At 53.0% G+C, this 248,656-nt stretch overlaps 5 protein-coding genes and 1 long non-coding RNA gene across 9 annotated transcripts; 4 read left to right on the forward strand and 2 right to left on the reverse strand.

The window, feature by feature from the left end:
* The first annotated feature begins 28,014 nt into the window (after positions 1-28,014).
* Positions 28,015-149,087, forward strand: LOC116945784 (protein CBFA2T1-like). The gene is made up of 12 exons (XM_076069571.1): positions 28,015-28,544; positions 32,271-32,324; positions 110,819-110,964; positions 115,307-115,680; positions 117,950-118,039; positions 120,295-120,599; positions 131,266-131,642; positions 133,567-133,652; positions 134,104-134,269; positions 137,105-137,173; positions 139,533-139,723; positions 143,309-149,087. The coding sequence occupies exons 3-12, from the start codon at positions 110,847-110,849 to the stop codon at positions 143,708-143,710; spliced, it is 2,178 nt and encodes a 725-aa protein (XP_075925686.1). The 5' UTR covers positions 28,015-28,544; positions 32,271-32,324; positions 110,819-110,846; the 3' UTR covers positions 143,711-149,087.
* A 1,794-nt stretch (positions 149,088-150,881) lies between these two features.
* On the reverse strand, positions 150,882-153,279 carry LOC142929104 (uncharacterized). The gene is made up of 2 exons (XR_012945258.1): positions 152,747-153,279; positions 150,882-151,983 (listed from the first exon to the last, which is right to left on the reverse strand). It is a non-coding gene; the product is annotated as an uncharacterized LOC142929104 (long non-coding RNA).
* An 18,745-nt stretch (positions 153,280-172,024) lies between these two features.
* Positions 172,025-178,481, forward strand: LOC116945737 (uncharacterized). The gene is made up of 2 exons (XM_032960246.2): positions 172,025-172,198; positions 174,675-178,481. The coding sequence occupies exons 1-2, from the start codon at positions 172,025-172,027 to the stop codon at positions 175,818-175,820; spliced, it is 1,320 nt and encodes a 439-aa protein (XP_032816137.2). The 3' UTR covers positions 175,821-178,481.
* A 219-nt stretch (positions 178,482-178,700) lies between these two features.
* Positions 178,701-187,461, reverse strand: ATMIN (ATM interactor). Of its 2 annotated transcripts, XM_032960232.2 has the most exons (5): positions 186,992-187,461; positions 186,428-186,644; positions 184,790-184,918; positions 182,292-182,491; positions 178,701-181,435 (listed from the first exon to the last, which is right to left on the reverse strand). In XM_032960232.2, exons 2-5 carry the CDS (start codon positions 186,614-186,616, stop codon positions 179,104-179,106), a joined length of 2,850 nt encoding a protein of 949 aa, XP_032816123.2. In that variant the 5' UTR covers positions 186,617-186,644; positions 186,992-187,461; the 3' UTR covers positions 178,701-179,103. The 2 variants fall into 2 exon arrangements, with proteins under 2 accessions (XP_032816123.2, XP_075925682.1); XM_076069567.1 differs by lacking the exons at positions 186,428-186,644; positions 186,992-187,461 and adding an exon at positions 185,542-186,110.
* A 5,574-nt stretch (positions 187,462-193,035) lies between these two features.
* On the forward strand, positions 193,036-213,418 carry ADCK5 (aarF domain containing kinase 5). 3 transcript variants are annotated; one of them, XM_032960238.2, is made up of 16 exons: positions 193,044-193,247; positions 194,646-194,758; positions 195,308-195,457; positions 196,986-197,061; positions 197,424-197,624; positions 199,013-199,153; positions 199,591-199,704; positions 200,757-200,888; positions 201,709-201,792; positions 202,883-202,964; positions 203,659-203,737; positions 205,379-205,470; positions 206,465-206,607; positions 208,339-208,454; positions 209,198-209,314; positions 211,235-213,418. In XM_032960238.2, exons 1-16 carry the CDS (start codon positions 193,227-193,229, stop codon positions 211,338-211,340), a joined length of 1,767 nt encoding a protein of 588 aa, XP_032816129.2. In that variant the 5' UTR covers positions 193,044-193,226; the 3' UTR covers positions 211,341-213,418. The 3 variants fall into 3 exon arrangements, with proteins under 3 accessions (XP_032816130.2, XP_032816131.2, XP_032816129.2); XM_032960239.2 differs by lacking the exons at positions 209,198-209,314; positions 211,235-213,418 and adding an exon at positions 208,665-209,189 and having other exon boundaries at positions 193,036-193,247; XM_032960240.2 differs by lacking the exon at positions 197,424-197,624 and having other exon boundaries at positions 193,039-193,247.
* Positions 213,419-219,815: 6,397 nt separating this feature from the next.
* On the forward strand, positions 219,816-227,699 carry TPPP3 (tubulin polymerization promoting protein family member 3). Its single transcript, XM_032960258.2, has 4 exons — positions 219,816-219,972; positions 221,841-222,043; positions 225,160-225,313; positions 225,420-227,699. The coding sequence occupies exons 2-4, from the start codon at positions 221,856-221,858 to the stop codon at positions 225,606-225,608; spliced, it is 531 nt and encodes a 176-aa protein (XP_032816149.1). The 5' UTR covers positions 219,816-219,972; positions 221,841-221,855; the 3' UTR covers positions 225,609-227,699.
* Positions 227,700-248,656: the final 20,957 nt, after the last annotated feature.

Here is a 248,656-nt window from a genome sequence, read left to right on the forward strand (position 1 = left end):
TAGTGAGCGATTGAGTTCATTAGTGAGCGAGTTAGTGAGCGAGTGAGTTAATGAGTTTGTGAGTTAGTGAACGATTAAATTAATTAGTGAGTGAGTTAGTGAGCGAGTTGGTGAGTTAGTGAGAGAGTTAGTGAGTGAGCGAGCGAGTGAGCGAGTGAGTGAAAAAGTGAGTTAGCGAGTGAGTTAGCGAGTGAGCGAGCGAGTGAGCGAGCGAGTGAGTGAGTTAGTGAGCGAGTGAGTTAGTGAGCGAGTGAGTGAGTGAGTTAGTGAGTTAGCGAGTGAGCGAGCGAGTGAGTTAATGAGTGAGTTAGTGAACGAGCGAGTGAGCGAGTGAGTTAGTGAGTGAGTTAGTGAGGGAGTGAGTTAGTGAGCGAGCGAGTGAGTTAGTGAATGAGTGAGTGAGTTAGTGAGCGAGTGAGTGAGTTAGTGAGCGAGTGAGTGAGTTAGTTAGCGAGTAAGTTAGTGAGTGAGTGAGTTAGTGACGGAGTGAGTTAGTCAGCGAGCGAGTGAGTTAGTGAATGAGTGAGTGAGTTAGTGAGCGAGCGAGCGAGTGAGCGAGCGAGTGAGTTAGTGAGTTAGTGAGGGAGTGAGTTAGTGAGCGAGTGAGTTAGTGAGCGAGTGAGTTAGTGAGTGAGTGAGTGAGTTAGTGAGCGAGTGAGTGAGTTAGTGAGCGAGTGAGTGAGGTAGTGAGCGAGTGAGTGAGTTAGTGAGTGAGTGAGTGACTTAGTGAGTGAGCGAGTGAGTCAGTGAGTGAGTGAGTTAGTGACCGAGTGATTGAGTTAGTGAGCGAGTGAGTGAGTTAGTGAGCGAGCGAGTGAGTTAGTGAGCGAGTGAGTTAGTGAGTTAACGAGTGAGTTAGTGAGCGAGTGAGTTAGTGAGCGAGTGAGTGAGCGAGCGAGTGAATTAGTGAGTTAGTGAGTTAGCGAGTGAATTATTGAGCGAGTGATTTAGTGAGTTAGTGAGTTAGCGAATGAATTAGTGAGCGAGTGAGTTAGTGATCGAGTGAGTTAGTGATCGAGTGAGTTAGTGAGCGAGTGAGTGAGTTAGTGAACGAGCGAGCGAGTTAGTGAGCGAGTGAGTTGGTAAGCGAGCGAGTGAGTTAGTGAGCGAGTGAGTGAGTTAGTTAGTGAGCGAGTGAGTGAGTTAGTGAGCGAGTGAGTGAGTTAGTGAGCGTGCGAGTGAGTTAGTGAGTGAGCGAATGATTGAGTTAGTGAGCGAGCGAGTGAGTTAGTGAGTGAGTGAGTTAGTGAGCGAGTGATTGAGTTAGTGAGCGAGTGAGTGAGTTAGTGAGCGAGTGAATTAGTGAGCGAGTGAGTTAGTGAGCGAGTGAGTGAGTGAGTGAGTTAACGAGTGAGTTAGTGAGCGAGTGAGTTAGTGAGCGAGTGAGTGAGCGAGCGAGTGAGTTAGTGAGTTAGCGAGTGAATTAGTGAGCGATTGATTTAGTGAGTTAGTGAGTGAGTTAGCGAGTGAATTAGAGAGAGAGTGAGTTATTAGCGAGTGACTTAGTGAGCGAGTGAGTTAGTTAGTGAGCGAGTGAGTGAGTTAGTGAGTGAGTTAGCGAGTGAATTAGTGAGCGAGTGAGTTAGTGAGCGAGTGAGTTAGTGAGCGAGCGAGTGAGTGAGTTAGTGAGTGCGTTAACGAGTGAGTTAGTGAGCGAGTGAGTTAGTGAGCGAGTGAGTGAGCAAGCGAGTGAGTTAGTGAGTTAGTGAGTTAGCGAGTGAATTAGTGAGCAACTGATTTAGTGAGTTAGTGAGTAAGTTAGCGAGTGAATTAGTGAGCGAGTGAGTTAGTGAGCGAGTGAGTGAGTTAGTGAGCGAACGAGCGAGTGAGTGAGTTAGTGAGCGAGTGAGTTAGTGAGCGAGTGAGTTAGTGAGTTAGTGAGTTAGCGAGTTAATTAGTGAGCGACTGATTTAGTGAGTTAGTGAGTTAGTGAGTGAGTTAGCGAGTGAATTAGTGAGCGAGTGAGTTAGTGAGCGAGTGAGTGAGCGAGCGAGTGAGTTAGTGAGTTAGTGAGTTAGCGAGTGAATTAGTGAGCGAGTGAGTTAGTGAGCGAGTGAGTGAGTTAGTGAGCGAGCGAGTGAGTGAGTTAGTGAGCGAGTGAGTTGGTAAGCGAGCGAGTGAGTGAGGTAGTGAGTGAGTGAGTTAGTGAGCGAGTGAGTGAGTTAGTGAGCGAGTGAGTGAGTGAGTTAGTGAGCAAGTGAGTTGGTAAGTGAGCGAGTGAGCGAGTTAGTGAGCAAGTGAGTTGGTAAGCGAGCGAGTGAGCGAGTTAGTGAGCGAGTGAGTGAATTAGTGAGCGAGCAAGTGAGTTAGTGAGCGAGTGAGTTGGTAAGCGAGCGAGTGAGCGAGTTAGTGAGCAAGTGAGTTGGTAAACGAGCGAGTAAGTGAGTTAGTGAGCGAGTGAGTGAATTAGTGAGCGAGCAAGTGAGTTAGTGAGCGAGTGAGTTGGTAAGCGAGCGAGTGAGTGAGTTAGTGAGCGAGTAAGTTGGTAAGCGAGCGAGCGAGTGAGTGAATTAGTGAGCGAGTGAATGAGTTAGTGAGCGAGTGAGTTGGTGAGCGAGTGAGTGAGTTAGTGAGCGAGTCAGTGAGTTAGTGAGCGAGTGAGTTAGTGAGCGAGTGAGTGAGTTAGTGAGTTAGTTAGCTAGTGAGCGAGTGAATGAGTTATTGAGCGAGTGAGTTGGTGAGCGAGTGAGTGAGTTAGTGAGCCAGTGAGTGAGTTAGTGAGCGAGCGAGTTAGTGAGTGAGTGAGTTCGTGAGCGAGTGAGTGAGTTAGTGAGCGAGTGAGAGAGTGAGTGAGTTAGTGAGCGAGTGAGTGAGTTAGTTAGCTAGTGAGCGAGTGATTGAGTTAGTGAGCGAGTGAGAGAGTGAGTGAGTTAGTGAGCGAGTGAGTGAGTTAGTTAGCTAGTGAGCGAGTGAGTGAGTTAGTTAGCTAGTGAGAGAGTGAGTTAGTTAGCTAGTGAGCGAGTGATTGAGTTAGTGAGCGAGTGAGAGAGTGAGTGAGTTAGTGAGCGAGTGAGTGAGTTAGTTAGCTAGTGAGCGAGTGAGTGAGTTAGTTAGCTAGTGAGAGAGTGAGTTAGTTAGCTAGTGAGCGAGTGAGTGAGTTAGTTGGCTAGTGAGCGAGTGAGTGAGTTAGTTAGCTAGTGAGCGAGTGAGTGAGTTAGTGAGCGAGTGAGTGAGTTAGTTAGCTAGTGAGTGAGTTCCCTACCCACGTGATTAACCAACTCGCCGAGTCTCACTACGACGCGCCTCTTCTGCGCGTCGTTTCGGGGGTGATGCCCCAAACGTTTTCATTGCCGCGCGCTCAGAGCTTCTGCAGCCTTCAGTTTCCGAAGACTCCGAGAATGAATCAGAGAGCTGTGCACCGATCCACCTGTACACGCTCACCCCACCACGATGTAGACAAAGATCCCCCGTACAAATTTCGATTTAAAGCTTTCGTGACTGCAAGGCTTCATCTTCTTTGGTTCTATCGGTTAAGTCACGTAGAATGAGAATAAAATAATTAATTGATAAAATAAAATAACACAATAATATTCTCACGACGGTGCGGACACAACACAAGCGGCCTTCATCAGGTGAAGGGACGAGAGAATATTATTGTGTTATTTTATCAATTCATTATTTTATTCTCATTCTACGTGACTTTACCGAAAGAACCAAAGAAGATGAATCCCCCGTACAGCCTTAAACAGACTGTTGGGGCAAGCGCTGTTTGCGAGCACCAATGACGACCGGTGCACGACGGGATGGCTGGCTAACACGACGCCCGTCCGTCTTTGTCTACCCAGTGGTGATGTTGGCACACCCCTCTAGGCACTTATTTGAGGCTGAGGTGACCTAGGGGAGGCACAGGGACCGCTTCGAATTCTCGCCACTGCGATTGATCGCGAGGGGGAATTGAATTCGGGTCGCCGGGTTCGTAGAGCAGAGCGTGCTAACCAATGCGCCACCACTCTCTCACACACACTCACACACAACCCACAATCACACTCACACACAACCCACAATCACACACTCACACACACTCACACACACTCACACACAACCCACAATCACACACACTCACACACACAACCCACAATCACACATACTCACACACACAACCCACAATCACACACACTCACACACAACCCACAATCACACTCACACACAACCCACAATCACACACTCACACACACTCACACACACTCACACACAACCCACAATCACACACACACAACCCACAATCACACACACTCACACACACAACCCACAATCACACACACTCACACACAACCCACAATCACACACACACAACCCACAATCACACACACTCACACACACAACCCACAATCACACATACTCACACACACAACCCACAATCACACACACTCACACACAACTCACAATCATACACACACAACCAACAATCACACACACTCACACACACAACCCACAATCACACACACAACCCACAATCACACACAATCCACAATCACACACAGACAACCCACAATCACACACTCACACACAACCCACAATCACACACACTCACACACACAACCCACAATCACACACACTCACACACAACCCACACACACTCACACACAACCCACAATCACACACTCAACCTACCATCACACACACAATCACACACACACAACCCACAATGACACACACTCACACACAACCCACAATCACACACGCTTACACACACTCACACACACTCACACACACAACCCACAATCACACACAATCCACAATCACACACAGACAACCCACAATCACACACTCACACACAACCCACAATCACACACACTCACACACACAACCCACAATCACACACACTCACACACAACCCACACACACTCACACACAACCCACAATCACACACTCAACCTACCATCACACACACAATCACACACACACAACCCACAATGACACACACTCACACACAACCCACAATCACACACGCTTACACACACTCACACACACTCACACACACAACCCACAATCACACACACTCACACACACACAACCCACAATTACACACACTCACACACACTCACACACAATCACGCACACTCACACACAACCCACAATCACACTCACACACAACCCACAATAACAAACTCACACACACTCACACACAACCCACAATCACACACACACAACCCACAATCACACACACTCACACGCACAACCCACAATCACACACTCACACACAACCCACAATCACACACACACAACCCACAATCACACACACTCACACACACAACGCACAATCACACATACTCACACACACAACCCACAATCACACACACTCACACACAACTCACAATCACACACACACAACCCACAATCACACACACTCACACACACAACCCACAATCACACACACACACACAACCCACAATCTCACACACAACCCACAATCACACTCACACACAATCCACAATCACACACAGACAACCCACAATCACACACACTCACACACAACCCACAATCACACACACTCACACACAACCCACACACACTCACACACAACCCACAATCACACACACTCACACACAACCCCCAATCACACACACACAACCCACAATCACACACACTCACACACAACCCACACACACTCACACACAACCCACAATCACACACTCAACCTACAATCACACACACAATCACACACACAACCCACAATGACACACACTCACACACAACCCACAATCACACACGCTCACACACACTCACACACACTCACACACACAACCCACACTCACACACACTCACACACACTCACACACAACCCACAATCAGACACACTCACACACACACAACCCACAATTACACACACTCACACACACTCACACACAATCACGCACACTCACACACAACCCACAATCACACACACAATCACACACACAACCCACAATCACACACACTCACACACAACCCACAATCACACACTCACACACAACCCACACACACTCACACACAACCCACAATCACACACTCAACCTACAATCACACACACAATCACACACACAACCCACAATGACACACACTCACACACACAACCCACAATCACACACACACTCACCCACACACAACCCACAATCACACACACTCACACACTTACACACAACCCACAATCAGACACACACACAACCCACAATCACACACACACACACTCACACACAATCACGCACACTCACACACAATCACGCACACTCACACACAATCACACACACTCACACACAACCCACAATCACACACTCACACACAACCCACAATCACACACTCACACACAACCCACACACACTCACACACAACCCACAATCACACACTCAACCTACAATCACACACACAATCACACACACAACCCACAATGACACACACTCACACACACAACCCACAATCACACACACACTCACCCACACACAACCCACAATCACACACACTCACACACTTACACACAACCCACAATCAGACACACACACAACCCACAATCACACACACACACACTCACACACAATCACGCACACTCACACACAATCACGCACACTCACACACAATCACACACACTCACACACAACCCACAATCACACACACACACACAACCCACAATCACACACCGCATCACTCGCACAAGACGCACGTACACACACAGCGCGTGCGCGCAAAGCACTCACATCGCTCTCACACTTATTTCCTGAAGAAGCACGTGGAGCGAAACGTCGGACACCGTTCCGAACAACACGCCACGGGAGGTGGGGAACACCCCATCGCTCTCCCACCATCACCCCGCGCACTCCCCCACAAGGTCCCTGAGTCAGCGGGGGGAGGCGGGGGGGAGGGGGGGTGGGGGGGAGGGGGTGGGGGTTGAAGTTGCGAGGGGGCACGGGGTCGGAGTCTCGCGAGGGGGGGGGGTGAGGGGGGAGGGGCGGGGGAGCCATTGGTGTGCGAGTCACGTGCGGGGCTAGGGGGGAGGGGTAAGGGGGGGTATGAGGGGGGGGGGGGGGCGAGGCGGCAGACGCTCCCGGTAATGAGTCGCGCTCATTATCTCCCTGCCACCATTCGCCCTCCGCACCCAGCCCCCCTCCCCCCAGCTCCCTCCCACCGCCATCAATTAGCCGCCAGCCCGGGCTCTAGCAGTGATCCCCCCCCCCCCCCTCTACCAGCCCCCTCCCCCCTCCCTGCGTCTCTCCCACCCAAGCGCCCTCATCACCTCCACAACCTCCAATGTCCCCCCGCCCCCATCAGCTGCGGTAATTTCCCTGCGAACTTGAAATCACGAGCTGTCGAATTCTTGGCGCAAAACCAAATCTGGAATCTGACCCCCCCCCCTCGTCCCCCCCCCTCGCCCCCCCCCTCGCACCCCCCCCTCGCCCCCCCCCACCTCAAACAACTCGCGCGGCTCTCTCGCGAGTAGTGCCGGCAGTTGATAATATGGGGGGGGGGGGCACGTTCATGAACCCCCCTTCCCCCCCTTTCCCTCCCCCGCCACAACTCCCTCCCCCCCATTGCCTCTGTTGCCCATCCACGAGTGTGGAGGTGAACGGGTGGGGGTGAACGCGTGGGGGTGAACGGGTGGGGGTGAACGGGTGGAGGTGAACGGGTGGGGTGAACGGGTGGGGGTGAACGGGTGGGGGTGAACGCGTGGGGGTGAACGCGTGGGGGTGAACGGGTGGGGGTGAACGGGTGGGGGTGAACACGTGGGGGTGAACACGTGGGGTGAACGGGTGGGGGTGAACGGGTGGGGGTGAACGCGTGGGGTGAACGGGTGGGGGTGAACGGGTGGGGGTGAACGCGTGGGGGTGAACGGGTGGGGGTGAACGGGTGGGGGTGAACGCGTGAGAGTGTACGGGTGGGGGTGAACGGGTGGGGGTGAACGGGTGGAGGTGAACGCGTGGGGTGAACGCGTGGGGTGAACGCGTGGGGTGCCCTCTCCATCCCCCTCCAACTATCCAACGCCGACCTTGCTGGTCAACAGGAGTCGACCAAATCGCCGCCTCCTCTAAGTTTCTCTCGAGCGGCAGATTCTTCCTCCAGCGGTGTCTCTGCATATAAATAAAATATATATATATACAAAACTTATTTAACTGATTCTTTTATTCCCCCAGGTAAAATGCCCATTGAGCTGCTACGTCGCTCTTTTTCAGAAGCGACCTATCCATCACAAATAAGAGCTCAACGAAGTGGGCTTATCATCATCACCACGTGGACATTTATAGCAGCCAAATATACTCTAAACGCGTGGTGACGTTGATTCTAAACGTGGAGGAGGAAAAAAACCGATGGACCCGGATTAAAAATCCACGCGACAACGGGGAGAGAGAGAGAGAGAGACACCGCAAACTCCAAATAGGGTCGGGATCGAACCCACGGACCTCCTGCGTACTAGGCGCGGAAGTTAAAATCTCCTAGCCACCGTGGCACCCAAACATCTCTCCCCCTCTCCCCTCTCCCCCGATGTCTCTCCGTCTCTCCCCTCTGCTGCTGCTGCCCCCAGTACCTACCGGGGGCAGCTGCGCGCCGCGCTGTTATTTACCCAGCATTAGCGCGGCTGCTGCGATGAGTGAGACCGCAGACGCCCCATCGCATCCCCCGACCCCCAGCCCCGCCCTTCCCCAAGAGTCGTACGTCAGCTGGTTCGTGGTGGTGGTGGTGGTGGGAGGCAATGGTGGGTAAGATGGACCGCGTTTTATCCGCCACGAGTCGGCGTCTAATTTGCGGCAATATTTTAGCTGTTAGGGGATGAGGCGCGCAAAATCGCGCGCGTCCGGCGCCAATGCGTCACGCGACGGTGGGCGCGAGCGGCGTCGCGGATTTTTTGCGGGAGCTGCCTCGGATTTCTTTTATCCCCTTGCTCATCGCTGGCAACTCGCCCGTCGCGTCGTCGTGAGTGGGTGGTGTGGGGGGTGGGGGGGGCGGCTGCGGTGTAGAAGCGTGAGATGGGGGGGGGGGGCTGAGGAGGATGGGGGGTGGGGGCGCTGACCCTGAGTTGTGTGAACAATTCACGTACCTGCCTCCCTCTCCCCGCCCCCACCCCCCCCATTGATCTCTTTCTCTGATCGCCCTTCACACCGACGTCGGGGTCTCGATTGGCGGTGGGAGGGGGGGGGTGGCTTCAGGCAAGCCGAGGGGTGGGGAGAAGGGAGGATGGGTGGAGGTTAATTGGTGACCTTTAATCCGGAAACCACTTCTGTCGGTCTCTCCCAAATGCCTTGCCCCTTGCAGCGAATCAGCGGCCACGCCATTCGAGACTCGGAATCCACGCGGCCAGCGTTTCGAAGCGCCACCCCCCCCCCCCCCCCTCCCGGGCCAGTGTGAGAACGGTGGCCCGCGCAAGTGGGTGCCACGGAGCTACTGTCTGAGATCCCTTCCAGTGACCCACTTGGCAGCGCTGCCTCGAAGCCAAAAACACAACGAGGCATTTCGATTTAAAGCTTTCGTGACTGCAAAGGATTCATCTTCTTTGGTTCTTTCGGTAAAGTCACCACGTAGAATGAGAATAAAATAAAAAAAATTGATAAAATAAAATAACACAATAAAATTCTCACGACGTTTCGGCCACAACACAAGCGGCCTTCATCAGGTGAAGGGACGAGACTGTCTGGAGGACAGCGCTGGGTTTGGCTGTGTGTCGCTCCAGCGCTGTCCTCCAGACAGTCTCGTCCCTTCACCTGATGAAGGCCGCTTGTGTTGTGGCCGAAACGTCGTGAGAATTTAATTGTGTTATTTTATCAATTAATTATTTTATTCTCATTCTACGTGACTTTACCGAAATAACCAAAGACGACAACGAGGCATTGTTTCCTTGAAGACACAAGCCCAGGATGTGTGTCCGCCGGAATCTCCCCAACCTCAGTGTGAAAGTATCACTAACGGAGATTTAGAATAAAAATTATAATAATAAAAGCTGTCAGGATAGCTCGGAATCTTCGGTATATAATCATCGTCAGCCATGAGTTATCCACTGCTGGATGAGAGCCTCGCCCGAAGCGCGCTGTGATGCAACTCAAAATTGGGCAGCATCGGCGCACGTGATGTTCGCATTGCCAGAGCACGGCTGTCACGGCAGTGACGTCACAGCGGTGTTCGTGAAAGTCACTCGCACGTGACTCTCTGTCTCTCGTAAGGAAATAAGAGAGTGATAGTGGTGGAGTCACAGTGAGAGAGAGAGTGAGTGATGTGTGTGCACTCTACGTAGCCAAAGGTGCGGATGATGGTGAACGTGATAGAACTAGAGAGAGAGAGACCGATAGTGAGAGAGTGATGGTGAGAGAGTGATGGTGAGAGAGTGATGGTGAGAGAGTGATGGTGAGAGTGTGATGGTGAGAGTGTGATGTGAGAGTGTGATGGTGAGAGAGTGGTGGTGAGAGAGTGATAGTGAGAGAGTGATGGTGAGAGTGTGATGGTGAGAGTGTGATGTGAGAGTGTGATGGTGAGAGTGTGATGGTGAGAGAGTGGTGGTGAGAGAGTGATGGTGAGAGAGTGATGGTGAGAGTGTGTGAGAGAGAGAGTGTGAGAGTTATACAGAGAGTGATAGTGAGAGAGTGGTGGTGATAGAGTGTGAGATTGAGAGTGAGAGTTATACAGAGAGTGAGTGTGAGAGAGTGATGGTGTGAGAGTGGTGGTGAGAGAGTGATGGTGACAGAGTGTGAGATTGAGAGAGAGAGTTATACAGAGGGTGATAGTGAGAGAGTGATAGTGAGAGAGTGGTGGTGAGAGAGTGTGAGATTAAGAGAGAGAGAGAGTGTGAGAGTTATACAGAGGGTGATAGTGAAAGAGTGATGGTGATAGAGTGGTCGTGAGAGTGATAGTGAGAGAGTGAGTGTGAGAGTGTGATGGTGAGAGTGTGATAGTGAGAGAGTGTGAGATTAAGAGAGAGAGAGAGAGTGTGAGAGTTATACAGAGGGTGATAGTGAGAGAGTGATGGTGCGAGAGTGGTGGTGAGACAGTGTGAGAATGAGAGAGTATGAACGTGAGAGAGTGAATGAGAGTGACAAATAATAGCCTCGCGCGCAGAGAGAGCGGTCGGTGGTGGTGGTGGGGGGGGGGGAAGAGTTGGAGAGAATGATATTCTGAGAGTGAGAGCGAGAGTGTGAGAGTGCAAGGCTACCCCACCCCTCCCCCCAGCCTTTGTTAGCGGCTAATTGTCAGGGAAGGCTGTGTAATTAAGCTACAAGGGGTGGCCATTAATCAGTCTTATGGAGGTGTGGGAAAGGGGACGCGGCACGACTCCCCGTGGGGATGTTAATTGCTTTTTTGTAGCCTTGGAGAAGAATGGCTCCCCCCCCCCCCCCACTCACCCCCTCCATCCTCCCACCTACCTCCCTAACTCATCACAGCACCCCCCCCCCCAGCCCCCCACACCCCACCGCTTTCCTGTCCCTCGGCAAGAGTGAGCGGCGCGTGGGGTGTGGTGGAGAAGAAGGAGGGGGCGATGTAAATTATGCAGCAGCAGCAGCAGTGACGGGAGCTGGGGGACAAGCAGGGGAAAGCATGCTCTGTCTGCTGCTACATCCGCAATTGTTGCCGTATGGGGATGATGTTGAGATAGCGGGGAGCCAGAGGAGCGAGAGAGCGTGGGGAGGGGGCCCTATCCCGCCTCTTGCCTCCGTGAGTCGCGGCGTCGGCACGGTGGGCGCTGAGCTGGTGGCGGCGCTCTGCGACGACTCTGAGACGGCAGTGGCCACCGGGGGAGGCCTTCGTCCAGCGGTGGATTGCGCATGGCAAGATGATGGTCATGTTAGATGTACCACGGTGTCGAGGAGGTGTTAAATACCTCGCCTGATATGCAGGAGGTCGTGGGTTTGATCGCGACCCTTAAGCCTGCTGTATATTTGGAGTTTGCTTCTCTCTCTCTCTCCGTGGTCGCGTGGATTTTTCTCTCTGGGTCCTCCGGTTTTCCCTTCAACACTTAGATTCAACATCACGCGTGTGGAGTATTTTGGCTTCTGCTATACATTTCCACGTGATGATGAGCCACTTCATTGGGCTATCATTTGTGGCCAGGACGCTTCTGAAAAAGAGCCGTACAGCTCGGTGAACCTGACCTGGTAAAATAAAAAAAATAGTTACGTTTAGGAATAAGAATAATATAAAAGAAGCCACTTCATTGGGCTATCAGTTGTGGCCATGTCGCTATAATTTGTGGCCAGGTGGCTGCTTCTGAAAAAGAGCTCAGTAGGCTTGACCTGGTAAAACACAAATAGTTACGTTTAAATTTTGATTTAAAGCTTTCGTGACTGCAGGGATTCATATTCTTGGTTCTTTCGGTAAAATCACCACGTTAGAAGGGAAACAATAAAATAATAAAAATATGAAACAATACAATTCTCATGACGTTTCGACTGCAACACAAGCAATCATCATCATTATTTTATTGTTTCCCTTCTACGTGGTGCCTTTACCGAAAGAACCAAGAATATAGTTACGTTTAGTAAAAATAATAATGCAAAATGCCCTTTATTTAACCGGGGAAGACTCACAAGGTCTCAAGATTGCTATGCACAGGGAGGGTGCCGCCACCACTCGGGATATTTGGGTCCGTGTAGAATGAAAACTCCACCACAGGGGGGTTCATGGTCAAACCGTTCCGTAAATATGGATTCAAGAATCCGTTGCTGTCACTGATGGTTGACTTCGCAGCCCCGAGCCTACGACACCTGGCATTAGCAGGCAGTCTCCCATGCAAGTGCTAAGCAGGGTCACGCCTGGTTAGCTTCCCAGATCCGACTAGATGGGGCGCATCCCGAGTAATCTTATTCCCGTAATTAAATTAAATATTACATACATTAAAAAATGCATCGATTCACCAATTATTTATCAATTGTCATATCTATTTCACAACCCTGTGTCATTATTCAAATTGACCATATTTCACTACGGTGGTCAATGTGAAATGGTTAGTCGTCGCCGGATTCATAGCACGATTCGCTAACCACTGCGCCACCGCTCTCCCATACATCCGTCTGAATGGAGTACATTCCTGCCGTTTAGTTAGAAGGGTGGGTGGAGGGGAGTAGAGTGAGGTGAGAGGTAGGAGAGTGGGTGGAGGGGAGTAGAGTGGGGTGAGAGGGGAGAGGTAGGAGAGAGCGTGGAGGGGAGTAGAGTGGGGTGAGAGGGGAGAGGTAGGAGAGTGGGTGGAGGGGAGTAGAGTGAGATGAGAGGGGAGAGGTAGGGGAGTGGGTGGAGGGGAGTAGAGTGAGATGAGAGGGGAGAGGTAGGAGAGTGGGTGGAGGGGAGTAAAGTGAGATGATAGGGGAGAGGTAGGAGAGTGCATGGGGCGGGGGGGGGGTATTAGTAGGCAGGGGCGAGTCCAGGGCTATCTCTGATCTTGTGGTTGGTTCAATGGCTGTAGCCACTGCCGGAGCAACATCCCACGGGGTTGGGGGGGGGGGGTGTTGAGAAGCGGGGGGCTCGAGCCTCCAAGAATGAAGTAGCGAGTCTGACCGAGAGCGCTGCGCTGACAAACGGCGTTGTGTTGGTGTCAGGTCACTGGAGCCGAAATCTTGAACGTGTCAAGAATGAGGGGTCGGCTTGAGCGACGTCGCTCCCGAGTCGGTGCTCTTCCACGTCCCTCTGACACGAGGACTTCACAATCGCGGCGCAGTTCTCAGGGCACGCGCTCTCTCTCTCTCTCTCGCGCCACACAGAAGTCACGTGGTTTACGGGAGGCTTGAGCTGGTTTGTTTAGATGTGGATTGTGAATGATGATGTTTTTGACACTGCGTGTAATGGACTTTGTTCGTGAGTTTCATCCTGCCGGCAGTCTGGTAAACCGGACATTGTTGAGTTCAAATCCCGCCATGTAAATAATTTAACCCATCATCCCTGCGGGGTCCATAAAACGAGTACCACTTTGTAGGAACTCTAAAACGATGTTTCCTGCCTGTAGTGTGACGAAAATAACTTCCCTGAGTATTTAATATCGTCATTAATATTTAGTTTCAATTTCCACAATTCACAATAGTGGGTGTATATAGATATACTGGACCGGCCATGGAAACGTGCAATTTCCACCATTGACTCAGGGCTGTGAACTGGTACGAGCCCCGCTTCGTGCCAACTCACGTGCCCGTGCTGGGAGTTGGTTGATGAGTTTGTGGGCTGGGGGTGATGGGACCTGCCCCCTTCTCCCTGCTCCCCCCTCCACCCCTCTGCTCCCCCTTCTATCTGCTCCCCCATGCTCCCTCTCGCCCCACGCGGCACCAAGAGTCACCCCCATCCCGTCCCCCGGGTTGCGACACGTGTGTGTGTGTAAGGGAGGGGGGCGGTGGCGCAGTGGTTAGCGCACTGTGCTACGAACCTGAACACCAGGGTTCGATTCCCGCTCACGGATAACACCAGTGACGATTACTGGAACCGGTCCTGGGCCTCCCCTAGGTCGACTCAGCCTGAAATGAGTACCTGGCGCGGTGTGCAAACATCGCCACTGTGAAGACATCGGCGGTCGGGCGTGGTGCTGTCCACCCACCCCTTCGTTCGTCGTGTCGGCCTTCATAAGTGCTGCTACTCGCTAACAACACTTGCCTCAACAGTCTGTCGTGGCTATGCGGGGGGGGGGGGTATGGCGTCTTTGTCTTTGTGAAAGCGGTGACAGGTATTCACCGCCGAGTGCCGCTAACGAGGGGACGCGGGTTGCTCACGCCAGGAAGAGGAGCCCAATGATTAATCACCGCTTAAACGGGGGGTTAATCACCACGGTGCGCTCAGCCAGGCATCCACTGCCGCACGTGTACGCACGTGTGTGTGTGTGCGGGGGGGGGGGAGCGGTGGGGCGGTGGTTAGCGCACGGCGTCACGAACCGGACGCTCAGCCACGCCATCCACTATCACGCGCGCGTGAGTATTATTGAGTGTTTGTGACTCGTAGCACTAGCCCCAACAGTCTGTTGGGGCGGTCTTTGTGTGCGAGTGTGCTGAGCAGTGGCGCACTGGTTAAGGGACTGCGCTACTGGTTAAGGTACTGCGCTACTGGTTAAGGGACTGCGCTACTGGTTAAGGTACTGCGCTACTGGTTAAGGGACTGCGCTACTGGTTAAGGTACTGCGCTACTGATTAAGGTACTGCGCTACTGGTTAAGGTACTGCGCTACTGGTTAAGGTACTGCGCTACTGGTTAAAGTACTACGCTACTGAACCCGGCGACTTGAGTTCGATTCCCAATAATCGTGTGTAAAATATCGACACTCGTGACACTAAAGCTGCCGAGCGCGATGCTGGCCACGCACCCCTTCGTGTGCCGTGTTGTCCTTCACAGCACTTGCCCCAACATTATGTTCGGGCTCTATGAGAGATATTTGTCTTTGTGTGAGCGTGTGCGGTGGGGTAGTTAGCGCACTACGCTACGAACCTGGCCAACTTGTCGAGTTCACAATCACGAATACACACCTACACACCGATATATACCTACACGGACACACACGTCACGTGATGTACTCTCCACTCTCCACTCTACACACACACGTCACGTGATATACTCTCCACTCTACACACACACGTCACGTGGTGTACTCTCCACTCTACACACACGTCACGTGATGTACTCTCCACTCTACACACACGTCACGTGATGTATTCTCCACTCTACACACACACGTCACGTGATGTACTCTCCACTCTACACACACACGTCACGTGATATACTCTCCACTCTACACACACACGTCACGTGGTGTACTCTCCACTCTACACACACGTCACGTGATGTACTCTCCACTCTACACACACACACGTCACGTGATGTACTCTACACACACACGTCACGTGATGTACTCTCCACTCTACACTCTACACACACGTCACGTGATGTATTCTCCACTCTACACACACACGTCACGTGATGTACTCTCCACTCTACACACACACACGTCACGTGATGTACTCTCCACACACACACACGTCACGTGGTGTACTCTCCACTCGCCATTAGCCCGGCTAATGTGCTGTGGCGGCCCAACCTGTCGCTCCTCCACTTGAGGAGGTGGGGGCCGCTGATGTAGGGGGGGGAGGGGGCGGGGCTGAATCCCACCCTCTCCTCCGTCCCCCGCCGTTAACTTGTGACCGACCCTGATGATTTTTTATTTTCTCGTTCGTGATCCCCCCGTACACGGCGTCACAAAAAGTCAGACCCCCCCCCCTCAAATATGACGTCACAAAGCTCTGTCCCCCCCCCCAAAAAAAACATGCTTCAAATCGCTTTAAAACTATTGTCACTGTAGTGCGTATTTAATGTGCCGCTGAACTCTGATGTAGGAGAACACATTTATTAAAACGTATATTTAATTAAGTAGAACGTGTTGTCTATATTTATTTAAAGTTGCGCATTTTTACGTGACGTCACATTTCTCAACTCCCCCCCCCCCCCTGGTCACACATCGTCACAAATGTCTGACCTCCCCCCTCCCCCTTTAGGTGCGTGAGGTCATTTATGGACGGCCCCAGGGCCAACATCAGTGACGATTATCGCTGCATCGGTCCCGCGCCTCCCTTAGGATCGACTCGGCCTCCTAGAATGAGCACCTGGCGCGGTGTGTGGAGTAAACATCGCCACTGGGGAGACAAAGGCGGTCGGGCGTGGTGCTGGCCACCCACCCACACCCCCTCGTGCTCAGTGCCGCCCTTTGATATGTGCTGCTACTCGCGAACAGCACTTGCCCCCAGATTAGTTTAAGGCTACACGGGGGATCTTTGTCTCGGCCTCCCCTGGCCCACGGCCTGCAGTCCGGGGACGCCCTCTCTACAAACTATTTAAATATAAATACATTTTACCAGACCACGGAGCTATATATATAGAAAACTATTTTTTTTCAAACTCGACCTGGCTATCACTAAAAATTATAGCTCAACGAAGTTAGTGGCTTCTCGTGTGGAAATTACATCAGCAGCCGAATGCAACTCGCAACGCGTGATTCTGTTCCGGAATGCGGAGGAAAAAAAACCGAAGGAGCCGGAGAAAAATCCACGCGACCACGGGGGGTGGGGGAGAGAGAGAGGGAGAGAGACACGCACACTCCAAATATACAGCAGCAGCAGCAGCAGGCGTCAGGGTCGGCATGGAACCCACGACCTGCTGTGTATCTGGCGAGGTAGTTAACATCTCCTAGCCACCGTGGCACCCCCTTTCACCTCGAGCTCCACTGCGACTCGAGTCGCAGTCGCTCGGCATCGAGCTGGGCTGCTGCTGCTGCTGCTGCTCGCCGGACTTTCAATTCAGAGGTCGCCGGTTCGATCTCCCGGCACGGCAGTGTTGAAATAATTGGTGGGTTCATTAAATCCCCCCTCTCCCCACCTCTCTCTCTCTCTCTGCGCTCGCATTTTACCGAAATCCGAACTAGTGCAGTTAGTAGTCGCCTACGGCTCTTTGAGGACTGCCGCTTTATTTATTAAGAACCCCACCACCGGTCTCGTGTTGACCACAGTGCATTGCGGCTGGTGGATTATGGAAGTTATCGTGTGGTGGGGCAAAGTGTGGGCACTACCACCTCGCTCGGGAGGGGGAGACGGCGTGTGGTGGGGCAAAGTGTGGGCACTACCACCTCGCTCGGGAGGGGAGACGGCGTGTGGTGGGGCAAAGTGTGGGCACTACCACCTCGCTCGGGAGGGGAGGGGGAGTGTGGTGGGGCAAAGTGTGGGCACTACCACCTCGCTCGGGAGGGGAGGGGGAGTGTGGTGGGGCAAAGTGTGGGCACTACCACCTCGCTCGAGAGGGGAGACGGCGTGTGGTGGGGCAAAGTGTGGGCACTACCACCTCGCTCGAGAGGGGAGACGGCGTGTGGTGGGGCAAAGTGTGGGCACTACCACCTCGCTCGAGAGGGGAGGGGGAGTGTGGTGGGGCAAAGTGTGGGCACTACCACCTCGCTCGGGAGGGGAGGGGGAGTGTGGTGGGGCAAAGTGTGGGCACTACCACCTCGCTCGAGAGGGGAGATGGCGTGTGGTGGGGCAAAGTGTGGGCACTACTACCTCGCTCGAGAGGGGAGACGGCGTGTGGTGGGGCAAAGTGTGGGCACTACCACCTCGCTCGAGAGGGGAGGGGGAGTGTGGTGGGGCAAAGTGTGGGCACTACCACCTCGCTCGAGAGGGGGAGACGGCGTGTGGTGGGGCAAAGTGTGGGCACTACCACCTCGCTCGGGAGGGGAGACGGCGTGTGGTGGGGCAAAGTGTGGGCACTACCACCTCGCTCGGGAGGGGAGACGGCGTGTGGTGGGGCAAAGTGTGGGCACTACCACCTCGCTCGGGAGGGGAGACGGCGTGTGGTGGGGCAAAGTGTGGGCACTACCACCTCGCTCGGGAGGGGAGACGGCGTGTGGTGGGGCAAAGTGTGGGCACTACCACCTCGCTCGGGAGGGGAGGGGGAGTGTGGTGGGGCAAAGTGTGGGCACTACCACCTCGCTCGGGAGGGGAGACGGCGTGTGGTGGGGCAAAGTGTGGGCACTACCACCTCGCTCGGGAGGGGAGGGGGAGTGTGGTGGGGCAAAGTGTGGGCACTACCACCTCGCTCGGGAGGGGAGGGGGAGTGTGGTGGGGCAAAGTGTGGGCACTACCACCTCGCTCGAGAGGGGAGGGGGAGTGTGGTGCGGCAAAGTGTGGGCACTACCACCTCGCTCGAGAGGGGAGGGGGAGTGTGGTGGGGCAAAGTGTGGGCACTACCACCTCGCTCGGGAGGGGAGGGGGAGTGTGGTGGGGCAAAGTGTGGGCACTACCACCTCGCTCGAGAGGGGAGATGGCGTGTGGTGGGGCAAAGTGTGGGCACTACTACCTCGCTCGAGAGGGGAGACGGCGTGTGGTGGGGCAAAGTGTGGGCACTACCACCTCGCTCGAGAGGGGAGGGGGAGTGTGGTGGGGCAAAGTGTGGGCACTACCACCTCGCTCGGGAGGGGAGGGGGAGTGTGGTGGGGCAAAGTGTGGGCACTACCACCTCGCTCGAGAGGGGAGATGGCGTGTGGTGGGGCAAAGTGTGGGCACTACCACCTCGCTCGGGAGGGGAGGGGGAGTGTGGTGGGGCAAAGTGTGGGCACTACCACCTCGCTCGGGAGGGGAGGGGGAGTGTGGTGGGGCAAAGTGTGGGCACTACCACCTCGCTCGGGAGGGGAGGGGGAGTGTGGTGGGGCAAAGTGTGGGCACTACCACCTCGCTCGAGAGGGGAGGGGGAGTGTGGTGGGGCAAAGTGTGGGCACTCGTGGAAGCGTCTTCAGCCAAAGCAGCAGTGGCAGGAGCGAGGCATGGGGGGGGGGGTGGTGGTTGCGAGATGTTAACTACCTCGCTCGGTATACAGGAGGTCGTGGGTTTTATCCCGACCCTAACGCCTGCTGCTGCTGCTGTATATTTCGAGTTTGTGTGTCTCTCCCTCTCTCCGTGGTCGCGTGGATTTTTCTCCGAGTCCTCCAGTTTTTCCCCCCTCCACATTTAGAAACGTGCGTTTAGACTATTTGGCTGCTATCGATTTCCCCAGGGATAAGCCACTTCGTCGTGCTATTGTTTGTGGCCAGGTCGCTTCTGAGAAAGAGCTAAATAGCTCAGTGGGCCTTACCTGTTAAAATAAAAAAAAATATATGTTATTGCAGGGCCTGCGCCTTTAGGTTATCGCGAAAGAGTGCGTGGTGGTTGTGGCGGCGGCGGCTGGGTCTGTGGGCGAGTCACCGCCACGCGTGACAAAAATAAATCTTCCTCCGCGACTCTCTCTCCCCCTCCGCCTCCTCTGAGTGTTTCCTGCACACACACACACAAACACACACACACAAACACACACACTTTTTTTAATTAAGTGATTTTAAACACGGAGGCGCGCGTGTGATATTAGGGAGGCGGCTTTGCATAATTCATGCCGGGGAGTCGCGAGGGAAGGCAGCGGATGGGGGGAGATGGAGAGAGGGGAAGGAGGGAGGTAAGGAGTGCGGGAATGTTGCGAAGTGGGAAGGGAGGAAAGTGGGGAGGGGAGGGAGGAAAGTGGGGAGGGGAGGGAGGGATAGAGGGAGGGAGCAGAATAAGTGAGGGGAGGGAAGGAGTGGGAGAAAGAGAGGAGCGGGAAGAGTGGGAGGGAGTGCGGGCACGAAAGTGTTGGGAAGTGCGAAGGGAGGAAAGTGGGGAGGGAGGGAGGGAGGGAGGGGGGAGGGAGGGGGAAGGGAGGGAGGGAAGGATTGGGAGGGAGGTAGCAAGGGAGTGGAGGTGGGAGGGAGGTTCGGAGATGGAGTGAAGTGGGGGAGAGAGGCAGCGCAGAGGTAGGGAATGAGGAGAGGGTAGAGAGAAGGACGGGTGAGTAAGGGGGGGGGGGGTAGATGGAGGGGGGAGACGGAGTAAGAGGAAGGAGGGAGGGGTATGGAGCTGGAGGGAGGGAGAGTCTCCGTGTGGTTTTGTTGTTGTGAGAGAAACGGGCGGGAGAGGGAGACGGTGGGAGGGAGGGAGCGAGGGGGGTAGGGGGGTGATGTGTTGGCTGTGGAGATGATGGGTGAGGGGGAGAGGTGTTTTTGTCCTCGCACGGACTCACCTGTGGGAATTCACGTTTATTTACAGCGAAATTAACTCGGAAACGGGGTGAGGTGGGGGTGGGAACCCGAATTGCAGCAAGTTAATGCACTACCGGGGGGTACCGCCCCCCGCCGTGTCCCTTCCCGGCGAATGTTCACAATGTCCGTATCGAGGACTCCGTCTCCCAGACACTTGATAGATTCGTGTCGTCCAACTACCCACTCATCCACTCACTCACTCACTTTACACACCCAATCATTTATTCACTCACTCACTCATCCACTCACTCGCTCACTTTACACACCCAATCATTTATTCACTCACTCACTCATCCACTCACTTTTGTGATATTATTAAACTAAACTTTTTATTTTACGAGGTAAGGCCTACTGAGCTATATAGCTCTCACTCACCCACTAACTCACTCACCCATCCACTAACTCACTCACCCACCCACTAACTCACTCACACACCCACTAACTCACTCACCCACCCACTAATTCACTCACCCACCCACTAACTCACCCACTAACTCACTCACCCACCCACCCACTAACTCATTCACCCACCCACTAACTCACTCACCCACCCACTAACTCACTCACCCACCCACTAACTCATTCACCCATCACGCTGCAGGTCACCTCACTTATCTCGCTGCTTCTTCCCCCTCACACTGCTCCACTTTGGAATCCGCTCCTTCCACCATCATCATCATCATCATCGCCTCTTCCCAAGCACTTACAGCGACAGTCGCATTTGCCAAGTCACGGAACGCATTACACGCGTGCATGTTGCAACTCTGACAATGCTGTTTGTTGCTGTTCCGTTTGACGCGATCCCACCTTCTATGCTTGGTTTGTGGCTAGGCGTGATCGTGTATGATGGGATGTCATGGGATGTGATGGGATCTCATGGAATGTGATGGGATGTGATGGGGTTATGATGAGCTGTGATCGTGATTGATGGGCAGTGATGGGGCGTGAATGGCTGTGATGAGATTTCATGGGATGTGATGGGGTATGAAGGGCTGTGATGGTGGATGATGGGCTGTGATGGGGCGTGATGGGTCTGTGATGGGGCGTAATGATGCGTGAGACCCTCCCTAATCGGGGAGATGGAGCGGTGAAATTAGGCCGTGTCCACGTGCGAGGTGGATCATTATTATTGTACACTGCACACACACTACACACATACTACACTACACACACTACACACACGCACTACACACAAACACTACACACACACTACACACACACAGCACACACACATTACACACACACTACACACACTACACACACACTAAACACACACACACTACACACACACTACACACACACTAAACACACACACGCTACACACACACTACACACACACACACTACACACACACCACCCACACTACACACACACTACACACACACACTACACACACTACATACACACACACACACACTAAACACACACACTACACACACACACTACACACACACACTACACACACACACACACTACACACACACTACACACACACTACACACATACACTACACACACACACTACACACACACTACACACACTACATACACTACACACACACACTAAACACACACACTACACACACACACCACACACACACTACACACACACACTACATACACTACACACACACACTAAACACACACACTACACACACACACAACACACACACTACACACACACTACACACACACCCACACACACACACTACACACACACACTAACACACACACTACACACACACTACACACACAAACTACACACACACACTACACACACACTACACACACACACTACACACACACACTAAACACACACTACACACACACAACACACACACTACACACACACTACACACACACACTACACACACACTACACACACACTACACACACACACTACACACACACTACCACACACTAAACACACACTACACACACTACACACACACACTACACACACACACTACACACACACACACTACACACACACTAAACACACACTACACACACACAACACACACACTACACACACACTACAACACACACACTACACACACACTACACACACACTACACACACACTAAACACACACTACACACACACACTACACATACACTACACACACACACTACACACACACTACACACACACACTACAACACACACTACACACACACTACACACACACTACACACACACTAAACACACACTACACACACACACTACACACACACTACACACACACTAAACACACACTACACACACTACACACACACACTACACACACACTACACACACACACTAAACACACACTACACACACACAACACACACACTACACACACACTACACACACACACTACACACACACTACACACACACTACACACACACTAAACACACACTACACACACACACTACACATACACTACACACACACACTACACACACACTACACACACACTACACATACACTACACACACACACTACACACACACTAAACACACACTACACACACACACTACACACACACACTACACACACACTACACACACACAACACACACACTACACACACACTACACACACACTACCACACTACACACTACACACACACTACACACACACTAAACACACACTACACACACACACTACACATACACTACACACACACACTGCACACACACACACTACACACACACACCACACACACACTACACACACTACACACACACACTACACACACACTACACACACTACACACACACACACACACACACCACACACACACTACACACACACTACACACACACTACACACACACACACTACACACACACACTACACACACACACTACACACACTACACACACACTACACACACACACTACACACACACTACACACACACACACACACTACACACACACACTACACACACTACACACACACACTACACACACACTACACACACACACTACACATACACTACACACACACACTACACACACACTACACACACACTACACACACTACACACACTACACACACACACTACACACACTACACACACACTCTACACACACACACTAAACACACACTACACACACACAACACACACACTACACACACACTACACACACACACTACACACACACTACACACTACACACACACTACACACACACTACACACACACACTACACACACACACTACACACACACTACACACACACACTACACACACACTACACACACACACTACACACACTACACACACTACACACACACACTACACACACACACTACACACACACACTACACACACTACACACACACTACACACACACTACACACACACACTACACACACACTACACACCACACGGTACACTACACCAACACACCACACACTACACACACACACAACACCACACACTACCCACACACACAACCCACACCACACACACACACCACACCCCACACCACACCCCACCCCACACACCCCCACACCCACTCCCACCACACACACCACACACACACACACACACACACACACACACACACACACACACACTACACACACACACTACACACACACACACACACACACACACACACACACACACACACACACACACTACACACACACACACACACACACACACACACACACACACACACACAACACACACACACACACTACACACACACTACACACACACACTACACACACACTACACACACACACACACACACACACACACACACACACACACACACACACACACACACACACACCACACACACACTACACACACACACCACACACACACTACACACACACTACACACACACTACACACACACCACTACACCACACACACACTACACACACACACACACACACACTACACACACACACACACACACACACACCACACACACACACACACACACACACACACACACACACACACTACACACACACACACACACACACACACACACACACACTACCACACACAACTACACACACACACTACACACACACTACACACACACACACTACACACACACACACTACACACACACTACACACACACACACACACTACACACACACTACACACACACACTACACACACACACTACACACACACTACACACACACACTACACACACACAACACACACACACTACACACACACTACACACACACACTACACACACACTACACACACACTACACACACACACTACACACACACACTACACACACACTACACACACACACTACACACACACTACACACACACACTACACACACTACACACACACACTACACACACTACACACACACACTACACACACACACTACACACACACACTACACACACTACACACACACTACACACACACACTACACACACTACACACACACTACACACACACACACTACACACACACTACACACACACACTACACACACTACACACACACTACACACACACTACACACACACTACACACACACTACACACACACACACTACACACACACTACACACACTACACACACACTACACACACACTACACACACACACTACACACACACTACACACACACTACACACACACTACACACACACACTACACACACACTACACACACACACACTACACACACACTACACACTACACACACACACTACACACACTACACACACACACACACTACACACACACACTACACACACACTACACACACACTACACACACACACTACACACACACACTACACACACTACACACACACTACACACACACTACACACACACACTACACACACTACACACACACACTACACACACACTACACACACTACACACACACACTACACACACTACACACACACTACACACACACACACTACACACACACACTACACACACACTACACACACTACACACACACTACACACACACTACACACACACACTACACACACTACACACACACACTACACACACACTACACACACACTACACACACACACTACACACACACACTACACACACACTACACACACACTACACACACACACTACACACACACTACACACACACACTACACACACACTACACACACTACACACACTACACACACACACTACACACACACTACACACACACTACACACACACACTACACACACACTACACACACACACTACACACACACACTACACACACACTACACACACACACACTACACATACACTACACACACACACTACACACACACTACACACACACTACACACACACACACTACACACACACACTACACACACTACACACACACACTACACACACTACACACACACTACACACACACACTACACACACACACTACACACACACACTACACACACACACTACACACACTACACACACGCGCGTTCCCGCAGCGCTCCCTGCAGCGGGCAGCCCTGGCCATGCATGATGCATGAAGCGTCTCGCTGCGTTTCTTTAACCCTTCCTTCACTCGCCACACCACGAAATCCCCGCCTCGTGCATTCCTTCCTTCAGTCGCTCGTTCAGTCAGTCGTTCATTCATTTAGGCGTTCCTTCAGTCGCTCCTTCAGTCATTCCTTCAGGCGTTCGTTCAGGCGTTCGTTCGCCGAGTCATTCCATCAGTCGCACACTCATTCAGTTGCCCGTTCGTTCAATCAGTCGTTCGCTCAGTCGCTTGTTTATTCACGCGCTCGTGGGCTAAATGCTCCCACTCGCCGACGTTGCTCTGTCCGGGACGGAGGCCCGCGCGGAGTCTCGAGGCGACTCGACCCGGAGGCTCCTGCGGCGTTTGCTTCGTTCGGCCGAGCCACCAGCGATGCGGGAGTTGTTGTTTTGTTGTTGTTGTTGTTTCGTCTTTAGCGGTAGGGAGGAAACCAACGCAGAGAGCCCGGAGGAGGAGGAGGAGGAGGAAACAAAACAACAACACCCCCCCCCCCCCGGCACCTCGCCCACACACGAGGAGGGGATGACGCTCCAGCATAGACGGGGTCACGGGCCCACTTTGCTGTACTGCCACTCCCCGTGTACTTGCCGTGTAAGTTCACAGCAGCCATCAGTAGCGACTGATGTCAGAAACCCGTCCTGGCCCTCCCCTAGATCGACTCCGCCTTTAATTAAGTACCTGCTGCGGTGGTGCCAACTTCCATAGTGGGTGGTGGGGGGTTTGCGGGGTGGGGGGTGGGGAGACAAAGGCGGCCGAGAGCGCACGAGCCTTTCGTGCCACGTGGTCGGTCGTGGTTTTCACATTCACCGATGCGACGGGACTCTCCTGAAAATAAACCCCCAGGGCTTCGTGAGTTTCTTTGTTTATATCTCGGATGGATGGAGAGATGGGGAGGGCGCTGTGGGTTAGCACGCTGCCCCATTAGCCCCGCGACCCGGGTTCGAATCGCTGCCGCGGCTGACTTCAGTGGCGGCGAGTGCCGTCTGAGCGAGTTGCCAACGTCACCCCCCCCCGCCACGCACCCTTCACCGACCCCGCGCCAGCGACGACCAGCGTGGTGAAGTATGGTCAAACAACTCGCCAGCGACGGACACGGCATGCGGGGGGAGGCCTTCATCTAGCAGTGGATTGGAAAGGGAAGGGGGGCTGTTGCCATCTATTTGATTTGGACATCTGTGAACAAGAGCTTAATAGCTTATCGGATTCCTCCAGTATAAATAAATATTCAGATTTTGATTTCACGTTGTTTGAAGGGTTGGGGGACAAAGATCATGAGGAAGGTGCAGTACCCTGGCTCGCCAGGAGAAGGCGCTACAGCAAGTAGAATAATCGTCAGCTGTTTCCATCGGTACGAGGATATAGTGTTGCCCCCTCGCTCAAGGCGTGGGTTTCCTCCGGGTCCATCGGTTTTCTCCTGCCACGTGTATGATCACAACCACAACTCATCACTCATCGGCTGACAACATCTGAAAATATAAACACAAGGCAGCAGAAGCTGCGAGCAGGACCCTCCTGAAAAGAGTCTTTCGACTCAGTTGTGTGGTCGTCGTGGATAAATAAATAATTATTTTTCCATAATTGTTACAAGTATTCGTGATTTTATTTGACGGTTAAAGTTCAATGCCAGAGCGTCCTCCTCCACTTCCTCCGCGCATCACTACCGTGGGAAGCGGGGTGGGGGTTGGGGAGTGGGTGGATGGGCCTTAGGGGATCCGGGTGTAGGGGGCTAGGGTGTAGGGGAATAGGGGGGTATGGTGTGGAGGATGCGTGATGTTGGGATGCGTCTAGCCATCAACCCAACGTCACGCACCCCCTCCCTGCTGTGCCACTCTGCCCCCCCCCTCATCGCCCGCCCCCCCCCCTACTCACTGCCCCCCCCGCCCCTCACCACTCACCACAATCAGACTCTACCCACCCCCACCCCTTCCATCAACGTACCCCCTCCCCACACCTCCCCCACCACTTCCCTTGCACCAATTAACGAGCGAGAGAGCGCGCGCACGCCCGGCTCTCAGCGTCCCGGGGTTGCGCATGCGGCGTTGGGCGAGCGAGCGGAGAGGAGGAGGAGGAGGAGGTTCAAGGAGAAGGGAGCTGGGGATAGAGGAGAGAGAAAGAGAGGGTCGAGAGACAGAGAGAGATTAGAGGAGACGAAAGAGAAAGCGAGAGAGTGAGAGAACGAGGCGAGTATACCGGAGAGAGAGAGAAACGAGAGGAGAGAGTAGAGAGAGAGAGAGAGGGAGGGAGAGAGCGAGGAACGAGAGAAAGAGAAACTGTAACAAAGATGTTTAAGCTGAGTGAGCGAGCGCATCCGACTCACGGCTGCACCACGTAAATGCGCGCACGCGTGTGTGTGTGCACGCGCGCGTGTGTGTATGTATGTATGTAGACACGTGTGTGCTCGTTTATCTCTGGACTTAGATGAGGAATGGGGGATTAGGCTGAGTTCATTGGGACCCGGAGAGGGACTCAGAGCCTCGCGTCCGTCGGCTCAGCTCCTCGAGGAAGACTCGGCTCCACGGGAGGCGCGAATGATGCAGTGATAGTCCTCGTGAGTTGACTGTCCCCACACCTCTCCACATCCTTGCCACCCTATGCCAATCTCTGTCCCCCTATCTCCATTTCCTGTCCCCCTATTCCCATCCCAGTCCCCGTACCCCCGTTCCCTGTGCCCCCCATTCTCATCCCTGCATCCCCACTCGCTCCTCCCCTTCCACTCGGTACTCAGCCTCCTTCACTAAGAATCACGATAATTTGTGATGCAATTATCCATCAGGAAAGTCAGCCATCGAGAATCAACATTCAGTGAGATAATGTACTGGTATAATTATTTATTAAATAATCGACTATCGGGAAAACAAACCATCAGAACGAAATAATCAGAAAATAACCATCGATAAAATCAACAATCTGGGAAAATCAACGATCAGGAAAACAGCTGTTGAGAAAATCAACCATCAGAAAAATCTACGATTGAGAAATAATTTCCATCTACAAAATCAACCATCGGGAAAATCAACTATCAGAAGAATAAACCATTGGGAAAATCAACCATTTGGAAAATCAACCATCATCAAAGTCAACCATCGGGAAAATCAACCATCAGGAAAATTTACCATTGGGAAAACCAACCATTGGGAAAAACAACCTTCAGAAAAATCAACCATCAAAAATATAAACCATCAGCAAAATCAATCATCAGGAAAATCAACCATCAGGAAAATCAACTATTGGGAAAATCAACCATTTGGAAAAAACAACCTTACAAAATCGACCAATGAGAAAATGAATCATCAGGAAAATCAACTATCAGGAAAACCAACGATTGGGAAAATCAACCATCATAAAAATCAACCATCGAGAAAATCAACCATCAGGAAAATCAACCATCAGAAAATGTTAATCTTGGAAAAATCAACCATCAGGAAAACCAACCATTGGGAAAATCAACCATAAGGAAAATCAACGATCAGAAAAAAATATAACATTGTGAAAATGAACCAACTGAAAAAACAACTATTAGAACAATCAACCATCGGGACAATCAACCATCAGAAAAATTAAATATTGGAAAAATCAACCATTGGGAAATCAACCATCAGAAAATGTAACTACCAGAAAAATCACCCATCGAGAAAATCAACTATTGGGAAAATCAACCATCAGAAAGATTTGCTATCATAAAAATCAACCATCGGGAAACTCAACCATGAGAAAAATCAACCATCGGAATAATCAACCATCAGAAAAATGTAGTATCGGAAAAATCAACCATCTGAAAAATCAACCATCTGGAAAATCAGCAGTAAAAAAATAAGCCATTGAGAAAAGCAGCCTTCGGGAAAATCAACCATCAAGAAAATATATATTGGAAATATCATTTATCGAGAAAATTAACCAGCAGATAAAACTGTCGGAAAATCAAGCATCGGAAAAATCAAGCATCAGAAAAATCAACCATCGGAAAATCAATTATCAGCAACATCAACTATGATAAAAATTAACCATTGGTAAAATTTAACATCTTGAAATACAACCATCGGGAAAATTACCATCAGGAAAATCAACCATCAGGAAAATCAACTATTGGGAAAATCAACCATCAGGAAAACCAACCATTGGGAAAATCAACCATCTGAAAAAATAACGATTAGAACAACCAACCATCGGGAAAATCAACCAATAAGAAAATCAACCATCAGGAAAATCAACCATCAGAAAAAATAAATATTGGAAGAATCAACCGTTGGGGAAATCAACCATTATAAAATGTAACTACCAGAAAAATCAACCATCGAGAAAATTAACCATTGGCAAAATCAACCATCGGAAAAATCAACCATCAGAAAAATGTAACATCGGAAAAAATCACGATCGGGAAAATCAACCATCAGAAAAATCAACCATCAGAAGTCAACCATCTGGAAAATCAAGCGTAAAAAAATAAGCCATTGACAAAAGCAGCCTTCGGGAAAATCAACCATCAAGAAAATAAACATTGGAAATATCAATCATCGAGAAAATGAACCATCAGAAAAAACTGTCGGAAAATCAAGCATCAGAAAAATCAACCATCGAAAAATCAATTATCAGCAACGTCAACTATCAGAAAAATCAACCATTGGTAAATTTAATCATCTGGAAAATCAACCATCGGGAAAAATAACCATCAGAAAAAACAACAATCGAGAAAATCAATCAACGGGAAAATCAACAATCAGAAAAAAACCATCGGGACAATCAAGCATCGGGCAAATCAACCATCAGAATAATCAACCATCGGGTAAAGCAAACTTGGTGAAAATCAATAAATAAACCATCGGGAAAATCAAGAATTGGGAAAATATTTGAGGATGATGATGGGAGACGCAAAAATTGCTAAATGGAGGCCTCGATTCGGCGTGCGCAGTGGGAATGACGTTTTATATACACGTGTTATGTACACGTTTAATATACGTGCTATGTACACGTGTTATATGCACGTGTTGTGTAGACGCGTTATGTACACGCGTTATGTACACGCGTCAAACACGTGTTATAAACACGTGTTATATATGTTATATATCACGCGTTATGTACACACGTGTTACGTAGGAATGTTGTACACCGGTCATCAGATAGACAACGAGCTACTGCATCGCAACAATTAGCCATCAGGACAACAACGTGAAACGATCAATCAGAAAAAATCAACCATCGGTAAAACTCCACAGTTCGTCAATAACGCTGTGCGGTCTGAAAAAGAAATATATAATGAGCGACGTTTCAGGCGATGGCCCTCATTTAGAGCACACGAGGAAGGGTCATTGCACGTGACGTTGCCAATTATATATTTATTTTTAATTTGTAGACAACACACGTGTCCGGTGTTGTTGTTGTTGACGAGTGGGTTGAGTTGTTGTTGTTGTTGTTGTTTGTGCACCACTGCCAACGCCGCCGGCAGCGGCACCCGTCAGTCTGTGTCATCGGAAAAGCGGACGCTCGCACAAAGTCCGGCACCAGGGAGAGACACCCAGGAGGAGTCTTACTTCCTATTCCTCCTCCATCGTCGGTTCGCTGACACCTCCATTCCCTGGCCTTCTCCCCCACCACTCGCCGTGCCCCCACTCCGCCTCTACCCCACGGAGTGCCTCCTCAGCCACTGAGCCACGTGTCCACCAGTCCCACCACATGAACCCCACAACCACCGCCCCTTCTGCTGCCCCTCAACACCGCGTTCACTTCCCTCACTGACCCCCTCGTTCCCACCCCCTCCCCCCACCCAGTGATAACCGCTCTACGCCCTCCCCCGCCTGACCCCTCGTCCCCCGCCCCTCGTCTTCAAGGTGTCTCGCACCCCGAGGCAGGTGGTTCCAGAGTGCCCGCCGATGGCCGTGGTTGAAATCGACAGAAACTCACAGCGCTACTTCCAGCCTCCATCGCTGCGTAGTCACCGGGCACGATTGGCCAATCGTCTCAAATGTAGCGGCAGGACCCTCCTGCGAAGGCGTCTTTAGACTCGGCCACGTTCTCGTGCATGCCCACGGTACATTGACCAGTTGCTCACTAGGGGGGAGGTCTTCATCCAGCAGTGGATTGGCCACGGCGTACAATGTTAACGGTTCACGGTCTCCCTTTGCCCCCACTTCTCGTCTCTCCTCTGTCCCGTGTCTCTCCCTTCTCTCTCCCTTCTCTCTCCCTTGCCTCTCCTCTCTCTCTCTCTCGTCTTTCCTCTCTCTCTCTCTCTCTCGCATTTGTCTCTCTCCCTTTTTGACTTTTCTCTCCCCTCTCTCCACAGAGACGCGCAAAGAGCTGCCCTCACCAAAGATCACGCCAAAGTCGAGGCCAGGAGGTGAGCGTCGCACCCCGCTCTCACACTCACCACTCACCAGGCACTGCAAATCAAAAGAAAAAAGATCCCCCGTGCAGCCTTAACACACAGTTGAGGCAAGTGCTGTTAGCGAGCACCTTTGAAGGCCGGCAGGGCACACGACGGGGTGGGTGGCCAGCACCACACCAGGTACTCATTTAAGGCTGAGTCGATCTAGCGGAGACCCAGAACCCGTTCAGATATTCGTCGCTGATGTTGGCCGTCAGCGGGAATCGAACTCGGGTCGCCGGGTTTCGTCACGCAGCGCGCTAACCGCTACACCACCGCTTTCCCATAACCCCTCACCACCAACATCACCAACATCGCCACCATCGTCATCACCACCATCGTCATGACGAAGCAGTCTCTGCCGTGCGGATCTCCGTATCCGCTGAGGACCACTCGCTCGCGCGTCGCTCGGGTTCACGGAGACGCGGCCTCACGGCAAACCACGAGCACAGCGAGCAAGGCCATTCACGATGCAAGACTCAGCACGTGCACAAGCACCGCTAACAATGCCACCCATAACAAGAGACTCCACGCGGTCGTTGATAGCAGAACATCATCCGCAGGTGGCCGACGCGCACGAATGGAGAATTAAAGACACCGGCGACAGTGGTGCGCGATCGTGGCAATGCGTCCCATGGACCATATAGGACATACCTGCAGGCATTGCACATGGAGATTACATAGAGACTCATAGAGACACATAGAGACGCATACAGACTCATAGAGATACATAGAGATACATAGAGACTCATAGAGATGCATAGAGATACATAGAGACCCATAGAGACTCATAGAGATACATAGAGACTCATAGAGATACATAGAGACACATACAAACTCATAGAGACTCATAGAGATATATAGAGATACATATAGACCCATAGAGACACGTAGAGATACATATAGACTCAGAGACTCATAGAGATACATATAGACCCATAGAGACACATAGATATACATAAAGACTCATAGAGATACATAGAGATACATAGAGACTCATAGAGATACATAGAGATACATAGAGACCCATAGAGACTCATAGAGATGCATAGAGACTCAGAGACTCATAGAGATACATAGAGATACATATAGACCCATAGAGACACATAGAGATACATAAAAACTCATAGAGATACATAGAGATACATAGAGACCCATAGAGACTCATAGAGATACATAGAGACACATACAGACTCAGAGAGATACATAGAGATACATAGAGACTCAAAGAGATACATAGAGATACATAGAGATACATATAGGCCCATAGAGACTTATAGAGATACATAGAGACTCATAGAGATACATAGAGACACATACAGACTCGTAGATACTCAGAGATACATATAGACCCATAGACACATATAGAGATACATATAGACGCATAGAGATACATACAGACCGATAGAGACTCATAGAGATACATACGGACTCATAGAGACTCATAGAGATACATAGAAATACATATAGACCCATAGAGACACAGAGATACATAGAGACACATAGAGATACACATATACCCATAGAGACGCATAGAGATACATAGAGACGCATGGAGATACATATAGACCCATAGAGACACAGAGACTTATAGACATACATATAGACCCATAGAAACACATAGAGATATATAGAGATTGATAGAGATGCGTATAGACCCATAGAGACTCATAGAGATACATAGAGACACATACAGACTCATAGAGATACATAGAGACTCATAGAGGTATATAGATATACATAGAAACACATACAGACTCATAGAGATACATAGAGACAGATACAGACTCATAGAGATACATATAGATGCATATAGATCCATAGAAATACATATAGATGCATATAAATGGAGACTCATACATATATAGACGCAAAGAGATGTATCGATACACACATATATATAGATACAAATTGATACGTAGCGACTCATAGAGACCGTAGAGTAACCCAACTGTCGTCAGCACTCCGTTGACAACGGAGGAAGAGGAATTGTGACATCGCGCTCATTGAAGGTGCGGAAAGAAGGTCCGTTGCCCGAAACGTCGCCTATTATATATTTTTGTTCCCCTCTTAAGGCCGTGCTGTTATTGATGCGGCGGGACCTGTTGAGTTTGTGGTTGTTGTCGACTGTGGTTTGTGCACCGCTGGCAAAGTAGCAGCAGCAGCCTCACCATCAGATGTACTTTAAATTTTGATTTAAAGCTTTCGTGACTGCAGTAATTCATATTCTTTGCTCTTTCGGTAAAGTCACGTTGAAGGGAAACAATACAATAATAAAATATATATAAAACAATAAAAATTCTCACGACGTTTCGACCATAACACAAACGGTCGTCATCTGATGCTCTGATGACGACCGTTTGTGTTATGGTCGAAACGTCGCGAGAATTTTTATTGTTTTATATATATTTTATTATTTTATTGTTTCCCTTCAACGTGACTTTACCGAAAGAGCTACGAATACAGATGTACTTTGTTTATTTTAGCTCGGGTGGAGGTGGCAGCGCAAGGACACGGAGTTGAACCCATCTCAGATTCCTCTGTAGTTCGCCTTCTTGTTGTTGTCGCACGGCTGCTGATGTGGATGCAGAGCAATAACTTACAATTCCACATTCACCGTGATCGAGCCAGCAGATAACCGCATCAGGAGCCAAGCGGAGCAGTGAGTGTATCATCATCATCATCGTCGTCGCTGTGATGTCTCCTTCTTCGTATTTGTGGATCGGGGCATCGCGTCGTTGTACTCTGGTCACTGGACGACCACAGTCGCACCACTATTGCCAATGTGACGTTTATTTATTTATTTTCCATTTGTGCAAAATGAAGAACTCTCCAGGACGCGACTGGAGCGTGGAGAGTTATGTATAGTTACACACGTTCATTTATTTTATCTCTGTGAATGATGTGGCGACAGCTAGCTCACATAGAGTTGAAATATCTCACTTTGGTATTTTCCCGAACGCTGCTTAGGCTATAATTGAGCCGGGATTATCGGCGTAAGGCACTACCACTAGAATGCAAAATACCCCTATCCAAAATAATAATATTAATCCTATGTTATTGTACCCCATATTCCTACAATCTTATGAACCAATATATATATAAATAAAGTCTTTGTATTTACTCGCCGTTATGGAACGTGGCGTAGCTAAAATAAATTTCGGAACATTGTTCCCGACTATTCCGGCTACATTTGTTTTGCGGATTTTCCTGTCGTGAGCGTGAGCTTCGACGATGACCATAATCATCTCTGTGGATGATCTCTCCGGCGGTTCATCGTTCCGAGTGGCCGTTTGTAAACTCAGCGACTATCACGCGCTCCAGGTCATTGAGGCCCAGTTGACCTCGCGGCCACTTCCACCACTTCCACCGTCATGCCAACTAACTCAATCGACGCCGTAGACGTCTGAATAATCGATAATTCCTCGATGGATGATTTTCCTATTCGACTGATTTCCTGATGGTTGACGTACATTCCCCGATCGATGTATTCGTCTTGGTGCCTGTATTCGTCTTGGTGCCTGATATGCCGGAGGTCATGGGTTCGATCTTGACCCTTAAGCCGGTTGTATATTTGGAGTTTGCATTTCTCTCTCTCTCTATCTCCGTGGTCGCGTGGATTTTTTTCTCCGGATCCTCCGGTTTTTTCCTCCACATTTAGAATCAACATCACGTTTTCAGAGTATATTTGGCTGCTATAAATTTCCACACGTGATAATCCACTAAGTTGAGCTGTCATTTGTGGCCAGGTCGCTTCTGAAACAGAGCTGCATAGCTCAGTAGGCCTTACCCGGTAAAATAAAAATAGTAAATAGTAAAATAGTAATACCCCGTGATAGCTTTTTCCTTATGACTTATCTTCGATGATTTGTCCTGATAGTTGGGATTCCGATGATGGATCGTTCATCGTCTGTAGGTGATTATTCTGATACGTGTTTGGCCACGATTGGTGATATTCCAATCGAGTGTTTTGCCCCGACGCGAAGATGATTCTCGTGATGCGAGGTTTGAATTCTCGGCTGATGATGTTTTCACATTGGAATATTTTCCCTAAAGGGGTGAAATCTGGCTGCGTGGATTCGCTGGTTAAATACGCTACTGGGTGAATGATTTTTGTTTTTCTCATTGTTAATTATTCTCTAGGTGTGATTAATTATTATCTGGCGATGCTGCTGCTACGTTAACAGTGGTGCCCAAGCTCAATTAACAACAACAAACATATAATAACTTATTCTAGATTTAAAGCTTTCGTGACTGCAAGGATCCATACTCTTTGGTTCTATTCGGTAAAGTCACGTAGGTAAATAATAAAACAACAATAATCACGACGTTTCGGCCACAACACAAGCGGCCTTCATCAGGTGAAAGGACGAGCCTACGTGACTTTACCGAATAGAACCAAAGAGTATATAATAACTTACTTTCTGGAAATGGCCCTTCTTCATGGCACATTCCATGTGCTCAACGTATGATCCTTCGTAAGCGCATGCTCCACAGCAGATTTTACGTGCTCTGAAAAAGGCCCACTGCCTGGAACGTCGTATATCATAAATATTGTATATGTCGTTTGAGGCCACGGTGTTGTTGACTCTGAATGTGCTGAGATACAAGAAAAAAAACATTGATGGACGAGTGTGCGAAAACCGACGTTGACCTTAGTCAAGGAGCTCCGAGTCTTGGAGTTGGAGGGTCACGGTAGGAGGGGAGGGGCACGCGGGCGAGAGGGAGGTGGGGGTGGGGGCATGTGGGGGGATGGTACACGTGAGTTGATTAAAGAATCCACGATGCTCGATATTTCCCTTCGCGTGGGGGTTAGCCAAGAGAGAACCGTGCCCCCCCCCCCTCTCTCTCTCTCCCTACAACTGTGAGGGGGTCATATCGGGGTCCCGGTGGGGGTCTCACGTTCGTGATGATAAAAAAAAAACAGAGAGGGCGCGGGGTGGAGGTGGGGGTGGGGAGGTGGGTTGGTGGGGGTCCATTACCAGTTGCATCAAATTCCTGAAGTGAAAAGCGGCATTGAATCACGCCGCCAATTTACATCTCAAACCACGGCAGACAAATGTCACTTGAGATGGAGTTTGTTGCGTAACGCGACAGACCGCTGCGGGTGAGCAGGAGTGGGGGGGGGGTAGGGGTTGCGGGGTGGGGGGTCAGCGCCGTGACCCCTCATGCGCGCGCGAGACGCGAGTGGCCGGTCACGTGATGATTGTCATCTAAGCAGAAGCGAGTCTAACACATTCTCCTGCGGGAGGGAGCTGGTAGGAACGTTGGGTTGCTCGGTCAATGGCCAGGGTCAACAACGGCGGCACCACGTGGTGTATTCTGCACAATATGCCCGACTGTGAGGGCGGGCACAAGCCGGCGTGAGCAGGTTAAACGTTGAGTTTTATAAGGGCACCACGGGGTGACCAGCCCCACCCCCACCCAGCCCCACCCTCCCACCCAGCCCCTCCCCCCCAGTCCCTCCCCACCCTCCCCACCCAGCCCCTCCCCACCCTCCCCTCTCCACCCAGCCCCACCCCTCCCATTTTTAGATGCACGACGGACGGACGGACACAATAATCCCCTGTGGGCTGGTGTAAACAGGAGGTTCCTACCAGTATAAATGTAACCCCCTCGATACCCGTGTCGTGTTAGTTACACTATTTGATTTGCTAATTTAATAACTAGCGAAATATAATGTCGAACTTTATTTTAAATACCTAGTTTAGGTGCTTATGTTTGGTTTATTATTATTCAACATGTTTATTAAGACCGTTTAATTTTTCAACGTGCGTATAAACAAAGACAAAGATCCCCCGCATAGCCTTTACATACTGTTGGGGCAAGTGCTATTAGCGAGTAGCACCTATAGAGGCCGGCATGGCACAGGAGGGGGTGGGTGGCCAGCCCCTCGCCCGGACGCCTTTGTCTCCCCAGTGCTGATGTTTACACACCGAATAATGTACTCATTTTAGGCTGAGTCGAGCTAAGTGAGGCCCAGGACTAGGTTCAGATATTCGTCATTTATATTGAACTGGGGTTGACGTGTTCGTACCACAGTGTGCTAACTACTGCGCCACCGCTCCCCACCTGCATATTAACACACGCGCGCACAACTGTGATGTCATTGACTTTACGGGTTGTTAGTGAGCAACTATTCATAACGACAAGTTCAGATAGAGAGAGGGCGACTCAGATAGAGAGAGGGCGACTCAGATAGAGAGAGGGCGACTCAGAGAGAGGGGAGACGACTCAGAGAGAGGGCAACTCAGAGAGAGAGAGAGAGGACGACTCAGAGAGAGAGAGAGGACGACTCAGAGAGAGGGGAGACGACTCAGAGAGAGAGAGAGGACGACTCAGAGAGAAGGGAGACGACTCAGAGAGAGAGGACGACTCAGAGAGAGAGAGGACGACTCAGAGAGAGAGAGGACGACTCAGAAAGAGAGAGGACGACTCAGAGAGAGAGAGGACGACTCAGAGAGAGGGGAGACGACTCAGAGAGAGAGAGGACGACTCAGAGAGAGGGGAGACGTCTCAGAGAGAGAGGACGACTCAGAGAGAGAGGACGACTCAGAGAGAGGACGACTCAGAGAGAGAGGGCGATTCAGAGAGAGGGGAGACGACTCAGAGAGAGAGAGGACGACTCAGAGAGAGAGAGAGGACGACTTAGAGAGAGGGGAGACGACTCAGAGAGAGAGGACGACTCAGAGAGAGAGGACGACTCAGAGAGAGAGGGGACGACTCAGAGAGAGAGAGAGGACGACTCAGAGAGAGAGAGGACGACTCAGAGAGAGAGGACGACTCAGAGAGAGGGAGGCGACTCAGAGAGAGAGAGGGCGACTCAGAGAGAGAGGACGACTCAGAGAGAGAGAGAACGACTCAGAGAGAGAGGGCGACTCAGAGGCGCCGGGAGGAGGAACCACAGATGATATAGGCAACAGCGGCAGCCATGCCATCAGCCCATGCCAAATTCCACCACCCCTCCACCCAAAGCTCTACGGTCCTATATATATTACGATGTTATCAGCCAATTTATGGGTGTTTTTACACGTGGGAGGAAACCGGGGCACCCAAAGAAAACCCACGCATGCGTGCGTGCGAGGGGGCAACGCTCTATCCCACACAGACGGAACAGGTGGAGTCTCCTCGCCAGCCAGCGAGTTCCACGCAACATTCTTGCGGTGATTCACCAATCCTTGCTGCTGCCTTCACAGTGCTGGGTCACAGGCAGCCACGAGAAAGCAGCGTAGCCACCACCACCACCGCTACCCGGCGGGACGGAAAGTATCTGTTACCCTCTCGAAAGAAGTCTTATATTTAACAATATTTTATCAACATTATTAATACAGATATTACGATGCCCCTGCTCATATAACTAAAGTTCCGTCATACCTCGATTTACGTGTTCCCCCTCTACGTCGTTTCGCAAATGCGTCGTCACTTTATTATCAACGCCGCTACCGAATTTACGGGGCCTCAACGCCACACTCACGTCGCTGACAGCATCGTCCGTCCTTATCTCGTTATCCATCGCCTCTCAGCCTTCGCCTCCACCACCCACCCTGTACACGAACCACTTCACGTCGCGCATTAAGAAGAAATGCACTGTCGAGTACAATATATCATTTTGTTGATTGTCATAGTGTACCGTGTCTTATTGTCCCCTGTATAATTTGTGCTCAAGTTTTACTGCTGTACACGAGTGTTGAGTGCAGTGCTCTTAGTAATTAGACGTAACGTCGCGGGTGCGTCCAGGATGAAGGTGCGCGCGTTAACGCAGCGCGTCGCCGTTCAAGCTCCGCTGTCTCCGTTTTGCTGTCGCGGGGATAAAACAAAAAAAAAATCGCTTCGATTGACGTCGCTTCGATGTTCCCCGTCGCGCCTTTCTTTCAGGAACGCTATCCCAAACGTAAACCGGGGAGTGTATTGCTTGTACAGGTGAGAGCGGAGAGGCAGATTGAACTCCATTGAAGGCAGGCGTTGGTGAAGGGGGGAGGCCTCCATCCAGCAGTGGAGTGACCCCGATGGTTGTGCCACGTCGCTTGCTCGTGAATCTCCGCACAGCGGGGCGCGTGCCTGAAGCGGGGGTTCCTGGACAGCGCGGTCACGTGGCTCAATCCTCGACAGCGCGTGCACTCCCTCCCCACCCCCTACACCCCCTCCCCGAACACCCCCTGCACCCCCACCCCCTACACCACCACCCCCTCCACCTCCTCCACCCCCACCCCCTGCACCCCCCCCCCCACACACTAACCCCGCCCCTTGGATCCCCCTGCACCCCCACTCTCACCCCACCCCCTACACCCCCACACTCACCCCCTCCACCCCCACCCCCTCCTTATCAACCGCGACCCCTTTACACCCCTCGCCCCCTTAGCTGGGGTAGTAGTAACATTATTATTAGTGGTAGTAGTATTATTCTTATTATTCGTAGTGTTATTATTAGTATAGTAGTAGTAGTATTATTAGTAATAGGATGATTAGTAAGAGTATTATTAGTAGTATTATTAGTAGTAGTATTTTTATTAGTATTATTATTCGTAGTGTTATTAGTAGTAGTATTAGTAGTAGTATTATTAGTAGTAGCATTAGTAGTAGTAGTCTTAGTAGTATTATTATTAGTAGTATTATTAGTAGTAGTATTAGTAGTATTATTAGTAGTAGTATTATTACTAGTAATATTCGTAGTGTTATTATTAGTATAGTAGTAGTATTATTAGAGTAGGATGATTAGTAAGAGTATCATTAATAGTATTATTAGTAGTATTATTTGTATTATTAGTAGTAGTATTATTATTAGTAGCAGTATTAGTAGTAGTATTATTATTAGTATTATTAGTAGTAGTATTATTTGTAGTATTATTAGTAGTAGTATTAGTAGTAGTATTCGTGAGAATATTATTGTGTTATTTTATTTTATCAATTTATTATTTTATTCTCATTCTACGTGACTTTACCGAAAGAACCAAAGAAGATGAATCATTGCAGTCACGAAAGCTTTAAATCGAAAAGTAGTATTATTATTAGTAATATTAGTAGTATTATTAGTCTTATTAGTAGTAGTATTATTAGTAGTAGTATTATTAGTAGTAGTGTTATTAGTAGTAGTATTATTATTATTAGTAGTATTATTAGTAGTATTATTAGTAGTATTATTATTAGTAGTATTATTATTAGTAGTATTAGTAGTATTATTATTAGTAGTATTATTATTAGTAGTATTATTAGTAGTAGTATTATTAGTAGTAGTATTATTAGTAGTATTATTAGTAGTAGTATTAGTAGTAGTATTAGTAGTAGTATTATTAGTAGTAGTATTATTAGTATTATTAGTAGTATTATTAGTATTATTAGTAGTATTATTAGTCGGCTACGTGGGTTTAGAGGTCGCGAACACCAGGAGCAGGCTGGGCTTGGGGCGTGTCGGGAATTCAGGGGTGGAGCGAAGACAAAAGTGGATTCCAAAAGGGGGAGGGGGCGGAGGTGGCGGTGGGGGTTGAGGGGGCGGTGTGGGGGGGGGCGGTGTGTGGGGGGGGGGCGATGTGTGTGTGGGGGGGCTGCATGTTGACAAGGAGGAGAGGTCGTGGTGGGGGGGGAAGGAAGATGAGTGAGAGGTTGGGTGGTGGGGAGGATGCGAGGAGGTAACGTGGAGTGGGCGTGCAGGGATTTCACGGTTGGTCGAAGGTGGGGAGGAGTGACCGGAGAAAATAAAAAAGGGGGGAGGGGGGGGGGCACGTGCGCAGGGAGAATGAGGGTGGAGAGGGGGGAGTGGGTGGCCTGAGGGTGGGGGCTGCGGGGGAGGGGTGGCGGTGGAGTCAAGTTGGGGGAGCCGCCGCCTCTACGCTCATCGCCGTGTCCGCAGTCCCCGCGTGGCGGACGGGTGCAGCCATGGGTGAGCCGAGCATCTGGACATCAGAGTCCCGCCCGTAGCCCAGTGTGCGTGCGTGCGTGTGTGCAGCGGTGGTGTGTAGAGCCGTGTGTGTGTGTAGAAAGGTGTGTGAGTGTGTGTGGGGCGGTGTGCGTGTGTGTGTAGAGCTGTGTGTGTATAGTCGTGGTGTGTGTATGTGTGTGTGTGTTGAGCGGTGTGTGTGTGTGTGTGTGTCGACCGGGGTGTGCACAGCGGTGTGTGTACAGCAGTGGTGTGTCGAGCGGAGTGTGTCTATAGCGCGCTGCGCTACGAATCGGACCACCCGAGTTCGATTCCGGCTCACGGCTAATACCAGTGACAATGACTTGAACCGGTACCTGGTGCGGTGGGTAAACATCGCCACTGGGGAGACAAAGGCGGCCGGGTGTGGTGTTGGCCACCCACCCCCTCGTGCGCCATTTCTGCCTTCAAAGGGGCTCGCTAACAGCACTTGCCCCAACAGTCTGCTAAGGCTATACGGGGGCATCTTTATTTTTGTCTTTGTGTACCTGTGTATGTCTCTCCATGTGCATCTGAATCTCTCTCTGTGTGCGAGACAGCTGCCTGCTGAGTGGCGCGCACAGCACACACATCTGACACACGCGTACACACACACACACCTGACACACGCGTACACATATACACACACCTGACACACGCGTACACACACACACACCTGACACACGCGTACACACACACACCTGACACACGCGTACACACACACACACCTGACACACCTGTACACACACACACCTAACACACGCGTACACACACACACACCTGACACACGCGTACACACGCGTACACACACACCTGACACACGCGTACACATACACACACACCTGACACACGCGTACACACACACACCTGACACACGCGTACACACACACACCTGACACACGCGTACACACGCGTACACACACACACCTGACACACGCGTACACACACACACCTGACACACCTGTACACACACACACACACCTGACACACGCGTACACACACACACCTAACACACGCGTACACACACACACACCTGACACACGCGTATACACACACACACACCTGACACACGCGTACACACACACACACACCTGACACACGCGTATACACACACACACACACCTGACACACGCGTACACACACACACCTGACACACGCGTACACACGCGTACACACACACACCTGACACACGCGTACACACACACACACCTGACACACCTGTACACACACACACCTAACACACGCGTACACACACACACACCTGACACACGCGTACACACGCGTACACACACACCTGACACACGCGTACACATACACACACACCTGACACACGCGTACACACACACACCTGACACACGCGTACACACACACACCTGACACACGCGTACACACGCGTACACACACACACCTGACACACGCGTACACACACACACCTGACACACCTGTACACACACACACACACCTGACACACGCGTACACACACACACCTAACACACGCGTACACACACACACACCTGACACACGCGTATACACACACACACACCTGACACACGCGTACACACACACACACACCTGACACACGCGTATACACACACACACACACCTGACACACGCGTACACACACACACACACCTGACACACGCGTACACACACACACCTGACACACGCGTACACACACACACACACCTGACACACGCGTACACACACACACACCTGACACACGCGTATACACACACACACCTGACACACGCGTACACACACACACCTGACACACGCGTACACACACACACCTGACACACGCGTACACACACACACCTGACACACGCGTACACACACACACACCTGACACACGCGTACACACACACACACACCTGACACACGCGTACACACACACACACACCTGACACACGCGTACACACACACATGACACACGCGTACACATACACACACACACCTGGCACACGCGTACACACACACACCTGACACGCGTACACACACACACACACCTGACACACGTACACACACACCCACCTGACACACGCGTACACACACACACCTGACACACGCGTACACACACACACCTGACACACGCGTACACACACACACACACCTGACACACGCGTACACACACACCTGACACACGCGTACACACACACACACCTGACACACGCGTACACACACACACACACCTGACACACGCGTACACACACACACACCTGACACACGCGTACACACACACACCTGACACACGCGTACACACACACACACCTGACACTAGCGTACACACACACACCTGACACACGCGTACACATACACACACACACACCTGGCACACGCGTACACACACACACACCTGACACGCGTACACACACACACCTGACACACGCGTACACACACACACACACCTGACACACGCGTACACACACACACACCTGACCCACGCGTACACACACACACCTGACACACGCGTACACACACAACGCTGTCCCACGTCCGACCGCATATGAGTTAAATTAAAACCGCAAAATAAGGCGAAATTTGGGTAGAAATAGGTTACAGCCGCATATACATCGCGAAATCGCACCCACCCCCTCGTGGGCAGTGCAAGCCTTCACAGATGCTTCCAAGCAGCACTTGTCCCGACAGTTTGTAAAGGCTATACGGGGGATCTTTGTCTTTGTGTCTGTGGTTGTGTGTGGGCCGCTTGCGTGTGTGTGTGTGTAGCGCGGGCTATGTGTGTTCGTGGGCAGAGCCGAGTGTGTGTGAGCAGAGCTGCGATTGTGCTTGTTAGCGCACTGCGCACTGAACCCCACCACGCGAGTTCGACTCCCGTTCACGATCAATATTCAGTGGAAATATATTTGAACCGGTTCTGGACCTCCCCTAGGTCGACTCTGACTTAAGTGAGTACCTGGGGCGGCGTGTAACCATCGGCACTTGGGAGACAAAGGCGGCCTTCAGTAAGTGCTCGCTAACCAACGCTTGCCCCAACAGGCTGTCAAGGCTATACGGGGCATATTTGTACTTGTGTTTTTTTTAACGTGTGTCTGTGTGTGTGTGTGTGTGTTGGTGATACTTGTCAAATTTGAGTCTGTATGCGGGTATGTGAAGGACGCTTCACCACGCTGATGAGTGCGAAGGAAGGTGGCCTGGCGTCTCTGAAGATATCACTCGCCCCTGCCGTGATCCGCGCGACTCCGTCACTCGGAAAATGTAACGCGAATCTCGAACAACTGCGGCACCGCTCCCCTCGCCCCAGCTTCCTCTCTCTCTCTCTCTCGCGCGCGCGCGCGCAATTCCGAATACGCACGCAGTGCAAATATGAATTAGAACATTAAACAAACAAAACGGCTTAGCTGAGCGCTGAGAATAATTCATCCCGTGAATACGACTTTCCGGGTAAAGCAAATACACAGGAGAGGCGACAAGAGACGGAAGGGAGTAAGGATGTGAGAGTGTGGGGGGGCCGGGAGGGGGGTGGTGGGGGGATGAGGGAGTGTGGGGTTCCGGGCTGTCGCGAGAGATAGGGAGAGACACAATGGGGATGATTGATGTGCGGGGTGGTGTAATGAGCTGCTAACTGGACAATCAACTCCCAGCGCTTTGTGTCGCGTAAGCGCGATTGCGAATAGCGCTGCGTGCACACGCACACACACACATCACATACACACACACACACACATCACATACACACACACACATCACATACACACACACACATCACATACACACATCACACACACACACATCACACACACACACACATCACACACACACATCACACACACATCACACACACACACATCACATACACACACACATCACACACACACACATCACATACACACACACACACACACATCACATACACACATACACACACACATCACATACACACACACATCACATACACACACATCACACACACACATCACACACACACACACATCACACACACACATCACATACACACACACATCACACACACACATCACACACACACACACACATCACACACACACATCACACACACACACATCACATACACACACATCACATACACACACACACATCACATACACACACACACATCACACACACACATCACACACACACACATCACATACACACACATCACATACACACACACACATCACATACACACACACATCACATACACATCACACACACACACATCACATACACACACACACACACATCACATACACACACACACATCACACACATCACATACACACACATCACACACACACACACATCACATACCCACACACACATCACATACACACACACATCACATACACACACATACACATCACATACACACACACATCACATACACACACACACATCACACACACACATCACATACACACACACACATCACACACATCACATACACACACACATCACATACACACACACACACATCACACACACACATCACATACACACACAAACGCACACACGCTCACGCACACACACACATCACATACACACACACACACATCACATACACACACATACACATCACATACACACACACATCACATACACACACACACATCACACACACACATCACATACACACACACACACATCACACACACACACATCACATACACACACAAACTCACACACGCTCCCTCATACACACACACACATCACATACACGCACACACGCTCACGCACACACACACATCACATCACATACACACACACATCACATACACACACAAACTCACACACGCTCCCTCATACACACACATCACATACACGCCCACGCTCACGCATACACACACATCACATACACACACAAACTCACACACGCTCACGCATACACACACATCACATACACACACACATCACATACACATACACACACACAAACTCACACACGCTCACATACACACACACATCACATACACGCACACACGCACACGCTCACGCATACACACACACATCACATACACGCACACAAACTCACACACATCACATACACACAAACACATCACATACACACACGCACACGCTCACGCATACACACACACATACACACACACAAACTCACACACGCTCACGCATACACACACACATCACATACGCGCACACACATACTCACACACGCTCACATACGCTCACAAACACACACATCACATACACGCCCACACGCACACGCTCACGCATACACACACACATCACATACACGCACACACACATACTCACACACATCACATACACGCAAACACATCACATACACGCACACAAACTCACACACGCTCCCGCATACACACACACACATCACATATACACACACACAAACTCACACACGCTCACGTATACACACACACATCACATACACGCACACACACATACTCACACACGCACACATACTCATACACACACACATCACACACACACATACTCACACACATCACATACACACAAACACATCACATACACGCACACAAACTCACACACGCTCCCGCATACACACATCACATACACACACACACATCACACACACACATCACATACACACACACACATCACATACACACACAAACTCACACACGCTCCCTCATACACACACACACATCACATACACGCACACACGCTCACGCACACACATCACATCACATACACACACACATCACATACACACACAAACTCACACACGCTCCCTCATACACACACATCACATACACGCCCACGCTCACGCATACACACACATCACATACACACACAAACTCACACACGCTCACGCATACACACACATCACATACACACACACATCACATACACACACACAAACTCACACACGCTCACATACACACACACATCACATACACGCACACACGCACACGCTCACGCATACACACACACATCACATACACGCACACAAACTCACACACATCACATACACACAAACACATCACATACACACACACACGCACACGCTCACGCATACACACACACATACACACACACAAACTCACACACGCTCACGCATACACACACACATCACATACGCGCACACACATACTCACACACGCTCACATACGCTCACAAACACACACATCACATACACGCCCACACGCACACGCTCACGCATACACACACACATCACATACACGCACACACACATACTCACACACATCACATACACACAAACACATCACATACACGCACACAAACTCACACACGCTCCCGCATACACACACACACATCACATATACACACACACAAACTCACACACGCTCACGCATACACACACACATCACATACACGCACACACACATACTCACACACGCACACATACTCATACACACACACATCACACACACACATACTCACACACATCACATACACACAAACACATCACATACACGCACACAAACTCACACACGCTCCCGCATACACACATCACATACACGCACACACACATACTCACGCACACACACATACTCACGCTCACATACATACTCACGCTCACATACACACACACATCACATACACACACACAAACTCACACACGCTCACGCATACACACACACATCACATACACGTACACACGCATGCTCACACACGCACACATACTCACACACGCTCACATACACACACACACATCACACACATCACATACACGCACACACACACATACTCACACACGCTCACGCATATACATATAGACACACACATCGCACACGCACATCACAAACATATTTGACACACGCGCGCATACTCATACAAACGCACACACACACACATACGTTCACACACGCACTCGCGCACGCACACACAAACACAAACAACACAAAGATCCCCCATATAGCCTTTTACAAAATATTGAGGCAAGTGTTGTTAGCGAGCACCTATGAAGGCCTGCACGGCACACGAGGGAGGGGGTGGGTGACCAGCACCACGCCCGACACACGCGGACACACGCACGCTCACACACACACGGACACACGCACGCTCACACACACACGGACACACGCACGCTCACACACACGCGGACACACGCACGCTCGCACACACGCGGACACACGCACGCTCACACACACGCGGTCACACGCACGCTCACACACACGCGGACACACGCACGCTCGCACACACGCGGACACACGCACGCTCGCACACACGCGGACACACGCACGCTCACACACACGCGGACACACGCACGCTCACACACACGCGGTCACACGCACGCTCACACACACGCGGACACACGCACGCTCGCACACACGCGGACACACGCACGCTCACACACACGCGGACACACGCACGCTCACACACACGCGGTCACACGCACGCTCACACACACGCGGACACACGCACGCTCACACACACGCGGACACACGCACGCTCACACACACGCGGACACACGCACGCTCACACACACGCGGACACACGCACGCTCACACACACGCGGACACACGCACGCTCATACACACGCGGTCACACGCACGCTCTCACACACGCGGACACACGCACGCTCACACATACACGGTCGCACGGTCACACATACGCGGACACACGCACGCTCACACACACGCGGACACACGCACGCTCACACACACGCGGACACACGCACGCTCACACACACGCGGACACACGCACGCTCACACACACACGTGAGAGTGTGCGCGTGCGTGTGGAAGCGCCGTGACGGCCTTCAAGGGCGCTCGCTAATAACACTTGCCCGTGCAGCCTCTGCTGGCTACACGGGGCGAGTGATCTGTGTTATGTGTGGTAGGGATGTGGCGTGGTTTGTGCGTGTGCGCGTGTGTTCGTCAGTGTGTGTGTGTAGTGGGGAGCGTCGGTGTAGCGGTTAGCGCGCTGCGCTACGAACCCGGCGACCCGAGTTCGAGTCCCGCTCACGGCCAGCACCAGTGAGGATTATCTGAATCGGTCCTGGGTCTCCCCTAGGTCGATCCAGCCTCATTTGGGTGCCTGGTGCGATACGTGGACATCGCCACTAGGGAGACAAAGGCGGTCGGGCGTGTTCTCCACCCACCCCCTCGTGTTCCGTGCCGGCCTTCATAGGTGCTCGCTAACAGCACTTGCCACAACGGTTTGTTATGACTATACGGATGATCTTTGTATTTGTGCTCGTGAATAACGTTACGGAACAGTTAACGCAGGCCCATGTCCTTGAGACCAGGACAAACCGTGGAGCCGATCATCCTACTGACCATCGGCTTTTCATCTGCGAGATGCGCCGACCAATACTTGTGCCGCGGTGGCAATCACCCACAAAGTGCCCCACTCAAACCCACAATAGCTGATGAAGGTTGCAAAAGCGGGAAATGTCATCGTCACTTGCAACTAGAGTTGACGTCGTCCTACCCCCCTCCTCCTCCTGACGCCGAGAAGAAATGGGTGAGTTTCAAGACGGCGACTCGTGCAGCTGCATTGGGTACGCAATATTTACCAATATTTACCTGGCGAACGGAGGAGGTGTTCCAGCAAGCTGAAAGTAAGCGACAAGCGCACTCCCGCCGTCCACAACATCCCAGGTCCAAGGACGAGGAGGCTTACCGCAGCCTTCGCTCGGGACTGCAAGGATGAGTGATGGTCGCGAGTTGCTAAGGGAATGGAGTCCGCGATCACCAATCACTCTTCAAGTTCATCAAAAACGTAACTTGCAGCGCCACACCCATTACCGTCCTTAAGGGAAAGGAGGGTGATCCGATCCCCCGACCCCCCAAGAAGAGGTCGCATGTTTGCTGAGCATTCCTGTGAGGTCTTAAGGGGGGGGGAGAAACCCCTGGGCTCACACAACATCATCACAGGGCAAGGTGTGCTTGAACTCAGCTGCCTCTGCTGTGTCTCAAATATTCGAAGGGAGTAGCCGCTCCTTGTGAGTGGGTTGGCTGATGTGCCATCCATTGGGGGAAGTGCGAAGGGCGATCCGGAGCTTGAAACCATGTAAAGTGTCGTGGGGGTAGATGACCTCTGAAGCGAACTGCTGAGGGAGGGTGGTGTTTGTGTACAGACTGCCCGAAATGACATCATTACAACTCTCTGGTCGACGGGACGGGTTCTGCAGGATTGGAATGATGCCCTGTGGTCCCCGTCTTTAAAAGAATGGGATCGCGCTCATTGCAACAACTTCCGGGGCATCTTCCTCCTCAGTGTGCGAAGGATGATTCAACAGCGGAGCCCCAGTGTGGTTTCAGACCGTGGCGGTCGTGCATAGACGCCTTTTTCTCCGTCCGTATGTTACAGCAGAGGTGTAGAGAATTTCAACATGACCTACATCTCTGCTTTTATTGCCCTCGTCAAGGCTCATGATACCATTAATAGACCAGGGATCTGGCTTATTATTCGTGCTCTTGGGTCTAAAACCGTCTGCTCACAATTATTAAGAACCTTCGTGACGTGGGCAGTTGTAGGAGCCATTCCCTGTTTACCTTGGGGTGGTAAAGGGATGCCCTCTGTCTACTCCACTATTTAACATCTTCTTTGATCACGTACTTCTAGACGTTTCCCATGGATGTATCTAGCATATAAACATAATGCCCGGGTGCGGTCAATGGACAACGGTTGTTGTTGTGTATGCCCTGTGCTTGTATGTATGATGTGTGTCTGTGTGTATTCTACATGTGTGTGGATGGTAGGAAGCTGCAGTGAAGCGGTTAGCACGCCGCCGCTACGCAACTGGCGACCCGAATGCAATTCCCACTCACGGCCAACACCAGTGACGATTATCTGAACCGGTCCTGGGCATCCCCTAGGTCAACTCAGCCTCAAATGAGTACCTGGTGCGGTTGTAAACATCGCCACAAAGACGGCTGGGCGTGGTGCAGGCCACCCACCCCCTCGTGTGCCGTGCCATGCTGGTCTTCGCTAACAACACTTGCCCCAACAGTCTGTCAAGGCTATACGGGGGATCTTTGTGTTTGCATGAATGAGAGAGAGGAGGGAGACCGGATAAAAACATGACGGCCGCCTTAAGCGTGAGTGTCCGCTCAGATCAAGCCTCCCTCCCTCGCTATCTTCCTCCCCAATCCCCCCTCGCAACCTCCCTGGCTTGACGCAAATTAATTTTGATGTGTGCAGTCCAGCGGTTGTGGGTGTGTTAATGAGCCTCCAGGCCTGTCTCTGGGGAGGGCAGGCATCACGGGGGGGAGGGGGCACGGGGGGGGGCACGGGGGGGGGGGGCACTGGGGTGGGGGTTAAAGGATGGAGGCGCGGGGTGGAGAGAGGAGGAGAGGATTGTGGAGGTAGAGAGAGAGAGAGATGAGTCAAATGGCATGGGCTGCGGCAGGGGATACGTTCAGCGGCAGGGGCCCAGTTCGGCGACATTAATTATTGTACCGAACTGTCTATGATCCAGGGTCTGTTCTCTCGGATTTCACGCAACCGTGGTGGTGAGGTATGATCAATAACCCACCACCACCGCCACCACCAAAACGATGTGCCACCCACGTGATCAACAATCCCCCGACACGACACTGCACCGGCGTTGGGGGTCACTCATCCAGCAGTGGAGTTTGTCAGATTTAGAATGCAGATTTGCCCCCGCTTTGTGCCGTAGCAGTAGCAGTAGATGCGTTCGGCAAAAGAAAGGGCGAACACAGAGAAATTGCATGGGGAGACAGCTGCCTGCCGAATAGCGCGCACAGTACACACACAGTACACACACAGTACACACACAGTACACACGCAGTATATACACAGAACACACACAGTACATCCACAGTACACACACAGAACACACACAGTATATACACAGTACACCCACAGAACACACACAGTACACGCACAGTACATACACAGCACACACGCAGTATATACACAGAATACACACAGTACACCCACAGTACACACACAGTACACACACAGTATATACACAGTACACACACAGAACACACACAGTACACCCACAGTACACACACAGTACACACACAGTATATACACAGTACACACACAGAACACACACAGTACACGCACAGTACATACACAGCACACACGCAGTATATACACAGAACACACACAGTACACCCACAGTACACACACAGTACACACACAGTACATACACAGCACACACGCAGTATATACACAGAACACACACAGTACACCCACAGTACACACACAGTACACACACAGTACATACACAGCACACACGCAGCACATACACAGAACACACATAGTACACACACAGTACATACACAGCACACACACAGTACATAGACAGAACACACAGAGTACAAACACAGTGCACACTGAGTACACATAGTACATACACAGTACACCCACAGTACACACACAACAGTACATGCAGAATGGTGTATCTATGTCTGTATCTCTGCGTATGTAGCGGTGTGTGTGCATCTATATGTGTGTATCTGTGTGGGGATCCATAGTGTAGTAGCTTGCGTGCTGCGTTACCAACCTGGCATCACGAGTTCGATTCCCGCTCAAGGCCACCACCAGTAACGATTATCTGGCCTTCGCTTAGGCCGACTCAGCCTCAAATTAGTACCTGGTGCGGTGTGTAAATATCGTCATTGGGGAGAAAAAGGCGGCCGGGCGTGGTGCTGGTGACCCACCCCCTCATGCGCTGTATCAGCCTTCATAGGTGCTGTCTAGCAGCACTTGCCGCAACAGTCTGCTAAGGCTATACCGGGGATCTTTGTATTTGTACCCATGTATATCTCTGTGTGCATAATCTCTGTGTGTGAGACAGCTGCCTACCGAGTAGCACCACGCAGTACACCCACTTACGATCGCATAGCCGCATGGGTTAAATTAAAACCGCATAATAAAGACGAAATTTTGGGTAGTAATTTGTTATAGCCGCATACGCATCGCGAGAACCGCGAATGGCGAGGGCGCTCTGTGTTATTCTCGATTATCGCGATGTTCCTTGGTGTACACCAGCTCTCCTTTCAGACGAACGTACTCGTGCTGCCACTGATGCTGCCACCACTGATGCCTATGACAAATGGCGCATAGTCGGTGTGAGTGTGCGCTTTATTTATTGTTCGTAGTGCATTGTAAATTGCTGGACTCTCCGGGGAACGAACCAAATTAGCTTAAAATCGAGGGCCAATAGACTGATAGCCCCATTGATACGGAGCCAGCTTACTGATAGCTGTAACCGCTGCTAATTGCCCGTGCCGGTAAAAAAGCACGGGGCTGTGACTCGTCTCACAATGCACGTCAAATACAAAGAATCACCCGGATAGCTTGAGCATACTTTATATATACAAAAAGATTATTGGGGGCGGGGCAAGTGCTGTTAGCGAGCACCAACTATTGAAGGCTGGCACGGCACACGTATTTCAGTTTCTCAATTAGTCCACCTTCGCGCGTCATCACCTGATTACTGCAAAACCCGGGGTGGAGTTTGTAGACTCCTCAACCTGAAGCCACGAGGCGACACAGAAGCGTCTGGAAATCCACTCTCATCACAAAAACCTCCACCAAAATACAACGATCCCCCACCCCCATCCCAAGTAGCCTTAACAGACTGTTGGGGCAATTGCGGTGAGCGAGCACCTATGAAGGCCCGTCCGGTACGCATGGGAGTGGGTGGCCAGCACCACGCCCGTACGCCTTTGTCTCCCGAGAAGCAGGCACTCATTTGGAGGGGTGAGTGTGCGAGGTTGACTCGATAAGCGTTGGGGAGCGGTGATGTAGCGGTGAGCGCACTACGCTATGAACCTGGCGACCCGAGTTCATTTCCCGCTCACGGCCAACATCAGTGGCGAATATCCGACCTGCTCTTGGGCCTCTAAAATGAGTACTTGGTGCTGTGTCAAAACATCAGCGTTTTACTGGCCACCCACCCTCCCGTGTGCCTTGCCGGCCTTCAGGCATTCGCTTAACAGGCGCTTGTCCCAACAATCTGTTGAGGCTATTCGGGGGATCTTTGCGCATAAATATTAGAGTGTGTCATATATATGAGATCCTGCCTTGAGGCAAGATTGGCCCCAAGGAATTCCCTCCGAGCTCAGCGCAGGCTGAGAGACGCCCAGGGAAAAGCAGTGCCGTCACGAGCGGCAGCAGCAGCATCATCAGCAGCATTATTGGCGTCATCATCAGCATTCGCAGGATCATGGTTGTCATCAGTTTATATTTATTTAATATTTATAGAGCGCCTTTGTTCAAAGGCGCTTCACATACTGTACGTTGGTGGCGAGATGTTAACTACCTCGCCTGGTATACAGGAGGTCGTGACTTCGATCCCGACCCCTTTATGTTTGGAGTTTTCCATGTTCTCCACATGTTTACACACATGTTTACACACATGTTTACACACATTTTTACACATGCCTTTGGAGCACTTGGCTACTGTTAATGTCCACGTGGTCAGAAGCCGCCGCCGCTTGGTTGAGGCAACATTTGTGGCCGGGTCTCACCTGGTTAAGTTAGAAACATTATTTACGTAGTTTTAATAATTTCATCCTTAAAGTGGTAACGGGTTTGCGGGGAAAAAAAATCGCCCAGCTTTCCATCGGCTTCAGCGTCACACTCCATCGGGGGTGTGGGCGGCAATTTACTCGGTTTATCAGTGGTGATGACGAGCTAATGGCATGGGTACGACTCTGCCGTGACACATGGACTGACTTTATACGTTAAAAACGCCCTGGGTCAACACAAAGACAACGATCCGCCCGTATAGCCTTAACAGACTGTTGGGGCAAGTGTTGTTAGCGAGCAGCACCTATGAAGGCCGGCACGGCACACGAGGGGGTGGGTGGTCAAGACCACGCACGACCGCCTTTGTATCCCCAGTGGCGATGTTTACACACCGCACCCTCATTTAAGACGAAGTCGACCTACGAGAGGCCTAAAACCGGTCCAGATAATCGTCACTCGTGTTGGCCGCGAGCGGGAATCGAACTCGGTCCGCCAGGTTCGTAGCGCGGCGCGCTAACCACTGCGCCACCGCTCCCCACTTGTCAACACCCACATACGCGCAAGTGTGGACAATAATCCACGACCATCATCATCGTTCTCCATGACGAATCGTCATCATCTTCACAGCAATGCAATTCGTAACGCGCGGAACATCTCACGGACATAAATGACCGCACGGAGCCCCAGATCAGTGTCGCTTGAAATCCGGGCTTAGGAAAGAGTTGGAGCTGTTGAGGAAGAGGCTGGGCCTTTAATGAAGAGGTGGGGCCTTCAACGAAGGGTGGTAATGTCTGTTAGAAGTAGCAGGGGACTGAACGGGGATGATAATGGTCGCGATTCACACAACGGAGGCTGCCGCGGAGAGAGCGAGGCACGGCAGTGACCACGGAGAGTTCTACGGTGAGCGGTAGTGCAGGGTGACAGGAGCTGTAGTGCAGGGTGACAGGAGCTGTAGTGCAGGGTGACAGGAGCTGTGGTGCAGGGTGACAGGAGCTGTGGTGCAGGGAGACAGGAGCTGTGGTGCAGGGAGACAGGAGCTGTGGTGCAGGGTGACAGGAGCGGTAGTGCAGCGTGACAGGAGCGGTAGTGCAGGGTGACAGGAGCTGTAGTGCAGGGTGACAGGAGCTGTAGTGCAGGGTGACAGGAGCTGTAGTGTAGGGTGACAGGAGCGGTAGTGCAGGGTGACAGGAGCTGTAGTGCAGGGAGACAGGAGATGTGGTGCAGGGTGACAGGAGCGGTAGTGCAGGGTGACAGGAGCTGTAGTGCAGGGTGACAAGAGCTGTGGTGCAGGGTGACAGGAGCTGTAGTGCAGGGTGACAGGAGCGGTAGTGCAGGGTGACAGGAGCTGTAGTGCAGGGTGACAGGAGCTGTAGTGCAGGGTGACAAGAGCTGTAATGCAGGGTGACAGGAGCGGTAGTGCAGGGTGACAGGAGCTGTAGTGCAGGGTGACAAGAGCTGTGGTGCAGGGTGACAGGAGCTGTAGTGCAGGGTGACAGGAGCGGTAGTGCAGGGTGACAGGAGCTGTAGTGCAGGGTGACAGGAACTGTGGTGCAGGGTGACAGGAGCGGTAGTGCAGGGAGACAAAAGATGTGGTGCAGGGTGACAGGGGCTGTAGTGCAGGGTGACAGGAGCTGTAGTACAGGGAGACAGGGGTTGTAGTGCAGGGGGACAGGAGCTGCGGTGCAGGGTGACAGGAGCTGTAGTGCAGAGTGACAGAAGCTGTAGTGCAGGGTGACAGGAGCGGTAGTGCAGGGTGACAGGAGCTGTAGTGCAGGCAGACAGGAGCTGTAGTGCAGGGTGACAGGAGCTGTGGTGCAGGGGGACAGGAGCTGTAGTGCAGGGTGACAGGAGCTGTAGTGTAGGGTGACAGGAGCGGTAGTGCAGGGTGACAGGAGCTGTAGTGCAGGGAGACAGGAGATGTGGTGCAGGGTGACAGGAGCGGTAGTGCAGGGTGACAGGAGCTGTAGTGCAGGGTGACAAGAGCTGTGGTGCAGGGTGACAGGAGCTGTAGTGCAGGGTGACAGGAGCGGTAGTGCAGGGTGACAGGAGCTGTAGTGCAGGGTGACAGGAGCTGTAGTGCAGGGTGACAAGAGCTGTAGTGCAGGGTGACAGGAGCGGTAGTGCAGGGTGACAGGAGCTGTAGTGCAGGGTGACAAGAGCTGTGGTGCAGGGTGACAGGAGCTGTAGTGCAGGGTGACAGGAGCGGTAGTGCAGGGTGACAGGAGCTGTAGTGCAGGGTGACAGGAACTGTGGTGCAGGGTGACAGGAGCGGTAGTGCAGGGAGACAAAAGATGTGGTGCAGGGTGACAGGGGCTGTAGTGCAGGGTGACAGGAGCTGTAGTACAGGGAGACAGGGGTTGTAGTGCAGGGGGACAGGAGCTGCGGTGCAGGGTGACAGGAGCTGTAGTGCAGAGTGACAGAAGCTGTAGTGCAGGGTGACAGGAGCGGTAGTGCAGGGTGACAGGAGCTGTAGTGCAGGCAGACAGGAGCTGTAGTGCAGGGTGACAGGAGCTGTGGTGCAGGGGGACAGGAGCTGTAGTGCAGGGTGACAGGAGCTGTAGTGTAGGGTGACAGGAGCGGTAGTGCAGGGTGACAGGAGCTGTAGTGCAGGGAGACAGGAGATGTGGTGCAGGGTGACAGGAGCGGTAGTGCAGGGTGACAGGAGCTGTAGTGCAGGGTGACAAGAGCTGTGGTGCAGGGTGACAGGAGCTGTAGTGCAGGGTGACAGGAGCGGTAGTGCAGGGTGACAGGAGCTGTAGTGCAGGGTGACAGGAGCTGTAGTGCAGGGTGACAAGAGCTGTAGTGCAGGGTGACAGGAGCGGTAGTGCAGGGTGACAGGAGCTGTAGTGCAGGGTGACAAGAGCTGTGGTGCAGGGTGACAGGAGCTGTAGTGCAGGGTGACAGGAGCGGTAGTGCAGGGTGACAGGAGCTGTAGTGCAGGGTGACAGGAACTGTGGTGCAGGGTGACAGGAGCGGTAGTGCAGGGAGACAAAAGATGTGGTGCAGGGTGACAGGGGCTGTAGTGCAGGGTGACAGGAGCTGTAGTACAGGGAGACAGGGGTTGTAGTGCAGGGGGACAGGAGCTGCGGTGCAGGGTGACAGGAGCTGTAGTGCAGAGTGACAGAAGCTGTAGTGCAGGGTGACAGGAGCGGTAGTGCAGGGTGACAGGAGCTGTAGTGCAGGGTGACAGGAGCTGTGGTGCAGGGGGACAGGAGCTGTAGTGCAGGGAGACAGGAGGCTAAACCTCTATCGCAGTGTGGCCACATTGTTTCTGTATTTACATTCCGAATTGTTCACGTGGGCGGGTTGGGGGGGTCACAAGGGATCGAGAAAAATCGCCACCCCAGTCTTTGACTCAAACTGCCCCAGCGAATTAAAGGGACCTGGGATCACCCCCTCCCCCCCCACCCCCCGTGTCCCCTTCCATCCCCGAGGAGTCGGTGCGAACTCGCTCGCCCTCCCAGTTTCGGCTCCTCTACCAAAACCCCGCGCCCCCCACTCCCCACCACCCCCCCCCCCCTCGAGCGCGTCGCTTTGTGGAGGGAGCGCATCTGCCTGTCGAGTGTCGGGGCTCATCAATCACCGTGGCGGGGATAATTTAATTGTCAGCAGTCAGACGGCGCGCCAACACGAATCTATAAATACCACGGGGAGCGGCGACACGCGGCTCTCCTATCATCGCTCGCCACCATCACCATCATCATCACCACCACCATCACAGACAAAATACAAAGATCACCCCTATAACCTGCACAGGGCTGTTGGGGTAAGTGCTGTTCGCGAGCACCTAAACTATCAACTATTTTTGTTTATGTGACCAGGTAAGGTCCACTGAGCTATTTAGCTTTTTTTCAAAAGCGTACCTGGCCATCACAAGTGAAAGCTCAACGAAGTTCGTGGCAATGTAATCAGTGCGGGAGTTAATAGCAGCCAAATATTCCCCACGCGTGACGTCGACTCTAAATGTGGAGGGAAAAACCGGAGGACCCGGAGAAAAAAGTCCACGCGACCACGGGGAGAGAGACACGCAAACGTCAAATATACAGCAGTCAGGGTTGAACCCACGACCTCCTGCATACCGGGCGAGGTAGTTAACATCTCCTAGCCACCGCGGGGCACATAAGCCTCTGGCTGCGTGGGCAGCACCATGCCCCACCGACTCGGTAGTCCACACCACCCCCACCAGTGTTCATATTTGCACACCGCAACGGGCACTAATTTAAGGCCGAGTCGATCTAGGGGAAGGGCCAGCGCCGGCTCGAGATATTCGTCATCCCCGGTGGGCATGATTACACAGCGTACCAGGTTCTTACTTATCTGAGGCTGAGCCGACCTAAGGGAGGCCCATGACCGGTTCAGATCATCGCCACTGGTGTTGGCCGTGAGCAGGAATCGAACTCGGGACGCCGGGTTCGTAGCGCTGGGTTGTTGGGCGCTAACTCACGTGTGTGTGTGTGTGAGTCACACACACACACACGTGAGTTATACACACACACGTGAGTTACACACACACACATGTGAGTTACACACACACACACGTGAGTTACACACACACATACACACGTGAGTTACACACACACACACACGTGAGTTACACACACACACGTGAGTTATACACACACACACGTGAGTTACACACACACACGTGGGTTACACACACACACACGTAAGTTATACACACACACACACACACGTGAGTTACACACACACACACGTGAGTTACACACACACACACACGTGAGTTACACACACACGTGAGTTACACACACACGTGAGTTACACACACACACACACACGTGAGTTATACACACACACACACGTGCGTTACACACATACACACACGTGAGTTACACACACACACACACGTGAGTTACACACACACACACACACGTGAGTTATACACACACACACACGTGAGTTACACACACACACGTGAGTTACACACACACACACGTAAGTTACACACACACACGTGAGTTACACACACACACACACGTGAGTTATACACACACACACGTGAGTTACACACACACACACGTGAGTTACACACACGTGAGTTACACACACACGTGAGTTACACACACACACACACGTGAGTTACACACACACACACACACGTGAGTTACACACATACACACGTGAGTTACACACACACACGTAAGTTATACACACACACACACACACGTGAGTTACACACACACACACGTGAGTTACGCACACACACACGTGAGTTACACACACACACACACGTGAGTTACACACACACGTGAGTTACACACACACACACGTGAGTTACACACACACACACGTGAGTTACACACACACACACGTGAGTTACACACACACACGTGAGTTACACACACACACACACGTGAGTTACACACACACACGTGAGTTACACACACACGTGAGTTACACACACACACACACGTGAGTTACACACACACACACACACGTGAGTCACACACACATACACACACGTGAGTTACACACACACGTGAGTTACACACACACACACACGTGAGTTACACACACACACACGTGAGTTACACACACACACACACGTGAGTTACACACACACATACACACACGTGAGTTACACACACACACACACGTGAGTTACACACACACACACACGTGAGTTACACACACACACACGTGAGTTACACACACACATACACACACGTGAGTTACACACACACACACGTGTGTGTCTGCGGCAACCTGCGGCTCCGGAACCGCATGCGGCTCTTTAAGGACTGCCGCTTCGTGTCAACATTCATTAAGAACCCCGCCACCGTTACCTATTGACCACAGTGCATTGCAGCTCGTGAAATATTGAGGGTTTTTTATGTTTTACCGAATTCAATGAAAAATGTTTCTACTTGTGAGTTGTGTTGCCGACCCATGGCCTAGGGCTTGGTGGTGGAGTGGTCTGAACGCTGCGCTGCAAGCCCGGCCACCCGAGTTCGATTCTCGCTCACGGCCAACACCAGTGGCGATGATCTGAACCGGTGATGGGCCTCCCTTAGGTCGACTCAGCCTCAGATAAGTAAGCACCTGGTACGATGTGTAATCATCCGCCACTGGGGAGACAAAGGCGGCCGGGCGTGGTGCTGGAGAGCCCACACCCTCGTGTGCAGCGCCGGCCTTCAGAGGCGTTCACGAACAGCACTTGCCCCAACAGCCTGCGTAGGCTAACCGGGGGATCTGTGCACGTGACGGAATGTATCCCGGGAGGAAGCTTCGATCCGAGTCTCAAGATTCGTTTGGCAGGAGCTGCTTGACCGGCTCCTTTTAACCCCGCGCGAAGCCGAGTTCGATCTCCGCCCCCGGCGCGGCACTCAGCTAGAGGTGGCCGAGGGGGTCCACGGATAACGAACGACGTGGCAGCCGAGGAACGGAACGTCCACCACCTCCCCCCTCCCTCCCTCCCTGGCTCCCTCCCTCTCCCCCGGGGGTGGCGAGGTGGACCCTTCACACCGCACGATCGTGAGAGACGGCGGCCTTTGGGTGGACGTCTTCATCCAGCAGTGGATTGATCGTAGCTGATAACGATGATGATGATGGTGGTGGTTTGTGTGTGCTCACCAAAGACAAAAGGCAAAGACCCCCCCCCCCCCGTATAGTCTAACACGTGATAGGCTCTTGCGACCAATATTTTTCGTATTAGAGGGTTTTGGGTTAGATCGCGTAAATGCCATATTTAGCTCTCCGCCTGATGATGCTGGTTGTAAATACTGGCGAAACGTCGTACTCCAATTGCAAATGTTGTGGGTTTACTCTCCAACACACCGGTCTGTTGAAGTAGTAACGAATTGCCATGTTTTGTTTACGTAACAAACCTTACTAAAATTGGCTGTCGGGTGGTGGCGGGTTTGACGACAATCCCCCGTATAGCCCCGAACGGACTGTGTGGTGGCAAGGGCTGTTAGCGAGCACCTATTAAGGCCGGAACGGCACGCACACACACACACTCTACGACAACCACGTCACCTGCTGCTGCTGCTGTTGATGATGATGATGATCATCATCAACTCCAACCGCCAATGATTCAATGGGAGTCGAATCGCGGGTGTCGCGACCCGAGACCCGGGATCCGGGATTCGGTCGAGCCGGGCTGATCCGGGATGCGACACCGCAACTCGCCGTGTCACGCGCCATATCGGCCGGCATCTGGTTGGTCCCTGGGTCTCACATGATCTGTCTCGCGTGCTGTCACGCTCCGTCACTCACGCATCCCGAGCCCCCCTCCCCGCCATCTGCACACGCGGCAGCCTCCCCCCCCCTCTACCCCTATACCCCCCACCCCCCCGTCCTCCTCCTGCCGTCTTCCTCAACCCCGCCATGCACCCCTCCATCACTTTAGTCCTCTCTCCCTCTCTCTCTCTCTTCCCTCCATTTCCTCACTCGGATCTTTCTCCCTCTATCCCTCTTCATCCTCTTCATCCTCCCTTCCATTCACCTCGCTCTCTCCCTCCCTTCGTTTCTCCTCCCTCGCTCCCTTCGCCATCCCTCGATCCATCACTTCTCCCTCTGCTCCATCTCGCGCTCTCCTTCTCCATCCAAGCCCTCTCCCTCTCATTCCATCGCTGCGACAGCCGTGACTCAAACACACAGAACACACCCCGCACACACCCCACACACACCCTGATCCACACCCTGATCCACACCCCACACACACCCCGCACACACCCCACACACACCCTGATCCACACCCCACACACACCCCACACACACCCCACACACACCCTGATCCACACCCCACACACACCCCACACACACCCCACACACACCCCACACACACCCCACACACGCCCCACACACACCCCGCACACACCCCACACACACCCTGATCCACACCCCACACACACCCCACACACACCCCACACACACCCCACACACACCCCACACACGCCCCACACACACCCCGCACACACCCCACACACACCCTGATCCACACCCCACACATCCCACACATACCCTGATGCACACCCCACACACTCCACACACACCCTGATCCACGCTCCACACACACCCTGATCCAAACCCCACACACACCCCACACACCCCACACACACCCTGATGCACACCCCACACATTCCACACACACCCTGATCCACACCCCACACACACCCCACACACCCTGATCCACACCCCACACACACCCCACACACACTCCACACACACCCTGATCCACACCCCACACACCCTGATCCACACCCCACACACACCCTGATCCACACCCCACACACACCCCACACACACCCCACACACACCCTGATCCACACCCCACACACACCCCACACACACTCCACACACACCCTGATCCACACCCCACACACCCTGATCCACACCTCACACACCCCACACACCCTGATCCACACCCCACACACACCCTGATCCACCCCCACACACACCCACACACACACCCTGATCCACGCCCCACACACACCCTGATCCAGACCCCACACACACCCCACACACACCCTGATCCACACCCCACACACACCCAACATACTCCACACACACCCTGATCCACGCCCCACACACACCCTGATCCAGACCCCACACACACCCCACACACCCCACACACACCCTGATGCACACCCCACACACTCCACACACACCCTGATCCACACCCCACACACACCCCACACACACTCCACACACACCCTGATCCACACCCCACACACACCCCACACACACCCCACACACACCCTGATCCACACCCCACACACACCCCACACACACTCCACACACACCCTGATCCACACCCCACACACCCTGATCCACACCCCACACACCCCACACACCCTGATCCACACCCCACACACACCCTGATCCACCCCCACACACACCCCACACACCCCACACACCCCACACACCCCACACACACCCCACACACACCCTGATCCACACCCCACACACACCCCACACACCCCACACACACCCTGATCCACGCCCCACACACACCCTGATCCAGACCCCACACACACCCCACATACCCCACACACACCCTGATGCACACTCCACACACTCCACACACACCCTGATCCACGCCCCACACACACACCACACACACCCTGATCCACACCCCACACACACCCCACACACACCCTGATCCACACCCCACACACACACCACACACACCCTGATCCACACCCCACACACACCCCACACACACCCTGATCCACACCCCACACACCCCACACACCCCACACACACACCCTGATCCACACTCTGCCCACCTCACCTGAACATACAGGAACAACAACCGCCATTTAGAATCAGAATATTTATTTATCCTGGAGGAATCCGATGAGCTATAAAGCTCTTTTTCAGAGAACTCCATTAAGGGCGGGACAGCACATCACAACAACAAGCAATACGAAAACACGATGGGAGTGCGAAGTATAGGAAAGGTAAGCAAATGACTAAAAACAAATCCATGCTTATTTAAACCAGCTCAAGCCCACTGAGCGATTAGCTTATTTTACAGAAGCGACCTGGCCACAAATGATAGCTCAACGAAGTGGCTTATAATGTGGAAATTTATAGCAGCCAAATAATTTAAATAATCTAAACGCATGCTTCTAAATACTCAAAATATACAACAGGCGTGAGGGTCGGGATGGAACCCTCGACCTCCTGCATACCAGGCGAGTAAGTTAACATTACGCCACCGATTGTGCCAGGCTAGGTGCACTTCGAGACCGTCAGTTGAAATGTGGAAGACTCGCTGCTGGCAAGAGGTCACGGGATAGACTCAGGTGTTATGGGTTGACTGATGTCCCAGGCTAGGTGCAGGAGATGACGGGACAGACCCAGGTGTTATGGGTTGACTGGCTGAGATGACTGGCAGATGCACCACCTGTGCTCCCCATTGTGCCACGCTCGTTATTGCGTTCCCAATGACAAAGACAAAGATCACTCGTGTAGCCTTAAAAGACCGCTGGGGCAAGTGCCGTTAGCGAGCACCTATGACGGAGAGATCGGCCGCTTTTGTCTCCCGAGTGGCGATGTTTATACACCGCACCAGATACTCATATGAGTCGTGCGGGAATCGAACTCTGGTAGTCGGGTTCGTAGCGCAGCGCGCAAACCACTACACTACCGCTCCCCACACACACGCACGTACACCTCATTCGAACGCACACCGTCCAGTACACGCGCGCGCACGCCGACCCATTCAGACGAATATGCACACACGCACTCACCTGTACACGCACATGAACGTACCCACAGATACCAACACATTCCCACAGAGCACACACAGCCACATATACCCACACGTACCCACACATACCCAGGGATACCAACTCATACCCACAGAGCACACACTCACATAGCGCACACGCCCACAGCTACCCACATACCCACAGAAACCCACACATACTCACAGAGCGCAGACACTCACAATGCCCACAGATACCCACAAGTACCAGCAGACACCCACATACCTGAATATACCCACACATACCAACACACACACACCCACGTACCCACACACACGCACCCAGCACACACACACCCAGCACAAACACACACATCCAGCACACACACACACACCCAGCACACACAGACACACACAGCACACACAGACACACACAGCACACACACACAGTGACACACACACAGACACACCCAGCACAAACACACAGTGACACACACACAGACACACCCAGCACACACACATACAGTGACACACACACACACACCCAGCACACACACACACAGTGACACACACAGACACACACAGTGACACACACACAGTGACACACACACAGACACACCGTGACACACATACAGTGACACACACACAGACACACCGTGACACACACACAGTGACACACACACAGACACACACACAGTGACACACACACGGTGACACACACACAGTGACACACACACAGACACACACAGTGACACACACACAGTGACACACACACAGACACACCGTGACACACACACAGTGACACACACACAGACACACACACAGTGACACACACACGGTGACACACACACAGTGACACACACAGTGACACACACACAGACACACACACAGTGACACACACACGGTGACACACACACAGTGACACACACAGTGACACACACACAGACACACACACAGTGACACACACACAGTGACACACACACAGTGACACACACACACACAGTGACACACACACAGTGACACACACACACACACACAGTGACACACACACAGTGACACACACACACACACAGTGACACACACACAGTGACACACACACACACACAGTGACACACACACACACAGTGACACACACACACACACAGTGACACACACACACACAGTGACACACACACAGTGACACACACACACACACAGACACACAGTGACACACACAGACACACACACACAGACACACACACACAGTGACACACACACAGTGACACACACACACACAGACACACACACACAGTGACACACACACAGTGACACACACACACAGTGACACACACACACAGTGACACACACACACACAGACACACACACACAGTGACACACACACAGACACACACACAGTGACACAGACACAGTGACACACACACACAGTGACACACACACACAGTGACACACACACAGTGACACACACACACACAGTGACACACACACACAGTGACACACACACACACAGACACACACACACAGTGACACACACACAGACACACACACAGTGACACAGACACAGTGACACACACACACAGTGACACACACACACAGTGACACACACACAGTGACACACACACACACAGTGACACACACACAGTGACACACACACACAGTGACACACACACACAGACACACACACACAGTGACACACACACAGACACACACACAGTGACACAGACACAGTGACACACACACACAGTGACACACACACACAGTGACACACACACAGTGACACACACACACACAGTGACACACACACACAGTGACACACACACACAGTGACACACACACACACAGACACACACACACAGTGACACACACACAGACACACACACAGTGACACAGACACAGTGACACACACACACAGTGACACACACACACAGTGACACACACACAGTGACACACACACACACAGTGACACACACACACAGTGACACACACACACAGTGACACACACACACAGTGACACACACACACACAGACACACACACACAGTGACACACACACACAGTGACACACACACAGTGACACACACACACACAGTGACACACACACACAGTGACACACACACACAGTGACACACACACACAGTGACACACACACACACAGACACACACACACAGTGACACACACACAGACACACACACAGTGACACAGACACAGTGACACACACACACAGTGACACACACACACAGTGACACACACACACTGACACACACACACACACAGTGACACACACACACAGTGACACACACACAGACACACACACAGTGACACAGACACAGTGACACACACACACAGTGACACACACACACAGTGACACACACACACTGACACACACACACACAGTGACACACACACACAGTGACACACACACAGACACACACACAGTGACACAGACACAGTGACACACACACACAGTGACACACACACACAGTGACACACACACACTGACACACACACACACACACAGTGACACACACACACAGTGACACACACACAGACACACACACAGTGACACAGACACAGTGACACACACACACAGTGACACACACACACAGTGACACACACACACTGACACACACACACACAGTGACACACACACACAGTGACACACACACAGACACACACACAGTGACACAGACACAGTGACACACACACACAGTGACACACACACACAGTGACACACACACACTGACACACACACACACACAGTGACACACACACACAGTGACACACACACAGACACACACACAGTGACACAGACACAGTGACACACACACACAGTGACACACACACACAGTTACACACACACACTGACACACACACACACAGTGACACACACACACAGTGACACACACACAGACACACACACAGTGACACAGACACAGTGACACACACACACAGTGACACACACACACAGTGACACACACACACACAGTGACACACACACACAGTGACACACACACAGTGACACACACACACAGTGACACACACACAGACACACACACAGTGACACAGACACAGTGACACACACACACAGTGACACACACACACAGTGACACACACACACTGACACACACACACACAGTGACACACACACACAGTGACACACACACAGACACACACACAGTGACACAGACACAGTGACACACACACACAGTGACACACACACACAGTGACACACACACACAGTGACACACACACACAGTGACACACACACACACAGTGACACACACACACAGTGACACACACACAGTGACACACACACAGACACACACACAGTGACACAGACACAGTGACACACACACACAGTGACACACACACACAGTGACACACACACACTGACACACACACACACAGTGACACACACACACAGTGACACACACACAGACACACACACAGTGACACAGACACAGTGACACACACACACAGTGACACACACACACAGTGACACACACACACAGTGACACACACACACACAGTGACACACACACACAGTGACACACACACAGTGACACACACACACAGTGACACACACACAGACACACACACAGTGACACAGACACAGTGACACACACACACAGTGACACACACACACAGTGACACACACACACAGTGACACACACACACACAGTGACACACACACACAGTGACACACACACAGTGACACACACACACAGTGACACACACACAGACACACACACAGTGACACAGACACAGTGACACACACACACAGTGACACACACACACAGTGACACACACACACTGACACACACACACACAGTGACACACACACACAGTGACACACACACAGACACACACACAGTGACACAGACACAGTGACACACACACACAGTGACACACACACACAGTGACACACACACACAGTGACACACACACACAGTGACACACACACACAGTGACACACACACAGTGACACACACACAGACACACACACAGTGACACAGACACAGTGACACACACACACAGTGACACACACACACAGTGACACACACACACTGACACACACACACACAGTGACACACACACACACAGTGACACACACACAGACACACACACAGTGACACAGACACAGTGACACACACACACAGTGACACACACACACAGTGACACACACACACAGTGACACACACACACACAGTGACACACACACACAGTGACACACACACAGTGACACACACACACAGTGACACACACACAGACACACACACAGTGACACAGACACAGTGACACACACACACAGTGACACACACACACAGTGACACACACACACAGTGACACACACACACACAGTGACACACACACACAGTGACACACACACACAGTGACACACACACACAGTGACACACACACACAGTGACACACACACAGACACACACACAGACACACACACAGTGACACACACACACAGTGACACACACACAGTGACACACACACACAGTGACACACACACAGACACACACACAGTGACACAGACACAGTGACACACACACACAGTGACACACACACACAGTGACACACACACACAGTGACACACACACACACAGTGACACACACACACACAGTGACACACACACACAGTGACACACACACACAGTGACACACACACACAGTGACACACACACACAGTGACACACACACACAGTGACACACACACAGACACACACACAGACACACACACAGTGACACACACACACACAGTGACACACACACACACAGTGACACACACACACAGTGACACACACACACAGTGACACACACACACAGTGACACACACACAGACACACACACAGACACACACACAGTGACACACACACACACACACAGACACACAGTGACACACACACAGACGCACACATTCGCATCGCCACGCAAGCTATCGCATCGCGCCCTCTACCCCTCACTCAACATCACCCCCACACACACACACACACAAGCCCCCCACACACACACAACCCCCCCCCACACACACACAAGCCCCCATCACACACACACAACCCCCCACACACACACAAGCCCCCCCCCCCACACACAAGCCCCCCACACACACACAAGCCCCCCACACACACACAAGCCCCCCCACACACACACAACCCCCCCCCCCCACACACAAGCCCCCCACACACACACAAGCCCCCCCACACACACACAACCCCCCCCCCCCACACACAAGCCCCCCACACACACACAAGCCCCCCACACACACACACAAGCCCCCCACACACACACAAGCCCCCCACACACACACAAGCCCCCCACACACACACAAGCCCCCCCCCCACACACAAGCCCCCCACACACACACAAGCCCCCCACACACACACAAGCCCCCCCCACACACAAGCCCCCCACACACACACAAGCCCCCCACACACACACAACAACAACAACAACAACAACCGCCATTCACCACTAAGTGGCGGTGACGTCACCACGACGCTTGTGCCAGGCTATGTGCACCCTGAGGCCACGTGAAGTGTCGAACGCCCGCTGGCAGGAGGTCACGGGGCAGACCCAGGTGCCACGGGTCGACTGACTGAGATGACTGGCTGATGCACCACCTGTGCCCCCTACTGTGCCAACCTGCTGTGCTTTAGCCACCCGGCGCTCCGCTCGCTGTTGTGAGCGTCGCTCCTCCGCCCTCCGTTGTTGTTGGAGGGCGACTGCCTCCAACTGCCCAGTAGCATCCTTCACGAGCCTCCTCCACAGAGGCCGATCTTGACACCGCTGGTACCAGTCATCGGCAAGTCCACTCAGCTCCACGTCCTCCTGTACCACATCACTCCATCTCTTCTCTAGCCCGTGCCGCGCCCGCTTAGCCCCCTCAATCCGGCCAAACAAAAGCTGTTTCGGCATGCGGTGGCTGGGCATGCGGGCTACATGACCCAGCCATCGCAGCCTTGCCTGCCGGAGGAGCTCACCGATGGGACCCTGCCCAGATCTTTCAAGGATTTGTGAGCTCCTCACACAATCCAGTCTGGTTAAACCCAGGATGGATCGTAGGCAGGTCAGCCTAAATGTTTCTAACCGGCGAAGATGTTCCATTAGGGGGGTCCACGTTTCGCAAGCGTAGAGAAGGGAGGGAATGACCGTGGCCGAGAAGACCTGAAGCTTAGTGCGGAGCGACAGACCAGGTAGCTTCCACACAGCGTTACGCAACCGATGAAAAGATATTGCCGCTCGACTGATTCGGAGTGAGACCTCTGCTGTTAAACTGGAGCCAGTCATAAGCACACTGCCCAGGTATGGGAAACTCTCCACTCTCTCCACAACTGCCCCACCACCGATTGGGAGTTGTGGGGGTGGAGTGTCCGATGGTACAAAATACCCAGGCAGGTGCTTAGTTTTGGTGGGGCTGATGGTAAGGCCCCACCTCTTAGTGGCACGCTCCAGTCTCAGCAGCAGCGTCTCCAACTCCTCCTCTGACTGAGCCGCTATTACCAAGTCATCAGCATACATAACGTGGTTGAGCAATAGGGAGCCATCCCTTGACCGCACCCGGGCATCGATTAGCCTCCCATTATATCTGTACCATATGGAGATTCCCCCGGTACAGCTATTGAAGGCTTCACGAACTACGTGGTCAAAATAGATGTTAAATAATGTGGGAGCCAGAGGACATCCCTGTCGCACCCCAAGGTGTACAGGGAATGGCTCTGACTCCCGGCCACGTAGTTTTACCCGGGCCCGCTCACCATCATGAAGGTCCTTAATGATCGTGAGCAGAGGGTCAGGTACTCCAAAAGCACGAAGAACGACCCAGAGCCCAGGCCTACTGATGGTATCATAGGCCTTGACCAGGTCAATAAAGCAGAGATGTAGGTCTTGTTGGAATTCCCTACACCTCTGCTGTAGCAGACGGACAGAAAATATGGCATCTGTGCAGGACCGCCCTTTCCTGAAACCGCATTGGGGCTCCGCAAGCCTCTCCTCAGCGTGCCTGGCAAGGCGATGCTGAATAATCCTTGCCAGGACCTTTCCCGGCACACTGAGGAGTGAGATGCCCCTGTAGTTGTTACAGTCTGTGCGGTCCCCCTTCTTAAAAAGGGGGACCACCAGGGCATCCTTCCAATCCTGCGGAACCCGTCCAGTGGTTCCAGACTGTTGTTATGATGTCATATAGGGCAGTCTGTGCACAAACGCCACCCTCCCTCAGCATTTCGCTTGGGAGATCATCTCTGCCCGCTGCCTTTCCACACACACAAGCCCCCCCACACACAAGCCCCCCCACACACACACAAGCCCCCCACACACACACAAGCCCCCCCCCACACACACACACACAACCCCCCACACACACACAAGCCCCCCACACACACACAAGCCCCCCCCCCACACACAAGCCCCCCACACACACACAAGCCCCCCACACACACACACAAGCCCCCACACACACACACAAGCCCCCCCCACACACACAAGCCCCCCACACATACACAAGCCCCCCCCCCACACACACACAACCCCCCCCACACACCCCCCCCCCCACACAACACACAAGCCCCCCCCCCCCTCACACACAACCCCCCCCCACACACAACCCCCCCACACACACACAAGCCCCACACACACACACACACAAGCCCCCCCCACACACACACACACACAAGCCCCCCCCCCCCACACACAACCCCCCCACACACACACACAAGCCCCCCCCACACACACACACAAGCCGCCCCCCCACACACACACACACAAGCCCCACCCCCCCCGCCCGCAACCCCGCCCCCCCTCCGCCAGCTGAGCTGTGACGCGTCGCTCATCATCAATCAACGCGGAGGCAGCGAGCGGCGTGCACACCGAGCCAGCGGCTTCAGCCGAGAGCGCTGGCGGCGGGGGGGGGGTATGGGGGAGCGGGGGGGGGGGGTCGCTGTGGCGGCCATGTGCGCGGTTTGCGGCAGTGGTTGACGTGGGTCCTGGTGCGTGCAATGTAATCGGGGGCGCGTGGGGGGCGATTGAGTGGTTGGGGGGGGGGAGGAGTCGCTGTCCAATTCTACCTCCTTATCGTTGCCTCCGCGCCGACGTCTCGGCGCAGTTGCACCGCCTGCGCGCTCGCATTGCACGGCGCGGTGTCAGTGCGTGGGATGATGCGGGAGGTCGCTCCACTCGGGTTGCAGAGATTCGTGGAACGACTCGATCCCAAAGGCGATCCCGAGCCTAAACTCGATCCGAAACACATCGCCAAACCCAACCCTCAACTCAACACCAATCACAACCTCAGCCCTAAACCCAATCACAACCCCAACCCTAAACCGAACCCCAAACCCAATAATCTCAAACCCAACCCCAATCCCATACTATCCGTGAAGAAGACATTTACATAAATACAGATTCTGATACCCAACCCCGGAGCGATTGGAGCAATGGTCACGAATCAGGGTCAAGATTTCGTTTGATGGATCGATCTTGTGCTGTTTCACCTGCACTCCCATCTCACTGGGGTTGGTGGGTCACGCACGCTGCGGCGTTCCCTTGCCCTGGGCGTCGAGACTGAGATGGCAGTGCGGCAGGACGAGGACTCAATCTGTCTGTACCTTCTGTCACACATGTTGTGTCACACATGTTGTGTCACGCATGTTGTGTCACACATGTTGTGTCACGCATGTTGTGTCACACATGTTCTGTCACACACGTTGTGTCACGTAAGTCCTGTCACGCGTGTAGTGTCACGCGTATTGTGTCACGCATGTTGTGTCACGCATGTTTTTATCACGTATGATCTGTCATGCATGACCCGTCTCCACGTTTCCCTCTCTCGCCCTTACCTTCTCTCCAGCGGTTATCTCTCGGCTCGTTATGTTTCCAGAGTTCAGGTCAGAACGGAAGGCACATTTGCACAATAATTTCTCACCTTTAACATTCCTGCGCGTGCGATCCGAGTCGTAAGGCCGCGTGCTTTCGATTAATCGACGCCGGCATCGATGAGTCGACAACGAGCAACGGGAACCCCTCGGCTTTTTGGAAGACACCAATCGTTACAAATCGGCAGCGTTAACAGGGAACGTTCATGCGTGGAATTAAATAGAAACTCAACACGTTCGTCAACAACAACAACAACAAACACCTTGTGTGTGTGTGGCTTTAAAATTGAACGTATCTAATAGTCGACGTTTCGGGCAATGCCCCCCCCCCCCCCTTTGTGTAGCAAACCAAATAATCTCTCAAGTTGCGTCGGAAACAATTAACGGTGCCGAGTGAAAATGTTTGATGAGCTCACGCGGTTAACGTTGTTAAGAGGTATTCTTGTTTAAGGTTACGCATCTCAAACGATTTGAGCCCAAGTGCGCAAATGGGGTGTTTGTTCGTGCGAGAGATGACTTCCGTGTGCTGCACGGGGAGAAGTGCAGTTCCCCAGGAACTGGTGATGGGAGGTTTTGTTTTTAGTGCGGGTGTGCACGATGCGCAAAGGCTGTGTGTGTGTGTGTGCGTGATTTTTTTTTTACACATTTTCTGCGTGTGTGTTGTACGAAAATCACGGAGTTGCTTCTCCCCGCCCCCCACCACTCCCACCTACCCGGTGTCAGAGAACCACTGCGGAAAGGCGCATCACATAACTACTTCTGAAATCACTTTATGGGCTCTCATTTATCCACACCCGGAATGTTTAATGAATTGTCAGAGCTGGATTAAAAGCGATGCAACTAACAGAGACCATACTATTGTTTATTTCGTGCAGTCATCAGCGGTGATCAATCTAAGGCCATCACCTCTCTACCCGTGAAAATTGAGTTCAATACCGCGTCTCTGAAGTCTCGATTCGAGCCCGGCATAATCGTGGGGCTAAAACCCGCGTCTCTGACCCCTAGAGAGTGTGGACCCCACGCGTTCCATCCCACGTATTCCGTCTGTACGGGGATAGAGTGTCCCCCCCCCCTTTACAAAACAAGTGGAACCAATCGTGCGAATCTCGAGGAGGAGCCATAGTCCTGGCTCGCCAGGAGGGGGCAAGTCCACTAATCGCCACCTGTTTCCATCTGTACGGGGATTGAGTATTGCTCCCTTCGCGTGCGTGGTTTGTCTCCGGGTGCTGCGGTTAACTCCACACATGCAATAATAAACACAACTCATCATTAATTGGCTGAAAACATCTTTAAATATAATTTTAAAAAGTAAAGTAGCAGCAGGACCCTCCAGAACAAATATAATTTGACTCGGTAGTGTGGCCCTGCTGGATGGATAAATAATTTATTTTATCACGTGAGACGCGTATTCGCTGGCCACGTGCGCTGGATGCCAAACTGCCCGGTGCAATATCTGACTCTCGGAGGACGATGACGATGATGCCATTGCTGCTGCTGATGATGATAACGACGACGACTCTCGTCTGCTCTGCCCTCATCACGTCTCTCAGTCCGTGACGAGGTAGGGTCAGGGGTCGCTCGCGTCTGCGCGATTCCTGCAATCAACTCGCTGAGTGTGCCCTTACCCCTCCCTCCCTACCCCCCACCGCCACCACCACCCTTCCTCGTCCCCCGCTCTCCACCGCCACCTGCCGCACGAAGTCGCCTCCTCGCTGTGTGATTGACGCTGCGCTCGCGATAACAACCACAGTCAACCACAGTCAACCACAGTGAACCAGTCAACCACAGTCAACCACAGTTAACCACAGTGCACCACAGTCAACCACAGCCAATCACATTCAACCAAAGTCTACCACAGTCAACCACAGTTAACCACAGTCCAGGACAGTCAACCACAGTCAATCAAAGTCAACCAAAGTCTACCAGAGTCAACCACAGTCAACCACAGTGAACCAGTCAACCACAGTCAACCACAGTGAACCAGTCAACCACAGTCAACCACAGTGAACCACAGTGAACCGGTCAACCATAGTCAACCACAGTGAACCAGTCAACCACAGTGAACCACAGTCAACCACAGTGAACCAGTCAAGCACAGTCCACCACAGTCAAGCACAGTTAAGCACAGTCCACCACAGTCAACCACAGTCCACCACAGTCAATCACAGTCAACCAAAGTTTACCACAGTCAACCACAGTCAACCAAAGTCTACCACAGTCAACCACAGTCAACCAGCCAACCACAGTCAACCACAGTCAACCAGTCAACCACAGTCCACCACAGTCCACCACAGTGAACCATTCAACCATAGTCCACCAAAGTCTACCATAGTCAACCACAGTGAACCACAGTCAACCACAGTGAACCAGTCAACCACAGTCAACCACAGTCAACCAAAGTCTACCACAATCAACCACAGTCAACCACAGTGAACCAGTCAACCACAGTCCACCAAAGTCAACCCTAGTCCACCAAAGTCAACCACAGTCAACCACAGTGGAACACAGTTAACCACAGTGAACCAGTCAACCACAGTCAACCACAGTCAATCACAATGAACCAGTAAACCACAGTCAACCACAGTCAACCACAGTCAACCAGTCAACCACAGTCCACCACAGTCTACCACCGTCAACTACAGTGAACCAGTCAACCACAGTCCACCACAGTCTACCACAGTCAACCACAGTCAACCAAAGTCTACCACAGTCAACCACAGTGAACCACAGTGAACCAGTCAACCACAGTGAACCACAGTCAACCACAGTGAACCAGTCAAGCACAGTCCACCACAGTCAACCACAGTCAAGCACAGTCCACCACAGTCAACCACAGTCCACCACAGTCAATCACAGTCAACCAAAGTCTACCACAGTCAACCAAAGTCAACCAAAGTCTACTACAGTCAACCACAGTCAACCAGTCAACCACAGTCCACCACAGTCCATCACAGTCAACCATTCAACCATAGTCCACTAAAGTCAACCATAGTCAACCACAGTGAACCACAGTCAACCACAGTGAACCAGTCAACCACAGTCAACCAAAGTCTACCACAGTCAACCACAGTCAACCACAGGGAACCAGTCAACCACAGTCCACCAAAGTCAACCACAGTCAACCACAGTCAATCACAATGAACCAGTCAACCACAGTCAACCACAGTCAATCACAGTGAAACAGTCAACCACAGTCCACCACAGTCTACCACAGTCAACCACAGTCAACCAGTCATCCACAGTCCACCACAGTCTACCACAGTCAACCACAGTCAACCAAAGTCTACCATAGTCAACCACAGTGAACCACAGTGAACCAGTCAACCACAGTCAACCAAAGTCTACCACAGTCAACCACAGTCAACCACAGTGAACCAGTCAACCACAGTGAACCACAGTCAACCACAGTGAACCAGTCAACCACAGTCCACCAAAGTCTACCACAGTCAACCACAGTCAACCAAAGTCTACCACAGTCAACCACAGTCAACCACAGTGAACCAGTCAACCACAGTCAACCACAGTCAAGCAGTCCACCACAATCCACCACAGTCAACCACAGTGAACAAGTCAACCATAGTCCACCAAAGTCTACCATAGTCAACCACAGTCAACCACAGTCCACCAAAGTCAACTACAGTCAACCACAGTCAACCAAAGTCAACCACAGTCAACCAAAGTCTACGACAGTCAACCACAGTCAACCACAGTCAACCAGTCAACCACAGTGAACCAGTCAACCACAGTCCACCAAAGTCTACCAAAGTCAACCACAGTCAACCAAAGTCTACCACAGTCAACCACAGTGAACCACAGTGAACCAGTCAACCACAGTCCACCAAAGTCTACCACAGTCAACCACAGTCAACCACAATGAACCACAGTCAACCACAGTGAACCACAGTGAACCAGTCAACCACAGTCCACCAAAGTCTACCACAGTCAACCACAGTCTACCACAGTCAACCAAAGTCTACCACAGTCAACCACAATGAACCACATTCAACCACAGTCAACCACAGTGAACCAGTCAACCACAGTCCACCAAAGGCTACCACAGTCAACCACAGTCAGCCAAAGTCTACCAAAGTCAACCACAGTGAACCACAGTGAACCAGTCAACCACAGTCCACCAAAGTCTACCACAGTCAACCACAGTCAACCACAATGAACCACAGTCAACCACAATCAACCACAGTGAACCAGTCAACCACAGTCCACAAAAGTCTACCACAGTCAACCACAGTCAGCCAAAGTCTACCACAGTCAACCACAGTCAACCACAGTGAACCAGTCAACTACAGTCCACCAACGTCTACCACAGTCAACCACAGTCAACCACAATGAACCACAGTCAACCACAGTCAACCACAGTGAACCAGTCAACCACAGTCCACAAAAGTCTACCACAGTCAACCACAGTCAGCCAAAGTCTACCAAAGTCAACCACAGTGAACTACAGTGAACCAGTCAACCACAGTCCACAAAAGTCTACCACAGTCAACCACAGTCAGCCAAAGTCTACCAAAGTCAACCACAGTGAACCACAGTGAACCAGTCAACCACAGTCCACCAAAGTCTACCACAGTCAATCACAGTCAACGATCTACCACAGTCAACCACAGTGAACCAGTCAACACAGTCCACCAAAGTCTACCACAGTCAACCACAGTGAAACAGTCAACCAAAGCCCACCAAAGTCTACCACAGTGAACCACAGTGAAACAGTCAACCAAAGACCACCAAAGTCTACCACAGTCAACCAAAGTCTACCACAGTGAACCACAGTGAACCAGTCAACCAAAGTCCACCAAAGTCTACCACAGTCAACCACAGTGAAACAGTCAACCAAAGTCCACCAAAGTCTACCACAGTGAACCACAGTGAAACAGTCAACCAAAGACCACCAAATTCTACTACAGTCAACCAAAGTCTACCACAGTGAACCACAGTGAACCAGTCAACACAGTCCACCAAAGTCTACCACAGTCAACCACAGTGAAACAGTCAACCAAAGTCCACCAACGTCTACCGCAGTCAACCAAAGTCTACCACAGTCAACCACAGTGAACCAGTCAACCAAAGTCCACCAAAGTCTACCACAGTCCACCAAAGTCTACCACAGTGAACCACAGTGAAACAGTCAACCAAAGTCCACCAACGTCTACCACAGTCAACCAAAGTCTACCACAGTAAACCACAGTGAACCAGTCAACCAAAGTCCACCAAAGTTTACCACAGTCAACCGCGGGCGACCGCGACACGGGGAGACGCGACACGGACCCCGCAGAGCCCGGCTAGCAGACGAGCGCCCTGCACCCCCCCCCCCCCCCGCAACTCCCTGCACATTACAAAAGACAAAGAACCCCCGTATAGCCTTCACAGACTGTTGAGGCAAGTGCTGTTAGCGAGTACCGGGACTCCTCCACCGTGGGCACGGCCATAAGCTACCGAGGGTGTCCAGCAGGCGAGCGGACGAGCGTCCTGCGGCTCCCTCTTGCACCCCCCCCCCCCCAGCCTGTACCATGCCCCCCCCCGCCCCCATGCTCTAAACATTGGTATAGCTGTCCAGTGCGCAGGCGGTGCAACTGCACCAGCAGCACCCCCCCCACTCTCCCTCCCTCACGGTGCCGGAGGGGTGAGAGAAGTTGGGGAGGGGCTTCAGAGTGACCGGGGCCCCATCTCGTTACTGGCACCAGGTCACGTTCCAGAGTGCTCATCACACACACACACAGACACACAGACACACACACACACATACAGACACAAATACACAGACACACACAGACACACAGTGACACACACACACACAGACACACAAACACACAGACACACACACACAGACACACAGACACATACAGACACAAATACACGCAGACACAAACACACACAGTGACACACACACAGACACACACAGAGACACACAGACATACAGACACACACACACAGACACACACAGTGACACACACACACAAACACACACAGACACACACACAGACACACACAGACACACACACAGACACACACACACAGTGACACACACACAGACACACACACACAGACACATACAGACATACACACAGACACACACAGACACACACAGACACAGACACATACAGACACAGATACACACAGACACACACAGTGACACACACAGACACACACACAGACACACACACAGTGACACACACACAGACACACACACACAGTGACACACACACAGACACACACAGTGACACACACACATACACACAGACACACAGACACATACAGACACACACAGACACAAACATACACACAGACACAGATACACACACACACAGTGACACACACACACAGACACACACACAGACACATACAGACACAGACACACACAGACACACACACAGACACACACAGACAGACACACACAGACACATACAGACACACACAGACGCATACAGACACAGACACACACAGACACACACACAGACACATACAGACACAGAAACACACAGACACACACACACAGACACACAGACACACACACAGACACATACAGACACAGACACACACGCAGTGACACACACACAAACAGACACACAGACACAGACACACACACAGACACACACACAGTGACACAGACACACACAGTGACACACACACATACACACACAGACACATACAGACATACATACAGACACACACAGACACACACAGACACACACACAGTGACACACACAGACACACACACAGACACACACACAGTGACACACACACATACACACACTCCGATCGTCATCCTCACAGCAGCGGCAGCGGCTTTTGGCTGCTACCATCGAACAAAGACGACGTCACCGCATAGCACGGCGCTTTCAGACTCGCTTCTGTGGCCGTCTGGAACGCTCTTCCATGCGATAATAGGAAGCCACTTGGAGCTTTGCACTTTCAAATCATCATCGAGATTGACAAACTCATTTCTTTAGAACTGCTTTTTTGTTTTTAGTTTGTTGTCCTTGCCCCGCACCGTCGATTGACACGGTCGGCTACGTACGGTGCGAAAAAAGTTCAACAAAGACAAAGATCCCCCGCGTAGCCGAAACAGACTGTTGAGGCAAGTGCTGTTAGCAAGCAGCATTTATGAAGGCTGACGTCACACGAGAGGGTGGGTGGCCTTACACCACGCCCGGCCGCCTTTGTATTCCTAGTGGCGATGTTTTACACATCGCACCAGGTACTCATTTGAGGCTGAGTCGACCTAGGGGAGACCCAGGACCGCTTCAGATAATCGCCACTGGTGGGAATCGAACTCGGGGGCCTGGTTCGTAGCGCGGCGCGCTAACCGCCACACTATCACTCCCACTCACACAAATGTGACCCGCACCACCGATTAGCACCGTTGGCCTACGTACGGTGCGAAAGACGTTCAGCACGTACATACATACACGCATAGATACGAGCCCCCCCCCCCCCCTTATCCCTAGCGCCATCGCCTCGACCTCACTTACCCGGTGCGCTCCTCGCACTCCCTCCACAGGGCTCGCCGCGCGAGTTGCAGGCACAGAGTCGCCGCGTCGGACGACCTCGCACCCCCCCCCCCTCAACCCCCACCCACGGTGGTGTTCCTCTGACCCCCACAATCCTCTGACCCCCACGATCCTTTGACCCGCACGATCGATCAACTGCCCGCCCAGTCCACCGTCCGACGCAGCCCGACACGGCCATCAAAGGGGACCCGTTCTGGCAGTCATCGTCGTCATCAACGACGTTGTCGCCATCATCATCGTCGCCATCCTCGTCATCATCGTCGATCTCATCATCGTCTTCATCATCATCGTTGTCGTCATCATTGTCATCATCATCATCATCGTCGTCATCATCATCGTTGTCGTCATCATCGTCATCATCATCATCATCGTTGTCATCATCATCGTTGTCGTCATCATCGTCATCATCCTCATCATCATCGTCGTCATCATCGTCGATGTCATCATCGTCATCATCATCGTCGTCGTCGTCGTCGTCATTGTCATCATCATCGTCGTCATCATCGTCATTATCGTTGTCGTAGTCATCATCGTCGTCATCACCGTAATCATCATCGTCATCATCATCGTCATCATCATCGTCGTCGTCATTGTTATTATCATCGTCGTCATTATCGTCATCATCGTTGTCGTAGTCATCATCGTCATCATCATCGTCGTCATCATCGTCATCATCATCGTCGTCGTTGGGGGTCTTCATCAGTGCGTCGCTAACAATGCCATTCTGAAGATAACGCGTAGGAAGGCTTTCGCGACCAAATATGAATTCGTAATCAAATATAGCTTTTGTTGGGGTTCGATCGCGTAAAAATGAATGTGTCGTTCACCCACCACCACCCGACACAGCGAATTTAGCAAGGTTTATCACGTGAACAAAACAAGTCATTTAGCGATTGCTTAAGCTCACCGGTGCAATGGCAAGTACACACAAAAGCTTTACAATTGAGTACGACGTTTCGCTCGTGAATACAATCAGCAAATACAGTATACTCACAGCGGTGACATCGTATTCGCAATTCTGGCAAATCTCCTGATGAAGCTGGTTGTAACCACCAGCGAAACGTCGTACTCAGTTGTAAATGTTGCGAATTGACTCGCCACCGCAACGCCGGTGCTGAAATCATCGCATAATTGGCACGTTTTGTTCACGTGACAGACTCTCACGAATTGTCTGCGTCGGGTGGCGGTGAGTTCACGACATATTTATATTTACGCGATCTAACCCAAACAAAATCTTGATTATGAACGCCACTCTCAGTTGGGATGATCGTAGCATCAATCGTCACCATCACCATCATCAACCTCCTCGACTCCCGTCCCCACATACCCCTACCAGCCCCCGCCACCCTGCACCACCCAACTCGTCGTCATCATCATCATCATCTATTAAACTCTTTTAACTTTTTTAAAATTTGTGCAGGTAAAGCCCCACTGAGCTATATAGCTATCACCAGTTAGAGTTCGACGAAGTGGCCGTTATCATCGTGTGGGAATTTACAGCAGCAGCCAAATAATCACAACGCTTGGTGATGTTCATTATAAATGTGGAGGGGACAGACCGGAGGACCGCGGAGAGAGAGAGAGACACGCAAACTCCAAATATACAGCAGCAGGCGTCAGGTCGAGATCAAATCTACAGCCTCCTGCCAACCAGCGAGGTAGTTAACATCTCACCACGGGGAGGTGGAGAGAGAGACACGCAAACTCCAAATATAGAGCAGGCGTCTTGGTCGGGATCGAGCCCTCGACCTCCTGTATACCAGGCGAGGCAGATAACATCTCTCAACCAGATAACATCTTGCCACCACCATCATCATCATCACCACCACCGCCACCACCACCCCCTTTGCATTACGTAACACACGTGCCGCTCCAGACTAATTCCCCTTCATCCAGATTAACCGTGACGTAGGCAGGAGCGAGTCTTGGGCTGAGCTGAGTCGGGGCCGTCAGTGTCCCCCTCTCCCCCACACCCCCCACACCCCCACACACCCACACCCCCCCTCCCCCACACCCCCACACCCCCACACCCCCACTCCCCCACACGCCCACTCCCCCACACCCACCCCGGCACAGACCACCCCCCCCCCCCCAGCGTCGCCGCAGGAATAGGGGGTGACGATGGTGGGGGGCTGGTTGATCTCCCACGGTGCAATACTTACACAGGGAGGGGGAGGAGAGAGAGGAGGCAAGCCCCCCCCCACCCGCACCACTGCCCAGGCCCCCCCCCCTGCACCACTTCCCCCTCACCCCTCTGCACACCCCCCCCCCCCCGCCCACCAACATAAAGGGGGAAGGGAATTGGATTTTAATGAAAAGGGTTTCCAAGAGGAATGGACGATTTTAATTTATTTGTACGTATCATGTTCCCTTTAAATATAAATGAGTGTATTTAGACACGATACAGTCGTTTGTGATTATTGAAGGCTGTGTTACTCAATAGCTACTTAATAGCGTTACTATCCATACGCTCACTTTAAACAAGTTTGGTCATCAGAAAATATATTTTGAATTACGAATGATGGTTCCGAGGTGTTAACACGTGCAGCCTCCAACTCATATCATCCACTCTGTCTCACCACGGGCCTACGTGCTGCGAAGGATACGAAGGGTAATTGCCCGAAACGTCGTCTATGAGTTTGTTTTTGGCAGGGTCGGTCCTGCTACGTTGGGAAGTTCGGCCTAAAATTCCGTTTCGCTGTTTGTGAAGCCGAAACGAGGGGACAACGCTCCCCGAATTCCGCACGGACGGATTCATGATCCCCCCCCTCCCGCCCCCCACTTTTCTGTGCTGCCGTCTCTCGTGGCTCGACGGCGAAATCGGGAATTTCACAAAAATCTCGAAGTGATCCGCCGCGGTGGCTAGGAAATGTTAACTTCCTCGCCTGGTCTACAGGAGGTCGTGGGTTCGATCCCGACCCTGTCGCCTACTGTATATTTGGAGTTTGCGTCTCTCTCTCTCTCTCTCCCTCTCCACGTGGCCACGTGGATTTTTCTCCGGTTCCTCCGGTCTTTCCCTCCACATCAGGCGTTTAGAAGAGTTGGTTGCTGCTATACATTTGCACGTAATGGGTAAGCCACTTCGTCGATCTATCACTTGTCATGGCCAGGTCACTTGTGAAACAGAGCGACATTGCTCAGTGGGTCTTGCCTAGTAAAATAAAATAAAAAAAATGTAAACTGTTTGAAACCGCTGGATCCCAGGCGCGTGCCACCACGTTTGGATAGGATATGCAAAACACGTTTCGACGCTATAGATGGCTGGCCTTCAGGAAAATTTGAACAAGGAAATATTTCGTAACAAAAACAACATTTCCAATTTCTGTGCACTTAGTGCTCGCGATGTCAACTTGCAGCGCCGCCTCGCGGTGTTCGCTCGTTGTCGTAGAGAGAGAGAGAGGGGGGGGGGCGACTCAGAGAGAGGAACGACTCAGACAGAGAGAGGGGGAACGACTCAGAGAGAGAGGGGGACTCAGAGAGAGAGAGGGGGACGACTTAGAGAGAGAGGACGGGGACGACTCAGACAGAGAGAGAGGCGGGGGGGGGGGGGCGACTCAGACAGAGAGAGAGGGGGGGACGGACTCAGACAGAGAGAGAGGGGACGACTCAGAGAGAGAGAGGGGACTCAGAGAGAGAGAGAGGGGACGACTTAGAGAGAGAGGACGGGGACGACTCAGACAGAGAGAGAGAGGGGGGGGGGCGACTCAGAGAGAGAGAGAGGGGGGCGACTCAGACAGAGAGAGAGGGGGGACGACTCAGACAAAGAGAGAGGGGGACGACTCAGAGAGAGAGAGGGCGACTCAGAGAGAGAGAGGGGGAGGACGACTCAGAGAGAGAGGGGGAGGACGACTCAGAGAGAGAGAGGGAGGACGACTAAGACAGGGAGAGAGGGGGACGACTCAGAGATAGAGGGGCGACTCAGAGAGAGAGGAGGGGACGATATATATAGAGAGAGAGAGAGGGGGGGACGACTTAGAGAGAGAGAGGGGGGACGACTTGGAGAGAGAGGGGGCGACTCAGAGAGAGAGGGGACGACTCAGAGAGAGAGGGGACGACTCAGAGAGAGGGGGGACGACTCAGAGAGAGAGGGGGACGACTCAGAGAGAGAGAGGGAGACGACTCAGAGAGAGAGAGGGAGGGGACGACTCAGAGAGAGAGGGGACGACTCAGAGAGAGAGAGGGGACGACTCAGAGAGAGAGAGGGAGGGGACGACTCAGAGGCGCCAGGAGGAGGAACTACAACATGCTCGGATGACAGCAGCGATTTCTCAAGCTCTGCCGTCCTCTTTATACGAGTCAGGCGTTATCGACACAATTAAAGACCCGCACGTGGTCTAAGTACAATAACGTCTAGGTATATACACGTACGTATGCAAGTTGAACTTCTTTCGCACCGTACGTAGCCAACCGTGCTAATCGGAGGTGCGGGTGAAGGACAACAAACTAAACACAAAGAGCAGGGTTCAGACATTAGTCTGTCAATCTAGATGACTTGCAAGTGCATAGCTCCTAGTGGCTTCCTAATATTGGAGGGAAGAGCGTTCCAGACGGCCGCAGAAGCGCATCCGAAAGCGTGCGATACCGTGACCACCGTCCGTGTCCGATGGCCAGCCCGATACCAGCCGCTGCCGCTGCGACGTTGATCGGACTTGGCGTGATGGTCTCTGATCCTTGACGAGACCAGCGAGGTTTTGCGGTTCATCTGGGGCCCAAGCCCTGTGTGTGTGTCTGTGTGTGTCTGTGTGTGTGTCTGGCTGGGTCATGTAGCCCGCATGCCCAGCCACCGCATGCCGAAACAGCTTTTGTTCGGCCGGATCGAGGGGGCTAAACGGGCGCGGCACGGGCTAGAGAAGAGATGGAGTGATGTGGTACAGGAGGACGTGGAGCTGAGTGGACTTGCCGATGACTGGTACCAGCGGTGTCAAGATCGGCCTCTGTGGAGGAGGCTCGTGAAGGACGCTACTGGGCAGTTGGAGGCAGTCTCCTCCAAAAACAACGGAGGCGGAGGAGCGACGCTCACAACAACGAGCGGAGCGCCGGGTGGCTAAAGCACAGCAGATTGGCACAGTAGGGGCACAGGTGGTGCACCAGCCAGTCATCTCAGTCATCTTAGTCAGTCGACCCGTGGCACTTGGGTCTGCCCCGTGACCTCCTGCCCGCGAGCGTTCGATACTTCACGTGGCCTCAAGGTGCACATGGCCTGGTACAAGCGTCGTGGTGACGTCACCGCCACTTAGTGGCGAATGGCGGTTGTTGTTGTGCCTGTGTGTGTGTCTGTGTGTGTGTGGGTGTGTGTGTCTGTGTGTGGGTGTGTGTGTCTGTGTGTGGGTGTGTGTGTCTGTGTGTGTGTGGGCGTGTGTATTTGTGTGTGGGTGTGTGTGTCTGTGTGTGGGTGTGTGTGTGTGTGTGTCTGTGTGTGTGTGTGATGAGCACTCTGGAACGTGACCTGGTGCCAGGAACGAGATGGGGCCCCGGTCACTCCGTAGCCCCTCCCCCCCAACTTCTCTTACTCCTCCGGCACCGTGTGGGAGGGAGAGTGGGGGGGGGGGTGCTGCTGGTGCAGTTGCACCGCCTGCGCTCTGGACAGCTATACCAATGTTCAGAGCATGGGGGGGAGGGGGGGCATGGTACAGGCGAGGCGTGCGGGGGCAGTGCCAGAGGTCCCTGTGTTGGCAGGGACCCCGCAGGGGGTGGGAGGGGGGGGACTGCGGGGAGCCGCAGGGCGCTCGCCAGCTGGGCACGGCTTGAGGATATCCGCGCGACGTCATCATCAGCAGCAGCAGCAGCGGATAGAGCACGGCTGTCGCTGGCCACCAAAGGGGCTGACTTTGGTGGCCAAACGCGGCACGGCTCGACCGCCGCTTCGCTCAATCGCGCCAAAGTCCCCCCGCCCCCACCCCGCGTCGTCGCTACAAATATCTTGAGTTGTTGTTTTTGTTTTTGTTGTTGTTTTTGTTGTTGTTTTTGTTGTTGTTTTTGTTGTCGATAGAATTGTCCTCCACCGACCGCCGCCGCCGTTACCAGAACGGGTCACACCACACGACCCCATCGGCTCGAATTGGTTTTTTTTAAAGAGCACCTCCCCCCCGCCCCTCCGATTAGCACGGTTGGCTACGTACGGTGCGAAAAAAAATCAACATACATACATAGCCTCTTCAACATACATACATAGCCTCTTTAACATACATGCATAGCCTCTTCAACATACATACATAGCCTCTTCAACATACATACATAGCCTCTTCAACATACATACATAGCCTCTTCAACATACATACATAGCCTCTTCAACATACATACATAGCCTCTTCAACATACATACATAGCCTCTTTAACATACATGCATAGCCTCTTCAACATACATACATAGCCTCTTCAACATACATACATAGCCTCTTTAACATACATGCATAGCCTCTTCAACATACATACATAGCCTCTTTAACATACATACATAGCCTCTTTAACATACATGCATAGCCTCAACAACATACATACATAGCCTCTTCAACATACATACATACATAGCCTCTTCAACATACATACATAGCTTCTTCAACATACATACATACATAGCCTCTTCAACATACATACATACATAGCCTCTTCAACATACATACATAGCCTCTTCAACATACATACATAGCCTCTTCAACATACATACATAGCCTCTTTAACCAAAGGTTCGGATCTCTCTCCCTGTCTTTCCATGTGCCGTGTCCTTCTCATCGTGATCGTGACCTCCCTTCCACGTTGCTCTGTCCATGATATTTACCAAGGAACTCTGCCTTCGATTCTCCTCCCAGTTGATTCCAGTTGTTAAAATCTCTCCTGCGACTTAAAACCGCGGTCTCCCCCGGCCTTCTTGTACGTAGAATCCCCCAAACCTCGTCACACGCACGAAACGCATGAGCTCCTATCCGCTGTACTGTCAATAGAACGGCGCTGTCCGTTACTGGCCGCTCGGCGTCTATCGTCGTCTCAGGCCGGGTGCTCGCCAGCTGCGGTGGCACGCGAGGCCGCTGAACTTCTCCCCTCGCCCTCTTGCGCCTCTCCGGGAGCCGCGAGAATTCCCACGCGTGTCCTGCACTCGCAACACTGCCAGCCAATCCCGCCATCTCTCCTCCTCCTCCTCCTCTCTCTCGCCCACACCCTCCCCCCTACGCCGGCACACACCCCGCGCGCTCACAGCTGTCGAGGTCTCACTCGGCGTTCCAGACTCTCGCACTGCAGACGCGCGCAGATAACGCGTGACGCTCATTGCCCTCCTCCACCTCCTCCCTCCCGCCACCCACTTCTCTACCCACCCCCCCCACCCCCAACATCCCCACCTCTCCTCCCTCGCTCCCTCTCTCTCTCTCTCCCGATCGCACGCCTCTCCCTCCAACCCTCTCTCTCTCTCTCCTTCCCCACCTCCCTCTCTCCGGAGCCTGCCCGCCCATCCGCTCGCGCGCGTGTGTGTGTGTCTGTGCGCGCGTGTGTGTGTGTGTGTGTGCGCGCGCGCGTGTGTGTGTGTGTGTCTGCGCGCACGCGCGTGTGTGTGTGTGTCTGCGCGCGTGTAAACCTCGCGAGTCCGGGGGAGGAGGAGAAGGAGGTGGTGGGAGGTGCGCTCAGGTGACCGATAGCGCAACTCGCATAGAGAGACTCAGACTCCTTCCCTCCGTGCCCCTCGCTCCTCTCCTCTTCGTCTCCTCCCGCCTCTTCGGTCTCTGTCTCTGTCGCTCTTTCGGCGCGGACGTCACCTGGCCGCTCTTGAGGAATATTTCGCGGCCCCCCGCTTTGCCTCCGTCCGGGTGATTGGGAGGCGAGAGGGTGAGGGGGTTCTGGGGGGGGGGGGGGGGCCCAGGGACCCCGTCTCTGATCTCCCGGACCGCTGACGAAGCCCGCGAGCCAGGATCCTGCGTGGCGACTCCCGGAAGCTCCCGGAGGCTTGCGGGGCTGAGATGAGCGGCGAGGAGAGGCGAGGGGAGGTGACGCGGTGAGACGCGGGGTGAGATAGGGCGTGCGGTGTGTCTGCGTGTCTGTCTGCGTGTCTGTGTCTGTCTGCGTGTCTGTCTGCGTGTCTGTGGGTGTAGCGGTTCGCGCGCTGGCGCTACGAACCTGGCGATTTCTGCTCACGAGCAATAACAGTGGCGAACATTTCAACCGGTCGTGGGCCTCCCCTAGGTCGACTCAGCCTCAAATGAGTACCTGGTGTGGTGCATAAGCATTTCCACTCGGGAGATAAAGGCAGCCGGGTGTGGTGTTGGCCACCGACCCCCTCGTGTGCCGTGCCGGCATTCATAGGTGCTCGCTAACAGCCCTTGTCCTAACAGTATATTAATGGTTGACTTAAAGCTTTCGTGACTACAGGAATTCGTATTCTTAATAGTATATTAAAGGCTCTACGGGGGATCTTTGTTTGGTGCTAGAATATGTGTTTGTTTAAGTGTCTTCCTGTCATCGTGTGTGGCGAGCGGCGTCGTAGCGGTTAGTGTGCTGCGCTACGAACCCGCCGAGCCGCGTTCAATTGTAGCTCGCGATCAGCAACAGGGGCGAATATTCCCGTTAGTCCTGGACTTCCACGTGTGTTGACTCAGCACTCAATAAGGGCATGGCGCTGAGGGGAGACAAAGGCGGCCGGGCGTGGTGCTGTCCATCCACCTCATCTTGTGCCGTGCCGGCTTTCATAGGTGCTCGCTCACAGCACTTGTCCCAAGAGTCTGTGAAGGCTATACGGGGGATATTTGTCTTTGTATGTATGTGCGCCTGTTTTTGTGTCTATTCGGGTGTGAGCGTGTGGCCCTGTATCGATATGGTGGGGAGTTGCGCTACGAACCTGGCGACCCGAGTTCGAATCCCTATCACGGCAAACACCGGTGACGATTATCTGAACTGGTCCTGGGCCTCCCATAGGTCGACTCAGCCTCAAATGAGTACCTGGTGCGATGTGTAAACATCGCCACTGGGGAGACAAAGGCGGCCGCGCGTGGTGTTGGGCCACCCAGCCCCTCGTGTGACGTGCCGGCTTTTATAGATGCTCGCTAACAGCACTTGCCCCTACAGTCTGTTAAGGCTATACGGGGGATCTTTATATTTTATCTTTGTGTGTCAATATGGGTATGAGTATATGCGTATGCGTGTACATATATGGCTGTAGGTGTGATTGGGGCTATGTGAGCGCGCGTGAGTGTGTGTGTGTCCCCGTGAGTATGCGTGCGCGTGTGTGCACGAGCGCACGCGTGTGCGTGCGTCTGACCGTGTGTGCGAGTGTTCGTGTGTGTGAGTATGTGTGTCTGCATACATGCGTGTCTGTATTTGTGTGTGCGAGTGAGTGTGTCTCTGTGTGTAAATGTACGTGCGAGTGTGTATGTGCGTATCCGTGTGTGTATCCGTTTTGAATTCGTGTGTCTGCGTATAAGCGCCCGAATGGGTCGCGGTAGTGCAGTGGTTCCCTGAGTGAGCGACTGCACTAGCGGTGACCCTAGTTCGATTCTTGCTCACGACCGACGTTGGTGACCGGTCCTGGGCCTCCGGTAGGTTGACTCGGCCTCAATGAGTATCTGTGTCCATGCGTATGCGTCCGTCAATCCATCACTCCAAAGACAAATATAAAAATCTCCCATATAGCCTTTACACACTTTGGGATAAGTGCCTGTTAGCGAGCACCTATGAAATCTGGAACGGCACACGAGGGGGTGGTGTGGCCAGAACCACTCCCGACAGCCTTTGTCTCCCCAGTGGCGATGTCTATACGCGACACCAGGTACCCATTTGAGACCGTGTCGACCTAGGAGAGGCCCAGGACCGGTTGGTTCAGACAATCGTCACCGATGCTGTTGGCCGTGAGCGGGAATCGAACTCGGGTCGCCGGGTTCGCAGCGCAGCGTAGCGCTAACCGCTACACCACCGCTCCCCGCAATCCATCACTGGCGAACCAACACCCCTCGCTGTGTCGAGCCGCGGGTCTCGGTTGTCCGTCCCACCTGCGCAGGTAGGACGCAGGTAGGACGCAGGTAAGACGCAGGTCGGACGCAGGTGTTTGTTCGTGCGCGTGACGCGGGGAGCGGTGGCGCAGTGCTACACGCAAAAAGCTGCCCATTAGCACCTCCCATACTTGACCTCCCCTAGCTCGACTCGGCACCGGGGAGGCAAAGGCGGCTGGGTATTGATTTCGTTGTCTGTGCGTCCGTGTGTTCGGAGCGGTGGCGCAATGGTTAGTGCGTTGCGCTACGAACCCGACAACCCGAGTTCAATTCCCGCTCACGGCCAACACCGCTGTCGATGATTTGAACCGGTCCTAGGCCTCCCCTAGGTCGACTCGGCCTCAATATTTTAGCTGTATAAACATCGCCACTGGGAAGAAAAAGGCGGCCAGGGATGGTGGGTACCGGCCTCCATAGGTGCTCGCTAACAGCACTTGCCTCAAAAGTCTGTGAACGCTGTACAGGGGATCGTTGTCTTTGTTGGGAGCGGTGGCACTACGAAACCAGCTACCCGAGTTCGAATTCCACTCACGAACAACAGCAGTGATGCATATTTGAACCGATCCTGGGCCACCCCTAGGTCAAGTCAGCCTTAATGGAATACCTGGTGCGGTGTGTAAACATCGCTACTGGGGAGACAAAGGCTGCTCGCTTGCAGCACTTTCCCCAACAGGCTGCGTGGGCTACTCGAGGGATCTTTGCCTTGGTTGTGTGCATGCTCCCGTCTGATGCTGAAGTCACTGCCATCACATTCCAGTTCCTCAATGAATCCATCCGCGCGCGTCATCACCCGAGGACTGGAAACCCCGGGGTGGAGTTTGTAGACTCCTCAACCCGGCGCCACGAGGCGACACAGAAGCGTCGGGAAATTCACCCTCGTCACAAAACCACCACCTCCATCATTACCTACAACAGCAAACAACAACAATGACAACAGCCGCCAACAACAACAGCCGCTGAGTGGCGGTGACGTCACCACGGCGCCTGTGCCAGGCTAGGTGCACTTTGAAGCCACGTGAAGTGTCGAAGGCTCGCTTACAGGCGATCACGGGACAGATCCAGGTGCCGGGGATCGACTGAGATGACTGGCAGATGCACCACATGTGCTCCTTACTGTGCCAACAACTGCACCACTACCACCACCACCACATTCTCCACCACCAAAGTCACCATCACCACCACCACCACATTCTTCAACAACTTCCTCCACCACGACCAACAACAAAGTCAACAACATCGTGTTCCAGTGAGCGTCACGCGGAGGTCACGCGGAGGTCACCGCGAATGTCAGAGGTCACCGTGAGCAGAGAAGTGAGGACGTGAGGGGGGGGGGTCGTGGAGGGGGGTCGCTGCCTGCCCCCATCCCCTTCCCCCCCAACTGTTGTACGGAGTGGCGGGGGGGGCAATACATTTCAATCCCCCCCCCCCAAAAAAAAAGTAGTCCCTGCATGGTCCCCCCGTTAGCAATGCTTGGCGTGGGTCTCGTAGCCAAACGCGTTCCTCTGACGTTACAGTCACCAGCAGCGCGGTGAAGCAAGGTCAGACGAGCCCCTGCGGCGCGCACGGACACCCCCGTCCCAGCCGGGGCAGCGGACTGTGAGTCGGGCTACACGGGGCGCGTTGCGTTCATCGGGGGGCACTCCGCCTGGGTGGGTGAGAAGACTCGCAGACGCCCGAAGGAAAAATCGCACGTGATGACGCGGCGGCAACAGACTTTCGTTGTTGCTGTGGAGGGATGATTGCGAGAGTACTTTGTTTTGTTCGTCATGTGGTGCGCAACGACGCTGACGACGGTTTCAGGGTGGTGCTCTTCACTCATTTTCGGAGTGGTGGGGGCGCACCCTTTGGCCGATAAGACATTATCAGCGTGCGAGTGCCGCCGCAACCATTTGAAACCAGCGTTGGGGTTTGACAGCAGCACGATGATGGGGGAGTGCTTACACGTGTTGCGCGTTGTCGGGGGCCGCACTGAAGGCCACCAGCGACCCTCCAGCGGCGCGCGGGCCTTGCAATGAAGAAGGCTGATTCGGGGTGATGCCTCTGATCGTTCTGCGTCCAACAACAACAACAACAAACTGTACAGAGTCATGAATATCAACACAATGTGTTTGTGTGTGTGTGGCCTTAAAATATATTAAAAAAAACCACGCATGTAGTAGGCGACGTTTCGGGTGCTGACCCTCTTTCGCTGCACTAAACGGGTGTCTGACTACCAGTTGGCCAGTGTTGCTTCCAGCAAAGCCTGACTCGGCTTGCGTTGAATCGTCGCTGCCGAAATAATGCGCTCCGAGAAGGCCGTGGTGGCTGATGGAATGTGTCGAAAAAAAAAAGAGACTTACGTATATTTGCACATATTGGGGACGAGTATGTGAAGGAGGGCGGATTGCTTGCTAATTTATTATCCTTCCATTCCAATCCTCCCCGCCGTCCCGCCACTCCCCCGCGATGCCCACTCAGCCCCCCCCCCCCCATGCCTCGGCATTTATTTCAGCGGGAGATAGTGGGGGAGGAGGTAGCGGGCGGGTGGTGGATGGGGGAGGGGGGTGGTGTGTGTGGTGGTGGCGAGGCAGTGCGTGCGTTCCGCGTGGTGAATGCAAAGCGGCCTTGGCATCGTCGTCATCATCATCATCAGCACCGCCACAAACATCGCGGCGGCTGTGATGGTGCTGGCGCTCAGCGCCGAGACGCATTCCTTGCATATTAATGAGCGCGATTGGGGGGGAGGTGCAAGGAGTGCCGGGGGGGGGGGGGGTACGGCTCGTACAAAGGTCCCCCGTATAGCCTTTAACAGATTGTGGGGCAATTGCTGTTAGCGAGCACCTACGATGGTACGGCACGGCGTGCGCTGCATCACGCGACGACGGCCGCCTTTGTCTCCCCAGTGGCGGTGTTTACACATCGCACCAGCTAAACAATTGAGGCCGAGTCGACCTAGAGGAGGGCCAGGACCGGTTCAGATAATCGACACCGGTGCCGGCTGCGAGCGGTAATGGAACTCGGGTCGCCGGCCTCGTGGCGCAGCGTAGCGCCAACCACCGCGCCGCCGCCCCTCTCGAGTGACAGGTGGGGAGGCAGGGAGGGTTGGGTCCTGCGACGGAGTGGCAGCCAGAGCAGAGCGCACGCGCCCGCCGGGACCCCCATCGGGGAGATGGAGCGGTGGTGGTGGTGGTGGGGGGGGGGGGGGAGGGGACAAAGGGTGGACTTCAATCCAGCAGTGGATAGACCGTGGCCCGTGCCCAGCTGGGCCAGCTCTGTGGAGCCTGGTGCCGCGCTGGAGATCTCAGGCGGATTCAGCTGCCTCGTCGAATCTACGGAATCCAAGGAGCCGGATTCAGCGACACGGGGGGGAGGGGCGGTGTGTGGAGCGGGTGGCGATGAGAGTGAGATGGGTTGGACATGGAGTGCCAGGGGGGTGAAGGAAGTTGTAGGGGGTGGGGGGGGGGGGTGCTGCTGATTTGTCGGGGAGGGTGGCGGAAGGAGTTGCGATGCGTCAGATTGTTGGCTGGGGTGTGGGTGGGTGGTCGTGATGGGAGGTGAGGAGATGCGGGGATATCGAGGGGGTTGTGGAGAGGGGTGGGGGTGTTGGGGTCACGGGAGTCTATTGGGGGTGGGTGGTGTTGGTGATGGGGTTTAGATGGGGTGGAGGTGGGGTTTTGTGGGGGGAGGGGAAGGGAGGGGTGGGGGTGTCCGTGGGAGCGCGGGGGTCCGCGCCGCAGGTGGTGCTCCCGCATCTGTGCGCGTTCACACGCGCCTCGCGCGCGCGCGCGTCACGTGTTGTCGAGCAGCGCATGACGATTCGTCGACGGTTTTATTCATCATCATCATTATTTATCTTAATTATTTATCATAATTATTAACCATAATTATTTATCATAATCATTTATCGTCATTATTTATAATCATCATTATTATTCCAATGGTTTGTCCAGGAAAGCCTCACTCTGACTCTCATTGGGGTCGTGCCAAGTTTTCGCGGCAGGGAGCGATGGACTATCTTGGTGCGCCGTGGGGTCCCATTCGAGCCGACTCTCGTCGAATTCGTACTCTCGTCGAATTGTTCTTTCAAATGTATTCGACCGTGATGCCGCCGCACAATCGCCTACCCTCGCAACAGCTCTACCCCCGTACAGGTGGGAGCAGGTGCAGATTAGGTTCACATTTGATGGCAAGCCCAGGGCGTGGCTCCTCCTCGACATCCGCCCACGGGAATGCAGTTGAAACAGATGGAGATTAGTCCACACACTCTGCTCTTCCGCCTTCTCCCGGCGAGCCAAGTCACGGCTCCTCCTCGACGCCCACCCACGGGGAGGGAGTTTCACAACACCACCTCTGTGTGATGCACCAACCATGGCTGCGCCCTCCACGGTGCTAAGTTACAGGCCACGTGCACCGTATCCACCGCCACCGCCTGGGCTAAAGTTGCTCCTCTGTCAAATATAAAGTGGTCTCTTCACCTCCCCATTTAGCACGGGTTACACTCTTAAAATTGATACAGAATCAGAGTCTTTAGACTGGAGGAGGAGGAAGAATCCGATGAGCCATGATGCTCTTTGTCACCGATTTTCAGTATGTGCGGGTCACAGAGATTCGTGCTCTACTCTGAATTTAAATCGGTTTTGCGGATCCAATTTCAATGAAGGGGTTCGTTTCCCAATTTTGGGCTTATTATCTGGCAATGCGCAAACTGCTTGTCTGTTAATTATATATTAATTATATGTTGAGTGTGTGTTAATTATATGTTAATTATATGTTGAGTGTATGTTCATTATATGCGAATTTTCCAGCCGTTCATATCCTGAACGTGATTCAAACTTCCAAGTGTTCTCAAGGTACCGCGGTACAAAGTTTGGGTGTCCTCTACCTTGTCGTAGACACTGCCACTCCGCTGTGGGGTTCACAAAGGGGCCATCGACAAGATGCTGGTTAAAGAAGGCAAAATAATTGTTATTTCATCGAGAGGGGTAGTCAGCCATCGGCATATGAGGAAAGGTCTCTGTGTGAGTCTATGAGTCTCTGTGCGAGTCTTTGGGTCTCTGTGTGAGTCTATGGGTCTCTATGTGAATCTATGGGTCTCTGTGCGAGTCTATTGGTCTCTGTGTGAGTCTATTGGTTTTTGTGTGAGTATATGAGTCTCTGTGCGAGTTTATGAGTATCTGTGCGAGTCTATGGGTTTCTGTGTGAGTCTGGGTCTCTGTGTGAGTCTATTGGATTCTCTGTGTGAGTCTATCGGTCTTTGTGTGAGTATATGGACCTCTGTGTGAGTCTATAGGTCTCTGTGTGAGTCTATGGGTCTCTGTGCGAGTCCATGGACCTCTGTGTGAGTATATGGACCTCTGTGTGAGTCTATGGACCTCTGTGTGAGTCTATGGACCTCTGTGTGAGTCTATGGGTCTCTGTGTGAGTCTATTGGTCTCTGTGTGAGTCTTTGGGTCTCTCGTGTGCCATGCTGGCTTTCATGGGGTGCTCACTAACAGTACTTGCCACGAAAGGCTTATACGTGGGATTTCTACGGGTCTTTGTGAGTCTATATGGATTTCTGTATTAGCCTGTGGCTCTCTGTGTGAGTCCCCGTGTGAGTATATGGGTTTCTCTGAGTATGTGGGTCTCTGTGTGATTGTACGAAATTGTTTCTGTCTGCTTCCCTCATTGTTATCTCGACTCTGTTATTGGCGTCACGGTTATGGGGTAGAGAGGTCATTCGCATCTCTCTCATAGAACTATTCAACAATCTGGTTCACACTGCTCCATGCGTCCCGCTACGGAGAGAAATAGTCAACATATGACGATTCATTTTGCAGTCATTCGTGACCGAGCTGAGACGAGCTGAGACCACGAATGACAACACCGTGAACTCACCACACCGTGAACTCACCACACCGCAAACTCACCACACCATCAACTCACCACACCGCGAACTCACCGCACCATCAACTCATCGCACCATCAACTCACCACGCCATCAACTCACCGCACCATCAACTCACCACACCGCGAACTCACCGCACCGCAAACTCACCGCACCGCAAACTCACCACACCATCAACTCACCACACCGCAAACTCACCGCACCATCAACTCACCACACCATCAACTCACCACACCATCAACTCACCACACCGCAAACTCACCACACCATCAACTCACCACACCGCGAACTCACCGCACCATCAACTCACAGCACCATCAACTCACCGCACCATCAACTCACCGCACCATCAACTCACCGCACCATCAACTCACCACACCATCAACTCACCGCACCATCAACTCACCACACCATTAACTCACCGCACCGCGAACTCACCACACCATCAACTCACCGCACCATCAACTCACCACACCGCGAACTCACCACACCGCGAACTCACCGCACCATCAACTCACCACACCATCAACACACCACACCATCAACTCACCACACCATCAACTCACCACACCATCAACTCACCACACCATCAACTCACCACACCATCAACTCATCGCACCATCAACTCACCGCACTGCGAACTCACCGCACCATCAACTCACCACACCATCAACTCACCACACCATCAACTCACCGCACCATCAACTCACCACACCGTGAACTCCCACACCATCAACTCGCCACACCGCGAACTCACCACACCGTGAACTCCCACACCATCAACTCACCGCATCGCTAACTCACCGCACCGAGAAACTCACCGCATCGCTAACTCAGTGTCTCCGTGTCTCGGGTGTTCATTGTCTCCGTGTCTCAGGAGAGCAGCGTCTCAGTTGTTCACATTCTCGTGGCTGAGCGACTCGGGGGTTCAATGTCTCAGTTTACCAACTTGTCACGTGCCACTCGCGCGAAGCGTCTGGACTGGACACTCGTGCGCTGAGACTCTGAGAATTCGCCTTCCGTGTGTGTCTAGATATCAATACAAGGATGATTGCGTCAACTGTCTATTCGATTCTCCGAATCATCCGCGTCTGTGGGTCCGATGTCAGCCTTGTACGGTTCTGGGTCACGCTGTTAGTCGATCAGTTCAGTTCCGTTTATTGTGATGTACCCTGTGGGTCAAGAAGCTCTTAAATCGGGGTTCATCGACAAAAACAACACCACTTTTCCGCTCCACCACCACCACCACCCTCTCATATTGGCTCTGTGTAACACGAATAATATGCAGAGCCCTTTGCCAATCCACGGCTGAATGAAGCCCTCCCCAAGTGGCGTGTCTGGCGGGGGCAGTTCAATCATACTTCACCACGCTGGTCGGTGCGGGTTGGTGTTCGACGTTGTCGTGGGCGATTGGGGGTGGAGGTGGGGGGCGAGAAGCACCGGTTTAGATACCACTCGCCACTGACGTTAGCCGTGGCCCGGAATCAAACCCTGGTCGTGGGGTGCGTAGCGCAGATCGAGACTGGCCGACACTCTCAGAGGAGATGTCCGAATATCCATAGGGTCTCATCTGCGGGTGCAAAGGAGGCATCGATTAAGCGATTGATTCTGAGAGTTTCCAACCTGGCATCACCCACCCTGCCAGCCAGTCACCTCCTTGTCAACCTCAGCCTGGCATCACCCACCCTGACAGCCAGTCACCTCCTTGTCAACTTCAGCCTGGCATCACCCACGCTGCCAGCCAGTCACCTCCTTGTCAACCTCAGCCTGGCATCACCCACCCTGACAGCCAGTCACCCCTTGTCAATCTCAGCCTGGCATCACCCACCCTGCCAGCCAGTCACCTTCTTGTCAACCTCAGCCTGGCATCACCCACGCTGACAGCCAGTCACTCCTTGTCAACCTCAGCCTGGCATCACCCACCCTGCCAGCCAGTCACCTTCTTGTCAACCTCAGCCTGGCATCACCCACGCTGACAGCCAGTCACTCCTTGTCAACCTCAGCCTGGCATCACCCACGCTGCCAGCCAGTCACCCCTTGTCAACCTCAGCCTGGCATCACCCACCCTGCCAGCCAGTCACCCCTTGTCAACCTCAGCCTGGCATCACCCACGCTGCCAGCCAGTCACCCCTTGTCAACCTCAGCCTGGCATCATCCACGCTGCCAGCCAGTCACCCCTTGTCAACCTCAGCCTGGCATCACCCACCCTGCCAGCCAGTCACCCCTTGTCAACCTCAGCCTGGCATCACCCACGCTGCCAGCCAGTCACCCCTTGTCAACCTCGTGATTTCCACCCGGGTTCTCTCACTGAGTTCAGCTTCCCCAGGTGTGGGATCCAGTGCTTGAGTGGGTGGCTTGTGGGTTGTTGTTGTTGGTGGGTTGTTGTTGGTGGGTTGTTGGTGGGTTGTTGGTAGGGTTGGTGGATCACGTAGATATGTGTTCAGTGTTTACGCACCTCAACACCTCAACTCCGGTTGAGAGCATTGACGCATGAGCTCTGTCTGTCTCTCTGCGGAAGCCTCACGTGGAGACGTCTTGAGACTCCGGGAGGCTGGAGACTGCCCTTTGTCCCGACTACCCCTAACTTCGCTGCCCTTCACTTGAGTGTCCGTTACCATAAGCTCCCTTACCTCTCAGTTCATAACCTCGCCACCCCTCCCCTCCCCGTTACCTCCCTCTCCTCTCACTTAGCTGCCCTTCTTAGCACGCTGCCCCTTATATCCCCCCAGCCTCCCCCCCGCCCTCCTCCACTCACGCTGCACGCGCGGCTCCGCGCTCACGCGGTTCGCCACGCGCGGCTCGCGTCGAGGAGAGAGTTCATGCAAAGGCGAATGAGGAGCGAATTCGGCCGAGCGAGGGGAAACAGCGCGCCGCAGCGACCCAATAATCCGAGCCGCGTGCGCGCGGCTGATAAAGCGGCGGCGGCGGCGGCGGCGGCGGCAGCGCCCCACGCGCCGCGCGCGCGCTCCGCTCCTGCCGCTGCTGCCCCCTGCGCGGGGTGGGGGGGGGGGTTGGGGGTGCACGGGGGTGGGGGAGGGCGCGCGCGCGCGCGCGCGCGGGGGAGGGGAGGTTGCGCACAGAGGCTGGCGGGGGCGATAAGACGCGCAGTGTCTGTTTGACGGACGGCGCGAGGCGGTGTGTGTGTGTAGGCGTGTGTGTGTGTGTGTCTGTGTGTAAGAGTATGTGTTTACGTGTGTGTGTGTCTGTGTGGGCGCGTGTGTGTGTGCCTGTGTGTGTGTGTAAGAGTATGTGTTTACGTGTGTGTGTGTCTGTGTGGGCGCGTGTGTCTGTGTGGGCGTGTGTGTGTGTGTGTGTAAGAGTATGTGTCTACGTGTGTGTGTCTGTGTGAGCGCGTGTGTGTGTAAGAGTATGTGTCTACGTGTGTGTGTCTGTGTGGGCGCGTGTGTCTGTGTGGGCGCGTGTGTGTATAAGTATGTGTCTACGTGTGTGTGTCTGTGTGGGTGCGTGTGTCTGTGTGGGCGTGTGTGTGTGTGTGTAAGAGTATGTGTCTACGTGTGTGTGTGTCTGTGTGGTCGCGTGTGTGTGTGTAAGAGTATGTGTTTAACATCTATTTTGACCACGTAGTTCGTGAAGCCTTCAATAGCTGTACCAGGGGAATCTCCGTTTGGTACAGATATAATGGGAGGCTGATCGATGCCCGGATGCGGTCAAGGGATGGCTCCCTATTGCTCAACCACGTTATGTATGCTGATGATTTGGTAATAGCTGCTCATTCAGAGGAGGAGTTGGAGACGCTGCTGCTGAGACTGGAGCGTGCCACTAAGGAGGCCTTAGCATCAGCCCCACCAAAACTAAGCACCTGCCTAGGTATTTTGTACCATCGGACACTCCACCCCCACAACTCCCAATCGGTGATGGGGCAGTTGTGGAGAGAGTGGAGAGTTACCCATACCTGGGCAGTGTGCTTATGACCGGCTCCAGTTTAACAGCAGAGGTCTCACTCCGAATCAGTCGAGCGGCAATATCTTTTCATCGGTTGTGTAACGCTGTGTGGAAGCTACCTGGTCTGTCGCTCCGCACTAAGCTTCAGGTCTTCTCGGCCACGGTTATCCCTCCCTTCTCTACGCTTGAACAACGTGGACCCCCTTAATAGAACATCTTCGCCGGTTAGACACATTTAGGCTAGCCTGCCTACGATCCATCCTGGGTTTAACCAGGCTGGATTGTGTGAGGAGCACACAAATCTTTGAAAGATCTGGGCAAGGTCCCATCGGTGAGCTCCTCCGGCAGGCAAGGCTGCGTTGGCTGGGTCATGTAGCCCGCATGCCCAGCCACCGCATGCCGAAACAACTTTTGTTCGGCCGGATCGAGGGGGCTAAACGGGCGCGGCACGGGCTAGAGAAGAGATGGAGTGATGTGGTACAGGAGGACGTGGAGCTGAGTGGACTTTATACTCTTTGGTTCTATTCGGTAAAGTCACGTAGGTAAAAAATAAAACAACAAAAATCACGACGTTTCGGCCATAACACAAGTAGCCTTCTTCAGGTGAAGGAACAGAACTGTCGGGACGACAGAGCTGCAATGAACGCTGCTAAGATTCGTAGCGTCTTTTAAGCTGGGACGCTACGAATCTTAGCAGCGTTCATTGAAGGTCTGCCGTCCCGACAGTTCTGTTCCTTCACCTGAAGAAGGCTACTTGTGTTGTGGCCGAAACGTCGTGATTTTTGTTACCTACGTGACTTTACCGAATAGAACCAAAGAGTATGGATCCTTGCAGTCACGAAAGCTTCAAATCTAGAACTGAGTGGACTTGCCGATGAATGGTACCAGCGGTGTCAAGATCGGCCTCTGTGGAGGAGGCTCGTGAAGGACTCTACTGGGCAGTTGGAGGCAGTCGCCCTCCAACAACAACGGAGGGCGGAGGAGCGACGCTCACAACAACGAGCGGAGCGCCGGGTGGCTAAAACACAGCAGGTTGGCACAGTAGGGGGCACAGGTGGTGCATCAGCCAGTCAGCTCAGTCATCTTAGTCAGTCGACCCGTGGCACTTGGGTCTGCCCCGTGACCTCCTGTCAGCGGGCGTTCGACACTTCACGTGGCCTCAAGGTGCACATGGCCTGGCACAAGCGTCGTGGTGACGTCACCGCCACTTAGTGGCGAATGGCAGTTGTTGTTGTTGTTGTCTACGTGTGTGTGTCTGTGTGGGCCCGTGTGTGTGTGTAAGAGTATGTGTCTACGTGTGTGTCTGTGTCGGGGCGTGTGTGTGTGTAAGAGTATGTGTCTACGTGTGTGTGTCTGTGTGGGCGCGTGTGTGTGTGTGTAAGAGTATGTGTCTACGTGTATGTGTGTGTGTCTGTGTGGGCGCGTGTGTGTGTGTAAGAGTATGTGTCTCCATGTGTAGACACATACTCCGGCAAAACAACCCCCTACTTCCTCGCGGTGCCGGACGGGCAACTCTGTCGTGGACAGTGCTGTGGGGGGAGGTCCAATTCCGATTGGCTCCTCCCCTCATTGCATCTGTGACCACCACAGTGGCTAAACGGGGGCTCTGGATGGGTGCAAGGGGCTGGTAACCCCTCCACCTTCAAAAATTTACTACTAAACCACGTATAAAAATATCTAACTAATAAGCTTGTGCCGGAGGCCCCGGGGGGACAGGCGTCTATGACGTCTCCTGGCCAAACCCCAATTGGCGGAGCCAGGAGATTGAATCTCTACCCTCGGGGCTCCTCCAGAAACAACGAAGAGCCACTACGTGTGGCCACGTGGAATGTTCCAACGCTCACTGGGGAGGAGAGGCTGCCACTCCTCTGTCAGGAGCTGGACCAGTACTGCCTGGATCTCTGTGGCATTCAGGAGGTCCGGTGGACCGGTTCTGGCTCCTGCCATCATGAGGGGTGGACAGTCCTCTACTCGGGGCAGCAGACTGCCAAACAACAGGGTGTGGCTCTTCTAATGAACAAAAGAGTGAAGGGGGCGTGGGAGTGTGGCGGTGAGGTGTGGGAAGCTGTAAGCCCCAGGCTACTTTGGGCTCGTCTTCCCATCAATCGGAGGTGAGGAGTGGTGGTGGTGGTTACTTATGCCCCCACCGAAGACGAACATCCGTAGAGGGATGCAGGCAAAGCCGATGAGTCAGATGCCTTCTATGACCTCCTGTCACAGGTGCTGGCTAAAGTGGCCCCTCGGGATAGAGTCATCTTGTTGGGTGACTTCAATGCCCGAGTGAGTCATGATGCTGGCACCTGGTCTAGAGTGATTGGAGGGCATGGGCCAGATCAGCTCAATAACAACGGTAGGAGGCTGCTAGATTTTTGTGCAGCCCATGGGCTTGTAATTACCAACACGCTGTTCCGGCATTGGCGCATCCACACAACATCATGGATGCATGCCGGGTCCAAGCAAGAACATCTACTGGACTACATAGTGACGGACCAGCAGATGCGAGCCCATGTCCTTGACACCAGGACCTACCGTGGAGCTGATCTGCCCTCTGACCATCGACTTGTCATCTGTAAGATGCGCCTGCCATTCTTCCGCTCCGGTGGTGGGTGTACACCCAGGACCCCATTCCAACCTAAAGTGGCCTGGTTTCAGTTATCTGATGAAAGTTGCAAGCGAGAATTCCATCATCGCCTGCGGTTGGGGTTGGCATCGTCCCCCACTCCTCCGGAGGTCGAGGGTAAATGGGCGAGGTTTAGGACTGTCACTCATGCAGCTGCATTGGCTGCTTTGGGTACGCGGTCCAGACCTCCCCAGAGACCCTGGCTGACAGAGGAGGTGTTCAGGATGGTTGAGGAAAAGCGACAGGCCCACTGTCATCGGCTACAGAATCCCACGTCAGAGAATGAGGAGGCTTACTGCAGCCTTCGCTCGGAGGTTCGGAGAGCCGTGAGGCGCTGCAAGGATGGGTGGTGGTCGCGGGTTGCTGAGGAGATGGAGTCTGCCTCAGTGGCCTGCAATCACAAATCTCTATTTAACTCCATCAAAAAAGTAATCTGCAGCGGCACACCTATTACCATCATTAGGGGAAAAAAGGGTGATCCAATCTCCGACCCACAGGAACAGGTTTGTAGATTTGCTGAGCATTTCTGTGTGGTCCTGGGGGAGGGAAAATCCCTCAGCCAGGGAAACATCGTGGCACAAAGTGAGGATGACCCTGCTGAGGCTGCGGTGCCTCAAATATTGGAAGAAGTCACCCCCTGTGAGTGGCTGGCTGAGGTGCCATCTGTTGAGGAAGTACTGAAGGCGATCCGGAGTCTGAGACCAGGAAAGGCAGCGGGCAGAGATGATCTCCCAAGCCAAATGATGAGGGAGGGTGGCGTTGGTGCACTGACTGCCCTATATCACATCATAACAACAGTCTGGACCACAGGACGGGTTCTGCAGGATTGGAAGGATGCCCTGGTGGTCCCCCTCTTTAAGAAGGGGGACCGCACAGACTGTAACAACTACACGGGCATCTCACTCCTCAGTGTGCTGGGAAAGGTCCTGGCAAGGATTATTCAACATCGCCTTGCCAGGAACGCTGAGGAGAAGCTTACGGAGCCCCAATGCGGTTTCAGGAAAGGGCGGTCCTGCACAGATGCCATATTTTCTGTCCGTCTGCTACAGCAGAGGTGTAGGGAATTCCAGCAAGACCTACATCTCTGCTTTATTGACCTTGTCAAGGCCTTTGATACCATCAGTAGGCCTGGGCTCTGGGTTGTTCTTCGTGCTTTTGGAGTACCTGACCCTCTGCTCACGATCATTAAGGACCTTCATGATGGTGAGCGGGCCCGGGTAAAACTACGTGGCCGGGAGTCAGAGCCATTCCCTGTACACCTTGGGCTGTGACAGGGATGTCCTCTGGCTCCCACATTATTTAACATCTATTTTGACCACGTAGTTCGTGAAGCCTTCAATAGCTGTACCGGAGCAATCTCCATATGGTACAGATATAATGGGAGGCTGATCAATGCCCGGGTGCGGTCAAAAGATGGCTCCCTATTGCTGAACCACTTTATGTATGCCGATGATTTGTTAATAGCTGCTCATTCAGAGGAGGAGTTGGAGACGCTGCTGCTGAGACTGGAGCGTGCTACTAAGAGATGGGGTCTTAACATCAGCCCCACCAAAACTAAGCACCTGCCTGGGTATTTTGTACCATCGGACACTGCACCCCCACAACTCCCAATCGGTGATGGGGCAGTTGTGGAGAAAGTGGAGAGTTTCCCATACTTGGACAGTGTGCTTATGACCGGCTCCAGTTTAACAGCAGAGGTCTCACTCCGAATCAGTCGAGCGGCAATATCTTTTCATCGGTTGGGTAATGCCGTGTGGAAGCTACCTGGTCTGTCGCTCCGCACTAAGCTTCAGGTCTTCTCGGCCACGGTCATTCCCTCCCTTCTCTATGCTTGCAAAACGTGGACCCCCCTAATGGAACATCTTCGCCGGTTAGAAACATTAAGGCTAGCCTGCCTACGATCCATCGTGGGTTTAACCAGGCTGGATTGTGTGAGGAGCTCACAAATCCTTGAAAGATCTGGGCACGGTCCCATCGGTGAGCTCCTCCGGCAGGCAAGGCTGCGTTGGCTGGGTCATGTAGCCCGCATCCCCAGCCACCGCATGCCGAAACAACTTTTGTTCGGCCGGATCGAGGGGGCTAAACGGGCGCGGCACGGGCTAGAGAAGAGATGGAGTGATGTGGTACAGGGGGACGTGGAGCTGAGTGGACTTGCCGATGACTGGTACCAGCGGTGTCAACATCGGCCTCTGTGGAGGAGGCTCGTGAAGGATGCTACTGGGCAGTTGGAGGCAGTCGCCTTCCAACAACAACGGAGGGCGGAGGAGCGACGCTCACAACAACGAGCGGAGCGCCGGGTGGCTAAAGCACAGCAGGTTGGCACAGTAGGGGGCACAGGTGGTGCATCATCCAGTCATCTCAGTCATCTTAGTCAGTCGACCCGTGGCACTTGGGTCTGCCCCGTGACCTCCTGTCAGCGGGCGTTCGACACTTCACGTGGCCTCAAGGTGCGCATGGCCTGGCACAAGCGTCGTGGTGACATCACCGCCACTTAGTGGCGAATCGCGGTTGTTGTTGTCTACGTGTGTGTGTCTGTGTGGGCACGTGTGTGTGTGTAAGAGTATGTGTCTACGTGTGTGTATGTCTGTGTCGGCGCGTGTGTGTGTGTGTAAGAGTACGTGTCTTCGTGTGTGTGTCTGTGTGGGCGCGTGTGTGTGTGTACGAGTATGTGTCTACGTGTATGTGTGTGTGTCTGTGTGGGCGTGTGTGTGTGTGGAAGTGTGTGGAAGTTGTGTGCGTTTGTGCATGTATTTGGTAGTGCAGCGGTGAGCGCGCTGCGCTACGAACCTGTCTAACCGAGTTCGATTCCCGCTCACGGCCAACACCAGTGACGATTATCTGAACCGGGTCTGGGCCTCCCCTAGGTTGACTCAGCCTCAAATGAATGCTTGGGACGGTGCGTAAATATCAGCGCTGGGGAGACAAAGGTGGCTGAACCTCGACGTGCGCAGTGCAGACTCTGATTGGTGCTTGTCAATAGGACTTGCCCCAACACTCTATAAAGGCTCCACAGGTGATCTTTGTCTTTGTGTAACAAAATAAATAAGCATACAATGTCTCAATAAGACAATGTCGCAATGTCTGCTTATTGACCAGAAATCATGACTGACCCTGCTGATGAGACGCTGCGTGTCGAAACTGATCCAAGGTTGTGACTTGTCTTGAATGACTGCCGCAGAAATGATGCCCTCGCAGAAAGTGGAAGTGGCCGTGCTACCGATGGAATTTGTAAATAAATAATTAGATTGTGTTTTATTTTGGTTTTCACGTAGAGCCCATTTCGTAAGCTAGAAACTATAGAAATGATTCCTGAAAGACACATCTGGTTACGTATTCTGTTGTCTTCTCTGTCTCTGTCGCTCTCGTTCACTCTGCGTGTGACTTGAGTCACGGCGAGATTCCGATTCGCGAATTCCGTCTTAAATGTCGCAACTCGCTGCCACTCCAACGGCAGGGATCTCGCGGGTCAACTCCGCGCCGAGCTCTCTGATTGGCGAGTTGCACCGCGGGCTGACTGCCCTCCAGCCAGACAGCAAAACTCGTCTTTGTTTTTTTCTCACGGAGTCGTGACACTGAGTGCTTTTACAGATAGCAGCGTCATTCATGCAAATTTGCATCACACAACGCGCGGAGGCTCGCACAAGTTGAAGATGTGCTCGGCCAATTCATGGTGAGCGTTCTTGACACGTGTGGCAAGAAACCGGAGCAGGCTGAGAATCCCCATGAGTGCTAGGGGGCAACGCTCTGTCCCCGTACAGATGGAAACCGATAGAAATGAGTCCATGCTTTCTGTATCGCCTTCTCCTGGTGAGCCAGGGTACGGCTCCTCCTTGAGCTGCACCCACGGGAAGGGGTTTTTACAGAATCATCTCTGTGTGGTCCACCAACCCTCTCAAGAAGCTCCCAGTTCTGAAGAAGCTACCGGACAATCCACATTACAACCCGAGAGATGGAACGTGATTGCAAATGTCTTAAGAACTACTGAGAAGTTGATTTTACGCTCACGTTGGGGCAGCTGCTCTGTTCGCGTCATGGTTGTGTTGATAATTAGGCTTCCGTGTGGCTCGAAATATTAATACACGGATGATTGCGTCAACTCTGTAGTCAGTTCTCCAATACATCCCCATCTATTATCGACATACGCGTTCCACTCCCTCCCTCCTTCTATGGGTCCGATGACAGCCTATAGATTTCATTTAAAGGTTTTGGGTCATACTGTTAATCAATAGATCCAATGCATTTTATGGGTCATATGTAAGTCCATGTAAGTATACGCACCATATGCAAGTGTATGTTTTTTTTAAAATGTTATTTGTATGTCTATGGGTCCTGTGTAAATCTATGGGAATGTGTATGTCTATAGGTCCTGTGGAAGTCGTTGGTTCCAATATAAGTTTCTGTTAAATCTCCCTGTCCTCCTCCTTGCATCATCATCCCAGCCGAGGCAACCTGCGAACCGGGCAAACTGAGAGTTGTTGCGCTAAACAGGAAACAAGAAAAATAACGGTGACAGTACTGATGCATTTATTCGATCATTAATTGCAGGGACCCCCCAACTCCAGCCCTCGCGACCCACTCTGCTTCGTCTTTCCACGTTTAACGAATTTACCCCCCCCACCCCCTCTTCCTATTCAAATACAAGTTAACTCGTTCCACGCTGCACGCGCCCGATGATTGTTAAACACGTCCCACGTGACGTGCTAAGCAATTCACGCTATTTGCGTCACGTGTATGCTCACGTGCGCCATGCATATACACACATACACACGCTGAGCACGTGTACATGTAGACGCGGAACACGTGTACATATACATGACGCGGACAGCGTTCATTTCTGACCGCGTTAAACGGGACGTGTTTAACAATCATCGGGCGTGTGCAGCGCGGAACGAAAGGGGGGTGGTGGAGGATTAAATTGGTAAACGCGGAAAGACAGAGCGTGGTAGTATTGGTGATGGTAGTGGTGGTGATGGTAGTGGTGGTAATTGCAGTGGTGGTGATTGCAGTGGTGGTGATTGCAATGGTGGTGATGGTGGTGATGGTGGTGATTGTAGTGGTGGTGATTGTAGTGGTGGTGATTGTAGTGGTGGTGATTGCAGTGGTGGTGATTGTAGTGGTGGTGATTGTAGTGGTGGTGATGGTAGTGGTGGTGATTGTAGTGGTGGTGATTGCAGTGGTGGTGATGGTAGTGGTGGTGATGGTGGTGATTGTAGTGGTGGTGATTGTAGTGGTGGTGATGGTAGTGGTGGTGATTGTAGTGGTGGTGATTGCAGTGGGGGTGATTGCAGTGGTGGTGATTGCAGTGGTGGTGATGGTGGTGATTGTAGTGGTGGTGATGGTAGTGGTGGTGATTGTAGTGGTGGTGATGGTAGTGGTGGTGATTGGAGTGGTGGTGATGGTAGTGGTGGTGATGGTGGTGATTATAGTGGTGGTGATTGTAGTGATGGTAGTGGTGGTAATTGTAGTGGTGGTGATGGTAGTGGTGGTGATGGTAGTGGTGGTGATGGTAGTGGTGGTGATGGTAGTGGTGGTGATGGTAGTGGTGGTGATGGTAGTGGTGATGGTAGTGGTGATGGTAGTGGTGGTGATTGTAGTGGTGGTGATGGCAGTGGTGGTGATGGTAGTGGTGGTGATGGTAGCGGTGGTGATGGCGGTGGGCCGCGAGGATTGGAGTTGGGGTAACTCGGCTTTCGTGTCAACAGCAGGCGTCGTGCGCTGACGCTGCCGTGCGTCTTAGATGAGGTCGCGAGCGGGGTGCTGCTCGCGGTCGAAGCAGCTGCGAGGCGAGCGGGAGGTACCCCGCGGATGAGGCTGGCCAGCCCTCGCTGTCCGTGCGTCGAGGCGACGCGGGGGCGATGCGCGCCTCTTTGCGCCGAGCGGCGGTCACGGTAGCTACGCTGCTGCAACGTGGCGGCCTGGACTCCGGCAATGTGGAAGGCAGCTGCTAGGGTTGGTGGGTCACGCACAGCTGTTGTGTGAAACTTCCTTCTTCCCGTGGGCGCGGAGGAGGTGCCGTAACCCCCCGTAACTCGCCCACGTGTCCCGTCTCTACGGGGATGGAGTGTTTCCCCGTTACAAGACGAGTGTATGCAAACGTGCTCATCTGGCGTCTCGGCATCGCTGCTTCATGTCCATCCAACTACCCCCCCCCCCCACACACACAGCTCCCCTCTGCCCCCATTTTTAACCAAAACACTCCCCCCCCCCTCTATTTCCACACTCCACCTCCCTCCCACCCCTGCGTGCCCTGCAGCTAGGCGGTCCCGGCGGCACGGAGCAGCATGCCCGACTCCCCGGCGGAGGTGAGGACGCCGAGCCGAGGCAGCCTCACGCCGCCCGCAATGCCCCCACCGGGAACCCAGGGCAGCGCCCGGGCCGCCACCTTCACCCCCACGGCCAGTACGGGTCACCCACACACAGACGCACACACACACATATACGTATAAAGACAAAGAACTCCTGTATAGCCTTTAACAGACTGTTGGGGGCAAGTGCTGTTAGCGAGTAGCCCCTTTAATGCAGGCCGATAGCGCGTGTGTCTCGTGTGTACGTGTGCACGCAAACACGCACGCGTGCGTCTCGTGTGCACGTGCGCGCGCAAAACACGCGTGTGTGTCTTGTGTGCACGTGCGCGCGCAACACGCACGCGTGCGTCTCGTGTGCACGTGCGCGCGCAACACGCACGCGTGCGTCTAGTGTGCACGTGTGCACACAACACGCACGCGTGCGTCTCGTGTGCACGTGTGCGCGCAAAACACGCGTGTGTGTCTTGTGTGCACGTGCACACACACGCGTGTGTCTCGTGTGCACGTGTGCGCGCAAAACACGCGTGTGTGTCTTGTGTGCACGTGCACACACACGCGTGTGTCTTGCGTGCACACGTGCACACGTACGAACGTTTACGCGTAAGAATTGTTCTAACTTTACACACAAAACACCCAAAAGCAATGTACGCAAAAAATTGTTGCAATGATTTTATGCTGAAGGGAAAAGTACTCGTCATCGACAGTGCATTCATTTCCTTTAAATAGGCGAACGCACGAAAACATTCTCACCAAGGTAATAATTCTCATACATAGTCGATGGCATTAATAACCGAGCCCTTTACGCATAACCCGCACGTTGATTTCCTTACGCGTTAACGCAGTTGCGTGCATGTTGTCTTTGGGCATTGGTACATAACCCCGTGTGCATTGTACACCGTATATACACATTGTACGCTGCGTATACATTGTACGCAGCATATACTTTGTACGCATGCAGGCGATGCTTCGGCTATAAATAACGCGATATTAACTTTTGATTCGAAATGTTTTCAATTCGTATTTTTCGTGCAAATTGCGCATTAAATGTGTCGCATAAAACGCTCGCGAAGCACGTAAATAACAAATTAAAATGTTAATGCATTAACGCCGCGAATGAATTTACTCATTAGGACGTGGATTAAGCGTACTCCATAAAACACAACGCATTTATTTAACCTGTAACCATTTCATTAATTGTAGCAAATAAGCAGTGCTCTCGTATATACCATATACACCATATACGAGTTTAATCCGTGCATTAATTGTTTATTCTCCCTCTCTGTCTCTCTGAGAGCCGTCTCCTCGCTCGAATGCATTGGCCTCCTTCCCTCCATGTAGCTCATATTTACTCAATTATTTGTTAGTGTATGGGGAATTTTAGTGTATGGGCAATGTTAATCTTTGAGCAATGTTAATCCATGAGAAATGTTAGTTTACAAACAGTGTTAGTCTATGGGTAATTAATAATAAAGGTTTTTTGGGTTAGATCGCGTTACTTATAAATGTGTCGTAACCCTCCACCACCCGACACGGCCAATCAGCAAAAAAAGTGTCACGGTGACAAAAGACAATTAATTCACTACTTTACCCTACCGGTGTGTTGAAAAGTGAATCCACAACATTTACAGTTTGAATACGACGTTTCGCTGGTAATTACATCCAGCATCAGCGGGCAATTCGACAGAATGCTAAACTCTATGGGTAAGGCTAGTCTACCGGCAATGTTAACATACGGACAGTGTTAGTCTATGATCAATATTAGTCTATGGGTATTGTTAGTTTATGGGCTATGTTAGTTTATGGGCAGTGTTAGTCTATGGGCAGTGTTAGTCTATGGGCAGTGTTAGTCTATGGGCAGTGTTAGTCTATGGGCAGTGTTGAGTCTATGGGCAGTGTTGAGTCTATGGGCAGTGTTGAGTCTATGGGCAGTGTTAGTCTATGGGCAGTGTTAGTCTATGGGCAGTGTTGAGTCCATGGGCAGTGTTAGTCTATGGCAGTGTTAGTCCATGGGCAGTGTTAGTCCATGGGCAGTGTTGAGTCTATGGGCAGTGTTGAGTCTATGGGCAGTGTTGAGTCTATGTGCAGTGTTAGTCTATGGCCAGTGTCAGTCTATGGGCAGTGTTGGTCAATCTCTCACTATGGTCCATGTCCTTTTCCAAAGACGTCGGCGATAGTCGTCCTCCTTCCGTGTAGATCGATTGACTTCAAGATCTTCCCATGCGACTACTCCCAGCTGCACCCGACGTCAAAACTACTGATGCGACTCATATCTCCGTCTCGTGGTTATTCCGCCTATGGTTGTTCCAGGTCGACCGGCACTCTACATCCAACTGGTCACGCGTTTCACGTTGCATGCTAAAGTAACGCATGACCACTACGCGTGTACGTGCGTATGTTGAATTTCTTTCGTCACCGCACATGGCCAACGCTGCTAATCGCCGCGCATATATCCGAGGGTATTTGATGCGTCCCATTTTACGCGCGAGGACGGTGCGTTTACGCGATGCGCGGTCGTCATCTTTACGCGTATACACCTCATCCAGTTGTGCGGCAACAGTGCTATCAATATTTAAAAAAATATATTATTCAAAATATGTTTTTCTTTTACCAGCTAAGGCCCACTAGGCCGTGTAGCTTTTTTTCCAGAAGCGACCTGGCAGCAAATGAGATAGCTCAGCGAAGTAGTGACGTATCGTGTGGACATTTATTGCAGCCAAATACTCTAAACGCGTGGTGATGTTTTATTCTAAACGTGGAGGGGAAAACCGGAAGACCCGGAGAAAAATCCACGCGACTACGGGGAGAGAGAGAGAGGGAGAGAGACACGCAAACTCCAAATACACAGCAGGCGTCACGGGTCGGGATCGAACCCATGTCCTCCTGCATACCAGGTGATGGCGAACGCCGTTTGTAGATCGTGTGAAACAGCAGCTTAGCGTGGGGACGAAAGAGTCGCCTGGGTGGATGAACACTCTGCCGCTGCCGGAAGCCGGTCACCGGCCCGGTCGCCCATGAACAAGAGCCGCCCGATCGGGGGGAGGGGGGAGGGTGGGGATTCTAACCCCCGCTCCTCTGAATCTGACTCTGCTTTAGCGTCCGTCACGCTTCGAACCGCTCCGCGTGAACAGCCCGATCACACTTTGTGCTCGTTAATTCTCGCCAAGGTCCGGTGCCGTTCACGCACGAGGGCCCCCCTCGCCCCCCACCGCAGCACCCCCCCCCCCCGCACTCACGGTCCCACGTTGGACGACATCGGCACGAAGGCGCCGCTCTCCGCGGCCCTGCCACGGAGACGGACAAAAGTGCGATTCGATGTGGACATCCTCACGCGGCCTCAGCTCGGCCTCCCGCTGTGATCACATAATGATGTGTGCACATGCGGGGGTGGGGGGGTGGTGGTGAAGGATAGGGACGACCGATTTGGGGGGGGGGCGGGGGGGGGGGGGTGGAGCGCTCCCCTGTCGCGCGCACTGGAGAGGATCCGAGCTGCTTGCCAAGCCGAGCGTGGGGCGCGAAGGGGCGGGGAAGTGTGTGGGGGGGGGGGGTCGCAGTACAGACGCGGTACGGGTATAGAGGCATGTTGAACATTACATGCATGTCTGTGAGCAGACACGAGAGCGAGAGAGCGAGAGGCAGGGAGAGAGAGAGAGAGAGAGGGGGGGAGTGTGCACAGGCAGGGAGAGATAGAGATCAGATCCATGCTGCAGATTAATCTCCCGGGACCAGCTGCTGACGTTTCCTCCCACGGCTGAGTTAAGCAGAGCCCCCCCCCCCTTCCTATATCCCCCGCCCCCCACCCTTCCCCCCCTCCCAACTCCCCCCTCCACCCCCAGACGTGCCGACGTAAATCCTCTCTGACAGCCCCATCTGGCTGCGCGCTCCGCGTTGGGATTATTCACCCCCCCCCCCACTCACCTCCCCCTACTCCCTCCCACCCAACCCCTCGGCTTCTCGGCTTCCTCCCTCTCAATCCCCCCCCCCCCCCCCCGCTAATCCCGCGAGATTCACACCAACAGGTAAAGCTCCATTAAACTCTCACTGGGGCTCGGGTGTCGTCGACACGATGCCTCTCAGCGCCACCAGCCACCTCGGGGTCGGGGTGGGGAGAAGGAGGCAGAGTGGGCAGGTGGAACAGCGGGATAGTGGGAGGAGGTGGATGGGAGAGACGTTGATTGGGGAAGAGGAGTGGGGACTGGTAGGTGGGAGGTAAGGGGGTGAGATATGGAGAGGCCGGGGGGGCTGGGTTCTGTGTGTGGGGGGGGGGGGGGGGGCACAGGCAGGTACACAGACTGACGCGTCATGGCGAGAGCGCGTCACAAACATCAGCGGCACGTGACCCGCACGGCGTCATCCTCCTCCCGACACCACTGTACGTGCCAACTCTGTCTGCCCCCACCCCCCGCCCCCCGCGCCGCCCCCCCCGCCTCTCCCCGCAGTGCTTAACGGCACCAGCAGCAGCCACTCCCCTTCTGCCGGCTCGCTTGGGGGGTCCCCCTCATCCCCACCGACCGGATACCATGGCAGCAGCGGAGGTGGAGGAGGAGGTGGGGGAGGAGGAGGTGGGGGAGGAGGAGGAGGAAACGGAGGTGGAGGAGGCGGCGGAGGAGGAGGAGGAAGCGGAGGAGGCGGTGGGGGAAGCGGAACGGGGGGCCCTGCCCCTCTGCTGGGCCAGCCCCCCGCGCTCCCGGCAGCGTGCGGGGCGCGTCAGCTCAGCAAGTTGAAGCATTTCCTGGCCACGTTGCAGCAATTCAGCTGCGACATCTCCCCCGAGATCGGCGAGCGCGTGCGCGTGCTCGTACTGGGGCTGGTGGTGAGATACCCCCCCCGCCGCCCCCCACTGCCGCCCCTCACAATCTCCACACTGCCGCCCCCCACATTCCCCACCATCCCCAATGCTGCCCCCCATAATCCACCCACACCTCCCCCCAACCACTGCCGCCCCCCCAATCCCCCTCCCCCCACCACTGCCGCCCCGACTGCTGCCCCCCACAATTCCCCCACCCCGCCTGCCCACTGCCGCCTTTTCTTGTACAAAAACCGGTCCTGGGCTTCCCCTAGGTATCTCATTACCAGTTGGACACACGTGGTGATATCTCGTGACCAGTTAGATGTAGGGTCCCAGTGGGACACACGTGGTGATATCTCGTGCCCAGTTAGATGTAGGGTCCCAGTGGGACGCACGTGGTGATATCTCGTGCCCAGTTAGATGTAGGGTCCCTGTGGGACGCACGTGGTGATATCTCGTGATCAATTAGATGTAGGGTCCCAGTTGGACACACGTGGTGATATCTCGTGACCAGTTAGATGTAGGTCCCAGTTGGACGCACGTGGTGATATTTCGTGACCAGTTAGATGTAGGTCCCAGTTGGACACACGTGGTGATATCTCGTGCCCAGTTAGATGTAGGTCCCAGTTGGACACACGTGGTGATATTTCGTGACCAGTTAGATGTAGGGTCCCAGTGGGACGCACGTGGTGATATCTCGTGCCCGGTTAGATGTAGGGTCCCAGTGGGACGCACGTGGTGATATCTCGTGCCCGGTTAGATGTAGGGTCCCTGTGGGACGCACGTGGTGATATTTCGTGACCAGTTAGATGTAGGGTCCCAGTGGGACACACGTGGTGATATCTCGTGACCAGTTAGATGTAGGGTCCCAGTGGGACGCACGTGGTGATATCTCGTGCCCGGTTAGATGTAGGGTCCCTGTGGGACGCACGTGGTGATATTTCGTGACCAGTTAGATGTAGGGTCCCAGTGGGACACACGTGGTGATATCTCGTGACCAGTTAGATGTAGGGTCCCAGTGGGACACACGTGGTGGTATCTCGTGCCCAGTTAGATGTAGGGTCCCTGTGGGACGCACGTGGTGGTATCTCGTGACCAGTTAGATGTAGGGTCCCAGTGGGACACACGTGGTGGTATCTCGTGACCAGTTAGATGTAGGGTCCCAGTGGGACACACGTGGTGATATCTCGTGACCAGTTAGATGTAGGGTCCCAGTGGGACACACGTGGTGATATCTCGTTCCCAGTTAGATGTAGGGTCCCAGTTGGACACACGTGGTGGTATCTCGTGCCCAGTTAGATGTAGGGTCCCTGTGGGACTCACGTGGTGATATCTCGTGACCAGTTAGATGTAGGGTCCCAGTAGGACACACGTGGTGATATCTCGTGACCAGTAAGATGTAGGGTCCCAGTGGGACACACATGGTGATGACTCGTGACCAGTTAGATGTAGGGTCCCAGTGGGACGCACGTGGTGATATCTCGTGACCAGTTAGATGTAGGGTCCCAGTGGGACACACGTGGTGATATCTCGTGACCAGTTAGATGTAGGGTCCCAGTGGGACACACGTGGTGGTATCTCGTGCCCAGTTAGATGTAGGGTCCCTGTGGGACGCACGTGGTGGTATCTCGTGACCAGTTAGATGTAGGGTCCCAGTGGGACACACGTGGTGGTATCTCGTGACCAGTTAGATGTAGGGTCCCAGTGGGACACACGTGGTGATATCTCGTGACCAGTTAGATGTAGGGTCCCAGTGGGACACACGTGGTGATATCTCGTTCCCAGTTAGATGTAGGGTCCCAGTTGGACACACGTGGTGGTATCTCGTGCCCAGTTAGATGTAGGGTCCCTGTGGGACTCACGTGGTGATATCTCGTGACCAGTTAGATGTAGGGTCCCAGTAGGACACACGTGGTGATATCTCGTGACCAGTAAGATGTAGGGTCCCAGTGGGACACACATGGTGATGACTCGTGACCAGTTAGATGTAGGGTCCCAGTGGGACGCACGTGGTGATATCTCGTGACCAGTTAGATGTAGGGTCCCAGTGGGACGCACGTGGTGGTATCTCGTGACCAGTTAGATGTAGGGTCCCAGTGGGACACACGTGGTGATATCTCGTGCCCAGTTAGATGTAGGGTCCCTGTGGGACACACGTGGTGGTATCTCGTGCCCAGTTAGATGTAGGGTCCCAGTGGCACACATGGTGATGACTCGTGACCAGTTAGATGTAGGGTCCCTGTGGGACACACGTGGTGGTATTTCGTGACCAGTCGTGGTGATGCCCGCACAGAACTCCACGCTGAGTATCGAGGACTTTCACGGGAAGCTGCAGGAGGCGACCAACTTCCCGCTGCGCCCCTTCGTGATCCCCTTCCTCAAGGTGAGTGTGGGAGTGGGTGGGTGGGTGAGTGTGGGAGTGTGGGAGTGGGTGAGTGTGGGAGTGGGTGAGTGTGGGAGTGGGTGAGTGGGTGAGTGTGGGAGTGTGGGAGTGGGTGGGTGGGTGAGTGTGGGAGTGTGGGAGTGGGTGAGTGTGGGAGTGGGTGAGTGGGTGAGTGTGGGAGTGGGTGAGTGTGGGAGTGTGGGAGTGGGTGCGTCTGGGAGTGGGTGAGTGGGTGAGTGTGGGAGTGGGTGAGTGTGGGAGTGGGTGAGTGTGGGAGTGTGGGAGTGGGTGGGTGGGTGGGTGTGAGTGAGTGGGTGAGTGTGGGAGTGGGTGAGTGTGGGAGTGGGTGAGTGTGTGAGTGTGGGAGTGGGTGAGTGTGGGAGTGGGTGGGTGGGTGAGTGTGGGAGTGGGTGGGTGGGTGAGTGTGGGAGTGTGGGAGTGGGTCAGTGTGGGAGTGGGTGAGTGTGGGAGTGGGTGAGTGGGTGAGTGTGGGAGTGGGTGAGTGGGTCAGTGTGGGAGTGGGTGAGTGGGTGAGTGTGGGAGTGGGTGAGTGTGGGAGTGTGGGAGTGGGTGAGTGTGGGAGTGTGGGAGTGTGGGAGTGGGTGAGTGTGGGAGTGGGTGAGTGTGGGAGTGGGTGAGTGTGGGAGTGGGTGAGTGTGGGAGTGTGGGAGTGGGTGAGTGTGGGAGTGGGTGAGTGTGGGAGTGGGTGCGTCTGGGAGTGGGTGAGTGTGGGAGTGGGTGAGTGTGGGAGTGTGGGAGTGGGTGAGTGTGGGAGTGGGAGAGTGTGGGAGTGGGTGCGTCTGGGAGTGGGTGAGTGTGGGAGTGGGTGAGTGTGTGAGTGTGGGAGTGGGTGAGTGTGGGAGTGGGTGAGTGTGGGAGTGGGTGAGTGTGTGAGTGTGGGAGTGGGTGAGTGTGGGAGTGGGTGAGTGTGGGAGTGGGTGAGTGTGGGAGTGGGTGAGTGTGGGAGTGTGGGAGTGTGGGAATGGGTGAGTGTGGGAGTGGGTGAGTGTGGGAGTGTGGGAGTCGGTGAGTGTGGGAGTGTGGGAGTGGGTGAGTGTGGGAGTGGGTGCGTCTGGGAGTGGGTGAGTGTGGGAGTTGGTGAGTGTGGGAGTGGGTGAGTGGGTGAGTGTGGGAGTGGGTGAGTGTGGGAATGGGTGAGTGGGTGAGTGTGGGAATGGGTGAGTGTGGGAATGGGTGAGTGTGGGAGTGGGTGAGTGTGGGAGTGGGTGAGTGTGAGAGTGGGTGAGTGTGGGAGTGGGTGAGTGTGGGAGTGGGTGAGTGGGTGAGTGTGGGAGTGGGTGAGTGTACATGGGTGAGTAGGTGTGCGGGTTGAGTATACATAGTCGTTGGGGAGCGGTAGTGTTGCGATTAGTGCGCTGCGCTACAGACTCGGCGACCCGAGTTGGATTCCTGTCCACAGCCAACACCCGTCACGATTTTCTGAACCGGTCCTGGGTCGCCTCTAGGTTGACTCAGCCTCAAATGAGAACCTGGTACGTTGCGTAGAAATAGCCGCTAGGGAGACATTGGCAGGGGGGTGGCGGGAGTGGTGCTGGCCACCCACCCCCTTGCGTGCCATCCCGGCCTTCACGCCACTTGCCTCAAAAGTATGCTAAGGCTATATGGGGGGTATTTGTCTTTGTGTCGCCGTACACGCACACATGTTGTGCGAATTTAACTTAAACTATTCTTTGGTTCTTTCGGTAAAGTCACGTAGATAGAAAAATAATACAAATAAAAATGATGAATAAAACCCACTAATGTAGACTGTAGCCTGGTTCTTATTCGGAGTGAGTGTACTGGCAGTCTATAATGTAGACTGTAGTAATGGTTAATAAGCTGGGTGAGTGTACTGGCAGTATATAAAGTTGACTGTACCCTGGTTCTTTAACCTGAGTGAGCGTACTAGCAGTTTATAATGTAGACTTATTCTTGGGTTCTTTCAGGAATAAAAAATAAAATTAAATACATTATATAATGCCATTACACTCACCAAGCTTAAGAACCAGGCTACAGTCTACATTAATGGTTTTAATTGTTATTGTTTTTTTAAAATATTTTTATTATAATTGTCTATGTACGTGACTTTACCGAAAGAACCAAAGAATATGAATTCCTGGAGGTCTGTGCATCTACTCATGATTTGCCTTGCCTGTCTCACCCATGCCCACCCGTGCCCACCCATGCCCACCCGTGCCCACCCATGCCCACCCGTGCCCACCCGTGCCCCCCCCCCCCACCACGTGACCCCCCAGGCGAACCTGCCTCTCCTGCAGCGGGAGCTGCTGCACTGCGCGCGCCTGGCCAAGCTTCCCCCCGCCCAATACCTCTCCACTCACCAACACCTCCTGCTCGAGCTGGGGGGCCTGGTCGGTGCCGGGGTGGGGGGCGCCGCCCAACTCCCGCCGATGCCGGCCGCTCACCCGACCCTGTCGGCCGTGGCGAGCCCCAACGGGGGGCCCTGCACCCCGGGGACCCCCGCGCTCGCGTCCCCCTTCGACTCCCCCGACCTCCTCCTGGAGCTCAACGAGAGCGGCAAGCGGAGGGGCGGCGAGCACAGGTCAGTGACGTCGGCGTGCCCGGCGCAAGTTGCCGTCAGCGAGCAATGCAGCCTCGTTTGAGGCTGAGTCGACCTAGGGGAGGCTCAGGACCAGTTCAGATATAGATCGCCGGATTCCCAGAGCATTGCGTTAGCCGCTCCCCCCGCCACTCCCCCCGCCGCTCCCCGACATGCACAGACGTACGCTACAACTGAAATGGCAGTAAAGTCATCACATCGCTTGTACCAGGCTCGGTGCACCCCGGAGGCCACGTGAAGTGTGGAAGGCTCGTCGGCCAGCGGTCACGGGACAGACCCAGGTACCGTGGGTTGACTGAATGAGATGGCCGGCAGATGCACCATCTGTGCTCCCTACTGTGCCAACTTGAAGTGTTTTAGGCGCACGGCGCTCCGCTCGTTGTTGTGAGCGTCGCCCTTCTGCCCTACGTTGTTGTTGGAGGGCGACTGCCTCCAACTGCCCAGCAGCGTCCTTGACACCGCTGGCACCGGTCATCGGCAAGTCCGCTCAGCTTCACATCCTCCTGTTCCGCATCACTCCATCTCTTCTCTATCCCGTGCTATGCCCGTTTAGCCCCCTTTACCCAGCTAAACAAAAGCTGTTTGGGCATGCGGTGGCTGGGCATCGGGCTACATGACCCAGCCAATGCAGCATCGCCTGCCTGAGGAGCTCGCCGATGGGACTGTGTCCAGATTTTTCAAGGATCCGTGAGCGTCTCACACCATTCAGTGTGGTTAAACTCAGGACGGGCCATAGGCAGGCCAGCCCGAATGTTTCAAACCAACGTAGATGTTCCTACAAAGGGGTACACGTGTTGCAAGGATAGAGAATGAAGGAAATTTGCTGTAGCAGCGCAGACCCAGAGCTTTGTATGGAGTGACAGACCAAGTATCTTACACACAGCAGCGTTGCGCAGTTGATGAAAATCGTGGATATTGCCACTGTGGTCATGAGCACGCTTCCCAAGTGCGGGAACGTCTACGCTCTCTACAATACATGCCCCATAACTCATGGGGAGTGGAGGGGGTGGAGCATTCGATGACATAAAATACCGAGGCAGGTGCTTCGCTCTTTTGTGGCGCTGATGCTAAGGCGCCATCTCTTAAGTGGCACGCTCCAGGATCAGGGGTAGCGACTCTGATTCATTCTCAGAGTGAGCAGCAATTCATATATCATCAGCACGTGTAACTCGTTCGGCCAACATGGAGCCATCCCTTGAACGCACCTGGGCACACAAGCAAATACATATCTACACACACATGGGTACATAGTTACATAGTTACAGAGGTAAATAGGTGCATAGGTACATGCACCGATGCCGTTTGGATACGCGGTAGCCACGCCATCGAAATGAGATACGCACTCCCCATGCACACACGCACACACACTCCACCCGTGTACACACACACACTCCACCCGTGTACACACACACACTCCCCCGTGTACACACACACTCCACCCGTGCACACACACACACACACTCCCCGTGTACAAACACACTCCGTATATACACACACACACACCGTGTACACACATCGTGTACACACACACACCGTGCACACACACCGTGTTCACACACACCGTGTACACACACACCGTGTACACACACACACCGTGTATACACACACGCCGTGTACACACGCCGTGTACACACACACCGTGTACACACACTCTCCGTGTACACACACACACGGCGTGTACACACACACACACCGTGTAAACAGACACACGCCGTGTACACACACACACGCGCCGTGTACACACACACACACGCGCCGTGTACACACATGCACCGTGCACACACACACGCCGTGTACACACACACACACACCGTGCACACACGCACCGTGCACACACGCACCGTGCACACACACACGCCGTGTACACACACACCGTGTACACACACACACACCGTGTACGTGTACACACACACACCGTGTACACACACACAAACACAGTGTACACACACACCGTGCACAGACACACGCACCGTGTACACACACAAACACACACCGTGTACACACACACACCGTGTGTACACACACATACCGTGTGTACACACACACACACACCGTGTGTATACACACACACACACCGTGTACACACACACACACACCGTGTACACACACACACACACCGTGTACACACACACACACCGTGTGCACGCACACACACACACACCGTGTGTGCACGCACACACGGTGTGTGTACGCACACACACACCGTGTATATATATACACACACACACCGTGTACACACACACACACACCGTGTACACACACACACACCGTGTACACACACACACACCGTGTACACACACACACCGTGTGTGTACGCACACACACACACCGTGTGTACGCACACACACACACACCGTGTATATATACACACACACCGTGTACACACACACCGTGTACGTACACACACACACCGTGTGCACACACACACACCGTGTGTACACATACACACACACCGTGTACATACACATACACACCGTGTACACACACATACACACACCGTGTACACACACATACACACACACCGTGTACATACACATACACACACCGTGTGTACACACACACCGTGTACACACACACACCGTGTACACACACACACACACCGTGTACATACACACACCGTGTACACACACACCGTGTACACACACACGGTGTCTATACACACACACACCGTGTACACACACACACCGTGTCTACACACACACACACCGTGTAAACAGACACACGCCGTGTACACACACACACGCGCCGTGTACACACACACACACGCGCCGTGTACACACATGCACCGTGCACACACACACGCCGTGTACACACACACACACACCGTGCACACACGCACCGTGCACACACGCACCGTGCACACACACACGCCGTGTACACACACACCGTGTACACACACACACACCGTGTACGTGTACACACACACACCGTGTACACACACACAAACACAGTGTACACACACACCGTGCACAGACACACGCACCGTGTACACACACAAACACACACCGTGTACACACACACACCGTGTGTACACACACATACCGTGTGTACACACACACACACACCGTGTGTATACACACACACACACCGTGTACACACACACACACACCGTGTACACACACACACACACCGTGTACACACACACACACCGTGTGCACGCACACACACACACACCGTGTGTGCACGCACACACGGTGTGTGTACGCACACACACACCGTGTATATATATACACACACACACCGTGTACACACACACACACACCGTGTACACACACACACACCGTGTACACACACACACACCGTGTACACACACACACCGTGTGTGTACGCACACACACACACCGTGTGTACGCACACACACACACACCGTGTATATATACACACACACCGTGTACACACACACCGTGTACGTACACACACACACCGTGTGCACACACACACACCGTGTGTACACATACACACACACCGTGTACATACACATACACACCGTGTACACACACATACACACACCGTGTACACACACATACACACACACCGTGTACATACACATACACACACCGTGTGTACACACACACCGTGTACACACACACACCGTGTACACACACACACACACCGTGTACATACACACACCGTGTACACACACACCGTGTACACACACACGGTGTCTATACACACACACACCGTGTACACACACACACCGTGTCTACACACACACACACACCGTGTCTATACACACACACACCGTGTCTATACACACACACACCGTGTCTATACACACACACACACCGTGTACACACACACCGTGTCTACACACACACACACCGTGTCTATACACACACACACACCGTGTCTATACACACACACCGTGTACACACACACACCGTGTACACACACACACCGTGTACTCACACACACCGTGTCTATACACACACACACCGTGTACACACACACACACCGTGTCTATACACACACACACACACACCGTGTCTATACACACACACACCGTGTCTATACACACACACACCGTGTCTATACACACACACACACCGTGTCTATACACACACACACACACCGTGTCTATACACACACACACCGTGTCTATACACACACACCGTGTCTATATACACACACCGTGTCTATACACACACACCGTGTACATATACACACACCGTGTACATATACACACACCGTGTACATATACACACACCGTGTACATATACACACAGCGTGTACACACACACCGTATACACACACCGTGTCTATACACACACACACCGTGTCTATACACACACACACCGTGTACACACACACCGTGTCTATACACACACACACACACCGTGTCTATACACACACACACACACCGTGTACACACACACACACCGTGTCTACACACACACACACACACCGTGTACACACCGTGCGCTCGTCTCTGCGGACCGCACCCCCGGCACCCCCCCCCCTGCCCCGTGCCCCCCCTTCCCCCTCCCTCCCAACACCTCCATCCCCGCCGCGCGCGCTCTTAATGGCGTGCAGTTTTAATGAGGCAGCTTTAATGACTTCACCAATCTGTGAAACGCGCCAGATGTGATCGCATTTTAATGTCTCGTGGCAAAGGCACTTTGAGCTTCAGATCCATCTTTCATGCAGCTTTGGGCTCCCCCCCTCCCCTCCCACCCCGGTGTGTGTGTGTCCAAGCGTAGGTGTGTGTCTGTGTGTGTCTGTGTGTGTCTGTGTGTTGTATACGGGGAGCGGTAGCGTAGCGGTTAGCGCTACGCTGCACTACGAGCACAGCGACCCCAGTTCGATTCCCACTCACGGCCAACACCGGTGACGATTATCTGAACCGGTCCTGGACTTCCCCTAGGTCGACTCGGCCTCAAATGAGTACCAGGTGCGGTGTGTAAACATCGCCACTGCAGAGACAAAGGCGGCCGGGCGTGGTGCTGGCCACCCACACCCTCGTGTGTCGTGTCGGGGTTCATAGGTGCTCACTAACAGCACTTGCCCCAACAGTCTAGTAGAGGCTATACGCTGTCTTTGTATGTGGGGAGCGGTGGCGCAGTGGTTAGCGCTGCACTGCGCCTGAAAAAAATCCACCAATCCCCGAGTTTTTGATATCCGCCCACGGCCAAATCCGGTGACGAGTATCTGAACCGGTCCTGAGTCTCCCCAAGGTCGACTCAGCCTCAAATTAGTATGTATGTTGAACTGCTGTCGCAACGTACGTGGGCTCCCGACAGCCTGGTGCGGTGTGTACACATCGCCACTGGGGAGACAAAGGCGGTCGGGCGTGTCGCTGGCCAACCACCCCCCTCGAATGCCGTTTCGGGCCCTCATAGGTGCTCGCTACTAACAGCACTTGCCCCAACAGTCTGATAAGGCTACACGGGGGATCTTTGTCTTTGTTTTGAGTGCGGGTAGCGGTGCTGTCGCGACCAGCCCGGCCACCCGAGTTCCATTCCCGTTCGAGGACAACGTCAGTGGCGAATATCTGAACCGATTGTGTGCCTCTCTCTCTCATGTCTCCCGCAAACTTACACAACTGGGGAGACAAAGGCGTCCGGGCGTGGTCCTGGCCACACCACCCCCTCGTGTACCGTCGCGGCCTTCACAGGTGCGCACGAGCAGCACTTGCCCCAACAGCCTGCGTAAGGCTACACGGGGATATTTGTCTTTTTTTGTCTTTTGGTGTACATGTACACAGTGCGAATATCGACTTGTCCATATCGCATTATTTAGTCCCCGTTTATAAACATGTTCATATCATTTTAGGAATATAAGTGTGCAATTATGCACGACTGTAATTATTGTAATGGAAAGGCGCACTTTGTACTCTGGTTGGCGGTGCCTTACGCAGCTAAATCCGACTGATCTCAAGCCAGCCGAGCAGCGTTTCGGGAAATATCGAGCGAGAAGTGAAGGCCCGCGTGTGAATGTGTGTACGTTTGTAGCGGTTAGCGCTACGCTGCGCTACGAACCCGGCGATCCGTGCTCCATTCCCGCTCACGACCAACACCAGTGACGATTATCTCAACCGGTCCTGGGCCTCCCATAGGCCTCCAATGATGAGTACCTGCTGTGGTGCGTAAACATCACCACTGGGGAGACAAAGGCGGTCGGGGGTGGTGCTGGCAATCTACCCCCTCGTGTGCCGTTCCGGCCTCGCTAACAGCACTTGCCCAAACAGTCTAAGGGAATACGGGGAATCTTTGTCTTTTGTCAGAGTGCATGCCCAATGAACTCCACATCCTTCTGTACCACATCAGCCCATCTCTTCTCTAGCCCGAGCCGAGCCCGTTTATCCCAATCTATCAAGGAGCTTCTGCTGTTTGACCGGATAGATGAGGCTTAACGGGCGAAGCACAGACAATAGGAGCGATGGACTGATGTGGGACAGAATCATGTGGAGCTGATTGGACTTGCCCGTGAGTGGTACCAGCGGTGTCAACATCGGCTTCTGTGGAGTAGGTTCGTAAAGGACGCTGCTGGGAAGTTGAGGCAATCGCCCTCCAGCAACAACAGAGGGCGGAGGAGCGATGCTCACAACAACGAGCAGAGCGCTGGGCGGATAAAACGCAGAAAGTTGGCAAAGTGGGGAGTACAGTTGGTACATTTGCCAGTTATCTCAGTCAGTCAACCCAAGGCACCTGGGTCTGTTCCGTGACCTCCTGCTAGCAGGCCTTCGCCACTTCACAGGTGACCTCAAAGTGCACCTAGCCTGGCACAAACGCCTCGGGATAAGTGCTGTTCGCGATCGCCTATGAAGGTCAACACAACACCTTGGATAGGTGGCCAACACCACGCCCGGCCGCCTTTGTCTTCCCAGTGCTGAGTCGACCTATAGGTGGCATAGGAGCGGTTCAGAAAATGCAACAAAAGCTGAAAAGCGCGCAAAAGTAAGCGTGGAGAGATGCATTCTTTGAATGCGCATGGAGAGGAAGAGAGGGAGAGGAACACGTGGGTTACAGATCACACTCAGGTCACCGGCATCCAACGCCTCGGTTACTGGCATCCGAGCGGACGTACGGGGGTGTCGTGATGCGTGCTGGGTGTCGTGATGCGTGCTGGGTGTCGTGATGCGTGCTGGGTGTCGTGATGCGTGCTGGGTGTCGTGATGCGTGCTGGGTGTCGTGACGAGTGCTGGGTGTCGTGATGAGTGTCGTGATGAGTGCTGGGTGTCGTGATGAGTGCTGGGTGTCGTGCAGGGTGTCGTGATGCGTGCTGGGTGTCGTGATGAGTGCTGGGTGTCGTGATGAGTGCTGGGTGTCGTGATGAGTGTCGTGATGCGTGCTGGGTGTCGTGCTCGGTGTCGTGATGCGTGCTGGGTGTCGTGATGCGTGCTGGGTGTCGTAACGAGTGCTGGGTGTCGTGATGCGTGCTGGGTGTCGTGATGAGTGTCGTGATGAGTGCTGGGTGTCGTGATGCGTGCTGGGTGTCGTGCTGGGTGTCGTGATGCGTGCTGGGTGTCGTGATGAGTGTCGTGATGAGTGCTGGGTGTCGTGATGCGTGCTGGGTGTCGTGATGAGTGTCGTGAAGAGTGCTGGGTGTCGTGATGAGTGCTGGGTGTCGTGATGAGTGCTGGGTGTCGTGATGCGTGCTGGGTGTCGTGATGAGTGCTGGGTGTCTTGATGCGTGCTGGGTATCGTGCTGGGTGTCGTGATGAGTGCTGGGTGTCGTGACGAGTGCTGGGTGTCGTGATGCGTGCCAGGCTGCTTGAATCCGAGCTGACGTGCGCGGGACCCGTCGCTGGAAGAGTTCTTTTAGTGACCGCAGGGCGAGAATAACAACGGAGTGGCAGCCAACGGAGAGAGCGCGCACACGAGGAGGAATACAACCCGCGCACCCGAGTTCGATCCCGGCCACGGCTAACGTCAGTGGCAGAAAATCTGAACGGGTCGCCGGGTCTTCCCCTATGTCGACTCAGATTTCAATGAGTAACATGGTGTGGGGTGTAAACATTTACACTCGGGAGACAAAGGCGGCCAGGCGTGGTGATGGCCATACCGCCAGTCGTGTACCGGGCTTTCCTTGATAGATGCCCGCCAATAGCATTTGTCTTAATGGTTCGTTGAAGGCTACCTGGGGGATCTTTGTACGTGTGTGTGTACCTCGTCTTTGTCATATATGCAGGGCTGAATGCTCTGCTTGAGGAGCGGCGGTGTAGCGGTTACAACCTACGCTTTGAACCCACTTCGATTCCCGCTCGCGACCATCAACACCAGTGACGATGATCAGAACCGATCCTGGGCCTCCCCTAGGTCGACTCAGCCTCAAATGAGTATCTGGTGCGGTGTGTAGTAAACATCGAACACGAACACGTGTGTGATATCTAGGCAGCCCTACGACACGTTCCGTTGCATTGAGCGAGGAGGAGGCTTTACATATTCATACCATGGGAGATTGCGGTCGAGGAAACGACGGGCACTACACACACATACACATGGGGTGTATGTGTGTGTAGTGGGGAGCGGTAGTGTAGCGGTTAGCGCGCTGCGCTATGAACCTGGCGATCCGAATTCGATTCCCGTTCACGGTCAACACCAGTGACGATTAGCAGAACCGGTCCTTGGCTCAGCCTTAAATGAGTACCTGGTGCGGTGTGTAAGCATCACCCACCCCCTCGTGTGCTGTGGCCTGCCTTCATAGGTGCTCGCTAAAAGCACTTGCCCCCAACAGTCTGTTAAGGCTGTACGGGGGGGTCTTTGTCTTGTAGTAGTAGGTGTGTGTGTGTAGTATAAGTGTATAGTAGTGTGTGTATGTATATTTGTAGTAGGAGTCGGTGTGTGTGGTGTAGTAGTAGTAGGAGTGTGTGTGTGTGTGTTAGGAGTGTGTGTAGTCGTAGTCGCAGTGTGTGTAGTAGTAGGAGTATGTGTGTATGTGTGCAGTCGTAGTAGCAGTGTGTGTAGTAGTAGGAGTGTGTGTGTGTGTAGTAGTAGGTGTGTGTGTGTAGTAGTAGTAGGATTGTGTGTGTAGTAGTAAGATTGTGTGTGTAGTAGTAGGAGTATGTGTGTGTGTAGTAGTAGGAGTATGTGTGTGTGTAGTAGTAGGACTGTGTGTATGTGTGCAGTAGGTGTGTGTGTGTAGTAGTAGGAGTATGTGTGTGTGTGTGTGTAGTAGTAGGAGTGTGTGTATGTGTGCAGTAGGTGTGTGTGTGTTAGTAGGATTGTGTGTGTGTGTCGCGTCCCACTGAGAGCCATTAGCTGGCAGCAGAGCCAAATTGAGATCGCCGAGGTGGAACCACGCCAACTGTGCCGCGCTCTCAAATCTCCTCCTCCTCCCGCCGCCGCGCGCCCCGCACTAAACAGCCATTCCTGCGGAGCAATCTGTGAAATACGGGACTCCCGGGGCGCGAGGAAGGCGGGGAGGAGAGATGGAGGGGAGAGAAGAGAGAGAGAGGGGAAGCCTCGAGGAGGGGTGGGGGGGGGTGAACGAGAGGCTGACTACGCGCGCAACTTTGCCAGGGCGTCGAAATGAGTCGCATCGCGATTGGCACCTTACGCGTGTCGTGTGAAGCCCTCCTCCACCCGGCCGCAGCCGATGGGTGAAAGTTGTCCCGGGAGCGAGCGTGCCCCCCCCCTCCCCAGTGAGTGGTGTGCAAGTGGAGAGCGATCCACAAACAACAGACAACGCCGTGGTGCGTAGCGATTCGGTAGGAGCGTTGTCAACTCTCAGCTGCGCCGTACGCATTGATTGGTTGAAACGTCTGAGTCGGGCGAGGGGGTGGGGGAGTGGGTGGGGGGGGGTCACAGGGTAGTCACGTGGGGTACACGGTGTAGGGGGGCAGCAGAGGGCAGCGCAGAAGAGGAAGAATAGAGAACGGGAGGTCCTCGACTTACGAGGACACTGAGACCTATGACTATTATTCACGATGGTCCTGCTACTACATTGGGTTTTTATTTGTAAGATGCTTTCAGCTGATTAATCCTTAGTTATGTTTATTATTATTATTATACAAGTAGGAAGGAACCCAAATAGCCACAGAAAACCCACGCATGCGAGGTGACAACGCTATATCCCCGCACAGATGGAAACAGGTGGCGATTAGTCCACTTGCTGTATTGCCTTCTTCTGGCGAGTATCGCACTCCCTGAATGCCCACGGGAAGGGAGTTTCACAACCCATCTGTGTGTGATCCACCAACCCTTGCTGCTACCTCCACAGCGCTGTGTCACAGACCACGTGCACCGTGGCTGCCACCACCCGGCTGGAAACCTTGGGAGACTCTGACCTGGAGACTCTGACCTGGTGACCTGGAGACTCTGACCTGGTGACCTGGAGACTCTGACCTGGTGACTCTGACCTTGTGACCTTGACGAAGCCAACTCGGTTGAAAATCACGGCGTTACTGTGAAATAACCACTTATGCTGGGCGTGACTGGGTGAGTGCTGGGTGTCGTGGTGAATACCGACTGTCATACGTGCTGGGCCGTGATGAGTGCTGGGTGTCCTAAGTGCAGGGTGTCGCGTGAGCGAGCGCCGGGCATTTTTTTTCCTGCGGGTTTGTCGAAACGAAAGTTCTGGATGTCGTGGCCTCCGGCTGCCACGAGCGAGTGCCGGGCGTTACACGTGGGGCGCTGCATGCCCGCGAGGTCCCCGCTGGGTACTCTATCCGCCGTCCCTTCCTTCCATGCTCCCATCGTTCCTGCAGGGTGCGAGAGAACGGCTCTCTCGACCGGGACTCGCTGGGACCCCCCGCTAAGCGCGGGTGCACGGCGAGCCCCGCGCAGCGCTACAGCCCTGGGCAGCAGCAGCAGCAGCAAGCCATCAACGGACTCCCTCCTCCATCCCTGCCGCACGGGGGCCCCATGTCCCTGGGCCCTCAGGCCACGCCGCCTCCGGTCCCTCCTCCGGCGACCACCACAGTGGCCGGGCCCCACTACGCGCACGGCGGCGCAGCCGGGTCGCACCCCCCTCCGCCGCGCCTGGTGGAGGGCGTCCACGGGGTCTCCTCGCACCTCTACCGGGAGGGGGCACCCTCCTACCGAGGGGACGTGCACGACCTCCGCGACAGACACCGGTCGCTCGGTACGCGTGGCGCACGCATTCATGGGTGGGTGGGTGAAATGACGGATGGACAAATAGATGGATGGACAGGTGGGTGGATGGGTGGACAGATAGCTGGATGGGTGGACAGATTGATGAATGGACAGAGAGATGGATGGACCCGTGGATGGATGGGTGGACGTATTTATGGATGGATAGATGGGTGGATGTGTGGACAGATAGATGGATGGATGGGTGGACAGATTGATGGATGGACAGAGAGATGGATGGACAGAGAGATGGATGGGTGGACATATTTATGGATGGACAGGTGAGTGGATGGGTGGACAGACAGACGGATGGACAGAGAGATGGATGGACCCGTGGATGGATGGGTGGACGTATTTATGGATGAACAGGTGGGTGGATGGGTGGACAGATTGATGGATGGATGGACAAATAGATGGACGGATGGGTAGATGGATGGATGAACAGGTGGATGAACAAATACATTAATTGGATGGCAAGAAAATATGAATGGATGGATGGGCGGGGAGAAGCGTGGATGGGCAGATGAATGTATGTATGTTGAACTTCTTTTGCACGGTACGTAGCCAACCCTGGAAATCGTAGGTGCAGGGAAGGACAACAAACTAAACACAAAAAATGCAGTTCTTAAGAAATTAGTTTTCAATGTAGATTTAAATAGGCTGACACATAGCTGGAAGGCTGTATATATTAATGGACGAATAGCTGGACATTCAGAGGAATGTGCATATGCTGTATATGGATGGGTGAGCAGATGAATAGATGGATGGATGGGTAGACAGACTAAGAGACCCCAATCAAAAAATCCAATACATTTTTGAAAAATGTGTCGTGTGTGTGTGATTTATAGTGTCTGATGTAAGGTGTCGTTTGCGGTGTTGTCGTGTGGTTCACGGTGTGGTGTATGATGTGGTGTATGGTGTATGTGTGGTGTGTGATGTGGTGTATGTGTGGGGTATATGTGTGGTGTAAAGCGTGGTGTATGCTGCAGTGTAGGTGTGGTGTATGTGTGTGGTATATGTGTGGTGTGTGATGTGGTGTGTGATGTGGTATGTGTGTGGTGTGTGATGTGGTGTATGCGTGGTGTATGTGTGTGGTATATGTGTGTGGCATATGTGTGGTGTATGTGTGGTGTATGTGTGGTATATGTGTGGTGTGTGATGTGGTGTATGTGTGGTGTATGTGTGTGGTATATGTGTGTGGTATATGTGTGGTGTGTGATGTGGTGTATGTATGGTGTATATGTGGTGTATGTGTGTGGTATATGTGTGTGGTATATGTGTGGTATATGTGTGGTGTGATGTGGTGTATGTGTGGTGTATATGTGTGGTGTATGTGTGTGGTGTATGGTGTGGTGTGATGTGGTGTATGGTGTGATGTATGTGTGCGGTATATGTGTGTGGTGTATGGTGTGGTGTATGTGTGTGGTATATGTGTGTGGTGTATGGTGTGGTGTATGTGTGTGGTGTGTGATGTGGTATGTGTGTGTTTGCATGTGTGCGGTGTATGTGTGTGGTGTATGGTGTGGTAAATCTGTGTGGTGTATGGTGTGGTGAATGTGTGTGGTATATGTGTGGTGTGTGATGTGGGAAGCGATAGTGTAGCGGTTGGCACGCTGCGCTATGAACCCAGCGACCGGAGTTGGATTCCCGCTCGCGGCCAACACGAGTGACGATTATGTTTAACCGGTCCTGGGCCTCCCCTAGGTTGACTCAACCTTTAATGAGTACCTGGTGCATTGGGTCAACGTCACCACAAGAGAGATGTTGCCCCCCCCTCCCCCCGCGTGTGCTGTGGCAGTCTTATTAGGCGCTACTCGCTGACAGCACACTTGTTCCAACAGTCTGTTACAGGCTACACGGGGGGGGGGGGGGTTCTTTGTCTTTGTATGTTCGATGCTGTGTGGGTGGCTGCGCAGGACTGGGAGCCCCGAGGCAGGAAGAGGTCATAGACCATCGTCTCACTGACCGCGAGTGGGCCGAGGAGTGGAAACACCTGGACCAGGTGAGGCCCCCGCGCGTGTGCGCGTGTCCCCCGGGGAAGCTCCCGGCACGCGGAGCGAATCGTCGTTGTTGTCCCGACGTTTCGCAAGTCGATCCCTGAGGAGTCATCCGGCCTGTTGATTCGGCACGATGTCCGACGTTTCGTTCCACGAGCTTTGTAGCTTCTTCGGAGCAACCCGATAGCCCATCGTGGAACGGTAGGATGGTTCATTGGTACGAGGTGACCGGTGGCTCCGGCACCGCTGACGGTTGGGGGTTCGAGTCCGGGTTGGTTAGGCTCCAAGGCGTACAGAGAACAGTTGGTTGTGGGCCCCAGATGACATTTGATGGTGCAGGGTGGGGGGGGGGGGGGGTGGCCCCCCTCTGCACCCCATCACCCCGAGCCGCTCTCGACCTGCGCCCACACCCCCCGCCGGACTCTCCCCTCCGCACCCTCTCAAACTCCCGTGCAGTTGCTCGCGTGCATCCTGGAGATGGTGGAGAGGACGCGGCGCGCCCTCTCCGTGCTGCGCCGCTGCCAGGAGAGCGACCGCGTGGAGATCGCGCGCCTCGTGCGCCGCTGCGGGGACGCGGCGGCGGCCGCCGCCCACGACGCCAAGAAGGGGCCGGGACCCCTCGGCGGGGTCCTGGGAGCGGGGCTCTCGGCGGGGCTCGGAGGCGGCGGGGGTGGGGGAGGAGGGGGTGGACTGGCTTCGGCGGCGGGGCGCGGCTCGGGGGTCGTGGGGGTCTCTCCCAAGCTTGCTGGGGTCGCGGCGGCGGCGGCGGCTCCGATTGGTGCGTGGCGCGGGGGGTCGAACTTTGACCTGTGCCGTCCCTACCCCCCCCCCCCCACATCTATCGCTCTATAACGAGCCGTGTTCTATCTACTGCTGGGTGACGACCTCCATCTCCTTTTCTCTGTGTTCTCTCACTCGCGTATCTCCACTTTGCCTCTCTCATCTCTCTCTCTGCGCATATTTCGTGTTGTCTCTCTCTCTCTCACCCTTCCTCGTCTCTCTTTCCTTCTCCCTCTCTCTCTCTGTGTCTCCTTCCCTCTGGCTCTCCCTCTTACCCCACCCCACTCCCCCTTTGCGTCTCTCTCCTTTCTTACTCGCTTTTCTCTACATCTGTCTCTCGATTTCTCTCGCTCTCCCCCCGTGGGTCTCTCCACGCTCCGTGTCTTCCGATCAATGCTTTTTTACTCTGACAGGCACGAGATGAGCGTGCGTGTCTGCACACGTGACTGAACGCGTGACTGAACGCGTGTCTGTACGCGTGTCTGTACACGTGTCTGTAGGCGTGCGTGTCTGTACACGTGCGCTGTCTGGAGGCGTGCGTCCGTGCGTGTGGAGTGAGGAGCGGTGGTGCAGTGGTTAGCGCACTGCGCGACGTACCTCGTGCGGTGTGTGCAAACACAGCACCGGGGAGACAAAGGCGGCCGCGGGTAGTGTTGGGCACCCTCCCCCTCGTGTACCGTGCCCCAACAGTCTGTTAAGGCTGCGCAGGGGAACTGTGTCTGTTTTTTATTGGGCGTGTGAGTGAATGGGTGGGTGGGCGGGCGTGCTGGTGGGATCTGCAGGGTTGTTTGTGCACGCTGTGGATGAGACGACACAGTCAGTCTGTGAGGCCGAGTCCTCGAAATGGGTGGAGGAATCAATGAGGTCGTTTCACGGGAACAGGAACCGTGATCGTGGTTGTCGTAGTGATAAAGGAGTGATGAGGAGGTGACTGAACGCTACCTGTGGTGAATCATAGAATGATTAATTATCAATCAACCTCACTGCTGTAAATTGATTCTTGTCTCTCCTTGTCTCTGTGTCCCCGCGTGTCTCTGTGCGTGTGTCTGTGTCTCTGTGCGTGTCTCTGTGCATGTGTCTGTGTCTCTGTGCGTGTGTCTGTGTCTCTGTGCGTGTGTCTGTGCGTGTCTCTGTGTCTCTGTGCGTGTCTCTGTCTGTGTCTCTGTGAGTGTGTCTGTGTCTCTGTGCGTGTCTCTGTGAGTGTCTCTGTGCGTGTCTCTGTGAGTGTGTCTGTACGTGTCTCTGTGAGTGTGTCTGTGCGTGTCTCTGTGCGTGTCTCTGTGCGTGTCTCTGTGCGTGTCTCTGCGCGTGTGTTTGTGCGTGTCTCTGTCTGTGTCTCTGTGCGTGTGTCTGTGCGTGTCTCTGTGCGTGTGTCTGTGCGTGTCTCTGTGTGTGTGTCTGTGCGTGTCTCTGTGCGTGTGTCTGTGCGTGTCTCTTTCTGTGTCTCTGTGAGTGTGTCTGTGCGTGTCTCTGTCTGTGTCTCTGTCTGCGTCTCTGTGCGTGTGTCTGTGCGTGTTTCTTTCTGTGTCTCTGTGTGTGTCTGTGCGTGTCTCTGTGCGTGTGTCTGTGCGTGTCTCTGTGCGTGTCTCTGTGAGTGTGTCTGTGCGTGTCTCTTTCTGTGTCTCTGTGTGTGTGTGTCTGTGCGTGTCTCTGTGTGTGTGTCTGTGGGTGTCTCTGTGCGTGTGTCTGTCTGTGTCTCTGTGCGTCTCTGTGTATGTCTCTGTGAGTGTGTCTGTGCGTGTCTCTGTCTGTGTCTCTGTGCGTGTCTCTGTGAGTGTCTCTGTGAGTGTGTCTGTGCGTGTCTCTGTGAGTGTGTCTGTGCATGTCTCTTTCTGTGTCTCTGTGTGTGTCACTGTGCGTGTCTGTGCGTGTGTCTGTGTGTGTGTCTGTGAGTGTCTCTGTGAGTGTGTCTGTGCGTGTCTCTGTGAGTGTGTCTGTGCGTGTCTCTGTGCGTGTCTCTGTGCGAGTGTCTGTGCGTTTCTCTGTGTCTCTGTGCGCGTGTCTGTGCGTGTCTCTGTGAGTGTCTCTGTGAGTGTGTCTCTGTGAGTGTGTCTGTGCGTGTCTCTGTGCGTGTCTCTGTGCGTGTCTCTGTCGGTGTCTCTGTGCGTGTGTCTGTGCGTGTCTCTGTGCGTGTGTCTGTGCGTGTGTCTGTGCGTGTGTCTGTGCGCGTCTCTGTCTGTGTCTCTGTGCGTGTGTCTGTGCGTGTCTCTGTGCGTGTGTCTGTGCGTGTCTCTGTGAGTGTGTCTCTGTGCGTGTGTCTGTGCGTGTGTCTGTGCGTGTCTCTGTGCGTGTCTCTGTGAGTGTGTCTGTACGTGTCTCTTTCTGTGTCTCTGTGTGTGTGTCTGTGCGTGTCCCTGTGCGTGTCTCTGTGTGTGTATCTGTGCGTGTCTCTGTGCGTGTCTCCGCGTGTCTCTGTGAGTGTGTCTGTGCGTGTCTCTGTGAGTGTGTCTGTGTGTGTGTGTGTCTGTGCGTGTCTCTGTGTGTGTGTCTGTGCGTGTCCCTGTGAGTGTCTCTGTGCGTATCTCTGTGTGTGTGTCTGTGCGTCTCTCTGTGAGTGTCTCTGTGTGTGTGTCTGTGAGTGTGTCTGTGCGTGTTTCTGTGCGTGTCTCTGCGTGTCTCTGTGTGTGTGTCTCCGCGTGTTTCTGTGTGTGTGTCTCCGCGTGTCTCTCTGCCTCAGACGCAGTGCGAGATCCTCCGATCAGACACGGCATGAGCTACATGCCAGAGGAGATCTGGAGAAAAGCCGGTTCGGCACTCACCAAACACTCACCAACACTCCCCCTCACCAACACTCCCCCTCACCAATACTCACCAACACTCCCCTTCACCAACACTCCCCCTCACCAACACTCACCAACACTCCCCCTCACCAACACTTACCCTCACCAATACTCACCAACACTCCCACTCGCCAACACTTACCATCACCAACACTCACCAACACTCCCACTCGCCAACACTTACCATCACCAACACTCACCAATACTCCCCCTCACCAACACTCACCCTCACCAATTCTCACCAACACTCCCCCTCATCAACACTCCCCTCTCACCAACACTCACCAACACCCATCAACCCTCCCATTCACCAACATTTCCCCTCACCAACACACACCAACACTACCTTCACTAACACTCTTCCTCACCAACACCCCCCCTCACCAACACCCCCCCTCACCAACACTCCCTCTCACCAACACTGCTCCTCACCAACACTCCCCCTAACAAACACTCCCCCTCACCAACCCTCCCCCTCACCAACACTCCTCCTCACCAACACTCTTCCTCACCAACACTCCTCCTCACCAACACTCCCCCTCACCAACACTCCCCCTCACCAACACTCCCCCTCACCAACCCTCCCCCTCACCAACACCCCCCTCACCAACACTCCTCCTCACCAACACTCACCAACACTCCCACTCACCAACACTCACCAACACTCACCCTCACCAACACTCCCCCTCAACAAGACTCGCCCTCACTAACACTCCCACTCAACAAAACTCACCCTCACCAACACTCCCGCTCACCAACAGAGCCCCTCACCAACACTCCCCCTCACCAACACTCCCCCTCACCAACACTCCCCTTCACCAACACTCACCAACACTCACCAACACTCCCCCTCACCAACACTCCCACTCACCAACACTCCCACTCACCAACACTCACCAACACTCCCCCTCACCAACACTCCCCTTCACCAACACTCCCCCTCTCCAACACCCCCCTTCACCAACACTCACCAACACTCCTCCTCACCAACACTCCCCCTCATCAACATTCCCCCTCACCAACACTCCCCCTCGCCAACACTCCCCCTCACCAACACTCCCCCTCACCAACACTCCCCTTCACAAACACTCACCAACACTCACCAACACTCCCCCTCACCAACACTCTCCATCACCAACACTCCCCCTCACCAACACTCACCTTCACCAACAATCACCAACACTCCTCCTCACCAACACTCACCAACACTCCCCCTCACCAACACTCCCCCTCACCAACACTCCCACTCACCAACACTCACCAACACTCCCCCTCACCAACACTCACCAACACTCACCAACACTCCCCCTCACCAACACTCACCAACCCTCACCAACACTCACCAACACTCCCCTTCACCAACACTCACCAACACTCACCCTCACCAGCACTCCCCCTCACCAACACTCCCCCTCACCAACACTCACCAACACTCCCCCTCACCAACACTCCCCCTCACCAACACTCACCAACACTCACCAACACTCCCCCTCACCAACACTCCCCCTCACCAACACTCCCCCTCACCAACACTCCTCCTCACCAACACTCCCCCTCACCAACACTCACCAACACTCCCCCTCACCAACCCTCACCAACACTCACCAACACTCACCAACCCTCACCAACACTCCCCCTCACCAACACTTCCACTCACCAACACTCACCAACACTCACCAACACTCCCCCTCACCAACACTCACCAACACTCACCAACACTCCCCCTCACCAACACTCACCAACACTCCCCCTCACCAACACTCACCAACACTCCCCCTCACCAACACTCACCAACACTCTCCCTCACCAACCCTCACCAACACTCACCAACACTCCCCCTCACCAACACTTCCACTCACCAACACTCACCAGCACTCCCCCTCACCAACACTCCCCCTAACCAACACTCCCCCTCACCAACACTCCCCCTCACCAACACTCACCAACACTCCCCCTCACCAACACCCCCGTACCCCCCCCCCCCCCTCTCGCCGTTCTTCGACCGTGAACTCCCCACGCTCACCCCCGACTCGGCGAGAGACTTTTGCGCTCCAGCGCACCGGTTCGTGCCGTACTAGTGACGAATTGGCCACGTTCTGTTCACGTGACAACCCTTACTAGTTGGCTGCGTCGGGTGGTGGCGGGTTTTAACGACACATTTTAACACGTATATTTCCGCGATCTAACCCAAAACAACCTCTAGCACGTCCTCTTGTAAAATATCGCCTCCCAATCCCCACCCCGGACTCGCTATCCATCCCTCTCTGTTCCCTGCACGTCCCCACCCACCCTTGCCGCTCCACCCCGACTCCCCTGCACGCACAGAGGAGGCCGTGAACGAGGTGAAACGCCAGGCGCTGGCCGAGCTGCACCGCGCGGTCAGCGAGGCCGAGCGGCACGCGCGCGGCGCCGTGGCGAGCGAGCGCGCGCGCATGGAGCGCGCGCTCGCCGAGGCCAAGAGGCAGGCGGCGCGCGAGTCGCTCGCCTCGGCCGGCAGGCAGGACGACTCGAGCGAGGTGAGGAGGGGGAGGAGGAGGAGGAGGGGGAGGAGGAGGAGGAGGGGGAGGAGGGGGAGGGGGAGGAGGAGGAGGAGGAGGGGGAGGAGGAGGAGGGGGAGGGGGAGGAGGAGGAGGAGATCCCAACGTGGGATGGTTTAGGGGTTGTTAGCGCCGAGGCTTCGCGGTGTGTTGCCTCTGCCGGCAGAGTCGCCCTTTGATGTATTTTATTTTTTAAAAAGGAGCACCTTTCGGCTCAGTGGGATTTTTACTCCATGTGGGTGTTAAAGAGTGGGCGACTGGGGAGAGTGGGTGAGTGGGTGAGTGAGTGGGCGAGTGTGTGAGTAAGTCGACCCATCGTACCCGGGTCTGTCCCGTGACCTCCTGCCAGCGCGCGTTCGACACTTCTAGTGGCCTTAAAGTGCACGTAGCCTGGCACAGATGCCGTGGCGTCGTCGTCACCACTTGGTGGCGAATGGCGGTTGTTGTTATTGTTGTTGTTATTGTTGTAATAAGAGTCGCCCAAGTCAAAGAGCTTCTTAGCTTTTTTGCTTTACTCGATGGGGAAAAAAACTCAATATAGTGGTCAACTGGGGAGAGTGGGTGTGTGAATGAGTAGGTGGCTGAGTGAGTGAGTGTGTGAGTAGGTGGCTGAGTGAGTAAGTGCGTGTGTGAGTGAGTAGGTGGCTGAGTGAGTGAGTGTGTGAGTGAGTAGGTGGCTGAGTGAGTGCGTGTGTGAGTGAGTAGGCGGCTGAGTGAGTGAGTGCGTGTGTGAGTGAGTAGGTGGCTGAGTGAGTGAGTGCGTGTGTGAGTGAGTAGGTGGCTGAGTGAGTGCGTGTGTGAGTGAGTAGGTGGCTGAGTGAGTGAGTGCGTGTGTGAGTGAGTAGGTGGCTAAGTGAGTGAGTACGCGTGTGAGTGAGTAGGTGGCTGAGTGAGTAAGTGCGTGTGTGAGGGAGTAGGTGGCTGAGTGAGTGAGTGCGTGTGTGAGTGAGTAGGTGGCTGAGTGAGTGAGTGCGTGTGTGAGTGAGTAGGTGGCTGAGTGAGTGAGTGCGTGTGTGAGTGAGTAGGTGGCTGAGTGAGTGAGTGCGTGTGTGAGTGAGTAGGTGGCTGAGTGAGTGAGTGCGTGTGTGAGTGAGTAGGTGGCTGAGTGAGTGAGTGCGTGTGTGAGTGAGTAGGTGGCTGAGTGAGTGAGTGCGTGTGTGATTGAGTAGGTGGCTGAGTGAGTGAGTGCGTGTGTGATTGAGTAGGTGGCTGAGTGAGTGAGTGCGTGTGTGAGTGAGTAGGTGGCTGAGTGAGTGAGTACGTGTGTGAGTGAATAGGTGGCTGAGTGAGTGAGTGCGTGTGTGAGTGAGTAGGTGGCTGAGTGAGTGAGTGCGTGTGTGAGTGAGTAGGTGGCTGAGTGAGTGAGTGCGTGTGTGAGTGAGTAGGTGGCTGGGTGAGTGAGTGCGTGTGTGAATGAGTAGGTGGCTGAGTGAGTGAGTGCGTGTGTGAGTAGGTGGCTGAGTGAGTGCGTGTGTGAGTGAGTAGGTGGCTGAGTGAGTGAGTGCGTGTGTGAGTGGGCCAGTGAGTGTTTTGAGTGTGGGGGGCGGTGGTGCAGCGGTTAGCGCACTGCGTAAGAATCCGGCGAACCGAGTTGGATTCCCGCGCACGGAGAACCCCAGTGACGATTATCTGAACCGGTCATGGGCCTCCCCCAGGTCAACTCAGCATAAAATGAGTACCCGTTGCGGTGTGTAGACATCGCCGCTGGGGATACAAAGGCGGCCGGTCGTGGTGCTGGCCACCCACTCCCTCGTGTGCCACAGTGCCGGCCTTCACAGGTGCTACCCGCTAACAGCACTTGCCCCTGCAGTCTGTGAAGGCTACCCGGGGGATCTTGGTGTGTGAGTGGATTGTGGAACGCTTTGATGTTGTCTGCCAACTAAGTCGCCCTTGAAAAACAGCTTCTTAGCTCAATGGGCTTTAGTCAATGGTGAAATAAACTTCAGATTCTGACTGTATATCTCATGCTGTATTATAAACAAGTTTTACTGGCTGACTGACTAGAGGGAGCGATGTAATGAAGAAATAACATGAATTCAATAGATTTGTCAATAAAAACACTTTGTGTGTGTGTGTGGCCTTCAACGAAAATAAATATAGGAGGCGACCTTTCATGTAGTGGGGCTTCTTCATATCGCATACGTATCAAAAAAGGTCATCGCCCGAAACGTCGCACAGCGAGGTTAACACGAGTAGGTGGGGGTCATGTCTCTGCATGTGTGTATACGTGTGTTGTTTATCGTATATATGCATGTGCGTGTTTGTGTGTGTCTATCATTGTGTCTGTGTGTATGTGTGTACGTGTGTGTCTATCATTATGTCTGTGTGTATATATGCATGTGTGTACGTGTGTGTCTATCTTTGTGTCTGTGTGTATATATGTGTGTACGTGTGTGTCTATCATTGTGTCTGTGTGTGCATGTGTGTGTGTACGTGTGTGTCTATCATTGTGTCTGTGTGTGTATGTGTATGTACGTGTGTGTCTATCATTGTGTCTGTGTGTGTATGTGTGTGTACGTGTGTGTCTATCATTGTGTCTGTGTGTATGTGTGTGTACGTGTGTGTCTATCATTGTGTCTGTGTGTATGTGTGTACGTGTGTCTATCATTGTGTCTGTGTGTGTATATATGCATGTGTGTACGTGTGTGTCTATCATTGTGTCTGTGTGTATATATGCATGTGTGTACGTGTGTGTCTATCATTGTGTATGTGTGTATATATGTACGTGTGTACGTGTGTCTATCATTGTGTCTGTGTGTCTATATGCATGTGTGTACGTGTGTCTATCATTGTGTCCGTGTGTGTATGTGTTTACGTGTGTCTATCATTGTGTATGTGTGTGTATGTGTGTGTCTATCATTGTGTCTGTGTGTGTATGTGTGTGTCTATCATTGTGTCTGTGTGTATGTGTGTACGTGTGTGTCTATCATTGTGTCTGTGTGTGTATGTGTGTACGTGTGTGTTTATCATTGTGTCTGTGTGTATGTGTGTACGTATGTGTCTATCATTGTGTCTGTGTGTGTGTCTGCGTGTGTATGTGGGTGTGTAGGTAGACTCAGCCTCAAATGAGTACCTGGTGCGGTGGATAAAAACATTGCCACTGGGGAGACAAAGGCGGTCGGGCGTGGTGCTGGCCACCCACCCCCTCGTGTACCGTTCCGGCCTTCATAGGTGCTCGCTAACAGCACTTGCCCCTACAGTCTGTTAAGGCTATATGGGGGATCTTTGTATGTGGGTGTCACAAGAGCGGTGGCCCAGTGGTTGGCACATTGCGCAGCGAACCCGGCGACCCGAGTTCGATTCTCGTTCACGGTCAAGGTCGATCACGAATATCTGAACCAGTCTTGGGTCTCCCCTAGATCGATTGAGCCTCAAATAAGTACATCGTGTGGTGTGTAAAGATCAGCACAGGGGAGACAAAGGCAACCGGGCATGGTGCCGGCCACCCGCCCCTTTCGCGTGCCGTTCTCGGCACCTTTGATAGGCGCTACTCGCTAGCGGCACTTGCCCCAACCAGTCTGTTAAGCTACACGGGGGATCTTTGTCTCTTTGTCCCCACGCCAGAGCTGCTGGAACTGTGGCCGCAAGGCGAGCGAGACGTGCAGCGGCTGCAACGCGGCGCGCTACTGCGGCTCCTTCTGCCAGCACCGCGACTGGGAGCGCCACCACCACGTGTGCGGGCAGGGCCAGGGGCAAGGCCAGGGGCAAGGCCAGGGGCAAGGCCAGTCTCAGGGCACGCAGCAGCAGCAGCAGCAACCTCAGCAGCAGCAGCAGCAGCAGATGAAACCGGAGCCTCCGTCCCAAGCCGAGGGGTCCCCAGGCGCCGCGCCGGGACCCCCGGGGGGCCGCACAGCGAGGCCCCCCAATCCGCCGGCCGCCACCTCGGGGTTGGAGGAAGACGACGAGGAGGTGGCGTCGTCGTCGTCGCCGGCGGGTGACGCGGCCGAGCCCAACACCTCGCGCTAGCGTCGCCCCATCGGCCTCCGCCGGCGACGCTCCGACGCCGACCGTGTGACGATGAAGATCGGATCCAGCGGCGCGGGGTGGTTGGCACGGGGAGGGGGTGCGGGGGGGGGGGTGGCTGGGTGGTTGGGGCAGGGGGGGGGGGTTAAATAGTTCACTCCTCTTCATCGTGGGCCTGAACCTAGGCCACCCACCCCACACCCCCCTCCCAACTCCGAGCCTGTCCAACGAGCCCCGGTGCAGTTGCACCGCCTGCACACTCGACGGCTACGAACGCTGGTCCCGGTCTGACCGACAGAATGCGCCACCTACCACCACCACCTCCACCTCCTCCTCCCCTCCCCGCTCCTCCTGGGAAGGGGGAGGGGATGGGGGGGGGGCACCGATGCTTTAATGGTGAATGCCGCACCTCACGCGACCGTCGCGACCCTCGCTCTTGGAGGACCCGGGGCCCGCGTCGCCACGGGGTCAGGCTTCCACCTCGACCACCTCGACTCTACGTTGTTGTTGTTGTTTGTTTGTTTGTTACATCGGCGTCACGTGACGTCGACTCTGCCCACGTGCAGACGTCCTCGTCGGCTCCCCGTGCCGCGACTGAACGCGGCTGGAGCTGGACGACGCTTAGCGCGTGCGCGCCTCGGAGGGGATGGGCGAGCCGGGGGCGGGGGTGCTCACTGTGAGTGGAGCTGCGGTGGACGGAGTGGCGGGGGGGGCAGGGGGCTCAGGAACGCGGGGTCACGGGGTCACGGGGATATCTCGTGATCTTAACGCGGGGCGGGGGTGGGGTGGTTGACGATGAGTCACGTGAGCCGTTAAGGCAGCTGTGACATGTTTCCCTACACCTGGATCGTGTAAGTTAGACTCCGGGGCACATGATAGGCAGCTGTGTTGGGATCGGGCGGAAATGGCATAATTCACGCATACACACACACACACGCTCACACACACTGACACGGTGTGCGCTCACACTAATTAACACACACCACCTCTCACACATTCACTACCGCTCTCTCTCACACTCTCACACTCTCTCGCACACTCTCTCACACTCTCACACTCTCTCACACTCTTTCACACACTCTCTCTCTCTCTCACACACTATCTCCCACTCTCTCACAAACCCGATCGTGTCCCGGCCTCGCATCACAGCGCACACGACAGGGACGCCCTGATCCGAACCTCTTAAGGTTCCTCTAAGGTCCCGTGTAAGGTTCCTCTGAGGTTCGGAACCAGTGCGCGAGGCCACGCAGGGAACACTGCGTTCGCAGTCCCCGCTCCCCGCAGCCGATGTCGCCAGTTCACCTCCGCTGGAGACGTCACCCTACGCAGCCTTACGTGACCTCGCCGAGATCTCAGCGTGACCTCGCCGAGATCTCAGCGTGACCTCGCCGAGATCTCAGCGTGACCTCGCCGAGATCTCAGCGTGACCTCGCCGAGATCTCACCGTGACCTCGCCGAGATCTCAGCGTGACCTCGCCGAGATCTCACCGTGACCTCGCCGAGATCTCACCGTGACCTCGCCGAGATCTCAGCGTGACCTCGCCGAGATCTCAGCGTGACCTCGCCGAGATCTCACCGTGACCTCGCCGAGATCTCACCGTGACCTCGCCGAGATCTCACCGTGACCTCGCCGAGATCTCACCGTGACCTCGCCGAGATCTTAGCGTGACCTCGCTGAGATCTCAGCGTGACCTCGCCGAGATCTCACCGTGACCTCGCCGAGATCTCACCGTGACCTCGCCGAGATCTTAGCGTGACCTCGCTGAGATCTCAGCGTGACCTCGCCGAGATCTCACCGTGACCTCGCCGAGATCTCAGCGTGACCTCGCCGAGATCTCACCGTGACCTCGCCGAGATCTCACCGTGACCTCGCCGAGATCTCAGCGTGCCCTCGCCGAGATCTCAGCGTGACCTCGCCGAGATCTCACCGTGACCTCGCCGAGATCTCACCGTGACCTCGCCGAGATCTCACCGTGACCTCGCCGAGATCTCACCGTGACCTCGCCGAGATCTTAGCGTGACCTCGCCGAGATCTCAGCGTGACCTCGCCGAGATCTCAGCGTGACCTCGCCGAGATCTCACCGTGACCTCACCGAGATTTCACCGTGACCTCGCTGAGATCTCACCGTGACCTCGCGACCTAGAGGCCGGGAGAGAGCCCCCTGCCCCATCCCCCCCAGCCCCCACAACCCCTCCCCCGTGGCCTGCCCCCACCCCTCCCCCAGGTCTCTGTATATCGGCAGCGGCCACGGGGTTTGGCCAAAGGAAGGCCCGAGTCCTTCATCTCCTCATCTTCCTGACCTCCTGCCGCCGGCTCGGGCGCACGACCTCTCGCCCGCGAGCAGCATCGGCCGCCACCACCTCCTCCTCCTCATCCTCCTCGCTTTAAAGAATAAAAAAACAACTCCAGGCACTTCTCAGATGAACCCAGTTGGCTTTAACAGATGTATACACGGTAGACACACACAAAATGAACAAACAAAACGAAATAATAAATGTCGACGACAATTTTGACGCCGTCGATGACAGATGATCAAAGTGAGAACAGAAGAAGCGTGTACAGTATTTATTTTGAGTTCGCGCGCGACTCTGGCTTGTCGACCCTCTCCCAAAGACACTCGAAGACTCCTCATAAGACACCCAAAGGTTCTCTCTCGCCACCGCGTCTCGCGCCACCGCGTCTCGCGCCCGCGTTCTCCTCGGAGCGGTGCACAGAGCGTGGCTCGCGGGTGGTGATTGTGTTTGGTGGTGGTGGTGGTGGTCGTGGTGGCGGTGGTGGTCGTGGTGAAGCGCACACACAGCACAAAGATGGCAACTCACGCTGCCAAACAGCCACCCACCCCACCGACCGACCACTGAAATACTAAAAAAAAAACTTAAAAAATATATAAATGTGTGTGAGTATATACTTCAAAGAAACAAAAAAAAACATGAGAAATCAAAGCCACGTGCCCCGGGACCCTACGCCGCGGTTGGGAGGGTGGAGGGGTGTGTGCAGCGTGACTCTAGAATCTGGCTACACGGGGTAAATAGATCAATGATACAAGGATGACCTCAACAGCTGCGTGAGCGACGAGCATTGTGCGTTGGAGACGGGGAACAAAATCAGAGGCGGGATTCCTCTGGCGTCTCTTCTACTCAAAGCTACATTCAGGGAAACGGAGGAAGCGACGGCAGCTCATTCTGACGACCCGCCGAGGTCGTGAGCTCAAACTCCACCAGCGACCTCTTAGGAGCCCCTCAAGACCGAACTTGACTCTCCCCCACGACGCCGCCCCCCTCATCCAGGACCCCTATGCGGTCCCGGAGAAGAAGACCGGGCGGTAGCGACTCGGCGGACTCAGCTGGGCACGGGGGGGGGGGCAGGGGGCGGGAGAACGACGACTCCGTAAGGGACGCGGCTCTGCGACCCGCGAGGCGGGAGTTGCGTGCTCCCGCTGGATCTTCTTCTACTCTTCACATTCCTCCCCCTGCTCCTCCTCCTCCTGCTCCTCCTCGCGTCTTCTGCGATGTCTTCTTCTCCTCGTCAGCGATGGAAGCAGCAGCCGCGGCGTAATGCGGGGCGCGTGCGCGCGTGGCTCCACGCGGTGACTCTGACCTCGTGACCCCACCGTGACCTCTGCGAGATGTTGACCTCACGTGTACAGCCTCGCGGGGAGAGGGGGTTGGGACAGGAGGGATGGGAGGAGGGAGGATGAAGAGGAAGGTGGGGTTGGGTGGTTAGGGTTACTTTTGCAGCTATCGGGATAAAGTGTTCCTCCCTCTTCAAACGCTCACCTCCGTTAGGCGACCCTGCGCCAGTGGTGGAAATTCCACATTACTTAGTCGGTGGCCAGTCCGGTTTGCGAAACGACCGCTATTGACTTCCCAAAAAGTGGTCCACGACTTATCGACCCAGGATGAAGGGGTGGTCGGTAGTCGGAATCTAACTCTGGTGAGGCAGAGTGGGAGTTGTGATCTCGCAATATTCTCATTGTTAAGTCGAGCGCTTTAGCCACTACGCGACCCGGCGGAATGGTGGTGCAGGTGGTTGACGCCTCGCACGGAGCGTGACACAGAATCGTCATGAACTTCGGCGGCCACGTGGGCCCAGCGGCCGGCGGACCGAGCCAGCATCGCTAGCAGTCTGGGTTTGAATCCGGAAAAGTGGAGCATCGCTGCATGTGCGCAATAACAGAGCTCGCTTGAAGGGATGTCACAGAAGTACTTCTGTGACATCCCCTTCGGCGGACCGTTCAGTAATAGGTGGTGGAGCGCTGCTCGATGACAGTTCCGAATGAGAACCTCGTCTCGTGGCAACGCGATACCGATAGCACAATCGGTGAGAAATTAACGGAATCGGTTCAGTTGATTTCGGCTGAACACCACCCCGATATCACGCCTCCTCCTGCACCACTCTTCCTGCTTCTGCAGCCCTCCGCTAGCACCCCGGCTCCCCTCCTGCACCCCGGCTCCCCTCCTGCACCCCGGCTCCCCTCCTGCACCCCGGCTCCCCTCCTGCACCCCGGCTCCCCTCCTGCACCCCGGCTCCCCTCCTGCACCCCGGCTCCCCTCCTGCACGCCTCCTCCCCTCCTGCACGGCTCCTCCTCCCGCTCCCCTCCCGCACTGCTCACCCACTGCTTTGCAGGCGGCGGAGCGCCGCGCCACTGCCCCGCCGCCTCCCCACGTCCTCCCCCGGACCCTGGGGACCAACAGCGACTGCGGGGAGTTCGGAGAGGAGTCGCGCAAGCTCGGACCTCCGCAGGGTCCCGCCAAGGGGGTCGGGGTTGGAGGCTGCGGGGCACCTGATTGAGAGCCCCTCCCTGGCCACACGCGTTCACTCAGGGGCTCGCAGGATCGGTCCGCGCGATTGGTTCTTCCTCGCAGCACCCGAGTCTGGGTTTCGCGTTTCCGCCGCCAAAACCTCGTGGACTCGACGCGCGCGCCGCTCGCGCAGTGATTCGAGACCCCGCGGGGAGACCCCCGTGGGGAGTGGGGGGGGGGGGGGGACCCCGTGTGGGGCACCCCGCTCGTTCCAGGCCCCGCAGAGAGACACTGGCGGGAGGGGCACCCACGGAAGAGTGCGAGTCGAGAGTCGCGAGGGCGGAGCTATGAGCGCAGCGACCGGGTTACGCGCGAGCGGCAAAAACTTTTTGGTGAATTCGTCCGGAGCGGTCGTAATTTACACGGTTATTTATTTATTTATTCGCGCATTTGTGGGTTTATTTATTTATGTATTTGCTAGGTGCGGAGTGTGGGGGGGGCGGGGGAGGCGGGGTCTGGACTCGCCCCCTTCACCACTTCCTCTGATTGTCGTCCCCTTTGCTGGAGGCGACCGCCGTGCGCCAAAGTGAGCGTCGCTCGCAGACCTGCAACAACAACAGCAACACAACAACAACAACACACAAACAAAAAAAACTCAACTCGTTCCCCTTCCTCCTCGGGAACAAATCCCAAATGTCTGAAGAACCTCCAAATCAAAGCGTGGGGTTGGGGGGTGGGGAGTGGACTGGGGTGGGTTCAAGGGGTCACCGCGTGCGCGTGTTGTGACGGACGCGCGCGCTGAGCACGCTGCATGCATGCCGGGCCCCGTGCCAATGCCGTGTCCGTCCCTAGCAAAGGTCCTTGCCGTAGAGTCAGTAGCTCGCTGTTGTCGCTGTTCGCAGCCCGTGTCGTCGCCGTCGTCGTCGATGTTAGTCGATGTTAGTCGATGTTTGTGGTCGATGTTGTCGCGTCGACCGCCGCGTCCGGTGCTCACGACGGAGTGGGGGGGGGGTTAGATGGGGGGGGGGGGTTAGATGGGGGGGAGGGGTTAGATGGGGGAGGGTCTTACTCATCCCCCTACCCCTCCGTGTCCTCCTCACCCCCCCCCTCTCTTAAATCCCTTGACGCCTCCCCCACACCCCCTCCCCACAAGTAGGGATAAACAAACCTCAATGTAGTCGCTAAGGGCGATAGGGGGGGGGGCTAGAAACCCCCCCCCCCCTCCTTCAACCCCTCCCCTCGTTTGGAGTCGCGAGTCCGATGGAGCGTTCGGGCGTCTGCCGAGCTCCGAGACACGGTGGGGGGGGGGGGGGGGGCAGCTCGGCTGCGTCAACCCGCGTCACTCGAGTGGTGGTGATGATGATTGGTGGTGGTGGTGGTGATGGTGGTGATGGTTCTCGTTTCTGTTGTTCCCTCGTGTGAGCGTCCCGCCCGGGCTGTCCCACACCGCGAGCTTCGAGCTCAGCCAACAAGAAACGATCGTCACGTGACCGCAATTTGGATGCGGCCGGTACCTTTAAACGTGATCATCATTTGCGTACGTGTGTTTAAACTTCTTTCGCACCGTACGTAGCGGACCGTGCTAATCTAACGTCCGGGGGAAGGACAACAAACTTAACGCAAAAAAGCAGTTCTAAAGAAATGAGTTTGTCAATCTAGATGATTTCAAAGTGCTCCAGTGGCTTACTAATATCGGAAGAGCGTTCCAGACGGCCGCAGAAGCGCATCTGAAAGCGCGCGATGCAGTGACGCGGTCCCCTTGCCAATCCATGAGGCGGGAGCGGTGTTTAACCAAACTTCACTGCGCTGGTCAGTGCGACATTTGTGAAGGGTTGGTGGAGGGTTGGTGGGTCATGGCTTCGGACCAGTTCAGCTATCGCCATTCGCTGCTGCTGATGATGATGTTAACTGTTAACCGTGGTCGGGAATCGAACTCAGGTGGTCCTCTAACTACAGCCCCCCCTCCCCCACCGCCACCGCCGTGACTTCGTGTAACACTTCACTGCAATGGCATCGCTAGCGGCAGCGGCGCTGATCCTGCTGAGAGTCACTTTAAAGCAGTCGCCATTTTGTTTTTAATCCAATTAGCAAAACGTTCAGGCTCGCGTGTAACAGACAGCCCCGGGGGCACACGGCTTAGCTAGGTATATCGGTGTGTAGCTACAAGATAAAGAGCTGTCTGTGTTACCCACTGGGGTCGCGTGCCCGTCTGAACGTTGGAAGTCGCCACGTGGTGATGGCGGCGGCCACGCGCGTATGCGCTTGTGTGATCGAGTCTTTGTCGCTGTAAGCGGTCGTGTCGCGTCGGGAATTATCGTAGTGCGTCTCATGTCTGTGTGGACTACCTCCGAAGGCTAACCAATTAACCAATTAACTAGTTTAAAATAAATAAAAAATATCTCTAATTAAAGAAAAAAAAACCGGAACCGCTTCACCTTGGACCTCGGAGCTTTAATAACCAAAACCTCTCACAGAAAGCAAAGAAACCAAATCTTCGCCTCTGCTATAGCTGCTGCGCGTGTCTGAGTTTCAATGGGACCTCCTCTTCCTCCTACTCTCCCCCCTCCTTAATTCGTTTTGTAAAATCTTCGTCGACCGATAAAGAAACCTCGATTAAAAAAAATATAATAGGGACCTCGGGTCATTGAAGTCTCATTTGCGGTGCGCCGCTTTCGTGAACACACCTCAAGCGCGGTCATCACTTGTATCGTGATAACGGCCAGCTCTGCTACGTAGACTTAAATGCGTAAAACAATAGCGGTGCTCGCTATCGAGTAGGATGACGCAAGGTCAAATACCTAGAGCTTTATCATTTAGAGATTTGGTCAAATCGGCGAGCCGTGTGGTCGGATGTTGATGGTTGTCTCGTCACGTTTCGCCGTGGAATCTTCCTCCTCACCCCTCTCCCGCCTCGCTTCCTCCCCACCCTCTCTCCCCGCCCCTCGCCAAAAATACCCCCCAACAAACTACAAAGTTACGGGGGGTGGGGGGGGGGCGCGTAAGGGTTTGAGTCCGGTAACCGGTCTTATTATTCTTCGTGTCGCCGTGATTCTCGCTAAATCAGAAAAAAAAACGTAACCAGTGAGTAGTCCATGACCTGAGACCAAGATGCTTGTCTCCTGTCCGCACCGCACGAGGTGGTCATCTCCTCCCATCTCCCCCTGGTGCGGCCAACAGCGGTGCATTTTGTGTGGCAGCCGCGTTCGCGACGAGCGGAGTCGGATCATTCACCCAATTCCGTTTGGCCAAATACAAGCAACGGATGCCACTCAAGAGTGTTAGGACGCTCCGTCTTAGTGCCCTGGCCCAAGGGACTATTGCTGCGCGTTGCAGCCCCCCACGTGCGCGTTGCAGCCCCCCACGTGCGCGTTGCAGCCCCCCACGTGCGCGTTGCAGCCCCCCGCTCTGCGCTACGAGGGCCCCTCTCGCCCTCTGCAGAATGCATCCGCGCTGCTTTTTTTCCGTCCTCGTCAAGGGACTGCACAGAGACGCAGAGCGTTCCCGACGGTGCAGGAGAGATTCGTGCCGTGTCCTGCGAGACGGCAACAGCAGCAGCAGCAGGAGTTAGCGCCGTGTGGTGGAATTTCCGTCGAAAGTCCAAACAAATATTTTCTTTTTTAGGAGCAACTGAAACTTACGAATGATCGGCTGATGTTGCTACAGATGCCTTCTGGCAGTGGTGCAAAAGCACAGCCGACAACAACGACAACCACGACAACTGGAACACGCTCGTCAGTGGCATCGCCTTAGAAGGGCGACATTAAAAGAGGCGACGTTTGTGGCAATGGCCTTCCTTCGTTATCCGAAACGTCATAGCCACATTAAGCACGGCCATTATCTTGAGTGATCATCAATATTATTATTATTGTTGTTAGCATTCATCAACTGGTGCACGAAGGGCTACCTAAGCCGCCGCCGCTGCCTCTCTCGCGATTTCTGCGATGTCAGAATCAAAATCAGAATCTGTATTTATCCTTGAGGAATCCGATAAGCTGTAAAGCTTTTTTTCCACAGATGTCCACTAGGGGGGCGGGGAAGAACGTTACAACAACAAACGATGTAAAAACACGATACTTGTGCCAGGTACACGAAAGGTAAACAAATCACCCGAAAACATAGGAACAAAACTAAATTATCCCCATCCCACCAGGCAAGGCCCACTGAGGTATTAATTCATTGTTCAGAAGCGACCTGGCCACAAATGATAGCTGAACAAAGTGGCTCTTCGTGTCACGAGCCACCCGGGCGCCCGCCCTGCACACGAGGAGCTCATCTTGTGGCTCCGTGTGGAGTACCTTGACAGACGGTTATGGAGTTCTGCTGCTCCCGCTGCTGCTACTGCTGCTCCTCTTGTTTCTTCTGCTCATGTTGCTCCTTCTGCTGCTGCTGCAACTCCTGCTGCGTTGGCAGTGGTGCACGAAGGCAAACAACAACAACAACAAACTCAACGCACGCTCGTCAACATCAACACTGTGTGTAGCCTGAAAAGACACGGATACAATTGGCGACGTTTCGGGGCAATGACTCTTCCTCAGAGCACCTACAGAGGCGTTACCTACGTTAACACAAAGATTAATTAATCGGCCGATAACATCGCAATATAAGAGAGAACCGCAGAGCTTGCGGGCGAATTTGGCGGCGGCTTCTCGCCACCACGTGGCTGCTGCTGCTGCCTTCTCGCTCCTCGTCTGTGGTCCCCCCTCTCTCTATATATGAGTCGTCCCCTCTCTCTCTGAATCGTCCAGCCTCTCTCTCTCTCAGAGTCGTCCCCTCTCTCTCTGAATCGTCCAGCCTCTCTCTCTCTCAGAGTCGTCCCCTCTCTCTCTGAATCGTCCCCCCCCCTCTCTCTGAGTCGTCGTCCCCTCCTCTCTCTGAGTCATCCCCCCTCTCTCTCTGAGTCGTCCCGCCTCTCTCTGAGTCATCCCCCCTCTCTCTCTGAATCGTCCAGCCTCTCTCTCTCTCAGAGTCGTCCCCTCTCTCTCTGAATCGTCCCCCCCCCCTCTCTCTGAGTCGTCCCCCCCCCCTCTCTCTGAGTCATCCCCCCTCTCTCTCTGAGTCGTCCCGCCTCTCTCTCTCTGAGTCGTCCCTTCTCTCTCTCTCAGAGTCGTCCCCTCTCCCTCTCTCTGAGTCGTCCCTCCCTCTCTCTCTGAGTCGTCAACCCTCTCTCTCTCTGAGTCGTCCCCTCTCCCTCTCTCTGAGTCGTCCCCCCTCTCTCTCTGAGTCGTCAACCCTCTCTCTCTCTGAGTCGTCAACCCTCTCTCTCTCTGAATCGTCCTCTCTCTCTGAGTCGTCCCCACTCTCTCTCTGAGTCGTCCCCTCTTCCTCTCTCTGAGTCGTCCCCCCTCTCTCTCTGAGTCGTCCCCACTCTCTCTCTCTGAGTCGTCCCCTCTTCCTCTCTATGAGTCGTCCCCCCTCTCTCTCTGAGTCGTCCCCACTCTCTCTCTCTGAGTCGTCCCCTCTCCCTCTCTCTGAGTGGTCAACCCTCTCTCTGAGTCGTCCCCCCTCTCTCTCTCTCTGACTCGTCCCCTCTCTCTCTCTCTTTCTCTGAGTCGTCATCTTTATCTTCAGTCGTCCTCTCTCTCTGAGTTTCTCTCTCTCTACGAGACCAAATGAACCCCGTGCAGGGCCGGTGCTGAGTTAAAGTTGAATTTATTGCAATCATGCGCAATGAAGGAGCATTTCCCGACACGTCGCCTATTCTATATATTTTTTTTTACTCAATGCCACACAGTGTTATTTACAACGGCGTTGAGTTGTTGTCTTATAGGCAAGTTTAATTCGCATTCTCGATTATTTTGGACTAAAGGCACAGGCTTAATGACTAGCTGTCACACGCAAACCAAGAAGCGTTCTAAAGGTGATGCGAACGAGGCGTCTGACTTGAGGATCATCTTGAAGCGAGCCTCTCTGTTGCTGTATAACTGATCTTGACATAACGTGAATTATCGTATTTAAAAGAAAAGAGCAATTCCGTACTGTGAGTGTGCGACCGTGCGTACGTTTAATTTACTCAGCAATTCGCCTGTAAATATTCACACCGGCTCGTCCCATCAAAGTCAAACCCCCCCCACCCCCCCAAAAAAATAACAATGAAAAAAATAAAAAATCGATTGTCTCATTTAGCGATCGCGTGGCGTCATCAGCGGCGTCTGACCCGTGCGGACGCGCGCCCACTGCTATAATTAACTTAAATCCTGGACATTGGAAGGGAAAAAAAGAAAACGCTTCAAAGTCCCTTCAAACTGTGCGTGTGGTTTCAATTTTTTGTAAACGGTCAAATCTGCATAACGTTGTTGGTGGCGAGAGGTGGCAGGGGGTTGGGTGGTGGGGGAACACGTGGACCCGGGTGGTCGTAGCTACACGATGAGAGGTGCCAGCGTCTTACACTCCACTCGTTACCAACACTCGCCACGACCCCGATCATCCACTGCTGGATGGATAAGATTGCGGGTTGCGAGTTTTGAAGTTGGGAGGAGCAAAGGAGGCATGGGGGTGCAGGTCGAATTGGGGGGGGGGGGCACAGCGCACGGTGCCACAGTAGCAAATTTATATCGGGTGGTACTAAGGGGGGTCCATGCCCCCCCTCCTCCCCCCTAATGAACAACAATAGTCATCTGGACCCCCCCTTCCCTCCACCAACCCACTCGGGCTGGGTAGAGATACGCTCCAAGCTGCATCGCGGCCAATGCCCTTGACGACACCGCCATGACCACCGCACCTCGCCGTCGCGTCCTTCCCCCTGCCAGGTCTCTCTCGCTGGTCGTGCAGTCGCGACGCTTCGTGACCCACCACGATCCCGCTCAAAGTCTCTCGACTGCCGTGTTTACTTCGGGCCTAGAATCAGACGCTTCACCCCCCCCCTCGCCGCGAAAGAAACGAACAGCTCTCATCGTGAAGCTACACCGAGGCTACGCGTCCCGGGATTGCTCCACACGAGTTTGACTCGAGGCTTTCCTACTGAGCGAGGAAAACGAATGCTTTAATCGGAATCAGAAAATGTATTTAGATTGGAGGAATCCGATGAGCTATAAAGCTTTTTTTTACCCAGACGTCCAGTAAATTGGACTTCTCCCCAACGAGTACTCCAGTCGCGTCGCTGCGGCGTTGTATTAAAGTGCACGGAAATCGTAAGGCTACGGCTATAAGTGACATCAACAACTCTTCTTGTTGTTAAATCGGTTTCTAATTCGACGAGAAAGCCGCTAAGGGCATCGAAGTGACGGCGCTTCGCCGTCCCGTCGACCTGGTTCAACGGGACGTCGGTGCGGTGACATTACTGGAGTGCAATAGGGTCGCGGATTAAAACAGTAACGTTTAATATCCATTGGACCTTTTCTTTTTGCCAGTATCAAAAATTAAAAAAAAGAATAGGCTTTATACTTTGGGGCAATAAACCAGGAAGTGTTAAGATGTCCCAAACACCAAATAGATATATTTGGCAAGGCATCAAGGCTGCGTTCACCACACACGGGACTTGTGGAAAAAGTGTTTTTGTTTCCGACCTTTTGTTGGACAGCCCAGGGACTCGAGCGTGGTCGGCATGAACCCTCGTGAAGGGAATTAAATGCCCCCCCCGCCCCCCTCGAACCACCCCCCACCCTCACGCCCCCACCAGGCTCCCTCCTGTCCTATACCCCTGCCCCCCCCCCCCCCGGACACCTGGGTCCCCCCACTTTGTCACGTGGCCTCCCAGTGCAGTTGCACCGCCTGCGCACTCGATCGTAAAGCTGCCACTCCACTTCGTGGCGACAAGATACGAGCCGGTTTTGCCGGTTTAGGATCGCGTCGGGAATAATTTAACCAACCAGACCGCTGGGTTCTATCTAGCCCAGCCAGCTGGGTACCCTGACCCTAACAATAATACGACTTAAATTATGATCGTTGAGTTAAATTGCCCAAGGTGAGTGCTGCGTAATACGCCAATCAACAGCAACAGCCACACGCGCGTCGTCGTCGTCAACTTTGCGGGGTTTCGCTCGTGTGCTGCTGATGATGATGTGCAACTCTCTCGCTTGGTATCGGGAGTGGCTTGTTCAGCGCGATGTCCGACGTTTCGCTCCACGTTGGCAGGAGCTTCTTCAGTTGCTGGTTGAAGAGCGAACGCCAGGCGAAGAGCACCGTGGAGGTGTGTGGGGTTAGGGGTGTTCGTGTTAGGGATGCACGTGTTCGTGTTAGGATCGGTGTTAGGGACTGGTTACTGGCAGATTCTTCGGGTTCATACGTTCACGAAGGAGCTGCCCGTACCTGGAGCGAAAATGTCGGACATCGTGCCGAACAACCCGAATCCAAGTCGGAGAGCTCGGACGGCAACAGTAACCACCCGCGGAGTTCGGAAGCGCTGCGTTAAAACTGGAGTGAAACTATGTTGTTATTTTTTCTTCTAAATGACGATTGTTGTTGTCAACAACGACGATGGGCGTCTCGCGGGGTGTCTCGAGCCCCGTGTTTGGTGCGGTTACTCGCGTGGACCCAAGTCTACTCCACGTCCGTAGGGCCCCCTGGGCGTGGCGTCACTGTCTGTGTTGAAAGCCGAATAAATGAACCATCAGCCGTGCGCGTGAGTCTGTTTCCACGATCACCACCACAACCAAAAACAAAGATGCCTCCTATAGCCTTAACAGACTGTCGGGGCAAGTGCTGTTATCGAGCACCTATGAAGGCCAGAACGGCACACTAGGGGGTGGGTGGCCAGCACCGATGTTTTTACGCACCGCACCAGGTGCTCATTTGATGCTGAGTCGACCTAGGGGTGGCCCAGGACGATAGCAAACTCCACCTTCATAACGACCACCACAACCTACACCTTCATCAAGACCACCACCACAACCAACACCAATGCCCGCCCTTCGCCACCAAGTGACGGTGACATCACCACGGCGTCTGTGCCAGTCCAGGTGCACTTTGAGGCCGCGTGAAGTGTCGAAGGCTCACTGACAGGTCCCGGGACAAACCTCGGTGCCATGAGCTGGCTGACTGAGATTACTGGTAGATGTCCCAGCTGTACCCACCACTGTGCCAACTTGCTGAATGTTATCCGCCCGGCGCTCCGCTCGTTGTTGTGAGCGTCGCTTCTCTGCCCTCAGTTGTTGGTCGAGGACGACTGCCTCCAACTGCCCAGTAGCGTCCTTCACAAGCCTCCTCCACCTTCACCGCCACCACCACCACTTCCACCATCATTACCACCCTCCGCTCCCATGCACCACTCCATCCAATCCCACCCCCCCCAAACCCCCGACCCCCACCACCTCCACCTCTCCACCCAGGGCCCCCGGTCCCTAATCTTCTGCGCGCAGGTGCGCTCTGGGTAATGGAACGGGGCGCTTGGTCCGGGCCGTGATAATCGGGCCTCGGCAGAAGCTTCGAACCGGGGTGGGGGGGGGGCTGTGGGGGAGGGGTGCCAAGGGGGGAGCTGGAGGGCCTTTCTGAGGCTGCAAGATAAAGTCACGGGGACTTAGCGCCGCCGAACGAGACGGCCCAACCCGCGTGTTTATTTGCGATGCGGAGTGTCTGTGTGTGTCTGTGTGTGTCGGTGTGTGTCTGTGTGTGTATTTCTGGGGAGCGGTGGTGCAGCGGTTAGCGCGCTGCGCTACGAATCTGGCGACCCGAGTTCGATTCCCGCTCATGGCCAAACACGAGTTACGAATATCTGAACCGGTTCTGGGCCTCACCTAGGTCGACTCAGCCTCAAATGAGTATCCGGTGCGATGTGTAAAGATCACCACTGTGGAGACAAAGCCGGTCGAACGTGTGCCGTGGCGGCCTTCAGAGGTGCTACTCGCTAACAGCACTTGCCACAACAGTATGTGAAACCTATACGGAGGACATTTATATTTGTCTTTTGTGTGTCTGCGTGCGTGCGTGTGTGTCTGCGTGCGTGTGTGTGTCTGTCTAAGGATACAAAGGCGACCAGGCATGGTACTGGCCACACCACCCGTCCTCCCTGTCCCGTACCGGCCTTAATAGGTGCTCGCTAAAAGCCCCAACAGTCACTTAATACTACACGGGGGATTTTCGTCCTTGTATATGTGGGGAGCGGTGGTGCCGCGTTTAGCGCGCTGCGAATCGAACCCGGCCACGCGAGTTTGATCACCGAATACGGCTAACATCGGTGGCGAATTTCTGAATCGGTCCCGGTCTTGGTCCTAAAGGGAGCAATCCAGCGTGCGGTGTATTACAACATAATCGCTGGGAAGACAAAGACGGCCAGGCGTGGTGCTGGCCACCCACTCCCTCGTGTGCCGTGCCGCCTGACATAGGCGCTCGCGAACAGCACTTGTCAGAACAGTCTATTAAGGCTATACGGGTGATCATTATCTTTGTGAATGCGTGTGCGCGCGAGTGTGTCTGTATGGTCGCGTTTGGGTGACCATGTGCGTACGAGGGTGTGTACCGGTGTGTATGCGTGTGGGTCTACGAGTATGTGTGAGTGCGTGTATCTGGTTCTGGGCCTCCCCTAGGTCGACTCAGCCTAAGGTGAGCATCCAGCGTGCGCCGTGCCGGCCTTCATAGGCGCTACTCGCTAACAACACTTGCCCCAACAGTCTGGCGAAGGCTACACGGGGAATCTTTGTCTTTGTTTCTGTGTGTGTGTGTGAGAGTGTGTGTGTGTGTTATTAATTGTACTCTTTGATCGCCATTGAGCTGCGTGACAGTGAGTGGTGTGCGGGAAGGCGGGGATAGTGGAGGCGAAGCTGCGTGCAGCTGATAAACTCTGGAGACGGGGGGCGGGGGGGGGGGTCTGGTGGGTTGTGTGGGGGGGGGGCTCGGAGGGGGGAGGTGGGGGAGAAGTCGCTGGTGCGAACATTCACGCGGCGTAACGCACACACAGATACACGGCGCGTCTGTCCACACGACGCAACGACTGCCGCTCGCCACTCGGTGGTGGTGACGTCGCCACGACGCTTGTGCCAGGCTGGGTGCACGTGCCTGACTGACATGACTGGCAGATGCACCGCTGGTGCCACCTCGCTGTGTCTTCGCCCGCCCGGCGCTTTTGAGCGTCGCTCCTCTGCATATATATAAAAAAAAGATCCCCCCGGATAGCCTCAACGGACTGTTGGGTCAAGTGCTGTTTACGAACACCTATGAAGGCCGGCACAGCAGCAGACGAGGGGGTGGGTGGCCAGCACCACGCCCGACCGCCTTTGTCTCCCCAGTGACGATTTTTACACACCCACCAGGTACTAATTTGAGGCTGAGTCGACCTAGGGAAGGCCCAGGACCGGTTCAGATAATCGTCACTGGGTGTTGGCCGTGAGCGGGAGTTGAACTCTTGACCCAGGTTCGTAGCGCAGCGTGCTAACCGCTACACTACCGCTCCCCACACACACCCATAGACACAAAATCTCTCACATGCACGTACTCACTCTCAACAATCACCAGCACAGCCACCACCGCGTCGATCGTCACCACCAGGGCTGTACTGTACATGTACAAAGTGCACTGCTAACATTGAGTCCTCTTTTCCAAGAGGTTTGGGCAGCGTGAAAGAATAGGCCAAAATATACTTTAGAGGGGGTCTCTATCGCTAATACACGCACACACTAACACACGCTAACACACTAATACACGCACACAATAACACACGCTAACACACTAATACACGCACACACTAACACACGCTAACACACTAATACACGCACACACTAACACACACTGCAACACACGCACACGCTAACACACTAACACACGCTAACACACGCACACTAACACACGCTAACACACTAATACACGCACACGCTAACACACACTTCAACACACGCACACGATAACACACAAACACGCTAACACACGCACACGCTAACACACTAATACACGCACACGCTAACACACTGCAACACAAGCACACGCTAACACACTTACACACACTAACACACTAATACACGCACACACTAACACACGCTAACACACTAATACACGCACACACTAACACACGCTAACACACTAATACACGCACACTAACACACGCTAACACACTAATACACGCACACACTAACACACGCTAACACACGCACACGCTAACACACGCACACGCTAGCACACGCACAAGCACACGCTAACACACACTGCAACACAAGCACACGCTAACACACTAATACACGCACACACTAATACACGCACACACTAACACACACTAACACACACTAACACACACTAACACACACTAACACACGCACACACTAACACACTAACACACGCACACACTAACACACGCACACACTAACACACTAACACACGCACACACTAACACACGCACACACTAACACACGCACACACGCACACACTAACACACTAACACACGCACACACTAACACACGCACACACTAACACACTAACACACGCACACACTAACACACGCACACACTAACACACGCACACACTAACACACGCACACACTAACACACGCACACACTAACACACTAACACACGCACACACTAACACACTGGCACACACACACACTAACACACTAACACACGGGCACACACACACGCTAACACACACACGCTAACACACACACGCTAACACACACAACAACCGCCATTCACCACGCTTGTGCCAGGCTATGTGCACCTTGAGGCCACGTGAAGTGTCGAACGCCCGCTGGCAGGAGGTCACGGGGCAGACCCAGGTGCCACGGGTCGACTGACTAACAAAGACAAAGACAAAGATCCCCCATATAGCCTTAACAGACTGTAGGGGCAAGTGCTGTTAGCGAGCACCTATGAAGGCCGGAACGGTACACGAGGGGGTGGGTGGCCAGCACCACGCCCGACCGCCTTTGTCTCCCTAGTGGCAATGTTTACACACCGCACCAGGTACTCATTTGAGGCTGAGTCGACCTAGGGGAGGCCCGGGACCGGTTCAGATGATCGTCACTGGTGTTGGCCGTGAGCGGGAATCGAACCCGGGTCGCCAGGTTCATAGCGCAGCGCGCTAACCGCTACACTATCGCTCCCCACAACTGACTAACACACACACTAACACACGCACACTGCAACACACGCACACACGCACACACGCTAACACACGCTAACAAGATCCCCCATATAGCCTTAACAGACTGTAGGGGCAAGTGCTGTTAGCGAGCACCTATGAAGGTCGGAACGGTACACGAGGGGGTGGGTGGCCAGCACCACGCCCGACCGCCTTTGTCTCCCTAGTGGCAATGTTTACACACTGCACCAGGTACTCATTTGAGGCTGAGTCGACCTAGGAGAGGCCCGGGACCGGTTCAGATAATCGTCACTGGTGTTGGCCGTGAGCGGGAATCGAACCCGGGTCGCCAGGTTCATAGCGCAGCGCGCTAACCTCTACACTACCGTTCCCCATTAACACACACACGCTAACACACGCACACACTAACACACGCACACACTGCAACGCACGCACACACTAACACACTAACACACGCTAACACACGCACAAGCTAACACACTAATACACGCTAACACACTAATGCACGCACACGCTAACACACACTGCAACACACGCACACGCTAACACACTGCAACACACACACACATTGCAACACAAGCACACGCTAACACACACTAACACACGCTAACACACTAATACACGCACACACTAACACACTAACACACGCACACACTAACACACTAACACACGCACACACTAACACACGCACACTGCAACACACGCACACGCTAACACACGCACACACTAACACACGCACACACTAAGACACGCTAACACACTAACACACGTACACGCTAACACACGCACACACTAACACACGCACACACTAACACACGCGTAGCAGCACGGGGGCTCAAGAGCTCACACCGCTAATGAATTTTGAGAAGACGATAACGAGGAATCTCACCCCATTATTCGCCTGCAGCCCTAACCCCCACATTGTCAACCACCAGCCCCAGCCTCCTCAGCCCCCGCCACCACGACCACCACAACGGCCCCTCCAGACTCACACACTCACACATTCGCTCGCACACTCACACATACTCATGCAGGCTCACACAACAATCCCACGAAAAGCATTAGCAGGGGCAAGCGCTGTTAGTGAGTGGCACCTACGAAGGCCGGCACGGCACACGAGGGCATTGGGTGACCAGCACCACGCCCGGCCGCCTTTGTCTCCCAAGTTCTGACGTTTACACGCCGAGCCAAAAACACATTTTTTTAAGGCTGAGTCGACCTAAGGCAGGCCCAGCACCGGCTCAAATAAATACATATTCGCCACTTGTAATTGGTTATGGGAGGGAATCTAATTCGGCTCGCCGCGTTCGTAGCGCAGTGCGCCAACCACTGCACTACTGCCCTCTACTATAAACCATAAAGTATACAGTACAGTATATAAAGTATACAGTATACACACTAGCACACGTACAACAACCGCCATTTGCCACAAAGTGGCGGTGACATCGCCACGGCGCTTGTGCCAGGCAAGGTGCACTTTGAGGACACGTGACAGACCCAAAGTGCCATGGGTTGACTACCTGACTGGCAGATGCACCACCTGTGCCCCCTACTGTGTCAACTTGCTACGCTTTAAAGCCGCACACATACCGTCGTATATGGTCACACGTTGTTATGCATACTCATACACCCACACAAGATCTCCCATGCACGCAACAAAGATCCACCGTATAGCCTTACCAGACTGTTGGGGCAAGTTATATTTGCATGCACCTATGAAGGCCGGCACGGCACACGAAGGCGGCCAGCAGCACGCCCGACCGCATTTGTCTCCCCGGTGGCGATGTTTACACACCCACCAGGTACTAATTTGAGGCTGAGTCGACCTAGGGAAGGCCCAGGACCGGTTCAGATAATCGTCACTGATTTTGGCCGTGAGCGGGAGTTGAACTCGGGACCCAGGTTCGTAGCGCAGCGCGCTAACCGCTACACTACCGCTCCCCACACACACACACACCATAGACACAAAATCTCTCACATGCACGTACTCACTCTCAACAATCACCAGCACAGCCACCACCGCGTCGATCGTACTGTACATGTACAAATTGCACTGCTAACATTGAGTCTTCTCCTCCAAGGGGTTTGGGCAGCGTGAAAGGACAGGCCAAAATATACTTTAGAGGGGGTCTCTATCGTGCAGGATATTCCGGCAGCAATGGCATGAGCATGCAATTGCAGCGCTGCGGCTTTACCTTGGATTGTCGGTACGACAATTGGCGGCTCGGGATTTAAAAACTTTCCTAAACTATAGCTGTTATTATTATACCAGGTAAAGTTCACTGAGCTATATAGCTCTTTTCAGAAGCAACCTGGCCACAAATGATAGCTGAACCAAGTGGCGTATCGCGCACGTGGTTTCTAAATGTGGCGAGAAAACCCGGAGGACCACACGACCACGGGAAGAGTAGCATGCACACTCCAAATATAGAGAAGGGGTCAGGGGTCGGGATCGAACCTACGAGCATCTTGCAAAGCCGGCGAGGGAGTTCCCATCTCGCCGGCGCGGCGCCTCTCTCACCCGTGTCATGGATCCAGCAATCCCTCTGGATGTGGCCGTCACGGAATCAATCCCTCAAATTTGGCACGGTACTCCTCTGAGTTCGCGGTTCGACTCCTGTTGCGGGTGAATATTTCATGAGAGCTGAATAATGGAAGGGATGGATGTTTATTGCTTGTCCGAGTCGTGGCCACGGCCACTCTTGGCGCAATTCACCGTGGGGCGATGCCGCCATCTGGCGGGGGGATTTTCTAATGAAACAGATGATCGTGATCGGAATATTTACTTATTCTGCTAATTAAAACGGATTTTAAAAAAATACCCCGTTAAAAACTGAGTCTTAAAACGCTCAGAACTTAATTTTTAAAATACAAAAAATACTAAAATTGAGGATCTTAAAAAAATACTAAAATCGTAAAAAATGTAGGATCTTAAAACATACAACAGTTAATTGTTAGACTAAAGATAATACGTTAAATAACACACACATTTACACAAACCCACGCATACATTTACACTTTAACTTCAAGAAGGGAGTATATGTTGTAAAATTAGAGCAAATGTATAACAAATACGAACTAAAGAACTTAGCTTCGAGGCCGATCTTGACACTGCTGGTACCGGTCTTCAGCAAGTCCACTGAGCTGTGTTTGTTGTTGTTGCTGTTGTTGATGAGTCACACCATGAAACTCTGGGAAAGGATCATAGAAAGGCGACTGAGGAAGCTGATGGATATTGGCTAGTCAGTTTGGATTCAGGCGGGGAAGGTCAACACTGGGTGCGATCTTTGCACTGAGAGCATTGATGGAGAAGTTCAGAGAGAAGAAACGGGGCCTGCTTGTGGTGTTTATTGATCTCGAGAAAGCGTAACCACAGGGTGCCTAGAGAGCTCACCTGGTGGTGCATGGGAAGAAGAGGAATCCCTCAGGTGTATGTCCGGCTGATCCAGGATCCGTGTGAATGAGGGATAATGCACGTGCGAAGCAGCTGTGGGGTGTCGGAGGGCTTTCAAGTGAAAGCGAGAGCGAAGCGAGGTTCCGTCCTGAGCCCCTTCCTGTTCATCCTGGCGCTGGGCACACTCACGAGAGACGTTCAGAGGCAGCCCCCCTGGTGGACGCTGTTTGCAGGTGACATCGTGGCTATGCCGTGGAAGCAGAGGGGTCGTGGAAGAGGATTTTGAAGATCTGGGTGCAAAAGATTGAAGGGAATGGGTTGAGGAGCAGTCGGACAAAGACGGAGTACATGGTGGCAAATTTCAGTGGAAAAATGCTGAAGATTGCTAATTGGAATTGACCAGTTCATGAAGACAAACGAGTTTAAGTGCCTGGGTGCCACGATGTGTTGCTGTTGGATCACAATGTTATATGAGAACAATAACAACGGCTGGATGGCTGAAGTGGCAAGAGATGACTGGTGTGGTGTGCGATAAGAGGGTTCCAGTTTGGTTGAAGGGAAAAGTGGGTAATGTATAGTGTAGTGTATAGTGTAGTGTATAGTACAAGACGGTGGTGAGGCCGGTGCTGGTGTATGGGGCCGAGTGATGGGGTCCAGGATAGAGGCAGGACCAAGCTATGTCAGTCACAGAGATGAGGATGTTGGGTTTAACAAGGAAGGACAGGGTGAGAAATGAAGGCGTGAGAGGAGGATTCAAGGTGCTAGAATTCACGGAGAACATGAGCGAGAAAAGGCTCTGGTGTGGTTCGGTCATGTGAAGAGACAACAGGAAAATGATGTGGGTCAGAAGGTGCAAGTGATGCAAGTGGAAGGAAAGAGATGAAGAGGAAGGCAGAAGAAGAGGTGGGGGGGGGGGGGGGGTCGATGCGGTGCGATCGGACACGGTGGCCCGAGGAGCGGAAAGAAAGATGGCGCAGGACAGCGCAGCGTGGAGGAGGTTGGCAAGGGCAGCGGACACCCCCTCGTGAGTGGGACAAACGCGTGGAAGAAGTTGTTGTTGTTGGTGGTCATATTGTTGTTGGTATTGGTGTGGTGTTGTTTTGAAGGCGCTGCTACGGTCTTTGTAGAGTCATCAGCAGTCATACTTGCTTCAACCAATGCTATTGCCCTGCCAGGTGTTCGAAGTCAAGGCCCCTCTCGACTGCTGAAATTGTGGACTCCAAGAAAGCAGGCCGGTGTGGCTGATGAGACGTGTACAATCATTGCATTTTTCAAAGTGGCGGGACAGATTGCGTCATTGCTTCCTCGACCATTGTTGTGTTTTCTCCATCAGTCTCCATGTTTTATACCCGTATGGCAAAGAAGAAGCTGTTACAGCACCACCGTGAAAGCCGGACTCAATGCGATCGATGCATGTCGTTGTTTTCATGGGGTGGTGTTTTGTCTTCCGAATCCGAGTGTTGGCCAGAAACACCGCAAAAAAACAATTGTGGCAAATTTACGGACCCGGTGTTTTTTTTTTGTCCCAAATCACCGAGTGATAATGCTGCTGCGTTGGCAAAGTAGCGCACAAGCAACAACACCAACACTCTCAACACATTGGCCTTAAAGTGAAAAAATATATATTAAATAGGCGACGTTTCGGGAAATGGCCTTTCTTAATAGCACGCGCGCTATTACGGCCACACACAGCGGTATTGGCTCATGTGTTAGACTTATACACAGAATGGATCCCCGTGTTGTCCTAAAAATAAACTAATAACAAGGATCCGTGTTGTCCTAGATTGGGTTTCCAAATCTCACGTTTTTTTGTATTGTTTGTTGTGGTAATTTTCTAACGCGGCACTACTGGACATCTGTGAAAAAGAGCTTTATAGCTCATCGGACTCCTCCAGTGTAAGTTAACAGTCTGATTCTGATCATTGCTCGAATACGCGCTATGTTAATTCGTGTGAAAAGCTTGGAGATTCACATGATGGATGGAGGAATAAAGAACATGCTTTAATATTGTGAACGTCCGTAATATTTTGTTCACATTGAATGCATTTCGGACGCAGTTATAGCATTGTATTGCACTTTGTGGCCAGCAGACGGCAGTCCCGCACATAAACTGTACTATAATTGTTGTACGGCACTGCTGTGCTACCCACCTTCACGAACCCTAGTGTGGTGTCAAATAACCCCCACGACTCAGCACGGCGTGGCGGGGGGTGGACGTGCATCCAGCAGTGGATTTACAAATCGCTGTTTCGTCTCACCCATCACACTGTGTCCAACAACCACATGTGTGCAGGTCACAACAACACACTCACAGACTCACCCACTTACCACACTGCAGGTCACAACAACACAAACTCACCCACCCACTCACCCACCCACTCACCACTGCAGGTCACAACAACAACACACTCACAGACTCACCCACTTACCACACTACAGATCACAACACACTCACAGACTCACCCACTCACTCACCCCTGCAGGTCACAACAACACACTCACAGACTCACCCACTTACCACACTACAGATCACAACAACACACTCACAGACTCACCCACTCACTCACCCACCCACTCACCACACTGCAGGTCACAACAAGCACACTCACAAACTCACTCACCCACTCACTCACCACACTACAGATCGCAACAACGCACTCACCCACTCACTCACCCACCCACTCACCACTGAAGGTCACAACAAGCACACTCACAAACTCACCCACTCACCACACTGCAGGTCACCTGTCTTTTGTTGCTTCCTCCCTTCGTCTCTCTTTCTACACAGGCTCTTGTAATAAATAACCTTGCTGAATTCAGGAAGTGCGTGTCACTCTTATCTATTACAACTTAGTGCCCTTTGTTGCTGGCTGCTAGATCTTTTGTTATTTTGCTCAGCAACTGTGTACAAAAAAAACCGTTCCACCCTAGGTAATACTGCTTTCTACAGTGACCCATGGCTCCTACCATCTGGGAATTGCCCAGTAAGATTGGAACGTTGGGAAAAGGTTAGGCCAACATCGGTCCAACAAAATGCCAACGTTGACCCAACATTGCCTGTTCACCGAGGGAGGACTTGTTTAGTATTTGCCCCAGGGCTCTGTTGTATATATAATAGCCCTCTGATCTCAATGTCTCTCACCTCAGGAGGATTCAGGTTAATGTTGCGGAGCTCTCAAGCATACAGGCGGTGCAACTCCGTGAGGACTTCCAACAGCCAGATGAGGCCCTTGCTCGGGGCGACTAAAAAGTCGGGGACATTGGAGATATAAATTCCAATTAAATGCCTTGCACCAAGGGCCCGTGCCAAAACTTTCTCGCCACAGAAAAGATAATATAAAAACACCCAAAGTATTTCTTATACATTCCATCAGCTCCACGGCCTTCTGGGGGCGCATACTCTCAGCAGCATGGGCTCAGTCCAAGCAAACCTCTCGACCAGTTTCGGTATTCTGTGTCTCACCATCAGGGTCAGCCTCGCTTGCATTGATGTTGGCGAACTGGGGAAACGTAATAATGACCGTCTCTTGAAGACATGGGTCCAAGCAACTAAACATATCACGCTGCCGAGGTCTCCATCGACACACAAACCAGGCCTCGGAGACAGGATTGACGGGGGAACACGTGGGGAATGGAGGAGTGAGGATGGAGTGCATTAGCGGAACATCGTGGATAAGACGTGATTTGGAGGATGGGAGAGAGATGGTGGAGGAGGGTGATGACAGAGAGCCGTGGTGAATGGGAATGACGGAGTGGGTGACGGTGGAAGATAAAAAAAATACAATGTAAGGTCCACTGAACAACGTAGTTCTTTTTTAGAAGCGACCTGGCCACAAATGAGATCTCAGCGAAGTGAGTTATCATGTGGCAATTTATAGCAGCCAAACATTCTAAACGCGTGATGTGGTGGGAAAAACCGAAGGACCCGGAAAAAAATCCATGCGACCACGGGAAGAGATACAAGCAAATTCCAAACATACAACAGGCGTAAGGGTCGGGATGGAACCCACGACCTCCTGCGTACCAGGCGAGGTAGCTAACGTCTCGCCACCGCGGCACCGCAGGCAAGCAATGGAGGCAGTGTGATAATGCTGCTGATGAGGGCATCTGACAGAGGGAGACTGGAGGGGAACTTGAGGTGGGGGGGGGATGGAGAGGGATGAAGGACGACAGAGAGGTGGCAAGTGTTAAATACCTCCCCTGATATACAGGAGGTCGTAGATTTGATCCTGATCCTGACCCTGACGCCTGTGTGGTTGGAGTTTGTGTGTCTCTCTCCCCTTGGTCGCGTGGATTTTTCTCCGAGTCCACATTTAGAATCAACATCACGACTTCAGAGTATTTGGCTGCTAAAAATGTCCACGTGATAAGTCACTACTTCAGTGAGCTGTCACCAAAACAATATCTCTAAAGATAAGTGGGGCCTTATGTGGTCAAATTAAAACATAGTTGACGTCGTTTGTTTGTCCTCTCTCATGCCGTGTGGGTCGTGAGCGTTGTTTGACCACTCGTCGAGCTGATACATCAGTGGGGCTTTGCCTGGTAGGATGGGAATGGATTAGTGTTGTATTTGTTTGGGTGATTTGTTTACCTAACTTGTACGTTGCACTACTCTCGTGTTTGTGTACTTTTGTTGTTGTGACGTTCTTACCCACGTGCCACTAGTGGACATCTGTGAAAAAGAGCTTTACAGCTCATCGGATTCCTGCAGTCTAAATATTATGATAACTCAGTTGGGGCCTTACCTGGTAAGCTTTAAAAATATCTATATCTATATTCTTGGTTCTTTCGGTAAAGTTACGTAGAAGGGAAACAATAACATAATAAAAATATAAAACAATAAAATTCTCACGACGTTTCGACTGCAACACAAGCAATAATCATCATGTGGTTTGGCACACCTGATGATGATTGCTTGTGTTGCAGTCGAAACGTCGTGAGAATTTTAATGTTTTATATTTTTATTATTTTATTGTTTCCCTTCTATGTGACTTTACCGAAAGAACCAAGAATATTAATCCCTGCAGTCACAAAAGCTTTAAATAAAAAAAAAATATCTCGTTCATAGTTTATTTTATAGTTCATAGGATGTTGGAGGATGATGGAGGAGGATGATGGAGGAGGATGATGGAGGATGATGATGGAGGAGGATGGAGGAGGATGATGGAGGAGGATGGAGGAGGATGATGGAGGATGTTGGAGGTTGATGGAGGATGTTGGAGGAGGATGATGGAGGATGATGATGGAGGAGGATGATGGAGGAGGATGGAGGAGGATGGAGGAGGATGATGGAGGATGATGGAGGAGGATGATGGAGGATGATGATGGAGGATGATGATGGAGGATGATGATGGAGGATGATGGAGGATGATGATGGAGGAGGATGGAGGAGGATGATGGAGGAGGATGGAGGAGGATGATGGAGGATGATGATGGAGGATGATGATGGAGGATGATGATGGAGGATGATGGAGGAGGATGGAGGAGGATGATGGAGGATGATGATGGAGGATGATGGAGGATGTTGGATGAGGATGTTGGATGAGGATGTTGGAGGATGATGGAGGAGGATGGAGGAGGATGATGGAGGATGATGGAGGATGATGATGGAGGATGATGATGGAGGAGGATGTTGGAGGATGATGGAGGAGGATGGAGGAGGATGTTGGAGAAGGATGATGGAGGATGATGGAGGAGGAGGATGTTGGAGGATGATGGAGGAGGATGGAGGAGGATGTTGGAGGAGGATGATGGAGGATGATGGAGGATGATGGAGGAGGAGGATGTTGGAGGATGATGGAGGAGGAGGAGAATGTAGCGAGGTCGTTGGGGGGGAGGAGTCTCCCCAGGCCCCCGCGTCGGCTCCACCCCCCCCGTCGCCATGGAGATTCGCATGACGCGCCCCGCAGATCCGGGCTCGGGGCTCCGAGCCCCGGGAGCGAGGAGGTTGGGGAAGAAGTGGAGACACCGCAGGGAGACACAGGGAGACACCGCAGGGAGACACGGAGACACCGCAGGGAGACACGGAGACACCGCAGGGAGACACGGGGAGACACGGGAAGACACGGGGACACCACAGGGAGACACGGAGACACCGCAGGGAGACACGGGGACACAAGACACAGCAGGGAACGAACGGGACACAGCCGGGAACGAACGGGACACAGCCAGAGACAAGGCATCTTCCCCGTGAGACAGGGGCGCAAGGGACACAGGGAGACACGGGGACACCACAGGGAGACACTGCAGGGAGACACCACAGGGAGACACGGGGGGACACAGGGAGACACGGGGACACCACAGGGAGACACCGCAGAGGGACACCACAGGGAAAAATCGCAGAGGGACACCACAGGGAGACACGGGGACACCACAGGGAGACACGGGGGGACACCACAGGGAGACACGGGGACACCACAGGGAGACACGGGGGGACACAGGGAGACACGGGGACACCACAGGGAGACACGGGGACACCACAGGGAGACACGGGGGGACACAGGGAGACACGGGGACACCACAGGGAGACACGGGGGGACACCACAGGGAGACACGGGGGGACACCACAGGGAGACACGGGGACACCACAGGGAGACACGGGGGGACACCACAGGGAGACACGGGGGAACACCACAGGGAGACACGGGGACACAGGGTCTGTGGGCAGGGCGTGTTACGGAGCGAGACGTGGAGGCAGGTAATCGTCCACGCAGGAGACGCGGGTTCACTCACGGGACATGGGGTGGAGCAGGAGGTGACTTCGCGCACTTGGCATCACTGTAAACTCCTCCTCATCCTCCTCCATCATCACCACCACCTCCTCCTCCTCCAGGGATCTCCCACTCGCGAGGAGAAGGCGGCCCGATGAGACGAGGTTGCTGGGGGGGCTTTTGTGGAGGAGCGCTTCGGTTGAGGAAGCTCCAGCAGGAACGTTGTGATCCAGAGGTTGAGGGGTTGCAGTGAATTGAGGGCGAGGTTGGGAAGAAGGGGGTGCTTGAGGAGGCTGCGAAACGTTGAGCAAGCTAAGGAGGTTGCGGGAGGAGGAGATTGACGAGGGGAGTGCGGGGAATTGACGAGCAGGCCCAGAGTTGTTGAGGAGGTAGTCGAGGAGGGTTGAGAAGACGGGGAGAGGCTGATGTAGCCGAGCAGCTGGAGTCAAAATCTTGAGACGTTGGAGGTTGAGGAAGCTGAGGGAGAAGGCCGACGAGGTTGAGGAGGCCGGGCATGGAGGGCCGTGCGGGCTGGTGTGGCCTAGCCCGTGGCTGCTGCCACGCGTGCCCCGAGGCGGCCGAGAGGCGCAGCGTGGAGGCCCTCCTCGCCTGCAGCGGGACCGCGGACGAGGAGGACGACGAGGAGGAGGAGGAGGCGGTGAGGACGAGGGGAGCCTGGGCTGAAGAGGTGAGAGAGAGAGCTGCTTGTTCCGTCAGCACATCGCGCCGACTGTGCGTGAGCCACGTTCAAGGATAACGGCGGTGGCCGACGCGGGATCGGCGGTGAAGCAGTGCCGGATTATCCTCGTAGCAAAAGTAGCTACACGTGTAGTAGTAGTAGCTACACGTGTAGTAGTAGTAGCTACTACTACACGTGTGTAGCTGCTACTACTACACGTGTGTAGCTGCTACTACTACACGTGTGTAGCTGCTACTACTACACGTGTGTAGCTGCTACTACTACACGTGTGTAGCTGCTACTACTACACGTGTGTAGCTGCTACTACTACACGTGTGTAGCTGCTACTACTACACGTGTGTAGCTGCTACTACTACACATGTGTAGCTGCTACTACTACACATGTGTAGCTGCTACTACTACACATGTGTAGCTGCTACTACTACACATGTGTAGTTGCTACTACTACACATGTGTAGTTGCTACTACTACACATGTGTAGTTGCTACTACTACACATGTGTAGTTGCTACTACTACACATGTGTAGCTGCTACGGGCCCCGCGCTGAATGCTTTCAAGCTATCAATTCTGGTTCAGTGATTCCGCACTTGCTCTATTACTATAATGCTATTACTATAGTACTATAAGGTTAGCGACTTGTATTATCTGGCTGTATAGCAAATGAAAAAATACATTTACTTTACTGGGCAAGTAAAAAAAAGGTGTGTATTTATTTATTTATTCAGGGCTCCCTTATAACACATCCTACCGGCCCCGCACGAGCTTAATCCGGCACTGCGGCGGAGTGAGGAGTGTTGGCTCGCGAAGCGGTGTGGCGTTAGCGAAGGGGGGCCCGTTGAAGTGCTGCTGAATAACGCCGAGCAACCAGAACCTCGTGGGGTTTGGGGGGAACTCATCCAGCCAGATAGTGGACGGACTGCCAGTAGGGACTGCGCGACCGTGTGTACGAGTTTCTTGAGCGGTAACTGTGGAGAGATTGGGGGGGGGGGGGTTGTTGGATGTGGGTGCCCGTAGTGATTTGTAACCGGAGATCCGGGTCATCGTGCATGGGCACCCAGAAGGGATGGAATTTGAATGATGGTGCCGTCACTGTCATTGCTGTTCCGTGTGTTGATCGCGGCGGGGGAGCATAGACGTGGGGGCACAGTGTAGTACAATGAAGTTCGCTGCACTGCCCACTGATGGCAAGGCAGTAACGCTGCCAGCCTACGGCGCGTGTTATGCCGAACAAGGCAATTAGCCAGCCAGCTTTTCGCGCCTTAGTAGCAGCGCACTCAGAGCAATTGTTTGAGCCCGTCTTCCATGCGTCCGGTGATATTTGCGGCCGTTCGTCAGCATTGGTTCAAGCAAGCCTTACTGCTCCGCTGATGAGACACCGGACGTCGAAGCCGGTCCAGTGTCGCTTGTCCTGAGATCAGCGCTGCCGAAATGACGCGCTTCCAGCAGGCCGCGTGCGGTGCCTGATGGGTTGTGTAAGAAATTATTTTACAGCAGTAAGTCGTCATGCGGAGAGGTGGATCGGTGAAGAAAACGTTAGTGGTGCTTATTTAAATCATCATCCAACGTGGGTCGACACAATAGGTATCACTTTGTGGGAGGCCAAACAGTGATTCAAACTAAACATTTTTTTTTTAATTTTACTAGTTAAAACAAAAAAAGAGCTATAGAGCTCAACGGACCTTACCTGGTCAAATAAAAAAATAGTTTCAGTAGTTTCGTTTTCCCTCTTCCATGCCGTGTGGGTCGTGGGTGCTGTTTGACCAATCGTCGAGTTGATCATTGCGAGTTGTTGAACGTAGCCCTGCAGCCTATAACACCTGTTGTGCATGGAGTATACTGTCTTTGGGAGAAGATAAAACGTAAACATTTCGACCAATCGCAGAACAATTGCGTAGGATGTCCCCGGTTGCGCTGTGTGACTCTCCGATGCGTTATTGGATCGTGCCACGCGCGTTGTTCGCCATCATTGGCTACGTAGGTCCGAAAAGGTCAACATACGTACATTATGTCCGACGTTTTGCTCCACGCGTTGGGAGTTTCTTCAGGAAGTGAAAACACAATGCACGCAGTCCAACCCGAAAACAAAACACACATCAGAGAAGCAGACTCGGACTTTATTATTTTAGCCGCCAAGGCCCCATTGAGCCAGGCAGCTCCTTTTACTCCACCGACAGCCACAGACCCATCGGCTGTGGCCGCAGCTACAGCACCTTGCAGGGTGGACGGAATGCGTAACCAAGAGCAAAAACAACAAGTTATTATTGACACAAAACCCATGCCAAAATTTACTGCAAACCAGATAAACAACACAAAGTGCTTACATTAAAGCAAGCCTAGGACTCGTGCGTCATTGTTTTTGTTGTGATTGTCGTGGTTGTTGTTCCTGTGATTGTTGTAGTTGTTCTTATGATTGTTGTGGTGGTTGTTGTTGTTGCTGTGATTGTTATTGTCATCATACTGCAGGTTCACGGTTGGCGCCGCTCCGCTCCCTACTCCCTGCTGACTCCGAACTCCGCGCGGCGCCGCGGCGCCACCGGCCCGTCCACTGCGCCCACCCGCGGGTCCGCCGCGACCTTCCGCCATGGCACTCCGGGCCGGCCCGCGGCCGCTCGGCGAGCGGCCCGGGAGAGCGGTGGCCCGGGAGCGGCGCGGGAGACCTGGGACTTGGCCACAGAGCCGGGGTCTCGGCTCGCGACGCTTCAGCAGACCACGTGGGGCAGATGGACGGGGGACGAGTGGAAAACACGGACGGTCCACAGCGAGGGTTCGTCTCCACGGGGCTGCTACCCTGATCCCAATGAGCAGGATGAGGAGAAGGATGATGAGCAGGATGAGGAGGAGCATGAGGAGGAGCATGAGGAGGTGGAGGAACGAGGGGAGGTGGAGGAGCTCTCCTCGGCTGTGTCTCAGCTCCACGTGGCCTCGCGCGCTATCGTCAGGGACGAGGAGGAGGACTGCGCCACGTCGACCGATGAGCGGAATGAGGATTGGCGAGGCGCGCACCGTGGCCCCATGCCGGAATCCGGCTCCAAAGCCAGTGCGGCCCACGACAGCGACCAGGGGCCCAACTTGCCACCGTCGTTCAGCCTCTACTCAGTCCTGCCGCCGGTGAGGGGCGAGGCTCGCGGCTCTCTGGCCAATCCGGCGTCGGGGCTCTCCGATCCATGGCGGCACCTGGACGCGGACGTGCTCAGGATTGACAATTGCCGGCGTGTCGAGTCGGCACCGGCCGGGAGGGGAAGCGGCGGCTTGAACCACGAGCCGGCGGGCCGCCAACGCTGGAGGAGCTCCCAGCAGCCCGCGGCAGGGAGGGCGGCAGGGAGGGCGGCCAGGAGGGCGACAGGGTCGCGCGCTCACGAGCGAGCGGCCAGGATGCGATGCGGGGTCGGGACTGCCGGCAGGAAGGGCGGACGAACGGGAAAGGATGTGACGGAAAGGCCGGGTTCCGGCGGCGGGAGCGGTGGCGACGGTGGCAACGCGGAGAGCGTGGGGAACGTGCAGCCAGAGGGTTTCGGAACTCGGGATGAGCACAGGGCCAGGGGACGCCTGCCGCTAGTGCAGGGATGCAAGGTCCGTATCCCCATGGTACCACACACACTGCTCTTGTGACTAAGACCAACAGAGTGAAAAAACAGCCTCTGTATCATCGTCACCGCCACCATCGTCATCATCTGATCATCATCAAATGCTCCCTGGGACCTGGATGCGTCTGAGCTATGGTATGGATCCCCACGTGGGACTTTCAACTCAAACCACGGTTGAGAGATGTTTATCGGACGGTGTTAAAGTGCACCGAGTGCAATCGAGAGACACGTGTTAGGCCTGTTTGCAGCGAGCCACTGCTTGACGCTTACCGAAAAAAATACCCGCGGGAACACTCAGCTTACACGCGGGCGTGTGCGACGACCTCACTGCCACGCCGACTCGCCTTTCATCGCTCCGGACTCATTAGCGCGTGCGGCTCCATTGACTGGGGTCATTAATCACGGCGAGAGATCACTGGTCGCGGGATGTGGGTGTTGGCTTACGGTGGGCGTCGGTGGTGAAGGGAGGGGGGGCATTACGATGCTCGCAGCTTGTAGGACGAAAAGCACACCGGGACCGGAGCGCGGTTACTTAAGGCGTCAGCGGCAATGCAGTGGCAACCGGAGCTTGCTAACCTGTGGATCATCGTGCCCTCACTAGCCACCCCCACCCGCACCTCCACAAAAACCCATTTACCCTCACCCGCCCCCGGCTATTTGCAACGCTGAGATGCATAACGCTACGTTAGGTTCACTCAACTAACCACTGCGGGCCCCCTCCCACTGTCCCGCAAAGTTTGTGGTATTGGTACCACAGCACCATTGTGTAACCCCCCTCCCCCGCCCACACCAAGGGAGAAGGAATATTGGAATATTCGCTCCCGCCAGCGGACGTTTGTTGCCCTCAAAGAGGGCCGAGTGTTAAGGTCAGGTGAAGCGATATAAGCTGAGAAAAAAAACCCAGCTACTTCGAAGAGGGCACAGTTAGGGCCAGATGGTATGAACATTTTAAATGCTACTGAAAAAGTGTGAACTTTTTTAGAAATGCTGTAAAAAAAAGTGTCCTTAAAAAAACAAGGTTGTACTTTGAAATACACGCGATTCCTTGTCTACAAAACCAAATAAGGGGGATACAAATATTGTGAAGCGGAAATAATACTTTGTTCGCCTAACTTGTAATGCTGAATGGTACTGGAGCATCGATGCGGCGGCTCACTCATTGCACTCTGATCCCAGCGACCTCGATTCAATTCCCAGCCACAGTGGCGAGTGACATCTGAACAGGTCCTGGGTTTCCCCCTCCTTCACCGACCTGCTCTTTCCATCGTGGTGAAGTATGGTCAAATTACCCCCATTACCGAGAAGGCGTGGGGAGGCATTCAGCAATGGATTGAATAGGGGCTGTACAATGACCTACTCCTCTCTACAGAACACATAGCGGCAGAGCGGTGGTGCAGTGCTCCACACTTGTGTCACAGCAAGAAGGGCCTGGGTCCGATTCCCGCCTCGACAGCCTTTCATTGCGAAGTTTAATTTATTTTCCCCCTGTTCTGCGTGGATTTCCTCCAGGTTCCCCAGTTTCCTCCCATAGTTTAAAAACAAACAATCAAAACCCCATACAATGCAACCGGTGTTGATGGAAACAACTTGAATGCTGCAAAATTACCTGACAATTATTCAATCGAGATGACTTGCACACACACACGTGGTCGGCGTTGGGTGCTTGCAAGTCGTTGGCGCTAAAAGACCCGGCAGGGGCGCTTGTAATTATTAACGGCCACGGGCGGGACCTCGAGCGTGCCCGTGCACGGCGATTGATCGTAACCGCCGATACTCGGCGACGATGTGTAATGTCGCCCCCCCCCCCCCCCCGCTGTAAAGTAACACGCGTCTTTAAAATATACAGACGCCACGGGAGGGGGTGCGGTCGCGCTGGGGTCGCGCTGGGGTCGAGCAGAGGAACGGGGGATGGTTAAAGATTACGTACCAAGCCAGTATGTATGTTGAACTTCTTGTGCACTGTACGTAGCTAACCGTGCTAACCGGAGGTGCAGGGGAAGGACAACAAACTAGTGTTCTTATTCGTAAGGTTTTCCTCTTAGTGCAAAGCAATTTACGTGCATTTTTTCGTAGGATTGTTAAGCGTTAATTGGAGGTAAATATACGCTTATGTCAAGGTGGCTATTCGGGTCTCTCACCATCACGAACCACCTGTCCCGTTAAACGGATGTTGAAAGCGTGCGTGTGCGAGATGTATTCATCCACAATAGGCCGGATAAACTACAGTTAATCCCATCTGCTGATTCAGGCCAAATTAATTGGCCAGGATCACCTTGCCCAATTTTATTCGAAAGGGCGCCGCGGTGGCTAGGAGATGTTAACTACCTCACCTGGTATACAGGAGTTCGATCCCGACCCTGACGCCTGCTGTATATTTGGAGTTTGCACGTTCTCCCCATGGTCGCATGGATTCTTCTCCGGGTGCTCTGGTTTTTTCCCTCCACATTTCGATTCAACATGCGAGTATTTGGCTGCGATAAATTTCCACATAAGCCACTTCATTGAGCTGTCATTTGTGGTCCGATCGCTTTTGAAAAAGAGCTATATAGCTGAGTTGGCCTTTACCTGGTAAAATAAGTTTAGTTTTAATTTAGAAAATGCAGCTTTCAAGCCATGTTCTTGTTGCTGCCCCTCCACTGTCAGGCCATTTGACGCGTCGTGAATGATTAAAATGGAGAGATTATTATTCGCTCGAGCGGACTTGTTTTATTCACACTCAACTCTCGCGAACAGCAGTTTTTGCTGACGAAAAAAGAATAGGCTTCACCCTTCCCGGCAAGGCATCAAGGCTGCACTAACCACACGCATGCTTGTGATAACACAGTGCAGTTTCGCTGCAAAATTGTACAGTTATTTGTGAACGACGGTCAAAAACGAAATTTTAAATAAAGGATTTGGCAACACGTTGCTTGCACAATCGCTTGCGTCAACAGTTTTATTGTGCATTCTGTAGAAAAATATCCCAAAGTGCAAATAAACTAACTTCACATGGAACACCGATTCGACTTTATCGGGGATCCGCAACATCCCTGCAGCAGCAGCAGCAGCATCGTCGTCTGGGAATCCGAGGATCAGACGGAGGCGTCGTAGCGTGGCGCCACTGTAACGCGAACCAGGTCCCCACTGCCCTGAGGGTGGCATTCACTATTAATGATTTCACCACGGCATCTTGGATACGGATCGTTTACATTGCTCGACAGCTGCCATGGTGGGGGGAGGGGGCCGGGGGTGGGCACCATTGATCAGACACGAGTAACGCACGAGTGACGTCGCGCGCGGGGTGGCTGAACCAGCGCGATCGGCCGGCATTAAAAGTGGAAGTGCTGGAAAATGGAGGGCACATCGGCCTTGGCGCCTGCCCTCGACCCCGCGTGCGACTCCTCGCTCTCGGCCGAGGAGCCGTATCCTGGCGAGGTCTGTGCGTCGATGGACCCGAAGGGCGTCTCCATGCCTCCGAAGTCCAAATCCGAGAGCAGGAAGTCGTCCTCCATGGTCTGCGTCTCGATGCTGGTGAAAAAGAAATCGTCCAGGTCGTTGCGGGGCGTCTGGGTCTCGGCAGAGCTCAGAGGAGCGCGGGAGCTGCCCCCCGCCCGTGTCTCTCTGTGAAGTGAGCCGGGCTCGGCCGAGAAGTTCATCACCGGATTGTCGAGCTCGGGAATGGACGCGACTTGTTCCTGCGGCGCACCGGGCTCCGTCTGGGTTTGAATGTGCAGAGGCACGCAGCTCGACGTGAAGTCCAGCCTCAGTGCGTTGTCTCCTGCCGAGTCTTCGGTGGAGAACGAGGAATCTCTGCGCACATCCGCCCGCATCATGGAGGGGTGTGCGAGCATCTCGCCCTTGAGATCGATAGAATCAGGGCACGCCATGGAGGACCCTCGCTGCAAAAACAAGTCGGTCTGTGTCTCCGTGTTGAGGGCACTGTTGCACGCAAAAGTCATTTGGCTCTCGGGCAGCCTAGAGGCATACTCTAGAAAGTTTCCAAGGTCAGTTTGGGTCTGAGTATCCAGCAGTTCAGTGCAGTTTCCAGAAAACCCAGCTCGGACTGCAGGGAATTCCAGGGAGGAGTCCTGTAACAGAACCTCCAGGTCGGTCTGGGTGTAACTGTCAAACATTTCCATGTTGAAGTCGTCTACCAGCATCATCGACGTCTGGGTAGCCCCGTCCACCCTCGTGCTATCGGGGGCTACGGAGTTCGGCGCCACCAGCGACGTGTCCGTCTGGGCGGACGTGTCCAGCGTGCCGGGCGCGATGCAGTGGTCACCCCGGTCTCGCGAGTGAGATGGGAGCGCCGCCCCCGACAGCAGCTGCTCCAAGTACAACTCAAAGTCGTGCGTGTGCGTCTCCGTGTCCACGCCGCTGGCACAGCCAGCACGCGTCTGGCTCGGATCTCTGTTTGTATTTTCAGGCGCAGTCGCCCTGTCGCAAACAACCGATTCGAGGGTGCTCAACTGATTATGCTTGAGACCCTGGCCGAGCATAGCCATGGCGTGTAAAGTGCTGTACATGGAAGGATCCTTGAGTAGGCCGAGCACCGTTGAGTTATTGTCACCAACAAATATGCCAGCGTTACACGGTGTTGAAATGTCATACGTACCACCACTAAGCTTTGGACACGATGAAATATTTCTGCCATTCGGATCCCACGATGCAACGTTGGGAATTAATTGCTTCTCTGTCAACTTCGTGATTTGTATTTGGTCTTGCTCCGATTCTGTCTGTACCGCAAAGTTGGACGTTGTTCTTTGAGGATTGTGCTGGGTTTGCGTGCAAACGCTATTTGGCGCGGAACCCACGGCGGTGAAGCTAACATCGGTTTGCGCATTTGCACTGACCAAGAAATTCAGCGGATGTGAGTACGTGTTCGTGGCTGAAGAATATGGGTTAGACGCAGCATAGATATCATTAATGCACACCTCGGTCTGAGCTTCGCACGTAATCGCTTTCGGTGATGCGTGAGATACGGTGGAGACCGGCCGGAAACGATCCTTGTCACCGAGGTCCAAAACAGCGCCAACTCCCTTGGAGCCCTTGGCGTTGGCGCTGCCGAACGCGCCAGGGACGAGCGCCAGCGTGCTCACGATAGCGCCCGCCTCATCCACGGCGACCACCACCGGTTTGATGGAGCTGCCCTCTCTGTGGCCGAGCAGGGCCGCCGCCCCCCGCTGAGTCACCGATAGCTTCAGCAGCACCGCACTCGGCTTGGGCAGCAGCAACCGTTTGGACGGTGCTCTCAACGGAGCGGACGGCGCTGGCGGCGGTGGCGGCGTGGGCAGCGGGTCGCTCTCGCACTTAGGTTTCGAGGAGGCGACCTTTGGACGCACAGCATGCTGCTCCACGCACCTCCCTCTCGCCCTCGGCGCGACCGCCGCCCGCACCTGATCTGCGGCGATGGATGGGCCTCGCTGAGCGGCGCGCGCAGGAGAGGGGATCGGCGCCGGCGGGCAGGCGTCCGGCGTCTTCGGGGAAGATTTTTCGAACGCCGGCCCGGGCTTCTGCTGAGGTGTTGCCACCGCCATGTCTTGCCCCGTGGGGGTGGAGTCACCGGCGTGAACATCGGGCTGCTGCGTGACCGACACGACCCTCGTGGGGGTTTGCACGCTGGACTGGCTCTCCAGCTTTCGTTTGCGCCCGGGCGGCACTCTTGAAACAAACAAAAAAACACATGTAGATGAATTACAGTAAAAGTGGTCGTATTAATGCAGACTTGAAGAACCATAAGAGCTGTTATAGATACAAATCTCTGGACTGTGTTCCAGGCTATCTTGATATGATGTTCAAGTAAAAACAAAACGACTATGAAGTTATGATCAGGCTGTAGTATCCTCGTGCCATAGTGATGGTCGCTGCACGTCTGTACCAAAAGGTATGGAAATTATATTGCAGTGATGGCTTTGCAGAGTTATCATGGAAATAAACGCATCAAATATTCAAATAGTCCATGTCGGGCAGCCTGGGAGAGCTCCAGCATGTAACTACACGATTAAAAGATGTATGTTTCAATTACACCTTCCTTTAAAACAATAACTAAGGTGCTGGCACCAGTGATCTCAGCTCCCTTATGCTGGCACCAGCAATCCCAGCCTTAAAATAACTTTATTTCACCAGGCAAGGCCGACTGAGCTATATAGCTCTTTTTCAGAAGCGACCTGGCCACAAATGATAGCTCAACGAAGTGGTTTATGTGAACATTTATAGCAGCCAAATACTTTAAGCGCATGTTTCTAAATGTGGAGGGAAAACCGGAGGACCCAGAGAGAAATTCACACGACCACGGGAAGAACATGCAAACTCCAAATATAGAGGCATCAGGGTCGGAATCGGATCCACGACATCTTGTATACCAGGTGAGGTAGTTAACATCTTGCCACCGCGGCACCCCTCTTTCCCATACTGGCACCAGCAATTCCAATTCGCCACGTCCCTTATGCTAGCACCAGCGATCCCAGCTGCGGCCCTGCGCTTGCACCAGAATTCCCGTCTCCCCACGCTGGCGTGCCTGTGCTCCTCCGGCAACACGTGGCTGGTGCGGTAGGCGTGGGAGAGCAGTGCGGTGCGGCTGACGTAGGGGCAGCCACAGGAGCAGCTGAACACTCGGCCACAGTCGCCCTGGTGCCGCCGCAGGTCGGCGCGCGTGCTGTACCGGCGCTCGCACACCCCGCACTCGTGCGTCCGCTCCGCATGCATCTTCAGGTAGTGCTGCGGGGAGTGAGCGTTGGCAGTGTGGATCACTGATGTTATGTAAAAACTTTGTACCCGTGGCACCACATCACGAGAAGGCGAGTAGAGTCGGTTACATAAAAGGGGTAGACGGGGCAAGATGACGTGGAAAGGGAAGGGATGCCGGGATGGAAGTCCCCAAAGATGGACAGAGTGCACAGCTCAAGATAAGTAGCACTCCAGCGCTGTCCTACCAGACAGTCTCGTCCCTTCACCTGATGAAGGCCGCTTGTGTTGTGGCCGAAACGTCGTGAGAATATTATTGTGTTATTTTATTTTATCAATTTATTATTTTATTCTCATTCTACGTGACTTTACCGAAAGGACAAAAGAAGATGAATCATTGCAGTCACGAAAGCTTTAAATCGAAAAGTAGCAGGAAGATACAGTGAGGGAAAAAAGTATTTGATCCCCTGCTGATTTTGTACGTTTGCCCACTGACAAAGAAATGATCAGTCTATAATTTTAATGGTAGGTTTATTTGAACAGTGAGAGACAGAATAACAACAAAATCCAGAAAAACGCATGTCAAAAATGTTATAAATTAATTTGCATTTTAATGAGGGAAATAAGTATTTGACCCCTCTGCAAAACATGACTTAATACTTGGTGGCAAAACCCTTGTTGGCAATCACAGAGGTCAGACGTTTTTTGTGGTTGGTCACCAGGTTTGCAGATCTCAAAGTCATTAAGGTTTCGAGGCTGACGTTTGGCAACTCGAACCTTCAGCTCCCTCCACAGATTTTCTATGGGATTAAGGTCTGGAGACTGGCTAGGCCACTCCAGGACCTTAATGTGCTTCTTCTTGAGCCACTCCTTTGTTGCCTTGGCCATTGTCATTGTCATGCTAGAATACCAATCCACGACCCATTTTTAATACCCTGGCTGAGGGAAGGAGGTTCTCACCCAAGATTTGACGGTACATAGCCCCGTCCATCGTCCCTTTGATGCGGTGAAGTTGCCCTGTCCCCTTAGCAGAAAAACACCCCCAAAGCATAATGTTTCCACCTCCATGTTTGACGGTGGGGATGGTGTTCTTGGAGTCATAGGCAGCATTCCTCCTCCTCCAAACACGGCGAGTTGAGTTGATGCCAAAGAGCTCCATTTTGGTCTCATCTGACCACAACACTTTCACCCAGTTGTCCTCTGAATCATTCAGATATTCATTGGCAAACTTCAGACAGGCACTGTTCAAATAAACCTACCATTAAAATTATAGACTGATCATTTCTTTGTCAGTGGGCAAACGTACAAAATCAGCAGGGGATCAAATACTTTTTTCCCTCACCCTATCAGCGCTGGGCAGGAAATGGAGGGGGAGAAGGAATGAAAAGGTGATGACAGCGGAGGGAAGAGAGGCAGATAAAACGAAGGACCGAGCAGAAGTGAGCTGCACGGAGTAGCGTCTGTTTTCGAAGGGGGCGGTATTCAGAGTGAGATGGTTAGGAAACCTAGGGTTCAGGTTTAGGGATTAAGTGTATGGTTAGCAGTTAGGGTTTATGGTTATACTGGTAGGAACGAAGTTGTAAACTGAGTGTACCAGCCTGCAATAGATTAATGTGTCCGTCCGTCCGTGCCCTTTCAATACTTTAACGAAGTGAAATCTCGTGCTGTTGGGTGTAAAATCAGCAATAGACAGCGCAGAGACTTGTCCTACCAGCCCACCCTGCAGGGACCTGTTTGTTGAGAGTTTATGGTTAGTGTTTATGGTTGGCTATAGGTGTTATGGTTTATATTATGGTTAGTTACAATGGTACCCAAGACCTCTCTCCTTACTCAGCATCTGCAGAAACAATAGTCTAAGCTATAGCTTAAATTCTCGCTGAATATATTCTTAGCCACTGGTAGACCGGAGTAGGTGGCACGTGACCAGAAACGACGGTCCACAGAGAGAGGAACACTGGATGTTGTGTGATGGGTGCAGAAATATTGTCCGGTTCGCCAACGCAAACAGCCCCCGCAAACTCCGTTCATCCTCTCAGCATCGGCTTTAGGTAAACCATCGAACAAAGACGGTCACCCCATCGCGCGCTTTCAGATGCGCTTCTGCGGCCGTCTGGAATGCTCTTCCTTCCGATATCGGGAAGCCACCGGAGCTATGCACTTTTAAATCTATACTGAAAACGAATTTCTTGAGAACTGCTTTTTGTGTTTATTTTGTTGTCGTGCCCCCGTACTTTTGATAGCACGGTTGGCCACGTACGGTGCAAAAGAAGTTCAACATACATACGTACAATGAATTCTTGGCCTCGCCCCCTGCCTGAAACGGCGACTCACCTGCCGCACAAGGGAGAACTGTGGGAATGGCCTCCCTGGCCCTCTGGGACAGCCTTGCACAGGGCAGCAGTAGAGCTTGGGTCGGCCATCTGACGAGCGGGACGGTCTGTCGGACGGCTGTGGGCCCTCCTAAACGACGCGGAGTAGTCCCAGGTGAGTATCCCAGGTGAGTATCCCAGGTGAGTATCCCAGGTGAGTATCCCAGGTGAGTAGTCCCAGGTGAGTAGTCCCAGGTGAGTATCCCAGGTGAGTATCCCAGGTGAGTATCCCAGGTGAGTATCCCAGGTGAGTAGTCCCAGGTGAGTATCCCAGGTGAGTAGTCCCAGGTGAGTATCCCAGGTGAGTATCCCAGGTGAGTATCCCAGGTGAGTAGTCCCAGGTGAGTAGTCCCAGGTGAGTATCCCAGGTGAGTATCCCAGGTGAGTATCCCAGGTGAGTAGTCCCAGGTGAGTAGTCCCAGGTGAGTATCCCAGGTGAGTATCCCAGGTGAGTAGTCCCAGGTGAGTAGTCCCAGGTGAGTATCCCAGGTGAGTATCCCAGGTGAGTAGTCCCAGGTGAGTATCCCAGGTGAGTATCCCAGGTGAGTAGTCCCAGGTGAGTATCCCAGGTGAGTAGTCCCAGGTTAGTAGTCCCAGGTGAGTAGTCCCAGGTGAGTAGTCCCAGGTGAGTATCCCAGGTGAGTATCCCAGCTCGCGCGAAGCACACAAGAGGGGGTTTTGGTGTCTTGTGGATTGGTAACTACGGGACAGTACACGATTGAGATTGCGCTGGGAAATCATGGCCCGCCCCTCCTGCGACAACGTGGCAGGACACTCCTGCAATGAGGTACATGAGACTCGGTGAGACTTTCCTGGGTAAAACACACCTTAGAAAGGGCTCGTTGCGGAGAATGTACACAACAACGCCGCAACTCCGATTAGTTACGTACGGCGCAAAAGAAGTCCTACACAAGCAGCCGTGTCATCCTCACACATCCGTCTCGGCACACAAAAATAAAGTCATTTTACAATCATTCAGCCAGCACGGCCCTCCTCTGAGAGCGCACAACTTCAGCAGCATTACCGCAAGACGCGCAACCTGTGGACCGGCGTTGACACACATTCATGCCGTACATAATATACATTGACATAGTTGTTGGTGTAGGTCTGTAGTGTGTAGATAATGACGGGGAGAGAGAGGTGCGTGTGTGTTGATAACGCTTGCGCTGTAGGGATCTGTTGTACATCATTGCTGGCGGCAGGAATGGATCTGTCGTGTGCAGGTAATATGTCACTGCTCTAGTCTACACTGTTCTGAGGACGGTGCAGTGTCATTCTGCGGCTAAGGTGTGTCTCGTGTGGATCTTATATTCGTGGCATCTGTGTACTGTGCGGTTATGCTGGTGTCACGTGTAATAAAGTGGGTGATGTGTCCCATGCGGTGTGGTCTTGTGTGGTGTGGTTTAACCCCATGTGGTGTGCTGTATGCAGTGTGGTCGTACCCCGTATGTGGTGTGGTCTGACCCGTATGTGGTGTGGTCTGATCGGTATGGTGTGGCCCGTGTGGGGTGGTGTGCCCCGTGTGGGGTGGTGTGGCGTGCCTCTTGCTGTGTGCCCTGCCTTGGTGTGGCTCCACGTTGTGATGGTGTGCGACCCTCACCCTCACGCCGTGCGCCTTGTCCAGGTGCATGCGAAGCGCGGGTTCGTTGGGCAGAGCGCGACCGCATCGCGGCACGGGGCACGCGATGTTGGTGCGGACCGCGCGGCCCAGCTCCTGGGCCGAGGGCACGACCAGCATCGAGACCTCCCTCGCGGCCTCACCAGGCACCGGGCCCGTTGCGGCCGTCATGCCAGCGGCCTCAAGCACACACCCGATCCTATGTGGGCCCCCACACACCCGATCCTATGTGGGCCCCCACACACCCGATCCTATGAGGGATCGTCGCCAGCCTTTGCGCCGCGGACCAAGCCCGCGCGCAAGTTTCTCAATCAGCCGAGGTCGATTTGCCAAAACCGTGCAATATACACCACCGTAATCAACCTGTACACGAGATCGACACAATCAATTCCTGCCACCCGAACACGAGACGCCAAATCCCGTAACGGTGGCAACCCCAGCCCAGACCAGGTCCCGTGGTGCCCCGACTCGGCCTAGTTGCCCGGCCAGGCTTAGCCCGCCCGAGTCGACAAGGCCGAGGGCTTGGTGCCGACTCGCGGTGCTAACCTCGGACGATTTTAAACCCGGGGCCGAACCGAACCGGCCGATGTTCCGACCCCGAAGGCTGATTGCGGGCCCACTGGTGTCCGTGTCGCGGCGTGTCTCGCTCCCTGACGTGTCTGTCTGTGTGTGCGTGAGTGCGTCTATCCCAGTGAAGTGTCTGTCGATTTCTCTATAAATGCCTGTAGGTTGTATCGCTCTCTCTCTGTATGTTGTATCTCTGGCATGCAGTCTCCTATGAGTTGTCTCTTGGTGTCTAACTGTAGGTTGTCTCTCTCTGTATGTTGTATCTCTGGCATGCAGTCTCCTATGAGTTGCCTCTTGGTGTCTAACTCATTGTGTCGATGTACAACGCCGGGTTGTCCGCGCCGCCGTTGCTGTGCTACGCGCGTGAGGGCGCGAGGTGGCGTCACCCACCCCCCCACACACACAGCAAAGACAAAGATCCCCCGTGTAGCCTACACACACTGTTGGGGCAAGTGCTGTTCGCGAGTTGCTCGCCTCTTTAAGGACTGTACTGCGGCTCTTAAAATATTGAGGATTACCATGGGAGTTCAGTTTACCGTGGGAGTCCAGTTTACCATGGAAGTCTATTTTACCATGGAAGTCCAGTTTACAACAGGGGTCCAGTTTACCATGGGAGCCCAGTTTACCATGGGAGTCCAGTTTACAACAGGGGTCCAGTTTACCATGGGAGCCCAGTTTACCATGGAAGTCTATTTTACCATGGAAGTCCAGTTTACAACAGGGGTCCAGTTTACCATGGGAGCCCAGTTTGCCATGTGAGTCCAGTTTACAACAGGGGTCCAGTTTACCATGGAAGTCCAGTTTACCGTGGGAGTCCAGTTTACAACAGGAATCCAGTTTACCATGGAAGTCCAGTTTACCATGGGAGTCCAGTTTACCATGGAAGTCCAGTTTACCGTGGGAGTCCAGTTTACAACAGGAGTCCAGTTTACCATGGGAGTCCAGTTTACCGTGGGAGTACAGTTTACCATGGGAGTCCAGTTTGCCATGGAAGTCCAGTTTACAACGGGAGCCCAGTTTACCGTGGAAGTACAGTTTACCATGGGAGTCCAGTTTGCCATGGAAGTCCAGTTTACAACGGGAGCCCAGTTCACGGTGGAAGTCTATTTTACCATGGGGGTCCAGTTTACCATGGGAGTCCAGTTTACCATGGTCAGGAGCCGGCAACCTGCCGCTCCAGAGCATCATGCGGCTCTTTATGGACTGATTTGTGACGTCATTTATGAAGGACCGACTCGTATTGACCCACAGTGCATTGCGGCACTTAAAATGTTGAGGTTTTTTTTTATAAACCGAATTCTAAAAAGATGGCACTTCTTGTTATTTTGGTTACTGACCCCCTAAACTAGACGAGCACCGGAACTGGTTCAGATATTGGCCACCGTTATTGTTCGTGAGCCGGAAATCCAACTGGGATCGCCGGGTTCAGAGATAAGTTGTCACTCAAGAGTCACAACAGGAATGAGGCAGCGTTGGTGAATTCGTGTTGTGTACGTTGAACTTCATTCCCACCGTACGTAGCCAACCGCGCTGATGGGAGGTCCGGGGAAGGACAACAAACTCAACACAACAATCAGTTCCAAAGAAATGAGGTTTGAATCTACATTTAACAGTGTATAGCTGCATTGGCTTCCTGATAGTCTCTAGTTTTGCGTCTAACTGGAACCCACATCTAAGAGAGCGGGCCTTTTCGCCTATAGGTCCACACACTGTCTGAACCTGTCCACAGTCTGTATTAAACCAGGGGTCGTCAACCAAAATAACAAGAAGAGCCGCAATGCATTTGGTGAATACGATTCGGTCCTTAATAAATGTCACGGAAGCAGTCCGTAAAGGCTCCAGAACCCCAGCATTAAACCGATGGAAGGCCGTGCGGCTGATGGGATGCATAATAATTTTTGTATTCGTTTTACGCGGAGACACACATACGGGACGTTTATAGTGTACTTGTTAGTTTCCCAAGTGTCGCAGATTAGTTCACACGCACACGTCAGCTTTGTGTTTAACATCATGTCCTAGATTCTCAGGGGTGGGCACATTTTTTGACTCGCGGGCCACAATGGGTTCTAAAATTTGACAGAGGGGCCGGGCCAGGAACAGATGGATGGAGTGTTTGTGTGAACTAATATAAATGACATGTAAAAATCATTACATTAAAGGATTTGGCCTTTAACCAGTAGCAAAGCATTTATTTGCAAGGCAATTTAACAAATTGCACGAACATGAACAATACAAAAACATGTCGTAACTCCCGATCAAAGTGCGCCATCTAATGGGGAAATGTGGGCATTACAGGAGAAGGGGAAATTTTAATTTAATATTTGGACAAGTTCGGCGGGCTGGATTAAAAAGCCCAACGGGCATTATACGGCCCGGGGGAAACAATCCTATCTGCTATATATTAAAAAAAAACTTTTAACATGCATTGAACGTATGTATCATATCGTGGTAACCCTAAAATGAAATCGCTAAAGCTATGTATCATACATGCATTCAACGTATCGTAACGTATCATATTCTACTGTACCCACCAAGATTCTGTCCGTCGTCTGCATACTTGAACGATGTTAGGATGATGGCTACACTAACTTAGTTGTCGGAAGAGGAGGATGGCGATGATAAAGTTACAGTATCGTACCTCGTACGCTGCTGCGTTTGCCTGCCGAGCGAAATTAAAAAAAATATTTTACAATTTTGTCATATCGCAATCGTAAATCGAAATATCGTAAGTCGGACCATCGTAAGTCGGGGACTATCTGTATATATATTTTTTAATCTGATATGTTGTATATCCTAATTATGTTATCAAAGAAAAGGAAAGTCGATAAGGAGGGTAGAGTCGTCCATGAAAAGTGGAGGAATTCATCATTTCTTTCCGGAGGTCAATGGAAAGCCAACAACGCAAATAAAGGTAGCAAACAGCCTCGTCCACTTGTTTCCGAATGTTGATGCCAGTGGTCCAAGAACCGTGAGGCATCAGGAAGCCGGACAGCCGTAGCACTGAGTGAGAAGCTGTACTGCACAGATCATTGTTTCTAGATTTGAAGCTTTCGTGACTGCAAGGATTCATCTTCTTTGGTTCTTTCGGTAAAGTCACGTAGATAAAAAAAGTGTGAAAAATAAAATAAAAATTAAATTGTGAATTTAAACCGCAAACAATTTAGTTGTTTTCATTTGTTGACGTGAATTTACCTACCGTTTTTTTAGATACAGCCGATGTTCGGTCAATTGAGACCGTGTTATTGTGCTTTTCATAATCCCGATTGTGTGGCCCTCGGGAGGTGCATTTGAATCCAAACAGGTCCGCTGTCCAATAAAGTTTGACACCCCTGATTTAAACCATCGTTTTAGTCAAATCGTCTGTGTCAATGTCCCTGTTACAGATACATGCGCGTGCCTTGCAAGGCCTTCATAGGTGCTCGCTAACAGCACTTTCCCCCCTCAACAGTCTGGTAAAGGCAATGACGGGGTGATTTCTAGGAGACAATAACGCAAGGCCGTAATTATAATATATATGGGGGGGGCATAGCCCCGCATATCCCCCCCAAATATTCAAATATGCTAAAAAAGTCCCCCCCAATATATTGATATATTTTTTTTGTTATGCTACGACAGTCAACCACGCACCACCGTCCAAAATGATCATTAGCAAATGTAATCAATCATAACTAAACTTAACAAATTGCCATTATTACTACCGGTTCAAGTATAACGGTGTACTGCAGTTCTGCGTGTGGTTTGTCCAAGTGGTGTTGCCGTACCCCAGCAGAAGCCGTTGCTCGGCTGCCGTGGGTAGGGACAATCAATGTCACACATCATTGGACCTCCTTTGCCAGTACCAAAATATAATAGGGTTTTCCCCCCTTTTTCTGGCAACAAAACTGAAACCTTTTTTTACAAGGATTCATGTCTGCATTAACCACAACACTTGCAGTCAAAATGCAAAAAGGTTTCAGTTTTGTTGCCAGAAAAAAGGGGAAAAACCCTATTATTATATTTTGGTACTGGCAAAGGAGGTCCAATGATGTAGATGCTTGCCCCGAGCCCTCATTACTTTGATAGTGCATTGTCTTTGAGCTGTACGGCTTTTGGCGTCAACTGGTCTAGCACCAATTGAGACAAGGCTCAAAAGAAAACCGTCTCTGGTGTGGACCAATCAGTTTCAAGGACAATGCATATATTATCAGAGTATGTATTTTGTTTGTATTTTGACTGCAAGTATTGTGGTTAATGCAGACATGAATCCTTGTAAAAAAAAGTTTCGGTTTTGTTGCCAAAAAAAAGGGGAAAAACCCTATTATTACACAGTCCTGTCTCTCCATTGAATTACTGTACTTTCAAATGTATAAAAAAGTAGAAAACTAGAATGTAATAAGAGTGTTACGTAGGTTATCTCACTATCGAGCGGAAACAAACGTTTTTGTTGAAAATGGGCCGATTTGCGATTGCTAATCAATCAACCATTTGGAAAGTTACTTGGAAAGTTAATGAGCCACACATTCACCCAGCGACCAACAATGGCGCTCACGGGTATATTTAACTAACGTGAATGTATATTCATGGTTCTTTCGGTAAAGTCACATAGAAGGGAAACAATAAAATAATAAAAAATATAAAACAATTAAATTCTCACGTTTCGACTGGAACACAAGCAGTGGTTTGGCACACCTGATGATGATTGCTTGTGTTGCAGTCGAAACGTCGTGATAATTTTATTGTTTTATATATATTTATTATTTTATTGTTTCCCTTCTACGTGACTTTACCGAAAGAAGCAAGAATATGCATCTCTGCAGTCACAAAAGCTTTAAATACAAATTTAACGTGAATGTTTTTATTAAGGTTATATTTAACTAACGTTAATGTTTTTATTAAGTTACATTTGTCAGAAAGCCCACGTGAAGTCTGAGTACAGTGACAATCATTTATGTGGCAGCTGCATTTGTCATTTGTAGCAGCTTTCATTTATTGCATATTCATATGGTATAGTGTATAGCTGTACTTGCTTATGATAAATAGCATTATTAGTGTTTATTTTATCAAAGTACAAGCAGTTTTATTACAGTCAGCTTTGATTCACAGTGAGTGTCATCATGAGCAAGAGGAAGGGTGGCAGATTTTTTTTCTGGTGGGGGGACCCCCAGACGCCCTGGAAGATTTGGTCCCCCCAATGTTGACTCCATGGCTACAGCCATGCAATAATGCCTGTGCTGTCCAGGAGAGCCTTCACGTTGTCTCTTCACCAACCACGAAGCGGCGAGGCCGAAGGGAGCAACGCCTGCCTCCGGCTCTGCAGCAGCCGAAATCTTCAACAGCGTGGGGTACGAACGTGGACGTCAAGAAACACATTCTCCTGCGGAGGGAGCTGGTAGGAACGTTGGGTTGCTCGGTCAATGGCCAGGGTCAACGGCGGCACCACGTGGTGTATTCCGCAAATATGCCCGACTGTGAGGGCGGGCACAAGCCGGCGTGAGTAGGTTAAATGTTGAGAGTTTTATAAGGGGACCACGGGGTGACCAGCCCCTCCCCACCCAGCGCCACCCCTCCCTCCCCACCCAGCCCCACCCTCCCCTCCCCACCCAGCCCCACCCTCCCCACCCTCCCCTCTCCACCCAGCCCCACCCCTCCCATTTTTGGATGCACGACGGACGGACGGACACAATAATCCCCTGTGGGCTGGTGTAACCAGGAGGTTCCTACCAGTAATATCTTACAAATTCCACTCAGTTCGCGTTGAAGCAACGCTCGAAAATAAATATGCCACTGTCGGGCTCACGCAAGCACGCGTATTAGTTGCTCCCAGACTTTGGGTGGCATATTACACTGCACGGACGTGGGAATATTGCCACGGATTTAATCCAGCAGCAGATAGACCACGAGCACCGCGATTGAATGACCGAATGCGATGCCGAGGGTCGCTCGCGACTTTAAAAGCGGGCGCGTGGCAGTGACGTTTTTGGGCCATACCACTACGCGACGGGAACTTGGGGGGTGGAGAGGGGGGGGCATAGTTTTTGCAGGGCCATTGCAATGCGCGTAAAGGGATGCAGTTCTACCTCCCCCCAACCCCCCTCCCCGGGTATGAGTCAGTTGGTATGCGCGTTGTGTTTGTGCAGCCATTGTTGCTGCTGCTGTTGATGTTGTGAGAGGGGAGAAGCCTGGACCACCCTGAGAGGAGCCGCGGCACGACGGGACGAGACGGCGCGGCGCAACGATGCTACCCGCGGGGGCGCGGGTAAGCCGCTGTCACCGTCTAGGTGGTGGGGGAGGGGGTAGCAATAATGCTGCTCATAGTCTCTTGTCGATACAGTATAACCGTGGTCCTGAGAAAGCGAGGGGAGGCACGGCCACAGTTCTAGCAGAAAAGTCAGGGGGTTGTTTCCCTGCCCTGTGGTTTAAATGCACCAGAGGACGTCTCTGGTGTGGGCCAACGCGCTCTTCCCTCCGCCATATCCCCGCCGCTGCTGCTGCTGCTGTCGACGATACACAGCCACCGGCTCGGTCAGTCCTGACAGCCTCCCACCAGATCAGCCCTGAGATCTTGAGATCTTGGTCTCCCCCGCCACCGTCCTCTACACACGTCCCATTGAGCGCGACCGTTTTCCCCTCATCGCTAAAATTGCCATGTTCTGTTGCGAAGCTTCAGCATTGATTTGCTCCCTGCCTCGCCTCGACAGTTCTAGAGTCCGTCTCCACAGTTCTAGAGGCCGTCTCAGACAGTTCTAGAGGTCGTCTCGACAGTTCTAGAGGCCGTCTGGACAGTTCTAGAGTCCGTCTGGACAGTTCTAGAGTCCGTCTGGACAGTTCTAGAGGTCGTCTAGACAGTTCTAGAGTCCGTCTGGACAGTTCTAGAGTCTCGACAGTTCTAGAGTCCGTCTCGACAGTTCTAGAGGTCGTCTCGACAGTTCTAGAGGCCGTCTCCACAGTTCTAGAGGCCGTCTCAGACAGTTCTAGAGTCCGTCTCCACAGTTCTAGAGTCTCGACAGTTCTAGAGTCCGTCTCGACAGTTCTAGAGGTCGTCTCGACAGTTCTAGAGTCCGTCTGGACAGTTCTAGAGTCCGTCTCCAACACTTGTTCGTTTTGAGACGCCGAGAACATCGCCGGTACAGTCACTCCCCAATGAGCCGGCGTTGACGCAAGCACCGAGGCACCGCCGCTTGCCATCTTCGCCTGGCGCCCACTACGCTCTTAAACGCTGACCCATCATCATCACCTCGGGTAGAGCAGGAGTCAATGGCCACGCTACATGGGGACTGGAAAGAAAGCCCTGAGTCGGTAGTCCACGTGGATGTGACCGGTCTATCTGGATGCCAGATAGACCCGTGGCGATGTGAAAGCTTCGTATCAGACAATTGTGTTGAAGTAGATTTTGTTTACTGCCGTATGTATGTACTGTATCTCGAACTTCTTTCGCACCGTACGTAGCCAATCGTGCTAATCGGAGGTGCTGCCATCGCATTAATTTCAGGCCAGAATGCAGGATGTGATTTGACGGGGGGTTCCGGCGTGCCTTGGCTCTGGCGTTTTAAGACACTTGCCTTTGTGTGCATGCCTGGTATACGTTCCACTCTCTCAGACTGTGTGTGTGTTAATAAGCAACTGCGTTAAAATGAGAGCATGATATCGTCCCCAGGTGTGCGTGTTGCGTGGCCACCGTGCCGCCCGTCTCCGCCTGTACTCTGGCACTCACGCAACCACCACCGCCACGCGCGTGAACAGGCACCTGCTGACAGCTCGGGCCGGCAGGTGAGCAAAGGAACGAACCCCGTTGTTCATGTCCTTGTTGACAGACGGCGAGAGGTGGTGGGGAAATTGACACTTTTTAAAGCTCTCGCCGACTTGGATTATTCACGGTTGGACATCAGCATGAACTACATTTTGACTTTTGAAACCGTCTTGAGTAAGTGAGAGGAGTTCACGAGCTTCATGAGAGGTGCACCGTGAGACTGGTTGTTAATGCACGTGAACGAGAATCCCCTCGTCACTGCTGTGCATGTGTTCAGTCCGTAAAATCTGGATTTGAGAGGTAAAGCTTTAATGTGTAGGATTGCCATATTACGTGGGGTGTTCCTTGCTTACATTTGTAATATCGTATAAATACATACTTTAGTTAATATATTAAACGTGTTTTTTTTATCCGCACTATTTGCATAATTGCTATGCACGTGCCAATCCACACCCAGGACACCCTTGCAATGGAGAGTCGTTCCATCCCCGAGGGTGAAATGTGTTAATTTTGTAAGAAAATACACGCAATGTAATGTCACAGCTGCGTATGAATGTGTGCTTCTGAAGCGTTCTGAAGGAGCGTTCTCTGATGAGGAAGCTTGCGCTGGGCTCGCTGGTGGGGCTGCCCTTGCTTGGAGGCACGTGCTACGCCCTGTTAGACGCACAGACCAAACGCAAGACGAGAATACTCGTCCAAGGAATCCAGCGCTTCTGCAGGTTAGCCACGAGCCGTCACTTGCTCAATGAATGCGATCTAAAATCATGGTTGAGGGTTGCCAAGAAGTATCTGAAATTTTTGTTTAAACGTCGCACACGTTCGGTTTTTTTTTTTGCAACGTTGTCGAAGCCTTTTGTGAGAAAAGGTGCATTGCTCAGCCGTAGAGAGTGGGCGGCTCGCAATCGGAAAGTTGCGCGTTCATAATGCCTCGTTGGGGGTTGACTTGGCCCATCATCCATCCGCAGTCAGTAAAATTGGTACCACTTTGTATGTACGTGTAGTGGTGTTTATTCACGCGAACAACTTCTCCTTTTTCTCCTGTGTCACCTTATTCGAAGCATCCCACACGGATGCTCCTCAGGTTCCACACAACGTACTCTCTCGAACTCTCCCTCTCTTGCTCCGCTAGCCTGCTACTCCGAGCTCACTCTCTCTTGCTCCGCTTGCCTGTTACTCCACACTCTGCTCGCCTGTCACGGACGCTCTCTCTCTGTCTGGTTCCGCTAGCCTGTTCTCCGCTAGCCTCTTACTGTATGCTCCGCTAGCTTCTCACCCCGCTAACCTCTCACTGAATCTCCTGCTAGCTATTCTCCGCTAGACTAACACACCACACTTAAGGATTCCGCTAGCCTGTTACTACACCCACACCTCCAACCTCGCCCGTGCCCCCAGCGTGGGTTCAGCCAACACCCCTGGGGAGGACGAGGTGTGGAGAGCGAAGTCCTGGACTTCTCTTGTATTGACTTCTTCACTTCTTCATCTCCAACCAACTCAACCCGTTGCTTCACACATTCCCCGTATACCCCCCTCCTCATTAAGTGTCCTCAGGTGGCCCTCGTTAAGCCGGCGTCCTTCCGGCGTCTCTTGCACGTGCTCCCCACCCCCCCTCATCGTCTCTATCTCTCGCCTTCTTGGCGCCTACTCCGTGTTTACATTTGCAGCCAGCCGATCACTGTCTCTTTCTCTAATTGCTGGCGTCTCTCTGTCTGCTGTCTCCCAGGCCACACGCTTGCACCAGCTCGTACATGAATGCAACTGTTGGCAAACCCTGCGCGCGTTACCCCACTACATATGTCTATTGAATATCCATCCCATCGTACATAGCCAACTGTGCGAATCGGAGGAGGGGAAAGGACAACATAAACACAAAAAGCATTTATAAAAAAAAATGAGTTTTCAATCTAGATTTCACACTGTGGTTGTCCTATGGAGATAATCAGCTCTGCCATATGAATGTGACATTTCCACCACTGGCTCAGAGCTGTAAACAGGAGAGAGAGCACTGCCTCATTGCTCGTTTGAGCAACAAATCACTGTCGATTATTTTGACCTTGCCAGCAAACTTCTATTTTTAACTCGGTACATCCTTAAACATGAGCATGTGTAATAATAAAAAATAAAACATCAATTGCCTGAGTTATTTTTTTGCTAAATGTACCGGATTAAATTTCCATTGTTTCATGGGACTTCCTTGATGCAACTTCGTGAAACAGTGCGAAGTTCTTGATGTGTCTCTTCCCTTTCTAGGTCTGTGCATGTGGGAATGCGCATATCCGGCGATTACTGGTGGACCATGAACATTGGTCTCAGAGGACTAGAGGAGGTAAATTTATGGACAATCAAAGTGCATTATGACATGGTAGGATGTGATCTCATAATGTGCACTAACCTCGACATTCAAACTCAGATTTTCACACTCAATCCTGCCGTACGCCAGAATAAACACTTGCACACATGGCCATGTGGCGTTGGAGATTTTGCGATTTGCAATTTTATACAATGTGGTTTATATAGTGACTACATGTGACCACATTTCAAGATGCTGGATATAAACAGTGGTCATATTTATAATTACAGTATTGATATGTTTAGTTTTAACATTTATCAATGAAGGGCTTGTTTTTAAAAGTATACGTTGAATAGTTAAGACCAACATGTGAAAAAACACATGTCTCTTGTGTTAAGAGCAGTACAGAATACAAGCAGGGGTTGTCGGATTGCCACCAGCGGGCAGCCGACAGCATCGTGAACGCGGCCATACACAACGGAGGTGTTTACATTAAGCTGGGCCAGGGCCTGTGTGCCTTCAACCACCTGCTACCTCCCGAGTACACAAAGACGCTGCGTGTGTTGGAGGACCAAGCGCTCGACTGCAGATACGATGAGGTGACAAGCGGAAGGGAACACTGCGCTGCACGCAGCATGCAACTGACTGCGATCACCGTTGTCCTCCGTGTTGCCTATGTACACACCACTGCACGTTATATGTGAACCTAAGCGCAACAAAACTTTTTTTTTATATGTATATTACTAGTCAAGGTTCACTGAGCGATGTAGCTCTTTTTCAGAAGTGACCTGGCCGCAAATTATAGCTCAACGAAGGGACTTATTGCGTGGAAATTTATTGCAGCCAAATACGTTAAACGCTTGTTTCTAAATGTGGAGGGAAAAACTGGAGGACTCGGAGAAAAATCCACGCGACCACAGGGAGAACATTCCCACTCCAAATATGCAGGCATCAGGGCCAGGATCGAACCCCCGACCTTCTGCATACCAGGCGAGGGAGTAAACATCTTGCCAGCATGGCAGTGGTGGCTATGCTGGACGTGGCTTGCAATCCAGCACTGTGGAGGCAGCGAGTGTTGGTGGATGACAGTGTTGTGAAACTCCCTTACCGTGGGCGTCGATGAGGTGTCATTACCCTGGCTCGCCAGGAGAAGGCAGTACAGTAAGAGAAATAATCACCATCTGTTTCCATCAGTACGGGAATAGTGTTGCCTTCTTGCGTGCATAGGTTTTCTCTCACACGTGTAAACACTCATCACTAATTGGCTGCAAACATCTTAAAATAAAAACCCTGTTTAACAGGACTCTTCTGAAAAAGAGTCCGACCACTCACTAGGTGTGATTCTCCCTGAATAAATTAGTATACAAATAAATATTGTAATAATTTTTTACACCTGCCATAGTTAATCGAAGTCGGATGCAATTCTGTCCTGCAGGTTTTGCTGTGCATGTGAATTGGGTGGGGGGGAGGGGTGACATTATTAATCACTGAGTGATTGAGACACCTCCAGTTGCTGTTCACGTTCTAAGGATGACGCCACGTTCCTCGGGGCCCGCAGCGATGGTCCTGCATCGAAGGAACAAAACCCCTTAATCCAAGTTGACATTTTTCGAACTTTATTTTGCTACTCAAGCCAACTTTTGTTTCAGGAATTTTTGTTGTTGAATTTTGATTTATTTTCACAGTTTTTTTTATGCCTTCTAGAATGTGTTTTTTTTTTGCTCTGATTTCTATTTGCTTCTTAGATATGCTTTTTTTTTACGTTTTATTCAATTAAAGTGTGGTAATCCGGGTCACTCTTGCAACAAAACAAGCGCAACGCTTCATGCCGAGTAGGACCACGCTTGAGTTGGCACGCGCGGAGGAACGACGCCGTACCGAATGCGACGCGGGGGGTCGGACATGCCAGCCTCGTTCGGTGACGTTGCCAAACAAAACAAGAGACCGTTTTCGTTGTTGTTGTTATTGCCGCCTACGCTGTATGCAGGTGGACGCTCTGTTCCAGGAGGATTTTGGCACAACGCCCTTGCAGCTGTTTTCCGAGTTCGACTACGAGCCGGTGGCGGCTGCCAGCCTTGCTCAGGTGCACAAAGCACGGCTGCATGACGGAACGCCCGTCGCCATCAAGGTTCGTGGCGGGACGCTCGCTGACAACCACACTGCGTTCAACCACAATACTGCTTGCTCCCTCTCTCCGATTCTTCTCTCGCACAGCTTCAGTTTGGAATTCCCTCCCCCCGTCGCCTCTTTTTTTTTTTTCGCGGAACTCTGGTAACCTCGTTCACTTCGACAAATGCGCTAACTCTCACCGATAGCATCTGCGATGGTGCTGTTCGTTGCTGCTCGCCTAATATTTTTGGGGCCATGTGCCCGGCAACTGTTAAAAGTGCAAAAGTTGTGGGATGCACTCGTGACGGATGGTTTGTTATATTGCGTCGCAAGTATTACATTTGCAGAAAAGAGGGATGTCATACTATACTCTTAATGATGGAAACGGAATACGTGTGTGTCTTGTGTGCTGTGGGCTCCCGTTGAGTCCTGGTTTGACTCTCTTGTCTGGCCTAGGTGCAGTACATAGACCTGCGTGACCGCTTTGACGGAGACATTCGCACGCTGGAGATACTTCTCGACCTCGTGGCGCTCATGCACCCCACCTTTGGTTTTCGCTGGGTACTCAAGGTAGTGTTTACGCACCCAACGGGTACACTTGGAAATGGGCAGCAATGTATCGCATCGCTCGGCGGCATTTCCATTCAAGATCTCGTCATGGCCAAAGCCGTTGTTGCCACCGCCTCTCACTTGCAATGCGTGCCACCCTCTGGCAGATCCTACAGCTGCTGCACAGCAGAGACACGCAGCGACCTCACAACATCTGGCCTGACAGTCTCCTCCTACCTTCTGCTCTTAGATAGACTCGCACAGAGAACCACAGACTCGCACAGAGAACCACAGACTCGCACAGAGAACCACAGACTCGCACAGAGAACCACAGACTCGCGCAGAGAACCACAGACTCGCGCAGAGAACCACAGACTCGCGCAGAGAACCACAGACTCGCGCAGAGAACCACAGACTCGCGCAGAGAACCACAGACTCGCGCAGAGAACCACAGACTCGCGCAGAGAACCACAGACTCGCACAGAGAACCACAGACTCGCGCAGAGAACCACAGACTCGCGCAGAGAACCACAGACTCGCGCAGAGAACCACAGACTCGCGCAGAGAACCACAGACTCGCGCAGAGAACCACAGACTCGCGCAGAGAACCACAGACTCGCGCAGAGAACCACAGACTCGCGCAGAGAACCACAGACTCGCGCAGAGAACCACAGACTCGCGCAGAGAACCACAGACTCGCACAGAGAGCCACATACTCACATAGAGAGCCATAGACCCACACAGAGATACCCATAGATCTGCCCTGACAGTATCCCGCCTCCTACTGTGCCTTGGTTGTCCCCGTGGTAGCTGGACCCGTGAAGAACACTCCAATGCCCGTCTCTGCAATGATGGGGGGTATCCCGAGTCTCCTCCTATCCTGCGCCAGCTTCTTGTACGCACACCTTGTGACCTGTTAGCGGCGGGATTTCCTCGCGCGCTCGTTTGTGTTTGCCCACTGAATGAGAACGATGGCTGCGAGATCAAATCGTTGCTGACAATACTCATTGCGTTGTCACGGAGCCTGAGGGCGTACGCTGGATGAGTACGGATGCACGGTCGTTTCCGTTCAGGACCTCAAAAGCACGCTCGCGCAGGAGCTGGACTTTGAGAACGAGGGACGGAACTCGGAGCGCTGTGCCCGCGAGCTGGCGCACCTGGAGTACGTCACAGTGCCCAAGGTCTACTGGAACTTCACCAGCAAGGTGAAGGCGCGCTCTCTGCACATTCCTTCTCTCTTCCTCGCCTTCTCCAGTGCGGCAGGGTTGTATCTGTGCACACAACAAATCACCCAATCACTGATTTCCGCGTAACGAGTAGCAGTTGCTTAGCTAGGAGGGGTGTGTGTGTGTACGATCGTGTCGTGGCCTTCATAGGTGCTTGCCGCAAGTCTGTTGAGGCTAAAACGGGGGATCTTTGTCTTGGTAGTGATTAGCGCGCTGCACTACAAACCTGGCGGGCTGAGTTCGATTCCACCTCACGGCCAACACCCGTGATGATTATCTCAACGGGTCCTGGGCCTCCCCTAGGTCGACTGAGCCTGAAATGATTACCTGGTGCGGTGCGGAAACATCGCAGCTGTGGAAACAAAGGCAGCCGGGCGTGATGTTGGCCACCCACCCCCTCGTATGCCGTGCCGGCTTTCATAGGTGGTCGCTAACAGAACTTGCCCCAACAGTCCCGTAAGGCTATATGGGGGATCTTTATCTTTGTACCTTTGTTAGTGTAGCGGTTAGCGCACTGCGCTATAAATCCGGCGACTTGAGTTTGATTCCCGCTCACGGCCAACACCTGTGACAATTATCTGAACCGGTCCTGGACCTTCCCTAGTTCGACTCAGCCTTAAATGGGTACCTGGTGTGGTGTGTAAACATTGCCGCTGGGGAGACAAAGGCGGTCGGGCGTGGTGCTGACCACCCACCCCCTTGTGTGCCGTGCTGGCCTTCACAGGTGCTACTTGCTAAACAGCACTTGCCCCAACAGTCTGTTGAGACTCCACTGTGTGTCTTTGTCTTTGTGAAACAGCGCGTCCTGACAGCCGACTTCTGCTTGGGCTGCAAAGTTAATGACGTGGATTCCATCCAGCGGCAAGGCCTCAGCTTACAAGATGTGAGTGGCGGTGATCTGCCGGGGGGACTTGAGGGTCAGGGTTTACTGCGGTCTCGCCGTCCTGTCCCGTCCCCACCCCTCCTATCTGTCACGCTCAGCTGGTTTGCGCCGTTACTCCGCTCCATGCCGTTCTCCGCAGGTGGTGCAGCACGCGTCACGTCGTGTTTTCACCATTCCGTTTGGGTCATGGTGTAAGACCGAAGCACCGTCGTGGACCGGTTTTTGTGAGGGCGTTTTACATCTTGCAGTGGCGAGATGTTAACTTCCTTGCCTGGTGTACAGGAGGTCGTGGGTTCGATCCCGACCCTGACACCTGTATATTTGGAGTTTTACATGTCTCTTTCCCCTGTGGTCCTTGGATTTTGCTCTGGGTGCTCCGGTTTTTCCCTAGTTTATTTTTTTTATCTTTGAATGTATTGCATCCCAAATAGGGAGCATGTCTACCCGGGCATTTGTCGATGTGTAACAAAAAAATCATTGCAGATGTTAATATTTAATCAGGAGATAAGATAAACCCATGGAGACAAGTGCTGCAACGTTGAGTCCTTCGTGAGGATAACCTGGGGCTTGTCCTGACAATTTAAGTAGCCATGTATGGATGTATGTTGAACTTCTTTTTCACCGTGCATAGCCAACCATGCTTATCGGAGGTGCTGGTGGAAGGACAGCAAACTGCACACAAACAGCACTTTTACAGAAATTAGTTTTAAATCTCGATTTATGCAATATTTTCAATGCACGTAAACATTTGCAAACCTAGTCCAGTAATGAACCCAACACGTGAATAAAGCCTAAGATAAGTAAGAAGTTGAATTTCACCTAAATGAAATAAATGTGCGAGAAGGATGGTGACAAGACTAGGCAAGTAGAGGCATTGGAGAAACATTGACATTAGCATGGTTGGCTATGTAGGGTGTAAAAAAGTTAAACATGCATGCATACATACAATACATTGCAAAACGAGGAAAATATGCAAATCAAAGCGATTAACCCAAATATACGCTCACGGATGTCTCCCTGCGTTCCACGAAGTCTCTCATTGGTGTCGGTGTGATTGTTCGTCCCGTCGTGTGGCTCGCTTTTTCCCCAGGTGGCAGGAAAGCTGATCGCAGTGTTCGCAGAACAGATCTTTTCCACTGGCTTCATCCATGCCGACCCACACCCGGGCAACGGTGAGAATGGCAGCGCATGGGAAATCGCGTCCACCACAGTTTGGGGTTAAATTTCGATTTAAAGCTTTCGTGACTGCAATGATTCATCTTCTTTGGTTCTTTCGGTAAAGTCACGTAGAATGAGAATAAAATAATAAATTGATAAAATAAAATAACACAATAATATTCTCACGACATTTCGGCCACAACACAAGCGGCCTTGTGTTGATGAAGGCCGCTTGTGTTGTGGCCGAAACGTCATGAGAATAATATTGTGTTATTTTCTTTTATCAATTTATTATTTTATTCTCATTCTACGTGACTTTACCGAAAGAACCAAAGAAGTTTGGGGTTAATTCACAACAACCAAGTCAACTTAAGGGTCTCGGGGGACTTGCGCAAGCCAGTCGAATCGCCATGTGCCCTCTTGTAATGGGAAACTGGCTCCCTTGTTTTTCCTGTCGGACGGCACGTGAATCCTGGCGCGATTCTTCGGCCGGTCAATCCACGATTTGTAACGGGCGGCCAGGTGCCCGGAGAGGCACGGAGAAAAAATGTAATGCCACGCACGTGGTGGTTGCCCGCAGTGCGGTGACGGTGTTGGCTGGCGGGGCCTGCGTTGCCGTGTTGAGCGTAGTGGTTGTGGCCGTGTTGGCTGGCGGGGGCCTGCGTTGCCTCGCTGAGACTGCGGTGGTTGTGGCCGTGTTGCCCGCAGTGCTGGTGAGAAAAGAGAAGAACGGCAAGGCTGGCCTGGTTCTTCTTGATCACGGCCTCTACGAGCATCTCAATGAGCGGTAAAAAAAAGCACTTTGGTGGTGTCTGAATAACATCAGATAAATTTAAATAATTTTTTGTTATACAGCGTAATTTATTCATATTTTAGACTTTGTCACGTCCACAGTTTTGTGAGATGCGGGAAAACCACAGAGACGGTAGCCAAAATTGTTGCCCCTCATCACGACGGCCCCAGTCACCACGGCCCCTCCGTCACCACGGCCCCCGTCATCACGGCCCCCATCACCACGGCCCCCGTCACCACGGCCCTCCGTCACCACGGCCCCTCCGTCACCAAGGCCGCTGCGATGAAGGGGGGGGGTATCCCGCCCACCGTTGTGCGATCTACGGACAGTGAGAACTAAATTCCGTATCCCTTCTCCCTGCAGAGAAACTGGAGTTTTGAGAGAAGCCTCGAACTCTGGAGCAGAGCTCATGCATAGAGAGGGGGGGGGGGGTAGAGCGAGATGAGAGGGGAGAAGGTATGTGGGTGGAGAGACCAAGGAGAAAGGGACTGTGAAGATGGTGTCATACCTGAGGCGCTAATTAAATGAAATCTACATATTCATCCAAAGGAGCCATGCTGAGTCATGGGACTCTTTTTCAAGCAGGTCCTGATTTGATCTCATCTCGGAACTCAATATTTAATTACATATTGTTTTGAAATGTGTTATGGTTCAACAATAACAGGCAGCCACCACTGTTGTCGTGCATCACGCGGGATTCGGGGACTCAATAGATCTCACGGAGGATCGCTCCGCCGAATAGAATAGTTCCGCGGTTCGGTTCGTAAGTACGACCGAACGTTGGGAAGTCGGATGGTTAAAAAATAATAACGTCTTGTCGTGCTTCCTTCGTATGTGCGGATGTTCGCAAGTCGGCCTTTCGTGTCTTGGGCACTGCCCGTAATTTATTCGGGTGCCGCGGTGGCGAGATGTTAACTCGCATGCCTGGTATGCAGGGGCGGAGCCAGGATTTTGACTTTGGGGGGGCTGACTTCAATATTCTGAGATATCCAGTGTATAGTTTCCAGTGGGCGCCACAAATGTATAAACACACATTATATTGGATTTGAACGCGGAGTTTATTAATAGGTCGGAGCCGCTCATGTGGCTGATAAGTTCGATAAGTTCGAAAGGCTGCCGCTCAAGCAGCCTGCAGGGCAGCACAAGGTGGCAGCCTGCAGCATTTTGCAGCAGCCGGATATCCGGTTATCCCGATTACCGACTTTCTCAATTTCAGGGGGGCTGAGCCCCCCCCCAGCCCCCCCTGTGGCTCCGCCCCTGCTGGTATGCAAGAGGTCGTGGGTTAGATCCTGAACCCCGACGCCTATATATTTGGAGTTTGCGTGTCTCTCTCCTGTGGTCACTTAGATTTTTCTCCGGGTCCTCCTGTTTTACCCTCCACATTTTTAATCAACAAGCGTTTTAGAGTACTTGGCTGCTATACATTTCCAGATGATAAGTCAAGCTGTCGTTTGTGGCCAGGCCGCTTCTGAAAAAGAGCTGCACACCTCAGCGGGCCTTACCCGGTTAAGGAAACATTGTTTGGCTTAATTGCTATTTTACTTAAACGGACATGTATGTGTGGCTTCGCGATAGATTAAACAGACAAAATAAGTATTGCCCCCTCCCCGTGTGCGTTATTTGTGTTGAGCTCAGGGACCGGCTGGCGCTCTGCCAGCTGTGGCGAGCGATCGTGCTGCGGAGGGACACCGACATGAGGCGCTTCTCGGCAGACCTCGGCGTGGGAGGTACGAGGCACCGTCGCAAGGCCACGCTCGGGTACACAGCTCGGCCCTGAGCGCCACATCTGATCTACGGCGGAGCGCTTGATTTATCGCCCCGGTCGGAGCTCGTGATTTATCGCCCCCAGTTATAAATCTTCCCACCGTCACAAGGGCGTGCCGCGCACGCTACGGTAGCCGAGGTGAGGCCTCGCAGTCGCCACCCACGTGGGGGAGGCTGCAGTTCGATCCCCGGGCTCCTAGCAGGCTCAGATATTTTGGGGTTTGCATGTTCTCCCCGCGGTCACGTGGGGATTTTCTCCGGGCACTCCGGTTCCCCCCCCCAACCCCCGCCGTGCCCCTCCCCACACTGAGAAACGTGCACTCTGATCGGCTACTCTTTTAAGTCCACGCGAGATGAGCGGCGACGACGCACTGGCCAGCAGAGGACGGCAGTGCAAACCGCTGCGTTCACTCCTGGTAAGCGGGGAGTGTGGCCACGTCTCCTCCGAATTAGAACTAACCGGTTCCGTAGACATTACCTGGTAGAACAAGTTTAGTTTAGATCAGTGTTCTTCACTGCAAGGCCCGCAGGCTACTGGCGGCCCGTGGTGGCCCTTTAGTGTGGCCCCTGATGTGTGGCCCACCGACAATACACAAATATTGAAAACTCCCCATCGTCGTTGTGCTTTCAAACCCAACAATAGCTGCAAATGTGTGGCGGCTCTCACACTGATTGTATTAACGGCAAAAGTGAAAAAGAAAACCACTGGTTTAGCATATCGAGAATCACTTCAGACCAGATTTCCTCAACGAGGAATAATTCATGCGTAACACATGCGTGTGCACGTGTGTGTGTGTGTGCGCGTGTGTGTGTGCGTGTGTGTGTGTGTGCGTGTGTGTGCGTGCACGTGTGTGTGTGTGCGTGTGTGTGTGCGCGTGTGTGCGCGCGTATGTGTGCGCGTTTTCGGCACGTGTGTGTGTGTGTGTGCACGTGTGTGTGTGTGTGCGTGCGGCACAGACCACTTCCTGTTCTGTGAGATCCTGATGCAGCGACCGATCGACATGAACTCGCGGAATTTCCGGCTGGCGCACGCCCTTACGGCACCGGAGCTGCGCTACATGCAGGAGATGGCGAGGGAGCGCTTCGACCGCATCATGGAGGTACCACCCCCACCGAACCACACATGGCGGGGGGGGGAGCTCCTGTGGAGCGGCGGCCTCCGTTTATTTGCTGGTCCTATCATCTGGCTACCATGAGAGATTCGTTCATGAGGCTATCCACATATACAAGCACAGAGACAATTTCAACCGAGAAGATGGATTCTGGCTTAGCAATCATTGGAAAGCTTTGATAAACCATTTCAGGTCTTAATTGATTGTTCACGCTTACAGTGGCTTTCAGACAGCATACATTATAAAAAATTTCGTCTCCCCCCTCCTCTTTTCAGAATATAGATGGACTAGTCCTAAATAAACTGCCAAATCGTTGCGCGTGGCGCTAACGTTTTTTTTATAAATAAATAAATGCGCCGTTTAAAAATAAATTTATGCAAACCAACACACCTGAAGATGACCGTTTGAGTTATGGTCGAAACGTCGTGAGAATTTTTTTATTGTTTTATATATATTTTATTATTTTGTTGTTTCCCTTCAACGTGACTTTACCGAAAAAAACTAAGAATATGAATACCATAAAACATCGTCGCACACCTCCTGGCTTTAACATTCCTCCTCTCTGAAGACTACGGTGGTGGAACCATCAACAGCATCAGAACATCAGTTAGCACGGTTGCCTATGTACGGCGTGAAAGAAGTTCCACATACAGTGCATAGAGCAGTAAACAAAATCTACGTGCAACAGCAGGCCGATGCGCACCACATCTCCTTGCACGAGCAGAAAATTAAAGACACGGGGCCGCGGTAGTGCAGTTGTGGCCATGCAACCCAAACTATGGACCACGGAGTAAACCCATCCTCATACAGATACGTAGAGATACACAGGAGACCGAAAGGTAAACATATGTAATTAAAAACATGAGCAAAATTAGTGTGATATTGTTGCCATGCAACCCAAACTACGGACTGTATAATGAACCAATCGAGACGCATAGAGATACACACGGACACATAGAAATACATAAAAAATGAGCCATGCACAGAAGTGTGACTATAGTCATGTAAACCAAACTGTGAGCTATATCGTACACCACTGTGGTCTGCACGCCTTCAACGGTGGAGGAACAGCGACACGACACAAACTCTCTCTGCTAAGGCCCTCTCAGTGTGGCCAGCAGCAGCAGCAAACCTCGGCATTGGCATCAAGCTCCTGAACTTATTGCTGCTGCCATCAACATGCACAAGAATAGCATTTATTAACTTTTTGGACTGAATCGAATGTTTGTGCGGAAGAAAAACTAAAGGTGCCTCGAATATCGGAGTGGTGGAAGTCCTGGCATCAGGAACAGTGCCCTGGAGTCTTTACTGCTGCTCAGGGTTGCAGTACGAAAGAAGTTCAACATACATACATGCACAGCACAAACTCTCTGATCTGGCACTTTACCATACGAAATGCTTATTTTGTGAGTATTATACCCGGGACGGTTGAGACACTCGCCAGGCGGCTCTTCGGGAGGGTGAGCGGCTCGCAGTCGGAAGTTCGCGGGTTAAAATCCTGGTTGGGGGTTGACTCGGCCCACAATCCCTTCCAGGGTCGACAAAATAAAGCACCACTTTGTGTGGAAGTTAAACAAGTGGCTATCCAATGGATAGACCCATCCCTTGCCATAGACATGAGGGGATTCCACCGCTGGCTCTTGCAGGGCTATAATCACGACATGAGCACCAATGGCGCGGTTGAACGAGCGTCGCTCGGGACGTGTTGGCTCTGCGCAGGTGCTGAAGCAGTTGCCACGGCCGATGCTGCTCGTGTTCCGAAACATAAACACGATCCGCTGCATCAACATCACGCTCGGCTCTCCCGTCGACCGCTACACCCTCATGGCTCGCAGGTGAGGCCGCGGGCGACCGTGGATCCTCCGTGATGAGCGCGGTTTGGCTACGTACGGCGCGAATGAAATTCAGCACACACACGTACATACAGTGGACGCCGCGTCTCCCGTCGCTGTTCTCCGCCACGCGTTTCGCTTGTCGCCCCCGTCACTCGGCCCGCACGTCATCTCCCGTTGTCTCCCGCTGCCCTCCCCGCGGGAGGAGTACAGAGTGAGCCAGAGATGCCGTAGCGGGGAGAAGCATGGAGCGAGGGAAACGGATTCAGCAGCAGCACGATAGAGGCGTCAAGTTAAGAGACACGGTATCGGAGAGAGGGAGGGAGGGAGAGAGGAGGACGGAAGATATGGATGACATGAAGCACGTGTTTTTTTTATTGGCATGAAATGTGTTCCTTGATGCAACATTTTCCGAGCTCAGTTTTTCCAACGAGATCAATTAGCTCTCTCTCTCTTTGCCACGCAAGGTGCCACCGTACACTACAGCAGTGAATCATTACTCATAAAAAAACCCCAAACCAACTCTGGCTCCGTCCGATCGTGCACACTACTCGCATGGCATATCCGCGGTGGGCTTCAATACCAGCGTGGCCTAGCAAGTTGAGACAAATGAAAACCTGAGAATGGTGACTGCCACTTTTACCGGACATCTGTGAAAAAGAGCTGTGTAGCCCATCAGATTCCTCCAGTCTAAATAGAGATTCTGATTTCGATGCTGAAGGCACGTGCACACGTTTGTGTCGCAGTGCGGTGCGCGGAGAGGTGGTGCTGCAGAACCGGCACAGGGGGGGCGGCAGAAGGGTTCCATTGGTGGCCTGCGCCCTGAGCCTCTGGGAGAAGATCAAGTTTGAATTCGCCCTCAGGTAAGGGCTTGGTAAACATTAAACGTCGCACTCTCTTGTGGCGCATACTCAGCCCCCACTGGGTTGTGGGGAGATACACGGCCCTCAGTGAGAAACACGGCCCTCAGAGACACGGCCCTCAGTGAGAGACACGGCCCTCAGAGAGAGACACGGCTCTCAGTGAGAGACACGGCCCTCAGTGAGAGACACGGCCCTCGGTGAGAGACATGGCCCTCATAGAGAGACACGGCCCTTAGAGAGAGACACGGCCCTCGGAGAGAGACACGGCCCTCAGTGAGAGACACGGCCCTCATAGAGAGACACGGCCCTTAGTGAGAGACACGTCCCTCGGTGATAGACACGGCCCTCGGTGAGAGACACGGCCCTCGGTGAGAGACACGGCCCTCGGTGAGAGACACGGCCCTCAGTGAGAGACACGGCCCTCAGTGAGAGACACGGCCCTCATAGAGAGACACTGCCCTCAGAGAGAGATACGGCCCTCAGTGAGAGACACGGCCCTCAGTGAGATATACGGCCCTCAGTGAGAGACACGTCCCTCAGTGAGAGGCACGGCCCTCAGTGAGAGACACGGCCCTCAGTGAGAGACACGGCCCTCAGTGAGAGACACGGCCCTCAGAGAGAGACACGGCCCTCAGAGAGAGACACGGCCCTCGGTGAGAGACACGGCCCTAAGAGAGAGACACGGCCCTCAGTGAGAGACACGGCCCTCGGTGAGAGACACGGCCCTCAGTGAGAGACACGGCCCTCGGTGAGAGACACGGCCCTCGGTGAGAGACACGGCCCTCGATAAGAGACACGGCCCTCAGAGAGAGACACGGCCCTCAGTGAGAGACACGGCCCTCGGTGAGAGACACGGCCCTCGGTGAGAGACACGGCCCTCGATAAGAGACACGGCCCTCAGAGAGAGACACGGCCCTCAGTGAGAGACACGGCCCTCGGTGAGAGACACGGCCCTCCGAGAGAGACACGGCCCTCGGTGAGAGACACGGCCCTCAGTGAGAGACACGGCCCTCAGTGAGAGACACGGCCCTCAGTGAGAGACACGGCCCTCAGAGAGAGACACGGCCCTCAGAGAGAGACACGGCCCTCAGTGAGAGACACGGCCCTCAGAGAGAGACACGGCCCTCAGTGAGAGGCACGGCCCTCGGTGAGAGACACGGCCCTCGGTGAGAAACACGGCCCTCGGTGAGAAACACGGCCCTCGGTGAGAGACACGGCCCTCGGTGAGAGACACGGCCTTCAGTGAGAGACACGGCCCTCAGAGAGAGACACGGCCCTCGGTGAGAGACACGGCCCTCAGAGAGAGACACGGCCCTCGGTGAGAGACACGGCCCTCGGTGAGAGACACGGCCTTCAGTGAGAGACACAGCCCTCAGTGAGAGACACGGCCCTCGGTGAGAGACACGGCCCTCGGTGAGAGACACGGCCCTCAGAGAGAGACACGGCCCTCAGTGAGAGACATGTCCCCCGGTGAAATACACGGCCCTCAGAGAGAGACACGTCCCTCAGTGAGAGACACTTCCCTCAGTGAGAGACACGGCCCTCAGTGAGAGATACGGCCTTCAGTGAGAGACACGGCTCTCAGTGAGAGACACGGCCCTCAGAAGGCAGTTCGTGGCAGTGTGTACCATTGTGGCAGGCTTGTGTTTTAAGACTGATGCGATTTTCCCAACACTGTGGCGGTGGGCACAACAAATGTTGGAGCCCTTGTTTTCTCAGTGGTGCCATATACTTGAGCTCGATGCCAAGTTTCCTCCCGCTTTCAAATGAAGTGCCGCCCCCTGCGACACCCCCTGTGACACCCCCTGTGATGCCGTTTACTGCGACGACAATGTGCAGCGACGTTTCCTCTGAGCACGTGGCTGCAGTTCTTTTTTTCTGCAGCGGAATTGCGACCGTCGCCGTGTGCGTTGTGCGCAGGTCACAGACGTGGCGGATGAAGGCCGCCGCACGGATGCTCCGGCTGTTCGCCTGGCTGGGCCTCATGAGCTTCGAGGGAGAAATTGTGGAGTACCTCGAAGCCTGATGTTGCAGCTGCGAAGAAAATAAAATCTTGGGCAGAGGCCAGGGCTATGAGGGTGTGCCATGAAGAAGGACCGTTGCCTGAAACGTCGCTGATTTTATATATCTTTATTTTCTTTTTGAGGCCATACAATGTTGTTGCCGAATGTGTTTAGTTTTTTTTATTTGTGGTTGTACACCGCAGCCAAAGCAGCCACTATCACAGCTGCAGCAGATGATTTGTTTAATTCTCCCGTACGTGAAGGCCAAGGAGAAGTAACTTCGGTCACTCACGAGAACAACGAAGCCAACTGTAACTTGGGCAACTTTCGTGCCTGCGTGCGTGCGTGCGACGTGGCACCGCTGTGCGGCCACTGCCGGGACTGCTTCGTATTCACAGCGGCTCTCCGTGGCCGCTCTGCGGGTGGCGTGCAACACGCTCCCCGGGTGCGGAGAGCCGAGCGAGACTCGTCGCAGCGACGTGCCGTCTGCGAACGCTCGCGAGCGTGCCGCTGACACTTCGCAAATAAAACTGCGCTGAAACTGAAATGCAGTAGTCGGTAAAAACTCGTCGAGCGTCGCCGGAAAGCAAATCTTGACGGCGGCGACCGGCAGTGCGAGGAGTGAGGATCGTTTTGAACGCACGGGAAAAAAAAACGAGCAAGTCTCCGCACCAGCCTTAAACATGGCCAGGGAGATCGACATTCCCAAGCGTCGCGAGGCACGGAATTCTAGACCTTACTAGGCGCAGTGGAAAAAGAGATGCCTCCCCTCCCTCGGAGTTGACGTACGTGTACCATAGGTTGAACTTCTTTCACACTGTACATAGCCAACCAGGCTTATTAGAGGTGCGGGATGATAAACCACGGCTACGTGAGGAGGTCAGCACTGGAATGGAGAGGTCGAGGAGGGCTGGTGGACAGGGTCCGTAAGCAGCAATACATTGATGACAAACTTGCAAAAATAAGCACGCCGATATTACAGTTGATCTCCTTCCGCGGAGCTCAGGGTACAAGTAGCGCGATCGCGGCTCCGGGTTCTCGGCAGAAGTCTGGCGGGAATTCTGAACCAATCCGAAATTTTAGCGGAGCAGTTGGAAGCCCGGAAAAAATAGCGGTTTCGCAATCGTCCGACGGGGATGTGTTACAACGCGTAAACTGGGGTTCTCGGGCGCCTGAGAGCCGGCGTCTCGCGGCTGTGGGGAAGACACGCGGCTGGCGCCGGGCACGCGAAACGTGGGAGAGCTCGGCGGTGTACAGATCTCGATTTAAAGCTTTCGTGACTGCAAGGATTCATCTTCTTTGGTTCTTTCGGTAAAGTCACGTAGAATGAGAATAAAATAATAAATTGATAGAATAACAAGACAGTCTCGTCCCTTCACCTGATGAAGGCCGCTTGTGTTGTGGCCGAAACGTCGTGAGAATATTATTGCGTTATTTTATTTTATCAATTTATTATTTTATTCTCATTCTACGTGACTTTACCGAAAGAACCAAAGAAGGTGTACAGATCGCTCCGCGCTGTGCTGCACGGGAATTGTCCGGTGTTTGTCGAGTGACGTCGCGACGGTAGCGAGATTTTAACTACCTTGCCTGGTATGCAGGAGGTCGTGGATGTTCTTTCCCTGTGGTTGCGCGGATTTTTCCCCGGGTCCTCCAGGTTTTTCGCCTCCACGTGTAGAATCAGCGTGCGTTTTAAGAGTATTTGGCCGCTATAAATTCCCACGTGCTGATGATAGGCCATCATCGGCACGTCGCTTAAAGAAAGAGCTCGATAGCACAGAGTGGGCCTTTCCTGGGTGACGTGGCGTAAACGTCGCGGCCGAATGGACGGGCCTCGCGCTGCCCCCAGTACGCATGGCCACGCGCCGTGTGAACCCCGCTGATGTTCAAAACGACACCTTCGCTCGTCGCCTCCGCTTTCGTGTCTAGTTGCGGTTCACGAGATTCCGCTTGTGACCAAGGGTGAACGGTTGTCGGTTGTATTGCACAAACGTGACGGTGTTTTCCTCTTATGCTTCGAGAGTTTTTTTTGCTACGCGAAAATCGTAAAACAAATCCAACGCGAAATTAAATTGGTGGCTTTTGAGCACCGCACACTAAACGGGTTAATGCGTCGCATTGTATAAACGTGTGAACCGATGGAACGCTTTCTAGAAGCTTCCCCCGTTCAAGTGGTTCTCGTTAAACACTCACACACACACACATGGGTCGAGTTCCACCAACGCGTAACACAGGGCTATTGAGATGTCCTCTTACGTTGCAATTAAAAAAACTGGTGAGGATGAAACGCGGGGCTCGGTACGGACCATGGAAAGCCACTCTGCGGGAGACGCGCGAGGTGGCGCAGAGCGGAGAGGCATTACCACAAGCAGATCCGCCTCTGTGAACAAGGCCGGCATTGGTGTCTTATTCAGCGGCCGAATTGAACGCTGTGCTACGCTGGGCCAGTCCAATCTGATGTTAAGATGTAAAACTGTTTTTATTTTACCACGTAAAATAGACATAAAGCAACCTGGACCACACATGATAGCTCAACAAAGTGGCGTATCGCGTGGAAATGTATAGCAGGCAAATTCTCTAAACGCGGGACGTTGATTCTAAATGTGGAGGGGAAAACCGGAGTGTCCCGGAGACAAATCTACGCGACTACGGGGAGAGAGAGAAAAACATGCCAACTCCCAAGTATACAGCAGGCGTCAGGGTCTGGCTCGAAGCCTTGACCTCCTGCTTACCAAGCGAGGTCTTTAACATCTGACCTTTGACCACTAATCTCAAAGCGTGTATCTACAGAGGCCCAAGGGACTGGTGGCTACGCTGCACGTGGCTTCCTGTGAAGCAGCAGCGAGGGTTGGTGGATCGCCGCGCATAGACGCCGCTGTGAAACTCCATTCCCGTGGGTGGGCGTCGAGGTAGTGCCATGCCGTGGCTCGCCAGCAGAGGGCGGTACAGCATGAATGTGGACTCCACGTGTCGCTGTATGGGGATAGATCGGTGTTCTTCAGTTGCCAGCCCCGCAGGCCGCTGGCGGCTCCTGATGGCCTTTAGTGCGGCTGCCTGACGTGCGGCCCCCGACAATACACAACATGTGAAAACAACACCCCCCCCCCTCCCAATCGTTGTGCTGGTTTCAAATGTGTGCCCCCCCCCCCTTTCACTGATTACGTCTTATCGGCCACTGGCATAGAGTGTTGCCCCCTCCTTGCACGCGTGGGTTTTGTTCCCTATGAGTGTCCCGGTTTCCGCCAGCATATAAACATACATTGTCTGGTAACACCTTAACATACAGAGGACCGCAGAACTCGGAGGTACCGGGGGTGGGTTATTTGGATCCGGCTCACCGCCTGGTGCCTTAGCTGTGGTTGCTCCTGGCGCCTCGAGGCTCGTCCCCTCTCTCTCCACGAGAACGAGGGAACTGCGTGGCAGCGCGTGACAAATTGAACATTGCATCATCGTTGTAGGGGTTGGGGAGGGAAGGACTCCCACTCTCTTCGAGTGCCAATCGAATTTCATTGCCACAACGAGTGCCAAACTCGGCACTTATTCCAGAGTCTTATTCGCAGCCCGTAAATAGCTGGAACATTCACCGGGAAAGATTGCCCTGGGCCACCAATCGCAAATAGAAGGGGGTCCCCTCCTTCCCTCCCTTAGTCCGGTGTTTTGCATCCGACAAGGGGTCCTGTTAATCAACAAAGCCGCTGCACTGCCACGCTCCGTCCGTGACCTCTCTGGCCCCGTTCTGATTGGCTGCGAGGGAGTCGGGGGGGGGGGGGTGTTGATCCCTTGCCCTTGCAATGACCGTAAACACCGCATTCTAACGGACCCCGTGCATCATTCACACGCCTCCTTCCACAACATCATCATCATCATCCTCGCCATCACCCTTGCTACTAATCGTCACGATCATCATCTTCCTTTCGACCCCTTTAGCACGCCCTTCGGTTACAACACAGGGGACGTATCGTTTGCAAGAGTGTGCATGGTGGCCTATGGAGAGAGGTTGGTTAGGTGTCAATCCGCTCCCCTTGTACGACGGGAAACGCTTTTATGTGACAGGGACGTCCGGTTTGGGGGGAGCCGCTCGATAGCGTCGAGTGAAGAAATGGCATTCCCGATCCTAGCAGTTGACATCGAAGGGTGACGCCTTAAGGATGAAGACGTAGACACCTAAGCGTGGGACGAATCAAGTGAAGACGTTCATACGGCGTCGAGATGTCTGCGAGGGAGTTTGTGGAGAGCGGGCGAGCGAGGAGGCTTCCGCAAAGGCAGCGAAGATTGTATCGGGGCAGAGACGCTCATCGGTGCTCAGAGAACGCAGCTCGCCTGGTGGAGTGAGGGCTGTCAAAAAAAACTGGTTGCGGCTTCACTGCTGCTCAGTACTGGTACAGTGAGGGAAAAAAAGTATTTGATCCCCTGCTGATTTTGTACGTTTGCCCACTGACAAAGAAATGATCAGTCTATAATTTTAATGGTAGGTTTATTTGAACAGTGAGAGACAGAATAACAACAAAAAAATCCATAAAAACGCATGTCAAAAATGTTCTAAATTAATTTGCATTTTAATGAGGGAAATAAGTATTTGACCCCCTCTCAATCAGAAAGATTTCTAGCTCCCAGGTGTATTTTATACAGGTAACGAGCTGAGATTAGGAGCACACTCTTAAAAAGAGTGCTCCTAATCTCAGCTTGTTACCTGTATAGAAGGCACCTGTCCACAGAAGCAATCAATCAGATTCCAAACTCTCCACCATGGCCAAGACCAAAGAGCTCTCCAAAGATGTCAGGGACAAGATTGTAGACCTACACAAGGCTGGAATGGGCTACAGAACCATTGCCAAGCAGCTTGGTGAGAAGGTGACAACAGTGCGATTATTCGCAAATGGAAGAAACACAAAAGAACTGTCAATCTCCCTCGGCCCGGGGCTCTATGTAAGATCTCACCTCGTGGAGTTGCAATGACCATGAGAACGGTGTGGAATCAGCCCAGAACTACACGGGAGGATCTTGTCAATGATCTCAAGGCAGCTGGGACCATAGTCACCAAGAAAAAATTGGTAACTACGCCGTGAAGGACTGAAATCCTGCAGCGCCCGAAAGGTCCCCCTGCTCAAGAAAGCACATATACATGCCCGTCTGAAGTTTGCCAATGAACATCTGAATGATTCAGAGGACAACTGGGTGAAAGTGTTGTGGTCAGATGAGACCAAAATGGAGCTCTTTGGCATCAACTCAACTCGCCGTGTTTGGAGGAGGAGGAATGCTGCCTATGACCCCAAGAACACCATCCCCACCGTCAAACATGGAGGTGGAAACATGCTTTGGTGGTGTTTTTCTGCTAAGGGGACAGGACAACTTCACCGCATCAAAGGGACGATGGACGGGGCCATGTACCGTCAAATTTTGGGTGAGAACCTCCTTCCCTCAGCCAGGGCATTGAAAATGTGTCGTGGATGGGTATTCCAGCATGACAATGACCCAAAACACACGGCCAAGGCAACAAAGGAGTGGCTCAAGAAGAAGCACATTAAGGTCCTGGAGTGGCCTAGCCAGTCTCCAGACCTTAATCCCATAGAAAATCTGTGGAGGGAGCTGAAGGTTCGAGTTGCCAAACGTCAGCCTCGAAGCCTTAATGACTTGGAGAAGATCTGCAAAGAGGAGTGGGACAAAATCCCTCCTGAGATGTGTGCAAACCTGGTGGCCAACTACAAGAAACGTCTGACCTCTGTGATTGCCAACAAGAGTTTTGCCACCAAGTACTAAGTCATGTTTTGCAGAGGGGTCAAATACTTATTTCCCTCATTAAAATGCAAATCAATTTATAACATTTTTGACATGCGTTTTTCCGGATTTTTTTGTTGTTATTCTGTCTCTTACTGTTCAAATAAACCTATCATTAAAATGATAGACTGATCATTTCTTTGTCAGTGGGAAAACGTACAAAATCAGCAGGCGGTCAAATACTTTTTTCCCTCGATGTAGCTTTTGGTGAGTCGCAGCTGGGCGAACAGAGAGAGGGGGGGGGGGGTATGCGACAGGACGACGGATGGTGGAGACTCCTGCTGATGCCATCCCAGCTGGGGGGGGGGGGGCGTGTCAGTCGCCTGGTGCAGCCGCGGCTGGTGGGTGACCTGGTGACGCGTGACGGCACGAGGTTGTTACTTGTTTGCCGCGTGCGAATGTTGTGGCCATAAACCTCTCGACGCCTGCCCCGTTGCTACGGAAGCAAAGAGTTTTAGTGCGGACGGGCACCGCGGGAGGCTACAGCGGTCTCATCAGAGGGGAAGAAACTTCGCGTTCAAGGGTTAGGGCTGTGCACGGTGCCAGGGTAGGTGCGTCAAGCCGAGGGCAGTGCGCGTGTGTTCCAGGGGTGGGGCGGTGGCGTTGTGGTTAGCGCACTGCGCCACGAAGCAAACCCGTCGACCACAGTTCGATTTCCCACTCGCAGCCAGCTTCTGTGACGAATATCTAAACCCCATCCTGGACCTCCCCTAGGTCGACTCAGTCTGAAATGAATACCTGGTGCGGTGTAAGAAAGCGGTCTCATCAATTTCAAAAACAATGCATATATTTTCAGAGTATGTTTTTTGTTTGCATTCTAACCACAAGCATTGTGGTTAATGTAGACATGAATCCTTGTTAAAGGTTTCAGTTTGGTGTTTTAACATCTTAACACCTGTTTTGTTGCCAGATAAAAGGGGACAAACCTATTATCATCGGTGTATAAACATCAACACTGGGTAGACAAAGACGGCCGGGCGTGGTGTTGGTCACCCATCCCCTCGTGTGCCCGTGTCGGTCTTCACAGGCGCTAATCGCTAAAAACACTTGCCCCGACAGTCTGGCAGGCCTACCCGGGGGATCTTTGCGTTTACAAAACGGGCAGAATCAGGGTCTTTATTTATCCTGGACGAATCCGATGAGCTATGAAGCTCTTTATCACAACAAGCGATACGCGAGTGCAGATGATAGGAAATACGTGCCAGTGACTCAAAATAAAGTACATGAGTACAAATTGATAAAGTACACCAAATCCTGCCGATTTTTTTTTCCCGATTCGCACGGTTGGCTTACGAATGTGCGAAAGAAGTTCAACATACAGTACATACAAGCTTGGGCAAGGCAGTAATGTCATCTGAAGGGGAGACTTGACAGACCTGCACGATCTCGTCAGCTGGCACCAGAACCGTCCTTAGCGGGAGGTGCCGGGCCCCGGGGCAAACCCCCACAGCGTGGGCCCCCCGACGCCTTCATACCCACGCCGTGACGTCGAAGCGCGCCACCCCCCCCCCCCAAATCGCGGGGCCTGGGGCTGCCGCCCCGATTCACCGTTACCATAAGTTCTGCCTGTTATCGACATGAACATAAACATGGGCGCGTGGCGCGCACTGAACATGGGGCGTTGTAGCATTACCTGGACTGTAACTTAACTGAAATATCGTCTGCATTGCCGCGGAAGTCCGCTGCTGCTGCTGCGGTGGTGATGGCGGTGGTGAGGATGTCGCCGTAATTCTCATTGACTATTTGCACTGCCGAGCGCCTTGAGGCTCCTGTGAGCTCTGCGTGGTGTACGGCCTGGCAGGGCCACGCGTGCGGTGGCCTGGCCTCAGCAAGCTGGAGAGAGACTCGCGGCGGTGGTGGTGGGGGGGGGGGGGCACTTGGCACTGGAGTTGGAGAGCGAGCAAGTCAAAGTTAATCTTATTTACCACGGTGAGACCCAGATGAGTCTCCATGGGGCCATTTATTGCCGGAATCAAAATGATGCAAAAATAATAAGAGGCTTTAACCCTACCCTTTCTCTCAATAATGTACAGGAGGTGTTAAGATGTTTACTCACCAAGTAGACAAACCCCATTGCAAGGCACCGTCAAGTCTGCATGAATCACACATCATGCTTGTGGTTAGAAACATGCAAACACACAAACATGCTTTGATAATAATGCATGCGTTGCCTTTGGAACTGACCGGCCTGCACGGGAGACAGCCTCCTTCACGGCCTTGTCCCCTGCACCGCACTTATAGCAGACTAACAGCAACCAAGGCATCGCAAATATCCAAGCGTTGATAGCTCGGGTTGAGGGGCCCGTAGAGATGCGTCTCATTCGCGAGGGTGACCCGGGGTCACCAACAAGACACGGGCAGCAGCAGCAGCGACGGCGACAAACAACAGACGATTCCACAACGCAGCGAATAGAGATGAGAATTTTTTTTTGCACTTTTAAATACTTTGGGAAAATCAAGGAACATATTCATAAATGTCGGTGTGTGGGGGTGGAGGGGGGCTAGGTTCGGGTGACTATAATTGAACGAGCGGCGACCCGACGGGGCGCGCCTCCGCCCTTGACATAACGCAGAGCGGCGTCGCTCGGAGCGGGCGGTGATAGGGGGTAGGTATACAACTACACCGGGGTGGCGAGAGGCACAGAGGTGGAGATGAGTGAATGGGGGGGGGGGGGTGCGAGCCTGTGGTTCGTGGGTGGTGGGGGGGGGGGGGTTACCTTGGAGGCGCCCAGCAACAGCGGGAGGGGCCGCGCGCTGCACCTGGGCGCGAGGCGCTGCGCATTTAAAGCCCCGCTCAGGTGTGGGTGCGTGGAGACTGCTGCTACTGCTGCTGCTGCTACGACTGCTGCTGCTGCTGCGATATCTCCACTGCTGCTGCACGTGAGTTCGTGGATGTATGCGTGCCCGCTCCCCCCAGTGAGACGTGCGCATGGAGACGTCTGTGTTGCCATCGGTGAATGAGGACGACATTCCCAGTCACGCGCTGCAGGCGACGTGAAAAGGACGGAGACGTGTGGATGAAGCCGTGGACGTGTGTGTTAGAGTGTGTGTGTGTCTGTGTGTGTGTCTGTGTGTGTGTGTCGGGGAGCGGTGGTGTAGCGGTTAGCGCGCTGCGCTACGAACCTGGCGATCTGGGTTTGATTCCCGCTCACGGCCAACACCAGTGACGATTATCTGAACCGGTGCTGGGCCTCCCCCTAGGTCGACTCAGCCTCAAATTAGTACCTGGTGCGGTGTGTAAACATCGCCACTGGGGAGACAAAGGCCCCCGGGCGTGGTGCTGGCCACCCACCCCCTCGTGTACCGTGCCGGCCTTCATAGGTGCTCGCTTACAGCACTTGCCCCAACAGTCTGGTAAAGGCTATACGGGGGGATCTTTGTCTTTTGAGTGTTTTATGGTGGGGTACTGTAAGAGTTCATTTACAGGACTGTATTTACAAGTGGTGGTGGTGCTGCTGCTGTTGCGTTGACAGTGGTGCACGATTAATAACAATAACGCAAACAACCTCAACATATTCCTCAATGATAGCTCTGTGTGTGGCCTGAACAGAAAATTGTATATGTGTTGTTTAAAAAAAAGGGTTTGCTTTTCAAAGGATGGCGATTCTATAATGAAGGGGATTGTACGGTAAGGGGACGGCGCCGCAGCCACGCGCGCGCCCGCACACAAAGACAAAGGGGTCCCCGTATAGCCTTCCACGGACTGTTGGGGCAAGTGCTATTGGCGAACAGCACCGATGGAGATCGCTACGACACTCACTCGAGAGGGTGGGGGTAGGTGGCCAGCAGCATCAGGTCCGGCCGCCTTTGTCTCCCCGAAATGATGATGTTTTACCCTACCGGGTGCTCGTTTAAGGCCGAGTCGATCTCGGGGAGGCCCACGACCGGTTTCGGGAATTGGTCGCCGATGTCGGCTGTGAGCGGGAAGTCGAACTCGGGGCGCTGAGGTTCGTGGCGCAGTGTCCTAACCACTACGCCACCGCTCCCCACTACGGCACAAACACAAAGATTCCCCGTATAGCCGTGACCGACTTTTAGGGCAAGTGCTGTTCGCAAGCACCTGTGAAGGCCGGCATGGCACGCGAGGGAGTGGGTGGCCAGCACCACTCCCGGCCGCCTTTGTCTTCCCAGTGGCGATGTTTACACACCGCACTTGGGAGACAAAGGCGGTCGACGCTTACACATCGCCACTCCTCATTTTAGGCTGAGTCAACCTTGGGGAGGCCGCTTTAGATCATCGTCACTGGCGTTGTCCGTGAGCGCGAATTGAACGCGTTAACCGCGACGCCACCGCTCCCCCACCCCCCGCACGCACACACAGACAAAGATTCCCCGTATAGCCTTACCAGACTGTTGGGGCAAGTGCTGTTAGCGAGCACCTATGAAGGCCGGCATGGCACGCGAGGGAGTGGGTGGCCAGCACCACTCCCGGCCGCCTTTGTCTTCCCAGTGGCGATGTTTGCACACAGCACCAGGTACTCATTTTAGGCTGAGTTGACCTAGGGGAGGCCCAGGACCGGTTCAGATAATCGTCACTGGTGTTGGTCGTGAGCGGGAATCGAACCCCGGGTAGCCGGGGTTCGTAGCGCAGCGTAGCGCTAACCGCTACACACAGACACGCACACAGACACACATGCCGGACGTTATTTACGACGGGGGGGGGGGTGTGGGATGAGGGCGAAAGTCCAGCGAGAAGTCCGCTCGTCGCGAGGGAGACGCGGAGACTCAATGGCGCTCTTCCCTCGCAGATCGCTCGCGCGGAGATGGCCGACGGGATGGACATGGCCTCCATCGAGGAGACGTTCAGGAGGTTCGCCGTGCACGGCGACACCAAGGCGAGCGGCAAGGAGATGAACAACAAGAATTGGGCGAAGCTGTGCAAGGACTGCAAGGTGATCGACGGGAAGGGCGTGACCAGCACGGACGTCGACATCGTCTTCTCCAAAGTCAAGTTGCGTGACTCAAACTCGCGCCGTTTCCAACCCACTCCTCCCCCCGTCCCGGTAGCCGCCGGCAAGTGCTGTTGTGACGAGTATCACCGGTGGATGGAGGCCGCTACGACACTCACTCGAGAGGGTGGTGGTAGTAGGTGGCCAGCAGCATCAGGTCCGGCCGCCTTTGTCTCTCCAAAATGATTGTGTTTTACACACCGCACCGGGTGCTCGTTAAAGGCCGAGTCAGTTCAGTTTCATTTATTTGGTATAGCCCTGTGAGCCATGCGGCTCTTGACTCGGGTGCAACCGCAACAATCAAAAAACATGAACAAGAAACATCTTAAGGAAAATCCAGGAAAGAGCAGCAAAGTGTTCCAGAAATACACACCGTATATCAACGCTGTGTGCAAAATTCCCAGTGGGATGCAAGTCAAACAATAACAACCAAAAGACAATATAGATTAAAGTTATCAGGCTCACTCTGTACTTCAACAAACAAACTTGGCTAAACCAAACGTTTTCGAAATCACCAAAATAAAGCTATAAAAGCAATGTAGCAGTGATCATAGGAACTTTGATTCAAATTTAACAAGAAACGATATACATAACATGTACGACCAAACTTTGCAGCCATAGTTGGCTGCATGAGTCACTCCATAACAGCAGGAATTAAAAAAAATGTCAATACACCTTTAAAGATCAGCACACTATAATCAAAACACAAGATCATACTTTGCAGGAAGTGATCCGGAGCGATGCATTTGGTTTCAGGCCACTCTGCATAGCAGTGGCAGCTAGGGGTGTACAACTCCTCTAGAGCAGTTTTGAGTGAAGATCTCACAGGTAGTGATCCAAGTTGCGGTTTATTGGCGATAGCATTCCAGACCCTGGGGGCATCAATAGCAAAGGCCCTTCCTCCAGTATTTGTACGGCAATAGGGAATGTGGAGCTGGTAAATGAGCGAGGAGCTTCGGTCACATTTGTTCTTCGAAACAGTAAGGAGATCCAGCAGGTAGTCTGCGGATTTTTTTGTAAGTACATCGTGAATAAATAAGATCTGGTGCACAAGCCGTCGAACATTAAGAGATGTTAAGTTTGACCCAATGCAGAGATCACAGTGGTGAGTCCTATATGGGCAGTTCAATGCAAATCTTAAGGCCGAGTGATAGATGGAATCAAGCTTCTTCAGTACAGCTTTTATTAATTTCAAACGGAACATTTGGGGGAAGCAGTGCTTGTGTCGATACAGAAAACCAATTTTTTATTTTCTATTTTTACCAATATAATCAATGTGATCTTGAAAATTCAGTTTTGAATCAAAAATGACCCCAAGATACTTATAGATCTTGACTTGCTCTATTTGATAATTATTTAAGGAATGTAATTGGGGAAAAATAACTTCCTGCTTTAGTCCTGGTGAGAAGCATAGCACCTTGGTTTTGGAGGTATTCAGGACTAGTTTAAGAGCAACTAGCTGATGTTGTAGTTTGTTGAAATCACCCTGGAGCTTAGCAATCACGTCATCCGGAGAGCGGCCAGCAGTAATCAGTATTGTGTCATCTGCAAACAGATTTACCCTGGAATGATCCAGGTCAGTGCCCAAGTCATTGACATATAGATAGAACAAGAGGGGGCCGAGGATGGAACCCTGTGGAACCCCTTTTGTTATCTTTACACTGTTTGACCTCCAACCATGTGAATACAGTTTGGGTGCGAGAAGAGAGGTAATTTTTTTAACCATTCTACTGCGTGTTTGGAGAAATCGAGGCAACTTAGTTTACTAAGCAGGGTGTTGTGGTCGACTGTATCAACGGCGTATTACTGCTTATTAGCAATGCTACTGTAAATTTGATTTAGAGAGTCTAATGCAGCAGATGTGGTGCTGTATTTTTTTCGGAACTCAGATTGGTTTCGATGCAAAAGATTATCGTTGGACAGGAAACTGATAATTTGGTAGTTCAATAATTTTTCAAAAATTTTCATCAACGGGGACAAAATTGAGATAGGTCGGTAGATATTTGCATCATCTTTAGGGCCCCCTTTGTGAAGTGGACGAGTCGATCTCGGGGAGGCCACGACCGTGTTCGCTGATGTTGGCTGTGAGCGGGAAGTCGAACGGCCACCCTAGCACAGGGCAGCGGAGTTGACGCCCCTGATGGAGTTGACTCCCCTGATGGAGTTGACGCCGCTGGCGGAGTTGACGCCCCTGATGGAGTTGACTCCCCTGATGGAGTTGACGCCCCTGATGGAGTTGACGCCGCTGGCGGAGTTGACGCCCCTGGTGGAGTTGACGCCGCTGGCGGAGTTGACGCCCCTGATGGAGTTGACGCCGCTGGCGGAGTTGACGCCCCTGGTGGAGTTGACGTCCCTGGTGGAGTTGACGCCCCTGGTGGAGTTGATGCCCCTGGTGGAGTTGACGCCCCTGATGGAGTTGACGCCGCTGGCGGAGTTGACGCCCCTGATGGAGTTGACACCCCTGATGGAGTTGACGCCCCTGGTGGAGTTGACGCCCCTGATGGAGTTGACGCCCCTGGTGGAGTTGACACCCCTGATGGAGTTGACGCCGCTGGCGGAGTTGACGCCACTGGTGGAGTTGACGCCGCTGGCGGAGTTGACGCCCCTGGTGGAGTTGACGCTGCTGGCGAAGTTGACACCACCGGTCTAGGGATTGTGTTCTTTGCTTGTTGTGTTCTTTGCTTGTCCAACTGCTCGGGTTGAGGTCTCATTTGAGGTTGAATTTTTTTGGTGCCCAAATGCCACGTCAATCAACTCCAGCAGTCATTCGCCTCTTGTGAGTCGAATCATCCCGTGCCGCACCGCGTGCTGTACCCCCCCCCCGTGCTGCACGAGAAATTCGTACCGCGTTCCCAGTTCCGTCCCGGCATCATTTGCGGTGACCAAGCGGTCGCTGTGGCCGCTGGCGAGATTACCGCGAGGTCGTTCGGGACACGAGGAGGTCACGAGGGCAGCGAACTCGCCCAGCAGCGGCTGGTGGAGGGGGACGCGGCCGTCGTGCCCGCGGGTCCTGGAACCGCCTCCACGTCGTGCCCATCCACTGCCCTCCCCCCCGGGCGACGCGACAACTCAACAAAATGTGACCCCTCCCCCCCCCACCCCGGGTGCGCGCTCGCAGGGCCAAGTCGGCTCGCACCATCACCATCACGGAGTTCCACGCCGCCATTGCCGAGCTCGCGCCCAAGCGCTTCAAGGGCCGGAGCGCCGAGGAGGCGCTGCCAGCGCTGCACGCGCTGCTGGCCGGGGCTGCTCCGTCCAACACCGGCGTCACGGTAAACCGCACTGCCCCCCACACCCCACCCCCGCCGCCGCCGCCACCCCCCTCCCTCCCCCCCCACCCCCTAAGCGCCACCTTTGGTCCCCGCGTTGTCCCGGCAGAAAGCGGCGGCGGTGGGCGGCGTGGATCGGCTCACGGACGCCTCCAAGTACACGGGCTCGCACAAGGAGCGCTTCGACGCAGACGGAAAGGGGAAGGGCAAGACGGGTCGCGCCGACACCGTGGTGAACTCGGGATACGTGGGCAACTACAAGGGCGTGGGTACCTACGGCGACAAGGTGGCCAAGTGAGAGGGAGCGCCCCCCGCTCTTCTCCCCACCCCCACCCCCCACCCCAGCCTCTGAATGCCACTAAGCTCCTTCACAGACACCCACCGCTGTGAAAAAAGAGCTTCATAGCTCATCGGATTCCCTCCAGTCTAAATAAAGATCCTGATACCGAGCCACCGGCGCCAACTGTGCACCTCACCGCCCCCGGCCTCGCCCTGCCAAGGGCCCCCACAGCCGCACGCGCGGTTTCATACGCACGGCGCACGCGTGCCATTGCGTCGGAGCGGCGGTGTTGTTGGCCACCGTTGCACGAGCGAGCACTTTGAGACAGTGGGGGCCGCGAGCGGCACGGCATCTGCCCCGACCGCAGCCTCCGCGCGTCGCTCGGAATGACCCGGATTGGTTCGTTGAGCTTCGAGCAAGTTCGCTGAAGTCAAACAATTCAAAGAATCTCACGATGCCCGGCAGAGATAAGGCGTCGTCGAGTTACCAAATGAGATAGAGACAGAGCAAAAGATTAGAGGAGCAGTGAGTCCGTGTGCGCACGTGTGTGTGTGTCAGTGTGTGCGCACGGTGTGTGTCAGTGTGTCAGTGTGTGCGTACGGTGTGTGTGTGTCAGTGTGTGCGTACGGTGTGTGTGTGTGTGTGTCAGTGTGTGCGTACGGTGTGTGTGTGCGTACGGTGTGTGTGTGTCAGTGTGTGCGTACGGTGTGTGTGTGTCAGTGTGTGCGTACGGTGTGTGTGTGTGTCAGTGTGTGCGTACGGTTTGTGTGTGTGTGTCAGTGTGTGCGTACGGTGTGTGTGTGTGTGTGTGCGTGTCAGTGTGTGTGTGTGTGCACCAGCGCGTGTGGAAGTAAGAAAGGAGGAGCGATAATCACAGGGTGCGTGTAAGAGTTGACAAGTGTGTGCAAGCGCGTGTGTTAAAGAGAGCACATGCGAGTATGCATGCGTGCAAGAGAATGTATGTGTGTGTGCATGTGTGTGATTGATTCTGTGCCATAACACCGACGGCATCATTGTCCTTGTGACCCTCTGGCCGCAAGCGAGCCCTTCGATGATGGTGGAAGTGGTGGCGGTGAAGGTGGAGGAGGCTTGTGAAGGATGCTACTGGGCAGTTGGAGGCAGTCTCCCTCCAGCAACAACAGAGGGCAGAGAAGCGACGCTCACAACAACGAGCGGAGCGCCGGGTGGATAACATTCAGCAAGTTGGCACAGTGGTGGGTACAGCTGGTGCATCTACCAGTAATCTCAGTCAGCCAGCTCATGGCACCTGGGTCTGTCCCGGGGCCTGTCAGTGAGCCTTCGGCATTTTGCGTGGCCTCAAAGCGCACCTAGCCTGGCACAAAGCGCTGTGGTGACGTCACCGCTACATAAGTGTGCGTGTGCCCGGCTCACATGATGCCGAACCTACCCGCACGCACGTGCCCTGTGGCCAGTGCATCTACAGAATGGGACCAGATGTGCACTTGGGGCGGGAGGAGGCCAACTATAAACTATTATTTTTATTTTACCAACTAAGGGCCCCACTGAACTACATCGCGAATTGTTTTCAGAAGCAACCTGGTAGCTCAATGAAGTGGCTCATCATCATCATCATCGCGTGGAAATTTATAGCAGCCAAATACTGTTAGACGCGTGACGATGATTCGAACAGTGCCCTGGAGGCGGGGAAAGATAGTGCTCTGGAGGCGGGACAAGATAGTGCTCTGGAGGCGGGACAAGATAGTGCTCTGGAGACGGGACAAGATAGTGCCCTGAAGGCGGGACAAGATAGTGCCCTCAAGGCGCGGATTGATTTCATGACACTGGATTTGTTCGTGACCCCGACACTTGAGTGAGCTCTCACCGCGGTCACGTAGCAAAAAAATAAACCCCTTCCACCCCGTGACCGGGATCCTTGGCCGATTCAGACCCCCCCTCTCCCCTATCCCAACCTTGTCATCTCAAAGTCGTGATCGAGGCTTTACTTCGTGTGGTCGTGCGCAGCGTGAACAATGCTCAGACAAAGCGCCGCGTTTCTTTAATCTCACGTTTACGCGACACCGTTTCAATTAACCGCGTCGTATCTGGTGACATTGCATTGATATTAAATACACCACTGGAATATTATAATGCGAGGTGTGATTCAGTGTGTGTGTGTTTCTTTGCCGAGTCAACCTGGGTGGTGTGATTCAGTATGTGTGTGTTTCTTTGCCGAGTCAACCTGGGTGGTGTGATTCAGTGTGTGTGTGTTTCTTGCCGAGTCAACCTGGGTGGTGTGATTCAGTGTGTGTGTGTTTCCTGCCAAGTCTGCATGGGTGGTGTGATTCAGTGTGTGTGTGTGTTTCCTGCCAAGTCTGCATGGGTGGTGTGATTCAGTGTGTGTGTGTTTCTTTGCCGAGTCAACCTGGGTGGTGTGATTCAGTGTGTGTGTGTTTCTTGCCGAGTCAACCTGGGTGGTGTGGTTCAGTGTGTGTGTGTTTCTTGCTAAGTCTGCATGGGTGGTGTGATTCAGTGTGTGTGTGTTTCCTGCCAAGTCTGCATGGGTGGTGTGATTCAGTGTGTGTGTGTTTCTTTGCCGAGTCCATGTGGGTGGTGTGATTCAGTGTGTGTGTGTTTCTTGCCGAGTCAACCTGGGTGGTGTGATTCAGTGTGTGTGTGTTTCTTTGCCGAGTCCACCTGGGTGGTGTGATTCAGTGTGTGTGTGTTTCTTGCTAAGTCTGCATGGGTGGTGTGATTCAGAGTGTGTGTGTTTCTTGCCAAGCCCGCCTGCGTAGGTAAGGAGTGTGTGGGTGGAGGCGGCTCTGGCCTCCCGAATGGGACAGCCGCAGCTGCACGGAACGCCGCGATGTCGTGGCAACATTGGGCAAACAACTCCGGGCGCGTTCCTCGTTCCGCGCGGCAATTTGTGGGCGGCCTCCCCCCCCCCCCATCGCGGGGGGGGGGGGGGGTCGAGGCGCGCATCCCACACCGTGACCTGGCCGATCGTCTCGCCCACTACGTTTATGAACTTTTGGTTTTATTTGAGCAGGTAAGGGCTCCCGCTGAGCTGCTGTATAGCTCTTTTTCGGAAGCGAATTGGCTATCACAAATGAGAGCTCAACGAAGTGACATCGTCACGTGGAAATGTACAGCAGACAATTTTTTTTTGCTGAACGCGTGGCGATGTTTATTCTAAATGTTGGAGGGAAAAACAAAAACCGAAGGAACCTTTTCTCGGCACTAGAGCTCGTTCCTTCAGAAGCGACCTGGCCATCACAAACGATAGCCCAACGAAGTGGCTTCTCATAACGGTCACATTCATGGCAGCCAAATCCTCTAAACGCGCGTTCCTAAATGTGGAGGGGAAAACCGGAGGACTCCCGGAGAGAAATCCACGCGACCACGGGGAGACAGAGAGAGATAGAGACGCGCGAACTCCAAATATACAGCAGGCGTCAGAGTCGGAATCGAACCGACGATCTTCTGCGGACCAAGCGAGGTGGTTCACTTCTGGCCACCGTGGCGCGGGTGCTGGGCCCGAAACTTTTCGTCTGGGGCTCGCGGAGGCAACTACCATGAGTCGTGGGCGCGATACTTGGCGGCGGAGGGGACGCCTCGATGCCACCGTCACCTCTCGCGACTCCCGGAGTCTGCAGACACGCGAATTGCTCGGCCGTCCTCGCAGCGGCTTTGGGGTTAACCGTCGAACAAAGACGGCCACCGCATCCTTCCCCATATTCGGAAGCCACCGGGAGCTATGTACCTTTTAAATCGAGATTGGCAACTGTTTAGTTTAGTTTGCCATCCTCCACCCGCACCTCCGATGAGCGCGGTTGGCCACGTACGCTGCGAAAGAAGTTGAACACGCGTGCACGACAATACACAGTACACCGACACACTACGCTACGACACACTGCTATACACTACACCACTATACTACATTGAAAATACATTCATTCATGGCTGCTTTTTGTGTTTAGTTGTCCTCCTCCGCCGCGCCTCCTTCAACGCGCGTACAATAACAATCATTTAGACAAATCCCTTAGAAGTTGGCGTCCTTTGGTGGCCTCGCCAGAGGAGTCGGATGGCGTGCACGAGCCAGGAGCCGGTGTTAGTTTAGGAGAGAGGGGAGCGTGGGGGTGGAGAGAGAGCGGGAGGGTGAGCGAGGTGGGGGGGAGAATCCCGTCGCATCCGCCGCGTCCATGCTGTTGTTGCTGCTGAATGAATGCATCCAAGGTGCGGCGCCACTCGCTGTTGTCATCCTCCACGAGATGATGTGGGGGGGGGGGGGTAGGGGGAGACGGGGGGGAGGGGTGGTCAAGTGGGGTGGGGAGACGCTGCGATGGGCCGATAGGGCCCCAGATCACCGATCCGGGCGGGGTTCAGCGACGTCGAAATCCCCGCGTTCGCCATGGCGACGACGACGCCAAACAAACCCCGACGGCGCTTTGTGTGCGTGTCTGTGCGTGTGTGTGTGTCTGTCTGTGCGTGTATGCGTGTGTGTGTGCGTGTGTGCGTGTGCGTGTGTGCGTGTGTGTGTGTGTGCGTGTGTATCTGTCCGTGCGTGTGTGCGTGTGTGTCTGTGCGTGTGTGCGTGTGTGTCTGTCTGTGCGTGCGTGTGTGTGTGCGTGTGTGCGCGTGTGCGTGTGCGCGTGTGTGTGTGCGCGCGTGCGTGTGCGCGCGTGTGTACGCGTGTGTACGCGTGTGTGTGCGTGTGTGCGCGTGTGTGTGTGCGTGTGTGTGCACGTGTGCGTGTGCGCGTGTGTGCGTGTGTGTGTCTGTCCGTGCGTGTGTGCGTGTGTGCGTGTGTCTCTATCAGTGCGTGTGCGCGTGTGTGTCTGTGCATGTGCGTGTGTGTGCGCGTGTATGTGTGCGCGTGTGTGTTCGCGTGTGTGCGCGCGCGCGTGTATGTGTGCACGCGTGCGTGTGTGCGCGCGTGCGTGTGTGTGCGCGTGTGCGCGTGCGCGTGTGTGTGTGCGCGTGTGCGCGTGTGTGTATGTGCGCGTGTGTGTGTGTGCGTGTGTGTGTGCGTGTGTGCGTGTGTGTGCGCGTGTGCGCGTGTGTGTATGTGCGTGTGCGCGTGTGCGCGTGTGTGCGTGTGTGTGTGTGTGCGTGTGTGTGTGTGTGCGCGTGTGTGCGTGTGTGTGCGCGTGTGCGCGTGTGTGTGTGCGTGTGTGTATGTGTGTGTGCGTGTGTGTGTGCGTGTGTGCGTGTGTGTGTGTGTGCGTGGGTGCGCGTGTATGTGCGTGTGTGTGTGTATGTGTGTGTATATGTGTGTGCATGTGTGTGTATGTGTTTATGTGCGTGTGTGTGTATGTATGTGTGTGTGTGCGCGCTGCTCGCTCTAACGGCCTGGAATGCGTCCCACCGTCGAGCCGTCCGCCCCCGTGTTTGTGATTCGGTAACCGGGGGGGTAACCATGCGCCCTGGGCTCAGCGACAACAAAGAGTCCACGTGCCCCCCCCCCCCCCCGCGCTGTGGATCTGAGGGTGTGGGCCCGTGGGGGGGGGGGGGGGTTCGTGATGATGAAAACGGCGCTGCGACGAAGCAGCAGCAGCGTCGGTGGGCGCTGGAGCTGCCCCCCCCCCCGTGTCGCTGCGCGGTGCCACGTGGCGGTGATTTTGGGCCGCGGGTCGGGGTTGGTGGTGTGGCCGGACTACCCCGCGGCACGCTGGTCGAGGCGGGCTGGGTGGAAGGCGGCGGGTGGTGGGGTGTCTATAGATTTACGTGCGGTATGTTGGAACTTCTTTTGCGCCGTACGTAGCCAACCGTGCTCATCGGAGGTGCTGGGGAGGGACGACCAACTTAACGCAAAGAGCGGCATCGTTGTTGGTGGTATCCCTGGCCGGGATTCCAACTCGGGTCGCTGGCTACACGGCAAAGTGGACGAACTAACGCACAACGACTTCAAATAAATCCAGGGAATGTTGTTTATTTATCCAGGAGAACCACCCACACGACTGAATCTTTTTTTTCCCGAGGGTTCTGCGTCGGGTTATTATTTTGAGAATGTTTCTGACAATAAATAAGCTGTTTGCACGCGTGGAAGGGGCCCGGAGCACCCGGAGAACTCTCCCCCCCCCACGTCCCGGTTGCGAGGGGGCAACACTCTATCCCCGTGCAGATGGAAACAGGTGGAAATTAGTCCGATTGCTGTATCGCCTTCTCCTGACAGAGCCAGGGTACGGCACCTCCTCACCTCCTCGACGCCCACGGGAAGGGAGTTTCACAGCAGCGTCTCTGTGTGGTCATCCACCAACTTCGCTGCCGCCTCCACGGTGCCGGCTCACGAACAGCCGCGTGCAGCAGCGTAGCACCACCACCAAAAGACAAAGATCCCCCGCATAGCCTTAACAGACTGTAGGGGCAAGTGCTGTTAGCGAGCACCTATGAAGCCCGGAACGGTACACAAGGGGGTGGGTGGCCAGCACCACGCCCGACCGCCTTTGTCTACACCCAGTGACGATGTTTACACACCGCACAAGGTACTCATTTCAGGCTGAGTCGACCTAGGGGAGGCCCAGGATCGGTTTAGATAATCGTCACTGGTGTTGGCCGTGAGCGGGAATCGAACCCGGGTCGTTGGGTTCATAGCGCAGCGTAGCGCTAACCGCTACACTACCGCACCACCACCACAACCACCACCACAACAACCACCACAACACCACCGTCATTTATCCAGGAGAGGCTCAATTGACTCTCAAGGCTCCGTCAGCAGGGTCACGCATGAGGTTTTTCGGCAATTTCAATGCAACTAAGGCACGTACGTTTTGTATGTATATATATAAAACTAGTGCACCTGCATAAAACCCTGAATAATGAGATGAAGCATCGTTTCCAAGGGTGTCACATGACATACGCCGCACGCATTTAACGACGACACGTGCCTGGTGACAAACCCGCGCGTGAACAATGTCTACAATGAACGCGGTAAATGAATGAACGCGTCCAGAAAGTTACACGGCGCGCACACCGCCACGGTTTCCACCGAAGATTCCCGGGAGGATGCGGGGAGACCGTCCTCCAGAATCCACTTGCTGGTCCCGCCGTCTCATCGGCCACCTTCGTAAGCCCCGGCGGCAGCTTCGCCGATCCTGCGCGAACCACCAACCCTCGGTTGGTCTACGTACGGCGCGAAAGAAGTTCAACACACAAACATAGGGCGCGTGCGAACGAGAAAGTTGACCGGGGTGGAGGGGTGGGTGTGTCCCTCGCTGTGTGGCCGCGTGTCTGTGTGTGTGGTTACGGTTGGCAGGCGGTAAATAAATTAGACGCGTGTTTGCACCACTCACCTATTACAGACGGATTATTGGCGTGCTCGCCGCGGACAGCTTATTATTGCAGCGTTCGCTTTGTGTCACGTGATGGGGCGATGCGCTGAGACCTCGCGGCGCCGGGCGTGTCTGGGCGGGACCCGGGGAACGGGGACCCGGGGAACGGGGACCCGGGGAACGGGGACCCGGGGAACGGGGACCCGGGGAACGGGGACCCGGGGAACGGGGACCCGGGGAACGGGGACCCGGGGAACGGGGACCCGGGGAACGGGGACCAGGGGGATGGGGACCCGGGGAACGGGGACCAGGGGGACGGGTACCAGGGGGATGGGGACCAGGGGAACGGGGACCAGGGGGACGGATATCAGGGGGACGGGTACCAGGGGTATGGGGACCAGGGGGACGGGTACCAGGGGAACGGGGACCAGGGGGACGGGTACCCGCGCCTTGTTTCTTCTCACACAGCTTAAAGGTCGTGATCTGAGCGTGGCTTTTTTCACTCCAGCGCTGTCCTTCAGAGAGTCTCGTTCCTTCAACTGATGAAGGCCGCTTGTGTCGTGGCCGAAACGTCGTGATTTTTGTTATTTTATTTTTTACCTACGTGACTTTACCCAATAGAACCAAAGAGTATAGTTCTATTTCTGATGGTCTGAAAACCGTTTTAGCTAAAGGGCTAAACTTTGCAGTCACACCTAGACACATGCCAGTTAATTATATCATTGCCCATGTCGACGTGGCACTCAAGGGCCTGGGTCACATCGCTGCAGATGTAGCAAGATCTGAAATCGCTGCAACCCTCAAAAACGCTAAGATGCCAGCTAGCAACATCAGCAAAGATGAGCGCTTTGAATTATCTCAATTAAAAAAGAGGGATGACATTATATTCTTGGTTCTTTCGGTAAAGTCACGTAGAAGGGAAACAATCAAATAATAAAAGGAATAAATATATTTATTATTTTATTGTTTTCCTTCTACTTGACTTTACACAAAGAACCAAGAATATGAATCCCTGCAGTCACGAAAGCTTTAAATCAAAATTTAGGGATGACATTGTCATCCTCTCAGCCGACAAGGGCAAAATAGAGTATAACAACAAAATTCAGGAACTACTCAACGATGGCAGCTATACAAAAATAAGAAGAGACCCCACCAACAGCCTCGTTACTAAAACCAACAAAATAATTTCTGATTCAACAGCATTAACTGATCAAACCAAACAGTTCTCGTTGAAAGCTTCTGTGGCCAGGCCACCAAGATTATATGGCCTTCAAAAGATACATAAAGAAGATACACCCCTTCGTCCCATCGTCTCTACTATCAACTCCCCTACCTACAAACTGGCTCGTTTTCTGTCTGAAATCATGCGGCCTTTTACTGGAAAAAACACCTCTGTGGTACTAAACTCTACTCATTTGGTATCGACAATCAAGGGTATTTCCCTGTCCCCAGACAACCTGCTTGTCAGTTTTGATGTGGTTTCCTTATTCACCAACGTTCCTGTACCTGACACCATCGCAATCATTGAAGACTTGGTTCATCAAGGACTGCATACTGATGTACCCCCCCCCCCCTGGTGAGACACTGCTTAACCAACACATACTTCACCTGGAATGGAACTTTCTACAAACAAACTGAGGGCACCCCAATTGCCCCCCCCCCCCGTATCTCCGGTTGTAGCCAACGTTTTCATGGAGAAATTTGAGACTGACGCCATCCAGACTGCCACTCTACGCCCGACCTAATGGAAGAGGTACGTGAATGACACTTTTGTCATCTGGCCACATGGCCGGCCTGCTCTAGACCAATTCCTTGACCACATCAATTCCATACACCCAGCCATCAGATTTACCATGGAAGTCGAAAAAGATGTCAAGCTACCCTTTTTGGATGTCCTAATTAAAAGGAGACCTGATGGTTCAATGATCCACTCTGTCTACAGGAAACCTACCCATACGGATGCTTACTTAAAACCGGATTCCCACCACCATCATCCATCCCAGAAGAATTTCCTCATCAAGACTCTATACCATAGAGCCCAATGCATTTCCGACCAGGAACACATTGCCAGTGAACTCAAGCACGTACACCAAGCTCTCAAGGCGAATGGTTACTCCGACTACACAATCCGCAAAGCCATCACTCCAACCATGAAGAAGGATCCTATTGAGGAGCCTTTCAAAACCATCACCTTACCCTACATTGCAGGGGTCACTAAAAAGATCTCCAAAATCCTGAATAAACACAAGATCCAGGTCCAATTCAACACTACATAAAATCCGTGATCTGGTTCCGTCTGTAAAAGATGTGGTTGCAGAGATACAGTACCCGGGCGTCTACAAACTAAGTTGCCTCTGTGGTAGCAGCTACATTGGAGAAACCAAACGACATATCGCGGACCGCATCCGTGAACATAAAGCAGACTTGAAACACGAACACCTCAGCCGTGGCAGATCACTGTTATAATTCAGTGGGCTCACATGACATTGACTTCTCCAAGACGGAGGTTCTCTGCAAGCCATCCGGCTACCATGAGAAATTCGTTCATGAGGCCATCCACATATACAAACAGAGACAATTTCAACCGAGAAGATGGATTTTGGCTTAGTAACCACTGGAAATACGTTATAAATCATTTCGGTTCTTGATTGATTGTATTTTACGGTGACTTTCAGACCGTAGTTCATTCGCTGGCACTGCCTCTTAATACCTTTTACACGACGGTCAATGGTATGGTTTATAGCATATTGTATAATAATAAATAGTATAACAGTGTAATGTTTTACATAATTCATAAGGCAATATATAGTATCGTAATTGTATAGTGAATATACAGCAGTGTGGTATACAGAAGGATTGGTAGAATAATACATAGTGTAATATTACAAGTCTAATATTTAATAGTCTAAAGTATAGGGTAGTGTATAGTAACGCATTGTATAATTCAAGGGTGGGGTTTGTCTAAGGCAGTATATATTACGGTGTTTAGTCGTGTAATGTAGACACAAGTTTAGTTGGAGACATATCAATATAATGCATAATGTTAGAGCTTACATTGGGCTGTGTATAACATCATGCTAATCTCCCAATTACATGCTAATTTCTGACTTTAACACCCTGCTAATACAACACATTAACACAGCTACTTCAATGCTAAATTATTCCGTTGATATGTAAACTCCTTTGTCAAGGCGCTCTGCTCCTCCCACCCAGCTTAAAAGACGCTGCCAAGCTTAGCAGTGTTCATTGAAGCGCTGTCGTCCCGACAGTTCTGTTCCTTCACCTGAAGAAGGCTACTTGTGTTGTGGCCGAAACGTCGTGAGAATTTTATTTTATTATGTTTTATTTTTATTACTTTTAATAAATTACCTGTTGAGCCAGGAGAACCGCACTGCTGAGTCAAAGAGGCTCTGCTGATACGTCGGTGTTTTATTCGTGTTGTTGTATTAAGATGTTTTCAGTTACTTAGTGACGAGTTGTGTTTATCAGGGCCCCGCGGTGGCGAGATGTTTGGAATGGAGGAGGTTGTAGTTTCGATCCCGACCTGACGTCTGCTATATATTTGGAGTTTGCGTGTCTCTCTCCGTGGTGAGATTCTAACTACCTCGCCTGGTATACAGGAGGTCGTGGGTTCGATCCCGACCCTGACGCCTGCTGTATATTTTTGGAGTTTGCGTGTCTCTCCTTCTCCCGTGGTGAGATGTTAACTACCTCGCCTGGTATACAGGAGGTCGTGGGTTCGATCCCAACCCTGACACCTATTGCTGTATATTTTTGGAGTTTGCGTGTCTCTCCTTCCCCCGTGGTGAGATGTTAACTACCTTTCCTGGTATACAGGAGGTCGTGGGTTCGATCCGGCCCCTGACGCCTGCTGCTGTATATTTTTGGAGTTTGCGTGTCTCTCCCCCCCCCCGTGGTGAGATGTTAATTACCTTTCCTGGTATACAGGAGGTCGTGGGTTCGAACCCGAACGTGACGCCTGCTGTATATTTTTGGAGTTTGCGTATCTCTCCTTTCCCCATGGTGAAATGTTAACTACCTCGCCTGGTATACAGGAGGTCGTGGGTTCGAACCCGACCCTGACGCCTGCTGCTGTATGTTTTTGGAGTTTGCGTCTCTCTCCCCGTTGGTCGCGTGGATATTAATCTGGGTCCTCCCGGTGTTTCCCCTCCACATTTAGAATCAACATCACCACGCGTTTAGAGTATTTGGCTGCTATAAATGTCACCATGATGATGAGCCACTTCGTTGGGCTATCATTTGTGGCCAGGTCGCTTCTGAAAAAATAGCTCTAGTGCCGAGAAAAAGTTTGTGAACCCACAATGATTATTTCGGACATTCCATAGCTTTACCATGATTGCCTTCTTGAATCAAAACCTTAAATATCCCACAGGGTTTATATTAAAGAATTCCACTTTTTTAAAAACAAAATGGTGCATGAATTAAACAAACAATGAGTCATTAACGTTCAGGGTAATTTGAAAAAGTAAGTGAACCCCTGGTTTCATAAGCTCAAATAAGTGAATAATTAGAATGAGGTGTTGACATAATTAGGTAGATCTTCAGGGGTGAGATTGCGAGGCCCCACCTCTATAAAGATCAGAAATGGAGTTTGGTGTTCACCATGGAGGTGCGTGTGTAAACAAGCAATGCCACGATCAAATACATATCTGTGGATCTCAGAATAAAACAGTTATTGATGCTCATTAGTACAGAAAGGGTTACAAAACCATTTCTAAGGATTTGGGACTTCACCAATCCACTGTCAAACAGATAGTCTACAAATGGGGAAAGTTCAAGACCCTAGTCACGCGACCCAGGAGCGGTCGTCCTACCAAAATCTCTCCAAGAACAAACAGGAAAATCATTAAGGAGGTCACGACGAACCACAGAGAAACATCCAAGGATCAGCAGGCCACTCTCGCCTTCGCTAATGTCAGTGCTCATGACTCAACCGTCAGAAAAAAGTACTGGACGAGAATGGTGTTCATGGAGGGAAAGCAAGGAGAAAGCCACGGCTCTCCAAAACGAACATTGCTATCCGTCTGAAGTTCGCAGAACAGCAACATCGATGATCCACAAGACTTCTGGAACAATGTTCTCTGAACAGACGAGTCAAAGGTGGACCTTTTGTGCCTCAATGAGGAACGTTATGTTTGGCGAAAACCAAACGCTGCTTTCAAACAGAAGAAGCTCATCCCAGCCGTCAAGCGTGGTAGTGGTGGGAATGCGATGGTTTGGAGCTGCTTTTCTGCCTCAGGACCTGGACGACTCGCCAGCACTGACACAACCATGAATTCTGCATTGTATCAGAATATTCTAGAGGAGAAATGTCAGGCCATCCGTCCGTGAGCTGAAGCTGAGCCGCAAGTGGGTCGTGCGGCACGACATTGATCCTAAACATACTGCGAACCTCGTGACCCGAGTCGAACCGGTCCTAGGCCTCCCCCTATGTCGCTCCGGCTACAAATGAGTACCTGGTGTAGCGGTGTGTAGTAAACATCGCCACTGGGGAGACAAAGACGGCCGGGCGTGGTGCTGGCAACCCACCCCCTCGTGTGCTGTGTCGGCATTCACAGGTGCTACTCGCTCACAAACACTTACCCCAACAGTCTTTGAAGGCTATACAGGAGGGTGGTCTTTGTCTTCGTTTGTGTGTGAGTCAATGTGTGTCTTTAACCAGCGTTACGGTAGCGTCTGTTGTGCAGGGTGTGTGGATTAGCGGGAGTGTAGCGGTTAGCGCGCTGCGCTACGAACCTGAAGACCCGGGTTCGATTCCCGTTCACGGCCAACACCGGTGACGATTATCTGAACCGGTCCTGGGCCTCCGCTAGGTCGACTCAGCCTCAAATGAGTACCAGGGTCGGTGTGTAAACATTGCCACTGGGGAGACAAAGACGGCCGGGCGTGGTGCTGGACACCCTCCTCCTCGTGCGCCGTGCCGGCCTTCGTAGGTGCTGCTCGCTAACAGCACTTGCCCCAACAGTCTGTTACAGGCTACACGGGGGATCTTTGCCTTTGTGCATCACCCCACGCGATGCGCGCTCCTCTCCAGCGCTTGGTCGGCGAGCGCCGCCGTGTGGACACGGCCCCAGGCTGCAGCTCCACCCAGCACGCTGCAGCTCCCAGGCTGCAGCTCCACCCAGCACGCGAGCTCCCTGGCTGCAGCTCCACCCAGCACGCTGCAGCTCCCAGGCTGCAGCTCCACCCAGCACGCTGCAGCTCCACCCAGCACGTGAGCTCCCAGGCTGCAGCTCCACCCAGCACGCGAGCTCTCAGGCTGCAGCGCGAGGTGTGTGGAGGAGGTCACGAGTCGGACTCAGGTGGCATGGGTTGACTGGCCGAGATGTCACGTGTCCCCTCCTATCGTGGATGTGACGGATGCGTGCGTCAGAGACAATTAATCAGAAACATGGAGGATTCCGATGAGCTGTAAAGCTCTTCCTTGTACAGATGTCCAGTCAGGGCGGGTCAGAACGTGCTAAGTACAGCAAAGGTAAACAAATAACTTGAAACAAATATACAAATAAAACGGAACTTTGTTGTATCTTACCAGCTTATTTTTCAGAAGCGAACTGGCCACAAATGATAGCTCAACAAAGTGGCTTATCGTGTGGAAAGTTATAGCAGCAAAATAATCTAAATAATCCAAATACATGTTTCTAAATGTGGAGGGAAACCCCGGAGGACCGGGAGAAAAGAATCCACGCGACCACGGGGAGAGAGAGAGAGAGAGACACACGCACACTTCAAATATGCGACAGGCGTCAGGGTCGGGGACGGACCCCTGACACCGCCTGCATACCGTGCGATGGAGTCAACATCTCGCCAAGAGATGAAAAACCTGCACGGCCAAGTGGGCCCTGTCCTGGCACGGGCAGACGGTGTCCAGGGGGGGGGTAACGGGGCCGCACCAGGAGGAACCTGGCCGCGCTCTTGCAGCTTTGGCGTCGTCCACACTCAAGGCGACAACAGACAACGATTGGCGACTCGGTGACTGACGGCGCCACGTGTCCCGCCTCCCCGTGGTGCAGCTGCGAGGGGATCGAGAGAGAGGGAGAGCGTCTGTCCCCGCTACCGTCCGTCCGGTGAGAGACAGGCGGTAGCGGGGGGAGGGGGGTAGAGGATGATCTCCTCGAGTTAACCAACTGCGCAGAGGATGCTACCGAGAGTCAGCGTGCCCGACCGAGCTCAGAACAAGAACCTCTGTGCTCGCTGTCGCCGCAGCTCGCGCGGCAAACAGCTGCGGCGGCGCAAACGTTGGCACGTGCCGGGGTGGGGGGGGGGAGAGGCGGGGGGAGGGAGGGAGGAGGGAGGGTGGGGGCGGAGGGGGACAGGGTGTGGTCCCCCCCCCCTCCTCCTCGCCCAAGGTCAAACTTCAAGAGCCCTCTCTGTAATTGCCCCATGTACACCACGCGTGGACGGTGCCGACTTGCATCCCCCCCCATGCCCCTCCACCCCTGTGCGAGGTTTTGTCGCGCGGGTCGCGGTGCTCTCCCGGGCAGGGTCCGCTCTGCGCGGGGTTGCTTCTGACAGCAGCTGCTGCTGCTGCACCCACCCGAGCTGTCGGTGCTTCGTGGCCGTGGCTGAGTGAGAGACGGCGCTGTCACGCCACGTGGCTACGCACGCCGCGGCCGTGACTTCAGGGGCCGTCCATAAATGACGCCACGCGATTTTGGACGATTTTTGACCCCCCCCCCTCCCCATCTCGTCACACGGCGTCACAAAAAGTCAGACCACCCTCAAATATGACGTCACAAAGCTCTGCCCCCCCCCCCAAAAAGAACATATTTCATTTTGAAAATAAAACATGCTTCGAATAACTTTAAACTATTGTCATTGTAGTGCGTATTTAATGTGGCGCTGCACTCTGATATTGTAGGAGAAAACATGTGTAGCGCCATTATTAAAGCGCTACGTGAAAGTTAGCCTGCTACTATGCCGATAGGTCAACAGGGGGCGGATGGGAGGCTTAGTAGGTTGAGTGGCAGTCAAGTCAAGGTAACCCCCCCCGCCCCCCGGGTATCTTGTGACCGGAGGGGTGGACCCCGGCTAGGGGCGGAGTGAGCCCCGACACGGGGTATAAAAGCCGGTCCCTCTCAACGGGACCGGCAGTTGGCGTCCACTCGAAGAACCGAAGACATCTCAAGACTAGATCCCTGGGACCTCTCAACCGAGGCTCTTGTCAGAGCCGGGTTCGAGTGGGCCAGGGGTGAGAGACCCGGAGACCCTGGCAAGGTCGAGTCAGAGTAGCCTCCCCTAGGTCCCGATAGCGGAGGACCCGATAGACAAGAGCGTAGTCCCGAGTTGAATAGGACACGCTAGCCCGGATATCGGGTGGAAGGGGCCTTACCCCTTTGTGCCAGGGACAACTCTTATTGCGTTTGCTGTTAATAAACGTGTTACCTCCAAGAGGAAGTATCCTAAAAGCTTGTTCGCACTACACACGTATTAAAAAGGTGGCGTTGGAAAGCTGAAATTTAGCATAACATTCACTTGAAAATATTCAACGTCTAACTAAAACTGCAGATGTTCAGAATATTATTTTGAAATTCTCTTATAATTATAAAATATTAAAAGTAATTATAACTATGAAAAAAATACTTTAAACTTTGTAGTAGAACGAAGCAAAATGGAGAGTACATTATAAGAATCACATATTCATTCAACAGAATGAAAAGCCCTGGTAGACTCATTAAAATCAAAATGTTTACTAACAATGATAAAAAAATGGAAAATGTATGCTTCTCCATTCTCCCATGGAGAAGCAAAATGCTCCTTCATGAACTAAATAAAAGGTGACCTAAGTAAATTTAAATAATCAAATAGTTAATAATGAAAATGTATCAAAATTAGTGTTGTTATAACAATTACATTTAATTAAGTAGAACGTGTTGTTTATATTTAAAATTGCGCATTTTGATGTGACGTCACATTTCTCAAACCCCCCCCCCCCCTCCCCCCATCGTCACGTATCGTCACAAATGTCTGACTTCCCTCCTCCCCCTAGGTGCGTGACGTCATTTATGGACGGCCCCTCACGTCAACCTTCTGACAACCCCTCTGGTTATTGCAGCAACAACAACAAAAGCAACAGCAGCGATGTAGAGCGGCCACAGGTTGTCTGGTGGCCCAGCACTCGCCGCTTCACTAGCAGTCACTGGCTCATCTTGTATCGCTATTCCTCTGGTTACTGTTCCAGTGATGGACCCAACGCAGAAGATCCCTGGGGTTTGGTCTTTCACGAAGCTCACGGTCCACCCTGAACCGCATTCGACTGCACAAACCGTGACAGCAGACGCGGATAACCCTGATGCACGAATGGGACATGAGCCACTCTGCAGTGGGATAGTGGTGCGGCTGTGGTCGTCCAGAACGGAGACCGCTACAACGCGTAACGACGCGATGTCCCGATCCACAAATACGAAAACGAGATGATGATGATGATGATGATGCACTCACTACTCCGTTTGGCTCCTGACGCGGTTATCTGCTGGCTTGTCCACGTGAATGTGAAATTGTAAGTTGTTTGCTCCGCATCCACATCAGCAGCCTTAAATTTCGATTTAAAGCTTTCGTGACTGGAAGGATTCATCTACTTTGGTTATTTCGGTAAAGTCACGTAGAATGAGAATGAAATATTACATTTTATTGAGTTATTTTATTTTATTAATTTATTATTTTATTCTCATTCTACGTGACTTTACCGAAAGAACCAAAGAAGATCAGCAGCCGTGCGAAAGAATGAGAGGAAGATCACGTCCGTGGACGTCACTCGTGGATTCCTCCACCCGCGTTGACCAGACACTGACTCCGGTTGTAGACTCGTACACCACCACAACAACAAGAACACCACCAACAAAAACACCACCACCACAACAACACCACCACAACAAGAAGAACACCACCACCACCAACAACACCACCACCACAACAACACCACCACAATAACAAGAACACCACCACCACCAACAACACCATCACCACAACAACAAGAACACCATCACCAACAACACCACCACCAACACCAACAACAAAACCAGCAACAACACCAAAAACAACAACACCAACAAAAACACCACCACCAACAACACCACCACCACCAACAACATCACCACCAACAACGCCAGTTTCACACGTGGGAGGCTTTCGCGACCAATATCATCCATAATAGAGACCTTTGGGTTAGATCGCGTAAATATATGAATGTTGTATCGTTAAACTCGCCACCACCCGACACAGCCAACTAGTAAGGGTTGTCACGTAAACAGAACGTGGCCAATTCGTCACTAGTACAGCACACCGGTGTGTTGGAGAGCCAAGCTACAACATTTACAAACTGAGTACGACGTTTCGCCAGTAATTACAACTAGCTCCATCAGGTAACAACCAGATTTGTGGAGAAGTCCACCTGTTTCGTTTCTTAAATAGAGGCGTAGATTTGGTGACCACGCTTCTGCACTCTTGCACAAAGTGTGTGTGGGGGGGGGGGGTAATGAGTCAACGTACATTATGCATGTGCATTACGTTACTTTACTGAAAGAACCAATAATATGAATCCCTGTAGTCACGAAAGCTTTAAATCAAAACATTGATGTAGTTCATATATTAGTTTTTTTTTTTTTATCAGATTACTATATGGTATTCATTATATAGTGTAGTGTATACCCAGTAACTTTATGTTAATAGCTCAACGTATTGAAGAATATATTGAGTACATATATTATAGTTTATACTTAGTTCTTTCACATCAGCTTATTGTATGATAGTTGGGTAGTTACAGTTCTTTAGCGTCAATATACTAAATGCCTCTGTTGATATGTAAACTCTGACTTTAACGTAGCTACTTCCGTGACCAGTTACATGCTAATCCCTCACACTAACCTCATGCTAATCTCCCAGTTACATGCTAATTTCTGACTTTAACACCCTGCTAATACAACACATTAACACAGCTACTTCAATGCTAAATTCTTCTGTTGATATGTAAACTCCTTTGTCAAGGAGCTCTGCTCCTCCCACCCAGCTTAAAAGACGCTGCCAAGCTTAGCAGTGTTCATTGAAGCGTTGTCGCCTCGACAGTTCTGTTCCTTCACCTTAAGAAGGCTACTTGTGTTGTGGCCGAAACGTCGTGAGAATTGTATTTTATTAAGTTTTATCTTTATTATTTTATTTCCATTCTACGTGACTTTACCGAAAGAACCAAGAAGAAGTTTTAATTACTTAGGCAGTTTCAATGCTCGTGTTATTTGATTTGGCTTTGGAATTCAATGCTCTGTTGATTTGTGCATCATTATAACCGTTCATTTGCAGCGCTTATTTAACATATTGAATTTCACTTCTCAGACTGTCTCCATCTGACGCTTTCTTAGCTCGATGAATGAGCGTCTTGATAAGAGCAGATTTCTGTGCGGGGTGATGGTGTGACTCTGCATTCAGATAGGCGTCAGTATGCGTTGTCTTTCGGTAAACACTGCGTGCTATTTTACCACTTCGACCCCGTCTGAGCAGAATATCCAGAAATGGTAGAGTTCTGTCAGCTTCCACTTCCATGGTGAACTGGATGGATGGGATTTTCGAGTTGAGATGATTTAGAAATGCGTTCAGTGTATATTTGCCGTGTGGCCAGACCACCAATGTGTCATCCACATATCTAAACCAAGCAGATGGTTTTAGTGTGCTTGAAGTTATTGCTTTTGTTTCTAAAACTTCAATGTACAAATTCGCTATCACAGGAGACAAAGGGGAGCCCATTGCTGCTCCTTACTTTTGTTTATAGAAGTCACCTTGCCACAAGCAGTGTTCTTTCGGCAGTGTTCAGCTCGTCTTGGGATATCTTTGGCTAAACATTCGTTCGTTACCAGAGTGTCGAGTAATTTAATTGTCTCGTTCACCGGGACCCTCGTGAACAGAGAAGCTACATCAAAACTTACGAGAATATCATTAGGGTTAAGCTTAATATCTTTGATTATATTTACGAGATGTTCAGAGATTTTGATGAACGAAGAGGTCCTACCAATGTAGGGCTGTATTTGTTTTGTTACGTATTGTGCTAATTTGTACGTGGCAGAGCCTATTGTACTATCAGGTTTGGGAATTTATGGTAGCCCATAAAGTCTTGGTGGTTCTGATGCCCTTTGTTTGAGCAGGTATTGCTCTTCCTTGGGAACAGATGAGTTGGCAATGATTGCCGTTGTTTAACATTCCAAGGCGCTGGTTGGGTCTGATTTGATTTTAAGGTAGGTACCTTCATCGAGTAAATCTTTTATTTTATTATCGTAGTCCTCACGGGGCATCACAATAGTTGATCGGCCCTTACCAGCAGCAACAACGCCACCAACACCACCACCACGTGTTTGTCTTGGAACTGCAAGATGTGAATGATACATCTGTATGTGGGGGTTTATAAGGGCGATTCGGCCACACTCTCAGTCTTATTTTTTATTATATAAAAACACACACTCGTGGAACTGGCGCTCACAAAGTATTCAAGGAACGTTGTGTTTATTTTCGTTAGACGTGAGGTTAATGACTGGTGCAGATGGAACTGCTGAAGTTTTCTGACAAAATAACGCGACATGTGCCGTCTTCAAGAGGCATCACGCTCAGGTCCTCACTTGGAGGAGTGCGACGCTAAAGCCAACAAATAAATCAATGAATGAAGGCAAAATCCTGCGCGGCGCTCACGCTCGTAGCAGATTTTCCATCTTCTAGACATCGTGCTGCTGCTGTTGTTGTTCGATTCTATCCTTGCGCGTGATGGTGGCAGCAGCAATACGTTCAAGAAGCTCGGATTCCAATGCCCGTGTCTGCTGCTGCTGCTGCTGATTGCCACGACGAGAGGGCTTTAGCAGAGAGGGAAGAGAGAGGAGAGTTCGTGTCGCGGCTGTTCTTCCTCCTCCTCCTCCTGCTGCTGCTCTGTTGAAGAAGTCCCGATCCCAGTGGATTCACAAGCAGGAGTTTATTTCCCACCGAGTAAAGCCGGGTAGAGCTGAGAAGCTCTTTCTGAAGGGCCACACGGCCCGCGGAACAGCGTCAAAGCATTCCACAATTACAGTTTTACAACAGCAACAAATTACACTGGCAAGTACGTTGTAAGATGAATTTCACACTTAAACTTTGGTGATATTAATAATACGTCAGTTTAAATGAGGGCAGCGATGCCAAGAGGCGAAGCGAGGTGGTTCCAAACACTTTGAGGCAACAACAATAAATGATTGTATTGTTTAATCCAAGTGGTATGCGATATCTGAATATTGTACGTGGTCCGTGGATTTTCGTAGCTTAAAATTCTACCTGAGAAAAAAAGAGCACAGCCGAATTACAAAAATGATGAATGAAGCCTCGTAACGATGCGATGTCCACACAAAAAAGCCACGGTTATGTGAGGCTTCAAGGCCGTGAAATGTGTAACTTGAAGGTAGTTGGGTTGACCAAGACACGATTGAGTCAAATGAGGACACCTCGTTTAATCGAGGTGGCTGCTGGATCCTGTTGTGACAACAACAACAACAACAAAGTTGTGGCGAAGTTTACCCAAGTTAATAATAACATTAACAATGTCAACTTGTAACGAGCCGCTGTCGCAGGAGAGAGAGAGAGGGGGGGGGGACGACTCAGAGGCGCGAGGAGGAACTGCAGACGAGCAGGAAGGCAGCAGCAGTAGCCCACGTGATCACGAGCCGACTCTCCCAAACCATTCCCCAAGCTCTGCGCTCCTCGACATATTAAATTGTTGTCGGCCAATTAATGGGCGCGTTGTTGTTATTGCACATTTCATATCGTTAGGAGAACGATGACGCTGCGTCTCGGCAGGACTGGTTTATTTGACGCGTTTTAGCCCCTGAAAATCATAATCAGCGCCGCAAGCTCCTCTGCGCTCCCCGCTAACGCTCGGGTCGATGGGCGCGATGAGCACAGCCGTAGGTCTCCGCGGTGGCGAGGAGATGTTAACTCCCTCGCTTGGTATACGGGAGGTCGTGGGTTCGATCCCGACCCTGACGATGCCTGCTGCTGTATATGTGGAGTCTGCGCGTCTCTCTCCCCGTGGTCGCGTGGATTTTTCTCCGGGTCCCCCGGGTTGTCCCCTCAACATTTAGAATCATTGCGGGTTCAGAGTATTTGGCTGCTATAAATGTCCACACGATCAGCCGCCACTTCGTAGAGCTATCAATTGTGGCCAGGTCGCTTCCGACAAAGAGCTACATAGCTCAGTGGGGTCTTACCTGTTAAAATGATACATCTTAAAAAAAATAAAGTTAGATTGTAGAAGGGACGAGATCAGCATCCCAAACGCCACCCCTTTATAATGAGCTCAACAAAGACTTCGAAATCAAGTGGCTCGCCCATTCGCGCTGCCTCCATCGCCACGCGTTCACGGCCCAGACGCCGCCGAGAGGGAGCGTGGTTGGGCCCCGGCCCAGCACTGCACGGGCCCGGGAGAGGTCCCTGGACACGGTGAGGCGAACCGCGGACGGGAAGAGGGGGCGGGGGGGGGCACTGTCGCGCGTTACGCTCCCGGAGGAAGCCAAAAGTGCTGTGGGACATCTTCGGCATTGTGCCGAGTGCGTCTCGCCTGACTTAAAGCTTTCGTGACTGCAGGAATTAATATTCTTTTGGTCTATCGGTAAAGCCACGTAGATACCAAAGTAATACAATTAATAAAAATAATAACAATTAATTTTCGATTTAAAGCTTTCGTGACTGCAAGGATTCATCATCTTTGGTTCTTTCGGTAAAGTCACGTAGAATGAGAATAAAATAATAAATTGATAAAATAAAATAACACAATAATATTCTCACGACGTTTCGGCCACAACACAAGCGGCCTTCATCAGGTGAAGGGACGAGACAGTCTCGTCCCTTCACCCCCCCCACTGAGCTACGTCGCTCTTGTTCAGAAGCGACCGGAGATATCACAATGATAGCTCAACGAAGTGGCTCATCATCATCATCATCACGTGTAAATGTAGAGCAACCAAACACTCTAAGCGCACTTTGATTCTAAATGCGGAGGTAAAAAACACCCCGGAGGACCCATCGGAGTGGCAAGAGGAGAAAGCGCGCGCAAACACGGAAACGCAAACGCCGCACACATGGACGGCCGAGCAATCTCGCGCGATCTATGCGCGATCTATGCGCGATCCACCGACCCGGCCACAAAGCGCCGCCCCGCAGGCGCGAGAGGCCGGTTCGAGTCCTAGAACGCGTCACCGCCTGGGCACTGAGTCGGGAATTCAGTGATGGGCACGCTTCACGCGGCCCGTGATCATCCAGCACCGTGCAGGCAGCAGCGATGGTTGATGGATCAGACGCGGATCCGCACCTCCGATTAGCACGGTTGGCTACGTACGGTGCGAAATAAGTTCAACGTACGTACATGCATACACCTCGCGAAACTCTCTCTCTATCTCCGTGGCTCGCCAGGAGAATGCGGTACAGCGCAAGGTGTGGACACCGCCTGTTCTATCCGTGCGGGGATTGAGTGTTGCCCCCTTGCGCGCGTGCGATTTCTCCGGGTTGCTCGCGTTTCCTCTCGCTTCATTCGTTTGCTGGAAACATTTGTTCTTAAATTAAGTAAAAAAAAAAACCCAATGTAGCAGGCCCCTCCTGAAAAAGAACCACACGACTCAGTAGTGTGGCTCCGCTGGATAAATAAGCGCATTGCCAACATAAGTGAAATTCACTCTCACGTCGGGGCGTGAATTTGAACTGACGCAGACGCCTGCACGTGGCACGCGTTGGCGCACCCAGCCCCCCCCCCCCCCGTTGTGCGCCCCCCCCCCCCCCGAGTGCGCGGCACCACGCCGACTGCCCCCCGCTCTCTCTCTCTCTAGG

Source organism: Petromyzon marinus, chromosome 25, assembly GCF_048934315.1.
Source record: "Petromyzon marinus isolate PM22_M1 ecotype Great Lakes invasive population chromosome 25, UKy_Petmar_22M1.pri1.0, whole genome shotgun sequence".
Taxonomy (NCBI): domain Eukaryota; kingdom Metazoa; phylum Chordata; class Hyperoartia; order Petromyzontiformes; family Petromyzontidae; genus Petromyzon; species Petromyzon marinus.

What these genes read in the sequence shown, in the direction of transcription:
- TPPP3 (XM_032960258.2), top strand. Translation starts at nt 221,856, where the DNA reads ATGGCCGACGGGATGGACATGGCCTCCATCGAGGAGACGTTCAGGAGG. An exon ending in ATCGTCTTCTCCAAAGTCAA is followed by an intron (nt 222,044 to 225,159) that starts GTTGCGTGACTC and finishes GCGCGCTCGCAG; the next exon opens with GGCCAAGTCGGCTCGCACCA. An exon ending in CGTCCAACACCGGCGTCACG is followed by an intron (nt 225,314 to 225,419) that starts GTAAACCGCACT and finishes TTGTCCCGGCAG; the next exon opens with AAAGCGGCGGCGGTGGGCGG.
- ATMIN (XM_032960232.2), bottom strand. Translation starts at nt 186,616, where the DNA reads ATGACGGCCGCAACGGGCCCGGTGCCTGGTGAGGCCGCGAGGGAGGTC. An exon ending in ACAAGGCGCACGGCGTGAGG is followed by an intron (nt 184,919 to 186,427) that starts GTGAGGGTCGCA and finishes CGCGTCGTTTAG; the next exon opens with GAGGGCCCACAGCCGTCCGA. An exon ending in AGTTCTCCCTTGTGCGGCAG is followed by an intron (nt 182,492 to 184,789) that starts GTGAGTCGCCGT and finishes CACTCCCCGCAG; the next exon opens with CACTACCTGAAGATGCATGC.
- LOC116945784 (XM_076069571.1), top strand. Translation starts at nt 110,847, where the DNA reads ATGCCCGACTCCCCGGCGGAGGTGAGGACGCCGAGCCGAGGCAGCCTC. An exon ending in CGACAGACACCGGTCGCTCG is followed by an intron (nt 131,643 to 133,566) that starts GTACGCGTGGCG and finishes GTGGCTGCGCAG; the next exon opens with GACTGGGAGCCCCGAGGCAG. An exon ending in GGAGATCTGGAGAAAAGCCG is followed by an intron (nt 137,174 to 139,532) that starts GTTCGGCACTCA and finishes CTGCACGCACAG; the next exon opens with AGGAGGCCGTGAACGAGGTG.
- ADCK5 (XM_032960238.2), top strand. Translation starts at nt 193,227, where the DNA reads ATGCTACCCGCGGGGGCGCGG. An exon ending in GGAATCCAGCGCTTCTGCAG is followed by an intron (nt 195,458 to 196,985) that starts GTTAGCCACGAG and finishes TTCCCTTTCTAG; the next exon opens with GTCTGTGCATGTGGGAATGC. An exon ending in GAACGCCCGTCGCCATCAAG is followed by an intron (nt 199,154 to 199,590) that starts GTTCGTGGCGGG and finishes TGTCTGGCCTAG; the next exon opens with GTGCAGTACATAGACCTGCG.
- LOC116945737 (XM_032960246.2), top strand. Translation starts at nt 172,025, where the DNA reads ATGGAGGGCCGTGCGGGCTGGTGTGGCCTAGCCCGTGGCTGCTGCCAC. An exon ending in GGGGAGCCTGGGCTGAAGAG is followed by an intron (nt 172,199 to 174,674) that starts GTGAGAGAGAGA and finishes ATCATACTGCAG; the next exon opens with GTTCACGGTTGGCGCCGCTC.